The sequence below is a fragment of the Pseudonaja textilis genome, chromosome 2, assembly GCF_049901715.1.
Source record: "Pseudonaja textilis isolate UNSWEBS1 chromosome 2, rPseTex1.2, whole genome shotgun sequence".
NCBI lineage: Eukaryota > Metazoa > Chordata > Lepidosauria > Squamata > Elapidae > Pseudonaja > Pseudonaja textilis.
The window spans coordinates 167,012,256-167,300,613 of NC_141991.1; the positions used below are offsets into that span (position 1 = coordinate 167,012,256).

General features: G+C 38.7%; 1 protein-coding gene across 1 annotated transcript; it reads left to right on the top strand.

The window, feature by feature from the left end:
* The first annotated feature begins 55,478 nt into the window (after positions 1 to 55,478).
* On the top strand, positions 55,479 to 229,227 carry CPLX1 (complexin 1). The gene is made up of 4 exons (XM_087926385.1): positions 55,479 to 55,851; positions 57,808 to 57,922; positions 163,058 to 163,233; positions 221,831 to 229,227. The coding sequence occupies exons 2-4, from the start codon at positions 57,892 to 57,894 to the stop codon at positions 222,026 to 222,028; spliced, it is 405 nt and encodes a 134-aa protein (XP_087782511.1). The 5' UTR covers positions 55,479 to 55,851; positions 57,808 to 57,891; the 3' UTR covers positions 222,029 to 229,227.
* Positions 229,228 to 288,358: the final 59,131 nt, after the last annotated feature.

Consider the following 288,358-nt stretch of genomic DNA (forward strand, 5'->3'; position numbering starts at 1 on the left):
TGAGGCCCAGAAGGCCCCAAAATGGAGCTACAAAGGGGGGCGCTGCAAAAAAATAAATAAAAAAACAAGCCACACCCACTCAGTCATATGGCCATGCCCACCTAGCCACGCCCACAGAACCAGTTGTTAAAAAATTTGAATCCCACCCCTGGGTATAACCTGTGAATATGGATGGACTAGCTCTATACCTGTGCTTCACTACAAAACTGTGTGATCGGGCTTAGTTTTGAGGGAGGAAAATAAGGGAATTTTTTTTTGCCTCTGCGTACCAGCATCCATAGGTATTCATTTGGCTAGCATCCTGTCAATGTGTGATAGAATTGAGGGCTGTTTGGAAACTGAAACAGTATTTCCTGTGTGAGCAGGGAGCTTGGGCGTGGCTTAGCTTAGCTCAAGTGTTCTGTACTAAAGATGGTTGCTACTGTGAAAGTAAAACTGAAACTGAAACTCCTCTCCTCTGCTTGTGTTTTGCATTTGGAACAGTTTTCTTTTCAGGTGGGGTGGGGGAGTAGAACTCCTTAGCATCAGAGTGTGTTAATAATAATATATGAAATACTGATGGTCATTTTTAAAAATCCTTTCTTAGTGAGCACCTAGAAACCAACAGGAACATATATGTGCCAAATTTCAAATTTGTAGGCTTTATGGTTCTGGAGATTTTGTGATGATGCGTGAGAGGTATTTCGCTTTTATAGAGAGAGATTTAAGTAATACTCTTGAGAAAGGCTGTTCTAGCATTTGTTGATAGGATTCTTTTAATGTTGAAGAAAACAGATCATAAAACATAATAATAGGGTTAGAAAGGACCTTTCAGACAAAAGGCTTTAAGTAATACTCTTGAGAAAGGCTGTTCTAGCATGTTGATAGGATTCTTTTAATGTTGAAGAAAACAGATCATAAAACGTAATAATAGGCCTTTCAGACAAAAGGCTGTCCAGTCTCTTCTTGAAAAACCTCCAGTGATGGAGCACCCACAGTCTCTGAAGTTAAAACATCCTGCTGATTAATTGTGTAATTAATTAATTCCACTGTCAGGAACTTCTCCTTAAGTTTGGTTCTTTCTTTAATGATTATCTACTTGTTACTTCTTGTCCTGCCCTTGTGCCTTGGGGAATAGGTCAATGTTACCCTTCTTCTCTGAGACAGTCTCTCAAGTATTGGAAAAGTGCTATCATATCACCCCCAATCCTTTTCTTCAGTAGACTCATGAGAGATGCTTAGTTCCTTCAATCATTCATCATAGGGTTTAGCTACCAGATCTTCTATCATCTTTGTTGCTCTTCTTTGCACTCTTTCTAGTGTCTCAACTTCTTTTCTACATCATGATAACCAGAACTGTATGCAGTTTTCAAGTGTGGATTCATCAGTGCAGTGTAAAGTGGTGCTATCACTTCATGTGATCTTGAAACTATCCTTTTGTTGATGCAACTTGGAATGCATTAGATTTTTTGGGAAACTGCAGCACATTATTTATTGGCTCATGCCTAAGCGGTGCTCTATTAGGACACCTAGATCCTCCTCACAGTTGTTTCTGTTGAGCCAGTTATCAACTATTCTATAGCCGTGCAAGTGGTTTTTCTTGACCTTATTTTTCCTATCACTTAATTGCATTTTGTTGGAGAAGGCCGTATGCCTGCCAAAGTCCTTCTCTAACTTTCTAAAATATTAGTTATTTTCTCCCGGCTTGGTGTCATCTGCAAATTTGATGAATTCTCCTTCTATCCCTTTATCTAGATCATTTATGAAGATGTTGAAGAGTGCTGGGCCTAAGACAGAACCCTGAGGTACCCCAGTGTATGCTTCCCTCTATCTAGATGTTGGAGGTCTTGAAGGAAGACCATTTCTGCTCTGGTATCTCCCGCTCTTTTTATATGCCATCACTGCTTCATTTATATTCTCTGAACAGCCAAATGACTTTGCTGAGTTTTTTCTTTGAACAGAGCACTGCGTCTCTTCCCCAGCTTTTCTTTCTGGAAACGTGTACTATATTTGGCATCACAATGAAAAGTGATTGTGATTTCTCCAAGAGTCAGCTAAGAGATGCAGACTGATTATAAGAAGGGGATGTTTCTGTTTATTCCCAACAAAGCAATCAGTCTTGGTATGTATGGCTGGTGTATGTTTATATCCATCAAAAAACATATAGGGAAGTGTGGTTGCATGTTGATAGTGCTTCGGTTAATAAATTTTCTCCCGATTCCAAGAAAATCATTTCAAACAAATCTGATTCCATGGATTTGCAAAATGATTTTCTTTATTGAAATGTATTTGAATATAAGATTTTCTTTACCCTCATGAGCATGCGCTTATTTTTTTTAATTGAATCTTTTTATTGACATAACTTTGTTCACCTTTAAACAATTTTGGGGTTTCTACTCATGGTGATACAATTTTTCTCCATCTTCAGAAAGAAATTTATTTTGCTGCAATTCTTCGCAAATCAAAAAAGGCCTAAAAGAGGTGATTCTTGCATGATATATCTATCTCTAGTACACACCTGGACCAAAGCCAACATTAATTTTTTCTGTTATTTTTTACATTATTCTTACTAAGTTTGTTGCATCTACTTGCTCCGAGGGTTGGGTTTGTTTGGGTTTTTTTATTTGATTCAAAGAAAAACAAAAACAAAAATTGCCCAATTTCTCAACCTCTCCTGAAACTTGGATACTTAACAGAATTACAGAAGTAGTTTTCTGTATCTTATGGCCTTACACAGTAACCTCTCCAGTACTTTGCAGTTGTGCTTATTTCCATGCTACATTTAAATCCTAAATGGTGTGGTAATTCAGACAAGTCTGATCTTTTTAAGACCAGTAGGTAGTCTGGAGGTGGGAATGGAGTATAATGAAACAGGACACACACACACACACACACACACACACACTGTACACAAAAACAGGATTTTCACCTTCTGGCAATGGTAAGACCAACTAAAAAAGAGAAGAAAATTTTAAGGTAGCTGAGATGAAGGTAGGTAGTACCTGAGATGAAGGTAATAGAAAAAGCATGAAGGTAATCGAGGTCAGTTTTCAGCACAGTATTAACAGTAAGTTTATTATCTTGCACAATTTGGGGGCTATGGAAATGGTATTTATTATTTGACTAACCATCATAGGAAGTCCATCATATATGCAGAGTTTGGGAGGACAATTTAGCTTTTGAATTTATTTGCCATGGTGTCCATCCCATCACAAATTTTATTAGTCTTCCCTGAAGAATTCCCAATTCCACTGGAAAGTTTCATTGAAATAAAACTATTTTTAGTTTGGCATTATTCTAGTTCTAGGCTAACCATCTTTCTCTGTTGGGTTATCTTGCAATATAACTTTACATAATTAACATCATTGGGCTTTTAATTACAAAAAAATATGTGCATGAATGAATGGAGTGTATCTCTATCTATTTTTATTTGTGATTGAGGGATCACAATCCTATTTCCTCCTTTGCACATTTTGTAATTCCTCTTGATACTCATTATTAGGTCTTTACCCTTTTCCTAGATATATTGCTGCAGAATCATCCCTCTTGCCTTCTATAGAGTTTGGATTTATGGCCAATTACTGTACCTTGTAGCCAATACTTTGGGAGAGGTCAAAGAAGGCAAAGATTTAACAGGCCCAGCTAGAAGATTGCAAAATGGTAGACAAAATACATTTGCTTTCTCTTGGTGGTTACCTGATTATAAAGTGGAAATGGGGATAAGCGATGGTCTAAAACAGAGGTCTCCAAACTTGGCAACTTTAAGACTTGTGGACTTCCAACTCCCAGAATTCTCCAGCCCCCCCCAGCTTTATTTTTCACTGGCAGAGGGTTATCAAAACAAACTAAAAACAAACAAAAGGAGAAATGTTTCCCCTTTTGCATTTGAAGGGACAGGAAAGGAGAAAGGGAAAGAGGAAAGACAAAGAAAAAGAAGGAAGCTGGGAAGAGAGCAAGGAAGGAAAAATAAGGAAAAAGGGGAAGGAAGAAGAAAAGAAGGAAGGAAGGAAGGAAGGAAGGAAGGAAGGAAGGAAGGAAGGAAGGAAGGAAGGAAGGAAGGAAGGAGATTATGAGTGTGAGGGTCGGTCTCAGGAAAATCTTGCCTTAGCACTGGGCCACCACAGATGCCCCTGACATGAGTCCCATGTCACACCCACGATGGCCATGCCCACCCCTGGCTACGCCCACTATGTCATGCCCCTGGCCATACCCGCTGGCCCTCTGAGGTCAAACACACCTCTGATGCGGCTCTCAGTGAAATTGAGTTTGACATCCTTGCCTTAGAAGATATTTTTATTTAGAAGATATTTTTAAGATATTTAGAGATATTTAGAAGGTATTTTAGAAGATATTTATATAGAAGATATTTTTAAATCCAAAGAAGGCTACTTTTTCAAATGTTCAGATCTTCATTTATTCTGATCTATTCCAATAAAAATGCTTAAGCCCAGGGAAGCAACTGCACAAGAGTGGACATCTGTGTGAAAATAATATCTACACAGAGGAAAGTATACATACATCTGTCACTAATGAATATAACTGAATACCAAAATGCACACACTAGATTTGGTGATAGGCACATTACCAAATTTTGTCAAATGTCCTTAATAGATGAGAATAGATGGGAGCAGGGCCAGTCAGAGGTGGTATTTGCCGGTTCTCTGAACTACTCAACATTTCCGCTATGGGTTCTCCAGAACTGGTTAGAATCTGCTGAATACCACCTCTGTTTAAAATGATATAGATCAAGGCCAAGCTGAATCTGGGATGGAAAACATGAACCTGCAAAAAAGATAAAATAAAAATAAAAATGGATGGACCTCAACTTCTTATTGAGGGTGACATATGGAGGGACAATTTTTGGAGTTGTCTCTTATGAAAGTGATGTTTGTTCACTTTTTATGGAAACCTCATAAAGAAAGAGATTAGCCTGTCACTGTGAAATATCATGCTGTGCCATCTAGCCTGTGCTTGTAGTAGAATATTGATTTAAGTCATTCAGGTTTTTCTTCCTTTGGAGGGCATTACATTGCATTTTAATGAAATAGGGAAATGGCATGTGTGCCTGACGATAAATCAAGCTTCTTTAAGATCTTCCTTGCCGTAGCATCTGTTCAAAGAGAAATCTGAAAAGGAACACTGAGCGTTAAGTGCTGTACATTGATTGAGGAAGAAACAAACAAATTATTGTGCCATTAAAATAATAACAACCACACACCAGCACACTAGCCCTTCTGAGCACAGCTGCATCTCTAAGTCTTACTGAAGCTCAGAAAAAAAAAATTGGAGTTCACAAATCCTGCAGAATCAGAGTTGTTTTTCACAGCTTCCTACATAAAGCCGAGTACTTTGCAGAGAATGGATTGGAAAGATGAGCCATGAATGACTGCAAATATATATGATATGATAAAGATGCCTTTTGATTCGACTCAGAAATCCAAGTGTGTTTGTTCTTTGTCAGTATGAAAACATCCTTTTTGGTATAACATGTACTTGCTGAATTCAAAAATTAGTTGGCAGCATTACTTGGAGAATTTGCCAGAGTTCTGAGATAACAGGTAATCCTCAACTTACAGCCACATCTGAGCCCAACATCTATGTTACTAAGTGAGACTTTTGTGAAGTGAGCTTTGCCCCATTTTACGACCTTTCTTGCCACCGTGGCTTCCCTATTAGCTCTGCTTGTCAGACGGTCTCAAAAGGGGATCACATGACTCGAGGGGACACTGCAAATGGTGATAAATATAAACCAGTTGCTATGCTTTTGAATGTTGATCACATCACCATACTGCAATGGTCTTAAGTGTGAAAAATGGTCATAAGACACTTTTCTCAGTGCCATTGTGACTTTGAATGGAGACTAAACAAACTGTTGTAAGTTGAGGACTACCTATACTCTCTGTTTTGCATCTTTATTCAAGGTAGACATCTTTCCTATTCTTTCCCCAAATACTTCCTTATGCATGAGTGCCATGCATCCATTTATCATCCGTCCATCCAATCCTTCCCATTTCAGTTTGTACTTTGTGTGTATGTGTATGAGCCATATATAATTTCCTGCTTCCAACCAATGCAGCTGTAGAAAGTAGATAAAGATATTACCTGTCCTGTCATGTCAGACTGGTGCTCATCTCCATTTTCTAGCTGAGGGATCCAGCAATGTCTGAAGAGAAATTCTTGGTCATGTGCCCAGCATGACCATATGACAAGTCTCACAGAATGCCATCACCTGAAACTTATAGTCAAAAGAATATATACTTAATTATTCATGTACTAACTGCAGCCAGAATTGTATTTGCTCAAAACTGGAAAAGTGAAGAGATTCCTATTGATGAAAATGTGATTAGGAAAATATTGGAATGTGCAGAAATGAACAGATTAACACTTGCAATTAAAGACAAGAAGCAATCAGAATATTATAAAATATGGGAACTATTTTATCGATGGTTACAGAAAAAACATGAAAGCTAGAAATATTTGATACAGTAGTGAAATAAGAAAAATAAATTAAACAGGGCAAGAAGAGGATTGTTATAATGATAGATATATTTTATATATACTAATCATAAGTGAAGATCTAAACATGTTATTGTTACAGTGTAAGAGATATTATGTATATTAATAACATAACTAATATCAACATAATGAATATGGTAGTAATTTTGATTATTGTCACATAAGATATCTGAAACCAGACGACACACCGTTAAATGGAAGATGAATTGTTTATACTTATAAAAAATAAAAAACTTTCATTTTAAAAAAAAGAATGCTGTCATCTTCCCACACAAGTGGTACCTATTTATTTACTTGCATTTGCATGCTTTAAAACTGCTAGGTAGACAGGAGCTGGCGCAAGAACAGAAGCTCAGCCCATTGCATGGCGTTTGGGTCTCAAACTGCCAGCCTTCCAGTTGACAAGCCCAGCATATTAACTTCTAGGCTGCTGCATAGACCCTTAAGTAAATTTCACTGAATTCAGTTGGTTATTTCTAGATGAGGGGAATATATCTGTCTTAAACTAAAACTGATAACTCTTTCTCCATGCAATTTCCCATGAGCAGTAACTAATAACAACTCATGAACATATTCATTCAAAGCTATGTTCAATCAGTCCAGGACCTTCAAAGGAATGTTGTGATGCATCTCTAAAGAAACAACCATGTCTTGATAGATAAAATTAAGCAAAGAGTTGGCATCCTTAGCTAATCAGGGCTTCTTGGGTTCTCATAAACTTCTTGCTGTATTTTGTCCCTTTAGCTTCTGATCCTCTAGGGGAAATATGCTTCTGAATTTGGAAGCTCTATTTAGCAATAGTTGAAAGCAAAAATTAGGAATATAAATAAAAACTTTGCCATGTACTTTTATAGGAGCAAAAGTGCATGCTCTGCTAAAATGAATTAATGTAGCAGGAAGTGCAGGCAAAAGGGGAATGGAATATGATCTCTTCCTTCATTTTCTACTGAAAAATTACACAAAAAACAAACACTTGAGCACAGTCTGAATAGTAAAACATAATATGTTATATGTTTGGGAAGCATATGAGGGGTTGCACTAAAATGTATGTTGGGGAACATTTATTTTGAAATATATTTCTCTATATTACATTTAAAAACATATTTTTCTATATTAGAGAAAGTTGTGCATGAAAACACATTCAGATTTTCTAGTTGATTAAAAAAAGGTACAAAATATTTGATAGGATGGAATAAGATGTAATAACCAACACAAGTGATGTGAATTTGATTTAGAGTGTTCTGAACATCTTTAGGGTAACTAAAGAATAGATTGCTGCATTAATGGAACGAAAGGAAGGGGCTGACTAACCACCTTCTTATAAGGAAGACAAGCAGAAGGCTGTAGGGAATGGGAGAGATAAATGTGAGGAGAGAGACATTAATCCTGAATACAGTAAAGAGAGAGAACATAAAGGAAAAGAAGATTATCAATATAGATAAGAGAAGAGAAGACACTGAAAAGCATAAGAAGGTGTTCAAACACTGATCTAACTAATTAATGTCCCCCCCTCACTAAACTACATTTAAGATACTATACTACCAGGAGAAGGATCAATAAAAGAAGAGATAGCTTCAGTATAAGAACTCTAAGCATATGATTTTGTGATGGTGGTAATAGATTTTAACTCCACTTATACCCCAAATAAATATAGGAGAACTTACACTCTTTCTGAACAACCCCACCCCCATGTTTTGCACCATGCAGTCATAATATATTCAGTTAGAAAGGAATTGCCAAAAGGAAGAGAAGCTTGCTAAGGGTGGAAGCTACACAGAGGTAGTGGCTTCCTCTTTTTTTTATTCAAGTAGAGGCTGGACAGCTGGACAGACAGAATGGGACAACTTGCCATTGCCAAATTGCTGCGGTCAACTCACCACTGCCAACTTGACATGGTCAACTCACTGTGGCCAGCTCACCATAGCTAACTCACCCTGGACAACTCATTACCAGACAACTCGTCAGACAAACCAACAATTTTATTTAATTATTTGTGTTTCATTTTGTCCTTCCTTTTTTACCCTTTCTTTAATCATTCTACTCCACAATGTATTTGATATTATGTAACTTTTGTCCCATGGCAAGTTGCCCAGCAGCAAGTTGACTATGGTGAATTTTCTGTGACAAGTTGGCTTTGGCACATTGGTCATGGTGAATTGGCCACAGCAAGTAGGCTGTGCCGAGTTATCCTAGACTCCATCAAAGACTCCTCCAAGGTGTATTGGAGTAATGCATTGGACATGATAAGAGTAAATAGTGCACAATGGCTATTTCTTACAAATTTGTTTTTCTGTTGATACATAATAGATATTTCTTCAAAGAGATTTCATTTCTAGTATTGTCAATTAAATATGCCTTAAGTTTAGGGATCGATGCAAATCACTGATATCATTTCAAATTCATTTATCCATCATTTCAATGAAAAAAGAATAACCAAAATGCATAAGAATAATCTTGTTCATAATATCCCACCTTTGTCCAGCTTTTTCTTTGTCATGATCACTAGCCAAACACCTGCAGTGTGCTCACAAACTGGAGGCAGACAGAGCTGTCTCTTTTTACCATTTTTCCTCCGGTGACAACTAATATTTGGAAGTTTGCTGCCTTCAATATGGAGTCTTCAAGTCTAAAGAGCTCTGGGCTCTCACTCAGCTGCAATAAATGTATCCAATCCTCTTTTATTTATTTATTAGGTTTTTAATCTCATCTTTAGTATTAAATAACTCAGCAAAAATGCATAAAGCGCCTTCCTGCCAGTGATGGTAATCTACTGGTTCGGCCCGGTTCTGCTGAGCCAGTAGCAACGATGGGCAACGGAGACCGAAATGATTCTCTCTGCTGGCTCTGCTGTTGGGCCCACCTGCTTGCCTGAGCTCCCATACTCACCTTTATCCTCTGAATTTGAAGTGCAGCTGCTTTGCGCGGCACAGAAGAGTGCCACACAGCAGCTGCTGAAGCGACCGGGATCGTGCAGGCTTGTTGGAGGTGAGTTAAAATGCCTCTGCGCCTGTGCAAATGCCTCTGCTCACCAAGCCATGCCCACCAAACCAGTGGTAAAAATATTTGAATCCCACCACTGCTTCCCGCTCCTATTTTCCCCATAACAACAGCTTTGGGCTGAGAGAGAGTGACTGGCCCAAAGTCATCCTGTAGTGTATTTAAATAAAGACTTCTAGGGCAATGTTCCTATTGGTTAACAGAAGCAACGATACAATTGGTTAGTAACGTTAGTACCTGATTGGCTGCCAATAGTGGCGGGAAGTTTAACTAAATGTCATTGGTTGCGAGCCCTGGAGCAGCCACTATAAAAAGGGCTGCTGCGGTTCGACCGCAGTTGAAGTTACTGTTATAATTAAAGAGCTAAATTCAACTCCGGTCTGCGAGTCTCTTTACTGGCGACAGACCACATCTACTTGGCTTTTAGGCACTAGAACTCAAAATCTCCTGGTTTCTAGGCCAGCACCTTAACCACTACACTAAACTGTCTCTCACCAGTTTTAAAACCATACATGTTGGTTGCCATCACTATGTCTTACATCAGGGGTGTCCAACCGTGGCAACTTTAAGACTTGTGGACTTCAACTCCCAGAATTCCTCAGCCAGCAAAGCAAAAAAGCAAAGCTGGCTGAGGAATTCTGGGAGTTGAAGTCCACAAGTCTTAAAGTTGCCAAGGTTGGACACCCCTGTTTTACATGAAGGTAAATTGTATGATATATTAATTACTTTCTTTTGTCTGTTCCAAATTTCTTAGCTCTTTGGGAAGAGGCATAATTTTATTGACCTTGGTTGGGAAGTTTTCGGCATAATGTTCAGGTCTCTGCACTGACTTTGTACAGTTTAATAAATGAATGAATAAATAATAAAATAAATGCGATACGAGCGCAGTAGGATAGTTAATTTTCCTGAAATCTAAAGGCCACTCTCTGGGAATGTGAAGCCCTGAAAGGCCAAGCATGGTACACTGACCACTCAGTTAATGGCAATTTAGTTACAGTGTCAAAAGAAGAAGAAATAAACTGAAATGCTTGTTTGGCAAAGAGATTCTCTGTCTGACTTCCTGATCTTATGGGGATTCAGTTACAAGGAAAACAAACATGTAGAAGTGCACCCAATGTACAGATTCCATGGAAACAAGGAGAGTGTCAAGACTGATTCACACTTTCACCTACATTTTTTTGCTTTGCTCACAGATTGACAATAAAAGGGTGGTGGTGGATGGAGTGCAAGGGGGTGGATGGGAGAATGATGTCCAAGGATCTGGCTTCCTGTGAGACATTATCGGCATCCCAAGGACACATTGAGCAGATATTCCAGTTTGGTTGCTGGTTGCTGGCTGCTTCCCATAATAAAATGAACAGAAGTGATTGGTGGATGTATTGGATTGTGGGTGGCCCGTAGGAAAGAGAGGGAATTAACCATGCTTGCTTTTGTTTGGGAAACCCAGAGCTAGTTTTGCTTCTTCTGGGCCAACATGTTTTTTTTTTTTCAGTAAAGGTTTATACTCTTGGTAAAATAATGTCCCAGGAATTTCTTTTTCTGGATTCACCAACTGGACAGTTGACAGGGAGAAGGAACAAGCAAACATTCACATATGAAAAGCTCTGCTATGATAAATGTGAAAACTAGGCCAATTATTCAAATCTTCCAAAGAATTGCTTGATTGACATGTCCTTTTTGGATAAGAACATCAGAAGTTGCAAGGTTCTACCCTCTTGTTAGTCAAGTAGAGGCATCCAGCTTGTGTAGTTGGTGACAAAGAGTGGCAATGATAAGTGAGGCAAAGCTATATGTGCCAAGCCAGGTCTCTCACTTTGGCACACCTTATCTGTGGTGAAAGATATGATTTGCTGCCAAGAATTTAAGCACAGTGGTCGTGAACATATGCTGTGTCACAATAAGTCCAGTCTCTGAGATCTCCAGGTAAGGCTGCTATCAAATCTACAGACGACACGGAGATAGACAGACAGTTTCTAGAATTCTGTACATGGAATTCTGGATACAGATAGAGCTATGGTGGCACAGTGATTAGAATGGAGTACTGCAGGCTAACTCTGCTCACACTGCCAGGAGTTCGATTCCTTCGATCCTGACTGACTCAAGGTTGACTCAAGCCTTCCACCCTTCCAAAGTTAGTAAAATGAGGACCCAGATTGTTGGGGGCAATATGCTGACTCCTGTAAACTGCTTAGAGAATACTGTAAAGCACTATGAAGGGGTATATATATCTAAGTGCTATTGCTATCACTCATATTCCATTCCATTCCTTTTTGTATTATTGTATAAACATTGCTCAAAAATGTTGCACTAGCCATCTTGGTGCCTCTGATCCTGATGGGTCTGGAGGATAAGGCTGCCCTGTAGAGGCAGCCGAAGATAGGGAGGATCTGGGAAGGGGTTAGGAGGTGTCGCAGACCCCCTCCTCACCCAGCATAACCTCCTTTTCTCAAGGTGGTGGAGCGGCGGTCAGTAATGGCCGCCACAAAGAAGCCGGCAGCTGGAAAAGATTGTGCTGGAGGAAGAAGGAGAAAGAAGAATCAGAAGTGAAAGTGTTGGCTGAGCCGGGAAAATAACAACCTTTAAAAAACCCTGGAAACAGAATTGCTTGAATTGCCTGAAAGATACATTGTATCCCTAAGAAGAGAAAAGCAGCGGAGAAAGTTGTCAAGGGAAATCTTTTTTTCCTTCACTCTCCCACCCCATAGAAATAGCAGACGGAGACTTGGAAAATATATCTGGGCACCGAAGGTAATTCAATTTGAAAGTTAAAGACATGGGATAAAGGATTTCTGGACATTGGATTTAACAACTTCAGAAATTGGAAAACCCGTATTTGAGGTATGGATTTCTGAGCGTTTAAAAGGAAATTGTGGTTGTAAGTGGGGGGAGAGGAAAAAAATTTTTTGGAGCAGAACTTGAAAAAGGAGGAGACTGCCTAGAACTTTAAAGAAAGATATATTTTAACTCTTTGATCAATCAGTAACCCCAAAAAGAGAAATAGAAGAAAGAAAAAAAAAGTATTAAAAGAAATAGTTTATTTGGATCTCTTAGTGACTTGGGAACTTTTTGGAATTATTCTTGATTAAAAATACTTGGGTGGTTGTTTTTGAAGAAGCTTTTCTCTTCATGATGGCATTGCTTCTGGATGAACTAAAAATTCAATATCAAAAATATAAAAAAAGAAGAGCAAGATGGAAAAGACACTTTGGGCACTCTTTTTCAATTTCTAGAAATGGTGGTATGCACTTATGAAAAAACTGACTACGCAGCAGGATGACTGGAATAAAGAAGAAGAAGAAGCCATCTTGGATGAACAATGGGTTTTCTTTGGGGAGGAGGAGGAAGAGGAAAAGGAAAAGGGGATTTTAAGGTTTGAGAAAACAATCCAAAAAGAGAAAAATGAGATGAAAGGTGGATACAAGGTTAGAAAACAACAGAAAGGGGGTAAGCAGAAGAAGAAAAGGGAGACAATGGGGTAAAAAGGGCAAGGAGAAAAATAAACAAGAGAGAAAGGAGGGGATGAGAAGCCTTAATGGTGGGAAGCAAGATTTAAAGAAACAAAACCTATTTAGAGACAATGGGTAAATCTAATTGAAAAAGAGATTCTGGAAGGTATATAAGATTGTGTTTTTTTATGTGTATTTAGAGTAAAATGTTTAAGATATAAATGAGTATCAATATATATGATTAGCTTTTTAATGGTATCCATGGTGGTTTATATGCTTTTATTTTGTAATTGTAGTGTTCTTGCTTTTCTTATAAAATTTATTGTGTAATTTTAGAATGTACTAATCAGAATCCCAATATAATGTAAGTGTTATATTAACTATTATTAAGTTAGGGGAAAGAGTCAAAGGCGTCACTCCAATCAGTGTACAGGAGAAGTATATTTAAAGAGAAAAGATGAATGGATAACTGGAAAAGAACAGACAAAGAATGATAAGTATTATGAATGGCATTGAGATAAGATAAATAAAATAAAACTAAGAAAGATAAAAATGGAAAGAAGCTATATAGAAAATTGAAAATGGTAATAAGATATGGAATGATATATAAAGTAAATATGATTTTTGAATTTGCGTCTGTGCGAAGAGTTTTAACCCGGGATCAAGCAGCTTTCAGAAAAGATGTTTTATGTTTTTTATGTTTTATGTCTTGTATGTTTGTGTATTGTTTTTGAAAGGCAAAAATTTTTAATTAGTAAGAAATATAATTTGGATAATAGAATGAAAAGGAGAAATTGGGATAAGATATGAAGTTGAGCAGATAATGTAAATATACATATTACAATTTGGAAATATTTTGTATGTTCTACTGGTTTTTCCAGAAAAGATCTTTTATGTTATTATGCCTTGATTGTCTGTGTATTGTTCTGTAAAGTTAATAAAATTTGTTTTTTTTTTAAAAAAAAGATAAAAATGAAAGATAAAAAATAAAGCTGTGGGAAGTAAGTGAGATATAGTATAATAAAAAAGGCATTCTCTCACCTTCCCTTTTTCTCTTCCCCAACTGCTAAGTACTGCTTAGATATTTATAAGTTGCTTTAAACTTTAATGGTTACTGCTTATATCTGTTTGAGTCATTTCTTCCAATTGTTTTTATATCACTTTCTCCTTTTTCCCCCTTCATGACATATTCTAAATATCTTAGTTTGCCTTGTATTACTTTTCTACTTGAATTTGGTTAGACTTCTGCTGTGAATATACAGAGTCAATTTCTCCATTGATACATATTCTCCAGTTCTAGTCTCTCAATCTTACATTGTTCATAGGCTTTCGATCCAAAGAGGATGTGTATGTTAATACCTGATACCATTAAATGTGTATGTGTGTGTGTATACCAATAGAAATAGCTCTTAGACTTATATACCACTTCACAGTGCTTTACAGCCCTCTCTAAGTGGTTTTACGGAGTCAGCATATCGCCTCCAACAATTGGGGTCCTCATTTTACCAACCTCAGAAGGATGGAAGGTTGAGTCAACCTTGAGCCGGTGGGAATCAATATCCTGGAGTGAGCAGTGAGTTAGCCTGCAGTACTGCATTTTAACCACTGAGCCACCATGGCTTTTTATATGTGTATATACATATACGTATACATATACATATATACACACATGCATACACATACATACACATAAGGGGCGTGCATAAGTGCACAATCATGCCTACCTGTCCTATTGTCCCCATTTATTTGTACCTATTTTCTGTATTCTTACTCATGTTTACACTTATACCTATTATCTTGTAAATGATTGAGAAATCAAATAAATAAGCAAATAAATAAATGTATACCCACACATATATACATATACACATACATGTATGTATGTATGTATGTATGTATGTATGTATGCAGGGGTGGGATACGACAGGGTTAACTACCGGTTCGGTAGTTCGGTAGCTTCCCTGCAGGCGGCGAGCTGCGCACCTGTAAATCAGCAGCAGCAGCTGCATGCCGAGAAGCAGACTTTGAAACAGCCCTCTTTTCTTGCTTTTTTAACTGCAGCTGTGCCTCGTTGCTGAAGTTGAAAAATCAGGAAATAAAGATCAGGTAAGAGCCCAGGTGGGTGGGTGTTGTGATTGGAAGGATCGGTCCTGTTAAGAGTTTTGAATCTGATGACTGTTAGATCGTGGATTGACGTCAGAACCAGGAAATGTTAATCTGAAGGGCAAGCCAGTTAATTAGCACATTGCCTTAATGGGTATAAAAGGACACAGCTGAGCTGGTGCCTTTTGCCAGAAACAAAATGACTATTTTGAATGAGGACGTTACTGCAAAGAGATCTCTGTTTGTTTGAATTTTGAAGGGAGTTCTAACCATTTCTGCCAGTCGTTATCTTGTTATTTTCCTTCAGTTTGATTTGATTGTGAAACGGCTGCTTTGTGTTTGTTCGTTTGAATCTCCAAGAGGAGACATAACATTATTGTTTCTGGCCTAAACAAACCATCTTTCAAGCAAGATGGATTTAAATCAACTGCAGCGTTTGGTAGAGCAGCAGCAACAACAAATTAATCAGCTACTGCAAAGCAATGTGACGCTTCAGAATCAGGTAACACAACTGCTGAATTATGTTTCCAGCTTACCAAGCCCTGCTGCTGTTCCTCCTGCCCCTCCTGTGAGGAAAAGCCCAGTATCCATGCCGGAAAAATTTTCTGGGCAAACGGACATGTTTCCGGCATTTCTGGGGCAGTGTCAATTATTTATGTCCTTGAGGCCTGAAAACTTTCCAAATGATCGGGCCAAGACAGGATTCATTCTTAGCCTTTTATCTGGGCAGGCTGCTAATTGGGCTACTCCTTTGTTAGTTCAAGATAGCCCGTTGTTGAATGATTTCCAGGGTTTTCTTCAGCAACTGAGAGTGATGTTTGAGAACCCAATTAAGATACAAACTGTGGACAGATGTTTGTGGGATATAAATCAGGGGAAACGTTCCCTGCAGGATTATGTTGCAGAATTTCATTTGTTGTGTTTGGACTCCAATTGGAATGAACCGGCTCATATGGCTGCATTCCAGGAAGGTTTGTCTGATGCCATCAAAGATGAGCTGGTCCATGCAGAGAGGGCTTTAACTTTGGATGCATTGATAGTTCAGTGCTTATTAATTGAAGCTCGTTTACAGCAACGTGACGCAAACGGCTCGGTATGGAATCATCTTCGCTTTTCGTGCACATCCTACGCCACCGAGAGTTTTCCAACCCACGGTTAATGTTGAGGAGCCGATGGAGTTAGGCGCACTCCGCCCTCACTTAACGGTACGAGAACGATCGAGAAGGTTCCAGGAAGGCTTGTGCCTTTATTGCGGGGTCTGGGACATTTGTTAATTCCTGCAAACGGAGAGGGACCCGCAGATCCGTACCTGAAACCACTCTTGTCTCGTCAGGAAAACAGGGTAGACCTGATCTCAAGGAAACCCTAGGTCGGACACATTTCACATCCCCACCTCAAATTGCTGAAGTAAATCCTGGCCCTCCTCGGCATTTACTTTTGGACACTCGAATTTTTCTACAGTCACAGAAGGAGGGAATTCCCGCTGTTGCGTTGGTGGACTCAGGGCTACAACCAGCTTTATAGACCGAGCTTTTGCTAAGCACTATGGGATCCCATTGGTTGCTGTACATCCACCCATTAAGGTGGAAACCGTGGATGGGCGTGAGCTCAAGTCTGGGCCCATTCGTTTTGCCAGCCAGTGCGTATGATCATTGGGGATCATGAGGAGGCGATAAGTTTTTACATCACCTCGAACCTTCATCTCCCTTTGGTGCTCGGAATGTCCTGGCTGCGTTTGCACAACCCGTTGGTGGCTTGGTCGCAGAACGGTATTTCTTTTCCAAGTCTCCAATGTGTAGACCACCTGAGACAATTGGAACGAGCGACACCTCCATTGGCTGTGGGAGACAGAGTGGGGTTGTCAACGAAACATTGTCAAGTTAATCATCAGACTCGGGGGAAGGGCCCTGCGGTGGGGGATAGTGTTGTGATTGGAAGGATCGGTCCTGTTAAGAGTTTTGAATCTGATGACTGTTAGATCGTGGATTGACGTCAGAACCAGGAAACGTTAATCTGAAGGGCAAGCCAGTTAATTAGCACATTGCCTTAATGGGTATAAAAGGACACAGCTGAGCTGGTGCCTTTTGCCAGAAACAAAATGACTATTTTGAATGAGGACGTTACTGCAAAGAGATCTCTGTTTGTTTGAATTTTGAAGGGGAGTTCTAACCATTTCTGCCAGTCGTTATCTTGTTATTTTCCTTCAGTTTGATTGGATTGTGAAACGGCTGCTTTGTGTTTGTTCGTTTGAATCTCCAAGAGGAGACATAACAGGTGGGTGGGCAAAAACATCAGCAGACACAGAACTGGTTCTATGTCTGCTGCTCTTCAGAGCTTCTGGTTCTACAGAGGTGGACAGAACTGGTAGAAACCCATCCCTGTATGTATGTATGTATGTATGTATGTATGTATGTATGTATGTATGTATGGTATGTATGTATGTATGTATGTATGTATGTATGTATGTATGTATGTATTTCATGTTAGTGTTGACTCCTGAAGACTGCCTGGGTATATTTTCAGAAGTGGCTTGCCATTGCTTTCTTCCTAGGACTGAGAGAAAGTGACTGGCTGAAAATCTCCCAGCTGGTTTTCTGCCAAAAGCACAACATCATCTCCTGGTATCTAGCCAGGTGCTTTTACCCATTACACCAAAATGGCCCTAGGTTGCTAATTATCTATCCTTTATCTAATTTTTTTTACCAGTTCATCATTATCACAAACTTGATAGGGAATTAGAAGTCCACACTTTAAAGAAAGAAAAGGACTACTTTGTCATTTGTCACTTATTCTCCCCTTCAGAAATCCAATTAACTCAAAAAAAAAGAAAAAAAAAGAATTCATTACCCTGTAATGAGATAAATAGTATTCATTCTCCACTTTTTAACTGCTCACATTTTCCCATGTTTTGTCAATCAAGGCCTTGTCTTCTGGCTAAATGAAATACTATAAAAATGAGTATTTTGTGCTATTATCTGTGAACTTAAATTGACTTCTTAGTCAGAAAGATGCAGTGAAAAAATTAGGTACTCTGCGCAATCAAGTATGGGGTAATAGTTTTCTCCCTACCTCTCTATGAATATATCATTTTAATAAATACTTTGATTATAATAGCTCAATGCAAAGAGGTTTACTTGCTTAAGATACAGAAGGTGGAAATAATTACAATGATGATAATGGGGTTTCATTAATATAATTATCTTGTATGAGCCCATAGCCATTCACATCAGAACAGTTAAAACAAACTTAAAAATAACCATCACAATGACAACCAACAGTCCCTAAAACTGGTAAATAAAGTCCATGGTAATTTCTGTGCTTGGTTGTTTTCATGCAGATGTTTCATTACCTGGTTGGGTAACATCTTCAGTGGGAACTTACCTAGCCAGGTAATGAAACATCTGCATGGACACAACCAAAGTCAAAGAGCACCACGGACTCCACACTTCAACCCTGAGCTACATATAGTCTCTTCCATTAGTAGTAAATATAAAAATTTAAATTTAATTCCATTCAAATGTAGACCATGTTTTTGGGAAGTCTTTCTGCCTGGTTAATAGCAGTTTCACTCCGAATCACATGATCGGGAGAAAGGTAGACTTAAAATGAACTATTTAATCATTGTCCTGGGGATTTCTCACGTTCTCTTCTGGTTCTTGGGGAGTTGTCTAGCTGACCAAGGGATAGGTGGACAATCAGTCAGCTTCGATCCCCTTAACATAATTTCTTCCCAACAATCTCTGAGGTGGAAAGAATAAAGAGTAGGCCCGCAAAGGAAAAAGAAGGCATAAACCAGACTGACATATAATTTTAATTGCAGAAATGCCCCCTAACTAATCTTAAGATACTGGCTCTGAAGGAACTCTTTTAAGTACTTTAAGATGTTCCTTGATTTTATGGTGTTTTTATCCAACTGATACAGGTCCATCTCATTCTCTCTCTCTCCTCTCTCTCTCCCACTTCTCCCACTCCAGTTCTGCTCCCATCCTACACTGTAACTTGTCCTGTCTCATCTGGCAGCAACTTCAGCATGTATTTGCATAATAATAGTGTATGATCTTGGGCAGAAACTTGAGAGAAACTAAACATTTTGAATAATAGGAGAATCTTAGCTACTATGAAATGAAGTAGGCAGCTTGGGGAAGCAATACAGAATACAGATAGTAAAAGTGAGGACCAGATGTCTGTCTGTCTTCTGCACATTAAAAAAAAAAAACCCTCAAGGTATTCTGGCTGATTTGTATAGATGAGAATGTGTTTATGGTTGGATTTAGGACATGGTGAATAATTCTTGGAAGGAGGAGGTGGTACACAAATGGTAAATTACATAACATTGCCATGACATCTGATGCAAGTATGTAAACTATATCATTTGTATCGTGATGTCATGACTCATGTGTTGTCATTTGCCCAGCAGACACCTGCCTTACCTGAACCCAAATAAATAATTTCCATTTACAAGAAATGTTGATATATTTGCCTTATAGAGCACAAAGGCCTGAATTAAAGCTAAAAATAACTCAATGACAAATAAACAAACCTAAAATTCAATTAAAACATCAGCTAAAATCAGTTTTGTGAGATGGACAGCCATGTAAGTAAAATTAGCAGTATCCTTTGAATGAACTTAAATAGTTCTTGGAACCTTTCTTCTATGAGAAAGGTAGGAGGCCAAGTACTGGGGATGTGGTAGTTCCTACATCTAGCTTTCTTCTTCTTCTTCTTCTTCTTCTTCTTCTTCTTCTTCTTCTTCTTCTTCTTCTTCTTCTTCTTCTTCTTCTTCTTCTTCTTCTTCTTCTTCTTCTTCTTCTTCTTCTTCTTCTTCTTCTTCTTCTTCTTCTTCTTCTTCTTCTTCTTCTTCTTCTTCTTCTTCTCCTCCTCCTCCTCCTCCTCCTCCTCCTCCTCCTCCTCCTGTTATCTTGCTAGCTGCCAATTTACTTGTTCCAACAGTCTTTCTTCTTCCTGATGAACCTCTTTCTTGCTCTCTTGAGTCTAGGTAGTTTCCAGTTGGCCTTTCTGGAACCAGATAACAGATAATCAGAGTCAGAAGGGACCTTATAGATCATCTAGTCCAAACCCCTGCCCAAGCAGGAGACCTTACACCATTTCTGACAGATGCGAGTCCAATCTCCCCACAAGTGATGGCGCTCCCACAACTCCCGAGGGCAATCTGTTCCATTGGTTGATTGTTCTCCTTATTTTTCCAGGTTAAATCTCTCCTTGTTCAGTTTCCATCCATTATTCCTTGTCTGGCCTTCAGGTGCTTTAGAAAATAGCTTGACCCCTCCTCTCTGTGGCAGCCCCTCAAATATTGGCACACTGCTATCACGTCTCCCCTGGTCCTTCTCTTCAGGACTGTCCTGAAGAGGTCCTTGGATTTATTGTCAACTTCTAAGAATGGCACAAGCCTGTTTCTTTTCTTTTTTTGTCAAAATTGCACGCCCTTTCAGAATCTTCCCACTTTTATCCAGAAAAGTATACACAATTTTCCCAATTCAAAACACCCCAGATGAGAACCGTGCAGTGCTTCAGATTTAATGCCAGAAAGTGTTTCACACTACAAACAGAGGAACTGTCTGCAGGTCCTTGAATATTAAACATGTCTTTCCTTGGGGTCACCTGGCAGATGTGAAGATCAAACCAGCTGCCATAAAAAGCTTCAAGGCGGGTGCTCCATTCATGTTTCTGAATGCCCTGAAGTGCCTTTTTGGAACTGAATCCAGAGAGCTACTTAAAATGTTTCACAATTTGTGCATTTTGGCCAGGACTCAGTTTTCTTCAAGGCGCAGCTGTGCCCTGAGTGGACAATACATTTTAAATGTTCCCAGAGAAGAGATATTTTGGAGATGTACCAGGGACTTAGAGAAAAGGATGTTATCCTTTTTTACTGGAACAGACTCTCTTCCTTGTAGTTAGTACGTGGGGCTGGAGCCTTCACCGAGCACTTCCCACAGAAAATGAATGATGAATCTTATTTAGAGACTTAGATTTAAATCAAACACAAGGGGAAAGGAGGGAGACAATCTTTTTATCAAAATTGTTGTTAAGGTCATATCTGGGCAATTTAAAGTATTTTTATTTCAAATTAAAAATATATATATAAAGCTTGCCATATTTCTGTCTATGGAACGTGAAAGGAACTAAATTGTCCTGCAAGGCAAGGCAAGGCAAGGCAAGGCAAGGCAAGGCAAGGCAAGGCAAGGCAAGGCAAGGCAAGGCAAGGCAAGGCAAACAAATAATAAGTCAGCTACATATTTCACACTATCTTAGCGGTCTTTTTTCCCCATACATATGGGCTCTCTTCATTGAAATTTCCTCTCTCAGTCTCCCAGGCACAAATTGACAAACAAATCCACATACAACATGATCTTTCCTCCATTGCTGAATTAACCTACTGTCCATCTGCCTCTGACTTGACAGAAAACTCTGCTGACATAAAAGTTGCTGTGCCCATTTCCAATCCCTGTCCTACATTTGTTGCCCATATTTTGCCTTAGCATCCAATTATGGTAATAATTGTACCAATTTTGAGATTAAGCAAAGTAATTGAATAAATCCTTTGTTCTCTGGACATCACTCACTGTGGGAAGACAGCCCCTGGTTAAGACATGGACTAGCGATGGCATGTGCAGTCTTACTCATGGGCTGAGGACATGATGAAGGCAACATTGTGGGTACAAGGTAGAATTAAGATAACTAAGATATGTTCATACCAAAGTTAGGCGCAACTTGGGAAGACTTCTTGTTTTTGTCCCTCAGTTTTTATTCCACAGAATTTTCTCTCATTCTTTCCAAACCACACTGTGTTTCTCTCTCTTTCTCCTTGTCACTCCATCCACCCTGATCCTTGGATGGCTATGGAATATTGAATATTGAAAGGAATAATTAGATCTAAAATGGAGAATATAAGTTGGGAGGATGATGCAATGGACTCATACAGATGGCAAGTGGGCCATGGTGATTTGGCCCACAGGGAATTATCCATGGCAAGTTACAGGGTCAGTTGGTTGGGGCAAGTCAGTTGTGTGAGTTGTCCCATTCCGTATTTATGTGGAGGGCTTTTTTAATGTACCGGCCCTGGAATTCTTTGCCTTGTAATGTTTCTATTCTTTCTTGTAGACCAGTGTGGCTTCTTAGTTATTCAGTACACATATTAGTATATTAACTTCCATGCATTTTCTTCACTGTCCTTCAGATATTCTTCCAATCATGGCCTTTTTCCTTCTTCAACTGTCTATCAAAATTGAATTGCTTTGCTTCTTTCAAACAGTATTCAACTTGACAATAAACTTAGGGGGGAGGGAAGGTGAAATAGAATGCTATGAATGTGTGTGTGAACTGTGAGAGCCTGGAAACCATCCAAGGTCACTACCACAGGTGCTTGAGAATGAGATGGACTGTTCCCACAACAAAAGAACATTTCATAATTGGATAATGTGATCACCCAGGGATGGGAAGAAAGGGAAGCTATAGTTTAACTAAGCAAGCAGGAAAACCAGAGCTAGTTTTGATTCTTCAGTACCAAAATGGTGTATCCAATAATGTGTTACTTTTGGGAATTCAAAGCTCCCAAGAGTGTTTTCTTGTTTGGGGTGCACTAATTGGACAGTTGACACTGTCTGGGATACTTGCAACATCCCATGACCATCTATGTTTCTTGATAGAGTCTCTCAATATTGTGTGGATGAAGGGCATAATTAATTGTCATTATTTTGTGCCTTCAAGTCAGTATTGACTCCTGGCAAATACCTGGGCTAATCCTTGAAGTTTTCTTGGCAAAAATCCCTGAAATGGTTTGCCATTGCCTCCTACCTAGGGCTGAAAGAGAGTGACTGGCCCAAGGTCACCCAACTGGTGTCACACTTAAGGTGGTACTAGAACTCATAAATATTGGCTGATGTCTTAAGCACACCAAACTGGCTTTTATAGAGTTTATAAGTGACTAAACCTGTTTATTCTCTTCTTTCTCATTTTTCTGGGGATCTGCCAATTTCAGTTTCTTTCTGTTTCCTATGTTGTATTTAGTCATACAATTCATCCCATTCTTGCACTATTTAAGGGTTGGGGTTTTTTTGCATTAAAATGAATGTACTTTTGTTTATTCTCCAAATGCAGATATTTTGTTTGCTAGGTTGACAAATGTAGACAGATTTTGAAAGCTGTTATATTCAGTGCCTTAAAATTTTGCTCATGAGAACAAATATTGGGTAGAAATGTTTCACAAATACATATTGAATTTGGTGGAATTGCAAAATTCCAACAAGTGTGATTTCAAAGAACAAATACTGTACATTTTGGTTAGGTGCATTGATTAAAAATTGTGCATTGTGAAATCAGATCCAGTTGCATTGCTATATGCCTTAAATTATTTCACCCCCAAACTCTACTTCCTACTGCAGATGTTTGCATGGTTTCCTAAACAAGGTACTTCTCTGGCATTAGACACGGCCCTTCCCTTCCAGATACATTATTAATCTATCGCAAATGTCAGTGGCATTTAATGGCATTATGGCTTCTTTTCAATAAGAATATCAAAGAACTTCAAGATTTCTTAATGCCAATATCAGGAGAAGACAGTACAAATTACAAATGTGTGTTTTGAAAAATGCTTCATAGCTTTTAAGTAATTCTATTGAAAAATGTGTGATGACCCAGGGCATGGCATAAAGGCAACACAGCTAATTAGTTAATTAATTTATTAGCTCCAAACTTTGCCGCCAAGGTCCTGGTTACCTTCTGGTCTGGAGAAAAACTCTCCCAGGAACAGCCTTTGGCTGCAGAGATTCAAGTCCAAAATGTTGTCAATAGAAACTTTAAGTCCAATCAAGGCAAGATGAGGCAATTAATCCAGCAGGGTAAGATAAGGAGTTCCAGAAGGGACATAAAGCAGCAGTAAATCAACCCAGTTGGATACCAGAAACCAGGTAACCACAGTCAATGTAAGATAAACTCACATTTGTTCCTGGACAATGCAGCTCTCCGCTGCCTCTCCTTTAAACTCTCTTCCCAGGTGTACCTAGTGAAGGGAATCAGAGCCCTTTCCTCCCCATTAAGCCACACAACCCATTTTGCTCTCTTTTCCGTTCTTCCCTGCATGCTCTAGGATAAAGAGGGGGTGGGCCTGGCTCTTCCTCTGAGCCTGCTCCCCCTTGTCTACCTGTCCCCTGCAAAGCCTGACTTTGCCCTTTACCAGTTTCCTTCATAGCCAATGGAGCCACGCTCCCGTTCCCTGTCAGCTGTTCATCTTCCTCCTTGGATTCAGACTCTGAAAGGGGCATGATAAAATGGAAACAAAAAGAGGAACATGTTCAGTATTTAGCAGGACGTGAGATAGCAAGAGAGAACCATAACACAGGAAAAAACAACTTAGCTGTATGTTGAATAGGTATAGGCTAATATAGGACCCTCAAATCAACAATTTTTTTCTCACGTTTGTTGACCCTCAGTCAGCGAATTTTCATTTCCATGTTTATTCAGATAGCTAAACATTGCCAGCAGATTGAAGTTTTGGGCACAGAGAAGATCTCTTTTTCATCCACAGCCTTGGCAGATCAAAACAACTGCTGACATCAAGACTGTCCAATCCACTAATCATTTCTGACTGGCATGAGTTTGCAGGGTGCTTGGGATAACAGGAGAACAGTGAGTATTAAGCAAAGCAGGGCAATTCAGCCAGACCAGGAAGTCAGCCGGTATTGACATATTCATGAGGAGCAGAGAAAGAAAATTAAATTAAGGAATTGTCTCACCAGAGGTGCTGTATTCTGGGGCCAGCATGGCTCCAAGAATGGCCTTGAATCATTAGCGCCTATCTTTAGAAAGTGTGCACGCAAACAAATCAATGAAACAAACCACAGCAAAGATTATAGTCCAACTTGCATTAAACAAGAACTAAGAAAAGAAGTACATAAAAAGACCAAAGTGAGCTGAATTCGCACAGTGTATCTCGTATCCTTCATATGACTGCTTCACAGAAAACTTCATCATACAATGAAATGCAATTCTACAATTAAATCATTCCCTCATTTAAAAAATAAATATCACCAGGTTACTACAAAGGGACTTTACCAGAGCTTAAAAATGCAGTAAATCAGGAAATTAAAGAGTACTTAATCTCTTTCCCATTGGATAAATCATATTGCATGTTGATACAAATGAACAAAGTGTTTCTCCAAATGGAAAGTCATAAATGAGGTTCCACCAGAGTAGATGAAGAAAAAAAATAAGAGAAGATCTGCACTTTCATGTAAATTAATAGTTATTGTTAATACAGGTAGTCCTCAAATTATAGCAATTCATTTAGTGACTATTCAAAGTGATGTCACTGAAAATAGTGACCGTTTTTCACACATATGACCATTCCAGCACCCCCCATGGTCATGTGATCAAAATTCTGCCACTTGGCAATTGGTTCATATTTATGACACTTGCAGTGTCCTGGAGTCATGTGATCCCCTTTTGTGATCTTCTGACAAGCAAAGTCAATGGGGAAGCCAGGTTCACTTAACAACCATGTTATTAATTTAACTGCTGTGGTGATTCACTTAACAACTGTGGCTGTTAGGAATATAAGTCACCTAACAGGTATTTGGGTTAGAAATATATAAACCAGGATAAACATTTTAGTACTATGTCTTTAAGAGATTGCAAAAACTGCAATTGGGTGTGGTTTTTCAAACGGCCATAAGATGGAGCAAGAAACCTGGATTGTTTTAGTCTTAGTCTCAGAAGAGAGTGTGTCTGAGTGAGTATCTCTGTTTCCTTCTGTTGGAAAGTATTGCCGTTGCTCCATTTTTCCTAATTGACTGATATTTCTGGATTTAATGTAAGTCTTATACCGAACTGTTTTTGACACTGGAATTTGTTATTGGATTATCCCTGGATTGAAAACTGACTGATTTACTTGTGAATGACATTGGACTGCTTATTTTGGACTTTGCTTAACATTTCTGGAAGTAAAAACTTACATTTACTGTGCAGTGTATCTGTGTGCTGTATGTGTATTATTCAAACACTTCTCTCAAAATACGTCTCCCTGTATGAGCTCATTCTCCTAACAGGGAATTACCTCAACAGTGGCAAGAAAGGTCATAAAATGGGGCAAAATTCACTCAACAAATGTATTTCTTAGCAGTATAAATTTTGGTCTTCAGTGCCATTGCAGAGAGGTAGATAAATGTTCAACAGATGTAAGATTTTATTGATAATGCCAGAGAGGGGTTGGGAGGTGAAAAACACCAAGATGGCTGTTGCAATTGGGGTCAGCACATTGCTTGTTTTGAACTCACCTATAGATAGCCCTGGAATCAGTAGTACATTAATTATGGCTAGTATTTCAAAGTATGCCCTGTATTTGCCGGATTTTGATTATTCATGTCCTGAAAACATCTCTGCTTACTGTTTACCGCACTTCTCTTCCCCTGGTATAGGATGCCTTTTCCTGCTCTGTTAGTTCTTTACTTTCCCTGCCCTTGCCCTCATTTGCTTCCCTTCTGTCTGGCTCTAGAGAGTTCACAGATTAAAAGACGCAGCAAAAAGAAAATGGCACCTAGGAGAAGCACCAATGGGGAAAAAAGAACAAGGATGCTGAGCAACACTAGAGCTGTAGACGTGTTCATCAAGGTGAGCATTTGGGGATAAAGAGAGTGGTTGTATTGTACCCAGCCAATATTGCTTTGTTACCAAAAGAAGGTCAAAGTTCATCTTAAAAAAAAACCCATTATAGATTGATTTTATTGCTAAATAACGATTGCCAACTTTTACTGCAATGTTGGCTAAAGATTGAAGTTTTACAAACTTTTATTCATGAGGACCAATCTAGATTTTGCTGAAAAGGCAATTAAGGGACAATGTGAGAACTTTATAGGATATTATTAAATGTTTGTAATACCATAATGAGAAACAAGCAATATTAGCATTCTTGGATATGAAGAGAGCTTTTGACAATTTTAATTGGATCTTTATGTTTAAAGTTTTGGAAGATATGTTCTTTGGGAAGAATTTTATTCAAGGTTTTAAATCTATCATCTCTCTCTATCTCTCTATCTATCTATCTATCTATCTATCTATCTATCTATCTATCTATCATCTATCTATCTATCTATATCACTGAAATGTTTTCTTCTTCCCAAGCATGAGGGAGAAACTAACATTTGCCCTAAATAAATTTATAAAAAGTAGTTAATCTTGATACTGAATAAAAATAATAAAGGCAACAAATATGCAGACATCAAAACAAAGAACCCCAGCCAAGGAATAAAAGAGGCATATAATTTTCTTGAGGAAAGGACAACAGAATCTTTGAAGGAAAACCAGTTTCAAAGTCCAACTATGTTTATTTTAGGGTTGGGGCCCATTTTATAACTATTAGTGAAACTTTTAAAAGTGACCTTTAAAAGTCACTTGCTCCTGATTTTCATATTTTATTTCATCTTTTCCCTCTTTTCTTTTCTTTTATACCAAGCCCACTTAACTCCACCCACCTAGAAAGGCTTTAGCTGAACTTTTTTTCTTAGAAATACTGTACTAGCTTTCTCTGCGCAATGAAGGATTTGCTGGTAATATCATTCTTCCGTCAATGCAATTGGTTGCTGTCCAGAGAAGCTGGCCTTCAAGGTATTAGGGAGAACTTTGACTGTCCTATCATTTTAACATCCTCTATTGGATGCTGGAAACTGAACTTAGAAAATCTCTCTCTCTCTCTCTCTCTCTCTCTCTCTCTGTGTGTGTGTGTGTGTGTGTGTGTGTGTGTGACACATACACACAGCAAGTGTCATGCTTACCACAAAGTCATCTATTGTGATAGTAGAAGCTATTTTTTGCACTGTTAACAAAGGAAGGACTTAATTTCATCCCCTTCAACCAGACTGGTGGAAACCCTGCTGTTCAGCTAATAATTATAAGGCAGTAATTTGTCTGGGTTTTTTTTTTCTCTCTCTCTCCTTCCTTTAAAACTCTAACATTATCTTTTTCTCTTGGCCCAGTTGCAGGACTTTCACTTTTTAAAAGGGATTTTCCAGTTAATCTTTAATTGCTGAACACCACCATTTATTCATCCTTTCAATATGTCTAGTATAAAGATTCTTTCAATAGAATTTATTCTCAGTAAGTATAGATCGAACTGCAGCCTTCGATTATATATGGATGGATCTTCAAATGAAACCTATTAAATTCAACATGATCTTGACGAAGTAAGCTTGCCTGTGTTTATTCTATAGCAGGGGTGTCAAACTCAAGGCCTGCTGGCCAGATCTGGCTCGCAGGGTGCTTAGATCTGACCCTTGGGGCCAGCTTGGAAACAGCAAAGGACCAGCCCATGGTGCAAAATGGAAAATGGTGTACGGTGGTCTGTTTTCGGCCGCAACAGCCTCCTGCAACCCTCTGCCAGTGGAAACGGACCTCGGGCGTGTGTGTGTACCCCCAGACCCCTATTTTTGGGCAGACCCCATTTTCAGCCCATAAGCTCTGTGTTCGAGGGCTTCAGGAGGCTGTTATGCAGTGATGGGATTCAATTTTTTTTTACTACCGGTTCTGTGGGCGTGGCTTGGTGGGCGTGGCAGGGGAAGGAGACTGTAAAATCTCCAGCCAGAGGTGGTATTTTCCGGTTCTCCGAACTACTCTTGAGCCAGTCCCTTTCTTTTAGCTCTAGGAAAAAGGCAATGGCAAATCACTTCTGAAAAACCTTGCCAAGGAAACTGCAGGGTCTCGTCCAGGCGTTCTCTGAAAATTGGACATTTATTTAAATAGAAGGGGAAAAAAAGGGGGTTGCATCAAAACAGACTTCTGTGACCTGAAGCTGACCAGGCCTGTTGTAAAATGCTTAATTGGATTTCCGGATGGACGGCTTTCAATGGTACAAAAATAGCACCTTCTGCCGTCATTCTGTCTTCCCCTCTGATTATTTTTAAATTAAAAAAAGTTAAAATGTAAACACTTTTTAAAATATATATCTAGGTGAGCGTGCATTTTGCGAGCAGACAAAATGAAACAATAGGAAAGAAGAAACATTTGGAATTTATGGGACGATTAAGGTCTCATCTGGAATCTGTAAAATTCTGTACACAAGGCAAGATGATTTCCACATTCTATCTGGAAGCACTCATAACTTTTTAAAGGCTGCACTACGCGGTATTTCCCATAATGAGTGTAAAAACCATGGCATATCTGTGGCTGGAATTAGGCTGCATGAATCTCTTGGGTGTTATTCTCTAATGGGTAGAATCCACTGAGATCCAAACCTTCAATGGATGTGGGCCATTCATTTTGTAACTCTGGACTTGGTGGTGGTGGGGGAAAGAAAAGATCTGCATTAACCAGATAAAAATCATAGACTGGGGTTAATCGAGGGATACAGACCCCCTGCCAGTGGTGACTAAGCAAGGAGTGAATACGATGTTCTCAACTATAAAGGGAGGGGATTCTGTAAGCATTTCTGGAACACATTTCTCAGCGGTGAGCTTGCTATACAGGAGCATAATAAGCTCTTCCAGGAAGCACACTTGGTTTGGATATAGCTTCACAAACAATAGCAAAATGTAGGTATAAGGAGGGCAGGAAAGAAAGGATATGTGGCAGGTATAATTAGGGAGGTGCCACTGACGTGTCTGTTCCTACCCCAAAACACTTTTGTCTAAAGGCTGAATATTTGAACAGGAGGAGTGGGTGAAAATTTTGGCTCCCTGAGGATGTGCGGAAATAAAATTAAGGGAGAAACAGGAACTTTAAGTTTAAAACTCACCTCAAGGCTAGATTAGATAGAGGGATAATGATAGATAGATAGATAGATAGATAGATAGATAGATAGATAGATAGATAGATAGAGAAAGGGATAGAGATAGATGATAATGATAGATATAGTAGTTGATAGGTATGATAGATGGATATGATAGATAGAGATTAAGATAGATATTTGTTTTCTTAAGTTTTCGCGGGTACTTACATGTATGGCATTCAGCTTTGTTCAAGTATTTTCCCACGTCATTGTAGTTGTGCTTTTAAAGTTGTAGCAACGTTTCGGCAGAATCTCATCTGCCATCATCAGGCTTCTGTATTGTGTTCATCTGTGAGTCAGACTTTTACAGTGGTTTCAGATTTAAATTTGGGGCAGCCTACTGCTGTGCCAGAATGGTTTTTTCTTCATCCTGATTGGTTGGGAGTCTTGGACTGTGTTTATTGGTCTTGGAGTTTGCTGTGTTCTGCTTGATTGGTGTTTCTAATATCTTCTGTCTGTTTTTTGGCTCTTTTTGTATCTTGATTGGCTGGCAATATTGTGTTACTTTGTTGGAGGCCTTTAGTGCAGCTTGGCTCCAGGTAAATGGACGGCTATCATTAGTTAGGAAGCTAGGTTTCATCTGGGTACCTGCTTGTATCTAAGATAGATATATAGATATTGATATTGGTGGATGATAGAATGGAGATGGAGAGAGAGAGGGAGAGACAGAGAGAGAGAGAAAGAAAGAGAGAGAGAGATTTGCATTTAAAAAATTCAAATAAAATCTGAAGATAACTAATGAGGTCCAAAGATCTTTGGTATATTAGATACATCAATGTAACTTTTCCATAGTAAAAGAAACGAAAGCAAAAAAAAAAAATGCTCAGATTTTGTCTTCAGTCCTGCAATTTCAGGAAAGTATCCCACTCCAGGGACTCTAAGAAAATTAGTCCAAAACAAGCACTACAAAATAAATTTGCAATCTGAAGTATGTGAATGACCAAAAATAAATAGCAGACATTTATTTAAAAAAACCTGAGACATTTTCCTCAAGCTGAGTACAAGAGGCAATATCACATGGTAAAGGTCTAAGATAGGAAGAGTTTAGGTGTATAACTGATGAGTTTAATTTCCAATGGAGGGCTAGTGAATTTGCCCAGTGATGTGGATTCAGACAGTGATGAGGAAGAAGCATTATGATGGTCTTGTATGTTATTTGAGTTTTGTGAATATGTCTGTGGTGGTTTCCAAGGAATAGGTGGAGAACCAACACTAAGAGGTATCTGTACACATGACTGACATTTCAATGGATGAATCTGAATGAAAAGCCATCAGCACTGGAAATCACCATACTGATAAGCAGTATAAGGTTTAAGAATGTTTCTCATTTGCCACATTAAACTTGGGAATTAGCGAGTTGACAGGGATGGTCCCAGGGAAAATTGAAGGAAGAGTTGTGAATCTTTTTTTGAGAACTCCCTAAGCAGTGGTGGAATTCAAATTTTTCTACTACCGGTTCTGTGGGCGTGGCTTGGTGGGCATGACATGGCTTGGTGGGCATGGCAGGGAAGGAGACTGCAAAATCTCCATTCCCATCCCACTCCAGGGGAAGGATACTGTAAAAGCCCCATTCTTTCCCCACCCCACTAACCTGCTTTCCAGCTCTGTTCTGTGCAGGGCAACAAAAGAAGACCCAGCCAATCAGCTGGGACTCAGGAGGCAGAGAATAGATGAGGGCGGAGGCCAGTCAAGGGGTGGTGTTCGCCAGTTCTCCGAACTACTCAAAATTTCCACTACCAAGGAAATTTCCACTTCCTCTCCAGAACTGGTCAGAACCTGCTGAATACCACCACTGCCCCATAACCACTGTTTCTTTTGCATAATATTCCTCAGAAAGGGCCAACTCACCCTGCCCAACTCATACTGGCCAACTCATACTGGGTGTCTCATCACAGATGACTCACCCCTGTCAAATTGCTGTGGTCAACTTGCCACAGAACAGCTCGCCGTAGCCAACTCACTGTGGAACAACTCTCCACAGGACAATTCAATGCAGGATAACTCAAGAGAGGATCAAGAGAATTGCAACGGGCCTTGTCTTGCTTTAAGTTTGAACCCTTCCTCAAGTTAGATGTCCCTGAGGCTAAGGTGAACAAGAGTGTGGAGTCCCATCAGCCCATCAGCTAACCAGCAAGTCAGCCAGGGTGTGTCAACTGTGATGAGATAACCAGGGTGAGTCAGCCATGGCCAGTTGTCCTAGACCCATATTCCTTGCATCTATCTGCCTGAAATTTGTCAAGCCTCATTTCCTCCAAAGACATTCCATGCTTGCCAATTTTCTGGGATACTGATAAAAATGTCAGAACAGAAGTAGCAGAAACAGAAAGAAAAAAGTTGTTATGTGCAGGCATGTATTGGTTTCCCATTATAGCTAAAGGCATGTAAAAAGTGCCCTCTTTTTGAAATCAGCAAACGGAGCTATTTTCTGAATTGCCAAATTAAGCCCTGATCACTCATAACTCATCCAGGCCTATATTTCTTTTTCTTGTTCTCTTGCTTTCCCCAGCCTCTAATTGTTTAAAACATTTGCAACCTCCAGAGCTCCCTGTTGTTTTTCAGTGACCTCAATTTTTCTACATGTGCACGATAACTCAGTCTGCTGCATTTTAATCTATAGCCAACTGCATAGATTTAGAGAGATGGTTTATAAAGAAGGGATTTTACCATAGCCTGTTTCTGAGCTACAGAAATATTCATCTTCCATCAGAGCACTATTTTATTATTTCCATGGTTTACTAAGCCAAAATAGCCCTGGATCAAAATAGCATTATGTGGTAGGTATCCTTGTACAAAAAGTCCTGTCTATCCACTGTCTAAAAAAATGAAACAAACTGAAAGAAATATAATAGGAAGTGACATAATTTAGAACTTTGATAACCTTTATATCCCCCAAACCAGTGGTGGGATTCAAATTTTTTTACTACCAGTTCTGTGGGTGTAGCTTGGTGGGCGTGGCAGGGGAAGGATACTGTAAAATCTTTAGTCAGAGGTGGTATTTGCCAGTTCTCTGAACTATTCAGAATTTCCGCTACCGGTTCTCCAGAACTGCTCAGAACCTGCTGAATACCACCTCTGCCCAAAATGTTATTCTGTCACAACTAACATTAGACCAAATGTGAGTAAGTTTACCTTCAAAACTACAAACTGAACAGCAAAATTATCACAGCAGGTTTCCAAGGAGCCTCTAGCACGATTTTCTGAGGATATGCTCTCAGAAAATCTTCACTTGATTGAACCAAGTAGAAGCAGCCAAGCTAGATAAGTAAACCTATTTATTGACAAGGGCATCATATGAACATGGCAAAACAATTCCTGCATTTTCTCTTCTTCACATCTATTCCTTCTTTGCTTTTAGTTCCTTATTAAAGCCATCTTGCAGGAGGAGACAGAACATGTAAGTGGATCTGTAGTAATAATCTGCCTTTGTAGGAATTTCATTCTGATTCATTTTAAACTTAAACAATGGATGAGTTTTCCCAAATTGTCTGACAATATATATGTATGTATGTATATATATGTATGATAATATATAATGATAGTTTGGTGAACTTCACTTTGATTGCTTTTGCTATTTACGTGCATATGCCTTCCAGCAGTCTTTTAATGTTGTCCTTGTTATTTGGGAAAAATAGCTTGCAAAGAAAGAAACCCGCTAGGTCCATAACCAGGTATATCTATTAACTCACCATGCATGGAGAATAAAAACTACTTTTAGCATACAGACAGGTTTACTACAGCTTATCTTGTGGCTGCAAGGGAATCCCTATGTTTCTGTTGCATGCTTACCAATCATGCAGGGGAATTCACTGGAGAAAGCAAATGTGTTTGGAACAGTAAGTGGTAAAAGGAAGCCAGGCCACCAAAGAACACAGTGGCTGGACAATGGACACCATCAAAGATGACACCAGAACATAGAACAACTCAAAGAAGCAGTGATCAGAAGATGTGGAGCAACCTGGCTCATAGAATTGCCAAGAGTCGGATGTGACTGAATAGATAACATCATCATCAATCATTTACCAATCAAGAGCCACGTGGTGCAATAGTTAGAATGCAGTACTGCAAGTTACTTCTGTTGACTGCCGGCTGCCAGCAGTTCAACAGTTCAAGTCTCACCAGCTCAAGGTTGACTCAGCCTTTTATCCTTCTGATGGTGGTAAGATGAGGGCCCAGATTGTTGGGGGCAATATGCTGACTCTGTAAACTGCCTAGAGAGGGCTGTAAAGTAAGCCGTATGTAAGTCCAAGTTCAATTGCTATTGCTATTTACTATGGCTTAATAAATACAATTGGCAGAGTTGATATACTATACTGTACTGAACCATAAAATGATCATAGTGGAGCTGGATTCACAACACACTAATTGAAAATGTTATTGACATGAACACTATTCTTCTTGCTCTTGTGTCACTCATCTTATCGCTGCAATATCAGGGGGCAAATTTCATATTAAAGACAACATGGCAGACTGGTGTTGCATTTACATCAGTGTTTCTCAACCTTGGGCACTTTAAGGTGTGTGTGTGGGGAGGGGCTTCAACTCCCAGAATTTCATAGTCAGCATTGGGGAATTGAAGAATTCTGGGAGTTGAAGTCCACCCAACCTAAAGAGGCCAAGGTTGAGAAATACTGATCGTAGGTTGAAAGACATTTAACATAATTCATGTTAAGAATTTATTCTGATACATAGGAGCAGGCTGTTTTTGTTTCGGAATGTAAAAGGGAGGAAGATAGCCATCCATTTTTGATTGCCCCCAGAAGGATTCATAGGGGAAAAAAAGAGCTATCCATCTGTGCCCCAACCTTTTTCTCTCTGTGTCAAAACGAAGTGGGAACTTCTTCCATCACTCTCCCTCTTGTTGGATATTAGGAAAAAGACATGTCAATGAACTCATTTTTGTGCATATTCACAGCAGTCTGTGTGCTACTTGCTCATCCATCTTCCAGCAAGTCAGTGTCCTGATACATGATTGATGGTGGAGCAGAATGAGGAGTATGAGCCAGAGGCTATATTCCCAGCTACAGAACCAACTGACCTTTTTCAGAGTGCATTTATTTTTCTCTAATGATTTAGAACTGTGATAAGGTCTCTCTCGCTTCCCCTATACGCTGAGGCAGATGTCAGAGTTAATATACCTACAAAGTTGCAACTCTTTCTCCCTCAAGATAAATGAACCTTTCCAACCCTATGCTCAAACTCCACCAGAGACTTGATCAGCCCATGTTCCTATACCTGCTCACAACTGCAAAAATATCTGCCTGAGTTGGCAAAGTTTTCCACAGCTTTGTCTTTGAATGTTTGATAAATTCAATCAGTGTGATTTTTAAACCTTTGTGTGTATAGAGCAGAGGTCTCAAAACTTGGCAACTTGAAGACTTGTGGACGTCAACTCCCAATTCAAGCCTTAAAATTGTCAAGTTTGAGGACCCCTTTTGTTTGAATCCAGCTGATTCTGGTTAATCAGTACAGTCGAAATCATGTTCTGATCCCGGTTATATAGTTAATGAGTGCTAAAATTTGTGGCTGTGGAGTCCAGTTACTGGTGAGTCACAAGAAATTCAATTCCATTACGGAGATACAAAGAACTGATTTAAGATTAATCACGCAGGGTTTTTTTTTAAAAAAATAATTGGTCTATCTGATCAATATTATTTATTATTCTAATAAAATGAGACAGAGGACACTTGGTCTGGACAGAAATTGAAATGACTTAATCAATTGTCAAAAATTAAAATAATGCTAATAGTTATTTAAGTACTGAGACCAACCTTTGTTGTGCTTGTTGATAAGCTCTGGTGGAGCCATGATAGTGATGATGTATGCATCCTTGTGCCCCTTGATTTCTCAGGCGCTTTTGATACCATTAACTATTGTACCCTTCAAAGTTGGCCCCATGCAGCACCCTGCCAGCCAAAACAGGGCATGCCCTCCCCTGCACCTTGTTTTCGCCCTCCATGGCCTCCTGTAGCACTCTGCTGGCTAAAAACGGGCCATGTTTTTCAGCCATTTTTGCCCATTTATCGGCTTATTTTCAACCTGTTTTCTGCCTTTTTTGGCCCATTTTTCAGCTGTATTTCTGTCCATTTGGAGCCTGGTTTTGGCTCATTTTTGACCACATTTTACGGCTGTTTTTCAGCTTGTTTGGGGGCCATTTTTGGACTGTTTGGGGCCCATTTTTTGGACTGCTTTTTGGGCTGTTTTGGGCCCATTTTTTGGACTGCTTTGGTGCTGCAGGAGGCCATGAAGGGTGAAAACGAGGTGTGAGGGGCCACACATGGCCTGTTTAGCCGCCAGAGGCACCACGGGCTGCCCCTTTGATATTTCCAAGCCGGTCCCCTGGGCCAGATTTAAGCACCCCATGGGCCAGATCTAGCCCATGGGCCTTGACACTCCTGGCATAGGGCCTGTTTAATTGATGACTCACCTGTCTCCCATAATATCTGCCTGGCTAATTGCACCTTGTAGCGTTAGCATCATCTGTGTTCCTTTGATTAAAACATGTCATATATTATGATCCCAGAAGCAGGCCTTCTTTGTAATAATATCTGCCCCCTAAATTAAGGTTGTTCCAGAGGTCCAAATGGCCCCCACTCTTCTGTTGGAGACCTGGCTGTTCACCCAGGCCTTTGGCAAGGGAGAGTGAGAACCCTCGCTTCATTGCACTTTCTATCTTTTATCTTTATTTTTTGTGTTTTATTGATTTTATTGCATTGATTGTTGTGAGATGTCACTGACAGTTAGACAGCAAATAAGTTTAATTAATGAATGAGTGGGGAAAGTTCCCATGCAAGAAAATTAATCAGCCCATGGATGGGTGATTAAGATTGCAATAGTGTTCTAAATACTATACGGAGACATATTGAAAGTCATTCCAGAAGATATGACAAAAAAAGACCCAGGGCAGGTTAAATTATAAGGAAGCAAATTTTAGTTGGGCTTCAGGAGAATTTTCTGAATGACAGCCACTATGGAACCGGCTTCTGAGAGTCCTTTGGAAGGGGTAGCTGGTCCTGGTCAAGGATGATGTAGTAGTAAATTCCTCCATTAGGTAAGAAATTAGCATAGGGAATCAGCTGCGGTGGTGCAGTGGTTAGAGTGCAGTACTACAGGCTACTTCTGCTGACTGCCAGCTGCCTGCAATTTGGCAGTGCAAATCTTACCAGGCTCAAGGTTGACTCAGCCTTCCATCCTTCCCAGGTGGGTAAAATGAGGACCCAGATTGTGGGGGACAATATGCTGGCTCTATGAACCGCTTAGAGAGGACTGTAAAAGCACTGTGAAGCTGTATATAAGTCTAAGTGCTATTGCTAGATGAATTCAGATGTTCCCTCCCAGTGCTTCCGTTCTATTTGATTAATACATTCTATAAAAGGCAGTAGGACATAAAAGCAATACATATTCTAGGATTATATTACAAGATGTTGTTCAAATACCCACTTTATGGGTAGTTCATGTCTCTAATGAGTTTCTTATGTAGCATCTTATCTTACATCTTTTTGAAGCTTGTTTCAAATCTAGTTCTGCACAGCTACCACTATCTACCCAAATAACCAATGGGCTAAGGAAAGAGATAAACATAAGGACAATTGCTAACATGCTTTGTTCAACCTCAAACGACTGATGTGCCATGCATGTAGCCATCAGTACTTTTACTTGCCGTTGATTAATAGGATAAAATGCAACGACATAGTGCTAATTCAATTAGAACAGCAAATTTGTGTCCAATAGTGACATAGCTTGTAATTGAACAATGCAAGCAAACAGCTAACAGCAATAGCCAAGAAATTGTGTCAGCACCAGTTTTACATCTTCTTATCCAGTGTTTGTGTTTCTGTATAAGAACCCATATTTTTGGAATTTTCTTATATTCTCCACTGTATGCTCTGGTTTAGGTTTCCAAAGATCTTATGTTCAGAAGATGTGATTTGCATCTCTAGGCAGGGCATTGTTCAGAAACATGGGAAGATAAGTTCAAAAATGGAGCCACATTCTATCAAGCCATGATTTATTGAATCATCATGTATTGAATTCACCACAATTGGATTTTCATAATACTCTAAAGCCATATTTCACAATCTGAAAACTGTAATATCCGGGTAGATAAATCACTCTGATCCAGAGCTAAACAAGCCACCTTACGGCTTTGTGAATTGCATGAACTCATCCTGAATGAGGTGGCTTTTTATATTAATCGAACATGGGCTCTTCCTGACCAGCTTGCTGCTCTGCATCTTGCCTTCAGCTTCTTGAACTGCAGGGAATGGAGCCTGCTGCTGGCATTTTCATTCAAGGCTCATCCCCAGTAATTCATGAGGAATAGAAGACGGGAATTGGTATGGAATTCTTATGGTTAGTTCATATTGCAGCACACTTTTTCCTAGATACTTTTGGGAGCAAGATAGGGTGAATATTTTTTTCTTGTGCATTTGACTCAGGGTATGACAAAAGTTATATATGCATGCAGTCAGACCTGCATACTATCGTCTTAAATGGGAAGAAGGAAGAGGGGTCCACAGGGTGTAGATAAAAGAATGCGATAGTGTTTTTATGTACATTGTCCCCTTGATTTTATTTTATTTTACTATGCCTTATAGTCATCCTTGAGAAAGAGGTTGCCTCTTCTCTAAAATATATAATACATCTGACATATAATACATCTGACATATCGTTACACATCTGACATATCATTACACACAAAACACATACATACAATGCACATGCACACAAACACATAGACAAGCACACCATTTTCCAGTTTTAATGGAACATTTCCTGAATTTTTCCCAGAAGTTCCTGTTAGCTCGCAAACTACTACTATCTGCAAAGGTAATTAATTGAGTAAAGAATGCTGGCCATCAATTGCTCATCTTTTCTTGCCAAGACCTGAATGGGTGGTGATGAGTTTTGGTGGATGGCACCTTTTGGATGGCACCTTTTCTGTAGCCATTAGACTCTTCTGGTCAACCTAACTCCCTCCAGATAATAGACCTGATTGTTTAGGTTGCTGAGTAACTCTTACTTTCTAAAGAGTGCATACATGCAGCTATTGTAGTGATTCAAAGATTTTGCAGAAGATCAATATTTTACAGAAGACTGGATTTATCCAAATAGGTGCCATTATAATTATTTTAAAACATAGCAGTGCCATGAGTAAAAGCTGAATTAAATTATGAATTGAGTGGAGCACAAACCTTGATTTTATGAGGTGATAATGTAATAAGGGAAGGTGTTGTCTGCTTCAGCAGATTTTCATGTAAGGGCGTAGTTTTACCACTGTACATTGGTTAATTCAGTGGTTTAAAATTAGCTCTATTAATAGTAACAGAAGCTGTGTTAAAATGTACATTTAAAGAAATGAGAGAAAATTCACCTTCTCCTTGTTTTAGTCCAATTTAATGAATACATTCCTATGACACCAAAACAACAAACAACACGATCACACTTCAGCCTAATGTGTATGTTGCACAAATCCAGTCTTCTTAGTCTGTGGTCCAGTACTGTGCAAACCCAGTAAATCATTATTAACAGACATGGGTAAGCCTACCATGAAAACATACTGATTTTCTGTCAGGAAAATGCAGACTGACTGAAATCAAAGTTTGTGGTTCTACTGTATGTGAAGAGGTCCTTAGTAAAATGTTTTGGAAGTATACATTTGTATATTTCCCAATAGAAGAAATGTTCTAGGGAAATGGCAGAATAGGGCTTAAAATTACAAATATAAGAATGCAATGAAACTCTCTCTCTCTCTCTCTCTCCCTCCCTCCCTCTCTCCCTCCCTCCCTCCCTCCTTCCCTCTCTCTCTCTCAAACTTTAGCACATAGAATAATAGATTTGGAAGACACCTTGGAGGTCATCTAGCTCCAGCAGATCGTATACCATTACAGACAAATGGCCATCCAATCTCTTCTGGAAAGCCTCTAGCACCCACAACTTCTGAAGGCGATCAATTCCATTGGTTGATTGCTCTCACCGTTAAGAAATTTCTCCTTAGTTCTAGGTCGCTGATCTCCTTGGTTAGTTTTCATCCATTGTTTCTTGTCTTTGTTTCTGTCACTGTTTCTTTGTTATACTTCAGTCTCAAAACTTGTTTGTGTTAACCTGCTTTGTAGATACAAAGCTTTGTATCTGATAGCTAAGGTTAGAAGCAATTTCAGTGGGTGGAATGAACAACAAAGTGCCTGAATAGAGATCCTGCTCTTTTCAGCAGGTGGCAACAGTTGGCTGACCTTGTCTGAACTTTAAAGCTTAAGTTGGGTTGGGACTGATTAATACTTGAATGGGAAGCCTCCAGCTGTTGCCAGGTGTGTTGGGAACAGTGAGAAGTTAAAAAAAAAAACACCCTCTAACTGCCATACTGTTATTAAGAAAATTTCAGGTTTACACTACTTAAGAGTGTATTTTATCTTTATCTTTTTAGAGGGAAAAATTCAGCTTTGTTCCTCTCCTGAAATTTTGTTAAAATATATATGAAGAGGAAGGTGCTTCTGAATTTCTATGGAAGAAAGATAATTTAAAATAGATCCTTTAGGCTAGGTTTGCATAGCATTCAAGTAGGCTGAAATAAAGTTAGTAGCTTGTGATTTGAAGTGTGGGAATTCAGTCATAGCATATTGGGTGGATTAAGCCGTTGTGTTCATTTTAGTTTATTTCTTCCATTATGGAATGTTATATTGTTGTTTTTAACCATTTAAGTCATGTCCGACTCTTGGTGACTTTATAGGCAAGTGCTCTCCATGCTACTTCGCCAAGCACAGCTCCTTTCAATTGTTGTATGTTCAACTTTGCATCAGATTGTTATCAAGACACCTGTTTTTTCTCACCCCTTCTTTATTCACTAACCATTCCTAGCATCATTGCCTTCACCAATGAACTTGCATGCATCACATTGCCAAAGTAAACCAAATATAGTCTTGTGATTTTAGCTTCCAGTGATGTGTTTGGTTTTATAATAGATTGTTTTATGAACAAAATAATTGTGTTTTGTTAACTTGGGCTTAGCTTATTGGATAAATCTAGAATGCAGAATAACTTGAGTTGGAAGGCGCCGTGGAGGTCTTCTAGATCTAGTCCAATCCTCTGCTGAAGAGGGAGACCTTATAGCATGCCAGATAAATAGTTGTCCAATCTTTTCTTGAAAAGCTCTAGTGATAGAGCACCCACAACTTCCGGAAGTTAATTGTTCTCACCATCAGGACATTTCTCCTTAGTTCTAGGTCATTTCTCTCCTGGGTAAGTTTTCATCCATTGTTTTTCTTGTCTTGCCTTCAGGAATCTAGCCGTAGAACAGAATGGTTGTTGGAATAGGTGCTGCTGAATATAAAAGTGTTTGCAGATAAGAACAAGCATTTTGATTTGATCATAGACCAGGGTAGAGAAGTCAGAACTGGGGTATTTTGCATCTTGTAAGCCAATTCATTGATACTGCTCAAGTTTAAGATATGTAATCACTGGATATCACCTAAGTTTGAACTTCTGAAGTTCACTATGGATAGGCATGACTCTTGTCCATTTTGCCTCCTCTGGATATCATTAACTAGGGGATAACATTCCTTTTCCTATCCTCCCAGATGCCACTCACTTTCACTTATTAAAAAAAATATCCTCCCAATTGTTGAGGACTGGCTGTAGAATAGGAGAGTTCTCCATTCTTTTTTTCACCTTCTGACAAAATGAACTTATCAGCAAGAGAAGACAAGAATGTATTGGATCTCTTAGGCGTGGCAGAGTTATTTTTCCAGTAGACGTTATTTATTCTGTGAGATTTTGGTATTTTTATACCATATGACACTAACATTTATGTTGGTGGGGTTCTGCTATTACTGGGCATTATTTATATTACTTGTGCAAAAGCATTTTACTCCTCCTCAAAAGCTTGATTTGAACTGAATTTGGCCAGCTGTTCTGATCCAATGGAAAGCATTATCTGCACATATGCAGAAACAACTTTTTGCATCCAGACAAGACCAGGAAGTCATTTTGGTCCAACAGTACACTGAAAGATTCAGGCAATCAGAACTTTGTTGAATTGAATAATTCCTTTAAAGCACTAACATACACACTCCCTCCCTCCCTCTCCCTCCCTCCCTCTCCCTCCCTCTCTCTCTTTCACAATACACACACTCATTTACACACATACAAACATATATATTTCCTCCAGTGATTCTTAAACAGCCACCTTTTTAATAGCAGCATACTAAACAGAGATACAGGATACTTAAAATTTCATCTGCCCACGCATTACTCATCAGAATGATTCATCTTTTAGAAAAGTGTAGATTCTCCCCCCTCTCTCCAGTAAGGAGTTAGATACGTACTTTCAAAAATTGTAGCATGAGACTTGTCAGAAAGAAAATAAGTGATATTTGATGAATCGAAGAAGTATAATGGAAGAGTGTTTTCCAGATAGTTTGGACTACAACTCCTAGAATCCTTGTCATTTGCTTTACTGATGGGAAGACTAATGACTGGTGAGGGCTAAACTATCTAGAGCCGGGGTCGCCAACCCCTGGGACATAGCCCATTACCAGGCTATGGTCTGTTCGAAACCGGCCCACAGCCTGTTCAAAACCAGGCCATGGGAGAGATGGACAAGGGTATGTGTGTGGAGCTGTGCTTGCATACAAAGCTGTACTCATGTGAGCGGAGGGTGTTTTCTCTCACACAAATGGAGCTTCATGGATGAGTACAACTGCCTTGCCTGAGTGGAGCTTCGCGAAGCTCCATTCTCGTGAGTGGAGAGTGCATGCACCCACCGATCTCGCAAATGGAAGTGTGCACGTGTGTGCACCTGCCACTCACATGCCCTCCCCACTCTGGGCTGCCAAGCTGGAAAGGCTGGGCACGGCTGATCTAGAGCATCTCAGGTTGTCTATTCCTATCATAAATCATATAACTTTGCATGCAGAAGGGCTTAAATTCAGGGGTGGGCATTTCCAGATGAAAGGATTCCAAAGAGTAGATGAGACACATCTTCTATGATCACAAAGCTTTCTATTTGAGCTCTGTTGTCAGAGTACACAAGAGATTCTTTGACAGAGTTTATGAATACAAGCATCCACACATGCACTTGTTAGCAACTCCTATAAATAGAAAGGAACATTCATGCTCCATGAAGGCCAATTCAAATATCTACAACTTAGGAGCATGATATGAATATGATGGGTCTCCACATCTATGTTCCTCAGAATACCTACCTGAGACTTCTCAGAAAACAACAACTGAATGAAAAACTGCTGGTGACCTTCTACCACCGTCTTAACTTACTGCACATCTACATGGTTTGCCAATTGCACAGTGGCAGATAGGACAGCACTCCAGAAGGTTAATGTCACTGACCAGAAGATCATTGGTTGCCCTCTTCCCTCTTTGGAAGAGCTTTATAGCTCCTGCTGCCTTAAGAAAGTTCAAAACATTCTCAAAGATCCATCTCATCTTGGGCATCCTTTTTTTGAACAATTACCATCTGGCAGATGGTACAGAATAATAAAAACAAGGACAAATAGGCTGAAAAACAGCTTCTATCCCAAGGCAGTAGCTCTGTTGAACTCTACTGTGTAGTGCAGTGTTGGTGTGGTGTTGGGGGTTTTCAATTCAATGTGTGGAGTGTGAAGGATGTGTGTTTGTGTTTAGTTTCATGATCATGATGTGCACTAAAGATGGTGTTTGATTTCATTGTGTGAGGTGCAATGACAATAAAGTAATATAATATAATAAATATAATATAATATAATAATATAATATAATATAATATAATATAATATAATATAATATAATATTATAATATAATATAATATAATATAATATAATATAATATAATATAATATAATATAATATAATATAATATAATATAATATAATATAATACAAGATAAATACATCTGTTGATGGCCTTCTTCATGAATCTATCTAACTTGATTTTCAATCCATCCATCTATTATTTTTTGTTTGTTGCTTTGAAAACCAGGTTTTCCAAAATAGCATCTTTATTTTTGAATGGTATCCCACTCCTTTGGGGAATTCAATATAATTGTTTTTTGGTTTGATAGGTTGACATAAAACATCAAACAACTATAATCTTAAGTGGATTTTTTGCAAGTGTGGTATGAACATGTTATCTACGTGTTATCAGATATCACATTTTTTTCCTAGAGTGGGTGTTGAATCACATGACTATTATCAAAGTACCTTTTGGGGGGTAAAATTATCCCTACTCTTATGTTAGTGATTGAATATTATGTGATATCAAAGCAATATATGAAAATGTCTAACTATTCCAAAAGTCTTTCAGCATGATAAAGCTGGTGGTCATCCATACATGATGTGAAAGCCAATTGTGAAGTTTAGTTGGGCATTGTAAATATAAATTAAAAACCTTTCCTCTGTATCTGCCTCCATTCAGCTTCACAGCATGATCCACAGATGACAAGAGAGCTTTCTCCCTGGGCCCATTTATGATTACTGAGGAACATTAAGGATAATGACAGGCCCGCATGGATAAATGCTTAAGTGCTGAGAGAGTTGGGCCCCATCATATTTCAGCTCACCTCACTGGATTATTTTTGTGAGGGGAAAAAAAAATTGAAGGAAAAGCCAATTATTATGGGAGAAGAGCCATGTTAGTGTACAGTAGCCCAGAATCAGGAGTCTGGTAGCACTTTTGCAGATAAATAAAAGTATGCTTACATCTTTTAATAAAGTTTGTTTGTTTGAAATGAAGTTACCAGGTACCCAATTTGTTTTGGGGGTGTTTTTTTGCATACCTTAGTTTTTAGAGGAAAGGCAGGATATTAATTTAACAAATAATATTCAAAACTAAACTGAAAAGAAAAACTGTTTGACTTCTGAAGGAGTCATACACTATCCTGTCTATGTTTATTAGAACAATGTGGTTTTTTAAAAATAATTTTTATTGCTTACATATTAAAATATTGGACACAATGCAACCATCCTGGCATTATCTCTACCATACACATTAAGGTATAAAATGAATAACATATATAGTCATCATGCGTTGCCAAATTTTATACAATTATTCTATCCAGTATATTCATTTATTCTTCCAGCATAAAACATCATACATTGCAAATTTTATACAATTGTTCTGTCCACTGTGTTCATTTATATCTACATATATAATATCAAATTTCAATTCTGCAAATCCTAATTATTTTCTGTTCCAACTCCCAGCTCTCTGTTCCAACCATTGGTAAAATCTATTCCAAATATCATGATACTCTGTCTCTCCTTTATTTTTTTGTTCTAACATCAGTCTATCCATTTCTGCACAAACCAATATTTTCTGTATTATCTCTCTTTCTAAAGGAATGTTTATTAGAACAATTTGGAAATCACTAAGTTTAAACTGAATGCATTTTTATTATCTGGATCTGTCCATTATGGTAAGACAGTAATGTCAGTCACCTAGTTTCTATCTCAAGCAAATCTTTAAAGCATCTGAAAGCAGAATGCTCTGAAGCCACATCAGGTGGCCCTGCATAAGACAAGCTCATATTACAAGTTGCCATGGTACATTCTGCTGTCAGACTCCTGATTCTGGGCTACTGTACATTAACATGGCTCTTCTCCTGGAAGGTTGATAATTGACTGCTTCTTCAATTTTTTCTCTCTCTATTTTCCAATTCATATCAGCCATTAACATGAAGCATTGGTACAGTAACATACATGCTGGCTTCAAACGTCACATGGCTTTTAAAATTATTTGTTAAACTAGCTATAGTGATCTAGTTAGGCCAAAAATCAAAAGTATTGCATAGCATACTACGTACATAGCTTATCACATAATGCATTGTGGTCTTGACATTATCATCATTTAATGTAATAGTTTAGCTGAATACACATTTATTGTTACCTGAATGGTTGTTCTGCAGTACTATCCTCTGGAACAAATTGCTTTCCTCTTTATCTATTTTCCAGTTTGTAAAATCACAAATGTATTTTTTTTTAAATGTAAATACCTGCCCTGCAATATAACATTTAAACTTATATTTTGTGTGAGGTTGCATTAATACTTATTTCTTTCTGTTTGTATCTGAAACTCCAATATAATGCTAATAAAAGTAATCATACCTCTTCAGCCCTTATGCTTAACACTGGTATACCACAGGGTTGTGGGTCGAGTCCCTTACTCTATACTCTTTATGTGCATGACTGCATTCCCACTCATGCTAGTAATACTATTGCTAAATTTGCAGATAATACAACAGTGGTTGGACTTATCTTCGGGGGGGATGAGTCTGCCCACCGAGATGAGGTGGACCAGTTGCTTTCATGGTGTGCAGACAATAACTTGGTCCTCAACACCAATAAGACCAAGGAGCTTATAGTGGATTATAGAAGGAACAGATCAGACATCCAGCCCTTGCTTATTAATGGACACCAAGTGAAGCAAGTGGCCAGTTTTAAGTTTCTGGGTGTTACCCTAAAAGAGGACCTGACCTGGGTTGCCCACATTGAGCCCTGGTCAAAAGGGCCCAGCAGAGATTATACTAGCTAAGACTTCTCAAAAAACAACAACTGAATGAAAAACTGCTGGTAACCTTCTACCGCTGCACCATAGAGAACATTTTAACTTACTGCACCTGTGTATGGTTTGCCAGTTGCACAGTGGCAGATAGGGAAGCACTCCAGAGGGCTAATGTCACTGACCAGAAGATCAGTGGTTGCTCTCTCCCCTCTTTGGAAGAGCTTTATAGCTCCCACTGCCTTAAGAAAGTTCAAAATATTCTCAAAGGTCCATCTCATCCTGGGAACCCTTTTTTTTGAACTATTAACCTCTGGCAGACAGTACAGAATAATAAAAACAAGGACAAATAGGCTGAAAAACCAGCTTCTATCCCAGGACAGTAGCTCTTTTGAATTCTGCTGTATAGTGCAGTGTTGGTGTGGTGTTGGGTTTTTTTGGTTCAATGTGTGGAGGGTGAAGGATGTGTGTTTGTGTTTATTTTCATGGTCATGGTCATGATGTGCACTGAAGATGGTGTTTGATTTTGTTGTACGAGGTGCAATGACAATAAACTAAACTAAACTAAACTAATAACTTGTGGTAACAGATTAATGTTTGATAACAGCACAGTTGGCACCATGTGCAAATTCAATTTAGAGACCATCAAGATCAACATTTCGTAAAGACTGTCCAGAGATTTTGAGCATTTGAAACTGGGGTTGAAAATTTTCCCCTTAATAGGAATTCAAATTTTGATTTTCAAATGTATCATTCAGAACCAAAGCACACACCTGATGAAAGCAACTATTTGAAATGGAGGGGCCGAAAATTGCCAAATGTCAACTCATGAGCATTAATGGCCTTTTAATGCAATGACCAAATACATGCTAAACATAATTCTGAAACTTTTCCCAGATATGTACTGTATTCAACTTGGCTTAGTTTGGTCCATCTCCATATACTGCTTTTCTTTGTTATTGACTTCAAACTCACCATTGTGGAAGTAGCCTGCAAAGGCAGAAGTACCTTTGCAGATTATTCACGGTGTTTTAGACTGAGTAAAAATTAATTCTGTTCTAACTTGGCAAACAAGATGATTCTAGGGTTTCATGTATATTAATTGTCACACTCAATTATTAAGTTCACTTCAGAGACCTTTGTATGCACAACACATAATATTCTAATGGATTCTTCTCCCAGCTTCCTGCTGGATTCATTTGTTCATCTCAGGAATATAAGCTTCACTAAATGCAATTGCCATACAATTGCATTGCAGCCTGATTAGCTATCTTGCAATCCATCTTATTTAAAAGCTGTTTTCCTATATTTATGGAAGTATAAACTCTCATATTGCTAATAAATAGAAGTTAGGGTGGAGAGATATCTAAATGGAGTAGGTGAGGTTGGAAGGGGTCAACTCAGGAAATGCCACTTGTATTGTTGTTAGTTCTGAAGTTGTGTCTGACCCATTGCAACTCCATGGACAATGTTCCTTCAGGCCTTCCTGTCCTCTACCATCCTCTGGAGTCCATTTAAGCTCACGCCTACTGCTTCAGTGACTCCATTCAGCCACCTCATTCTCTGTCGTCCCCTTCTTCTATTGCCCTCAATCTTTCCCAGCATTAGGCTCTTCTCCAGTGAGTCCTTCCTTCTCATTAGGTGGCCAAAATATTTGAGTTTCATCTTCAGGATCTGGCCTTCTAAAGAGCAGTCAGAGTTGATCTCCTTTAGGACTGACCGGTTTGATCGCCTTGCAGTCCAAGGGCCTCGCAGAAGTCTTCTCCAGCACCATAGTTCAAAGGCCTCAATTCTTTGGCACTAAGACTTCTTTATGGTCCAACGTTCACAGCCCTACATTGCAACTGGGAAACCACTTGTATAGGAGACAGTAATCAAACATAGTTTGGAGAATGCCAATAGAGATCCAGAGTTCTCAGAGAGAAGATGGAGTTGTAGTTCTCATCTCTCAACAAGACTCTATCTTTTCCCAGAGAGGAGATGGATGCATTTCGTTTAGCAACAGGGATGGTCTGTCCTCTAGATATATCTGGTTTCAGCAGGAGGAAGTCCACAGCAAGTAGTCTTTAACTCTTTGAGAGCATTTTTGGAATTCTAGAGCTTGTTCTATCATGGTAAGATATGGCTTAGGTTTCCAGAAAATAATTGAATGGATGCTTGTGGTAAGTTTGCCTTCCTAAAGATGGCATTGTGCATGTATCAACCATTAGACTACTTTCAGGCATGAATGGAGGAGCGTGGCAAAGATAAATAGGTGCCTGGAATATGAATGAGACTGCTTCATGCACAACTGTACGCATTCATTGGTATTCTGCTTGGTTATTTACTAATTGGGCTACTAGTGGCATGCTTTGGGTGGATTGTTATAAAGTCACTCTGACTTTGTAACCATGCTCCCATAAAAAGCATGGTGTTTAAAGTGACATGGGTTATTTGTTTCCCCTAAAATTTTGTGGTGACTTTTATATCAGCATGCACGAATGAGACACTCTACAATTCTGCTTCTCCATCCATCAAAGTAACTCACAATATGTCTTTGTTTATAAGCCATCTAAACTCACTAAAGCCACACAGATAAACTGTCCATGGCAGGCTATTTTATTTAGTTTCCTTTTTAAAAAAATACTGGGAGGAATGTTGCCTTTTCTTTAATGTCTTTTACTGAGAATTTAAGAATTCTTCTTCAAGATGAATTAATTGTGAATGCTATTGTGCATAAAGGCTGAAACCTCATCAATGACACTTTCTTAATGTGTTGGATTACAGGTCCCATCACTTCCACCCAGCACCATCTCTCTATTATTTTCAGCTAGCAGCAGCAATATAGCTTAGTGAAAAGGCATTCCCTGCAGTGGGAAAAAGAGAATACAACCACAGTCCATCAAAGTGATTTTAAGAACTCCCATCTCTTTGGCACTTGGCTCGCTTTAAGTCTGTGAAAAAAAAGAGATTTTCTCGAATCTGATTGAGAAGTTATTAACTTGTCGGTGTCTTCTTAGTCCAGGGGTTCATCACCTTTTTATAGCTAAAGTTGCACTTTCAATGTTATTTGTGTTTCGTTTGATCACTGAAACCTTTGGGAAGCATTATATTGATATGACTACATTCCAGGGGGACAGCAGTAGAATTGTAGCCCCTTCTGCTCTTTAAAAAAATTTGGGGGGTTGGAAAGATTAAGTAAAATAGGATACTAAATATAGACTATAACAGATTATCGTAGCCTAAACACAAGGGGAATCTGCAATCCATGGAACTTGAGCTGTCCACTCCATACTATATATTTAAAAATCAAGGAACTTTCCAAACCTCCTTCTCCCATCTTACCAAGATGATGTAATGATTGTTTTCATCTATTCTTTTTTTTTCCTCTTTTCTTTTTTCCTGTTGCTCTTCTTAAACTTTTAAAAATTGAGCAGGCTTACTGTGAACAGTAACTCCTACACAGCAGGAAGACCATAACTTTATTTCTGCCGTATCTTGAGGGGGTATACCGAAATCAAATGGTCAATATCATTGCTAAAAGCAGTCGAAGAAGTTCAATTATAGTACCAAAGATAAGGCCAGGAGCTAATTGTGGTACAGGTCATGTGCAAATTTACTTTGGAAGCTAAAGAAGGAAGAAGGAGAGGAGGAAGAGGGAGGAAAGGAGGAAGAGGAGGAGGGGAAAGAGGAGGCCAAGTCATTCCCACAATATGATCTTGAGCACACACCCACCATTTTCTAGGAAAATATCAGGAATTGTTTTGAAGTTCTAAACTTGAGAATCTGATGAACTGTGGAATAAACTGATAGAGGTTGTTAATGATGAATATGAAAAAAAAGACTGTCAAAGATGAAGAAACAAAACTGGATGACAGAATGAGCTGTGGAAATTGCCAAGAAGAAAAGAGAAGCCAAAGCCAAGGAAGACAAAAAATTAAGGAAGGAACTGAATAAAGAATTTCAGAGAACTTTTTATAAGAGACAAGAAGCAGCATTACAATAACTTCTGTAAAGATATGGAAAATGGAAGCACACATGGAGAAATAAGGGAAGTCTTCCAGGTCAGAACTCAGAAGGAGGTTCCAATGTCAAGGTGTAATGTTCAACAATGGCATTTGTTCCACCTAGAGGGGTCTTCTCATTGCTCAGCTTCTGGGAAGCCAAATATTTTTATTTTTTATTTTATTTATTTTGTCAAGCGATTATAAGATAACAGATATAAATATAAACATAGTTATGAATACCTGAAATGGATACATATAAGAAAAATAAAAAGAAACAATAGAACAGGGACGGTAGCCGGTAGGCACATTGGTGCACTTATGCACGCCCCCTACAGACCTCTTAGGAAAGGGGTGAGGTCAATAGTAGACAGTCTAAGGTTAAAGTTTTTGGGGTTTGGGGAAGAAACCACAGAGTCAGGTAGTGCATTCCAGGCATTGACCATTCTGTTGCTAAAGTCGTATTTTCTGCAATCAAGTTTGGTGCAGTTTACCTTGAGTTTGTATCTGTTGTGTGATCTTGTATTGTTATGGTTGAAGCTGAAGTATTCATTGACAGGTAGGACATTGCAATATATAATTTTATGTACTATATTTAGATCAGACCGAAGGCAGCATATTTCTAGGTTGTCTAGGTCTAGAATTTCAAGTCTGGTGGCATAAGTTATTCTGCTACAAGTAGAGGAGTGGAGAATTCTTCTTGTGAAATATTTCTGGACATTCTCAACTGTATTAATATCAGATACGTAATGCAGGTTCCAGACTGATGAGCTGTATTCGAGTGTTGGTCTAGCAAATGTTTTGTATGCTCTAGTTAGTAGTGTGATATTACCGGAGAAAAAGCTATGCAGGATTAGGTTAACAACTCTTAGTGCCTTTTTGTTTATGTACTGTAGTTACAGTGGACTCTAGCACTTAGATCATTAGAGATGGGTACTCCAAGGTCCTTGACAGAGTTTGGATCATCAACAAGGTCTGACTATTCAGCTTGTATTTTATAGTTCCTCTTACTTACCAGGAGGAGTATGTGATACACCTAAGACTTTGTGACAAGCAACTGCAATAGAATACCATCTGAAGTGTGTCAATTTGCTGCTGTCATGCTTAGCAAGCAAGGATTTGAACAGTTGTCACTGGCTGAAAAACATGGGTGACATCTCTATCATTAGGCCACTTTTTAAACCATTTCTGTATAGTGTAGAGGCTGCTTGTGAACTATGATTTTTCTAAATTTTAATCTAATATCTTGGAAGGGATATTAGATGTTGGAGGTCTGCTTTGCATCTTTCTAGATAAAAGCTAAAATTATTTTTAGGGCTGATGGAATTGTCAAACTGCATTTCTCACACCTCTATTTAAGTCAATTTATTTTCACATTCATTTGTCATTTTGTTTCTTTTAAAGTCTGTCTGAAAATTTTTAGTGAATCTTTCATCCACGTATTTGAGTTGTATATGCTGTAATGTATTATTTTTCCCCAAGCATATTTATCAAATTTCATCCCCATTTAGATTAGTTTCTCCCATATACAGTTTTATGTACATTTTTCATTTTTGTCTGATATTTGTATTTGTGTGTAATTGTTTTTTGCTTCTTTCCTAAAAGATCTCTCTTCAAAATTCAGAAAAGTATAACTAAGTAAAAGTCAAACAATTATATTTGCAGACAGCAATTTTCACCAACTGGCCTTCTGACCCCTAAGAAAATTCATTTTGCAGATTGAAGCACATACACTTTTGAGCATAAATTATTTGGGGGATTACAAAATATTTGCAAATTTCTTAATGCAAATAGCTCCTCATCAGCATCTGAAGGCAAAAGAGTCTTATCCCAGATAATCCCTGTTTAGAATTATTGCTTTCCTAAGGTCCTGATAGCAGGGAAATTATAGGAACTGAAGTCCTGCATATGTACCAAAGGAGCTTTTTCAAAAGGCAACTGGCCTTTCTTAGTTTTTGCCTGAAGACATTTGGTGAAACCTTGAAGACATTTGGGAAACCCACCAGTTTGCCTAGAGATCTGTCTTCACCCTTAAGAGAAATTTGCTGATAAGTCATTCTTTACATCAGCCAATTAAAGAAACATGAGACACAAGGCCTTTTCAGGAGGTTATCTTTATGGAGCATTCTGTCAAATAAGGCTTTGAGTTTTTCCCTAACTCTGTTTTCTTTTATAGACCAATTTCATTTCACTTCAGAGTTTAAAGGGATAACTGAGAATCCCCATAGACATGTGTAGATGACGCTACAGTAGGTGGAAACATAACTTCACACAAATGCTTCACATCAATTTTAAATATAGTGATTTTCAATGACACCTGTTCATATATGTCGTCTATACTTGATAAATCAAGTATAGATAATCCTCAAGTTATAAAGATTTGTTTAGTGATCATTTAAAACTACAAAAGAACTGAAGAAAGTGAGCTCTGACTTCACAGTTATGACAGCTGCAGCATCCCCACAGTCTTGCTATCAAAAATTGAGCACTTAGCAACTGTATTTGTGACAGTGGGTGTGTTCTGGAATCACGATTGCCAGTTGTAACTTTCCCAGCCAGCTTCCAACAAGCAAAGTCAATCAGGGAAGCCAGATTTAGTTAACAACTACATAATTCATTGAACTAATGCAGCAATTTGCTTAATAGCTTTGGCAAAAAGTCCTTCCCCTGTCCTTACCACTTTCTATAGACTATAGAGGGATAATTGAGAGCATCCCGTCCTATTGCATGACAGTTCGGTCTAGAAGTATTACTGCTTCAGACAGGAAGGTGATGCAGAGAATGGTGAGGATGGCAGAGAAGATTATTGGCAGTTCATTTCTGCCTATCCAGGACATAACATAAAAGCAATGCTTGACAAGGGTCCACAGGATTGTCTGGGACTTTGCGGGTTTCGTGGTATCTGAACATCCAGATTCAGTCATGTTTTGTTCCATACAGTATCAACTTTGTCAACCCTCAAGCTTACTTTTTCTGATCTGTATTCAAGATAGACAGTGATTAACATTTATATGTATTTATAAGTTTGAGTATAGATTTTATATAAAATTGTGTGTGTGTGTGTGTTTTCTGTTTTGGCTTCCATAGCTTTTAATGCAAATACTGATGTGATTTGGTGTTGGGGATGTACGATTTAGTGTTTTTGATCTTGTTTTAACAATGAAAGTTAAGTTTGGATGTTACTGGCAAATAAAGTATCAGGAGCCTCACTATTATTCACATAACTTCTCTCTATTTGAACTCTAGCATATCAGCTTAACAAATTATGCCATCCAGAATTGCTTTCAGGGTGATATGTAAATTTATGTGGATTGAAGTGAAATGAAATGTAACTCAGGTCTTTTAATGCTTGATCTGCCATTCTTTTTACAGTTGCTGTGGTAATCAAAACAACCCAAAATTTAGGGGGTGGGGTGGAAATGCAATCAGCCCCAGGGAAAAGAGGAAAGTGGAAGAATAGGAATATCACAAATCTGAGTCAAGAAAACAGGAAAAGCAAGGATCCTGCGTTGCTTTAAAAGCAACTGAATTTGTTACAGTGGGAAGTTTTGTGGGTCAATAATTTAGGTCATCAGTTAAACGCTGCAATATGTTAAGGAGGAAACTATTAATATTTAAGATGCCACAACGTTCTTCCTTTTTTTAAAAAATTGCCATACCAATCTACGTTTGTCCATTTTTTTCTTTCTGGGAAAAAAAAAATCGGAAATCTCTTCTGAAAGTGACCAGCTGTCAATCCACATGATGCTTACCTGGAACAAGGTACTCTATGGAACAAGGAAGGCTAGGATCAGGTTTTGCAGGCTCCCACACCCAATCTTCTTCCCTTTTCCACACGTGCGAGCCTGGGCTTTCCTTTTTTTGACCTTGAATCCAGCTGGAGGCGCAGCACCCACTCTCTCTCTCTCTCTCTCTCCCTCCCCCCTCTCTCTCCCCCTAGCTCCCTCTCCCTCTCTCCCTCTCTCTACCTTCTAGCAACGACCCTCTCCCGTGCCCTCTCCAACGGGCTCCGAGGACCTTTTGTAATTGGACTGCTTCCTGGTCATTCTGGCTACAGCTCCCTCCTCATCTCCTCCCGCACCTTGCTACAGTCTCTTCGGGTCGCTTCCTTCCCGTCATGCAAGAACAGAGGTACCTCGGGAGCCTTTGGGAGGCTGCATCAGCTGACCGGGTCTGCAGCAGAGTCAGGATGACAATCCGATTGCAGCATTTTGATGGGGGCGGGCGCGGGAGAAGGTCTGCGGCGAGGAGAGTTCCACTGAAGGACGGGAAAACTCCCCCCTCCCACCCTTTCACAACCGCCTTTTTCCCACCCCGGTTGGGAGAGAGAGAGGTGTGTGTGTGGGGGATGTCTTTCTTTCTTTCTTTTCTTCTTTTTGTTTCTCCCTCCCACTTCTTTCCCCGGGCCAGACATTCTCCTGTCCTGGTTTACTTTGTTTTTGACCCGCCTTTCGCCAAGGACTGCGTCTCGACATCTCGACAGACCTCAACTAACAGCCATACTGTACCGTTAACCTTCAGACGCCCCTTTGGGGAAGGAACGTGGGGATGGGAGGGGCGAGGCAAAGCACGCTGCAAAATCGACACACCACCAGCAACAACTCAAGGGGGATCCTTCCGTAATGCAGCAGAAAGCCCCCTCTAACCGGCTTCCACGCTGTCTATGTTCATCTCCAGCTTTTTGTTTTGTTTTGTTTTTCCTTTCGTCTCCTAGCTTCCCTTTCCGTCCCAGATGTTTAGACTCCTGAGAAGTCTAAACATCTGGGAGAGGCTTTGCGCAAAAAACTGCTGACTTGGCTCCCCTTGCCCTTCCACCACACCACCACCCCCATTCCAGTCCCGCAAGCTATTAAAGAAAACAGCAGAGGTGTTCCGCTCTGTGAATGATCTACTCTCGCCTTTCAGTCCTGTCCTGTTAAAACCAGAGTTTAAAAATAAATAAATAAAAAGAGCTCAGGTTATAGGTTACGCTAGGTTTCCCCCCCATCTTCCCAACCGATCCCCCTTATCCCCCAACTGTATGTATGAGACCGGCAGACTCCTGCGGCAAGAGGAGTTGCTATATAAGCTTTTGCACCCCCTTACCGTGGGGTGGTGGAGTGGCGCAAGTGTGTGCGCGTGTGTGTGTGTGTTGGGGGTGGGTGGGTGGGTGGGAGGCGGCGGCGGCGGCGGCGAATGCTAGGCGAGAAATGCCGACCCAGCAGCCTCGGTAGAGCGGGAGGAGGAGGAAGAAGAGGAGGAGGAGGAAGAAGCAGTCGTTGTGTGTAAGGAGGGAATAGTGTCAGTGGGATGGTCCGGAAATCCCGTGATAAAAAGAGGGAGTAGTGAAAGTAAAGGCGCTGTGGGCTCGTTCGTTCTCCGCTACTGGCTCAACGTCGCGCCTAAACCCTATTGGAAGGAGAGAACTTCTTACGTCCGCTCCTATATCTTCAAACAGAGGCGTTCGCTCCTGAAGCACACATGGAATCGGCTACAGAGGGTGCTTGATCTGCTGAGAAAAGAAGAAAAGCAGCTTTTTGCCTTCGCTGCGACTTAAAGGGAACGCAGAACTGCGGGAGCGCATCCACCGAGAAAGGTACCCCCTCCACACACACCCTCCCACCCCGTCTTTGAAAAGGACGGTGCTGTCCAGGGTGCTGATTCTTTCGTATTCCGTAGCGTATCTTTAGTAGTACTGTAGGCTGGCACCGCCCGGACGCGAGAAACTGTCCTTGGTGCTGAACAGTCTCTGCTCTCTTCTCCTTCAAACACCTTGCTGTTCAGAACAACCCCACGAAGTCGGAATTTCCCCTGTCTCGCTGTTTAGTGGTGGCAGTTGTGGTTTGCATGACTTTATGGTTGCATAAATTGGTAGTTGGCTGTGCAGAAGAATTGGAAAGTATTGTGATGGCTCTATGGGACAGTGTTTTGGTGTATGTAGTGCACATGAAAGCCTCTCTAAAGTGGAACTGCAGGCACTGGCACTGGGCTTCCCATGCAGAGTCTCTGATGATACATTATTATTTAAATGCTTCTTGTAAAAAAAGAAGCAAAAAGAAACCTTTTACTCCAATTGTAGTTTGCAGTAGTGATGTATGTAGTGTCACTATAATCTCGTTGGAATTTGAAACATGTACCTCTTTGGTGCAGGAACTGATCCACCCCACCACTAATGTTAACCATTCTTCATCACAGAAGTTTTCAGCTAGAAAATGGTTAACTGGTGCAGCACTGTATTTCCTCTTGATAAATTCTCACAAAGTCCGATTTCCTTTCTTCTTTAGAAAAATGCAGCTAATTAGGTCTTTTCAATGGCATTCTTTTTAAGTTTGATTTAAACGTTTTTGTTTTGCCTTGGACTAATTTGGAGCATGTTTTATTTTCTTTGCAGAATCACGGGAGAAGAGATATTATTGGCTAAATTTCTTATTCTTTTTTTTTTTTTAAATAGGGTTATCTACTTTTGGAGTTTTTGTGCATGAAAATTCATAATCGTGCTGATTTGCAAGATCACTGCCTTAACTTTGTGGCCACAATTGAAAATTCTATGCCACAATGACTGTAATCAAAACCATTGTGCTAATCCAAAGAAAACTTCTGAATGATGTGTGTACATATTATACATAATATGTAGGAAAATCTTTGTGTTTTGGAGATAGGACTAGCCTAGCTTTCAGTTTTCTGTGCATTTGTGATAGTGATGTCAGTTTCAAATAATGACATATTTAAAAATGTATTTGGTGTTTAACTTAATTTGACTAGCATGATGGTTCTAGCGAGTGATGCAGATGAGGCTGGCCATGAGAAGCTACCAGCAGAGAAGGCTGCTGCTGAGCATTCCGAGAGCATAAGTGCTTCAACCTTCAAATGCCCCCCAGCACTGCCTCTGTTTTGAAGAGCTATTACTTCCCCAATTCTGAGCATTTTTTCAAGAAACCCCTAAGGATTACTGAAGTTTAACTTTGTGTCAGATAGGAAAGGATTAAACCCTATGATTTTTGTGCTGAACTTTAGAGCTCCTTATAATGGTGCAATCTAAAAAAGGGGAAAAAAACAACTCTGGAAAATCCTATTAAATAGTCATTTTGGAAAATAGATTAAGACTGAGAAAATGGCTATGTTCATTTGTCATTTTTTTTGGAAATTAAATTCTATTGGGATTTTTTTAATTTTTTTTTTTTTTTTTTTACAAAATTCAGAGCAAATAGTCATCTGATTCAGGCTAAGTTCAGATTTCAACCTAAATTCAGATTTTACTCCCTATAAATTTAGGCTATCCCATGATGACCTAGCAGCAAAACATTATGCCCTTTATCAGCCTTCCTAAAGTGCATTTCACAGATTATGTTATACTTTCTAGCTATCCAAAGCATGAGCAAGAAACTTCAGTGTGAGACGTGTTGTGTGCATTTTTTGTATGCATGTACGCCAAGCATTTTCAACCTAGCAGATTTCTTAAAAGACAAGTAGATGCACTGCAGAAGGAACTAAGCGAAGAAAGCTATAGCCCACCCTAATGCCTTCTTTTCCCTCTCTTGCTTTGTGAATTCAGCTGCAGGCTGAACCTCAGGAATTTGTCTCCACCTGACTTGCATGTGAGAACTGCTCTGGTGGGAAGGAATCTAAAGCCATCATCATGGAATTTGTAATGAAACAAGCTTTAGGAGGTAAGAACTAAATTGTGCTATTGAGTAATTACTTGATGGGTAGAAGGAATTGTAAACCGTCAACATGGAATATATGGCAAAATCCCAGTTGATGTGGTGGGTGCTGTTGCGCATGACCTGAATTCATGACTTGTCCTCTGCAGTGAAGTTTCCATTGCGAACAATGCAGATTTCCTATTGACAGCTGTGGTGAAAAGAACCTTGGTCTGCATCACTAAGCTACTAAATAATTTACATCCCCCCTTTTATATTCCTCTTTCCCAATACGTTGTGTACACCTTAAAAATCCCATAGATCGTTTGTTTTAGATGAAGCATTATTACATTATTGAATTTCCAATCCAGTAGGGGGCAGGAGTGAGAACACTCTCAAGTCTATGGTGGTTTCTGAATGATCTGTCCTGAATGCAGAAATATATTTTTCTTCTACTATGGGTTGACCAGTGATTCCTGCTAATGAATCAAATAACTGTGCGTTTTATTATAGGAGAGGCAAAATTTGCAGGATAAAATGGAACATATTTAAGTAAGTTAAACCGTCATTGCTTTCATTCAAAGGATGGGATATCAGCAAACCTAATTTTACAAGGAATTAAAGGTCTCTGGCTTAGCACACGTTGTTAGCTCACTCAACAATCTCAAAATTTGCCCAGGTTCTTAAAGGAAAATTCACATCAATTAAACTGCTTCCAAGTTATTTGCTAGTTGCAATATAATACATCACCAGGAATTTTGATAACAGGGATATATAGACATGGAACATTACAATAAGAAATCCAGTGAAGCTTGTTCACAAGCATAGTTTTTGTGAACTGTTTTGGCCACTGTCTAATCTTTTAATGGTTGTCCTATTATATCTGTGTCCATGTGGGGAAAAAGGTATGTTTCCATTGACTGAAAGTCTGAAGTGTAGTTGAGAAAACTGCTGGATGACATTGCTATTCTGAATGTCTTTATGATGGACTCATTCTCCTCCACCTCATCCAGTACATTATAGAGCATATCTTAAAATGCTCCTCCATTGATCGGCATTTCCAAATCCTATTAAGCCTTGAGTTTAAAGGTGCAGACCGTTATTCAGACAGTTTGCAAGTCATGTTGGCTTTGATTTTTGTTCCACCTCAAGATTTATCCCGTTAGTGGTATGTTATGTTATGTTGTTTATGTTATTCTGTGTGTGGATGCAATTTGCAATATAAACACATTAAGAAGCTATTTACTTCATCAACCTCATTTCTATTCAATTTAATTCTGCCTTACGTACATGGAAAATAAGCATTTTCCCCCTTATTTGCAAATGAATTAATGAAGAGTGAACTCCTCCAAAGAAAAGAAAACAATACGTATTTTCCTTTTTTTTTTTTTTTTTGACTGCAATTCTATCTCTGGTTGGGTGCAGAAATCTCATTTCATTCAAATTCTTTTTAAAGGACTTCATTCTTGGAAGTACATAACATGATTCAGCTTTTTTATGGGTAGAGCTGCATCCAGACGAAAGGACTAACGAAGGACCCAGGGGGGCATTTTCCCTGCATGGCTCCCCTTCAGCATAAATACTTGATTGAATTTGGTCATTGCAGAGATGAGCAGGAATGTCAGAAATCAGTTTCCTGTTTGGTGGCTTGGCCTGAGAATTAGCAAGGAAGTATGGAAGTAGATCCCATTAAATCCTATTCTTTTTTTCAGGAAAATGCCCATAAAGTGGTTTTTTTTGGGGGGGAGGGGTTTTTCCTTTTTATTCTGTTGATATGCGAATAAAGTAACTGCATCACTGAACACAGCAATACTTCATATTTTATGCTGACGTTATTTTCACTGCTGAAATTTCAAGTACACCTATTGAGAAGATTGCTTAGATTAAAAAAAAAATGGGACGAACCTCCAAATAAAAATTTTTCTGATGTGGATTTTCACACTCCTAATTCTACAATTATCAGTTCAGCAATAAGAGACCACAAATGGGGCCTCCTGCTCCATAGAATCCCAAATGTAGGAATTTTGACAGAGGACTCTCCATTTTGAACACATGCAATAAAAGAGAGTCTATCCATTCTTAGGTAACTCTTGCTTTACATGAGGGTTTTATTTCTTGACATTGAGAGAGAGAGAGAGAGACAGAGACAGAGACGGAGAGAGAGAGAGACAGACAGGCAGACAGGTAGACAGACAGATAGAGGCAGAGACACAGAGAGACAGAGAGAGAGAGAGAGAGAGAGAGACAGACAGACAGACAGACAGGCAGACAGGCAGACAGGCAGACAGGCAGACAGGCAGACAGGCAGACAGAGACAGAGAGACAGAGAGACAGAGACAGAGATCTTTTTTGTGGTCATGCAATCTGAGATACTAAAGATGAGTCCAAGTTCTTCCCTATGTCCATCAAATGAAACCAACAAAATGTTAAAAAGTTATGATATGTGAGTAGTTAAGAAGCATATCTTAATTATATTAAAGTAACCAAAATATCTTTGCAATCCCGAAGGCATGTCACAGCTTTTGAGCACCCATAATGTTTGGAAATTGAAAGTTGAACAATTTGACATGCTCTATCAACAACATTTGAAACTTGAAGAACATAAAGACACATTCAATGGGCAGGAAAGGAAAGCTACATTGGAAATTATACAATGTCTCTAAGTAGGAGTGCCAGCCTAAAAGAGAACAGGATAACACTGGAATAGTAGAAATGGAGAACATGTACTCCTGGTATGTCACTTAACTACATCTCCCAGCATTTCTAATCAATACTGGTTGGGATTTCTGGGAACAATAATTCAATCTCACCTGAAGCAACACAGATCTCTTCACACTTTCTTAAGGAAGCTTGATAAAGTATTCTGCTTCAAAAGAAGTCTGTTCCAGAAACTGAATTTATTTTAAAAAAAGATCAGTATAGTAATTCTTTTCTTTTCTTTTTTCATAACGTTTTCTTCTCTGCACTATTCTGCATAATTACATCCAACAATTCGGGATTGTTTTTTTTTTTAGTCCTTTTTGTCTTCTTGTGAATTTCTTCGGAGGCTAACAACTTTGCTTGGATTTCACTAGGAACATCGGATTGTAGAACAGATGTCATTCTTATATATTGGATTGAGTTAATTAGTTACAATGAGTAACCCCGCTGAGTTCAACAAAACATGAAATACATATGTTGTAATTATGATTGAATCCAACTCATGCCCTTAACCCGAAGCCAGTGACGTAATTTATGGGTCTATATCTGGCAGTCTATGGAATACACTAACATACAATATATATGTATCTATATCTGGTTGATATTGGTGTTAGATTTCCCATATTATACCTGTCAATTATTTTTAAAAAACATGAATCATCATTTATGTTATGAAATGTTCCCAAAGATTAAAAAATTGTATACAGTTTCCCTCAAAAATGTGCATTTTAAGCAATGCATTTATTTATCATAGATGCTTTTCTATCACATTAATTCTATAATTGCATATCTCCTTTTTATTACATCTTTCTAAATACTTTTTTTTGGGGGGGGGGGTTGATAATTTTTTGAGTAGAAAGTAACCACTGCTGCAAACTCTACTGTCAGTTGCCTCTGTGTCAACAATGCTATCTATTTTGGCAGTGCATGCATTATAAATTGATTTTTCAATCCTTAGCATAAAGGAATGGGGGAGGTGGAGGATAGAGAAGGAGAAGCAGTAGGTATCAAGTTTCTATCATCTTAACTCAAATCAAATTGCCACCTAGTTTAAATACAGAAAAGTGAACAACTTTAATCTCAGGCTGCTTGTAGACATGCACAACCGATGGTTAGAAATATACACATGACTATATTTAATTTTGTTAATTTTGTAGTAGAAAAATTCATTGGGAATCAACATGAAAACTGCTCACTGTATCAATTTCAAAACCTCTATTGGGAAACCAATCATGCTTTGACTGAGGTAATACATGCAGTATTTCAAATTATACATCATAATGTGTTTAGATTTCATTTCTCCAAGGTTGTCCCTTTCCAGAAATATCAGCTGAATTATATTATATTAAATTGAGGAACTATAAATGGTTACATCAGTTTCCTGTTTTCTAATTTGGTGCCTTAACCTCTACACCAAACTGGCTCTCAGAAAATGCTTCAAAATATGCTTTCTAGCCTGCAAATATTCTGCAATTGGTGAAATAAGTCAGGAAATCAATATAAAGGACAGAGAGGCAATGTTCACAGCACAGGCTGGAAATGCATTGTGAATAAAAGTGCATTTTCCCTCTTTGGATCAGGCTGAGGTTATAATAACAGGGTTGGCTTCCATTGATTTGTTTGGCAATTTTAAATAAGCTAATTTCAAAGGAGTTGGACTTGGTCACTGCACAAACACATTAATATAAAACAAAGCAAATTACATCGATCGAGTCCTTTGATGCGCGTTTCAGAATGTGATTTTGTCATTACCTAGAAACAATGACAAGCCTGCTTATGAGCTTGACTTTATTCAGAATTGCCAGACAGTTAGCATTACAGAATTTATTTGCAGCAATATTGACATTGGAACAATGTCATCCAAATAGTTGCTATTTAAATTTAGAGCAATGCAAGCTGGAGGTGGTGGTGGAGGATCTTTTAGTCAGGAAAGGTTATAGAGTTGACTGAGAAGGAATGATGAAAACTGGAGAAAACGCCGAGGGCCAGTTCAGTCTCTGAAGTGGGCCATTCAGCTGCTATTTCTCTCTTATAGCACAAAATTATAGTCCTGATATAAATTAAATGATAGGCAATCGGGCACTCTTTGATGGCACTGTAAGGTCAGAGCTGGGAATACACTGTGTTGAATTAAGTGGAGCTTATTTGTGAATAGGTGTTTATATTATACTGCAAATTTGATGCCTGAGGCTACTACAATTACAGAGCACATCCACTACCAAGGGGCAGTAGGAATACATCTGGCTGGAGAGATAGATAAGTGGCAACTAAAAACATGCCCACATCCTCTGATGTAGGGGATTGCAGACTCCATGGCACAAAATCATTCCATAAGGTAGGATCAGCCAATTAAAGAAACATGAGACCTTTTCAGGAGGTTATCTTTATGGAGCATTCTGTCAAAGAAGGCTTTGAGTTTTTCCCTAAGTCTGTTTTCTTTTATAGACCAATTTTATTTCACTTCAGAGTTGAAAAGTCGTAAAGCTGAAGTTTTAATATTTCCCTTAGATTTTAATAGCTGGACTTGATCACTTTGCACATCTGTTTTTCATTGACTACTTTATGATACAGTACTGATTCTAAATGGTTCATGATGTTTATTGTAAGTCAGATGAAAACAGGTTGGTATAAATAGATAACATGACCATGTTGCAATTTGGACCTCTTTTTTTTTTTTAGCATATAGATTTCAGTGTCTTGATTCCCCTCCCCTTCCACAAATGTTCATTGTTTGGAGCTTATTCATTGTGAGCAAGTACAATACTTGAAATCCCTGCTAGATGGCAGGATAAACCACTTTGGAAGCTTGGAGTATCTGAACTTCTAATCAAATCAGGCAGAGAAATAGACACTGCCTTCTTGAAAAGGTCTCTTCTTAAGGCATATTACTAAGATTCTTCACTCAAGGCAGACACACCAAGTATAAATTGAATAGGGAGGTTGAAAGCATTGGGATCTGAGGAGTTTCTTGTTCTATAATGCATTCCTTTGAGTAGATTATCTTTCTAATGGTATGAAGGGGGTTGGGTTACTTCTGAGACCCATAGTTGATATAATTGCATAGTTGTCGCATAGCCCCAATACAAGACTTCTTTAAAATTTACTTTTTCTTTACTTCTTATCCCCCCCTTTATGTAATACTTTATTATACTTAGAAAGGTGACTCAAAAAAATCACACATAATTCTTTTAAAAAACAGCAAAAGCTTGTGTAGACACCATTATCATTAAATAACACAGTCACTGGAATTAAAAATGAAGAACTGAAAACTCAATGTAAGTTGATTGTTCATTGTGAGCCAAGCCAGATGCTTCAAGAAGAAATTTGACACATAATTCTTTCTTACTTTATTTAAATAGGCTTTCTTTCTTCATTGTGCAACTGCATATTTTTTTTTTTAAAAAAAACCACACAATTCTTTATTGTTTTAATTTAAAAGCAGTGTGCTACCTTTGAACACAAACCTGGATGGAGAGTAAGTGGAAATGCAAATAAAGCAGAAATACCTGCTTGTTGAAGTTGATTAGTTCTGAAATTTTTCTAGTTCATTTGCATTTCCTTACTCTCCAGTCAGATTTGTGTTTAAAGGTAATGCTTTGCTTTTAAATTAAAGCAATAAAGGAAAAAAAAAAGTAGGATGGTACAATGAAGAAGGAAAGACTATTAAATAAAGTAAGAAAGAAATAGCCAGAGCTATTTCTAGTTTGGTTATATTCTTAAACAGATGTGCTAAAGCAGGGGTGTCAAACTCGATTAATTGAGGGCTGCCTCAAGGGGTGTGTGTGCATGGCCAGGGTAGGGGTGGCCAGTATGATGCTACTCATGTTCTGGGGCGCCTGTGGTGGGTGGAGCGCTTTGCCAGCAAAACTGGGCTTCCAAGCTCTGTTTTTGGCTGGGATAGCCTTCTGCAACCCCCTGCCAGAGAAAGCTGAGCTTGGGGGTGGCACACACAGCACACGAGCTTCATTTTTGCTGGCAGAGGCACCGTGGGCCAGTCCTTCACTGTTTCTAGGGTAGCCCCATGGGCAAGATCTATGCACCCCTGGGGCGAATTCAGCCTCCGGACCTTGAGTGTTCTAAAGTAATACATGTAATATGTGAATTCAGACTTGAAACAATTATAGTGACATGTGTATCAAGTGAGAATGAACACTGTTCACATGTCTTTGGGGAGCTTCTTCACCTGCTCCAGTTTCTCTTTCAATCCAGACTATTATTTGCTTCCTTGAATAAGCTGCCACCTCACCTTGTTGCTCTGATAGAAACTTTGGCCAGTTTGCGTGGTTAATAAGGGCAGAGCTGCTGTGATGTATATCTCATCAGCCTTGCCAGATAGAATTGCTACTCTAATAATTTTATTTAAGAGCTGTGTTGGCACAGTGGTTAGAATGCAGTATTGCAGGCTAATTCTGCCAATTGCCAGCAGTTCAATTCTGATTGACTCAAGGTTGACTTAGCCTTTCATCCTTCCAAGGTAAAATTTGGACCTTGACTGCTGGGGATGGAAATATACTGATTCTGTAAACTACTTAGAGAGGGCTTTAAAGCATTATGGAATGATATATAAGTGCTTTTGCTATTTCTGAGTGTCAGTCCTTGTGTCACCAATTCCTAGCTCTTCTAACCTGCAAGAGACATTCAGAAACACATGTGTTTGGAAGGAGAATCTAATAACAGGTTCTTAAAAATCCATCCTGAGTCACCTTGTAGCGGGATATGGGAGACATAAAATTTAATAAATAAAACAGCCACGTGAATACAGAAATTTGAATGGCTGGGAGGAGGGAAATAATGGTTTGAACTGTCAAGACAGAAAGATAGAATAGAATAGAATAGAATAGAATAGAATAGAATAGAATAGAATAGAATAGAATAGAATAGAATAGAATAGAATAGAATAGAATTCTTTATTGGTCAAGTGTGGTTGGACACACAAGGAATTTGTCTTGGTACAAATACTCTCGGTATGCATAAAAGAAAAGATACATTCGTCAAGAATCATAAGGTACAACATTTAATGATAGTCATAGGGTACAATAAGCAATCAAATCATACTAGGAAACAGTCAATATAAATCAGGTCCAATTAAACTTATTTTTTTGCTACACATGCCTATGCACAGGAATATTCTCAACTAATAACTTCCTTGTTAACAATTATTTAAAATGTGAACAGAATTCAAGAGTGATTGGACATAGCTTGCTTGTGGCTATGTAGGGATTCTAGGATGATGCCTCTTTTAATTCTGCCCCCAGCTTCTACACTCCTTCCTTCACACTTAGCGAACATGGCTGTCTCCTTGAAGAGAATAATTTGATAGAGACATATATACGCATTCACATTTTGTAGATCCAATTTGTAGAGCAAACAAATGTATTTTCAATCTAGAACTCAACTATGTGCCCACGCGCATGCACACACACACACACACACACACACACACACACACAATTATCACCCATATGATCCTAACTGTAAAATTATACTGCTTCAATGAAACAGATTTACTTTGCAGAAAAGGAAGTCTTGATGAGTAATTACAAGGGATGGACTATGATGTTCTATACCCATTGATATATTGAATGTAAGCAAATGACTGGTCTCAGGTGGTCTCCATTCAATTTCAGCAGGGGATTTCAGTTTTATTTCTTTAAGCAGATATCTGTATCCCCTCCACAGGACTGGACTGGAAAAAAAAATAATTTATTGTCTAAAATAGTCAGTATTATAACTGACTTAAAGAGATAAAGAAAATTAGAGCTCCACGTATGTATGGATGAATTGAAGGAAACATTATTAAAATTAAAAGGATTGAGCGTGTTTGACAAATTTTCCTGAAAAGAAAAGAGTGTGGTCTCCTATCCCACTAAGCTTTAGAATTTTTTTTTTTTTTTTGAGAATGTCAATGAATGCATGGACTAAATTTGCCTTATTTTCTAACTTTCAAAGTGTCTTCTTGGCATGACTCTTCTTAAAATAATCTAGGCAAAATTAGCAATTGTGTCACAAGTAGGGAATTCTGTTTTGGATTGATATCTAGTTAAAAGAAAGAAAACAGAGGTTGGAATAAATTGATACATTGACAAATAAAAACAGCAGGAGCCCTGAAGGATGGGAACAAACACTTTTAATATATTCTGAAATCAGCATTTGAAAAGGGCAGGTAGCTTTTAATATGGAAATGCACCTCTGCTTTTCCACTTTTTTTTTTAAAGCAGTTATCTATGTTTTTTTTCTCCTGTTTGTATTTCCTCTTAAAATGTGACTTTTTGTATATATTCACTAGTGAGTTTAAACAATTAGGCATATGATCCTGCACTGCCCCGTGTGGAAAAATTTGGAGAATCTGCAAAACTCAAATTAAACAGAAAGGAATACAAAAACTGGAAGAATATATATGTTATTATCTATTTTAGGGTGACTTTAGTATGAAAAAATAGCCAGATTTTGAGCTAGTATGGTTACTCTTTAATAGCATAACTTCATGCTGCCTAAAGGGAATAATTATTCTTAAATCAAACATATGAGAGATATTTGCCCTGGTTAATTGTTCTATGGTATCTTCTTTTAAATGCATGTGTGCCAACCTTTCTGCTCTTTGACTGAAACTACAAGTAAACTAGACATTTTATTCAGCAGATTGAAAATTGATTTTCTTTTAAGTGAAGGAGTCTGGCATCGGAATCCAGAAAGCTAAGCAGGAAATCTGAATGAGATCAGATTACTTTCAAATGCTGAAAAAAAGGGGGAAAAAAATAAGCAAACAAACATGTAAACATTTCCAGCAAGGAACTCCAACAGAGTTGAGCTTGGGCAAGAGTTGAGCTGATCATTCCCATCAAGCTGGTTGACAATATAAATTTTGACAAATTCATTTCTGCAGGACAAATATAATTAATATATTAACTTTGGATAATGTAACTCTAGATTCTCAGGATGCTGAGATCATCCTGCAACATACTGATTATCCCAGTTTGCCAAACTCTGCAGCTATACAAAATTGACTGATTGATAGATTCTCCGGTTGATGAGATAGAATTCTTTGAGTTTATGATGATTCCGATCCTGTAACTTCCAATTCTAGTCTGCTCAATCATGGATCAGTCTTTTGAACAGAACTAGGAGCATTTCTGACGGAAATGCTTTAGGTGAGAAGTTTCCTTGATCAATTCCAAAGTAATGTTTTCAACAGTTTACCTTGCACTGAAGAGCTATCACCTCCCATCATTGTCACCTTTCCCTCCTTGAATAGGCATCAGTCTCACACTTATGAGTCTGTCTTTCTTTGTCTGCAATGGCCCACCATATTGCCTTCAGCTGTACTATTTCCATGTTCATTCCCAGCCCCTCTTCTAATTCGTCAGTCTCCGAGTTTTCTTACACATTTGTTAATGGCAAACCACAAGCAACATGAAGTCAGACCCCTCCACTCCCCTTCTCCTGGTCTCTGCACAAACACACAAGAAATAAAAATAGGAGGATGGCTTCCAACTCATGGGAAGTCTTACTTCTTCCTTTATCTTGACTCTGGCAATCATGCTTCAGGAATTTATTTCAGATAAATTGTTTCTAAATGAGAAAGGGTCAAAAAAATTTAAAAGGGATCTTTTTCATGGATCAACTCAAGTCAACTGATGTAAAAGATTCAAGGGATTATATACTGAAAGCAAAGACTTAGTTCTAGTGTCATCGTGAATTCATTCTTGTGATACTTCAAGAAATGTTACCTAGCTTGTCAACTCCTGAATGTTTAGGATACGATATTTCAATGAGTATATTGTTGCTCATTGACTCTAGAGAGGAAGGTCTCAGTTGATCAATGGGATGGTGCTATATTAGTCTACTTTCACACTAAATCTGGTGCACTATGAGTCTCAAGATCCCAATTTTAGTAAAGAGAATGGCATTGGATCTGGCTTCATAGTTTCATTCAAAAAGCTGCTCATGTAATATACAAGAGTAGAGAGTAAGAGCTGATAACAGCAATATCTCAGACATGTTTCTTTAAGTCCCCAGGAGGCAGTTCAGCTTTTAAAGGAACCCAGCAGGACTGAATTCCTGGTGATAATTGGAGGGGATAGTGATGGCTTAGATCAGGTTATTTCTATAAAAATCTTTCAAGTCCTTTGAAATAAATGCCGACTTGTTGTCTGAGTCAGGTCAGACAACCAATGAATTGCAAGTAATTGGTGTAGTGCTGTTGTTGAAGACATTTGTGAGGATGTTAAAACTACTTACTATAGACTGTATATAATTAGGAAGTTCTTTCCCTGAAATGGCCTTTCAACATCAACATGAAGTCTTAGGAATAGGAATCTAAGTGCTCTCATGATGTCATGTATGATGTTTGAGTCAGTTTCTGCCTAACGTGTGTAATTTCTAAGCCAAAATGTTTATGTGCTGTGTTCAATGCACTTAGAATGATTTGATATCTCCCCTCTGAAATAACAGTATGGTCCTTCTTCTGAAGAGACAGCCTTCATGCAGGCATCTATGTCTGTGGGTTTTGAAATGCCTTAAATTCTCCTGGCATGGTAGCCAACCAACCTTTCCACACTAAGTTTAATATAATTAATAATTTGGGATCCTGAGCAGTTAATTTTATAGGTTGATAAGCCTGAAGCAAAGGCTCTCCAGCAATAAGATGTTCAGAATTAATTGTAGTACAACACACTTTGTTTCTTGTAGGTGAATCTGAGCATCGGTACTGGTTATTGTTTGTCTTGGCATGTAGGAAAGTGTATAATCATAAGCTTTAAACATATAATCATCTCTAGTGCTGCATGTGTAATGATAACATTGATATTTGAAAACATTCCCAAAGAGGTTTATGGTCAACAGGAATTTGGAAGCTATGGCCACAGACACAGGCATAAAACTGCTTGACTTCAACAATAATAGCAAGGACACTTGGTGAGTGTAGTTCCATTCAATTGGAGACATGGTTCTAGATTAGTAAGCAATTTATGTGCTTGTGTAATCTGACAATTTGGGACTAAGCATATCCCCAACCGAAAGGACAACAATCAATGGACAGCAACAAGGTGGTTTTTTTTAAGATCATAATGTACAATAAAAGCACAGCATCAAAAATCAGTTTCGTAATGTCTATTATAATCATGGAGAAAACACAATGTCCTCAACCAGTATCCTTGAAATATCAACAGAATACATTATGGTTGTTAATGGACATGTCAGGTACAGAGTCAAATTTCCATCTTGCTATCTTCCATCTTTCTATTAGTTAATATCATTACAAACATTGCATCATGTTAAGGCTCCTTCTTGTACACATTCTGAATGATCCACATTATCCTCTGAACAGTTCAATTCATGTGAAACTAAATGATGTGGCTTCTTGGTACCATCTTTGGTTTTGCACTAATGGACGTGATATACTCATTTGAAATGGCATTTGTTCCTGCAAAACTTGCATTTGAATCTGAACCATAAGTAATGTTAAGTATTTACTCCAAAAGCTGAGTGAGAATCAGTATATCTGCACCTATGTACAGCATTGCAGATAGCACACTTCCTATACTCAGCTGAACTGGCTATATTATTTAGTTTGTTGTACACTTGCTATCTTCTTCCATAACATGTAGTGGTGTGGAGCTTCTTTTGTGTATGCCCTTGCTTGAGTCATGGCAAGTGCCAATGTTGACTTTGACAAAAGCTTCTGTTGGAGTATTTCCCCAAAACCTCCCATTCGAATTCCTCCAAACTGCAATGTTGTGAATAACTCTAAATTTTGAGATAGCTTGTTGAATCCACTTATGCTATTTGAATCTCTGTACAGTGATTAATGGTGCAGGGTAGCTTCGGTAATTTCCCAAGTAATGGCTCTTATTATAGCTACAGTCTGGGCCCTGCTGACATTCAAAATGTGAATTCATATTTGTTCTTTGAGATAAAAGCTTCACTACATACAAGTCCCAGGAAGCAGGGTGACAAATATCCTCCACTATTCAATGTGTCCAAACACAGATATTTTGTTTTTCCTTAGGTTTTCAAACAGAGGTTGCTTACTAAAATATGTGAATAACTTATCTTCCTCCTTGTCTATCAATAATACTACTTGATAGTGGGAAGAAGTGAAAAAACATGTGGGCTAAAAGAAAAGCTACTTCGTTGGAGTAAACTGTCAATCCTTGCTGATAAAACTCTGCTCAATAGAAGTAGTCCTCGACCTATGACCACGATTGAGCCCCAAAATTATGTTGTTCAGTGAGAAGTTTGTTAAGTGAGCTTTGCCCCATTTAATGACTTTTCTCACTAATGTTTGTTAAGTGAATCGCTGCCGTTGTTCAATTAGCAACCCGGTTCTTAAGTGAACCTGGCTTCCTCAATGACTTTGCTTGTCAGAAGTTCGCAAAAAGGGATCCTGTGACCATAGGACACTGCAGCTGTCATAAATGTGAGTCAGTTGTCAAGCATCCAAATGTAAATCACATGACCATGAAGGTGGTAGTGTTGCTGCCACAGTCATAAATGTGAAAACTGGTTCTAAGTTTTTATTGCTGTTGTAACTTCAAAACATTACTAAAAGAACTATTGTAAGTTCAGGACTATATGCATGGCTTTCAAAGTACATGAGCTGCCATGGACAGAAAATATATTGAAAACAACACAACTCCCTTGCATATACAACAGAACGCCCGGCCACTTATTCTGATTTGTCAGGGGTTTCTAATCTAAGATGGAATTCAGCCATTGAGCATTTGGTAAGTTAGAATCATTTTCCATACAGAAACACATTAGAAACACTTTGAAGTGTTTCTGAAATGCAACGATGACTTTGACAAATATTATTTGCATTACATGGTATGAATTTGGGTCTCAACCTTGGAAGCCATTTTTTACTTGGAAGCTTTGAGGCTACCACATTCAGTGTCTGGGAATTTGGGAGCGGGGGAGGGGGGATTTCATAGTAAGGTAGAAGATTAGACACAACAACATTCTTTCTCAGAGAGTCAAGGACATGTTGCCCTGCACTTAGAAGGGAGTGACTGGAGGGATGTCTCCAGTTGGGACAAAAATTTGATTGGGCCATGTGATGCATTGATGGGTGGAAGGGATGGATCTTTTATTTCTCTTTTGGGAAGGGAAAACCCGGAACTCTCAGATTGCCAATATGACAACTTAAATAAAATGGAACTTTGAGGAAATGTTTGTCTTGGAGTTTGTTGGTTTGCAGTTGGTTATTTGGAACACTGACAAGGGGTGGAGACAGAATCACCCAGCAGCTGTCATGAACTAAGGGAAGACTGAAATTCATATTCTCCTGTTTTCTGGTTTAGTGCCCTAACCACTGTATCAAACTGGGTCTCCTATTGGCAAGCAGGTATACATTGGCAATATGTGTTGGCAAGAATATACTCCAGGAAGATTTCTCTATCACAGAAAGAACTGTGTTTGGCTGATGTTTTTTTGTTGAGTATGCACTTAAGGCAAATCTGTATTGTAATGGTGCACAATGGAAGAATCTCCCAAGGCCAAGTTCAAATTCAATATATTTTTGAACGTGGAGACCCATATAATTTTTCAAGCATGCCAAACAATGTATAAGATGTGGGTGTCCCCAGTACTTTGACTGATCTGTGACTCAGTTATAATGTTTTCAAGGGCGAAAGGTGTGAAAAATAGGACAAACATGCTTTAGAAACTCACAACTGTATTTTCATAAAAGTGTTCCTTGATTAAACTACCTAATTTGATGACATGGAGATGATGCAGAACAACTCATGTAAAAATAAATTACATGAACTCTAAGGAGCCACAATACTTTTAATTTCAGTTACAATAGAAATGTGAGCCAAAGGGAAATTTAGCATGTTTCAGGCGTTCATTATTTTCTCCCTTCTGTAACCAGGAAAAAAATGCTGAAAATAAGCTAACAGCATTCAGTTTAATAATTCCAAGATGGTATTTCTTCCTCAATATTCATTGATATTACAGAGAAATGCCGCAGCATTTTGATGAAATTGGTGATTTGTTCTCCCCCCTGAGAATTAAAAATGTGCTCCGGTCATTTATAAAAAAGGCAAAATAAAACACGGAGAGCACCGAGAGCAAGAGTAAGCAAATCCTGTAGCAACCTCCTTCATCCTTCATTCGATGGCAAACACATGAAATATGTTGACATTAGTTGTCTATTTATCATTCGGATGCATCTGTAAATGAAATAGATTAACTCACAAATGCAGCAGGAGGGCAGATGACTAGCTAGCAAAAGTACATTTAATGAGAACACTTTTGGAACAGTCTTTGCCATTAGAAAACAAATAGAGCCTGGGAAGAAAAAGAAAACAAAATGTATCGGGGAAGTGAAACGTTAATAATGATAGAACTTCCCTGGATTTCCCTGTGAGTTTACCTTGATAGGATTTGGGGTGCATGATGGAGCCCCAGATTCTAGTAGTCCAGTGGACCACCCACAGAAGTCTGGTGTATCAAGTCTTTGTGAGTAAAAAAAACGACTAATCCCACTAGAAAAATCTTCTTAACACTGAATTATTTATCAGAGCTTGGAGGGCTTTGCTTTATATTACATGATTCCCAGAACTTAAACATGCACCCAAGAGGAAGCAAATGGGCTTGACCCATAATAACCCAGTCCAAAATCATCATCATAATCATCATAATCATCATCCATCATCATTCTCCTCCTCCTCCTCCTCCTCTCCTCCTCCTCCTCCTCCTCCTCCTCCTCCTCCTCCTCCTCCTCCTCCTCCTCCTCCAGAATATAAGAAGGAACTGCATTCTCAAGTTGATACAAGGAAATCATCAACTATTTCATTAATTTCGTTTGAATGGGTGCTTCCAAGAAGTTGTGGGTTCTCCGTCACAGGAGCTTTTAAAGAAGAAAAAAAGCCATTTGCCTGAAATGCTATAAGGTCTCTCCTGCTTGAGCAGGGGTTGGATTAGAAAAGCTCCAAGATCCCTTCCAACTCTCTTATGATGTCATCTGTTATCCTTTTTGTCTAGCTGTGCATATCAAAGATCTGGATAGATGCAAGCCAGAAAGTCTGAAGCCGCATTGACTCTTTATTGGGCACACTACCTAATATATCCGTATCTGTACACAACTTTAATCAAAATATGCTTTTGTTGCAATATGCGTTTTTGTCTTTTATTTATTTATTTATTTATTTGTTCTTTTATTTCTACTTTTTTACTTTTCTTTTCTTTTTCTTTTTTTAAAATTTTATTGATGTTTAAAAACAAACATAAATAAACAAAACATAAAAACATCAAGCTATCTTCCATATGTGTACATACAGTGTGCCGGCTGGTTTACAAATTGTTTTGTGCTTCCATTTCGTAGTCTTCAATTACAATTACATTACATATAATCTCGTATTTTCAATCAAAGATTAAATACCTTAGTATCATTATTAATCAATCATTTGACTATACTTTTATACATTCATGTTTTACAAGATAATCATAATTTACTTAGTTTGTTTTATAACAGTTCATATTATCATCCCAAATCTATCCTAAAATCATTTTGTAGATATAATAAGAAAGAAGTATATCTTTATATATTTATCATTTTCTAAAAGTCTACATATTTCATTACTGTATTTTATTGTCCAACCATTGATAGAATAGATCCCTAATTTTATAAAATTGTTTATCCTCTTGTTTTCTAATTTCAAATGTCAATCTACTCATTTCAGCACATTCCAATATTTTCTTAATGATTTCCTTCTGTGATGGTGTTTTCTCATTTTTCCAGTTTTTGGCAAATACAATCCTAGCCGCTGTTAATACATTTACAATCAGATATTTCAATTCTTTACTATATATTTCAGGTAAAATTCCCAATAAAAATATTTCTGGTTTCAAATCTATATTTTTTTTGTCATTTTTTCCAACCACGTGTGGATTTTAGTCCAGTATTTTTTAGCATCCGCACAAGTCCACCACATATGGTAATTTGAGCCAGGTGTCTGATGACATTTCCAACATTTTTCAGATTTGTTCTTGAACATTGTTGCTATTCTTGTTGGGGGAAAATGCCACCTGTAAAACATCTTATGCAAATTTTCTTTATATGCTGTTGACATTGTCATTTTATAATTTTGAGACCACAATTTTTGCCATTTCTCTAAATTGATCCCATATCCAAAATTCTTCCCCCAAGCAATCATAGTTTCTTTAACTTGTTCTTTTTCTAGTTTAATTTCTAATAAATATCCATACAATTTTTTAATCACCTTTTCATCAGTACCTGTCAAAATCTTATCTAAATCAGTCAATTTATCATAGAAACCTTCCATTTTAAAATCTTTATCATACCTTGAATGTATTTGCGCATATGAAATCCAATTCATCTTTATACCTTGTTCCTCTAGCTTTTGTATAGATTTGAGTTCACCCTTTTCATTCAATATTTCACCATATCTAACTGTTTGTTCCTTTTTGTATATTATAGAATAAGAAAATGCTTCAATAGTCGATAACCAGACTGGAATTTTCAAATAACATTGTCTTTTAATCTTCTCCCAGTTTAACCACAGAGACTCCCGTATATAATGTCTTCTAAAATATCCCTGTGTTTTAGTTCCTTTATACCATAAAAAAGCATTCCACCCCAACAACAGCTCATGTCCTTCTAATGTCAACAATCTAGTATTTCTTAATGTTATCCATTCCTTAGCCCACATCAGATTTGTAGCTTGATAGTACAACTCCTAATTAGGCAAACCAAATCCTCCTCTAATTCTAGCATCTTGCAAAAGTTTTAACTTTATTCTGGCTTTCTTACCTTGCCATATATATTTCAACACAATTTTATTTAAATCTTCAAGGTAATCTTTTCCAAGCCTAATTGGAATTGTTTGAAAGAAATATAAAATTCTGGATAGTATATTCATCTTGATTATTGAAATTCTCCCTATTAGTGACAGTTGTAAATTTTCCCATTTCACCAGATCTAGCGCTACCTGCTGTTTAAGTTTGATATAATTATTCTCTTTTAATGTACTACATCTTGCTGTCAAATATATCCCCAAGTACTTGGTCTTATTCATAACCTGAATTTTCAATAGGTCTGCCAGTTCTTCCTTTTGTCTTAACAGCATATTCTTTGTCAAGATCTTTGTCTTATCTTTATTTATTTTCAAACCAACCACCTTTCCATATGTCTCTATATTTTCTATCAATTTTGATGCTGTTTCTAAATGGTTTTCTAGGATGAAAACCAGATCATCTACAAATGCTTGCAGCTTAAATTCTTTTTTGATTTTCATTCCTTTTATATTCTTTTCATCTCTAATATTTCTGTTTTGCACTTCCAAAGTTAACACAAAAAACAAAGGCGATAGTGGGCACCCTTGTCTTGTTCCTTTTCTTATATTGATAGAGTCTGTCAGTTCTCCCTCTGTCATTACCTTTGCTGTTTGCTTATAGTATAAAGCTTCTATTGCTTGAATAAATTTTCTAGCAAAACCCATCTATTCCAACAGTAATAACATGAATCGCCAATTCACATTATCAAATGCCTTCTGTGCATCTAGAAACATCAGAGCCATTTGTTTTTCAGGATGTGCCTCATAGTATTCCAAGGTGTCCAAGATTACTCTCATATTGTCTTTAATTTGTCTCTTTGGCAGAAATCCATTTTGATCAGGATGAATAAAATTATTTAGATATTTTTTAAATCTTTCTGCCAATATTGAAGCAAAAATTTTATAATCTGCATTTAGTAGAGAAATGGGCCTATAGTTCTTAATTTGTAATGGATCGGCCTCCTCTTTTGGAATTAGTGTAATATAGGCTTCTGACCATGATTTAGGTATCTTCTTCTTTAACATAACTTCATTCATAACTTCTAGCAATGGAAGATTCAACGATTCTTGTAATGTTTTGTAAAATTCTTCTGGAAGTCCATCTGGGCCTGGTGCCTTTCCATTATTTTGCTTCTTGAGTGCTTCAGTTAACTCCATCATTGTTATATTGCTTTCTAGCATTGTTTCAATCTCTTTAGGTATCTGGGGTAAATTAGCATTCTATAAGTACTGTTTAACTCTTTCCTCATCAATATTCTCTTGCATATATAATTTCCCATAGAAATCTCAAATGATTTCCTTCTTCTCTTTACTACCATAGCAAACTTGGCCTTGGTCATCTATTAATTGCAATATTTTCCTTGATTCTTTCTCATTTTGTATGCTAACCATCTACCTGGTTTGTTTGCATCTTCAAAGTAGTTCTGTTTTGCACCTCTAATTTTCTGTGCTAATTCTTCTTTTTCTATTTGACCCATTTTATTATATCCATTTTTAGCTTGATGTCCTTTTTCTGTGGCATTTTCTGTATCTCTTTTTCAAGTCTTTTATACCCATCCTTTAAGGCCTTAGAGGCTAGTCTTTACATAGTATTTCTTTTCCTTGTATAGTCTATTATCAAGCCTCTAACATATGCCTTCATTGTATCCCATACATTCTGAATGGATGTATCTTCTTTTTTGTTTTCTCTAAAGAAAAAAGCCAATTCTTTCTCCATCCACTGTGTGAAGTCTTTTTCCTTTAAAATAGTATTATTTAACGTCCATCTAGATCTTCTTTTTTGTCCTTTCCATTTAATTGTCATTGGCTTGTGATCTGCCCAAGTACTTGTTTCAATATTTATTTCTTGAATATTAGTTATTAATTCTGTTGACATCCATATCATATCTATTCTGGACCATGATAAGTGTCTATTTGAATAGAAGGTATATTGTTTAGTTTTAGCATGTCTTTCTCTCCATGTATCTTTTAAGTTTATTTCATCTACCACTTTAAAAAAAGATTTAGGGAGAATCTTTCTGTTTTGCTTTATTGTTTTCTGTGCTGTATAGTCCAATTTATTGTCTACAATTCCATTAAAATCTCCCATCATAACTATATTAGCATAGTCCAGTTCAATTATTTTCATATGTCATTTTTTGTAGAATTCTTCTTGTTTGTCATTCAGGGCATAGATTGCAATCAGGAGTGTTTTCGTATTATTGTCCATTATTTCCACCATTAGTATTCTTCTGTCATCATCGGTATAAATCAATTTTGCTGGGATGGTCTCTTTAATATATAAAACCACTCCTCTTTTCTTACATTGTGTCAAGAAAGTAAATACTTTCCCTAGTTTTGGCTGTATCAACAATTGTTCATATTGTTTTTTAATATGTACTTCTTGTAGACAAATTATATCAAATTTTAATTTATCTAATTTATGAAAGGTTTTCCTTCTTTTAACGGCTGAGTTAAGTCCATTTATATTAATTGTAATCAATTTTTTCTCTTCCATGGTTATATTTTGTAGTTGTTTAGCAGCTCTTGTAGATCTTAGTTCATGTTCTTTGGCCTCCACCTTTCCACCTACTGCACCTTCTTCTTTTTCAGTCGCCATTTGGCAGTCCTCTTGGAATTCAATTAGTGAGATTTCTTTTTCTGCCTCTTCCTCTTTCCCTCCAAAAAATTCTGTATAAAATAATTCCGCTTTCTCAATTGAGTCAATTCTATGTCTCTGTTCTTGCCATGTGAACATTAAACCTTCTGGAATCAGCCATCTATAATTCACCTCTTTTTAAAGTAGCATTTTAGTCAGGAATTGGTATTCTCTTCTCATCTCTCTCACTCTTCTGGGTATTTGTGTCAAGACCACAATCTCCTTGTCTTTATATTTCAATGTTTTCTCTTTTGCCACTTGCAATATTTGTGTTTTAATGGCTTTCTTTGTAAATCTAATGTGAACTTCTCTTGGTAAGCTATTTCTCATCGCATATCTTGTGAAAACTCGATAAACCTCATCTATTCCATCCATCATCTTCTCTTGAGTTATTTCCAAAGCTTCAGCCAGTATTTCTATCATTATCTCAGCTAAGTTTTGTCCTTTTTCTTCCTCTACGTGTTGGAATCTAAGATAGAATTCTGATCTATCCATCTCCCAGCTTAACATACCACTTTTATCTTGTTCAACCACCGTTAATCTATTATCAATATCTCCAATCTTCTTGTCTCTTTGTTTATCTTCTTCTTCAATTTTTTGGAATCTCTCATCATACTTCAACATCATTTGTTGGATGTTCTCCACTTTTTCATCGGTTTTCCCTGTTCTTTGTTCAATGTTATCTGTTCTTTGCTCAATGTTCTCTGTTCTTTGTTCAATGTTCTCTATTCTCTTTTCAATATTCTCTGATCTTGCTTGAATATTTTGAATTCCTTGCATAAACATCTGCAGAGTCACTTTTTCTTGTTCTCTTTCTTGCTTTAACACTGTGTGTATTGAACGTTGTCCTCCAGATGGTGGAGAGGAAGAAGTAGAAGTTGAAGAACCAGGAGTTGTAAATTTCCTACTCATTTTAAGCAATTCAAAATCTCCAGGTTCTTCTAAACCTTAATCCAATTGTGAAGTAACCAATTATAGTTCAAAATAAAAATAGTAGAAAAAAGAAGCCCAGTAATAATGATTAAAAAAAAGAAAAAGAAAAGGAGGACAAAATTTCTTCAGGTTCTTGTATACCTTAATCCAATCAATAGTTAGATGAAGAAAAAGGCTTGAAAAAAAGGGAAAAAAAGGAAAAAGAAAAATTCTTTAGGTTCTTCAACACCTTAATCCAATTAAAAGGTCTCAAATAGAAAAGAGTGCATAAGAATAAACCAGAAAGGTAGATGAAAAAACAAAAATACCAGTAAAGGAGAGAAAAAAGGCTATTCCCTTTAAAAAAAAAGGAAACATTAATACTTAAAGGCTTTCCCTTTAAAATAAAAAGCAAACGTAGAGATTGGACTTCCAAAGAAAAAAAGAAAAACAAAGACAAGCTCCAACAAAGCCAAAACCCCAAATAGTTAAAAAGAAAAAAGAAAAAAAAAAGAAGATAAAATGAAATACAATAAAACTGGTGAGGAGGGATAGCACAACTTAGAAAAAGTAAAAAGAGCACACTGCAGTTTGTTTAATTATCCAAGGCTCTTATTATAGCTCTCTTCTCCAAAGACTTATCACCTTTTTCCCCCCTAGGTTTCAACACCAGACTCCAGCTCTTGATAGAAACCCAGAAGAGCACCTGCAATAATACTCTCCCATGCTCTTCCCTCTATCTTATCAAATTGCAAAGTCCTTGAAAAAGAGTCTCAGTTCTTTCTTTCTCAGCTTTGTTGGTCACAGGGAAATAGAATATTTTCAAGCCTCTAGTTGGCAGTGTTACAAAGTTTCTTTGCTCTCACTTCCCTGCTCCTTTTCCAAGCAAGATATAATAAAAATTAATAAAAAAAAGAAAAAAATATTTTAAAAAAAATAACTAAAGGGAGCCTCCAGCCTAAAGTATTACAAAATCAAAAAGGAGAAAAAAATAGATGTAAATGAAAAAACCAGTCCAGTTTCAAAATACAAGATCGTGTATAGAAAATCCAGCAATGAGAAAAAAAACACATTTCTTTGACATTCCTGTTTAAAATCGCCGCTTAATCACTTCTGTCAAAACTTTTACAGATTCTTTCTTTTCCTTAGGGTGTCCTTTCAGATCTTAAAATAAAGAAAAAGTTCTCACCAAACCGGCACACTCTCTCTTTTTGTTCTCTTCCCTTTCGGAGCTGTCCAAACTTCAGCAGCTTTAATGGCTGCTTTTTTGCCGCTGGCAAGAAGAGTTTCTCCTGGATCTACCAGGGACTTTGTGGTATCCTTGGGATCAACACGATGAGCTCTTCACTCTCACTATCTCTTTGGGACAGTTTAGATCCGATAGGACCGTCCAGGAGCAAAGATATCGGCAGCGATCTCAGACCTCCGAGATCGCATGCCGTATCGTCGCAACGCCAGCTCCGCCCTCCTAATATACGTTTTTGTCAAATACGGTTTCTGGTGTGAATTTTTGAGTGGAGAAGCCAAGACTAAACACAATTCTTTGTGATAAAGTCTGTGTAGCAGATTACAGCATTTTGATCTCACTGAAATTGTAGCTGGCCTCTCACTCACTCTCCAAGGATTTTTTTCCTAAACAAATCTGTTCCTCTTACCAGGAGACTCAGGAGGGGCTCAGAGAAATAAAACACCCCCACTGTGGTTAGCATGGTCCCAATGAAAGTTCAATAGGCTGGTTATGAACAGAGAAATATACCATTTCAAAATCAGCTCTCCAGCTTGGGATGCCCATTGTAAAAGGTATATGTTAAATAATTTCAATAGCTATTTGAGTTTGGTGTATTTAATTTCTATTCCCTTCATTAATTGTAATGGAAATAGAATAGAATAGAATAGAATAGAATAGAATAGAATAGAATAGAATAGAATAGAATAGAATAGAATAGAATACTTTATTGGCCAAGTGTGATTGCACATGCAAGGAATTTGTCTTGGTGCAAATACTCTCAGTATACATAAAAGAAAAGATACATTCATCAAGAGTTGAGAATCATAAGGTATGACACTTAATGATAGTTATACGGTACAATAAGCAATCAAATCATGCTAGGAAACAGTCCATATAAATTGTAAGTATACAAGCGACAAAGTACAGTCATACAGTCACAAGTGGGAGGGGATGGATGAGAAGGAGTGATGAGAAGATTAATAGTAACAGTAGTGCAGACTTTGTAATAGTTGGACAGTGTTGAGGGAATTATTTGTTTAGCAGAATGATGGCTTTTGGGAAAAAAATGTCCTTGTGTCTAGTTGTTCTGCTGTGCAGTGCTCTATAGAATTGTTTTGAGGGAAGGAGTTGAAAAGGGAATTAGCAATGCCATCGCCTGGGACAGGTATCTGAGTAACTCAGATCCAGGTTAGGATGCAATGGAACCAGCTTCCATCTATCTTACCTTCAGCCTTGCAAGTGGTGGGCTTAACATGTTTGCCTTTTTTTTTTTCCTGTGAGAAGGTGGATTAAGGGGCAACACAAGCACATTGAGTCTTTTATCCTCACACGACCCAATTCTGACCTTCATTATTTTTGTCATGTAGCGCTTCATAGCCTTCAGCAGCTGCATGCAACATATGTTCAAAATAAATAATGTTTTTTAAAGCAAGGAGTAACGTACTGTTTGAAAGCCTGCTGTTGCCACTTTGTATTCTGATAATATAATGCAATGCTCCTAAAACAAGAGTTGAATCCATTTTGAATTGGGTCAAATTTGATCAAGATTAAACTTAAATGGTTTAATTTGGGAAGGGAAGATTGAGTGATTCTGAACTGGGCCAGTGAGGGCAGGTTAGCAAGAAAAGCTTTATTTCAAAAAATAAAAACACCACAGTAATAAATCTGGTGTTCATTATTGCAGAAATGAAATACATGTGGCAATTTTTAAATGAGAAGGGTAGGGTTTTGTGAGTTTCTTTTATTACTCCACCCCCCACCCCTTTATTTTTATTCATGTTGTTTTTCCAAATTCCGTTTTGTTAATCAGAGGTTTTTGTAGAATCTACCACAGATTTGGAATGGCTCAGGACATTACAAAAACAATGGGAAACTATGAAATATATGTATATAAAGGTGTAGGATAAGAAAGTGAGTCATTGGAATCAGGTTGAAAATGTCTTCTGGTTGGTCATTGATAAAATGGTTAGGTTTACACTCAGTGAAGAATTAATAGCCCAATAGCTCCCGCAATCCCCAACTCTTTTCACTTCACGAATGTTTCACTTAGCAACTCTACTTCATGTACTTTAGCCTTCATCCCTAAAGACTAAAGGACTGGACATGATTGGAGTTCACAGTCTCATCTCTGGGCTTGGTCTTAACAATTTCTTTGCACTGTCCCCTTAGTTTAGTGGTTGCCATCCATTCCATGGTGCAAGGAAGGAACTACATTCATGATTACATGAAAATGAGAATGCTGCTCATCACTTCTCTCTGATCCAGCTACTCCTGATACGAATCCAGAGGCAGAATACAATGTGATTTTAGGACAGATAACAGATAAAAGATAATCAGAGTTGGAAGGGACCTTGTAGGTCATCTAGTCCAACCCCCCCCCCGCCCAAGCAGGAGACCCTACACCATTTCGGACCAATGGCAGTCCAATCTCTTCTTGAAAGTCTCAAGTGATGGAGCTCCCACAACTTCCGAGAGCAAGCTGTTCCATTGGTTGATTGTTTTCACTGGCAGAAAGTTTATCCTTATTTCCAGGTTAAATCTCTCCTTGTTCAGTTTCCATCCATTATTCCTTGTCTGGCCTACAGACACTTTAGAAAATAGCTTGACCCCTTCCTCTCTGTGGTAGCCCCTCAAATATTGGAAGACTGCTATCATGTCTCCCTTGGTCCTTCTCTTTACTAGACTAGCCAAGGACAGTCTAGCCATAAACCGTCTTGTCGTCATGTCTATTACATTAAAGGTTACTTCTTGTAATATAAAAGGGACCTTTGAGGCTAGGCAGAATGTGTGTTTCCCCTGTAAAATAATTAGAAAGAAGCTTCCAAAGTAAAGCTTCTAGGGACCAGAGTCGTACATTCAAAACATCTCTTTTTAAAAAAATGAAGCTTGGCTGGAACTTCATAAAATCTGGCCAGAATTAAGTTTTTAATTAAAGTACCATTCAGAATGATACTTACAGTCATAATTAGCATCAGCAGACTTAATTCCACAATTTCCTGGTTTCCCCCCCACACCCATTGCCTTAATTATTTTCTTTTTGGTGTGAGAGGGACAGAGCAAGCTGATATGAACCTTATGCACCAGGTTTGATGAGATTTGTTTGGCACTTTCATTACTACATTGAATGCGTCACCAGTATAGTGGATGGGGTCAATCAAGTACAAATGTGGTGCCATAACAGAGATGATTGGTAGCTTGCAAACCCAGGAAAGTGGCACTTGGTCACAATTCTATGATAGAAATCCATGGATAGTCTATCCATCCCACTTGGGCTTTAGACATCAGGTCATTTCTTGGACTTCCTGTCAGAATATTCATGAACTGGTAGAGACATGGTAACTAGGTCATCCAATGAATAGGCATGGCAACGAAGTCAGCCAATGACAATTGTTTGGAAACTGAAACTGGAAGGAGCCTGGGGTCTGTATTAAGCTCTGACCTCTGAAGTTGCAAGTCTACTCTGCCTGCTGAACTGAAACTAAGAAGTTACTTACATTCTCTCCCCTCTACCACGTTGGAAGAATCTGCTGTTGGTATTGTAAATTTACTTCATGTGTTATTATGTATATAAAGAAGTTAATGAATCCTACTGAATCAGTTATCTGTGTGTGCTTTCTGGATTTGATTTTCTGCAACAAACTCTGACACTTTCAAGACAGGAAGTCATGTCTTTCTTTGGAGACAAGATAGCTTGACATTTGTTTAATAGAAAGTTAATGGAATATTGCATGGTCCAGCTGCTTTCCTCAGCCTTTCTTAAATGTCAGATTTTACTCTTGATGGCTTATAATTCCAATGAGGCCAGAATGACAACAAGGCAGAAGCTGGACCAGTTAAATTTATTAATGTTACATCTGAGCCTAGGGATCTCATATATTACCCTTAGAATGTTATTTTCTAACCAATACTCTTGGTTTCTACCTGATAAATCTTTTCGGAAGTCATCCATTTGTTTGGGAGGAAAATGTACCTAGTGTTGATATTTCGCCAGTAAGACTCCTTCCCTTCTTCAGAAGAAGATGCATTTCATTGTTAATTGATGTGAATAAGTAATTTACGTAGGCTTTTAATGGGTCCATATGATTCAAGCTTGATGCAACACAATGTTATTATAGGAAGACCTTTGTCTTCCCATAACTAGAATTAGATTTCTATTCCACAAACAAATTGCTGTCCCCTCTGTAGGTTGTGAAACTTTAGTAAGCTTGTGAGTTGCGAGTTATTTCAAATGTTCTATGTAACTATAGTAGCCCAAGCTGTGTTATCCTGTTGACATGGACTTGGAGGGACTCTCCAGGATTTCAGATGGAAGGTTTTCCAGTTTTCCATGGAAATGCTATGGATCTTCTTCTGCACAATCATCTGTTTTTCCATAAGCAAAATGAGAAGGTTATTGCTCCATCATAAAGCAAAGGAATAATTGATCATGGGGATATAATGTATACACCCAAATAGTAATTTGTCTTATAATTTTGTCCTATAATGAGGACATCTTTTACCTCCAAAGGAGCAGAAAGATGCTGGAAAATCACATTTTCATCCAAGGTTGATTGCCTTCATCTATTGTTCCAGTCCTAAGTAGGAGGGGAGCCTCTCATCACAAGCTGGGGCCAAACCTCCTCCAACTCTCATTTCAACTTTCTCATTTCTTTTGATATTATTCAGAGATGTTTTGTGCAGAGGATTGTCCCTATTTATCTTAATCATTTACTTGGAGAAAAAATGATGGCAATATTTTGAGATCTGGTAGCCCCTTCAGCATTCAGAAGATTGCTTGAGACTGCAGATTCCTTGTTTGAAACTGCAGATTTTAGGGTATTATGTCATGGTCTTCTTCAGATGAATAGGTGGGGCACCATGAGTTTCTCCCCTTGCAATACCATGTTTATATCTTAATATTTATTTCCATCCAAATATCCATCATTCAGTCAAGTGACAAGTAGGGCAGCAACCTTTCCTTCAGCTGAAGGACACTTTAGATTTCTATTGCCAGACCTTCATCTGATGGCATCACTGCTTCATTTGTCCATAAATCAATGAAAGGACAAGAAGTTGAACATTCGTCTCACTGTTCTTGGCTATGTCAACCATTTTAATCAATGTAATTAGTCTCAGGGCAGTATACATCACTTTTGATTTTATTTCAGTGAGGAGAAGAAAAAATATAGTGAGATACGCAGGGTTTTTTCAGATTTGCCTAAGTTGCCTAATGGAGTAAGAATGGTGAAGATACTGTTTTTCACTGCATAGAATAGGACAACATAGTGCAGCCAACTCAACATGGCCAACTTGCTACCGCCAACTTGTAGCAGAACAACTCACTGTGGTCAACTCATCATGGGACAACTCACTGCAGGATAATTCAATTCAATTTAAGTATTTTAAATAATTTTTAAAATAATTGTCATTTTTGGCAATTCACATTTCATTTTGTCCCTCTTTTTGCATCCATGGCCATGGCAAGTTGTCCTAGACCCTTCACTGCATTCTCCACCGCAGTCCTTTCTTTCTAGCTTCTCATCTTTCTGTTCAGTGATGCAGGAATTCTTAGGGATAGGTCTCCTCCTACTGATCTTTTTTTTTTCTAGATCAGGAATGATTTCTTCCACTCTCCTGAAGCAATAAAATGATCTGAAGTACTTCTGAACAAATTCTGTAGCATCTTGAGAACTACATTCCAGGAAACAGACAAACAAATACTTTTTTTGTAAGGAAATAAATTGGAGGGAGAAGTACAGAAGGTCAATATTATTGAAAAGCTCTCATTAGTTGGAGTGAAAGTGGAGAAAGAAAGGAGAGCAGTGTGAGCTCAGTTGCCTTTTCCCCTATTATAAATGCTCAAACTTTTCTGATGATTGGCAATCATGCCCATTGATTTCACATGCCTCATTGGCTTAAATTTTTGTACTATATTTGCAAAACTAAATTTGCAAAATTTGCCAATAAGCCACCAAGAGAAACATGGTTAGGAGAGAGTCACAACACACTATATAAAACTGAATAACAAAACTTATTAATCCATATATAAAATACCTCCAACTCCCCCCATCCCAAGAAAAAACCTTGGGAAAGGGCATAAACAAACTGATGGGTGTTACCAAATGGGCAACTCCATTTGATAGTTTTTATTGAAAGGCAAGAAAAAACAACAACAACAGTTGCCTTCGTTGGTTTTGTCTGCCTATTAGGATGGTGGGACTCATCTCCGGGGTGGTGGTGGTGGTGGCTGAGTCTGCCTACAAGATGAGGTGGATCAGTTGCTTTCTTGGTGTGGAGACAATAACTTGGTCGTCAACACCAATAAAACCAAGGAGCTTATAGTGGATTATAGAAGGAACAGATCAGACATCCAGCCCTTGCTTATCAGTGGAGACCGAGTGGAGCAAGTGGCCAGTTTTAAGTTTCTGGGTATTACCATAAAAGAGGACCTGACCTGGAGTGCCCACATTGTAGTTCGGGTCAAAAGAGCTTGGCAGAGATTATACTACCTGAAATTTTTCAGAAAACAACAACTGAATGAAAAACTGCTGGTGACCTTCTACTGCTGCACCATAGAGAGTATCTTAACTTACCGCACATCTATATGGTTTGCCAATTGCATAGTGGCAGATAGGAAAGCACTCCAGAGGGTTAATATCATTGCCCAGAGGCTCATTGGTTGCCCTCTCCCCTCTTTGGAAGAGCTTTATAGCTCCCGCTGCCTTAAGAAAGTTCAAAACATTTTCAAAGATCCATCTCATCCTGGGAACCCTTTTTTTGAACTATTACAATCTAGCAGATGGTACAGGATAATAAAAACAAGCACAAATAGGCCGAAAAACAGCTTTTATCCCAGGGCAGGAGCTCTTTTGAATTCTGCTGTATAGTGCAGTATTAGTGCAGTGTTGTGGGTTTTCAATTCAATGTGTGGAGGGTGAAGGATGTGTGTTTGTGTTTATTTTTATGGTCATGATATGCACTGAAGATGGTGTTTGATTTTGTTGTACGAGGTGCAATGACAATAAAGTAAACTAAAAAACATCTAATGAGATATGGGGAATTAGCTGAGTAGAGAAAGGAAACCTGCAACTGTTCTTCTTTGCCTTTTGTACATTTCCTGATGCTTTCTTGTTGCAGGACTAAGTGGACCTTAAGATCTTAAAGTTGATATGAAACATTCCATGGCTGATATTATTGATCACTAAGTTATGGCAAAAGTGCTTTGTTTTTCTTCCTGGTATCTTCTTCACTGATAGTTTCCATTCTACCCATCAACTGTCCATCCTCCAAACTGTTTTCCATGCTTTTGTGAGAAGCAGAAGAAGGTCATCAGTGTACATTGTCCTACCAGCCTTGAGTAACTCTTCTCTCTTTTTCTACATTCTTAGTGTCAACTATCCAGTTGGCAATTCCAGAAAACAAAACTCCTAGGACATTGTATTTTTACCAAGAGCATAAACTTTCCTGAATAAACAACATTGGCACAAAAGAAGCCAAACCAGCTCTGGGGTTTCCTGTGTAAAAGCAAGCATAGTTATTTCTCCCTTTCCCCCCTTTTTCATATGGGCCACCCATGGTCTGAAGTGTCCACCCATCACATATGTTCATTTCTGTCAGTTTAACATTTTATTGAGTTATAAAATATTGCAAAATACAAAAGTAAATAGAAAAGCAGTGGGGGAGGTGGGGTGGGGTGGAGGGGAAGAGAAGTGAGGAAGGATAAGAAAAGGAAAAGCTAAAGAAACATTGACTTCTGACTTTCTCTGTTGCAGTAAAATAAGGCATTAACATCAAATCACAACTTTTTCATAATAATATGAACAAGCCATTTCTGTAAAGATTTATCAATCTACTCGGTAAAACCCAAAATCAAAAGTTTTATTCTTTTCCACTTCAAGCACGAAGTTCAGAAGATGTCTCCAAGTGGAAACAAAAGTACTTATGTTCTTTTCTTTAATCAAAGTAGTCAATTTTGCCATTTCAGTCAACTCCATAAGCTTCTGCAACCATTCGTCCATGATAAGAACTGAAGTGTCCTTCCATTTTTGTGCATACCATAGTCTTGCTGCTGTCAACATATATAGCAACAAAGTTCCATATTTTTTTTTCTCCAGTTCTTTTCCCATTAGGCCCAAAAGGAAAAGTTCTGGTTTCATTTTTATCTCTATTTTCAAAATTTTCTGTATTAAAATATGAATCAATCACACATGTTCATTTTGTTACACCAGGGCATCCGCTCAGTGTGTCCATGAGATACCAGCAACGTCCTACAGTCCCAATGGATGTTTGAATACCATTTTCCCTCCCTTGCATTCAAACCAATCCCCCTTCCTGTTTTTGTCAAGCTGTGGGTGAAGAAGAAATGTAGGTGAAAGTGCGAATCAGTCTTGATAGTCTGGACCAGATATTAACATTAGAGCCACCATAAGTCCATGTCTTTGCCACATGCTAAATAAAATAAATAGTCTTGACCCCTAGACTCTGCTGCCCTAGGTTGTTTGATGGCTATGTCAGGTGGATCCATGGTCTGAAAAGGAAGTCCCCTGATTATGGAAGACTGCACACACTCCTGATTTTTGAAGAGGTTACATAGGGAAGAGGGTTTCCTTCTCTATGTATTACCTGTTCTAGATAGAAACATTTTCCTGCATGTTTTGCTGCCTTTGATAAAAGGAAGCTTGTCTTAAGAATTATTTCAAAGGAACAAACACGAGAACAAGAGAAATCCTTGTGGCTAAAGCATGAGGTACCTGCATGTATTTACAGTTCAACCAAGGTGTGTATACGCTCATGTTTGCATGCGTGAATATCCTACCTTTCATTGTGTAATCTCTTCTCCAAAAAAATTCAGATTTTCCCTGTTTCCCATTGCATCAATTACATCTGAAGGGAAGGAAAAGGAGAAAGGAATAAAACAAAGAAATAAGAAAAAGGAATAGGAAAATTGATCCCATTGGATGTTTTTCAGTAGTGCTACTACAGCGTTTACCCATTTGCTTTCTGCTAGAGGAATTTGGAGAGATTATCCACCTATTTTCTCTTCCGACAGTTCACTGGAGAATTTGCTTCTAAAGGCTTTTTGTATTTTGCTCCAGTTGAGTCCTAGTGGGTGTTTTTTGGGCAACCCCAAATAATAATAGTACTATTGTGTCTATTCAGAAGGTAAACCTCCATCATACATGATGTCAAGCCAGAGTGGAGTTTGGCAGGATATATAAAAAGTCATTGTTGTTTTTAGTCCATGTTTATGGCTGACCATGCTGTATAAATCCAACTACTTTTTCAACAAACCAAGATCAGGCAAACCAGGTCCTTAAGATGTATTTGGAGGTATGGAAATGATCTACCTTCTGAGATCTGAGCTACAAAGTCACTAAGTTCAGAGTGTACTATTTATATTTCCATGTTTTCAAACAGGACCAGAAGAATGTTTTTCAGCTGAACAGTTCTGAAAGGCTGATTTCAATAACTGGAGGTAAATCTTGATAGATGAAGCTCTTTTTGTTTATTTTTTGAGGTTAGTTTGATCCTAGGTTGTTTATGTAAAAGGGAATGAAGGAGAAAACATTTTTTTCTTCAATCAAAGAATTATGCTGTTTATCCACCTGTATACCTTAATACTAGTTCCAGTAGCTCAAATTGGCACCGGGAGTGGGAGAATCTACAGTAGGAAATGCACATTTTTTCCCCTTTCAGTTGAGACTATTAATCTTTTGTTTTTGCTAAAACATCAGAATCATTGCATTGCCCAAATTTTCAAATTCTTTCTTGTCATCAAATTTAAGGAACAGGCACTTTTGTATCTTGGAATCCTTGAAATAATATTTTATAGACGCATTCTTATGTGCTGCAGCATCCTTTTTAGCTTCAATGCAATGTGTTGGCAAAATAGTTAATTATAAAATGAAATGGTTTCTACTGTAAGAAAAATGCTTGATCAAAAGTGACCTAACACAATAGACTACAGCTTGTCCCCATTTTTGTTATGTTTATCCATCTGAAAGGTTTTTAACAGCCTTTATCTCTGTCTCTATTTTAGCTCTTGTCATTCCACACATTATTTATTCCTGTAAGTCAGGGGTCCCCAATCCCCGGTCCATCAACTGGCACCAGGCCGCGGGCTGCCAGCAACTGGGCCATGCAAACAAGAGAAGCCCCATCCGTGGGATGCAGGCACCATGCAAAACCATGCCCCCTCCAGTCAGTGGAAAAACCTTTTGTCAGCATTCCAAGTAATGCACCCATAGAAAACAGAACTCTGAGGCAGGCAAGTTCCTCAAGGAACAATTTATTGGATACATCATGTTGGCACAACTGGTGAAAGCTGACTCTGAAAGATCCCACGGCTTTCACCTAATTAAAAAGTAAATGTTTCCCCTTTCCCCCAAGTCACTGGTCACGCTGTCCAGTATCATAAATTATCAGAGAGGCAAAACCTCTCTGGGAGTGAAAATTCGCTAAAGATGGTCACACTAGTGGAGTCGCCGCTTATGGCAGTATCATTAATCACATGTCACCCAAGACTTTTCCCGATTCCACGCATGTAAACATTGTAACATTTGAGCAAGCCTGCAATGGTTAGGAGACCAATGTCCATGCAGTCCCTGCGGCTCAAGCCCAAAGTCCATAGCCCAGTGCCAGATGGTTTGTAAAGCAGTCCCTGGTTAGAAATGATGACAGGGAGGTGGTGCACCAAGACAGAAGAGGAAACAGTGGCCCAACGGTGAATATCGGTGATGCGGTCAGGCTGTCTGTATTTGGAGACCTTGATGTCCCAGGTCTCCCGCATTCAGTAACCGGACACTATGAAGACATCCACAACCCAGAGCCAGTTCATTGCCTCCACAAGTAAATCTGGTTTAATGAATGAAGTGCCGGATGTTATGATGGGCTCGACACTTGGACGGAGGCCTTGCCATCGCAGGAATTCAAGGTGCTGACTGGTTGCTTGGTTACTTCATTCCTCCTCTGGCCAGCCACCTGTCATAATGTCCTCGGTTCCCACAGGAAAACTTTCTTGTTTTGGCTACAAAACCCCATCTAGCTATTTTCCTTTTCCCTTCTTCTGCTTTGTGGCAACACGGAAGGCTCCAAGATGGCCTCAGCCAGGTTCACTTCAGGGCTGACACCTTTCTCCATGGAACCAAAGCTGGTACCCAAAAGGTTTGGGGACACTGGTGTTAAGTGATACAAGTTTGGGTAAAATGTCTTCATTAGCACATTTTCAGGCCACAGAAGGAGCAGACATTGAGTCATAAAAAAAACAGTTCTAAAGATTCCCTAAAGCTATAGATGTAACTTGAAATGGGGAAAGCTTTTCAAAATGTGACATAATGAAACAGTTATTCATCCAAAATGACAGAGTCGGCATTATTTATAAGTTTGGAAATACAATGAATTAGCTGGAAATTTGAGCTGACAGGTTGAAAGTTAATTAAGCTCTAGATCTGATAATGACAATGGACTGGTTCACTTCTAGTTTCTTGCTTTGGTGATTGACAAAAGGGCAGTTTGGTTCTCCTTCAGTAAATCTATTTCTGTGTGCAAGGAAGATTAAGGTAGAGAAGGACTAATAGAAAACTCCGAACATAGAAATGGATAACTAGTCAACCCCCAAAGCAAAACAATTTGCTCCCCAACATTATTCATTGAGATAAAAGTCAGAGCAGATTATAGGGAAGCAATCCCTAGTCCAGATTCACAGCTAAGAATGGCTGTGTAGCAAGTTACATAACAGTCACTGAAAGGCTGAGGTGACACAGAAAGAAAAGTTGTCAAGGGTGGGAAACAAAAATTGCAAGGCAGCTCATTTTGAAAGACTTCATCATTCCTGCAAATTCCAATCAGATTTTTGCAAAGTTGACCAACTGAATAAAAGTAGGCATTGATGTATGCTTAAGCAAGCTACATCTAATAAAGCTTTTGTAGATGAATAGACCCTTTCTGTGCTATGTATTCCCTAAAGCAGCTTTGCATTTTCTCTCCATCTTTTGAAAAATTCAAAAGGACAGAGGAATAAGCTCTTTACAACACCCAAAGAATGATCGCCGTATCTCTGGTAATAGAAGAAGCTTGAAATAGCAATTGCTTATTAAATCCATAGATCTTTCTGAAAGAGATTCACTGGTACATTGGAGAGTGTTTGTTCCTATGGGGTAATTTATTAGAAAGAGGGTTTAGTTTGAAAAAAGTTAAGGCAAGGATCTATATTCAAGATTCTTTATTACTTTAAAAAAAAGGTAGCTACAATAGCTAGGTCTATGCAAGCGTATTTAGAGGACATTAAATGTGTGTTCCTGTTGAAATGAATGGGACTTATTGCTCCTTGCACTCACTTTTCAGAAGTCATGCTTTAGAGATGCAGGTACACAACTTAGTTATTATTGCGGATTGATTTAGAAGTTCCACAGTTGTGTCCTGTCCCATCCATACGTTGAAAGAATTGGAAAAGGCAAGAACTTTCTGAAGAATGGATACTAAAATGTCACATATTCAGAAGAACAGCAAAGGTTGATTCAAGTGTTGATTCTGATTTAAATTTCAGAAAGGTTGCTAATAGAGAGCAATTCTTGCTCTTAAGTGCTCTTAAATGCTCTGAAAAATTGAGAATCACCTTTAAGCAGTAAACAAGAGAATGCTTTACTCTTAGCAGCTCTTAGTGGGTTCCTTGCGTAGCTCCAAAATTTTGCTTCTCTGAAAGTGAAAAAGACCAAAGATGAAGAATGATAAATTTCTGGTGCAGATGTGAATATATCTGATATGTGGACACTTAATTTTGGGGGAGAGGGGGTTCAATATTTTTAATTGATTTTAAATTTGGCTTTAGCTTTTATCCTGAGTTCTTTTGGCAGATAGGCAGCTATAATGAATGAATGAATGAATGAATGAATGAATGAACGAACAAATGAATGAAGTACCATAGATTGTGATATCCTTAGTCCAAGTATTTCCTTCTCATTTTTCTCATGTCTAGAAAGAGGAACAAAATGGGCAGATTTTCTTTCAGCACTAAAAAGATTTATCATTTATGCTTGATATTTAGTTTAATATATACAAGCCAGTTCTACAGAGATCAGCCAAATATTTTCCCTTAGGTTTTTGATGCAATGCATGATTGCCAGCTACTTTTTGATGCTTCACACATCTTTTGATGAACAACCAAGCATGAACCAACAATCTCATATTTTAAATGTATTCATGAAAATCATTATGAGCAAGGAATACTCCAGGGCCATTTTATATGGAGAGCATTTCTTTTTTTAAAAAATAATGTTTATTGAAAGTTTTTTTAAAAAAAGAATATTTAAAAAAAGAGAAACGTGTTCTCACATTTTTGCAATGTTTCCATAGCAGTGTACATTTCTATTAGTATCAATTAAAGTCATTTGCTACAAGTAAATCTATAACTTGTTTCCTAAATTCTTACTTATATATGTTATTATTACAATTATAATACAATATTTATTTAATTATTACTTTACATATATATATATAGCTATATATATATTTATCCTTATTTCCATTTTCCCTTGTTGTTTGTTTAATCATTTTCACTAGACATCTTTACTTCCTTTTTATACAACCATTTGTACCATATATTCCAAATTGTAAAAAAATCCCCCTCTTCCTTGTTTTTTAGTAACATGGTTAGTCTAACCATTTCTGTGCATTAGTGGATTTTATTAGTTATTGCCAGGTCCGTGGGTATCATTGTTGATTTCCAGTTTTGGGCAAAGACTATCCTTGCTGTTGTATTGATATGTGATATCAGATGCTGGTGTTTTTTGCTCCATATAAAACAGTCTCTGGGTTGAATTTAATTTTTAGTTTTGTCATGTCTTCTAACCATGCCTGTATCTTAGACCAGTACTTTCAGGCTTTAGGACATGTCCACCACATGTGAAAATACATTTCCTGGCTAAAGTTACAATTTATATCGAGAGCATTTCATGTGATGCAACTATCCGGTCACAAGAAGCTTCCAAATTTCATCTCTTCATATAGTAAGCACTCTCTTTCTATATCAAAATGATGCTGTCTCTTCTACTGTAGTTTATAAAAACTGGTTCCTAAGATTCTTCTAATCCAATTTAATAACTCATATTTCAGGGTGATGATCAACAGATAGAATCAAACAATAAAAATGTACTCTTGGTTTTTTTTTGTAATGTGCAGGGAGCTATCAATGATCTCTGTTCTGTGTAAAACCTTCTAAGAAGGACTTAGAGAAATTCTTGTCAAAAACTTCTAAGAGCTAGTCGATAGAACTATATTGATGTAGGACTTCCCAGTAGTCTAATAATTAAGGCGATGTGCAATGTTCCACGATTAAATTATACAAATAATATTAACCTGGATGTAAAACTGCATCAGTGTTGATGAGCATAAAATCCTACTTGTTTAGATACACAAGCAATACAAAAAACCGAAAACACTCACGTGCAGTTCGCCAGTGTTTGATGCAAATACATTCTGTCAATTGTGAAGGGCCTTCTTTTGAGAAGTGTGTGACATACTGTACAGTTACAAAAATACCTATGTGTTCCTCAGATTGCCTATACAGAAACTGACATTCAACTGGTAGATTTCTATTTTGATTTCTACTTACTGATGGTGATTTGAGTTCACATATTGAACTAGGCTGGAGATTACCACCCCTTTCAACAGCAGACCATATCCCATGATTTTTCATGAGGTTGCAGACAACAAATGCAACAAAAAGTTTGTGAGCCCCCCCAGTAAGAATCCTGTATAAAGTTTATCATGCAATTTGGTTATCTTCCAAGATTTGTGCTAGCTTTGATTTTTTTTCCCAGTAGGCATAATTTGGGAGCATACCACTTACGCTAAGTCATTTTAAAATTGTAGAGCTAGAACGAGCAAGGAAAGAGGAAAAAGGAAATAAATAATAAAAAGAGAAGACTAGAAAGATCAAATTAAAAACAATAGAACTGCATGTTACATTATTCAGTGTAAAACTGACACTGTAATTGTACAATTTAAAAAGGTATTGTTAAACCTTGACAAGAGATAATAATATTGATCACTTGTTTCATTACATTGATAGAAAAGCATGGCTAAGAGGAAAATGGGAGCATATTGGCAATTGAAGGTTGGAAATCTTTCTTTCTAATATAATCTTTTTTTGCTGTCTCCCTTTACTGATCAATCCATAATTCTTCATATAATGATATTTTTCAAGTTTGGTGTATATAATTCAAAGTACATTCATACCTTTAAACCATGTTGATTTTTGTAACACTATATTAACAAACTTATGAAAATTAATCCATATAATGGAATAACAATCCAGTATTACTGTATGTAAGTGTCCACTCATTTAATACTTCCAACACAATAAGGTTGACAGCTCATGTTTAACCCATTCACTGGGGTGTCCAGTAAAGGTGAGAAACAATCTTTTTCTGATTTAACTTTATTATAAAATTGTCAAAAACATCTTTCCATTTTTAACATCCTGATTAATATGGAATATTCCAACTCCTTAATGAAAATAATTAATATTTATTTCATTAATATTTTTAACTGTTTATATTTAAAATTCCATGTTCCACTATTAATAGTAATTTGGGTGTTCTATACACCACGAAAGCATCCAGACCAAACTGAAATTAAGAATGTTTTGTTGAACATATTGTCATTTCAAAATTTTGGGTAATCTGGTTTGCAATTAAACTGAGGGATGAAGAATAGGATATGTACCTTAAGCATAGAAGTAATGTTTAGGATTGCTTTGTAAACTCAACTCAATTTTCTAATAAATTGAATGCTTGTTTGCTCTGACCTCTTTATATTTTTAGTCAAGATGAAGGAATTAGAGTGATTATAACAGAAACCTGGTGGATCAGAGAATACACATGGAAATCAGTGATCCTTAGATACAGACTTTACAGAAAAGACTGGGATGGAAACACTTGGAGAGCTGTTGCTTTTTATATCAAAGAATGAATAAGATCTGACAAACTAGAAAATCAAGGAAAATGGATTCTTTCATAGAATCATTATGAATACCCCTATCTGGCCAGAATTATAATTTAGATCCAAGGGTATACTTTTTGCCATCTGATCAAAATGCTGAGAGTGGTCTTCAGATGGTAAAAGAAATTAGGGAGGCAAGCAAAATGTCGTTCTAATAATGGGGAAATTAAATTACCCACATATAGAACCGGGTCCATTTATATTCATGCCATGGAAAAGAAATCCTGGTTCTAGATTAAAAAAAATAAAATAACCGTGCCTTAGAGCAATGGGTCTTTGAATTAGTTAGAGGGAATATGGACCTACATTTAAGTGTACACGTGTTGACCATGGGCATGACAAAAATGTGGACCATTAAGCATGAGACAAAGTGACAGTGAAATTGATAGGAAATAATTCTATTATGTTTAATTTGACTGCAAAGAGGAAAGTGTCATCAGTAAGTCTTACACATTGCATCTGGCTGCTTAATGGGAAAACTTCTTAAAAGCAAGGGGGCTAGTGAAGAAAAAACTAAAGAGGAGTTAAGAAGGCAACACCTGCCTAAAAAATCCCAAAGATTATTGAAACCCAGAAGATTTGTTATCTGAATAGTATATTCAATAGTATATTTTATTTGGGCTGGCCGAGAGGACCTACTGGGGATCCCATCAGTCAAAGAACTCCGATTGTTGGGATCCAGAAGAAGCATCTTCTCTGCCACAGCACCTGCCCTTGGGAACATCTTGCTCTCCTGGGTAAGATCTGTCATCAACTTTCTGTTTTTTTCCTAAGAGCCTAAATTGCATTAAAGCTCTGTAGATTAGCCTGGGAACCCAGTTGGGGAATTCTACTCTGGAGGTAGATGTTAGATTAACAGCTCGCCCGCTCTCTGCTCCCCACGCACCCATCTGTTTTACTGGTCATATGAATGCATTTTCTTTTTCCTTGTTTTTCCTTGTTCTATTATTTTACCTTTGCTTTGTTTAAACTTTCTTTTTTTTTTCTGGTTGTGAGCCACCTCACCTGGTGAGATAGGCAGCAAATAAAGTTAATCATAATATGTGCCTTCAAGCGGTGTTAACTCCTGGTGGAGTTAACAAATCCCTGCAGTTTTCTTGGCAAGGTTTCAAAAGTGGTTTGTCTTTGCCTCCTTCCTAGGGGCTGAGAGAGAAGGGCTCATTCCAAGGTCAGCTAGCTAGCTTTGAACCCAAATCAGGACTAGAGTGTTCTGACCCAGGCTTCCTAAACTGTAATTATGCACACACTTAAAAACAAGACTTATTTTATTGCAATGCTGGGAATTGTTTACATTTCCAACCAGAATTAATCTCAAACAGTCCCCCGAGATAAGCACACACCTTTCAGTTCTGTGAAGTGCCAAAAACAGTAGTGCTAAATGAACTAGAAAATAAACCATCCAAAGTACAAAAAAACAACAACCAAAGTACAAAGAGCTTCAACAATGACTCTGAACCGATCAATCTACTTTGCTTCCTGCAAAGGTATCATCATCTTGGCCTGACCTTTATACTTTATGGGAGGGGCAATCACCTCCCAGCCTTACTCCCGAGTTACCCTTTTTGTTTCAGCTGCTGCCCCTTCTAGCAGCTCTGCGCACACGTGCACTGGGAACAGGCTCCCCTGTGTCCTCTGCTTTGCTGCTGCCAGACTCCAAAGGCTCTGAAGGCAGCACTCCACTCCCATATGATCCTGGCCCAATCTCTGCATCAGATGCAGGACCCTCATCCGAATCCTCTCCAGAATTCCTGACTGGTCCCTGTTCTTCCCCACTGCCTGATTCCACTGCCGTCTGCACCATCTGCCAGCGAACCACAACGCAGAGCTTGCAATCTCCTGGTTTCTCGCTTTCACAATAACATCACACTGGCTCTTGGTCTGAACAGCAGTTGAACAAAAATGAATGAAAATGAACTGTAAGGGGTGTAACTTGAGTCTAAAAATAAAGTGAGGTAAGAAAAGAAGATATTTCAAGACCTCTTGAGAGATGACCCCAAAACTAATCACAAGCACCATGAGGCATCTACCTGGAATTAATAACCCAAGGGTGAAACTTCTGACAACCTAGCAAACATAAGATGTTCAACCTCTAAATGAGGCTTGGCACGTGTTCGATTTTATAACCTGATGAAATAAACGAAGCATTTGATGGGATCAAGGCATAGCACCCGAACGTCTTAGAAAAGTGCCAAGTTATATTCTATAAAAAGATTATTTTTACCTACTGGGGCCTTATTGATCTCTGACTTCAATAACAAGATGGGTTTCCTAAAAATGTACCAATAAAACTTGCAATCGGACTATTCCAGTAATATAGAAGCTGTCTTTTCCTGCTAGAGATTATTGAACTCGGAGAATGAATAAATGAAAAGGGAGGGAAATGTTTGAAATTCTTTCCTAGAAAATTTGGTACTAAACATTCTACCTTCAAAATGTGCCACTGTTTGAAAAATATTCATTCGATACTTGCAATTTGTAATTTAATTAGATGTGAGGGTTACTTATGAGGGGGGGAGGGGGGAGAGGGAAAAAAAGAGCTATATGATAAATACGTTTTTTTAATGTTTTAATGCTCTCTTTTTTTGAGACAAGAGATTTCTTCAGGAGCTCTTGCTTCTGTTCTCCATTAAACAAAAGAAAATCTCTATACTATTCTTGCCAGACACAATACACAGACTCAGATATTGACTAAAGTTTCACCAAATATTTGATATTTATGTTTGATTTTATTCTTGTATATTTAACACATGATACCTAACCATATTTGACAGCTGACACTATGTAAGAATCTTTAACTGACCAAGAATGCTATTTTAGCATTTAATTTTGATATATGTATGTCCCTATTGATGCTTGTTACCTTCAGATAAACCCAGCTATTATTTCTAACATATGAAAATTTCATTAGGATTTATAGTTCAGAAATATCCCATCCCACAGAGAAAGAGAGAGAGAGAAACAGTATTCTGGAAGCAGTGGTTATGAAAAGGTCCATGGACTTTCCAAAATATATATTCAAAATTGTTTCCTGAGACTAATTCTGATTTCATGTCAGAAATGCCTTTAACCACCTATCCCAAGTATGCTTTTTCAAAAGGCAACTGGACTTTGTTCATTTCTTGCAGACTTCTGACTGAAAATTAAGATTCTGAAAAAGCTTCTTAGACGAGAAGTCTAAGAAGCTTTTTCAGAATCTTAATTTTCAGTCAGAACTGAAGAAGCTTCTTGGATGAGAACGGTAATGTCTTTAGGAAAAACAAAGAAACTTCAGCTGTCTTTTGAAAAAGCACCTTTGGGACAACCATGACCTGGATGCCTGAGAATTTCCAGAGACTTTTAACTATCTACTTCTCCTTGGAGTAGGAGAGAAGGATATCCCACTAGATTTAATTGATGGGATTCTGTTTCATTCAAAATCCAGGTTAGAATAGATCGTTTCCATAGGGAGAGGAAGTTTCTGGAGCAGATCTAACACTCCTTGCATGTTGTTGAATTCAAGAATTAATTCAGAAGCAGCCTGAGGAATATAGGGCTTAGCATGTGGATGTCTTTAAATGCATTAAGTCAGGGGTTCCCAACCTCCAATCCATGGAGTGACATTGGTTTGTGGCATGCCAGAAACCAGGCCACGCAAACAAGTGAAGCCCCATCTGCGGGATGCAGGCAGCACATGAAACCATACCCCTTGCAGTATGCAGAAAAACCTCTCTCCACAGAACTGGTCCCTTGTACTCAAAAGGTTGGGGATCACTGCACTAGGTTACCTTGCATTTGTATGGATGGTGAAGGCTGAACAACTATAACTTAGCCTAGTTCGTGACTGAGTTTAGAGTTGAAAAGAGACCAGCACATAGTTGATATATCCCAGCAGGTACAGTATATTGATATTTGATGATCTGCAAATGCTGTGGTTCCGAGCAATGCTCCCAATCAATTCAACTCAATGTTCCCAATCAATTCAACTCAATGTTCCCAATCAATTCTGAGGCTTTGGCTTCCTCAAAAATCCAGTTTATAGGGTACATCATATCAGCATGGTCAAAGGGGAAACCAACACTGAATAATTCCCATGTTTTTGGTATAATTAAAGAACAGATAGTGTCCACCCGCCTCATGTCACTGGTCACCTTAGTCAATCAAACAGATGATGAACTTCTCAGCACTCCCTCCTGCCATTGCTAGGCCACATTGACCTTGGTTCTCAGGAGCCTTATCATTGTTATGACTGGCACATTGAAGGAAAACATTCTACATTCCATAAGTCCCACTCCATCCCACCCCCCAAGTATGGCAACTAAGAAACAAAGCAAGAAAAATATGACTTCAGCTAAAATCATTTTGAGAATTGACAGCAATATTTTCCTTTATACTACAGGATGAGCCATAGACTTGGACTTTCACCAGGAGATTATTTAAGTCTTCCTTGCTTCCAACCATCAAAATATGTCTGAGGTTTGTCAATGAGGTGGTGACTAAAGTGTGAATAACATATCCAAGTTGTTAGTCCCTGCCAGTTTAATTACAATTTACACGCCTTCTAGTCCAGAATTTCTCTTTATTTATTCAGAACATAAATTAAATAAATAAAGGTAACGGCATAAAACTGTCACCTTGCTTAATGCTTTCCCCAATTTAGAAACATTTATGTGATCCATAGTCCAATGTAACCATTGCTTCTTGGTTATCATATACATTCTTCAGTTAGCAAATGAAGTGGCCAAGGACTCCTGGATTGTTAAGGGCTTTTTCCAAGTTGTGCTGGTCTGTAAATCAATACCTTTAGTGTAATCATTAGAGCAAAAAATAGATACCCTTTAACAGTGTTATTAAATTTGCTTGGGACACAGTTCTATTGCCTTCCACAACAGAATGTGATTTTATTCATTTCTTACTTGAAATCAGTAGCAAACATTGATGCTGTGGTTTTCGAAAATCTAAAAAAAAAAGGCGGGGGGGGGACAGACGAAGGATGTCCCACTCCATTAGTCAGATGAAGGATGATGCTATAGGCTTCAAATACTAAGGAAAGAGTTCCCATATTACAATATGTTTTCTGTTGAGACACATCATTGGCATATCTGTAGTTCATACTGTCAGCATGGATAAGAAAACCTTCTTGGTATCTACACTGGAGCATTTCCAGCCCTTTCTGAGGATGTTTTGGGACCCCTAAACAACCACATGTCAAACAACTACTCCAGCCACTGGCCTACAATCACTGTGAAACAATCAATAACTCAAAGAGTTAAAACCCTCAGAGAAATAGTTAAAATATCTAAAGGAAAAGGAAAGTTATTAACAATGCCCATCTGCTAAACAAATGCAATCTTAAATTTAAAAAAATTAAATATCCCCATACCTCAAATGGTTCCAGAAAATGTTCAGCAGTCCTCTTGTATTATATCTTCCAGTCTCCTTCTCATTCCCTGGAAAGTCAGTTAGATATTATGATTAAGGCAGCAGGCTAGAAACCAAGAGATTATGTGTTCTATTCCCACCTTAGGCACAAAACCAGCTGGGTGATCTTGGTCCAGGCAAGTCTCCCACAGCCCTAGGAAGGAGGCAATAATGCACCACTTCTGAAATTTTGTCAAGAAAACTGAAGCGACTTATCCAAGCAGTTGCCAGGAACCAACACTGACTCAATAGTGCACACATGTGTGTGTGTGTGCGCGCACACACACACGCACACACACCACACAAAGATTTATGTCATCGGACAATGGCACACCACTGCAAATAGAAAAGTCATTTTTTTTAAAAAAAAAAAATCATCTTATGAGAAACTCTGGGTAACTCCCAATCCAAAAATTTGAAGTTGTAACGAAGTTCATATTCTCAAGCTCAAAACTTCAAAAGGTGGTGAAAATAAAATAAAAAGAGCTCTGCGGCTTAAAAAGAAGACCATGATTCATTTAGACAAAATATTAAAATGTAGATACATTACAGAGAGAACAAAAGTACTCAAGGCAAAAGTTTTTCTAATTGTAATATGTGGCTGTGAAAACTAGAGCAATCAGAATGGCTGAATAGAGAAAAATTGATGCCTTTGAATTGCGTTGAGAATATCTTGGACCACCAGAAGAATAAATCATTGAGCATCAATGAAGGAAAATTAGAAGTACTAAGAATGAAACTAAAATTTTAACATTTTTGACACATAACGCACGAGTCTCTGAAAAAGATCCTGATGCTTAACAAAAAGGCAATTAAAAAAGACACTGACAGAAGGAAGAGAGCTAGATAATATTACTGATGGCACAAATAGGAATCAAAAGACTTGCTGACTGACAATCACCCCAAATGCCCATCAAGTCGTAAAGAGTTAGAAGCAGCTCAACAGCAACAACCATAAACAGATGGGGTAAGAACTCTGCATTTGATCTCCCTTGGTGCCACAATTATTGCTTTTCTTCTTGCCACTTTCACTGCTAAAAAAGAAAGCATTCTTCCTTAAAAAAAATGCAAAAATGTTGTTTTCCTTTGCCCTAGAGATAAGAAGGGAGAGTTAAGCTTTTCCTTCTGTCAAAGAGGAGAGAGAGAGCGGAGGTTTAATAGAAGGTGCTAGACTGTCAGCTTTGACATTTTTGCTTAAACTGTAAGTCTTATAACTATAAGCCAAGCTCATCTGGATTCTACAACCCAGCCTCATCTGTTGCAACAGGACACTATAACAAAAAGAATTTATATTGTCCTGCTCATCCATTAGAGTAACGATAGAGGAAATAACTTTCACCTATTACTTTTCTATCAAGTACCTAGCAAGTGCCTAGAAAGTGCCTTTTCTAGCAAATACAAGCAATAACATGTTTTTGTTGAGTGACACGTATTTAAGTCCTTTTGAAGATGGAATGGGACAACTTGCCACTGTGGCCAACTAACCATGGCCAACTCACCTTGGCCAACTTGCTGTGGGACAATTTAACAATTCTACTTAATTATTTAAAAGAAATAAAACATATTTTAATTTTTGCAATTCACATTTCATACTGTCCCTCCATTTACATCCTTTCTTTAATGATTCTGATCCACTATTTCTTTGATATTATAATATATCTCTGATATTATTGTCTTACAGCAAGTTGTCCTATAGCAAGTTGGCCATGGCATGTTGGCCATGGTGAATTGGCTGTGGCAAGTTGTCATAGACCCTTCTGAAGTTATGCCCATTTCCAAAAGCTTACCATTTTGTAGTCAAAATAGTGACTTTTCTCCTGTGTATCTTTCTGGCTATGGAATACATCTTCCAAACAGATTTGCATGGTCCCTATATTTCCAGCAGTTTGGAAAATGACAAAAAAAAATATTCCTGTTACTAAACTTCTAAAGCTTAATTATTTGAACAGTACTTGTCTGAATTTGACTTTTTGTTTTAAAAAAAAATTATATAAATTATTTTTAATTTAATTTTGATTGTAGCGACTTTATGGTTCTGTGTTGTGTTTTGTATTTTTAGAATTGTCATAAGTTTTCACAAAGTAAAATATGGATATCAATTGAGTAATGAATAAATACAGGCTACAAATGTTCTACTGCAGTTGGTTGGCAACCCTAGCTGGAAGTTAGCCTTGAGTCAAATGGACTATTTGTTTAAAAGAGTACATCGTAGCTTTCAGGATGCACAAATACATTTAAATTCAACTCTAAAAATCATACAAGTTTGCAGAAGAAGCCCTGCCATTTGTGTATATCCAGATTGAAAGTGATATTGGTTTAGTCATCTTCCTTTTACCGTTGATTTTAAAAGCAGTGGCCTTCTAGAAAATGTGGTTTTGCACTGTACGACCTGTCAGCCTTTTGTTACTTCTGGTGCTACCAAGAACCTCCAGAAATTCTTACACATTTAACATTTCCCACCAGGGTTCTGGTGGCATGTAATACTTTTATAGCAAGTAATTACTAGAAAATGTCAGTAGAAGCTTTTAGACGAATAACCTGCTGGTTTTTGAATATCTTTATTAAAGAACACTGATTGAAATATTAGCCGCTCAGCAGGGGTTATCTATATTCTGGTGAAGAAGGGCTCTTATCAAAGTTCTTGAAATATTTAGACACACTGATATGTTTTCCCCTTTTGTTAAAGAAGAGTTCATTTTTGGTTAAAGATTCTTCTGCTTTTATTTGAAGTAAATCTTTGCTGAGAGCAAATGAGAAACATTCTAAGCAATAGTTCCACAATCGCAGTAATTTCCAGAATTACAGGCAAAGAAGTTTCTTCAACTGTTTGGCCTATTTTGAAAGGATGATGTGACGACTCACAGAAAAAGGCTATCAACAGAGTCTTCAGTATTCATAAAATGGCTACCATAGTAGGATTTTGACTGCAGCCAACCATTTTTATTTTCAATGGATAATTGGTGGGCCTTGTGTGGAGCCCATTCTTGGAATAATGGTAGAGGACTGGTATTTGCTTTATGATAACCTTATTTTCCATTTATTCACATAGGCCATCTTCAGCCTCTGAAAATGGCATATGGAGATTTATTCTCGGATGATATCTCAGTGATGGGATGTTCTCCCTAGAAGTCTTTGGCAGCATCTATTTTGCACTTATCATCCCCAAGCATTTCTACGCTAATGCTAACCTTAACCTTAACCTTAACCCTAACCTATCTATATCTATCTATCTATCTATCTATCTATCTATCTATCTATCTATCTATCTATCTATCTATCTATCTATCCTCTGTCTGTCTGTCTGTCTGTCTGTCTACCTCTTCTGTTCCAATTCAGGTCCAATTCTCAGAAAATGCCTGGACAAGTGCCTCCAGTTTTTGGGCAAGGTTTTTCAGAAGTGGCTTGTCATGGTTTCTTTCCTAGGGCTGAGAGAAAATGACTGGCCCAAGATCACCTAGTTGATTTTGTTCCTGAGGTGCTACTAGAACTTACAGTCTCTTGGTTTCTAGCCTGATATCTCAAACTGGCTCCCTTATATCATATATTTCAACTGCATCTGCCCTGAATCTTAAACTAAAACACAGAATAGTGTTAGTGTAAAAACAGGAATTGATCAGTGATTACTGTTGTTAATTAACTAATGAACAATGTGCAATGTGGTACAACATTCATGTACATTGTGTTTAGAAATTGACACGGTGATTTCTCTAAGAATTTTGAATTCTGACTAAAGTACTACTCTGTGGAAGCATAAACCGCAAATGTGGAATCTGCTATCAGAATGCATGCTTAGTATTTACTACTAGCTGCTTTGAAGTGCCCATATCACTTCACTCACATTTATCTAGTAATTCTAATGAATTACTATGCATTCATAATTCGTGCATTATGGTTAATTCATTAATAATATATAATTTTCTTCCTAAACCACCATGCATTTAGATTTGGTGTCATAATCACCACCATCAACTCAACACCATGGAACAGAGACTGAGGCTGTCGGATAAGAGGCTTTACTGAGGCCACCTAATGAGTTTGTGCCTGCAGTGAGCTTTGAATAATTCAGATGGAGAATCATAGAAGCATAGAATTGGAAGGAGCTATTTAGGGGCATCAAACAGAACTTTCAGCTTGGTGCAAGAATCCAGAGGAAAAACAGCCTTGATTCCAGGGTTTCAAGCTTCTCCTTGAACTCTTAAGTTTCTACAAAGAGCAGGCTCTGGTTCTGAAAATAGGATATGAGATTAAATCTCCTTCCCCTGCACTTTATTTCATAATCCTGTCTACAGATATACTGAAGTATCCTTCTTTTCCAGAACTGAATAGGGGTCAAGGGCGTGTACTTTAGATTGCTCTCTTGATTGGAACTTCTGAAGTGCTGTGCTCACTCTTCTATGCCAAGGTCATTATTTATTTCTTTCAAACTATTTTTATATTTCCTATTTTCCTCATGACACTAAAGTGATTGTCCTGAACTGCACCTCATGCTGCAAGCTTCTGACTTGTTGTTTAAAAATAAGCAGGCTCTATCTCATAGTAACAGTCAAATGTAATGAAAAAAATCCCATTTAAGGTAGAAATGACATATAAAAGATATTCGGTCCACCTTCCCTTACTCTCTCAGAGCAGATGTTAACATCACTTCATGCTCCCATCTATGAGGGCCCACCCATATCTGATAATTCCCAATAAGGAGGACACGGGTTATATAGTGCTCCCTGGTGATCAATAAAACTGAATAAAAGAGACAGGGAAATCAATAAACCCATACAAAAATGCCTTAAGAAACAAATAATAGTCCAACAATGGACTATTGGACAAATATCAAATAGACAAACAATATGCTACTATTACTGGAGCAAGAAGGATAGTACATCAGAAAAGAATATCTATTGATGATTTTACACATGGGCAAAGTCATAGAGGCACCACCCAAAATATTTAGATCACAAACTGTTTTAAGGATGAGATTTTTTTGGTACATGTTAGACCCTTAAAGATACAAAAGAATTCCACCACTAATTCTGCTTGGAGGTAATTTGAGGTCCTGCTTTCACTAGACTTGGCGAATGTGATGAACACCGGCATCAGAGGCTACAGGGTGCTTCTTTTGCAGATCAAAATTCATCAAAAGTGTACCTGAAAAATCTGGTGCCACAAGTAGCCTGTGAACAGCAATAATTACACATAAATGCAGGGTTTCTATTAGAGGAATTTGCATTCAAAAAGACTTGATCGATGAAAAGAATGTACAGGATAAAATGTATGCAAGCATTTATTCTCTGTGTGTATAAGTGCAAAGTATTGCCAAAATTATGGGGAAATGCATAGAATTTCTCTCTTAATGGGATGATGTAAATGGCTATCAACATTTCTGTGCATTTTTATTTAAAAAAATCTGGGGATAAAGGTGATATATTCTGCTAAGGTGGACAGGAGCATTGGTGGTTCACCCACCTCTTCTAGAGATTGCTGAATTCTGTCTCCCAATATACTTCCTCCTTGGCAATATAGATTGGGTAGATGGAAGCTGAAATTCAATGATGGCTCAAAAATAGAACATAGAATAACAGGGTTGGAAGGGACCTTGGAGATCTTCTAGTCCAACCCAATATCCATGCAGGGGATCCTTATGCAATTCTGGACTTTCTTGAGGCTTGATGGGATCATAGAAGAATTACAGAAGAACAAAACAAGAATAGAATGGGAAGAGACCCCAGAGATCCTCCATTCCAACCCCACAAACAAGCAATAACCCTTATACTATTCCAGATAAATGGCTGCCCAATCCCTTCTTAAAAATCTTCAGTGTTTGGAGCACCCACAACTTTTGAAGGCACGCAGTTCCACTGATTAATTTTTTCTCACCGTCAGAAATTTCTCCAGATCCCAGTCTGGGACTTTAAAGGCAAATAAGACATGCCTTGAATTGAATTGGAAGCATGTCAATATTAGTGTAGCCCTTCTAATATTGATATAAAATAATTTCAGCGGTCTATACCCATTATGATCCTGGCTGTCACATTCTGCTCAAGTTTCCATGTTAGCTTCAAGGGCAGTCACATTTCCAGTGCCTTGCAGTTGTCTGGTTTTTGTCAAGCTGGCCAGCCTTCAACCATTTTCTAAATTAATGAGAAATGCAAAACAAGTTTGGGCACCAATTGTTCTTGTTTCCATGGTGCAAATGGCAGGGGGTTCTTTTGGCCATGCGCCTTCCTGCCTTGTTGATTGATGGTGGTGGAAAATACCAGTTCTTATGGTTGTACAGAGAGATCGGTTGCTCGGCATCTGCCGATTGCCAATGGATTGTAGCCTTTTTGAGTTCTATCTGCCCTGCCTTATGGTGCATCTCACTGTGTGTGGATCAGTAGAAAAAGGAAGAGTTTTGCTATTGCTTTTTTTTTTTTAGGGCAATCCAGCTTTGTTTAAATCACGGTGACATGATTAGTGAAAATAGACAATTCGGAGCCATCCTGGAAGAAAATGGGATTAAGGACGTTAAGGTGGCTATTTTTTTCTTCCTAAGATCTAAAAAAGGAAGAATAGAAAGAATATGAGCCCTGCTAAAAATAATCACTAGAACCTTTTTTATATAAAATTTATTATAGTTCATTTTTTATCTAATTATTTTGTTAAGGTCTTACAGAACAGCATTTCGCTCATCCATGCCAATGTTTAAGAAGCACAGCACACGTTAGGATAGTTTTAATCTGTTATAGAACCTAGTATTTCTTACATATTTATATTTCATAAACATAAACATATTTTATAGTTAACTATAGTTATCTATCTCAACTATTTATAGCTTTTTAAACTATAATACTATTTGTCTATAGTTATCTATCTCAACTATTTATAGCTTTTTAGACTATACAACTATTTGTCTATAGTTATTTATCACAACTATTTATAGCTTTTTAGACTTTTAGTCTAAAAAGCTATAAATAGTTGAGATAGATAACTATAAAATACATTTATGTTTATTAAATATAAATATGTAAGAAATACTAGGTTCTTATAATCTTATATTTTTTCTTCTAGTTTTATGTTTATACCCATGCAATTCAAAAATAGCTGTTTATTCTATTGAATTAATAACACATTTTACTCCTATATTTATATTTTGGATCAATTGTTATGTTATTCATATGTTATCATCCTCCACTTAGAAACAAACAACCTACTCTCTAATAAATAATTTGGTTTCAGTAAAAACCTATCATGTAATCTGCAACTCTTACACTGCAAAAACATATGGACTACACAACTCAATCAGGGCAAAGCAATAGACGCAATCTACATAGACTTCTGTAAAGCCTTTGATTCAGTGGTACATGACAAACAACTCCTAAAACTAATATCTGATGGTATCTCTGGACACCTGCATAACTGGATAGAATCATTCCTGTCAAACAGACAACAAATGGTCAAAATTGGGAGGGTCCTATCAAATTCTGTACCTGTCAACAGTGGTGTCCCCCAAGGCAGTGTTCTAGGATCAACTCTTTTCATATTCTACATAAATGACCTCTGTGATCATATCAAGAGCAACTGTGTTCTCTTTGCTGATGATGTAAAGCTATTCAACACCACAGGCAATACTGCTACCCTTCAAAAAGACCTTGACTATGTATCAGAATGGTCAAACAAATGGCAACTTCAAATCTCAAGAAATAAATTCTCTGTCTTACATACTGGCAAAAAAAATCAGAAAATAAAATACAAGCTGAATAGTCAAGACCTTGTTGATGATCCAAGCTCTGTAAAGGACTTTGGAATACTCATCTCTAATGATCTAAGTGTTAGAACCCACTGTAACTACATAGCTAAAAAGGCATTAAGAGTTAACCTAATCCTAAGTAGCCAAAAAGTTGTAAAGAGTTGTTAACCTAATCTTACATAGCTTTTTCTCTGGTAATATTACACTACTAAGTAGAGCATACAAAACATTTGCTAGACCATTACTCGAATACAACTCATCAGTCTGGAACCCACATTACGTATCTGATATTAACACAGTTGAGAAAGTCCAGAAATATTTCACAAGAAGAGTTCTCCACGCCTCTACTCGTTGCAGAATACTTTATGCCACCAGACATGAAATTCTAGACCTTGAAAACCTAGAACTACGCCACCTTCGGTCCGATCTAAGTATAGTACATAAAATCATACATTGCAATGTCCTACCTGTCAATGAATACTTCAGCTTCAACCATTACAACACAAGAGCAAACAATAGATACAAACTCAAGGTTAATCGCACAAACTTGATTTCAGGAAATACGACTTCAGCAACAGAGTGGTCAATGTCTGGAATACTCTACCTGACTCTGTGGTTTCTTCCCCCAACCCCCAAAACTTTAACCTTAGACTGTCTACTATTCAGCCCTTTCCTAAGAGGTCTGTAGGGGGTGTGCATAAGTGCACCAACATGCCTACTGTCCCTGTCCTATTGTTTCTTTTATTTTTTAATTTTTCTTATATATATCCATGTATTCTTCACTATGTTTTTACTTGTACCTATTATCTTGTAAGCAATTGACAAAAATAAATAAATAAATAAATAAAATATTTGTTCTATGCTGGTTTGTGACTGAAATAAAAGCAAAGTTTTAAAAATGGCTGCTGTATTCCCCTTCTCTCTTTCATGCTGGCTGCTAATGTTATGGTTCTCTGCAAACCAACTGAAGTTTTAGTACCAAGGATCACTAAAATATTTCCTGTATTTTAGTAGGTTTTTTGCAACAAAACCAGCCAAGAGTCTTGCTTCTTGAAATCCAGATCACTAGTCTTCCTTTATTATTTATATGGTGTTGTTTGTGTTGCCTTGACTCGTAATGTCTTTTTAGCCATGTCTGTTCCTATCCAGAACTTCCTTGTATTCATCCAGAAAAATCATCCCCATCAATTTTTTCCCTATCTCTTCTGAACTTGAAGGTACAATGTATTGTTTTGTGTTCAGTGTACTCTTTCCTCGAGCATCTTATCTACTCATTCATCATGAACATGCCTCTATTACCTTTCTCCTCAATGTATTGTTGTCTCTTGCAACACAGTCTTTACATTTCTCCAGCATTTGACTATTCTTTGGATAAAAGTACTGATTCTCTCCCGGAATTTTGTTCTCATAGGTTCATACAATCAGTGTGTATTATCTCTAGGAGGGCTATCTTTCTCTTTCCATACACTATGGAAAAGTGCAAAATGTATTTATTTTTAATGAAGAAGTGGGGGAAATGATTAAATCCAGGCCACTCAAGGTGAGTGGTGACTCTCAGCCTGGAAAAAGCTACACATCCCTACACCTATTTTGTAGTATTTTTATAGTATTCCAGGTATTTTCCAGTACAGCGTCAAGTTAACCTTCTCTTTCATAATTTCTCGTAAAAACAAAGTAAAGTCAAAATAATAAATCATGGAGCTCAATTTAATAAAATATATCCTTAGATTAACAATTGGTGGACATATTTTCTGAACATATACAGAAAGTGATCCCTCCAATCTTATTCCTCCCAAAGCATGGGATATATCATCCTATTAATTGGATCCTAAAGTGTTATTGGGCTCTAGATATGATTATTTCTTAATCCCTCCAATCATGACAAAGAAACCAGGTTGATGTGAGTGCGGACCTTTTGAAATGGGCAGAAGATTTAATAGCTGGGCAACTGCTGTAAGGCTGTTGTAAATGCTGATCCAATGAGGATGAGTCAGCAGGGTTATTGTCACTTTAAGACTGAGGATGGGTCTTATTGCCACTTTAAGAAGCTGTCTATATAAAGGAGGCCATGAGAGGGTGTCTCTCTCTCTCTCTCTCCTCATGTTCTAACTCCATTGTAGTTCTCCATGTAGAGCTGAAGATTGCTTGCTTGCCTGGTATGTGCCTAACACATATATGTATATAGCTATCTTGTATATAAACTACTGTTAAAAGACAAAGCCTCTGTGTGCTGTGCTGTGCTCCTGGGTTGTCTCACAATAGTAATCACACTGCAAACACTTTGACGTTGTCCTTTTGAGCAAACCCGGGCAAGAAGTAGCCCTTCAAAAATATAATCAAAATAGAAATAGATGGTAAAACTGGCATATAGTACTTTAAAGAGTTTTTGAATGTAGCTCAGAAGAGCCTTGAATTAAGGAACATATCAACCAGTGGGCTGCATAGTAATATTGTTTACCATGATATCTTTGTAAGAAGCCTAGAACCATTGGAAATACCCATATATGTGTTCTCTACATGTAGCAGTATGAATTGAGCATGGAGCTAGAATCCAGATTCAAGATTGTGTGGGGAATGTTTCTCCAAAACCATTCAGGAAAAAAAAAGACTATCTCTAGGTGAATTGGAAATCTCTGCAAGAAGCAGCCTCCATGCTACAACCACAGAAAGTAAGGCCTGTTTCCTATATTCATCCTAGCCATGTATCCATGCAGGGAAAGGGGTAAGGGAAGCAAAGCAAAGCAAAGGAATTTATCCAATCAGGGAAATCAAGAGGCAAGCGTTTTCAAAGAACATTGCCCTTCAAGCTAAAGGAGAGAGCATTGCATGTGGACCTAAATGTGTTTGGTATTTTGTAAATGAAGTAAAATTTTCCCAGGACTATATTTGAATGGGACACTCAGACCTGATTAAATAGAAACACAAACAAGTGTCAGAATCAGTAGCAAACGCAGAATAGAGAAAGTCATGGATAGTTGGAATTACAACTCCTTTTAGTAGACTTATGCAAATCATTCTTCCATTTGATGGATTACAATAATAACTACAGAAAGTCCTTAGTTGTGCAACAGGAGATAGCACTTGGTCTGGGTGACAAGGTTAGTGAGTGGGTTGATTCATCTGAATATTGAAATGTGGGTGGGAAGAATAAAGATGACGAATGTTCTATACTATACAATGAGTAATTTAGATTAAACAAAAAGTTTAGTGTACATTTAGTGTATGTGTGTGTGTTTAACATAGCCACTACTTAAAAATCTTGAGTTCCCAGGCCAGTTAATTCTTGGCAGCCAGGTTTTCATTCTTGCAGTTAATGTTTTTCACTTAAGTTCACTTCAATTTGCTAATGCTTATTACATTTGCTGCTGCTGAATATTCCAAGCACTCAATTGTCCTTTGACTAAGCTAGTGATCCTGCTTGATATGGAGATTATATGTGGGTTTGTGTTTTGATCTGAAGCCCTCCCACGCAAACCTCATGTATGATTGTATTGTTAGGAGCACAGGAAATTTAGCTATTATTACTGATATTGGAATGGAAAACCATTTGTAGTGGGAGCTGGAAGCCTTTATGTCACACAAAGGCATTTGGGTTGTCTGTAGGAGGCTTTACTGGAGGAGGGAAAATAAAAATGGTCACTGCTGATTTTTTAATGAAACTCATGACAAGTCTAGTTAATAAGGAAAAACCTGAAAATTCTAGCAGCAGTGTTCCATTCAACCTTGAATGAAAATGCAAAAACAAGGAGTTCCAGTTTTCAGTTTCATATTTATTTGGGTCATTGACTAATAGAGAAAAAATGAAGGAAAGGATCTTAAGCTGAAGAATAATGTCTTAAACAGGAGATCTAAGGAAGTTGACATATCAGGCTCAAGAATGCAGAAGGAGATATCTGGTCTACTGGTATTTCTCCATAAATTCAACCACCACTAACTTCTTGTTCCTTTCAAAGAACAAGGCTTCATTCACTTTCCTTTTCAGTCACATGACAACTTGATACTTCTAGACTGATTCTTTCCTCTTCTATAAACACCAAAAAGTCCACCCTTGCCCCATGCTTACTTCTATCCAACAACCTTTGGGACTTGAATAAGCTACCTCCTAATTACTGGTCTGCTTCTGCACCCACCCATGTCAACACTGAGTGAATTTAAGCTATCAGATCTGGTAATCTTAGTAAAGTCTCCAATATCAAAATAGTTTATTGGTCCATCTACTCAAGTAAAGGTCATTCCCAACAACTATTACTGATAATGTTGTAAATTGAAGAACTAAAAATGGACTATGCATAGAAATCAGGGGTTTCTGGCATTTGAACTCTAAACTTTCAACTCAGAGATGCTGTCAAGATTGAACTGCTTTGTTTCTTTCAAACCTTAATGCTTTTCAATTGCCAATGAACAGGAGGGGGAGGAGGTAATAGAATGCTGAGAATCTGTGCATGGATCGTGATAGCTAGGCAACCATCAAGGTCACCACTGCAGGTGCTTGAGAAAGAGATGGACTATTCCCATAACAAAAGGCTGCCTCATAATTGGACAATGTGATCACTCAGGGATAGGGAGAAGAGAAAGCTATTGTTTAACTAGGCAAGTATTTGTGCAGGAAAACCAGAGCTGGTTTTGTTTCTTCAGTACCAAAATGGTGTATCCAATAAAGATTTACTTTTGGGAATTCATAGCTCCCAAGAGTGTTTCCTTATTTTGGGTCAGACAATTAACAGGTGCCTTCAAGATCCACTGTCTGGCCTGCCATTTTATGATTAAATTAATAAGCTAGTTCAATTTGCAAAATTGATACATTATTATAGGTCACAGCAAATTTATTTCTTTTCTGAAGCAGATGTACAATTAAGGATGAAGTTTCATCCTTGTAGGCTCATGCCTCTAACAACAGAACATTATTCACTTATTTTCTCACTCATTAAATGCAGGGATGCAGACAATATGAGTGATGGATTACTCTCCATATTTAAATACATGACTCCTTCATTTTAAGAATGGAATCAATAGTATTCAAGGCCACGAATAGAATAGAATAGAATAGAACAGAACAGAACAGAACAGAACAGAATAGAATAGAATATTGGTCAAGTGTGATTGGACACACAAGGAATTTGTCTTGGTGTAAATATTCTCAGTATACATAAAGAAAAGGTACATTCGTTAAGAATCAAGAATCAAAACGTGCAACACTTAATGATAGTCATAGGGTACAATCAACAATCCAATCATACTAGGAAACAGTCAATATAAATCGTAAGGATATAAGCAACAAAGTTACAGTCCTACAATTACAAGTGGGAGGGGATGGGTGATAAGGAGTGATGAGAAGATTAACAGTAATAGTAGTGTACACTTTGTAAATAGTTGTTTAGCAGAGTGATGGCTTTTGGGGGAAAAACTGTTCTTGTGTCTAGTTGTTCTGGTGTGCAGTGTTGTTTTGAGGGAAGGAGTTGAAACAGTTTATGTCTGGGATGTGAGGGGTCTGTAAATATTTTCATAGCCCTCTTTTTGACTCGTGCAGTATACAGGTCCTCAGTTGAAGGCAGGTGGGTAGTAATTGTTTTTTCTGCAGTCCTAATTATCTTCTGAAGTCTGTATCTGTCCTGTTGGGTTGCAGAACCAAACCAGACAGTTATAGAGGTGCAGATGATAGACTCAATAATTCCTCTGATAGTTTATAATTACTTATTTGAGTTGGGAACAAAGGTTATGTAGCAGTAATAGTTCCCAAACCATTAGGAGTTTTTATATCTGTTTTCACAGGCTGGATTGTATCAGAGTTTGTTCAGTCTCTTTTTAGCTCTCTGTAAAGAGCTGAAGATTTCTTATTGCTGTATAAATATTTAGGCCACATGCTATTGATCCACACTGCTTTAAGCTGTGGAGATCAGGTCACCTTGGTCTGCGGAGCTACTTAGAAAAGCTGAAGGGATCAGAGGATAATTGGAGAAGAAAAAATAATTGACGCAATTTCATTTCCTTTTTCTGGAGGAAAGTCAAATGAAAATTGAAGGACACAGAACTTTTAAACTGAATAAAATGTGTGTGCGTGCGTGTGTGCGTGTGTGTGTGGTGGGTTCTAGTTACTAAAAAGTATGGCATCTTTCTGAAGGAGGTACATGAAGAAACAAAAAAGGGTATGCCATATTGGACTTAATATATTCTTCAGATCAACTGAAGGACAGAAGAGTTGGCCTAGAAAAGTGTTGGTTAAAAAACAGTGAAATACAGACCTTGAATTATTATCTTAGTACAATCCTAGTATGTATCAAATCCTAGTATGATTTGATTGCTTAATGTACCCTATGACTATTATTAAGTGTGGTACCTTATGATTCTTGACTTGACGAATTTATCTTTTCTTTTATGTACACTGAGAGCATATGCACCAAGACAAATTCCTTGTGTGTCCAATCACACTTGGCCAATAAAGATTTCTCTCTCTCTACTATTATTTTCAAGTTGTCAGACTTGGAAGCAAAGAGGATGGCATCTAGATATAGCTATGTGTATGTTTAACACAGTATCCCCAAGAGGCATGTCTCTGTTGACTTTTGCAAAGGCGCTAGCACTGAGGGCCAGCACAATGCAGCTTCATTAGATTTATAAGCACTTAGACATATACCAATTCACAGTGCTTTACAGTCCTGTCTAAGTGGTTTACAGAGTCAGTCTATTGCCCCCAACAATCTGGGTCCTCATTTTACTGACCTTGAAAGGATGGAAGGCTGAGTCGACCTTGAGCCAGTGAGATTCAAGCTGCTGAAGTGCTGGCAATTGGCAGTCAGCAGAATTAGCCTGCAATACTACATCCTAATCACTGCACCACCACGGCTCTTAGGTCATCTTGCCCTGTTTTATTATTTTCAATAGCCAGAGGTGACTTCCAGAGCAATATGAAATAAGTCATATCAGCAATGTTATGTTTGCTCTTAAGATCAAAGTTGATTTGAAGAGGAAGCATTACTTATTCAGTTATTAAAGGCATATGTTATTCATTCCACTATGAAGCGACTCTAGGTGATTTACAACATGATAAAAGCAACAGTATAAAGCATTAAAACATTAAATATTGAAATTAATAAAAATTAGTTAAGATAGGAAACTGGAAAGAACAGAGTATTGGGACTTGTTTATAATCCACTAACCATCTTCAGCATAAAATGGTCCCATCAGGGCCCCAGGTTAATTGGCTGAGCCAGGTTTTGAAGTTCTTTCTGGAAAGCCAAGATGGGGCATGGTGTTCTAGAGGAAGGCAGGTCAATACTATTGGGGTGAGAAAATTCCTCAAGTATCTTGGACTAAGCCATAAAGCAAGAGTCCCCAAATTTGGCAACTTTAAGACTTGTAGACTTCAACTCCCAGGGAGTTGAAGTCCACAACTCTTAAAGTTGTCAAGTTTGGAGATTTCTGCCATAAAGGGCCTTAAAGGCAGAGGTGGGATTCTACTGGTTTGGACTGGTTCTATGGAACCAATTGTTACAATTCTGTGCAGTTCAGAGAACTGGCAATTCGCGCCACTGGCTGGCCCCACCTCATCCCTCTATGCCTGTCCCTCCCCTCTCAGTCATTCCACTCCCAGTCACTCCCCTCCCAGTCACTCTCGCATACACGCCGACCAACTTGCCTGCATTGTGCTTTCACCTATTTTTTGGTAAGTTGCTATTTTTTCCCCTCAACAATCAGCTGTTCTGACTATCAGCTGTGCCCCACGATTTAGATAAGCTAGAAAGCAGGAAATCGTCAGATTTTTTGCTTTCTAGCTAATCTAAATTGCTGCTGTATTGCTTTGCCTTCACCCAGGAGGATTCCCTGAGGCCCAGTCGGGTGGTATTCAGGGGGTTGTGGGAGGGTGTGGGAGAAGTGGCCTGAGAGCAGAGCTGAACCTTCCTTAGGAGTAGGACTGAAGCTTCTATTTTTCAGTGCAGACTCAGGTAGCAGATTGCAGAAAGGTAGATCTGTGAGTGAATCTGTGATTCTGTGAGCAATTCAATCTGCCTTCCTGCTTTGCCTGATTTTGGGTAAAGGTTGCTCTTTTTTAATAAAAAAAATATCAATATTTACATAAATATTTACAATATTTATACACAAGCCATGCTCAGTCAGTCATGTGACCACCAAACAATGCCCAATCAGCAAGCCACGCCCCCCAGTCACATGACCACCAAGCCACACCCACACATTAGGCCATGCCCACAGAAATGGTTTTTAATAAATTTGAATCCCACCCCTGGAATTGGACGCAAGAGTAAATCAGCACCCCCAGCTTGCACAACAATAGTCTTAAATTGGCTATCTGTGGGTCCCTAGAACTATCTATGCAGCTTCTGTGTCATTTCTAACTTCTGAATACTCTTCAAGGGTAGCCCCATGTAGAGCCCTATTATTGAAGCCAGGCTAACCATGTCTGGACTGCAAAACTCCAGTGGTCACTAGTTGGTAGCCAAGAGGTATCACAAAACAAGCAGACATCTGGATTTTTACAGCCTAGAGATTATAGCACAAATTGAACCAAATCACTCCTTTAGAGTACCATGCAACCCTCCCATTTAGGTTATCCAGTCTGAATGGTACAATGCCTGTTTTCACCAGATGCTCTTCTTTTTAGATCAAGATTTATTATAGGCACTGCTAGAATTTACTAAGGAAATTATGGAATGGGGAAAAAAAAAGAGCTGTGGTAAATTGAGGCCCCTAATAAATGCATACAGACTCCCAATCTCTGTCTCTTTGATTAAGATCTATGGAAACATGAAATCACAGATCTTAATAAAACAGGCGTAGCCTAGCCTCACTCAAAGCAACTGGAGCTAGGAAAAAAAAGTATTAAACTTTCAAACTCCAACTACAGCCAAATGCTTCCGGGAAAACCATCTGTAGCAATATGCTGCCACTCCAGGTTTTTTTCCTACTCTGGTCTGAAAACATAGATCAGTCACTGAAAATACAGATTGCAATCTTAAACTTATTAAGCGGGCTTGAGTATCTGGAGACCACAGCATCCAGATGCAAAAGAAAAAAGAAAAAAAAAGGACAGGGCTCTTGCCAATTTAATAAGCGTGTGCAATGAAGCCAATGTAGCTTGCCTGACAAGATGCACCTGCTCCTACTTCTTTGCTAGTGTTAAAAATCCAGAGACCCTTCCCACTTTGCAACTGGTTAGCAATACATTGGAGACAAGAAATTCTGCATTATAGGAAGTTAAATCCAGGATCAGCAAGCAGTTTGCTTGGTTTTTTATTTGTTCTATTTTTTTTAATTTGTTCTAAACCCGTGATGGCGAACCTATGGCATGCGTGCCAGAAGTGGCATGCAGAGTCATTTCTCCGGGCATGCCAGCTGTCGCCCGTTGCTTTTCTGGGTTCTGGTACGCACATGCGCACCAGCCAGCTGATCTTCACATGCACGGGAGTCAGGGGTGGGATTCTGCCAGTTTGCACCTAATCGCTAAAACCGATTGTTAACATTCTAAGCAGTTCAGAGAACCGGTTGTTAGAAGAAATTACTGGCCTAATCCTGTAAGGAAGGCAGGAAGGAAACATTCTGGTGTTGCCTACAGAAACTGCCTCTCCATTAACTCTTATTACATTCTTGGCAGGACTAGACTTCCTGTCTCAGAAACTTCTCTGGAGTTTTCCCCCCCTCCTCTGCTGGTACTTTGTTTGTGTGGAGTGACCATTCAAGGTAATACAATGGCACTGAAAAAAGTGACTTATGACCATTTTTCACACTTACGACTGTTGCAGCATCCCCACAGTCATGAGAGGCCAGGCGGGGAGATGCGTGCCATTATGTGAGTGATATTGAGTTGGCCACGCCCAGTCAATAACATGATCACCAAGCCACATCCACCCAGTCACATGACCACCTAACCACACCCACTACCTATGCCATGCCCACAGAACTGGTTGTTAAAAATTTGAATCCCACCCCTGACGGGAGTGCTGGAAACTGGAAGAGCAGCTCCTCGGTGCACATGCGTGTGCTGGCCAGCTGATCTTTGTGTGCACATGTGCATTAGAAAATGGAAGACCAGGTGGCTGGCGCGCATGTGTGTGCTGGGAGCTGCTCTTCTGATTTCTGGCGCACACATTTTGGCACATGCTCCTGTTTCAACACTCAATGCCGAAAAGGTTAACCACCACAGTTCTAAACCTTCCACTGATCAATTTTGTGAGTGATCTTGATTTCCACTGCAGGATCCAATCTGAATTAAAAGGTTTACAGAATTCTTCCAAATGTTTTGGCTTTTACTAAAGTGGTTTGGGGTTCATCTATTCACATGCCCTTCCCTGATTATACTTTTGTACCTCATAGTCATTTCTGTTAAAAGCAAACTTTGCTGGTCTATGATCAAATAAAGACTTTATTGATTGATTCACAAGCAAATGTTTAAGAAAAAGAAACAATTAAAGCTCCAAATACTGTTCAGTGGTCTAATCCCTTAAACCAGGGGTCCCCAACCACCAGTCCCTGGACCAGTACTGGTCCGTGGATCATTTTTTACCGGGCTGCAAAGCTTGGGTGCCGCCATCTTGTTTCGACGGCGCTTCCGGGTTTTCGGTTGCTTCCGGCTTTCGGTTGGAAAGTGCTTCTGGGTTTTCAGTTGGAAAGCGGCATATGGGTGCTTGCACCTTAGTTTCGTCGAAGTGGGGCGGCGGCTTCAAACGAAGAGCCGTCCCGATGGCAGTGGAGTCTCTCGTTACTCAGGTACCGGTCCGTGGAAGAATAAATAATCGTGAAACTGGGCCCTGGCTCAAAAAAGGTTGGGGGCCACTGCCTTAAACAATTAAATCCCTTTTAGGTTTAATAACATTTTGGAAAATACAGTTTCCAAAATACTTTAAATATTTATATCCACATATTTTAAAATTTAAAGTAATTTTGGAAACCTACTCTCTAATGATGCAAATTTGCTGCTGATCTTAATCCAAAATAAATATTCCTCAAATAAACCAGGTCTATCCAGTCCAGCACTTTTGGGTACACAGAAGCTAATAGGATGTGTTTTGGGGATGCTCATAAGGCTGGGCTAAAATGAGATCAGCTCATCTCCCTACTGCTTCCTAGCACCAACATTTAGGGCATATTCCATGGTTCAGGAGATATTATACAACTATCAATATTAATAGCCATCATTAGCCTGATCCTCTGTGAACTTTTTCAGTCTTAACCTGATCCGAATTGGTTGGCATTGCCTAACAGCTGGCAGTCAATGCCCCAGTTTAACTATACTTTTCAACTCAGAAGAAAGCCTCATTAAATGCAATGGTATTTATTCTTAGGAAAGTGAGTTCAGAATTGTGGCAGCCATGAGTGTAGCTGGGGAATTATGAATCACATTATCTGCTTTGCTGTCAATTCTACCATTCCATCCTTGACAGACCTTTGAATTTCCACCTACCCGCTGACAATAATGGGGTGGATGAAAGGTTACGTCAGCTTCAGGATTTGCATAACCAATATTGGCATAACTATTAAATTTGTCTCATTAAAGATATTGGACTTGATAGCAAAATTGGGAGACCTTTTATTTTAAATTGGGAAACTGTGCAAAGTATGCAGATATTTAAAAAGGAAAGAAACTGCACAGTACCTACTTTTTGACTTTGCCCTTGCTGCTGATTTATAATGACCTAGCCTGTGTAGCTTTAAATGCATGCAGTATAAAAACCCAATGCATTCAAAGATGCCAATTGTGACCGTTTTAAATCTGTCAGAAGAAATTTAGATTGAAACTGCTTGCTGGATTGCAAAGCTGACTATTAAATGCTCCAGTTTCCTTGCTTCTCTAGACAAGTGCCAGAGACTAAGTTGAATATTAATCTTTTCCTGCAAGTCATATACTGTTAAATTTTTGTCATTAAATAACCTGGCACTGTCTAACTGTAATAAGTAGGATGGAGGGTGAGGAGAAATACGTTGAGTTCATGAGAGCCAAGGGAAGGTTGAAATATTGTGCCCTAGGAAAAAGTCATTTGTGATTAAAAATATAACCAGTTCAGCAAACTTATTCATGCCAATGTCAGATTCTTTTATATAATTTCCAGTTCAGTTGAGTTCTCTTAAAATATTTTGGTTACTTTATCTCCAAAGACACCATCCAATTTTCTCAAAAAAAATATTTCGATGAAGTTGGGGTGGCCATTTTATGTACTATAGGACTGTTGCTTTGGAAAATATTATGAAAGTCATCTAACCTTATTGTTACTCAATGTACAATCTATCTTTAGAATACAACCACTATAACGTTGCTAACACATGACCAGTTGGTCAAAGTTAAAATGTGTTTCAGAGCATGCATGGGCATATATCAGGAACATCTTAAGTTAAAAGAGATATTTTCCTGACTGTTAGAACATTTCCTCACAAAACAACTTGCCTCTAGAAGTTGTGAATGCCCTAACACTGGAAGTTTTTAAGAACAGATTGGACAACCATTTGTCTGAAATAGTATAGGGGTCCTGCCTCAGCAGGGGTTTGGACTAGAAGATCTCCACATTCCCTTCCAATTCTGTTCTTCTATTCTAAGATTGCAGGGGAGTTTCATGAGTTTAAGGGAAAAATGCAGATGTTTGGAGATGTTCCTATTGGGTACTATGCACACATGCATCTGACTAAGCACGTTTACCCTTCCAATCTGAATCTCTACAATGGGGTAAATGTTCTTGAGTGAAGGAATATCCTGTTTATATCTGGGAACAGTTGCACTTGAGAGCCAAAGGGGAAGTCATGTGTTGGCCACACTGAAACAGGTAGAATCAATGGATTGGCTAGAGAAGAGGAAGGAATGCATACAGAAGATCCAAAAACTAGTGAAAGTTATATCTCCAATGTGACACATCCTGTTAACTGGAATGCTATGTCCTTTGTCATCCCTAGTCTACAGCTGAAGCAACTTAACATCAACTTTAGGCACTCCAGTTTTAAAGCAGTGCTTGCTTGCTTTCTTCTCCAAACACAATTTTTGCCATGAATATATTCACCCATGTTTTTATCAATGATATGGTTGTTGATGCTGTCAGTAGTAAGTTCTCTCCAACTCATATTGGTCATTTTGGTATGTTATGGGCACATCTCAGCTCAATCACTGTGACCCTTATAGCTTGGCCTCTAACAGAGACAGACGCCTGGTTTCTTTAGAGGCATTTACCCAAGTAACACCAGACCAGCACCTTCTGAAGCACTTATCAGACCTCATGGAGATCCTTATAAGCATGGCTTTGCATTCTCTAGTCTTGTACTAAAACTTGATTTAAATCAGGTGAGAGAGCCAGGTTCTGGCTATGTATCAGCTATGTACTGCTGATTCTGACACCATTGGCCACATGAGCCATGGTGGCGCAGAGGTTAGAATGAAGTATTGCAGGCTAATTCTGCTGACTGCCAGCAGTTCAATCCTCACCAGCTGAAGGTTGACTCAGCCTTCCATCCTTCTGAGGTTGTTAAAATGAGGACCTGGATTGTTTGGGCCAATATGCTGAGAGGGCTGTAATTTAGCACTATGAAGCAATATATAAATCTAAGTGCTATTGCTGTATCCATCTTTTGCCTACTCCAATCTAGCCACATAGCCACCCATGGATGCTATGGAACAGGAAGTGAAACCAGTCAAGTTCAGCAACACTTCCTAACCTCAGTGGAAGCAAAACAGAGCATGGCAAGTGGATAATAAGAGATTTTACACTGGCATACTTTACTGTTCATTCAAGGACTAGTAGATTGCAATTCAGCAGAGGGATCTGACTGTGCCCATAGACAGCATTATTAAGGAGTTATGCGCAGCTGAGCCAAGAACTTCAATTGATGGCATCCCTGCAAACTGTGAGGCACAAACTTAAATGCTTCAAACATGATGTTTCCCTAGGAGGTCAGATGTTGTTAATTGCCTGAAACTGTGGAGGAATTTTTCATTTTGCAAGACAGTGTGCCTCAAATGCTCCCTCTGTCTGGCCTCTCGTAATAGGAAGACTAGAAGACTCCAACCATTCCTCTTAATTCTGGTTCATTTTTGGCACTGCTGCTTGCTCTATCCGTGATCTTAGTCTTTAGCTGTCTGTTTCATGCTTCATATGGATCTTGCCCTTCCATTGCTCTACCTCCTCCTAATTTGAGAATTCTTGTAACCATGATAAGGGGGATTCATGTAATTCACTGCAAATAGTCTGCTCCACATTCCAAGCTGTGTATCTTTTTTTTTAACCAACTGGTGATTCTTCTATCATTGAACACAAACCAGCTCCCTTGTTGCTTTTTCTAATCCTGCTTGCTTAACCAGTGCAGTTCCATTATCTGCCTGAGAGCCTTTCAGTTATTCAAAGACCACGATTAAATCTGTCCTTCATTTATTGATTGAAATAGGTGCTTATTGATGATCAAATGTCCTTTTAGGCGACTGCTTTATCCATTAAGATTCTGGCTTGATTATTTAGCATGGTTTCCCTTTTACATGTAAATAGTGGGTGGATGAAATTGCAATGCCTGTGATTTGCAGTGTTATTGGGTTATTCTTTGATGATGTGTAATGGGGAAAATTGTAATTACAATAGATCGTGCAGATTTCTCCTTTCTGCTTGGGCTCTCTGGATATGAGTCATTAAAGATAGATTTTGTTTTTGACAATGTAAGCCCAGGCAATCCAGGGTTTGCACCCAAAGAAGTTTCTTCAAACCAGAAATACAGCTGCACTGATAATACAGGCAATGAATCCTTTCTGTCTCTCTCTTTTTCTCTCTCCACATTTTTCACTGGTGAGACGGGATCACATAACCCTTCTTTACCAAGCACCAAGCGGAGGGGTTATTCTATCACAAACAGAGGTCAGGCATTCTTTCTTTGACTATGCCTATTGGTCAGATGATGGAACGATCAGACTGTATTTTGCACAGTGAAATGACAGGCAATTCTTCCTTGTGAAAGCAAGTAGGGGGGAATTCTTTGATAGAGATTGAAGTGTTTGAGGTGTGCCTTTGTGTGTTCCTGGCAAAACAAATCTAATTAATGAAGAGGTGTTATTGCTATGATAAAATGAAGTACTTACAGAAAATGCTGTACACTACAGGGTTAGGCAAAATCTGCTACTAGCTAGCTACATCCAACCAGAAGGAAAGCCAAAGGACTTGTGCTCTGCCCATATATTTGAAAGAAAACTGCAGAAGGAACTGACTTCAGAGTAACAATCTGCTAGACAAGGAGGCATCAGGGTGTTAGGCAAAGATTAGATCCGGAGTAAAAATTTTAGCTGTTTATCTGCATCCTAGTATTGTCCCTTTGTGAGGTCATGAAACATTGAAGAGTAATCCCAATGGTGCTTTTTTCCAAAGTCAACTGGAAGAGAGAGGAAGAGATGGAGGGAGGGAGAGGGGGGGAGGGAGAGGGAAGGAGAGGGACAGAGGGAGAGAGTCCAGTTGCCTTTTGAAAAAGGCAACCATGACCTGGATGATTGAACATCTTTTCGCTGATGATATAAAGCTGTTCAATACCACAGACAATACTGCTACCCTTCAAGAAGATCTTGACTGTGTATCAGAATGGTCAAACAAATGGCAACTTCAAATCTCAACAAATAAATGCTCTGTCTTACATATTGGCAAAAAAAATCCGAAAATAAAATACAAGCTGAATAGTCAAGATCTTGTTGATGATCCAAGCTCTGTAAAGGACCTTGGAATACTCACCTCTAATGATCTAAGTGCTAGTGCCCACTGCAACTACATAGCCAAAAAGGCATTAAGAGTTGTTAACCTAATCTTACGTAGCTTTTTCTCTGGTAATATCACACTACTAACTAGAGCATACAAAACATTTGCTAGACAAATACTCGAATACAGCTCATCAGTCTGGAACCCACATTACGTATCTGATATTAGCACAATTGAGAAAGTCCAGAAATATTTCACAAGAAGAGTTCTCCACTCCTCTACTCGTTGTAGAATACCTTATGCCACCAGACTTGAAATTCTAGAACTAGAAAACCTTGAATTACGCCGTCTTCGGTCTGATTTAAGCATGGTATATAAAATCATACATTGCAATGTCCTACCTGTCAATGAATACTTCAGCTTCAACCATAACAACACAAGAACACACAACAGATACAAACTCAAGGTTAACCGCACCAAGCTTGACTGCAGGAAATACGACTTTAGCAACAGAGTGGTCAATGTCTGGAATACTCTACCCGACTCTATAGTTTCTTCCCCAAACCCCAAAAACTTTAACCTTAGACTGTCTACTATTGACCTCACCCCTTTCCTAAGAGGTCTGTAGGGGGCGTGCATAAGCGCACCAACGTGCCTACCGTCCCTGTCCTATTGTTTCTTTTATTTTTCTTTTATTTTTCTTATATGTACTCATTTCATGTATTCATAATTATGTATACACTTTTACTTATCTCGTAAACAATTGACAAATAAATAAAATAAAAAAATAAATAAATAGACATGCAACTGAAGAGTAAGTGCCATTGCTCAGCTGCTCTACATAGAACTCTAAGTGTGCCTTTGCCAAAGGCCCTCCTACGGACCTTCTCCCTTCGTTATGGCTGCTCATTCTCTCTTCTCCATCTTTAACATGAACTGCTCACTCATGCAAATCCCTCAACCTGTCTTTCTGCTCTAATTTCCTGACAAAGTCAATTAAGAAGAGATGAATTTTGAAATGCAGAGATTTGTTGTGATATATACAAATGCGCCCCCAAACTACAGCTGATAGTATCATGCCCAATATTGTAGAATTAACATGATTGCAGTCCTATGCATAGTTATCCAATAAGGTTTATTAGAGTTAGCTGTACTTATATCAACTCCCAAGGCTAACTGATAAAGTGCACTGAGATTTAATCATAATGCAAACTTCAGTTTTTCATTTAAAAAAGATAACATCTTGGAAAAAGCATAATTTAAACTGCCATAGTAAAAGACCAGGTCTATCATAAACAAGAACTAAAGTTTCAAATCCTTGCTTGGTTAATCTTATTAAGTGGGAAAATATGTCCTACCCAATAACCCCAATGCCTATTTATTCAGAGATGTCCTCTCAGAATTAAATAAGGATAGGTCCATGTAAATTTGGACAATATTGCAAACAAAGAATTAAAATGACTACTATCTAGTCATCATTTTGATCATGTGATTTTTGCATTAAAAGGCAACATTAGACTACTTCTTCAGATATAAGTTATTTTAATGCCATAATTTTGTTTGTTCTGTGGAAACCACAACTGTTGCATTATATTTTCTGCTTCAATAATATTTTATTTCCTTTTGACATGAGAGGTATTTCCAAGCTGATATTAAAAATGCAGAAATGTCTGCAGAACATCTTGATAGCATCTATATTTGCTGGACAATAAAAGAAGAAAATGCTATAAATATTAATTTTCATGCTGAAAACATGAAGGTTAGGAAAACAGTGCTGCAGATATGCAACACATCATGAATAACAGGCTGTTACCTTGAATGTAAATATCAGGTTGTTTTAGTTGTTCCCATGCTGTCACTCTTGCATAAGTTCTTCTCAAGTTTTAGTAAAAACTTGTTGACCTCCAAAGGACCTTAATCCAGTTTTCTCTAATTTGGAGCCATCAGACCTCAATTCCCTTCATCACAATGAATGTGCCCAGGAAATGGTGCTTGGAAATGATGCCCATTGACTGCAAATGATTTGCAATGAAGGAAAAGTTTCCATAACATGTGGCATTTTTCTCTGTGCTTGAAAGTCCAACATTCTGTTAAAAAAATATTCCCCCATCTCTACCTCATGCCGTTTCCAAAAAAACAAAACAAAAACCCAACAACATTAAGATGGCAGAATTGAAAATCCATGTAATTCTTTAAGGTTTATATATCTATATAGACTGTGGGCTGTATTTATGGTCATGGTCCATCCTCCACAGGGACAGAAAATAAGGCATGACTTCTTGCTCACACAAGCAATTGCTACCTCCCAGAACGGACTTGCTCTCTTAAGAAACAGTATCAGCCAACAGCCAAAATGACTTTTTAGAAAGGAATAAACAACTGGAGGCTGCTTGGGAGGGACGGCTGCCTACTGGTATAGCATTACATAAAAATGTAATGGAAACTACATAACACAGCAGTTCTGAAGTACCATAAGGAAGGGATAAACCACGGCTTCTCAACCACTGGTCTGTGGATCCCTGGGGGAGGCAGCGATATCATCACAGGGGATCCATGAAGGCTTGAAGAAATGTTATGATTTAAATCTTGAGTTAAGTCTTGGGGGTCCATGGCCACAAAAGATATTCAAAAGGGGTCCATGTTGAAGAAAAGATTGAGAACCATTGAAATGGGTTGTCTCTACACCAAAGAGGCAATCTGCTTCATTCACATCTTAATTTACTAAAAACAATTACTGTAATTTAATTTAAAATAGAATAGACTTCCCTAATGCAAGGGACTACCGTGAACAAGGATCTTTCTTTCATCTGCAATGAACTGGCTGGAAGGCAGCTGTAACCTCTGCTCAACCTTCACAGAGTTCATTAAGATAGATCTGGAGAGGACTATCATTCAGGCAGACATCTGTCAAAGTGTCCTTTGCAAAGTAAAGCAGACAATATAATTATCCAAATACAGACAGAAGCACATATTTAAGCATATGTCTAGAGTTACATGCACGTCCCCACCCCCAAATTATAAGTATAGAACAGATGAAATATTGTTTCATTCCTGAAGTCAGTCAGGATCTATATTCCATTTCCAGTCCTTCTTTGCCCCAAAGGGCTTGTCCAGTCCTTAATCAACACTTCTAATTTGCAATAATGTACAGTAACGTACCAGGTTTTCATGTACTGTTTAACACCATACATTATATTGCAAATTACTCTTGAAAAATGAAAAGCAACATGCACAACTATGTGCAAAACTATTTTTGTATTCCTTTTTCTCTAACTGAACTTTTTCTCCACTATACACTAAGTTTGAATGTAACTATTCTGGACCTAGGCAATTTTTCCTTTTTTTTTTTTTTTGAATATTTATTAAAGCTTGCAAATATAAAGATAAAAATTAATACAAAAGAAGAAAAAATGAAAAAAGAAATACAAGAGGATTGAGAGAAGAAAAAAAAGAATAAAACATAAAGATGATTCTCTCCTCCCTCCAGAAAAGCACAAGTAATTTCAGTAATTTAACCCTTTTTCTAATATTTTAGTAATTATCATTATCATCATAATAAAAATATTTTCTTTCTATACATCATCCCTTATCGTTAATCAAATCATTAAAAAAATCATCACGCTACTCAGCAAAAGTCTATCAAGAGCTATCAGGAATAGTAACATAATATATTTTAGCCCTAATGAAATATATCTATTTTTAAATCTGATTTATCACTTTCTGAAAAACATAAAACAAAAGAATTATCTTCCAAGTTATAAACTGAGCAGAACAGAACAGATCAACAGAGTTTGAAGGAACCTTGGAAATCTTCTAGTCAACTCTCTGCCCAAACAGGATATCCTATACCATTCCAGACAAAGGGTTGTACAGTCTTTTTTTAAAAAGCCTCCAGTGATGGAGCACCCACAATTTCTGAAGCCTTTCCAGGGATTAATTGTTCTGTCACGAAATTCCTCCTAAGTTTTTGGTTGCTTCTCTCCTTTGAAAAATAAGTTGACCCCGTCTACTTTGTGGCAGCCCCTCAAAGATTGGAACACTATGTTTCAAGAACTATTCTTTAAACACTATATTTAAACAATTATTCTTTAAATATTCAATTCTAGTAAAAAAAAAATCCCATTAATATTTACCAGAAACACCAACACATCAATTTTAAGCCCTATAATTCACTTTATAAACTTGTTTTCTTTTGAAAAAAATTGATCTTTAATCCCATCAAATAATGCTCCAGAAGTTGATTTCTTATCATTTTCATTTTGTCTCTTTTCAGGAACAGCTCAAATAATGTCACTTTCTTTTGTCTCAGGGACAGCTTGGTTAATTTTACACCTTCCTTTTAAAATCCGAGATAAGAGGGCTTTCCAAGACACTCTTCTGATTTATTATTTGTAGGTTCCCCCTTTCATAATTTAAACATCAACTGGTTTCACTTTAGCATCATTTTCCATATGACTTTTATATTCTGCCATTTTAAAATCCATTTTCAGAACAGCAGCATGTTTTTCCGTATCACTTTTGTAATCCAGCACAAAAAATCCACATTCAAATCAGTCTCAGCCTCTATTTGATCCACTAAACTCTGTTCTTCTAAATTCTTTGCTATGGTATCAAACAATTTTTAAGTAACTTCTGAGAATATTGTTCCCAAACAGCTTTAATTTATGTTATTGCTCCATCAATGTTACTCTTTTAAGAGTAACATTTTGTTCCCAGTTCACTCCAGCAAGCCTTCAACTCCTCTCTTATATAATCTGTTTATTTTCAAATCAACAAAACCGTTAATTTCAAAAAGTTCATATATTTCTTTTTTAAATTGTTAAACATCCCACAGGAAATATTCTTTCGAGTCTGTCTAGCCCTTTAACTTTTCAAAATAACTTTGCTTCCCCTTTTGCTGTTTGCCAACAATCAAAGCTTTTCTTGTTAATGCCTAAACTTACTTAGAACTTCTTCAGGGTAGAAGGCAAATCTCCTGATGTAATGCAGCTTGTTTTTTGAAAGGTTCTTAGCATTCAGAAGCTCATTAACAAGCAACTTCTAGAGGGAGAGTAGATGAACTCAGTGTCCCTTGAAGGGATCAAAATATGGTTTAGGCAGGATGTTTTCTCCTCTGACTCAAATCCACTGGGGATCACTATTTTATGATTCTTTGTAGGGAGGCTCGAATAGAGCAAACGTGTAGGTGATTTTAGCCCTTTCCTTTTTGTTGTTGTTTGTTGTGAAGTTGTATCTGACCTAGCATGACCCCATGGAAAATGTACCTCCAGGCCTTCCTGTCCTTTACCATCTTCTGGAGTCCATTTAAGCTCATGCCTACTGCTTCAGTGACTCCATCCAGCCACCTCATTCCCTTCTTCTTTTGCCTTCAGTCATTCCCAGCATGAGGGTCTCCTCCAGTGAGTCCTTCCTCTCATTAGGTGGCCAAAGTATTTGAGTTTCATCTTCAGAATCTGGCCTTCTAAAGAGCAGTCAGAGTTAATCTCCTCTAGGACTCCTTTTTTCTACCATGATCATTGACTCCACTCTTACAGGGCCATCTTCAGTCCAACATTGGTCTCCCAGAAGTCCAATCTATGCAGCTTTTCCAAAGTTACACATTTAATAATTTTATATTCATGCTTTCTAAGTACAGTTTTGAGTTCAGTATTATTCTGAAGTGATTGTTACTTGGTTAAGTGAATTATATATCTGGTCTGTGCCATAGCAATTTTGGTAGGGAGGGGGCAAATGAAACAATTGGTTTAAGAAGGGCATTCTTACACCCCTAACAGAAATAAGCAAGAGATAGGGGGGAAAAAAGAATGTATTTAATTTTTATTTTATATATCGTATTTGTACACTCATCTCACAAGAGACTGACTGGGTAGCTTACAACACTCAAGTACAATCAAAGCAAATGCCAATCCAGAAAACTGAATCATTTTAATTGGACATCCTAAGAACTTTTCTCACCAGATTCCAGGAACTCTACTCATAGCCAAGGAATGTAGCAAAATCACCCCTGTCCACCAAAGTAGACAGAAGAATCCTGATGAATTCCCAGAAATACCACTGCTGGAAACAAGTGGTTAGATATCTATTCCTGTAAGGAAATTATTCCAGCATTGAAAAAAATATTTGACATCTGTGGTTCCTGGAAGATGCATGATGTGAAGAAAAACAGTTTTGATGGCACCAAAAAAAAAAAAAGACAGAAGTTGCAATATCAAATTTCCTCTTAATAATTTTTTTTTGCCAAAACACAAATCTGCATCTTATTGATGAAATAACTTTTCAAGCAGCGACATTCTGGAGATGTAGTCTCCTAAAACCTGGAGGACATCAGGTTGGAGAACTGTCTGCCATTTAGGGTCCTAGGTATCAGTTTGGTTCTGATTTTCTCCACACCACAGGCAAAATAATCAGTGTCAGTGCACCGTGCAAGAATTAATGGCAAACAAGCAAGACGGCCCTCTGGGAAATGTAGCCTCTTTTGCTTCTCAGTTGAACAATTGTTGGTGATTAACATTCTGCAAATTTTGTATAGTTCTTTTTCCTTTCAAAGTGCTTGACAGTTATTTAAGATCACGCGGCCAAGGGAATATGAAATTGAGCATCATGCAGAGTAAGTTCATAGCAGAAGTGGTTGATTATCTCAACTGGGGCATTCTCAAATTTTTGAAATAATTTATTGCATCAGAAACTTTTGAAATTAGAGAACAAGAAGATGAACAATTTTATAAGATATGGGATATATTTTATCAATGGTTAGATAAAAAAACATGGAAATGAAATATGTTAGAAAATCTTAAAAGTAATAGAATGATACAGAATATATATATATATATATATATATATATATATATATATATATATATATATATATATATATATATATATATATACACAAAATGTATAACCATTGGAAGAATGCATACTATAAATTTATAGCAAATATAGAACATCTCATATAAAATGTGTGAACAACAGTTTAGTGAAATAAGTGATTAATAATTGATAATAATGTATATATATATATATATATATATATATATATATATATATATATATATATATATATATATATATATATATATTTGTTTTCTGAGGTTCTCGGGTATTTATGTGTGGATCTTTGGTTGTTCGGGTTTTCTCCCGCGTAAGATTCAAGTATCTAGGCAACGTTTCGATGAAGTCTCATTCATCATCTTCAGGCTTCTGTCTCGGCTCTGTGCTTTTCAGAGTAATGTGAGATTGCAGCTGCTTCCTCCTTTTAACTGCCAGTGGGGTGGGACTTGATTGGGTGGGGGCTTGGCTGTGTTCTGATTGGGTGGGGGTGTGTTCTCATTGGTAGGGGGTTTGGTTGTGTTCTGATTGGTTGGGGGTTAGCCGTGTTCTGATTGGTTGGAGGCGTGTTCTGTTCAGGTGGGGCTTGGCTGTGCTCGGTTAGTCTTAGTTGCTGGGGATTTGAGCTGGTGAGTTGTGATCTTGCTGTTTGGCTTCTAGTTCGTGGTCCTGTTGCATCTTCATAGTGGGTGTCGGTTTGCTTCATGTATGGCTCGGAGGGGTTTGAAGTGGGTAGTGATGCAGCTGTAGTGCAGCTTCTGGTCCATGGTCGTGTCTCATCTTCTGAGTGGGTGAGAGTCTGTTTTCTACATGGAAGTGTGGTGGTGGCATCTTGTGTGGCTCTCATGGGTGTGGGTCTGGTGTCCTTCTTCATGTTAGGTACTCGTCTGTTCATGAGGGCGGGTTTCCAAATGGCTGGAAGGCGGGAAGTGTCATCTCGTTTGTTCATGCTGTGTGGGCGTTTTTCTATCTCTATGGCTTCTCTGATTATTCTGCTGTTGAAGTGTTCGGTTTTGGCGATAGTTCTGGTGTTTTTAAAATCAATTTCATGTCCTGTGGCTTTGAGGTGTTGGACCAGGGAAGAGGTCGTTTCTTCTTTTTTGATTGAGTTCTTATGTTCTTCAATGCGTGCATTTATTCTTCTGTTAGTTTGTCCAATGTATGTGGTAGGGCAGGCAGTGCAGGGATTTCGTATACTCCTTGGTTTTCTAATTCGATTTTGTCTTTGGGGTTTCTTAGGATGGTGGATATTTTTCTGTTTGTGCAGAATGCTGTTTTGATGTTGTGTTTTTGGAGGATCTTGCTGATTTTGTCTGTAGTGCCTTTTATATATGGGAGGAGGGCTTTGCCGTTTTCTTGTTCTCTGTCTTGGATTTTGGTTGGGGTTTCTTTTTGGATTAGGTGGGTAATCTTCTTTCTTTGGAATCCATTGGCTGTAAGTACGTTGGTGAGAGTGTGTAGTTCGGTTTTTGGTGTTGTTCATCGGCTAAGCATTTTGTTCTGGAGATGAGTGTCTTGGCTACGGAATTGATCTGTGCTGGGTGGTGGTGTGAGAGTGCATGTAGATAGCGGTTAGTGTGTGTTTTCTTCTGGTAGATGGTGTGTCCTAGGGAGCCATTGGATCTTTTGTATACCAAGACATCCAGGAAGGGAAGTTGGTTGTTGGCTTCTGTTTCCATGGTGAATTGTATTTTGGGGTGTAGGCTGTTGAGGTGTGTGAGGAAGTTGTTCAGTTTTTCTTTCCCATGTGGCCAGATTATGAAGGTGTCATCTACGTATCTGAGCCAGAGTTTGGGTTTGTGGTCGTATTTTTCTAGAGCTTGTGTTTCAAAGTGTTCCATGTAGAGGTTAGCGATGACAGGTGAGAGGGTGATCCCATGGGTGCTCCTTCTATTTGTTTGTATTTTTGTCCATTGTAGGTGAAGTATGTATTGGATAGGCAGTGGTTGGTTAGATCTAGGATGTGCTTGGGGGGTTGTATTTGTTTTGGATGGCTGTCAAGGCTTCTTTTATTGGCACTTGGGTGAAGAGGGATATGACATCGAAGCTTACTAGTAGATCGCTAGGTTGTAAGTTTTGTTTTTTATGATCTCGATGAACTGGAATGAGTTTCTTACGTGTGAGTTGATGGATTCTGCATAAGGTTGTAGTTGTTTGGCGAGAAATTTGGCTAGGTTTTGTAGAGGTGAGCCTATGGAGCTGACTATTGGTCTGAGTGGGGTTCCTTCTTTGTGTATTTTGGGGAGACCATAAAGCTTGGGGCATCTGGATGATTTTTCTCTGGGTATGATTCGTTGCTGGATTTCTTCACTGATGGGGGAGGCTTTTATTTTGGATTTGGTAGTTTTTTCTAGGTAGGTGGTGGGATCTGTCTTTAGGGGTTTGTATGTGGGGTCTTGGAGTAAGTTGGTTAGCTTGGTTTGGTAGTCAGATGTGTTCATAACCACTGTCGCATTGCCCTTGTCTGCTGGTAGGATTATTATGCTGGTGTCTTCTTTCAGGTTAAGTAGTGCAGTTTGTTCTTCTTTGGATAAGTTGCTTTTGGGTGGTTTGCTAGTGCAGAGGATGTTGGTGATTTCGAGTCTGATTTTGTTAGCATCATCAGGGTTGGTTTTGGTCGAGTTTGGTGGAGTTGAAACCAGCCTGGATGGATCTTTGGTTGTTCGGGTTTTCTCCCGCATAAGATTCGAAGTATCTAGGCAATGTTTCGATGAAGTCTCATTCATCATCTTCAGGCTTCTGTCTCCGGCTCTGTGTTTCTCAGAGTAATGTGTTCTGTTCAGGTGGGGGCTTGGTTGTGCTCAGGTTAGTCTTAGTTGCTGGGGGATTTGAGCTGGTGAGTTGTGATCTTGCTGTTTGGCTTCGAGTTCGTGGTCCTTCTGCATCTTCATAGTGGGTGTCGGTTTGCTTCATGAATGGCTCGGAGGGGTTTGAAGTGGGTAGTGATGCAGCTGCCATATATATATGTTTTCTGAGGTTCTCGCGGGTATTTGTATGTGGATCTTTGGTTGTTCGGGTTTTCTCCCGCGTAAGATTCGAAGTATCTAGGCAACGTTTCGATGAAGTCTCATTCATCATCTTCAGGCTTCTGTCTCCGGCTCTGTGCTTCTCAGAGTAATGGAGATTGCAGCTGCTTCCTCCTTTTAACTGCCAGTGGGGGTGGGACTTGATTGGGTGGGGGCTTGGCTGTGTTCTGATTGGCTGGGGGTATGTTCTCATTGGTAGGGGGTTTGGCTGTGTTCTGATTGGTTGGGGGGTTAGCCGTGTTCTGATTGGTTGGAGGCGTGTTCTGTTCAGGTGGGGGCTTGGTTGTGCTCAGGTTAGTCTTAGTTGCTGGGGGATTTGAGCTGGTGAGATATATACAGCAAGATCACAGCCAAACACCCGAAACAAACACACCAAACAACACCAAACACACCCGAACAACCAAACACACCCGAACAACCAAAGATCCACATATAAATACCCGCGAGAACCTCAGAAAACAAATATATATATATATATATATATATATATATATATATATATATATATATATATATATATATATATATATATATGATTGATAATATGAGAATTTATACAAATGATAAGTGATGACTACGGAGAAAAAGCACAAAAGATTTGTAACCAACTGACATACTATATGTATGTAATTTGATAATGGTTTTATGTTTTATGCTTTGTTTGTATAAGTCTGCCCTAAAAAAATTAAACTTGTTTGGGGGAAAAAAAGACACTAACAAGTACTACACTGCTCAAAAAAATAAAGGGAACACTTAAACAGCACAATGTAACTCCAAGTCAATCACAATTCTGTGAAATCAAACTGTCCACTTAGGAAGCAACACTGATTGACAATCAATTTTGCATGCTGTTGTGCAAATGGAATAGACAACAGGTGGAAAGCATAGGCAGTTAGCAAGACATCCCCAATAAAGGAGTGGTGGTTCTGCAGGTGGTGACCACAGACCACTTCTCAGTTCCTATGCTTTCTGGCTGATGGTTTGGTCACTTTTGAATGCTGGCAGTGCTTTCACTCTAGTGGTAGCATGAGACGGAGGCTACAACCCACACAAGTGGCTCAGGTAGTGCAGCTCATCCAGGATGGCACATCAATGCAAGCTGTGGCAAGAAAGTTTGCTGTGTCTGTCAGCGTAGTGTCCAGAGCATGGAGGCGCTACCAGGAGACAGGCCAGTACATCAGGAGACGTGGAGGAGGCCATAGGAGGGAAACAACCCAGCATCAGGACTGCTACCTCCACCTTTGTGCAAGGAGGGATAGGAGGAGCACTGCCAGAGCCCTGCAAAATAACCTCCAGCGGGCCACAAATGTGCATGTGGCTGCTCAAACTGTCAGAAACAGACTCTATGAAGGTGGTATGAGGGCCCGAGGTCCACAGGTGGGGGCTGTGCAGGATGTTGGACATTTGCCAGAGAACACCAAGATTGGCAAATTCGCCACTGGCGCTGTGTGCTCTTTACAGATGAAAGCAGGTTCACACTGAGCACATGTGACAGACGTGACAGGGTCTGGAGACGCTGTGGAGAACGTTCTGCTGCCTGCAACATCCTCCAGCATGACCGGTTTGGCAGTGGGTCAGTAATGGTGTAGGGTGGCATTTCTTTAGGGGGCCGCACAGCCCTCCATGTGCTCGACAGAGGTAGCCTGACTGTCATTAGGTACCGAGATGAGATCCTCAGACCCCTTGTGAGACCATATGCTGGTGCGGTTGGCCCTGGGTTCCTCCTAATGCAAGACAGTGCTAGACCTCATGTGGCTGGAATGTGTCAGCAGTTTCTGCAAGATGAAGGCATTGATGCTATGGACTGGCCTACCCGGTCCCCAGACCTGAATCCAGTTGAGCACATCTGGAACATCATGTCTCACTCCATCCACCAATGCCACGTTGCACCACAGACTGTCCAGGAGTTGGGGGATGCTTTAGTCCTGGTGTGGGAGGAGATCCCTCAGGAGACCATCCACCACCTCATCAGGAGCATGCCCAGGCATTGTAGAGGGGTCATACAGGCACATGGAGGCCACACACACTATTGAGCCTCATTTTGACTTGTTTTAAGGACATTACATCACAGTTGGATCAGCCTGTAGTGTTTTTTTTCCACTTTAATTTTGAGTGTAACTCCAAATCCAGACCTCCATGGGTTGCTAAATTTGATTTCCATTGATAATTTTTGTGTGATTTTGTTGTCAGCACATTCAACTATGTAATGAACAAAATATTTAATAAGAATATTTCATTCATTCAGATCTAGGATGTCTCATTTTTGTGTTCCCTTTATTTTTTTGAGCAGTGTATATGCATTGTTGAATGTTGATGTTCAGAAGTTCAGTGCCTTCTTTCTATACTCTTCGCCAACAAGAATTCTACTTTTTTCTTCTCACCTTTCTCTGCTTACTAAGCATGCTAATTCCCCACAGGGCTCTTCTTGATGGGTCATTGAGCAAGGTGATAATTAAAAATTCTAGCTTTATGAATTTTTTTTCCAATTTTTTGCAAGAAATGTCAATTTAATAGTGGCTGTTGTCATTTAGAAAAATGAAAGGGATCCCACCTCACCACCATTCATTGTTGATTTTCTTTTACATTCTCTTAACTGTCCATCAAACTAAAGAACACATTGTACTTCCAAGTATTCCCCCCACCTCCGTTTTCTGACATGGCGAAATATTCTTTTGCATTGTCTGATTCATGATACCTGGGAAACTTCAGTGAGAAAAGTGGAACACAGTTTTTTTCTTTTTCATTTTTTTTAACGTTAGCATTGCATTAGTATTTATCTTGAGGAAACAAACTCTGCTCATTTTTATCTCATTAACTACTATGTGCAATATGGGTAGAAATATCAAGCAAGGGATTTTATCCTTGTTCCTTCTTTTGCTTCCTCCTCACTGGAAGCAGTCTTAGTCCATTTCCCCACTAGTTAAAACATTGATTCAGTGGTACATGACAAACTATTCCTAAAACTAAAATCTTATGGTATCTCTGGACACTGGATAGAAGCATTCCTGTCAAACAGACAACAAATGGTTAAAATTGGGAGTTTCCTATCAAGTTCTGTACCTGTCAACAGTGGTGTCCCCCAAGGCAGTGTTCTAGGACCAACTCTCTTCATACTCTACATAAATGACCTCTGTGATCATATTAAGAGCAACTGCATTCTCTTCACTGATGATGTAAAACTATTCAACACCACAGACAATACTGCTAACCTTCAAAAAGACCTTGACTATGTATCAGAATGGTCAAACAAATGGCAACTTCAAATCTCAACAAATAAATGCTCTGTCTTACATATTGGCAAAAAAAATATCAGAAAATAAAATACAGGCTGAATAGTCAAGACCTTGTTGATGATCCAAGCTCTGTCAAGGATCTTGGAGTACTCATCTCTAATGATCTAAGTGCTAGAGCCCACTGTAACTACATTGCCAAAAAGGCATTGAGAGTTGTTAACCTAATCTTATGTAACTTTTTCTCTGGTAATATTACACTAATTACTAGAGCATACAAAACATTTGCTAGACCAATACTCAAATACAACTCATCAGTCTGGAACCCACATTACATATCTGATATTAACACAGTTGAGAAAGTCGAGAAATATTTCACAAGAAGAATTCTCCACTCCACTACTCGTTGCAGAATACCTTATGCCACCAGACTTGAAATTCTAGATCTAGAAAACCTAGAACTATGCTGCCTTTGGTCTGATCTAAGTATAGTATATAAAATCATACGTTGCAATATCCTACCTGTCAATAAATACTTCAGCTTCCACCATAACAACACAAGAGCACACAATAGATACAAACTCAAGGTTAACAACACCAAACTTGATTGCAGGAAATACGACTTCAGCAACAGAGTGGTCAATGTCTGGAATACTCTACCTGACTCTGTGGTTTCTTCCCCAAACCCCAAAAACTTTAACCTTAGACTGTCTACTATTGACTTCACCCCTTTCCTAAGAGGTCTGTAGGGGGCGTACATAAGTGCACCAACATGTCTACCATCCCTGTCCTATTGTTTCTTTTATTTTTCTTATATGTATCCATGTATTCATAACTATGTTTTTACTTATACCTATTATCCTGTAAGCAATTGACAAACCAAATAAAATAAATAAATAAATAAAACATCCTCCAGAAATACAGAGAATCTACATCTATATACAGTATCTGTAAATGTACAGTACATCTACTGTCTGGTTTGGCACAACAGCCAAACCGGGCAAGGACAGAGTTCAACAGACAGGACTGCAGAAAAAACAATTGCAACCAGCCTTCCTTCCACTGAGGATCTGTATACAGCCAGAAAGAGAAAATATCTACAGACACCTCACATCCTGGACATAAACTGTTTCAACTTCTCACCTCAGGACAGAGCATTCCATGCCAAAACAACTAGACACAAAGAAATATTTCCCTCATGCCATCACTCTGTCCCTCAGTTCCACAGCATTGTCTTATGCCTAAGGATATCTAACCAGGTTATAGGGCTATATTGCTATTATCCTTCTTATCTTCTCATTTTTCTTATCATCTCATCTTTCCTACTACTTTCTCCTATTGGTATCTTATGATTTATCACTTGTTTGTATCTTATGATTTATGATTGTATTTTATGATTTATATACCACTTTGTTACTTATGATTGATATACCACTTTGTTACTTATACGTACTGAGAGCTTGTTCACTTGAGATAAATTCTTTGTGTATCCAATCACTTGGCCAATAAAGAATATCCCTGTATTGCTATACCTATTTAGAATAGAATTCTTTAGAATTCTTTATTGGCTAAGTGTGATTGGACACAAGGAATTTGTCTTGGTGCAAATGCTCTCGGTATACATAGAAGAAAATATACTTTTATCAAGAGTTAAGAATCATAAGGTACGACACTTAATAATAGTCATAGGGTAAAATAGTAGGGAAGAAACAATCTTTAGATCAAAACTGTCAGTGCAAGCCAAATTCATTTCCCCATGCAATGCTGATCTTACATAGACTGATACTGAAACAACTATAGGAAAAGCACCAAGTTCAGAGAACACCAGGGATCCAGAATCTTAAAGACTTATCCAAATACTGTTGTGCAGAATAATAGTTATGAGGACAAATTTTGTATCCCTTGAACAGTGATTGAGTGATGCTTTGAAGACACTAATGAGACATTAGTAGGGAAATGCCCTTCGGCAAGGTTGTCACTAATGAGTTATAGATCGAGTTATCCAATCCTCTCAATAAAGCAGAAATAAGGATAGATATTGAGCTCTTCAGTGATAGCTTAGCGATGCAAGAAGACACTAAAATTCAGTAGTTGGGAAACAGCTTTAAGAGTTCCCCCTTTCCCCTCTTGTTTCCTACAGAATAAAAGCTGGCTTCCTTCTTTTTCCTTTCTCCCATAAGAATAGAAAGAACCAACCTCTGGTAACAAACTAATTAATTAACTAAAATAAATAAATAACTTTTATGCAATGTAATTTCTTTTTTTAAAAAAAATCTTATTTGTAGTTAGGACCATAAGCATATTTAAATGACTAACTCGATCCATGTGCTTTGCCACTAAACTATGTGATCGGGCTTAGTTTTGGGGGAGGAAAATAAGGAACAAAAATTGTGGCTATGCCCACCAACATCCATCAGCATTCATCTGGTTAGCATCCTGTCAGTTTGTGAGAGAGTTGAGGGCTGTTTGGAAACTGAAACATGGACACTGAAACAGTATTTCCGGTGTGAGCAAGAAGGAGACAGCAAGGAGTCTGGGCATGGCTAAGCTCAACTGGTCTGTATTAAAGCTGGTTGCTGCTGTGAAACTAAAACTGAAACTCCTCTCCTCTGCTTGTGTTTTACATTTGGAACAGATTTGTATTCAGGTGGGGAGGGGGAAATAATATATGAAATACTAATGCTCTGATGGTCATTTCAAAAAATCCTTTCTTAGTGAACACCTAAAAGCCAAGAGGAACATATATGCCAGATTTCAAATTTGTAGGCTTCACAGTTCTGGAGATTTTGTGATGATGCGTGACTGGTATTTTATATATATAGAAGATTGGTCCTGCCAGAGAAGGAACTCTAGTAAATGAACTTGTTTGAAATAAACTTGGATGTTGTTGTATTTATGGAAAACATGTAAGGAATTGTTGTAATGATGTCAGAAGCATGTCAGTCGGTCATAAGAGTAACATTTTATTTTTTAACTGAATATATAGATGATATTATAGGATAAAACCAAAATTTTGCAGTGAATATTAGATAAGATTGTATAAATATGGATCTGAACATGAATGCATGGAACCTCAAGAGAAAGTGGAAGAAGCCATTGCAACTTAAATATAAATAACAAAAAAAAACCCACCTCTACAGCAAGTAGATGAAATTGGTAGAATGATGTAGGAAAATGGACAGAGAAAATTTAAAATATGCCAATAGAAAGGTAGTCAACTAATCAACTAATCCCATACTCTATAAGTCAGTTAACCATGTAGTGTCAGCATGGTATACTGTACATACCTTGAAAGTACTGATATTTGCTGGTAGTTTAAGATGGACTCCATATGTGAGACAGAAGCTCTGCTGAAACAGAAACAAGACTCAAAATATTTCTGAAAAGCACAATCCCCCAAATTTACACAACACTTGAAATCTTTTGAGGATTTTCTTTCTGTGCTGTCTGTGAAGTCACAGCTGAAGTGGCTTATAGCTTTGTGCCTCCTATTCATCTTTGGAGGGGGTGGGGGGGGAAGCAGGCCCAGTAGATTGGCAAGACTTTATAATAGATACATGGCATTTATAAAATCTTATTCTGGAAATATTCCCTCAACACTGTTCAATTATTACAAAGTCTGCCCTACTATTACTGTTAACCTTTTCATCATTCCTTATCACCCATCCCCTCCCACTTGTGACTGTATGACTGTAACTTTGTCACTTGTATCCTTACTGTTTATATTGACTGTTTCCTAGTATGATTTGATTACTTATTGTATCCGATGGCTATCATTAAGTGTTGTACCATATGATTCTTGATGAATGTATCTTTTCTTTTATGTACACTGAGAGCATTTGCGCCAAGACAAATTCCTTGTGTATCCAATCACACTTGGCCAATAAAGAATTCTATTCTATTCTAATGCCAAAGCCTTCAAGGTTTCTGTCCACCATCACTCATGGGTGAGTCATGTAGTAGTGACTCTCTAAGCCCAGCCTACCTTATAGGGTTCTTATGGGGAAGAACTGATATAGGAAAATGCTATGAGCAGAAAACTGCTAGGTAACATCATCAGTGCTTGTCACTGGTCATTGACAAGCACTGATGATGTTACCTAGTTTGGGTAAGGAAACACCTGCAAGAAAACAACCAGGTTCAGAAAGCATCAAGGACCTCTCATTTCTGTTAAGTATGGTCTGTGGGTCCCATGAATAGACGAGGCTTGAGTAGTGAACAACAGCTCTTTATTTAATGGATAGATTCTGAGACAGGGAAACCCTAACGTGCGGCAGCTCTTCTTATAGAGCTGGCCGCGGCTAGGCAGCCAATGACAACTCTTTGAGTTTGCCGCGCTTGGTTTCAGCCAATCGCGGCAACCCTGTATGAGCCAATCAGGAATGTTCAAGCCATCCAATCACAATCCGGCTTTTCTAGACCAATAGGAATGCAGGGTTTCAAGCCTGCTAATATGGAACAATTTCAACACTGAGTGACACGTATTCTTCTTCATTGAAACTGCTACAAACTCTAGGAAGAAAGGTGGGATATAGTTATAACAAACAAGCAAATTCAAAAGCAAGGCATAAAGTGAGGAAGTTTCCATAAAATTTCTTCCAACCTCAGTCTAAATCGTTGTTTAAGAATTTAAACATATATTGTCAGATATCCCTCTTCTCCCAGAATAAAAAGAAATTATCCTAACCACCAAGTTTTCTAAACATATGTTCAGTAGTGGGATTCAGCCAGTTGTTAAATTACCCACCCCTGCTATCAAAGTGTATCCTAGGTGCTGCACTGTGTTGCAATAGAGAAAAGGGCAATGGAGCAGCCCACACAAGGGAAGGAGAAGGCTGCTTTCCCTCTTTCTTCTCTCTGGTCCTCTCCTTCCCTCGTGCCAGTTGATCCATTTCCTGTTTCTCCATTGTAAGGCAGCACGGTGCCCAGGATCCACTTTGATAGTCAGGGGGGCATAATTTAACAACCAGTTCACCCAGGGTCAGGTTCAGACCAGTTCTGACCAGTTTTGGAGAACTGGTAGCAGAAATTTTCAGTAGTTCGGAGAACCGACAAATACCACTTCTGTCTGGAGATGTTACAGTATCCTTCCCCTGCCAAACCCACCAAGCCACGCCCACAGAACCGGTAGTAAAATTTGAATCCCACCACTGGTCAGGTTGGCTGTCATGGGACAGTTGTCCCACATGTGAGGCAGAGCTGGAGATGGGTACGGGCTACGCCTCCCATGACAGCCAACCTGACCCTGGGCTAACCTGTTGTTAATTTTTTTTGGAATCCCACTACTGCATGCGTCCCTTGGACTTGAATTTGAAACTTATGCTGGGTGAACAGAAGAATTTTAATTTGTGAAGGGGTTTCTTCTTCTGCCTGTGAGACAACAACAACAACAAAAGATTCTTGGTTCTTGGGCAGAGTGTGTAGTTCTCAGTCAGTTTGGCAAGAGAAGATTTGCTTTGGATTTTTCTCTCAAAGGACAGGTAAACATTAGAAAAAATCTCATCAGTGGTGGAGATATTGCCAGGATCTGCAGCCTCCCTGCCTTCTCCTGCATAGTTGAATCACAAGGGAAGACGTTGTCAGCCCTGGTTTGAACAGCTGAATTTAATTTTCCATTGTTTTATGATTCCTGGATATATTCCATTTTGTAGCTAGCAGGTTTGCTTGCCTTTGGATTGAATACGACAGCAGAAACAATAATGAAAGTATTAAATGTAATATTTATTCAAAATATTTTTCAAGAGACTTATTCCCAGGAGTGTTCTGAGCGGCAACCTAACTGGAAAAAAGAACTGGGATTTATTTCATATCTTAGGAATAATGTACATGGAGAGTAATATTATTGATACGTAGCTAATGTTTCGACAGTGTATGAATGGGTGTGTGTAAATCTGGCAGTACACACGGTTAGAAAAGGCTGTGATTCTGACTATATTTTACTTGTGGGTTTCCAATGACCTTTGGCCAGCTATTGTAGGAGAAGAATGTGGGGGCAGAAGGACTTTTGATCTGATCCAGTATGTTTCCTCTTTATGTTCTTAAGAAAAATATTCTTAAATCAAAGCTTAGCTGCAGTACTTTAGTGATGCCTTATGATGTCTTAATGCCTTGCTGCTACCCTTAAAAAAGCCTTCTGAAGCTCTTAATTCAAAAGCACAGTATAGTACCTCGGTACTCACTGTTAATTGGTTCTAGGAGACATGATGAGTACCAAGCAAAATTTTCCCATAAGGAATGATGCAGTGAGCCATAAGGCAGCTGACCCTGATAAGTTCTAGCTTGTGCTTGATTACCAAACAAATAATGAGTATTGGGACAAAATTTTTGTGTCAAAATCATTAAGCACCAAATTTGACAAGTTTCAAAGCAGTTGAGTTCCTGGGTACCAGTATACTTGATTTTTATGCTTTCTGTGACTACTCATTTTCATAATGTTTGGTTTTTTGTGGTATCAGAAGCAACTGGTGGGAATTTGAAATGGGCAAGCTGCAAAACACATGCAAGTCTCTCTGAATTGGAAAGCTAAGCATTTCTTTGCCATGTCACAGAGGCTACAGTTTAGAAATAATCTCAAATTGTGTTTTCTTTATCCATCACAGTGCTGTATAACCTTGAAGGGGCTTTGGACTGATTGGAATGTTCCTGCTTCATGATTTTTCCTAGGTGAATAGAAATGGATTGGAAACTCATAAGAAGTGCATGTTTTATATTACTAACAGATAATCTGTTAAGGCTGCAGGGGTTCCATACAGAAAATCTCTTTCCATTAGTTCTTCTTTTTCTCCTTTTTTTCTTTTTTTATTGAATACCACCCCGTGAGGATTGGTTTGAATGAAAAACAAATCAACAGATATAAAAGTGCAACTGCGGATATGTTAACTAATTCTAGTGCCCAAGTAGCAGCAATTGTGAGCAGCAATGAAAGACGCATAAGCCACTCTCCCTGCCACTGTAGACCGCATTAAATGTTTTCAAGAAAGCAGTTCTTGTTTTTAAAGCCATTGCAGGCATCAGAAATTAGATTAGATTTGTGGCTCTGAAGAAGAGATTATTTACATTTTGCCTTGATGTGTATTTCATCAGCTATTGTGAGGCACCTTCTCCGACATTGCTATTAGCTTTAATTGGGGGAGGGGGAGGCAGAATAGACGGAAGGGAGAAGACCAGCCTTAAGGGGAAAGAATTAATAGAAAAAAATGTTTAGCATACCTGTCTGCAGGTAAAGAAAGAAGGGGGTGCGGTGCTCCATACACAGCACTATCACATGTGGCACAGCAATTAGCATTAGTAGTATGCAGATTAGTCAAGATCCCAATAGACAAGAATATTTGTAGCTCAGAGTTGAACTGTGGAGTTCTTGGTGCTCTTTGAGCTTGGTTATTTTCTTGCAGAAGTTTTATTAGCAAACTAGGTAACATCATCAGTGCTAGTAGGGGTTTGCTTTCATTTTATATATCAATGGCTTGTCCTGTTAGTGTTGGTGGGCGTGGTCTTGACAGCTCTTTGATTAAGCTGTTGTTTACTGCTTTGGTAGTTCTTTGATTGTGGTATTGTTGACAAACTGTTTAGGCTTGTTTGTCTGCTTTGGGGTTCTTTGTGATATTGTTTATTTCTTGATTGTTGGTCTAGTGTTAATCTTTAGTGAAACATCTGCAAGAAAACAGTCAAGTTCAGAAAGCTTTAAGGACCCCACAGTCAAGGTCGAATTCAGATGTGCGATTCCAAGACGTTGTGGTTTGATTCAAACCTGTGGTCTGAGATTGAGCTATCAAGATTCAGTTCAGACCAATTCTAACCTTAATTGGGCAAAAGAATCAACCATCAGCCATAATGAGAAAACATTAAAACATTGTAACTTCTTTGTTATTTGGCAGAACAGGATGCAAAAAACAGTCAACTTCCCTCTCCATGCAAGCTTTCCTTCAGAAATTATAGTAGAGGAAGGAAAAGGATTCTTATTCTAATACATCAAACAGAAACTTTCACCATAGTAATATGTGTGATCTTAAGGAGAAATGCAAACATTTTAAGCTCCATATTCAATATATTTACCAAGAGCAAATGTTGGATAGATGGAAATTATCTGTTAGAGAAAATGTTAACAGGACTGAAAAACTGTGACCTAATTTGAGAACATATCACCATTGTTGTTGTTCCAATGTCACTAACAAAACAACTATCTTTGTTTCCCAGTATTTCATGAATTAACATCCTGAAATTAATTTTAAATATATTTTCAATAATTGAGATATATGCATTTTCAGACACTGACATTAAAAAGTTATGATTTTTTTCCATATACATTGTCTGCATTTTCCTTGAATATTTCCCTCTGGATAAATTCTCATAATTATTTCTTACAGATTAATAATCTATTAATATTCTAATTAAGCAACCTTCACAATCGTCTTTTATGATCAAGTGTGGTGCAATCTTTTCTGTAGATGCTTCTTCAGTTCATGGAACTCAAGCTATTCAGAAAGAAAGCATGCATACAAAGAAATACAATTTTCCTCTTGATTAGGTGAGGTCCCTCATCTTCTACACTGCAGAAAGAACATAGAGAATTAAAGAATTTGTTTCAGTAGAGGCTTCAAATCCATCATGTCGAATTGCCATGGCTATATATTTTGTAATGATAAATTTCTGGGCTATGTATTTTGTAATGATAAATTTAATCAAAGTTTTATACAAATGCCTTTATATCAATAGTGAAATTACAGTTGTTAAAAATATATGCATTTTTCAAGCCTCAAACATGTGTATTCCTCTGGATTATTTAATCTTCTTGATCATTTTATACTTTGCGAATCTAGTAGTCAAATAAAGGAAGTTTCAGTACTCACCCTTCCTTATTTCATTCTTATGAAATGTCACCAAAATCCATTATGAAATTAGCTGCCTTTCCCTGATCTTCAGCAGATTAAACCTTGAAATATTTCATTCCTTTTCCACCTGGACCCCAAACAGTAAGGCTGCCTGTGTAAAGCTTTAAACTGAATTCTAAAAATAACTTTCAGAACACTTGGAGTCCAAAGTCAGCACCTGTTCAGAATTCTTTAAAGCAGCTGTATCTTTTCCAAGGATCACACAGTTGCCTTCTTCAATGTCATACGATCTGAGGAAACCATGTGGCTGCTTCTTGAATGTTCCCATATATTCTGAAACCATCTTCCCAGAATGAAATACAGAGCAGTATTTCATAGCCCTATTGAAAGAACTTCTCTCTTCTCAAGCAAACTCACCTTTACAAGTGCTCTGAATAGCTATCATTAGATCAGGCCAATGCAGAGTCTTTGGCTGAAATTCTGAGAATCAGGTACAAAACTCCAGAGAGCAAATATGAAATTGATAATCCTGAGCATTTAAACTGTGAAGGTAGAAATGGATGAGTCTCTTTTTGACTGAATCTATGATGTTGAGCAAAATGTTCTAAACCAAAAATCTACTCAACTGTCATTCAAGCCAAGGTAAGTCTTTAGAATTGCAGCAGATCATATTTTTACATCATCTATATTATCACAAAGGTCATTCTACTGATGTCTGCTTATCCTGAACAAAAGGTCTGGTTGAGCTCTTGCTACTTATTGTGCCACTGTCATCTACCACAGGGGTGTCAAACTCATGTTGTCATGACATCATCACATGATATATCCCAAATTTTTCCCCCTTCGCTAAACCAGGCATGGGAGTGGCCAGTGCATGACACATCCAGCCTGTGGGCTGCAAGTTTGACAACCCTGTCCTACCAAATTCTAGTTAAGAAATCTCCAGTTCAAACCCGTCCTTCCTTCCTTCCTTCCTTCCTTCCTTCCTTCCTTCCTTCCTTCCTTCCTTCCTTCCTTCCTTCCTTCCCTCCCTCCCTCCCTCCCTCCCTCCCTCCCTCCTATATTTAAAAGTATAGCATTGAATACAAAGGTGGTATTCAGCCAGTTCAGATCAGTTTCGGCATACCAGTAGCAGAAATGTTAACTAGTTTGGAGAACTGGCAAATACTACCTCTGGTTAGACCCCACCCACCTGCCCCCGCCATTACCTCTCCTATATGCTCTTGTATTTTTTAGCTCAGCTTATTTGCACAGCAAAGCAGATTGTCACGCCTCAGCTGAGCTAAAAAACAGCTCAGCTTACCAGCATTGACAGAGGTCTGTCTTTGAGACTTGAGTGCATGCACAACACTTGCATGCATAAAACCACACATAGAAACAAACCAGTAGGAAAAAATTTGGAAACCCACCATTGATTGAATATACAAGAATACTAATTCTATCTTTATTGTAAGGTTACATACAGTAAGAGAATTCTGCAAGCCTCTAAGTGCTTTCCCCCCTCCCTGCCTTTATATTCTAGAGAATTAGGGAGGATGAATTCTGAGAAGTTTCTCCATCTCCATTTCTGCTTTGAATTTGGATTTCTGTTATCAGACTATTGTCTAAGCTGCAGCTCTTCCACCAGTCTCACAAGGTTATTCTCATTGCCCATTACATCAGAAGAGTAATTGCATATAAATTAGGGTATAAGGACTCAAAATCCTATTTTTATTAAAAGAAAGCTCTTCTGAATACAATGAACTTACATCTTTGGCTAATAATTCTTAAGTGCCTTTATGTGTGTGCCCTAATTTAATTGTAGCTAGCTTGTCATACCAATTTTGATATGATTTACCATAATAAACAGTATAAAAAAAATTCAGGGCAAAAATTCAGATTTCAAAGGATTTGTCAGAGTTGTGATCAAAGAAGGTATAAAAATCGCATAAAGTGCAGCTTTTGAATACTTTCTCACATTTATATTAATTCTAAATTGATTTTTTCTTTAAAACTATTTGTATTCATCTTCCAATATTAAGCATCCAAAAGTTTAATCAATTCAAATCTACTTGATGAATCAGTTAATACACAGCCCTGTACAAATTGACTCAGAAATAATTCTCATTGATTTAGCCTTAGATCAGTATATATGGCTTCAATCAGCTAAAAATCTTAGCAGTACCCAAATTTATGAGACAAAAATTAAACTTATTTTTGTAAGGAGGACCCACAGTAAAATAAAGTAGAAGCAACCACATAAATCTTTAAACCTTCTCCTATCTGCTATAGTAGTAGAAAAGTTTTAGAAAGATGAAATACAATCATATTAATAACTTCCACGTAGCCTACAAACACACTTGAAATGTAATTATAATTCACCATTACTTTCTTTCTCAATGCAATTTGACAATGTTTCAAACAATCATGTACAAGCTTTAGAATAAGATCAAGCAATATGTAATAAAATTTAAAATTGTCAGTATGTTCAAACGTCTATCCAAAACTGTCCCCAACAATTCCCCAGAGCTGCTTATCAAAGTCATGGTGAATCAATCAATCAGAATAGAGCTGGAAGGGACCTTGGAGGTCTTCTATTCCAACCCCCTGCTCAAGCAGGAGACCCTATACCATTTTAGACAAGTGGCTGCCCAGTCTCTTCTTAAAAACCTCCAGTGATGAAGCACCTACAACTTCTGAAGGCAAGTTGTTCCCCTGGTTAATTGTTCTCACTATTAGGAAGTTTCTCCTTAGTTCTAGGTTGCTTCTCTCTTTGATTATTTCCCATACATTGCTTCTTGTCTTGCTTTCTGGTGCTTTGGAAAATAAGTTGACCCCTTCTTCTTTGTGGCAGCCCCTCAAATATTCTGGGAGGTGAAGGGAAACATTATACAGAGCCATAGGTACAGAACATTCAAGGATTAACAGAGTTGGAAGGGACCTTGTAGGTCATCTAGTCCAAATCCCCCCACTCAAGCAGGAGACCCTATACAGACATCCTCGCTTCTGACAGATGGCAGTCCATCCTCTTCTTGAAAGCTTCCAGTGATGAAGCTCCCTTCTGAAGGCAAGCTGTTCCATTGGTTGATTGCTCTCACTGTCGGAAAATTTCTCCTTATTTCCAGGTTAAATCTCTCCTTGTTCAGTTTCCACCCATTATTCCTTGTCTGGCCTACAGATGCTTTGCAAAACAGCTTGATCCTCTCCTCTCTGTGGCAGCCCCTCAAATATTGGAACACTGCTATCATGTCTCCCCTGGTCCTTCTCTTTTAGTCCTAGACTAGACATACCCAGTTCCTGCAACCATTCATCTGATGTTTTAGCTTCCAGTCCCCTGATCATCTTAGTTGATCTTCTCTGCACTCTTTCTACAGTCTCAACACCCTTTTTATAGTGTGTTGACCAAAACTGGATGCAGTATTCTAGGTGTGGTCTTACTAAGGCTTTATAGAGTGATATTAGTACATTGCTTATTTGGAAAGCTGAATCAAATGATTTTTCATTTATCAATTCATTCCTGAGGTTTTGCATTAGAAGCAATTGAACAAACTGCTGATCAAGCAAGGTGCCCCTTCAACTAAGCACACTAAGTGATGTTGACTTTTTCAATAGTTTGTTTATTTGCCCTCATTTGCCCTCTTCCCTTAACCTAGCTTCATCATCATGACTGATGTAATTTTCTAACACTAGCCACAAAAATCATGAGAGAGAATACAGCTACAAAATGTAAAGGGGAAAGTGAAATGGGATCTAGAGATTTACAATAATCAAAAGAAGGAAAAATCATGAGGCTTTATTGCAATAAGTGATGGAAGCTGCTGAAAGAAAACCGTGAATTTTAATGTAATGTAGATGAAAAAAATGCTTTTTATCATCTTCAATATCATCATTCATTCAATAATTGTGATTGTGGTAATAATCATAACTGTAGAATTGAATAGAAAGATAGTAGCTAGTTAAAACACTTTCTCAAGAACTGGCTGATATCTTACTATTATTAGGGATATACAAAATTAAAAGGGATATACAAACAATAAACCAAGCATCTATATTGGATTTAAAAAAGATGCTTGTTCAAATTTTGAAGAATCACATGAGAAGGAAGGAACAAAGAAAAAAATGAAAAGAAATCAAGTTTTATGAAATTATTTGAATGGATGCCATTACAAATTTCTTAGAAGTAACAGGAAGAAATATAAAATTGGTTTATTTGATCAACATTAAAATAGTTATGTTATACTACTTTTAACCCTTAGTGGAATTTTGCTGAAATGATTATGCTTTATTAATTGTTAACAGATGAGAGATGGAATATGGAAAGAAGGGATAATTTGTTGCATTTCAACAAGAGGTGATAAGTAACTAAAAATTTATGCTTGTAATGAATGTGGAAAGTCACAACTTTAAAAGAGAGAGAGGGAGGGAGGGAGGGAGGGGAGAGAGAGAGAGAGAGAATTGGGGCTCATGAAGTTATTAATTCAATCTGACAATCAATCACTTACCTTTGTAACCACAGACTGTACCCAAGGTAGCAAATCCAAAAAAATCAGAACATGTAATCAGTTAGAACATGTAAACAGTTAAAATACAACTCAGAACAACAATAAAATCAGTCAATATTCTACATATCAGCCTTATTTATTGGGAGGGAGGTTACTGCCAGAAAAATCAGTAAAAAGAAGCTGACCAGAACTTCCCTAATTCTTGGCAAAGTGCAGAAAGATTATAGGCTGGTTTTTCTGAATTTCACAAGCCTTGGTGGCACAGTGGTTAGAGTGCAGTACTGCAAGCTACTCCTATTGCAATTTGGCAGATCGAATCCCACCAGGCTCAAGGTTGACTCAGCCTTCCATCCTTCCAAGGTGGGTAAAATGAGGACCAAAATTGTTGGGGGCAATATAGTGACTCTGTAAACCGCTTTGAAAAGGGCTGCAAAGCACTATAAAGTGGTATATAAATTGCTATTACTATTGCTAATATTGCTAATAACATCCTAGAGAGGAATAGGACAGGCAGCAGAGGATGCAGAAGGATGTGTCAGACCTTGTAGGAAGTTGCAGAAAAGAAAGAATGCCCAGGGAAGGCTGGGTCTGTGGAGAAATCTACTGTAAGACAGTGATTTTTATTTTTTTAAAAAAGAATTTGAATTAAGATGTGGTGGCTCAATTAATAGCATAGTTTGTTATGAAATCACACAATCACCCCATGACAGATATCTATGCTGAAAATCTAACCTGGTTGGATATCTCTTGTACCATGGTCCTTTTTCATTTTCTTTGTGGTCCTTTGTCATTTTCTTTGTTGAAATATAAGGACTCTAATGTTTCAGCCAGAGGTTGTAGCTGCCCCATATTTCTTGGCTCTCATACTTTTCTTTCTGTGTCATTGTCTCAGTTGGCAATAGATTTTGGAGACAGTTCAGGTAGTGCAGCTTCTTTATTGCAGACAAGAAGAGAACAGCTATATGTCTGGGAGTTGTAGACGCTATAACAGCTTCTGCACCTCCCAGAAATAAGAACCTCTCTATAAGTCAGGGTTTAAACTTAGGTGTTTTCTTCCCACCTTTGCAGGTTTGCATCACAGGTGTGTTAGAAGCACGAAGGCACTTTTGGGCTTGAAAGGATTAGCTGGTGACATTACCATTGCCTGTGGGACACCCACTTGGGGCTCCTCGCATGTCCTCGGCAGGAATTGGAGCGAAGGACAGGAGCTCAACCCAGCCCCATGGCAGCATTCAGGTCTCAAACGGGGGCTTGCTAGCCTCCATCCCAGCATCCTAACCGCATGAGCCATTCCAGGTTAATGAAAGCAGATGGGATTTTGGTGGCTCTTGCTAGTCTGAGTACTTCCTGCTATATCAGCCTAATTCCTAACAACATCGCGCATTTTCATTTTAAATTACATTTGTGTAAATGAAAATTAGGTCTAAACAGTAGCGATGCTATTAATGGATATGTGAAGTAAAAATCATTTGCCCCTCTGGTTGCAGCAATCTTTGTTTATGTAAATAATATTGAGGGAGGCGAACCTTCCGTTAGACCTCTTTCTAGAATGCATTAGTCCATCTGAAACCAATACAGAATGTCAGCATGCATTTACCAAAATGTCTGCTATAAGTGGCTTCAGCGAGCAATTCAACGTTCCTATCCATGTCTGGACAAAAGGAACAGGTGTTGGAAACAATCCTGAGAGCAAAGGATTTGGCAGGGAGAAACACTTGTTATCTGGTACCCACAGGTACATAACCCAAGCATGAATGCTAGCTTAATGTATCCATATTTTTAAGATGTCCTCATTTTGTTTACTTCTTCAAACACTGTTTGACTCCTCTTTGGCCTCTATCTCCATGTCAACTTAGTTATGGAGCCCTGCAGGCAAGTTCACATTTTAGAATTATTTTTATGGGAGTCCATTTTCTTTTAAATTTTCCAGCCAGTTGCCATTGTGTAATTTCATTTGGGACACAGCAGAGTTTGATATTGAAATGCAGACTCTTCTTGTGCCTCAGACATAGTTTAAATGGAATATCCATTAAATTCACATTCAATCAGTTCTACCCCTCAAGCTGAGTTATGGGGTGTGTGTGTGGCTATGAAGTGTTCTTGCTTTCCCAGAGATATGCTGGAGAGTTATGCTGCCTGAGAAGTACCATTAAAAACCAGTTCTGAAATAAATGTGTGAAGAAATAGGGGTGGATTTAATTGATCATATATATGGCAAGCTAAGTTTATTGTGTTCAGAGGTGGTATTCAGCACGTTCTGACCAGTTCTGGAGAACCGGTAGGGGAAATTTTGAGTAGTTTGGAGAACCAGCAAATAACACCTCTGATTGGCCCTGCCCGCTCTATTCTCTGATTGGCTGGGTCTTCTTTTGTTGCCCTGCACAGGAGAACAGAACTGGAAAGCAGGTTACTGGGGTGTGGAGAAAATAGGGATTTTGCAGTATCCTTCCCCCAGGAATGGGGAGGGAATGGAGATTTTACAGTATCCTTCTCTTGCCATGCCCACTTAGCCACGGCACGCCAACCAAGCCATGCCCATAGAACTGGTAGTAAAAAAATTTTTTGAATCCCACCATTGATTATGTTCCCTTTTATTCTTCTACACTAAAGTTTCTTTGTATGGTCTGGATCCCTTCTGTATCCAGATTCCTTGTGGTTGGTTACATTAAGACTTTGTATAAAAGTCTTAGGACTTTGTTTTCAAAAAGAAATGTGCAATCTGCTGAAAGGCTGCATACCAGTGGGATAAATCAATTCTGTAAAGGAGATGAAGTGTGTGCAATGGGGGAACATATAAGAGACCGAGTTTGGTGTAGTGGTTAAAGTGTTGGCTTAGAAGGTAGGAGATTCTGAGCTCTAGTCTTCCCTTTTGATACGGAAGCTGCCTAGTTAACTTTGAGCCAGTCACTCTCTTTCAGTCCAATTTCTCCCCCCACTCCCCCCCACCCGCTACAGGTTTCTTGTTATGGACAAAAAAGGAGGGGGGAGTTTTAGGTATACCGGCCAGCTTGAGTTGATTCTATAATATATAAATACAAGTGAGATAAAAGTCATCTGATTTTTCAGAGTATTGGCAGTTGGGATAAACTTCCAAATCAGAACAACAAGATCAGGACAGAAATTTGACACTCAAATTGTCCAGGAGACACCTTATGTTAAGTGCATGTTGGATACATTAAAGAAATTGAGACTTAAGAATGTAAATGAATCCTAAACCAATATTCGTTCTGCACCCCAAAATTGCTTTGAAGGGCAGACAGAGTTTGTGGAGGCAGTGAAACTGATTTCTCACAGTATGTCCAGAGGCCATATATCTCATAACGGAAAAAGCGATTGTAACTTTGTAGTTTGTCTGTGAGAACCACAGAAGCAGCAAAAAAAGTCACCTAAGTCAATACTGCAAACGGCGCATTGATTGATTGATTATGTGCAATCAAGTCAGTACCAGACGTGGTATTCAGCAGGTTCTGAGCACTTCTGGAGAACCAGCAAATACCGCCTTTGACTGGCCCTGCCCCCATCTATTCTCTGCCTCCCGAGTCCCAGCTGATTGGCTGGGTCTTCTTTTGTTGCCCTGCACAGGAGAACAGAGATGGAAAGCAGGTTAGGGGGGTAGGGAGAGAGTGGGGATTTGGCAGTAACTTTCCCCCAGGAGTGGTGAGGAAATGGGGATTTTGCAGTATCCTTCCCCTGCCATGCCCACCAAGCCACACCATGCCACAGAACCGGTAGTAAAAAAAATTGAATCCCACCACTGGTCAGTGCCAACTCTTAGTGACCGACCATGTAGATTTCCTCCAAAGCAATATATCCTTAATCAGTTTCTTCAGCTTGTCTACAAATTGCTTTGAAGCCACCTGATAAAATTCTTGGCTACAACAGGGTAATTCCATTGAATCTTCACTTCACTGAACTATCCCTTTGGAGATTCCTGACTTTGTGCAAACTTTGGTGCTTATACTTTCGGACTCCCTTTGCTTTCTTCCTTTCACACTGCCTGCTTCCCCACCTGAAATTTGGAGGTGGGGAATGACTCTATCTTCGCTGGCAGATGGGAAGCGCTGAACAAGCACTGCTCTTTGATGAGTTTTGATTCAGTCAGCTGAAAACTTCCATTGCAAGTTATTAAATATTAACTAGCCTGAGTTTGCTTCTATCACTATAAATGAAAGGATTATAAGAGGGAAAGGCAGGAGAAAGAGTTGTTTACCCTGGCTTGAGTGGAGCACTATTCTTTTTGAAAGCAGTTTGGAAGACTTAGAGGCAATACACAATGAAGAGGCCATGCTGCTTTACTTATACATTAAAGTATTCTTACTTTTCTTCTGTCCTCATGATGTAGTAGGCTTGTAGAACTTTGCTCAAAATAAGAAATCCAGTGATTGTACAGAAAGAGAAGATACACTTCCCAAAACTATTGTGCTAATAGTAACTGTCAAAAGCCTATGATTCCCATCACTCTGTTCCTTGTCAAACTCATAGTAGTTAACACCAGAAACCCGAGGAAAATTACTTTGATCTCCTGGAATGACTAAACCCTGTTAGCCTATTCATTCTCCAGTTAGGTTCTATGGCAAATAGAATAATCAGGGGTTGTTGTTTTTTTTCCCCTTCCTCTCTCTGTTTTGCTGTCATTGAGATTAAGCACTAACGTCTCATTAGCAACAGGTTAACATTTCATGTTGAGTGATTCCAGCTCAGGCTATGCAAACAGCACAATGGTGCCAGAGTTTTGAAGGCAGAAGGGGTTTTATTTTGGAATGCTCCCTTGCTTTAGCTGAAGGAAAATTAGAATCACAGAGGGAGCATCATTAAAATTGCTCTTCCCTATGTGCTTATTATGGTTTTCTTTGCCAGGAGTTGTGGTGGGCTTATACTTGTCAACCAAGGAAGACACTCTGGGAAGGAATCTTCAATCTTCTGCATCCTGGATGCTTGTTTTGCAATACAACAACTATTTCATGATTTCAGAATCCATTCTTCATGCTTTCAGTGGGTCCAGGCCTTTTGCAGGGTATGAGTTGATAACAGAGATTGCTGTAATAGAATAGAATAACAAAGTTGAGAGGAACCTCAGAGGTCTTCTAGTCCAACCCTCTGCTTAGACAGGAAACCCTATACCACTTCAGACAAATGATTGTCCAATCTTTTCTTTAAAACTTCCAGTGTTGGAGCATCTACAACTTCTGGAGGCAAGTTGTTCCATTGATGAATTGTTCTATCAGGAAATTTCTGCTTAGTTCTAAGTTGCTTCTCTCCTTGATTAGTTTCCACCCATTGCTTCTTGTTCTACCCTCAGATGCTTTGGAGAATAGCTTGTCTCCCTCTTCTTTGGAGATATCGGAACACTGCTAACATGTCTCCCCTAGTCCTTCTCTTCATTAGACTTGACATATCCAGTTCAAGCAAACGTTCTTTATATGTTTTAGCCTCCAGTTTCCTAATCATCTTTCTTCTCGTATTCTTTCTAAAGTCTCGAAATCTGTTTTGCATCGTGGCGACCAAAATTGAATGCAGTATTCCAAGTGTGGCCTTAACCAAGGCATTATAAAGTGATATTAGCACTTCACATGATCTTGATTCTATCCCTCTGTTTATGGAGCCTATGACTGTGTTGGCTTTTTTGGCAGCTGCTGCACACTACTGGCTCATATTTAAGTGATTGTCTACAAGATCCCTCTCACAGTCACCACTATTGAGCAAGGTACCACATATACTGTACCTGTGCATTTTGTTTTTCTTGCCTAAATGTAGAACCTTACTTTTTTCACCATTGAATTTCATTTTGTTAGATAATGCCCAATGTTCAAGTCTGTCAAGATCTTTCTCTATCTTAAACCTATCTTCTGGAGTGTTGACTGTTCCTGCTAGCTTGGTGCCATCTGCAAATTTGATGAGTTCTCCATCTATCCTTTCATCATTGATGAATATGTTGAAGAGTACTGGGCCTAAAACAGAGCCCTGGGGTACTCCACTGCATACTTCCCTCCATGTAGATACAGTTCCATTGAGGACTACATGTCTAGTGAGATTGGGTTCATACTTGGCTGTAAGCCACAAAATGGCTTTTTCTGTTGTCATTCTGGCTTAAAGTGGTGTTCAAACGCAGCCACTGAGATCTGCCAATTATATTCCATGCAGGAGATGGCTAGCCTGTGATCACCTGTACCTACACATCATCTCAAGAACTTACCACCAAAATTTAGTGGCAAAATAACCACATGATGACAGTGAACTTGGTGCATGTGTGTGTGTGGGTGTGTCTGTGTTTAAAATTAAAGATGGGGATTGAAACAACAGGGCTGTGGGAAGAAAACCACATTCATTTCCAAACATTAATATAGTCAAAAAAGGAAGAGGTTTCCTCCAAAAAGAAAGCCCATTTCCCCACATTTTTCAAAGGTCATTAGAAGGGGAATAAAAAGATCACCAGAAAGGCTTGGTCTGATATTGTATATATATTTTTCACTTTAGGGATAGGGAGTGGAAGAGTTAAATTTTCATTTTTTATAGAGGTTTGGATAGAATTCTACAGAAACCACTTCCAGGATAGGTTTAAGCGTCAGTAGAAATTGTAGAAGGTCTGTAGAAAAGAGTGAAGCCAAGCAATTGAGTCTCTTCTTCTTCTTCTTCTTCTTCTTCTTCTTCTTCTTCTTCTTCTTCTTCTTCTTCTTCTTCTTCTTCTTCTTCTTCTTATTTATTATTATTATTATTATTATTATTATTATTATTATTATTATTATTATTATTATTATTATTATTATTATTTTGGAAACAGGAGGACCTTATGTTTTGAATCAGTTTTGAAGGGGTGCTTCATTCAAACTTTTATCAAAATAAAGGCCTCTCCTGTGATTGGCACATCAGGAAATTTATCGAGGGGGTTTATAAAACTTTCTAAGAGAATGTAGGGAAGGGAGGGCAATTAAAAGAGGAAGGACACATAAAACCATGGTGAGCTTCATAATGAGCTTGCATGCTCATTCCATTGGGGCTAAAATAAAGTAGGAAATATTGGGCCAAATTTACACATTTGTTGAACATTCATCAAACACTGATAGAAGAGAATATTTGTAGCTCAAGGGTTGAACTGTGGGGTCCTTGATACTCTATGAGCACCAACACTGACAGGGTGAGCCACTAGTATATAAAAATAAGAGCAAGTACCATTCTCTTCTAGCACTGATGATGTTACCTAGTTTGGTAATTAATTGTATTACCAACTTAGAGAGCACCAAAGACCCCACAATCCATCAAACATTTTTGTTTGCTAAATGTATATTTATTTCCCACCAAGAACTCAGTAGTGTGGGTCAGTATCTCTCCATCCTTCCCTTCCCTAATATAAGGTAGTCTGAGCTAAAGGAGAGCTAACCCCACAGTGGGATTTTAGACCTGAATCCATTCTGTTCTCAGACCAATATTTTAATCAGTCTGCATGGTGCCTCGTGATAATATAATGTTAGTTGTTCAAACACATAATGGCATTTGAAAGCATTTTTATATTACTTGAATAAGTATTTGGCATTCCATAGTTTAAATTTTCTTACAGAATATTAATACAGATTTTTGCCAAAACAGACCAAGATACCTATAAATAATTTGTGTGGGTTTATGGGGAGGAGGGATTTCTGATCATTTATTCTACTTTCCAAAAAGAATATTTTTTCTCCTAATTAAAAAAATGACACAATAGGTTTCTGGTTGGCACAGATTTCATGATACTTTACAGTGGATATTTTTTAAAATTTGAAAGGTTAATTTATTCTTTAAGATGTAATATTGCAGGTGCAATTGTTAAGATAGTTTATATTTTCCTTTTTTCTATTTTGCTTGTTATTAACTATGTTTTGTTTATAGCTTGTTTGTTGATAGCAGATAGATAGATAGATAGATAGATAGATAGATAGATAGATAGATAGATAGATAGATAGATAGAGTCTTTAGGGGATTTTTTGCATTTTATTTTTTTCAAATTTGTAATAAAATAAACAAAATATGTTTTAAAGAAAGTGAGAACTCTCTCTGAAACATATTATGGAGGAAAAGAATTATCTGAAATCAGAGAGAAAATGCATTTCTGAAAGTAGAATAAAACAATTTGAAAAACAGATTGCATGTTCTACAGTGAAAGTTGTTTCTATCAATTAAATCACACACCTGTTGTGATATGTTTTGATCAATGTGAAATCATAGCAAACTCCTTGTTTATTTATGGTAAAACAAGTAAAAAAATAATGCCAACATGAATAAAGGGAAAGAATGGGGAGTCAGGAACAAATGTTTGTTTCACAGACGGACTCAAAGCCAGATATCCGGAACACAATTTCTGATTTTTGTTTCTTTAGTTTTCTTAGCTTCCTTCACTTTTTGTACTTTCATTTTGTATTCTCTCCCTTCTCCTTCCCTCCCCTTTTTCTTTAGATTTGTCTTTTACCCATGGAAAAATTCTCAATAAAAATTACACATATATTTTAAAAAATATGTATGTACTTGGAAGGTTTTTCCAACTTAGCATCTTTGATGTACTAACATGTGTAATGTCCAGATGTCACAGCTAAAGATGGCTGTGTATTCTGTAAGCAATCCCCATATATCTTGATAATACTTGGCTGTCAGAGGTCTTAAACAGAATACCATAGCTCTCAAGTAATTAAATGATTGTGGGAATATTCTTCCATTTCATAAAGCAAAATGGCCTCCCAATCTTCTAGGCAAACTGTATATCTAACTATGGATGCTTTCTTAAAAGATTCTGCTCAATTTATATTGCTTGAGTTGAATGGCAAAATCACCTGACCCCCAATGAAATAAATATGGTCACAAATGAACAGACATAACTCTGGGTTTTTGCAATTTGTTATCTGAACATTATCCTGGGGTTCTACAAGGCTGAACTGTTGCGTTGGAGGAGAAAAAAGGAAAGGATGGTGACACCGTTCATTAAAGCATATGTTTCAAGTCTTTATCTTCTTCTCCATTTGTCAGCATTTACTCAACACAATACACCCTGGACTCCAAAATAAACTTTTTCAGTGGTCATGTTTGCCAGCATTTCCAGCACTGTTTCTCCCTCAGTACTGCATTTGGGAGAAATGGACTTCTGCTGGAAGAAAACATTCAGTAGCACCAGAGTTTTCCACAGTTAGATAGCAAGCTGGGTAGCAGACACAAATATTGCTAAACTGAATACTGAATGTGTGACAGTAGTGAGGGTGGGGGGCAAGGCATCCCTAAAGGCAGTGAAACAGGAAACAGGATTCACCGCCTCTCTCTATCTATGCTTCCACCATTTATCATGATCCTTGGAAGAACTGGTCTTGTCATAAATGTAAACAAGTCGTTCTCTAATGCTTATCTGTCCAGATACCCTTCTACACAATTGAATAGGAGAGTGGGGAAGAAATCTGATTTTTAAAGGAGGGAATAATTATTCATCCTTGAACACACTGCAGTAAACTTCCCCATCCCATTCTGAATTGACTCACTCTTTTAATAAGTCCTATTGACCTTCAATTAAGGTTCAGATAAAATAAGCTGTTCAACTATCATTATCTCCCTTTTAGAAAAAAAACAAAACCTGTCATGTAATGATTATTGAAATGTCAAGGATATTTTCTTTAATAAAAATAATTCTGTCTGCTTTAGAGAAATAATTAACTTCTAGATATCTATAAAAAAGATACAGTGGTGCACATTAGCTTAAGGAGTGAGAGAGGGAAACAAAGAGAGAGAGAGATAAGAAAGACAGAAAAGGACAGAAAAACGGACACAGAAGGAGGAAGGGAAGGGAAGGGAAAGGAAAGGGAAGGGAAGGGAAGGGAAGGGAAGGAAAGGAAAGGAAAGGAAAGGAAAGGAAAGGAAAGGAAAGGAAAGGAAAGGAAAGGAAAGGAAAGGAAAGGAAAGGAAAGGAATTGTGTGTCAACAATGTATAACCATGCCTCTTTGTTTGTAGTTTATTACAAATGTTAGATGCTGTAAACAGACAATGAAAGATAATTGCCATCATATCTGTTTGTGTGGTTCCACAGGGCAAGTGGAACTGATGCTAGATTACATGGATCCTTCAACTGACTCAAACAATCCCACTTCTTTTAATTGCACTGGATGACATCTTCAATTTTAAAAATGAAACGAAATTTCAGCCTTGCCTAAACCTTCATATGCATTCCAACTAAGCTTATGTTGGGTCCTAATAATAGCCTATAAATCAGCTTTAAGAAGCAAGAATGGTATATTTCCTTCTGATACTGTATGCCTGAATTCAGTTCCCCCAAGTTCCTTATTACAACCAGGGGAGCTCTAACTATGGATAAACTAACCAGAATTCAAGATGCTTGTGGCTTCATTTATCTAACAAAGACATCCAGGGGAAATCAAAATGTTTGATTTAAGATGTCTTTCCATACTACCAGCAAATTGCATTGTAATGTACTCTATATGGTGGTCCTTAAAGACTACCTGGAAGCTGAAGCTGGTCCAGAAAGTAGCAGTTCTGAATGCTTCACCGTTCACCTGAGTTACACTAGTTCAGATAAGGTGGGCCTGCTTTTGTCCTTTATGGTGTCATTTAACAGGGCCTCAGAAGTGCTTATTCTTGGTAGCATCCCAGGCCTTTGGAATAGTGTCCTGTGTTTAGTAATATTTGTACACCACCAGGCTCAAATGATTAGGGTAGTTGCCAAAATTGTGAAAACAAAACCAGCAAATGCAATGCACAGTCTCCAGTAGTTGTGATTTTTATTTGGGAACATTTCTCTGGATTACGGTGATGCTGCATCTCTCAGCAAGCCAAAAAAGACTTGTTAATAAGTAGTTGTTCCGTGGCTGGCCTAGAAACCAGGAGATTGAGTGAGTTCTAGCACTTCCTTTTAGCATGGAAGCCAACTGGGTGACTTTGGGCCAGTTCCTCTCTCTCATCCCTGCTCAGTTCCCAAGGTGGGTTTTTTTTTTTTTTTTGGTACTGACAATAGGAGGCAGGTTTGTCTATCTATCTATCTATCTATCTATCTATCTATCTATCTATCTATCTATCTATCTGTTTATTTATTTGTTTGTTTTGTGATAATTATATTGCCGCCTATTCGCATATGGTGACTCAAGGCGGCTTACAAGAATAAAAAAAATCATATAAAAACAACAAAACTAATAAAAGAGAGAATCATATATAATAAAATAATAAACTAAAATAACGCCCATCCCCCAACCCAGCAACAACACATCACATGAGCCATTTAATGGGCTCCATCTCACTCTGGGTTTCCCAGGCCTGCTGGCAGAACCAGGTCTTCAGAGTCTTCCAGAAGAGTGGGGGACAATCTAATCTCTGGGGGAATAATGTTCCAGAGAGAGGGAGCCACCACAGAAAAGGCCCTTCTTTTGAGTCCCACCAGGTGTATCTCCCTAGGGAATGGGCCCTGCAACATTCCTTGCCTCCCCACTCTGGTAAGTTGGGTCGATGTGACCAGCAAGAGACAGTCCGTCAGGTAACTTGGTCCCAAGCCATGAAGTGCTTTAAAGGTGACAACCAGCACCTTGAATTGCACCTGGAAGCAAATCAGCAACCAATGCAGCTCCCGCAGGAGACTGATACATGTACACACCAAGGTCTGCACAAATTGTTGCACAACCTATTATGTAGGTTCTTGGAGCTTATATGCTACTCCAAACCAATAGTTTACCTTTTTTCCATGAAAGAATCCAAGAACAATATAACAAACCAACAAGTTTGGCCTTCTGCTTTTTTACTAGGGGCTACCAAAGACATGGGGAAGATGTTGGGAGGAGAGGAGGAGAAGGATCCTGATGCTGCCAAGAAAGAAGAAGAACGACAAGAAGCGCTCCGACAGCAGGAAGAAGAAAGGAAAGCGAAATATGCCAAGATGGAAGCTGAACGGGAGGTTGTGAGGCAAGGGATTCGGGACAAGGTAAGAGTCACTTCTCCAAGTCATTAAAAACTTGCTAATAAAATGCATTCATTAGAAAAAGCTCTATCAGAGTCCTGCATTTCCCCCCAAATGTTGGAGAGTGCACTTGAACCTAGGGGAGCAGAGATGAAGGTACACAAAGCATGTGCAGATGGCCTCTCAAAGTTCTCGCCTATTTAGAGATATCATGACCTGATCTTGATCCAGAAAGGTGTCCAGAAAAAAAAAAGTGCAGTCTTATTCTAGGACAGGGGTCTCCAACCTTTAAGACTTGTGTATTTCAACCCCAGAACTACTCAGTGAGCCATATTGGCTGCAGAATTCTGGGAGTTGAAGTCTGCAAGGCCATCTTAAAGTTGGAGACCACTGCTTTAGGGGAAGACAAAAAGAAAAATCTTGGAAACATTCTCAGGAACATGTAGCCAAAGCAATGTCATCACCCCTTGGTATAAAATAACTTCACAGCACATTTTGCACCAGATAAACTTTTGCAGAAAAGCTTTACTTAGAACTCCTTGGGGATTGTAACAATTGATAATAATCAGAGGTCATGAATTCTAGTCCTGCTTAAGGCATGAAACAAGTCTTTCTCTCAGCCCTGGCAATGTTGAGTTTCACAAATTACTATATATTTTGAAGCATTAGACAGGAAAAAGGGAAAGTATTTCAACCTACATAAAATTCTCACCAATCTGGGTTTTGCATTCTCAGTAAGAACTATCTGGGAAGAAAAGAGTGTTTGAGACTTACATAAGAATGCCCCAAATGTTATCTGAATACTTTCTATCCTTCTGGATTCAAAGCCCTATGCTTAGAAATGTTTGATAGATGGATTATTTATTTATAGGTGTCTGGCTTCTGAGTTGACTTCTTTTCAGGGTCATGCCAATTTTGTGAGGTGCACTTGTCATGATGTGAAATTGTTTTAGACTCTCCATTGTGTACAATTTCAATAAAAATATTTTCCTGGGAGTTCCAGAATTCCCTAATCAACTTCTTGGCTCTGAACCTCTAACTCCCTCTGAATCTCATTAGTATTAATTAAATTGAGACAAATTAAATTGACGTTTGTACTTGAAGATAGGTAGGTAGGTAGATGGAGAGAGAGAGAGAGAGAGAGAGAGAGAGAGAGATGATAGAAAGAGAGAGACTATATTTATCTGTCTATTATCTATCTATCTATCTATCTATCTATCTATCTATCTATCTATCTATCTATCATCTATCTGTCTATCTATCTATTGAGAGAGGGGCTTTTCTTAATTTTGGTCTGAAAAATAAACACCGTAAAAGAGAGGTTAAGTTATAAAAGGCTGGAGTGATGGGACTTTTGGTCCAAGAAAACTAGAGAGTAATAAGTTGGAAAGAGGTTAAATAAACAATAGTGAATTGGAAACAATCAAGTTGTGACTTGAGGTATAAAATCATTCCAAAGATTGAATAAAATTATAGATGCTATTTATTTATTTTGGCTTCTAATCTGCTTCAATTGCAGAAAGCTGTAAACAACACATACATACTCCAGTGCAATAAAAACATGAAATAAAATTAAAACATGATACGTGCTATCATAGTACAAAAACATAATAATTCTTACCTCCATCATATCAAGGAATCTCACTTCCTATAATAAAGTGTGTATATTTTAAGGGTGATGAGCCCACCATGTTATCAGTCCTTTATATGACTTCATTTGTGGGTTTAAACCTTCTTTCCTGTTTCGTTTGCTTGTTTTTTTTTCTTATTATATTCTTTTGTGTATTATGAGACAAGGAAGGAAGGAAGGAAGGAAGGAAGGAAGGAAGGAAGGAAGGAAGGAAGGAAGGAAGGAAGGAAGCTGATGAACCCAGCAAACCCCAAACCATCCCAACAACATCTAAAATCCAGCAATGGGATCACTAACAACTGTAGCCTAAAGCCTGGAAGAATAGCAGATATTTGTGGCCCTTCAAAATGCCAACAGGGTGGGAGCCATCCAGACAGAGTGACCAAAGAGGCACATTTCTTAGGTTTTGATAGAAGACATTGTTGGCTGGGAAGGTATCATGGCAGTTTTTAATCTTACTAAGCTGCCCAGAGTGATTGGTATGTGGTCAGTCCCAAAAATGTAAATTTAAAGTAAAATAAATATCCCTGAACTGTTCTGAAATAGCCAACTCTTTGGGACTTTCCTAAATTACAGCAAGGGTGTTGCCAATGCAATCTCTGATGGAGCACTGATCCTAAAGAAAGGAATCGTGTTTTACAAGGAAATGTGTGTACCTGAGAGAGAGTAGTGGTAGGCAGAAAAGGAAAGAAGGAAAGGAGGGAGGGTGGGTTTTCTAGAGATCCCCAAGAAAGCCAATTCATAAAAAATATTGTCTGAAAATTCTGTTTTTTTCCCTCCTGCTCCTGAGAGTATTCCTGCAGCTGCCTGTAGGCAAAATTTTATTCTGGTCATATCTGAAGGCCAAAAGCTCCCAACAAGAGGAAAGTTTGCCTCTCTTTAACTATGTTAGTCTACAATACTGTCAAAAATTTTGTTTGCATCCCAAGTGACTGCGCTGAACTCCCTAGCAGAATTTCCTTTTAATTATTAATATGTTGCCAATGAGATGCTTTTCAGCACGGTTCATTGCTAAGGGCTGGCATAAATAAGGACCCTCAAGTTTTGCCACCAGCAAACCATTTTCAGTGAGGAAAAAGATTAGGAGCTTTATAAGTAGCAATAAAGTTTCCCAAATATTTGTATTCCAGAGTAGTTGAATGGCATGTATATTTAATAAATTATTATTATTATTCACAACACTTTGAAGTCATACCTGCCAGCTCTTTAGCACGTATGTCCTTAAGTTCTTCCCCAAAACCTAAGATGTCAATCATGTATATGTGTGCAAATCCAAGCAGTGTGGCCTTTTGCGTTTGACAAATGGAAATTTTGTTAAATTTTTATTGTGGTTTCTTCACACAGTCAGCCAGATGTTAGATTGGGTTTTGGCATTTTTATCCGTATATGGAGATGTAGAAATAAAGAACTGTAATCTTTAAGAAACATTTTTATTTACAATATTGGGTATTGCATCCATTTTCAATATAGTTACTATAAATTCATTCAAAACAACACAGTATAATTGGGGACATATCATATTTCTCAAGCAAAGCAATAATCAGAGGCTTAATATATCTTTTTCTACAATGTCCTATCAAATACAAGTTTAAATACTATGCCCTATTTCTAGGGAAAGGAAAGAGGGGTTCACAGGGTGCCACATCCTTTAATTCTACTGTAGCTTGGTATATGTGCCACTAGGAGCCACACTGGAGGGTTCTGATAGAGAAGATACCATAGCCGTAGCAGGATATTAATGTTTAAGCAGCACACAAACTGGCACCCACATATAGGTCTCTTTGCAAAAGTGGAAATGATCTGAAAAAGGATGGCTAGCAGATTCGATCAATTCATGAAATGAATCCCATGCCTCAGGTAATGAAATTGGAAGAATGGGACCAAGCCCTACTTCCTGTACTCTCCAGGATCATTGCTTTCCTTCCCAATACTTCTTTCTGATATCTCAGATCTGTGGAATGTTTTGCAGAGCACTTCTCTAAATTTCTCAAAGTAAGGTAAGAGCTAGGGTCTGCTTGACCTAGATGGCTTGCTCAGAGGAGATGCTAAAACTGGAATGTTTCTTTGTGGTAGTAAGAAACCAGTTCAATGTGCTTACTGAACAGGAGATAGTAGGTCATATTTGGAGGTATTTAGTATTTAGATTGCTACTTGCAGAGAGTACAATAGCTCATAAAGGCTGCAACCTAACAAAATGAGAAACACATAGGTTTGGGGACATTCATTGCAGGAAGCTACAAATTAAGTAAATGCTAAAAGCCAATGATCCAGCATCTGGCTTTTGTAGACCACCATAGGGCCTTAACAAAACTTATTCATTGGTTCCACCCCTGTTGGACATAGACATATCCTGGTCAGTGGTGGGATTGGGCATGGGCTTGGTGGGCATGGCAGGGGGAAGATACTGTAAAATCTCCAGTCAGAGGTAGTATTTACCAGTTCTCTGAACTACTCAAAATTTCCACTACCGGTTCTCCAGAACTGGTCAGAACCTGCTCTATACCACCTCTGATCCTGGTCCTTTCTTGAAAAGTCGTGTGCCTATGCATGCCCCATTTTCGGCTTCCGCACATCTCATTTTTGGACTTCACGTGTTACATCTTTGGCCCATTCCAGGCAGTGGGGATTGCCGCAACCGCTGCATGTCATCACCAAACAGCGGTGGTGGTGGAGATTGGCAGCAATAGGCAGCAGCAGTGATTTCCACTGCCTGGAATGGGCCAAAAATGGGATGCGCAGAGGCCAAAAATGGGATGCGCGGAGGCCAAAATGGGGTGCGTGGAGGTAGCAATAGGTGGCAATCCCCACACACTGGAACAACTGATCGGTGGTATTTCAGGAGGCTGATCCAACCACCAATCAGCTGCTCGTGCTAAATCAGGCAGTGCTGAAGCTGATCAGGATGTTTGCTGTTTGCTGCAAGAGGCAGACTGCTGGGAGGCACAAGCAGATTTTTTTTTTCTTGTTTTCCTCCCCAAAAGCTAGGTGAGTCTTATGGTCTGGAGTCGTATAGTGCAAAAAATATGTTAAATGTAAAAAAATGGAATTCTGGCTAACTGTTAGACTGGTCACAATTTAAACGTCTAAATAGAAAAATACTTGGCTCCATTTGTTCTGAAAGGTGTAGTTTTATTAGAGATCAAGTGTATTGCAGCATTGAATAGCCAGAACTGAGAAATTGCATGCTAAAACCCCTAAGTTCTATTCCTCCACCCCAACTATTCCCCACTCTCCATCCCATTGAAACCAATCAAGGGCATGCAAGATGTTTTCATAGCAATCAGCCCAAGTGTAGCTTGATATGCAATTCCCTCCTTCTTCCAGCTGGATGACCTTGAGGCTACGTCTCAAGGGGGTACAGTCTTCTACTTTTGATTTCCCAAACATCGCCCTCCTCATTCTGTCTCCCACAGTTCATGGCAGTCTGGCACCATATAACACTGAAGCACAGGAAGCATAAGATGGCCGCTGACAGTCATGCCACAAGTGTCTGCGTGATGCAGTTTAAATCTGACTTTTCCTTTCTCTTTTCTTCCCTCCCTTTATACTGGGTGCTATAAGTGGAAATTAGTGGAAATACCCATAAGTGGAAATTCTATACAAACACTGATCTATGCCATCAAGCCTGTATGAGTGTTTTAGCTTCTCAATTAGTGCTTCTTAATCTGTTATCTTTGAATCTGAATAATCTGTTATTTTTACAGTCCATGGTATTCTCAAAATAATTCTCAGCACTATCAGTCAAAGGCATCATTCAACTTTTCCTCACTCAGCTTTTATAGCAATATTTGACAACTGGGGAAACCAGACAATATGCCCCTTTGTTGTCAGTGTGTGATGTCTTTGCACATTAATATTTTGCCTAGATATATCATCGTTTTTTCTCCAATGAAGCATATGTTTCATGGCCATTTTTGCATCCTTGTGAATTTTTGAGCCTTAATATCAACATAATCTTAGAGGGCTTTTTCTTAAAATATGAATAATTTTTAAAAATATGGTGCAAGATCTCAGCTTCTGCATACTTCTTTCCACAGTTTCTCTGCAGTAATTATTTAGATATAACTACTTGCATCGTTTTGATTTTCTCTGGAATTCTATTTTAATTTGGCAATTTTTCCTCTGTCTCTTGCCTTTTGCTTTTCACCTTTATTCGTCTATTTTCAACATACCAACAGATAATCATATTGCTCATTTTTGTTTTTTGTATTATAGAATTCTCTATTTGTGTTATGATGGCATAAATTTCAGTCCAGAGTTTTTCAGGCACTAGATTTATCAACTCTAACCTATTCTTTACTTTCATCAAGTATTGCTGAGAAATCTTGTTGACTGATATTATTGTTTTCTATAATTTTAAGATATAATTTTGCAATAAATTTGTGACCTGAGGTACATGATCTAGCATCAGGTTTAATTTTGGGTGATTAATGTAGCTTTTCTATGTTTACTTCATATGTATATATACAATATATCTTCATTATTATCTTAGAGCAGAACAAAAATGTTACATATGGGAAAAGTATAATAACATAATAAAATTAGTGAATGTCAACTCCTATATTCTAGTAGATATAATTGCCAGTCCACTGCAATGGAGAATATAACAGAACATCAGGTGGTAATTGCAAAAGGTAAAATATTGCAATAAATAATTGATTATTTGGGTCCTGTCAGCTAATAAATAATCTATATAAAATCCCAAAAGCTAAATTAGCCTGAATTGAGAATCAGAAAATAATATAAATAATAGAAAGACAACTGTGGCATAAATGTTATTTTAGTTCAATATTACTGAGAAGAAATTCCAGAAATGCTTAATATGGTATTAGGAGCAAAATAAGAAAGAATATGACTTAAACCTGACAGGATCCCAGCATCACGTAGGAAATACAAGCTATGCTAATGAAAGTCACAGAGCAAATTATTTGCAATCTATAGATGTGCATGAAGGCATGGCTCTAATTGCTTCTTGGTGGGATGCAATAGGCTGAGATTATTTTTTCAAAATTCCTTATTATATAATTACCATAAAAATAGCTCAGTTGGTGAAAAGAACACACAATACTTTTTGGGTATCAGCAAATGAGATACACAACAGATCAAACCCAATTTACATGCAGTTGTATTTAATCAACTACCCGTGATTATTAGATCTGGCAGGAGAATGCTCCAAGTCCTATCTGCTAGGAAGCTGACAATATCCTTCTTCCAGATGTTAGATTGGCCCCAGTGGTGGGATTCAATTTTTTTACTACTGGTTCTGTGGGCGTGGCATGGCTTGGTGGGCGTGGCAGGGGAAGGATACTGCAAAATCCCATTCCCTCCCCACCCCACTAACCTGCTTCCAAGCTCCGTTCTCCTGTGCAGGGCAACAAAAGAAGACCCAGCCAATCAGCTGGGACTCAGGAGGCAGAGAAGAGATGGGGGTGAAGCCAGTCAGAGGTTGTATTTGCCGGTTCTCTGAACTACTCAAAATTTCCACTACCTGTTCTCCAGAACTGGTCAGAACCTGCTGAATAGCACCTCTGATTGGCCCTGACCCTATTGGTGGTCCACAAAGCCTTCTCTTGGATACGTTGAAAGTTGGACTGACAATTCTTTAAAATTCTTTTCCGAGCTGCTCTATGTTTCCTATTATATATAAACTTTTTAAATATTGTTAGCCATCCTGAATCATATACTTGAGTTGGGGATCATATACTATAAATGTACTAAATAATAATAATAAAAGCAGTGGCTTTTAAAAAATGTATATCAATTATTATATTTTTAAATTTTAACATTGAAGGGTTTTTTTAAAAAAAATTGTTAGAATGGCTCTGCTTAAGTGCTACCAGGGCACAGAGTCACAATGGTAGAGGTAATTTAACAATTAAGTAAAAATCATAAAAATATATTATCTCGGATTCTAATGGATTTAAAATTAAACTTAGCTTAAAACAAATGTCAACTTAAAAATGTGGAAAAATAGGGAAAAAAATAACTTAGAGTTAATTTCAGTATCCATGGTCTTTTCATCAGATTTTTGGGATTTTCCTAAAGGGTTGATCAATATATCCCACAGAATATGGCACAGTTAGGAACAGAATAAAAAGACACCTAAAGATCATCTGAAGAAGGCACTGAATTATTTAAAGCAACAAAAGGGGATTTTTTTAAAATTCAGGAAATTGTGAATGTCCAATTTCCTTCTAGATTAAAACTCAACAACATATAAGATTACTATATAGTGAACTAATTCCAGCTTCTAATAACCATTTATCTCCAAGTTTCTTTACACTTTACATATTTTTAAACTCTACTTCTGTTTGATTCCTACCTGTTTTTTTAAATTTGGTTCTGATGTCTTGTATACTGCATAGACTGATTTCCTTCCTTCCTTCCTTCCTTCCTTCCTTCCTTTCCTCCCTTCCTTCCTTCCACAATTTAAAAATAATTGAAAGAAGTCACATAAATATCAGAGACATTATCTGAAGCTCAGAAAACTTCCTATTGTCATTTTCAAGAGCTGAATCTCGGGAAAATATGAGTCATGCCAATTGTCCTGAAACAAAGGAAAACCTGCTCATTTAGTACTTGGAGTCTTCCTTTGTTCGTTGGAGGACCTAAATTGGGGGAGATTCTGAATGTTAACACCTGCAAAACAAAGCAACTCTATTAATAATCCCAACAATAGACATTTTACAATTCATATTTCAGATGTGAACTTGAAAATTAAATTCTTAAGTATCAAATATTATCTGTAGTGTAACAGACCGACTGACACATCTGACTTTGGAAGGTGTCAAGCATTCAATGTCAAATACTATGTCAGCTGTAAAATATCATCACATATTTCGTACAATTCTTGTCAAATAATATGCACTGTTGCATGGTATCTTTTACATATTGCCAAATAATAAAGGATATGGCATGTTGGCTATCATACACTATTGGATAATAAAAGCAGACACGTCAATATGCTGCACTGGTTACCAATTACAATTAAAAATTGAAAGGTGGTTAATTAAATATTTAAATATTTCAGCAATCCTTAGAAACGTAAGCATTAATGTTTTCAGAAAAGAACACCGAGAGGATTATTTCATCTTTTCTTCCTAATAAGAGTCGCTTCTTCAGTGTTGTGGGGCTACCATCTTATAGACCAGTGTTTCTCAGTGGCCTCTTGAAGGTGTATGGACTTCAACTCCCCAAATTTCCCAGCCAGCCACTCCCAGAATTCTGGGAGTTGAAGTCCACATATCTTCAAGAAGCCAAGGTTGACAAACACTGTTGTAGACCATACGATTCTCAATATCCTTGTATATTTCAGGTAAGACCGAGTGATTACATCAATATTAAATGCTGCAGCTGTGAAGCAACTTGATTTCCCCCCTCAGAGAAAGTAATTTCATTGTAATTTATTCCAAGGACCTCAGCTGGCTTGGTTTATCTTTTTTGCACATTGACATTATAATGTCTACTCAATAAAGCATTTATAAATTGGCTCCTCTTGTGATTCATTTCGACTAGAGTAGACTTACAGTATTTGGAACATTTCCTCTACTCCTAATAAGTGTCAATTCAATTGGTTCTCAGAGTGTGTAATGGAAAGGAATGTTTAATAACCCATTATATTCAGCTGAAATGAACTGCAGAGCAGTGGTGTTGACTGCTAAAGCCCTTCATCTCTGAAGCTGTTGAATTGGTTCACACATGCATGTCCGTAGCATGGCAACTGCAACATCAGAAGACTTCCAGGTGTGAATGAGTTACAACTACAGTCACACAATAGACAGATAACTACCAAGATATGCAAGATTCAGTTTTCCTCCTCATAAAAAAAGAAGAGAAAGAGAGAGAGAAAAGAAAAAGTTGGCATAAAACTTCTAATGAACAATACACCTGGAAAAATAGCAGTCATTTCTATAATCGAAGCAGAAATAAAATGTAGACTATTCTTTCCTAATCTACTGTCCTAATACAAACTGGAGTTAGGCAAATTGAAAGCCTCTGTTATCTCTTTTTATTGAGATACTTTCCATAAACTGGGAAATATGACCCTAAGCAGGAAGAAATGGGATCACAAAGACAAAATGCCTACAGTTTTCTAAAAGGAGGACTACAGATAGCCCTCAACTTATAACAGTTCACTTAGTGACCATTCAAACTTACAATGACACTGAAAAAAAGACTTAGGACCATTTTTCACAATTACAACATTTGCAGCATCCCTATGATAGTGTGATCAAAATTCAGGTGCTTGGCAATTGGTTCATACTTATGACCATCGGAGCATCCTGGAGTCATGTGATCCCCTTTTGTGACCTTCTGACAAAGTCAATGGGGAAGCCAGATTCACTTAACAGCCAGGTTCCTTGCTTATCCACTGCAGTGGACGTTAGTCAATTGAAAGAGGCATACAGATTAGCCATGCTAACTGAATATCATAATGGTTCTGGCCCATTGTACCGACCATTCTTTTATCAGGAGGCATATTCATGGAAAACGTAAATATTTTTCGGATTGTTTTAGATATATATATAGGGCCTTTTGTAGATAGCCCTATTTAACCCACCATTTTGCACTTAGTGTTCACTGCTTATTTACAGCATATAACAATCATTTCATAGGTGTACATGAATATTTAGATGCATTCTTTAACAAGAATATGGGCCCATCAAAGGCATTTGGTTAAGAATGTCAGCCTTTCTCTATATGGATCAATAGCTTCTACCTACCTACAAAGCTAAATTATGCAAAACTTAATATGGGAGAGATTTCCTTCTCATCATTACTGAGATGAATGCTCTAAACCCCATAGAGGAATATAGAGTTGTATTTCTCCGAGTAATTTTTGCTTAAATTAGAATCTTAATCAATAGAACAGTGTAATAAAGTTAGTAGATTAATCACAAAGTCTCTTTGGGGGGAATTCATAGGTACCGTTAAGAACTGGTATTTTGATTCCTGTCACTACTCTCTCTTTGTTCTTTTTACATAACATCTATTATGAACTAAGAGAGGTTTAAATAATAAATGCTATATATCCATAAAAGAAGAACGAATAGCATATACTTGAAACTATAATAGGAAAAACAAGTACTTTGTGTTATATAAGTTGCTCAGTGATTTTTTTTTTCCTCTGCAGTCAGGCAATGTGTTCTATTCCAGTGAATATTTAATCCCATCATAGCTCTCTCTGCTCCACGCCCAGAAGTTTTTCTTTGATGATACATGCAGCCATCTCTTCAAGGAGAAAAGCGGTGTCCCAGCACATTTAGCGGCAAACTGGAGGGAAATTCCAAAGACACAATGGATAATCAGAGTCACTCTTGCTAGTGAGATGGGCGGGATATAAATTAAATAAGTATTGATTTCCCCTCTATTTGCAATTGATCTCTTGTGTATACGTGTGCATACTCACGTACATAGTTCTTTAGCTATAACCAGAAACATTGGCATCTCTGATTATGGGGAAGGGTGGAAGAGCTTGGTATGAAGCTCCCTCCTTCTTCCAGCTGGGTGACCTTGAGGCTGCATCTCAAGGGGGTACAAGTCTCTACTTTTGATTTCCCAAGCATCGCCCTCTTCATCCTGTCTTCCACAGTTCATGGCAGTCTGGCAGTCTGGCACAACATAACAGTGAAGCACAGGAAGCTTAAGGTGGCAACTGACAGTCATGCCACAAGTGTCCGTGTGCTGCACCCAGTATAAAATCTGACTTTTCCTTTCTCTTTTCTTCCCTCCCTTTATAATGGGTGCTAAAACTACCCATAAATGGAAATTCTATATAATACTACTGACCAGTTCTTGATTCACTGATCTATGACATCAGGCCTGTATGAGTGCTACATGGATTTCTATGTTAGAGATTTTACTTAAGTGTCAAAGACCTTCTTCACTCAAAGTTGCATAAATGCTGAACTGTTTTAGTGTTGAGTCATAGTATACCACCGGGATAGCATAATCGGACTTCTATGTAATACAAGTGGTAGAAATATGTCTCTTCGGATTTAAAAGAGTTTTTGCCACATAGTTTCATGCCCCTGTCAGAATCTGATTCAGAGGGGGAGGCTGAGCAGCTGACAGGGAGTGGGAGTGTGGCTCCATTGGCTGTGGAAGAAACTGGGGAAGGGCACAGTCCAGCTGGGCAGAGCAGGGGAGAGGTAGAGCAAGGGAGAGGGAATTTGGAGGAAGCCCCAGGCCCACCCCTCTTCATCCTAGGGCATGCAGGAAGGAATGGAGAAGGGAGCAATGTGAGTTGCGTGGCTTATGGGGGAGGAAAGGGCCCTGACTCCCTTCATTAGCTGCAGCTGGGAACACAATGTTTTAAAAGGGAAACTGTGCACTGCAAGTTGTTGGGAGCAAATCGTAAATTATCTGGTATCATAGAGGCTTATCTGTGTTCCTGACATCTTCCCAACTGTGTGGGTTTTGCTGGGCTTTCAAGCCTGCAAATCCTTCTCCTGCCCTGTCAAGTTAATTTCTGCAGCTTGGTTTGTTTGGATTTTTAGTTACAGTTTGTATGTACTTTGTTTTCGGACTGAATTTCCTCCACTTAAAGACTGTTCCTGGGAGAGTTTTTCTCCAGCCAAAGGTAACCTGGACATTGTTGGAGATAATAAAGGGACTCTTCTTGCTTATTTGAGTGTGTTGCCTTTGTGCCATGCCCCGGGTCATCACACACAGTATCTATCCGTATTGCTTTCTTAGCAACATTATACAGTATGTTTGCCAATAATTGACATTTCCTTCTTCCAGCATTTTTTAAAAAATCCTCAAAGTATAAGCAAAAGTATCAGAATGACTAAGAAACAGTTCAGTATCTCTGGGAAAAACCTGTCTTGTTCTGTTTGAATGCTCATGGTAAAAGTCTGTGCAATATGAATCTGAATTAGTTAAGAACTGTGATGCAGGTCATAGATAAGGACTAGCAATGCATTTTTCTTAGTGAAAACATTGGGAAAATAAATACTTACAGGAACTTTTTTTTCCTAAAGAAAACCATATTAGGAATTAAGACATTTTCAGGTCATGACTTTATTAAGAGAGATTTGCAGCTTTTTGATCTTAATGCTTCATCATCCCTGTTGCTGTACATTGTTTTTCAACTTGTTTATTTTTGCTTTAACCCAATAGAGATGCTTTCATTAGACAAAAGGGGGTGTCTAGTCACACTTAATACGTTATATAAGCTGAACAATGCAATTTAAAATGGTCATATTTCTTGTCTTCGAGAAGAAGGAAACAGCTCTTTTGTATGGTTTGAATGACATAATGAGATACTGCTCCAGGAAACACACAGAGCTAGTAAAGGACAAGGGAAGGTTATTTATTTTTAAAGCAAAGGATGAGCTAACAGCTAGAGATGCACCATTGCAAAGTAATTGGATCACATTCATTTCTCGTGTGATGTATAATTGATAATTGTCTCTCCTTATGGCAATATGGGTTTGATTGGAACTGAAGCAAGCCTTTATGTGGTGAGAATTTATATTGGGAGTCTCTGCATAAGTCTCAAAATTCCAAGAAAGATCAAATGCATGGACCAGGTTAGGATCTATCTATCTCCGATTAGCTCGTCCTGTCCACAAGATCTGACATGGTGAGCATGCTTTGAGTCCCTTCCATGAAACAATGCAATCTGACGGGATCCAGGAAGTCTGCTCCTCTCTCACTATGCCTGCCTGTAAGACCATCTGGCCATTCCCAATGTCATGTTCTGTAACCACTGAGCATGCCCAATCTTCAGTAGGTTATTTTGGGTTTTATTGATAGTTAGGTGGTTGTTTATATATATCCCTATCTCTAATCTGTCTTCCAGAATTCTTGAGTTCCCCTTGAGTTCCCTCTCATACTTCCTTCTTCTTTCTCAACGGCTTTGTTTAGTTTATTAAGCATCATCATTTAATAGCTGGGTTCATTATAGTTAGGCAGATCTGGTTCTGATTGTCCATCCTTTAATGGAGTTCAAGTGCAGAATAAATGAAAACCATTTCTAGAAAAATAAATAAATATCAATGTACATTTGCCATGAAAAATTAATTTTGGTAGTATTTCTCTCAGTTATGTGGTTTTTTTAAAATATATATTCTATATTGCTTTATTTCACATGAAAAAGTATCTCAAAGTAGTTTATGGCTTAAAAGTACAAATAGTCATCAACTTATGATTAAAATTGAGCCCAAAATTTCTGTTGCTAAGTGAAACATTTCTTAAGTGAGTTTGCACCATTTTGCAACCTATCTTGCCACAGTTGCTAAGTGAATCACTGTACTTGTTAAGTCAGTGATGCAGTTGTTAAATGAATCTAACTTCCCCATTGACCTTTTTTTGTCAGAAGGTTGCAAAAGGGATTACACAACCATCACAAATATGAGTCAATTGCCAAGAGTCTGAATTTTGATCACAGGACCATGGGGATGCTACTATGGTCGTAAGTATGAAAACTAGTTCTATGTCACTTTTTTCAGTGCCGTTGTAACTTTGAATGGTCATTAAATGAAGTGTTCTAAGTCAAGGACTATCTGTAATGCTGTGACAAACCACCTCCTGAATATTTCTTCAATATTTCTTTTCTAGTTCGATGGGAAAAATGATTCCCCAGCATCGTTTCATGGAAAAAAGAAATGGTGAAATTCTCATGGATGAGGGGTAGAGTTCTGACATTATTTAAGTTACATGCCTGTTGTGGTTAGGTATGAGTCTGTCTTTTTATAAACCATCATTGCTTACAAAGTTTGTTTCATTTTGATATCAAAAAGCCATGTATCAGGAAGGAATTCTTATAACTGGGGCCTTTTCCATTCAGCACATGAAGGCAACTAGGAAGGCTTAAGATAAAATGGTTGCAAAATAGACAGACAAACAGACAGATCTATCTATCTACCTACCTACCTACCTACCAAACAACCTAGCTACCTAGCTACCTAACTATCTATCTATCTATCTATCGATCGATCGATCTATCGATCGATCGATCGATCTACCTATCTACCTACCTACCTACCTACCTACCTACCTACCTACCTATCCTGAGCAAGAAGTAGCAAAACAGTATCCAAATTTGCATGGGGAAGAGAACTGAAATGGATTTCAGCACTATATTACTTTTAATGAACAATTCCCTCACTGGAGACCACAGTGAAGCTGCCAGCTGCTCTGCTAGGATTTCTGAGGAAGAAGGCAATGTGTCTGGTCTTGGTTATCTAAGACGATTGGATTTATTTGTTTATTTATTTGTGGGGTTCAATTTCAATGTTAAAATCATTGTCTGATAAATGATCTGGACCACTTTTTGCCAGTAAATCTGACTCGGCGGGTAAATATAATGATATTTCCTAGAAGCCAAAAGTATGGTTACCTGAGCTGTTCCTCATCAAGCATTCCTTGCATGACCTATAACATCTGGAGTCTAACAGGCTTCTTATTCTGAGCAGATTCATTTTACAAATGAATGGGTTCCAAACAGGGGTGGGTTTCTATCAGTTCTGTCCACCTCTGTAGAACCGATAGCTCTGGAGAGCAGCAGACATAGAACCGGTTCTATGTCTGCTGATGTTTTTGCCCACCGGCCCACCCGGGCTCTTACCTGATCTTTATTTCCTGATTTTTCAACTTCAGCTGCCGAATGAGGCACAGCTGCAGTTAAAAAAACAAGAAAAGAGGGCTGTTCCAAAGGCTGCTTCCTGGCACGCAGCATGCTAATGATGATTTACAGGCACGTGGCTCACAGCGGGCAGGGAAGCTCGTAAATCCCAAACCGGTAGTTAACCCTGTCGTGTCCCACCCCTGGCTCCAAATACATTGCTGTAAACACAACCTTGCTGCATTTCCTCTGTGGCAGCAGGAGGAAGGAGGGTTCCTCACTATCAGGAACACCTACTGTGTTCCATCTCCTGGAACTATCCCTTATGTCCTTAAATAGAAGCATCAATTCCTCTGTCAACTGCACTCTGACCTTTCTGAGTGGCAGACCCCTCCCCCCTTTTCCCAATTCAGAACATCTTCCTCTTTGAATTCTGGCAGCCCCTTCCCCTTTTAAACTTCTGGCGAGCACTGAAGGGTTGGATCTTCCCCTAAACCAGAGGTGTCAAACCCAATTTCATTGAGGACCGCATCAAGATTGTGTTTGACCTTGGGGGGTTGGGGAAGACATGGCCAGAGGGCGTGGCCAGCATGACATCACTCATGTCGGGGGCGCCTGTGGTGACCTGAATGCTCTGCCAGTAAAAATGGGCTCCTGGGCCCCTCTTTTGGCCATGACAGCCTCCTGAAGCCCTCTGCCAGTGAAAATGGAGCTTGGGCAAGCACATGCAAATCCTGGAACGGCTGTGCACAGCCCTCCCAGCTCCATTTTTGCTGGCAGAGGCACCAGGGGCCAATCCTTTGCTGTTTTCAGGGCAGCCCCTTAGGCCAGTTCTAAGCCTCGAGTTTGATACTTCTGCCCTAAACACTGGGATCAGGTGAGGTCAGATCAGGGAAGTGTGGCTGTGGAGCCATGTTTTTTCTTTCTTTCTGATTTTGGTTTTATTGTCTTTTTTCCTCATTTTCATGATAGTTTTTTATACGTTGAAAGCTGACCAGAGTGTGGCTCCACATGACAACTATGAAAATGGTTTCAGAAAAATAAAAATTGTTCCCAGTGGTTTTGTATTTAATTATCCCCCCCCACCCCCCATGCAAGGAAATGGGTGAGTTGCCAGCAACTTGCAGTTTATTTATTTTATTTGATTTGTTAATCACTTACAAGATAATAGGTATAAGTATATACATAGTTATGAATACATGAAATGGGTACATATAAGAAAAATAAAAGAAACAATAGGACAGGGACGGTAGGCACGTTGGTGCAATTATGCACGCCCCCTACAGACCTCTTAGGAAAGGTAGACAGTCTAAGGTTAAAGTTTCTGGGATTTGGAGAAAAAACCACAGAGTCGGGTAGAGTATTCCAGACATTGATCACTCTGTTGCTGAAGTCGTATTTCCTGCAATCAAGCTTGGTGCAGTTAACCTTGAGTTTGTATTTATTGTGTGCTCTTGTGTTGTTATGGTGGAAGCTGAAGTATTCATTGACAGGTAGGACATTGCAATATATGATTTTATATACCATACTTAGATCAGACTGAAGGCAGCATAATTCAAGGTTTTCTAGGTCTAGAATTTTAAGTCTGGTGGCATAAGGTATTCTACAACGAGTAGAGGAGTGGAGAACTCTTCTTGTGAAATATTTCTGGACTTTCTCAACTGTGCTAATATCAGAAACGTAATGTGGGTTCCAGACTGATGAGCTGTATTCGAATATTGGTCTAGCAAATGTTTTATATGCTCTAGCTAGTAGTGTGATATTACCAGATAAAAAGCTACTTAGGATTAGGTTAACTCTTAATGCCTTTTTAGCTATGTAGTTACAGTGGGTTCTAACACTTAGATCATTAGAGATGAGTATTCCAAAGTCCTTTACAGAGCTTGGATCATCAACAAGGTCTTGACTATTCAGCTTGTATTTTATTTTCTGATTTTTTTTGCCAGTATGTAAGACAGAGCATTTATTTCTTGAGATTTGAAGTTGCCATTTGTTTGACCATTCTGATACATAGACAAGATCGTTTTGAAGGGTAGCAGTATTGTCTATGGTATTGAACAACTTTACATAATCTGTGAAGAGAACGCAGTTGCTCTTAATGTGATCACAGAGGTCATTTATGTAGAGTATGAAGAGAGTTGGTCCTAGAACACTGCCCTGGGGGACACCACTATTGATAGGTACAGAATTTGATAGGACGCTCCCAATTTTGACCATTTGTTGTCTGTTTGACAGGAATGCTTCTATCCAGTTATGCAGGTGTCCAGAGATACCATAAGATTTTAGTTTTAGGAGTAGTTTGTCGTGTACCACTGAATCAAAGGCTTTACAGAAATCTGTGTAGATTGCGTCTACTGTTTTGCCCTGATCGAGTTGCGTAGTCCATATGTTTCTGTAGTGTAAGAGTTGCAGATTACAGGATAGGTTTTTTTCTGAAACCAAATTGTTTATTAGAGAGTAGGTTGTTTGTCTTTAAGTGGTGGATAATGGATTAGATAATAATTGATTCCATGACTCTACAGGTGATGCAGCATAAGGAGATTGGTCTGTAATTTTCAACTAGGCTGGGGTCTCCCTTTTTGAAGATGGGGATGACCGTGGCTTGTGACCATAGGTTAGGCAAGGAGCTGGTTCTGAAAGATTTTTCAAAGATTATGTGTAGAGGTTCTGCTATGGCAGTGGATAGCTTTTTTAAGAAGTAGGCATATATTCCGTCCGGTCCAATAGATAGAGATGGTTTTAGATTGCATAGTGCTTTTTCAACATTGTCTTCTGTAAAATCAATATGTATTAGATCATTGTAGTTTTCTGTGGTTTGGCTAGGAAATACTGGGCACGATCCTTTGCTGTTTACAAATACTGAGCCAAATAATGTGTTAAAGATGTTGGCTTTAATGGTGTTGTCGTTGCAATCTTTACCATTAGGTCCTATCAGTAGTGGGATGGACCTTGAATCTTTTAGTTTGTTGTTTACAAAATTGTAAAAAGCGTGGGTGGAATTCGTGTGTAGAAGGTTTTCCTCTTGTTTAATGTGATAATTGGTGCATTCAGTCTTTATCTGGTGGCATAAATTTTTGTATCTGCTTTTGAAGTTGGCAACATGACCAGACTTGTTTTTCCGCCAGAGTAATCTATTTTTGGATTGAAGTTTCCTTATTGATATGGGTAATCTGTTTTTTGGGGGGGTGGGGGGGTGGGAGTTATTATTGGTACATATAGTTTGATGACTCTTTTGACTTCAAGTAAAAATATGTTGTAATGGTCTTCAACAGCATTGCATCCAGTGAATAGAGATTGCCAATCAAGGGATGAGAGATCATTGTCTATAAGATCATAGTTGCCTTTTTTGAAGTTATAATTGGGGATTACGTCATTGTGGTGATTTTTGTGTGGGCGTATGTTGAGACCAAAGTCAATCATGTTGTGGTCACTGTTGGAAAAGGGTTCTTTAATTTGTATTCTGTAAATTGAATTGAAACTATTGCAGAATATGAGATCGAGGCAGTTAAGTGCAGTATTGTTGGTTACTAGTTGTTTCAGTCTCAGATTTGTAACAGCATTGTAGAAGGTTGCATGTATGGGTTCAGTTGTACATTCGTTTATGGTCCAGTTAATATGAGGTAGATTGAAGTCACCAAGAAAGATAAAAGCGTGTGGGTAGGATGTTACCCATGTTAGTAGTGAATTTAGCTTGTTTACATGTTCGATGTCATAATCAGGGGCTCTATAACATAGTAAGAATAGAAATGTGATATTTAAGGATAGTTCACAGATGATAGTCTCATGAAGAGCAAGCTCCTGAGTAACTTGGATGTTTTTTAGATGTAAAGACTTTTTATAGAAGATAGCAACATCACCTCCTCTATGAATTTCACAATCTGATCGGTAAACATGATAGTCTCTTATTGTGGTAATGGAATCAGGGAGAGATGCGTTGAGCCATGTTTCACAGACAAATATGATGTTGAATTTAGCCATATTTAGTAAGAGGAGAAATTCAGGTATTTTATTCACAAGGCTTCTTGCATTGAGTAGCTTGCATTTAAGGCCAGCTGTAGTTGGAATTGAGGTAGTTAGGTGTTTTGATTACTCCCCATTAGACAGCTGAAGGGGTTGCTGATGTTCAAGGAAGCATGGAAAGGGTCCTTGCTGAGCTTTGCAGCGCAACATAAAAATGCTGCACTACGGTTGGAATCAGAGGTAGTATTCAGCAGGTTCTGACCAGTTCTAGAGAACCGGTAGCGGAAATTTTGAGTAGTTCGGAGAAGTGGCAAATACCATCTCTGACTGGAAATTTTACAGTATCCTTCCCTGCCGTGCCCACCAAGCCACACCCACAGAACCGGTAGTAAAAAAAATTGAATCCCACCACTGGTTGGAATGACAACCCTGGCAGCCATTCGGAAAATGTCTCCATTCAACCTTTGAAGGGAATATAAGAAGAAATCATCTATATCAGTTTTTCTTAACTTTGTCAACTTTAAGATGCATGGACTTCAACTCCCAGAATTCCCCACCCATCTTAAAGTTGACAAGGTTGAGAAACATTGATCTAGATCAGGGGTGTCAAACTGGGATCCCATGGGCTGGATGTGTCACATGCTGGCCACACCCACCCCAGATCTGTGAAGGGGGGAAAATGTTGTGATGCGTCACATGACAGCAACATGAGACCACAAGTTTGACACTGTGATCTATATTAACTGTGGGTATTTGCTTCATATAGAGAATTGATTGCTTCTGTCTCTTTATAATCCATTGGTATCCTTTTTGCCATCACTGTCCCTCAGCAACTGCTTCTTCAAGTTCTTTTCAGCTCCTGTTTATGTCATCATTTAGCCATTTTGGCTTTTGTTGGCCATTTTTAAAAACTTTTTGGTTTTTCCAAGCAGAGTCATCACCAGTGAGTCTTGCCTTTGCATTATGTGTCCAGAAAGATGTAAACTTTAGTTTCATGATTAGTGCTTCCAATAAGAGTCAAGTTTTATTTTACCAAGCATTACATGGTTTATTCTTTTTGGTGTCCAAAACATTTGCAACTATTTTTCCAGCACTATAGCATACAAGGAACACTTTTTTTTCCCCTAATGGTCCAGTTTTCACAACTGATTTACAACTGGAAAAAACATAGAATTGACAATACATTGTGGGTTTTTTGTCTGTGCAATCTCTCTAAACATTATTTTATAATACCTCTGTCATAGGTCCTCTTCCAAGTAGCAGACATGTCTTTTTTCATGATAAAAGTTAGCATCTTTGTGAATTTGTGAACAAAAGAAGATGAAGTTTGTTATTATTTAAATGGAATAGATACTTTTTTTAAAAAGCACATCAGCTTGATTTAATGATAGATCTTTGAAACAAAAATCTCAAATCCAGTCTGTTTGTTTGTTTGTTTGCTTGTTTTAATATCCCTGGTAGTCTGATGAAGTCATTTGCTGCGTTGCTTCTCAGCTGGACAATTCAAATGGACATAACAGAAAATATTAATTATATTGAAAATATCAAGCAGTTTCCAGATTGTCAATTGTCCTGCATGTAGTAGAGCAGTAAAATAATATAAAAGCAATTTTACCCTCTTATAAATCCTTGGATAAGCTATCTTTTCTGCTTCAACACCCTACAATGGCAATAAAATTTGACAGTGTATTTCACAGAGAGATGAAACTGAGAGATGAAACTTAAGGCTCCAATATTGAACATACTGACTAGACAAATATTGAAGTGGGGAATTTATTTCCAAGCAAACACATTTAAATATTATTTGAGATCAATCTTTTTGTTACATCAAATGTTACACGTATCTGACATTTGTAGAAGCATCCATCCATCCATCTTTGTAACTCTTTTGAATTTAGAATTATATTTGTGAGTATGTATGGGAGCACCTACTTACTTCCCCCAGGAGCCTAGAAATTATACTTTTTAACAACCTTCCCAGAGATTATAGAGCTACCTAGTATTAGTCCCACTAGAATAGTCCCACTGTATTGAGACAACAAGCCCTATAATTTTCTACCAGGTGAAAATTGTACATTCAGTGGGCACCAGGCTGTGGAAAGACGGAGAAACTAGCTTCTGATTCACGTCAAGCGGTACTGTGGATTTAACTTCTGATCTTCTAGGCCGGGAAGATCAAGTCTGGGCCCTTCCTGATCGTTTGCCTCCTCCTTTTGCAGCTTATGTCATCAAGCTGTTCTAGCTGAACTTATCCTGGGTGAATTTATCCTGAACGTATCAGGGTACTTTCTACTTGATGGGATACAAGCAATATTATGTTGTCCTAAAGATAGATTTTAGAAATCTTAGCTTGCATCAGGGATGGGATGCTACCGGTTCGGTCCAGTTCTATAGAACCGGCAGCTCCGAAGAGCAGCTGACACTGAACCAGTTCGCTGCAACAAAATTCTGGCCATCTGTTTCCCCCCCGCCCGCCCCCGCCCCCCCCGCCCCTTTATTCCCTGCTTTTTTCCTCCTCAGCTGCTTTTCATGGCACAGCTCATCAGCTGGAGAAAGTGAATGCTTGCCGGACTCGGTAATTTGTAAGTAATGTGCATGCATGCATAGTGCACATGAACATGCAGCACACATGTGCGCGAAGCGAACTGGTTGTTATGCTGGTAGGATCCCACCCCTGGCTTGCATGGAATGGAAGCATACTTGAAACAAAACTCAGTTTGCTTCTATTTATGACCTACGGTGCTGGTCAAAATATATCCAAACTGGTCAGTAATGGTCCTTACTGTTCCGGACTAGCAGGCTCGAAAGCCTGCAACTCTGATTGGCCCGCGAATAGCAGATCGTGATTGGTCACCGCTGACTGATGCGATAGGCTAGTAAACGGGCTGCCGCGATTGGCCCTGCCAAGAGCGGCAAACTCAAATCGCTTTCATTGGCTGCCTAGCCGCAGCCAGCCCTACATAAGGGGCTGCTGCGGCCAGGATAGTTCGCTCAGATCTGAAGTCACTAATAAAGAGCTGTTGTTGTTATCTGAGTCTTGCCTCCGTTTCTGAACCATCCTCCCAGATCTAACACTTAGTATTAGCAAGAAATGGCGTACATTGCAAGATTTCAACTAACAACCTAGTCTACTCTTTCTTTTTCTTAGTACCATGCATTGTTTGAAGGCTCCATTTGACAAAGCCATCATACTTCTTTCTCCATTTCATCAATTATGGCTTTCTTTCAAAATAGTTACTATTCCAAATGCCTGTGAAAAGGAACAGCTGCTGTCAGGGATGCTAATCCAGATCTTTTAAAAACTGCAGGACAATGCCTTTCATTGAATCAACCTACTGGCCCATTTAATCTGAATTGTCCTCCCTAAGGAGCAGCAGCTCTCCAAACCATATGTGATGTTTTTCCTATGAAAAGTAGCCATTATAAGCCCACCTGTCCCTGTTGACAATTTTGAAGGCTGGTCAAAAGAAGCTGGAGGGGATTTCAAAGATGCTCATCAATCTTTGTGCATCTGTTAGTGATCTATACGTACTTTATCTTTCCATTGCATGCTAATTTCATTTGGTGCTTTGGAGGGGAAGTCGGAAAGACAACTGCTTTCTGAGATATTTGAACAACATACAGGGCAGAGATGGGCAGCTGGTAATTCTGTGCTCAGAGATTCCCTCCAATCTTTTTTGTGTGTGATTCAAAAGAAGATTCAGTATTATCAAGATAAAAGCTTGGCTCAACAGTGACTACTTTGCCTCACCCAACTGCTGGGATCTTCTGCATGTAAAATGTAACTGTCAGACCTGCCCCAACTTGGTCCATTACAAAGAAAGACCCTTGACTCCACTGCATAGTGAAATGTATACTTTTACTAAAAGCCAAGTGGACTACAGTAAAACAAAGCCAGAACTAAGTATTCACATGTCAATTTTCCCCAGTTAACTTTGGCCCTGTTAGACCCTTCCCTGACTCTCTCCTTTGCAGGTCCAATTAACTTTTAATAAATTGTTTTGGGAACCGTCTCTTCCATGGTGTGCTAATTGGTGGGCCGTTAGCTGTTACATTCCAATCTCTATTATGTGACCTTGAATGGTTGTCTCTGGTTGTCTACGATTAGCAGTATGGTTTCTCCTCTCCCCCAGCTCCCTCCCCCACTCCACCTCTATGACAGACTGGTAGATACTGTTTGCAAAGCTCAGTGTAAAATGGGAGCTCTGACAGTACTCCATCCCAGTCACTCTCCCTACGCCCTGAATATAAACATCTGTGTGTTGTTTTTGTGTCACAGAATATTCTGATTCCCTCTCAGAAATACGACAGAGGCTCCATGTGCTGTAGGAATGAATACACATAGTAGCAGAATACCTTATGCCACCAGACTCGAAATTCTAGACCTAGAAAACTTAGAACTACGCCGCCTTCGGTCCGATCTAAGTATAGTATATAAAATCATACATTGCAATGTCCTACCTGTCAATGAATACTTCAGCTTCAACCATTACAACACAAGAGCAAACAATAGATACAAAGTCAAGGTTAAACTCAAGGTTAATAGGAATGCTATGAAATCAGGCTTTGCTCGTTGCCTTTCATGGGTGGTGGAACAAATCTGCCATATGTATCTCCCCAGATTGGAGGAGGATGGCTTTTGCTGACTTCCGGGTGCCAAGGGAGAACAAGAAATCTCTGCCATCTGTGTTTGTAGAATGGTTTGGAATACATCTAGGGCAGAATCCACACATGTTCCTTCCACCCGGTGTGCTCACAGTAATTTCCCCAAGAATATGCCTCCTTCTTTGCCTCCCGTCTTTTTCTGCTCCCGACTTTTCTTCCCTAGTCAAAAGGCAGTGCGCACTCTTCAGATTAAAGTAAACGTTTTCATTTTGTCTCATTTTCCATCTAGACTGAAACCACCCTGTGGTATTTTCTTTACATAAATTCAAATGTTAAGGTTGGAGTGGGAACAAAGGCTTGCTTATATGGAGAGCTCTGCTAATCACAGCTGTCACTCCAGTTCTTCCTGCTTCATTGTGAGAGTCGCTTCCCTCCCCTCCTGCCACTTGTCTCCTTTGTTTCATCTGCATGATTACTTTCCCACCTCCATTTCATCACAGATAAGTCTCTTCAGGACTCTTTGAATCTTTGAAGTTTTCTTTCCTGGGATTTAGGAGGCCCTGATCCCTTTTTTTAAAAACTTAACAAACATGAAACAGCAGTGTTTTTTTTTAAATGCATAATGCTTATTTTTGTGATTTAACCTTTGAGAGAAGCCTGGTTTAACCCAGTAAATAAGTAGAGACAGCTCTCTATGGATAATTTCAGGGGTTTCAGCTAATCCACAAATTCTTTGAAAATGAATCCAATTCTCACTGACTTTTGCAATAGGCCAATATATTTTAGTCATAAAGGGTTGGATGAGAACTGGGGAGACTCATGTCAAGTCCACCTTTAGCCTTGGCAGCTCAAGTTGAGGTCATACTTTCTTAGTCTAACCTACCTGGCATGGGGGGAAATTGGAAAAAAGAATGTTGTATATGCTGTTTTGACGTTATTGAGCAGGGCTGTCAAACTCCCGGCCCAGGGCCGGATGTATCATGTGCTGGCCACACCCACACCCATTTTAGTAAAAGGGAAAAAAGTCCCGATACGTCATGTGATGCTGCAGTGATTTGACACCCCTGTTCTAGACCAAAGACAGGACACCAATCTAACAAACAAACAAACAAACAAACATATGCCTTCTTACCGTTTTCCCTGTGGCAAGATTCAAATGCAATTACTAATTTTTGCTTCATCAAGGAAGCACTTCTATCTCATCCTTGCATTCTGCTGCACTCAAAGTGACCAAGAAGTACCCCTGGAATTGTCGAGATCTATAAAGCCAAGGGATACACTTGTATTTAATATTATTTTGAGAAGCCAAAGATCACTAGATTGGGTGGCAGAGTGATGACAATGTTAGGTGCCTCCGGTGAATAAAGCCTCATTCCAATGGATTCTGAATGAGATTTGCTGCTTTCAATGTTCTATCTCTACCCAAATTCTTAATGCATCTAATTTCTTTATTAATTACTAGGAATCAGCAGGAAATTGCACTAACATATTAGTGGAAATGTGGTGTTGAATTTTGGGGGTGAGATTCCAGGGGATTCGGGGCAGCGGGGAGAATGTCAGGAACAATGAGAAACTACGGGATATGTATCGCCTCCTAAGGTAAGAACATCCATCCAAGTCAAGGTAGCACAGCACAGAATTTGAAGTAGAGATCAGTGACAGCTGCTACATTTACTTAAGTGTGTGGATTTTGAATATGCTATTCCATTGTAGAAAGCTTCCAGGCATTATATTAAATCATTGACCATTATATTAAATCATTGACCATCAATTAATTTCCCTAGAGAGCAAAATCATGTTAGGACTGAAAGATGATGGGCTAACATCTTAATCATCATTCCCATCCCTGGTTTCCATAGAATCCATTTTGAATCCCTGAAGCATCCCTCTGGCACATTCAATAGCTGATACTAATTGGAAGTGTATCTGTGCTTATGCACATGCATACATATGGGCACACCAGCCTGGATCATGTAGAACTATTTTAATTCATGATGTTTCCAGGATCAGAATACAGTTTGAGCTGATCAACATTTCATTCAGTCATCAGTTCACAAAATCTGCCCTTGAGCATTAGGAAACCCTCTCTACTATATGGGTCATGATAAGCCTATGGAAGAAAATTATTTTCTCTGTATTGTTCTCTGGAATTCAACAGAAGACAGTCTTCTGCAGATGGAAGGATATAGCCAGCTAATATAAATGTGTTTTCCTCTAGAAGGCATATTCAGAATGCATTTGGTATGAAAATGCATTGAACTGAGCCAAATCCAGTTGATTTTTATTTATAGATTGATGCATCACTTCAAGAAGAATTGATTGAGTGAGCTCACTTTTGAGTGCACAGATATTCATATGATAATAATCTCTTTCATCTGGCTGCTATAGCTGGTTGTTTAGGAAAGTCCATTAGAATGGAAGTTTTCAGGAAAAATGCAGATTCCATATTTTACAAGTGCTTATTCAAGGGCCTTAATGGAGAAAAATGCTTTTGCTATGATACTGCTGCTTATTTTTCAGAGAAAGTGGACATTTCTCAGTTAGAGAACCAACACAATGCATTTCCACAGCTCAGAAGAAAGGTTATGTAAAACTTGAAATGTGTTATATAAATCAGGATGTTTAGAGAGTACTGAGGCATGTTTTCAGAGTCTCCAAGGTTTAGACAAAGTTAGAATAACCTTCACAAAAGTCCTCTGTGCTATGTTGTTTGGGCACAGAAGGATGGTGACTTTTTCTGTTTTTGTGCTGTTACTAGAACTGTAAGTGTAATCATCAGTGGCAATATGTTCAACGCAAGATGAACCAATCATTTGGCTTTATACATGTAAACCTTATTGCATTCATTCTGATACAGTTGCTTTAGCTCTATTCCAGTCACTGGAAAGTGGGGCAATGAGAAGGAGAAAAGCCAGAAAATCAGTTATTTAATTGCAATCTAGGATAATATTTCGAATATTGCCTTCTCTGCTGGCTCCAAGTAATCTTGGAAGCAATTAACCTAGCTTAGATTATTTATTTATGATGATATATTTATTTATGATGATATATTATTTTATACTTTTAAATCTTTCAGATTTTCTTTCTGCTGCATTTTAATGTCACGACTCCATTTATATTTAATAGTCCCAGTTTAACACTAACACCAAATCGCTTGGAAGTGAAAGAACAAGAATAATCTATGCAGCAGAATTAACTGCTGAAGTACTCTTGTGTGAGTTCACTCAGATTAGTACACTTTGCTGTTTTATTGTAGGAACCAGCTCATTTGTACAAAAGTCACTCCTGCACATTCTGTAGAAAGAATTCCTGTCGTTTCACATTTCTAGCAGCCCGTAGCAGGTCCTCAACATTCTTCATTAACCTCTGTCATTTTGAGCTAACTTAGACTGGTTTACATGTAGAAAATCTAGTGTATGTGGAAATTCATTTCTTACTTTTATATCCTATCTTGTTATTTTGCTTGCCAACACTTTTTGCTATTGCTGTTGATGTGTCTTGATTATACTTCACTTCAATAGCAATAGCACTTAGACTTATATACTCCTCCATTGTGCTTTGCAGCACTTTCTGAGAGGCTTACAATGTCAGCATATTGCCACCCCCAACTATCTGGGTCCTCATTTTACCGACTTCGGAAGGATGGAAGGCTGAGTCAAGACCCTGAGCCAGTCAGGATTGAACCCCTGGCTGTGGGCAATTTTGCATTCTAACCACTGCATCATCACAGTTCACCAAGTTGTAGATGTGGTGCAACTTATTTCATTTTTGCAAACAATCCTGTGTTCTACTAGTTCTGCTTGTCAGAACATGTTGAAATACCATCCGAAAATTGTATGTCAGTGCTTACCTGACACTGCTGGAAGTGTTTTGGCACCAGTGGTATGCTTCTCCCCCACCCCCCGGCAATTCTAGACAGTTTTAATTTTCTTTTCATCCCAGTCAACATACCCCATCTAGATACCATAGCTTTTCTTTTCCTTTTTTTAAAGTTGTTGAATGTGCTTGCTCATCATAGTTATGCTCTTTGAAATATTATTAGAAGGGGGGACTGTTCTCGGTTTTCCAGGAGTGCCATCTAGCAAATATTCCTTGCTTACATTTTATAAGAAAAAATATAATTAAATATTTGCTGGTGGAAATTTTCATTTGCTATCAGAAATGATACTTTAAAGATGAAATTATTTCAAAGTCAGAATTCACAAACCAAGCACTTACAGATGTTTCTTTTTTATATTTAATTGTATCCCATCTTTATTATTTCTATAAATAACTCAAAGTGGCAAACACACAAAATATTCCTTCCTCCCATCTTCCCCAAAACTACCAGCTGTCAGGTGAGTTTGGCTGAGAGAGAGTGTTTGGTCCAAAATCATGCTTTGCCTGGATAATACATATATCTTTGGAGTTTACTGGTTGACTTCAGGTTGAAGATTAAGGTGCTGGTTGCCACATGGCTCAGGACTGGCATAGCTTTGGAGCTGCCTGCTGCCCCAGTAAGATCTGAAGGATTGGTTTCCTTTGGGTTCCCATTCAGAAAGAATGTTATTCCCAGATACTATGAAGGTGGGCAGTTCAGTGGTAGGATTCTGCCAGTGTAACAAGCTCGGTGATTGCACGCTTCACTCTGCATGTGAACAGCTTTCCAAAATATCTTACCTGCTCTATTACTACCAAAGAGTAACCAGTGGTGAGATTCAAAAAAATTTACTAGCGATTCTGTGGGGCTTGGCTTGGTGGGTGTGGCAGGGGAAGGATACTGTAAAATCGCCAGTCAGAGATAGTATTTGCTGGTTCTCCGAACTACTTAAAATTTCCGCTACCGGTTCTCCAGAACTGGTGAGAACCTGCTGAATACCACCTCTGAGAGTAACACAGCTGAGGAGCAGCAATTCGCTCTGCCACATGAAACAGCTGAGGGGATATAGGTAAGTACAGCACAGGGGCAGGGCGGGGGGGTAGGTCCACATGATTGTTGGAGTGAACTGGTTCGCTGCCAGCTGATCGTTGGAGTTAGGGGTTCACCTGAGCTGGTCTGAAGCAGGAGAATCCCACCCCTGGGGCAGTTCCATTGCTGCCTCCTTCAACGAAACATGTCAGTACCAATCTTGTTGGATTTAGAAAAGTCATTAAACTTATATTTTTGTGGAAGTCTTTGTGGTATGACTGAAATGTGGACTTCCCTGGGTTGTATATGGATTATGTATTGTCAAGGCAGTGTTAGCTCTTAGTGACCCTGGACATTTATTCAATAGCATGTCTCCAACCCAATGTTTCAGATCTTCTAATGGTGCACCAGTCACTGCCTCTGCAATAGGTGGTGATTGTTGACCCATTGCATGATATATGAACAATTGGTATATTCTGTCACTTTTGTACATTATTATATTTTGGTTTTGGACATTGCTACATGGCTTGGAGTTCACCTCCATCCCTTGGGATAAATGTCACCACCTCAATGAATGATGTTCTGCAATCAGTGGAAAGTCAAAAGCTGTATTAAAAGAAAGGAAACCCTCTCCAGAAATACATGTAACGTAGTCCAATCTCTTTGAAGGATATACATTATATACAGGCAATAAATTAGGGTCTTCCAATTCCAATTTCTTCTTTCCAAAAAAAAAACACCTTCCTCATTGAGGGAAATTTACAGCTGATCTATACAACTTATCTTCCACTTACAATCATCCCATAATATATCTGTTCTCCTTCCTTCTTTTGGCTTTTTTCTTTTCTTTTTTTCATAAAAAGAAAGTCTGTTCAGGAAGAAAACTCAGAACTGCACAGTATTGTTTTTTCCTGCTTCCTAAGACTAGGAGTTTGTTATGTCTTTATTTGAATGCCAATGATTTGTGTGAACTTTATTAAGGTATGTCAATAAAATGGTTGGTAGGCAACCCACACATGCAGGAGAATCTAATGGATTAATTTCCCTTCATTTGCATCATTTCAACCATAGGTATGGTGTAACTTATAGGTTAACAATATTCCCTCTGCCTTCAAAGTAAAATCTTTAGCTTCTGGTAACCATTAGAGTCACTTTGTGCATTGCTTCAGGGAAAAAAATCTGTAGGTTGAGAATAAAAGAGGGCAAAACATCAAAAGAATAAAGCTCCATGTTTTTCACCTCCATACTATTTTTGCTTTTCCTATTAGATTTTTCCCCCCCTCCTGTTGTCTTTTTGATGGGAGTTTCAACATAACTGAAACACCCAGTTCTATCCTCTTCTTGTGGAGTCTGCAAATGAAATAAAATTTCCAGCAGAAAAATAAACAACTGATATATGGCTTTGGGTGAATGGCCAAGCCACGCTAAAAGCCCCCAATACACGAAACACAATGTTGCCAGCTAATCAAGACAAAAAAAATGCTACAAAACAGACAGAAGATATTAGAAATACCAATCAAGCAGAACACAGCAAACTCCAAGACCAATAAACACAGACCAAGACTCCCAACCAATCAGGATGAAGAAAAAACCATTCTGGCACAGCAGCAGGCTAGCACCAAATTTAAAACAGAAATGGCTGTGAAAGTCTGACTTACAGATGAACACAATACAGAAGCCTGATGATGGCAGATGAGATTCTGCCGACGTTTCGATGAGGTCCCACTCTCCATCTTCAGGCTGGTGCTTTCGGCTTCATGCCTTGTGCGAGTAAAGCATGATCGGGGCTGCCGCCTCTCTATAAATACTGATGGGGAGGTGTGGTGTGCTGGCTCTGTTGTAAGCGGGCTGGTTGGTTGTGTTGTTATTTCTTGATTGGTTGATGGAGTTGATGTTTGCAGATTGGTTGGCTTTTTTGTGAGAACCTGTGTGGGTGAAGATGGTGAGTGGGACCTCTTATGAAAAAGCCAATCACTCTGCAAACATCAACTCCAACTCTACAAGAGAAAAGACCCGAATGTGCCAAAACCTGCATACCTGTACCCATGAAAATCTACAAAAACAAATATATATATATATATATATATATATATATATATATATATATATATATGTGTGTGTGTGTGTGTGTGTGTGTGTGTGTGAGAGAGAGAGAGAGAGAGAGAGAGAGAGAGAGAGAGAGAGCACATGCATGTTGTGTGTGTGTGTGTGCGCGCGCGCATTATATATATATTAGATTTCCAAATATCTATTTACCAGATTGAATAGGAGATGTTTTGGATACACTGAAAAGTAACTCAGCTAGACTTTCAACTGGGACTGAAGAAATTTCTTCAGTTAAAGAGGATTCTCTTCAGAATAAAAGAGTTGGAAGGGATGTTGGAGGTCTTCTTGTTCAGTCCCCTGTGCAGACAGGAATATGTATTATGTATGCATATACGAGGGAGACCATTCTCTGTAGCGGTAGAATGGCTACAGAGAAGACATGCCTTTTAGGTCCACCAGATGACAATGTAAGAGAAGAGACCTGGAGTACAGCCATCTCAGCTGATCTCAGGAGATGGACAATGCCCTCAGGGGGAGGTGGTCCTGTAAAAGACCTGGCCCCAGCCATGAAGGGATTTAAATCTGGGTCTGTGCCATGGAGGACTTTATTGGTGATAAATAGCATCTTAGTGGGTGAACTGAGGAATGTCGATAAACTAGCCCTGCTACTGCATTATGAGCTAGCTGCAAAATTAACAGTGGTCAACATGGTATGGTGGAAACAAAGTGTGAGTGGAAGTCTATCCTCTCTCACAATCCCCTGTTTTCCTTCTCTCCCCACCCCCAAGCTTTTTCTGACAACTTATTTTCTTTCTAGTAATTGACAGGCTGAAGGAAAACAACAGATGTATCTTACCAGAGGCCTGAACCAAAATTAGTCTCAGAGGGCTGCATGTCACTATGACTCCAAGTTGTCCAACTTGGGATAGGGAAGGCAGAGAGTTAGCAGTTTCTTTCCTACAACTTCCCTGCATGCATGCCCACACACGAACCAATCCTAAGCAGCATCTCATGTTTTGTGAGCCAGTTTGGCCTCATGGATTTGGCTTTAATTCTCATGTGTTTTTTAATCAGTCTTTTCAAATAACTAAGGCTATGTAGCAGCCCCCCCACAGCTCCCAATTTGTTGTCTCCCTCCTGACTGATTTGTGAAAATATCTACATGTGTGCTTCTGCCTCTATTGTGTTCCTTCCTAGATAAGTCTTGTGTGCTGTTCACAGTACTGCGTATCTACTTTTTTCACACTGGTGGTAAGATCAGCCGGTTCCTCTTCTTCCCCCCTGCCTTCTCTAGGCAGTCACTGTTGCCCTATAGTTCAGTGGAGAAATGATTGCATTGTAATTGCTTTTGTAGTTCCCAATGTGGCATAAATCAAACCAGCCTTGGCTTCACGTGGTCTTGTAAATAACATTTTAAGTCTGCTTCCCACCCTAAACTGTTTCTCCCCCACCACCACCGCTCCATTTCGGTCAATTCCATCCCTGTCTCCTTGTATATTTTTACAATCCCATTTTGCTTTCTGCAGCTTCATTTCCAAGCATTAATAATGGTAAGGCTGTCTTTTTCACCACTAATGGGCCACAGGGGACAATTACTTACTATAAGGGAAGTGGAAAGAGGTCCTTCTAGTTGTCCCAAGTTCTGAGAACAGTTTTTCTTACTTAGCCTTGTGCACTTACTTCAGCCCGAGGCACATCTGTTTCCCAGCAAAGGGTGGTTTGTCCTTTAAAAACCATGTTCTAGAACAGGAGTCCCCCAATCCCCAGTCTGTGGACCAGACTGGGCCATACAAACAAGTGAAGCCTCATCTGTGAAGGATGGGCAGAATAAAAAATCACACCCCCTCTAGTCTGTGGAAAAATATCTCTCCATGATGTAGAGTTGTAATTGCAGGAATGTTCCAATCTCGGATGGCAAACCTCAGATAAAGAATGTTTCCAATCAAATACAACTCAGCTAAACAAAGTCACTAATCTAAAGGAGGGTTAGAGAGAGGAAGTAAACATATGTTAGACTTTAACTAGAGATAATTAATTGTATGGATTATTGTGCTAAACAGTAACAAAAGTTAAGCAGTAACCAAAGTTAACCAGTGATGGAGGATAACTAAAAATGTGTATAAACGCAAGACTAGACTCCAGTAAAGATCATCATGGTTCAGTTGTTCATGATCAAATAACTCGACTGCCTCATCATTACAACACCATGAAACCGGTCCCTGGTGTCCAAAAGGTTGGGGGCTGCTGCTGTTCTAGAATGTCTAGATCTATTTATTGACACTAAAGTAAGCTGAGCATTCTTCTCAGTCTTTCTCCACTTGTTGCTTTCATCTTGACCCCTTAAGAGAGCAAGCTTAAGATGTCCTTAGTTGTGCCCATTTGAAGAGTCTTCTTCTCCTTATTCCAATAGCAACCAAGAGTAGAATCAAGATGTATGGGTACTATTAAGGTTTTATCACCCATTATTTTGGAAGAGGTCTGGTGATTACAATGAACGGAAAGATCTATGGAGACTGTCAATCATCCAGGACATGGTTATCCCAAAGGTGGCTTTTCAAAAGACAACTGGACTTTCTTCGTGGTTGTTGTTTTCTTTGAAAACATTTCACTTCTCAGAACTGTGAAGAAGCTTCTTGGATGAAAGTGAAACATTTTCAGGAAAAAAAAAAACCCGAGAAAGTCCAGTTGCCTTTGGAAAACCAGCTTAGGACAATGTACTGAAAGACAATAGAGAGACATTATTTACATTATTTATATATATATCCCATTAAATTCGAGCCAATATTTTTGCTGAATTCTTCTGAGTGAATTAGAGCCTAATGGGACAAAGAACAGCTCTATTCTAGAGCTGTTTTCACTTCTTAAGTAATAGTTTGAGGGTGGCCTGCAGTCACCTTCCTTGACATCAATTCAAAGGTTGAAAATCATCGCCTGAGCCAAGCAACACTCTCCCCAACTGGAAAAAAAATAGGTAAAAATGGGGGCGGGGAGGAATCCCCTCGCTGTTTCCTTTCTTCCTTATTATTAGTTGATGCTCTATTCCAGGGCTGTCAAACTCATGGCCTGCAGGCTGGATGCATCACATGCTGGCCACGCCCACTCCCAGTTTAGCAAAGGGGTAAAAAGTTGTTGGGTATATGGATACACCAACTAGGTTTGGGTGACTAAATATATAAACCTAGGTTTAAGTGTTTGTAGCTTTAAGCACCAAACTGCAATGTAATTAGATAATTAAGGGTGCGGTTGCAAGCAACAATATAAGGCAGTAAGAGAAATGTAACACTTTCTGGTTACTGGTTACTGGTTCCTGCTGGTTACTGATCTCTGGTCTGGTCTCTCTGCTGTCTGCTGCCTGCTGTTTACTCCTGTTTGAGACGTCTGCTTGTTATTGCTTGTTGGCTACTGTGCTGAACAAAAGGACTGTTTACTTGGTGAGCTGATATCCTGTGCATACTCAGCGTTGTCTTCGAGAGAAAGGTATCGGAAGAAGATTTACAAGCAGATAAAGACATTGTACTGACTAGTTAATGGACTAGGTTACTGGATGGATATATTGGAAATATGACATATGGACTGAATGACACTGCTTAAACTCTGAATGAATTAAATAACTATTTAAAACTACAAACAGTGTTTTTGTCTCCAGTGTGTGTATACTCTTGGGCCCAGCCTCTCTCTCATTTGGCTGCCTGGCTTGACTGCTGCTGTGCACTCTGCTTGGGGGTTTGTCCCCAAACACTAACAAAAGTCACGAAATGTCATGTGACAGTGCAAATTTGACATCCCTGCTCTATTCAAGTTTGCTGATGTGTAAAAAGACTGATTGCAGATGGGATGGTTTACTTAAGGAATGCCAAGTCACCATCCCTTTGTTCAAGTTTAAAAGGCTGGTGAAATCCTCAGGTGAAGAAACTACAGCAGCTGTGGTTTCTCTGTGGGGAGGGAAAACCAGAGACCCACCAAGTAGGTAAATGGAAGCTCCATCTCTTTCCGACAAATGCTAGATTCATTATTGTTTTTTTGAAGCACTGCAGCTGAGCTGGAAATAAACCACACAGCTGAGGGATTAGACAAAACGGGAGGCTGATTTAGGAGTTGTATATAAAGACCATATGCAAAAGAGTCTAAAGAAAAAGACACTCTGGAAGGAAATAACAAAAGATAAAAATTATCAATCAGCCAACAAAGCTGGTTCTAGGGAACAGAAGTAATTAATGAGTAAATGAGGCCTCCTATAATTTTTAAGCATTTTAATGTTGTTTTTTTAAACTGATAATCACCTGCCTGACAAAGCATCTGCTTCCAGTCTCAAATTTTATTTCCTGAAAAGTCCTGGGAATAAAGAAAACCCATGAAACTGATGCTTGGCATCATAATACAGCTTACTCACTAGTAAGTAGAAAGATCTTTGTTCTGTCTGTCTCTTAAGCATGATCCAAGAGATGGGTGAAAAAAATGGTGTGCAAAGGGAAATGTCAAGAAAAGTACTACCAGTAGCTGTGAAAGAATAGGGCATATATCTTGTATATGTATCTATTTTTCTACCTGGAGTCTGGATTTGGTGTGTTTGTTCTGCTATAATTCTATAGTGGAGGGATGTAACACAGGGACATCTTTCCAAAGCATTTTAGACTCATCTCTGCCTTTACAATAAGGTCCACCCATTTCCCTTGATTCCATCTAACCTTTAATCACGGCTTTGACCGTGATTTTTACACATTGGTTTTGCAGTATTTCACAAATATATCTGTAACATATTGTCCTCAACTTGGACCACAATGGAGCCTGGAATTTTGGTCCTATTTGTGGTACAGTAAGTCAAAGCACCACATGACCAGACTTGATTTTATGACCATGTTGATGTCAACCATAAATTGAGTGATTGCAGTTGTTAAGCAAATGGTGTGGTCTTTAAGTGAAACCAACATCCACCAGAAAGCTGCAAAAAATATCACAATTGTGGTCATGTGACTGCAGAATGCTGCAACCAGTTGTGCACTTCAAATGTGAGTCCATTGCCAAGCACCTGAAATGCAATGGTGTGATTGTAGGGAGGTGACAGCCATAAACTTGAATGTGATTGTAAGTAGGTTTTTTTTAAGTCTCTCATAGTGTCAAACAACTAGTCATACATTGAGGAGTATATCCAACTAAGATAAGAAAACAGGGACCCAATGAAGTCTATCTGTTCCAAGCACCATTTTACCCATTCAGATTTAAAGCCCATTCTATCATAGATTATAGGGTTTGAAATTCAGCTAAAAGTACTAATGATAGGATGGACAGATCTTTAAAAGGACTCTCCCATATCTTTAGAACATTTTTCTCCAACCTAATCCAGCTATTTTAACATTCATTTCCAAAAACTCTAATCAGAAGTTTAAATTAGCTAGAGGTGATACATAACGATGAATAAGCCTGGAAAACAAACTGCTTTGCATTTTTAAAAACAGCAGCAGAGTGAGAAAGATTATCCCACTTATATTATTTTTACAAATAATTCAAGATGGAAAACATATCCAGCACATCTTCCTCCTCCTAATTGTAGTTTATATGGTGTTATTTTAGAGGATTGTGGTAATATTCTTCTTCCTGGTTAAAAATCCTGCAAAAGACCACGGTGGAGGAAGATGAATAAATAATCTGTAAGAGATTCTCAGTCATCCAGGTCATAATTCTCCCAACGGTGGTTTTTCAGGACGCAACTGGACTTTCTTGTTTTTTCTTTGATGATGTTTTGCTTTTCATCCAAGAAGCTTCTTTAGCTCTGATAAAATAGTGGGGAATGGAAGCATGTATTCCTGTAAGGAATATAAATCTTTCCATTCCCCACTATCCTGTCAGAGCTGAAGAAGTTTTTTGGATGAGAATCTAAACGTTTTCAAAGAAAAAACAAAGTCCAGTTCCTCCTGAAAAAGCACCTTTGGGACATGAATAAATAATTTTCACTTAACCATTTCCTCAGGAAAGTCAAAACAAGCAGAAATTTTAGGAACAATAATTAATCTAATAGGCAAATAGTAAGGACTATGTAGTCTTTGGTACCCTCTGAGCTTGGTTGTTTGCCTGCAGATGTTTCATTAACAACCAGACAGTGGTGGGATTCAAAAAAAAATTACTACAGGTTCTGTGGGCAGGGCTTGGTGGGTGGGGCTTGGTGGGCGGGGCTTGGTGGGCGGGGCAGGGCAAGGTTACTACAAAATACAAAATCCCATTCCCTCCCCACCCCACTAACCTGCTTTCCAGCTCCGTTCTCCTGTGCAGGGCAACAAAAGAAGACTCAACCAATCATCTGGGAGGCAGAGAATAGATGGGGGCGGGACCAGTCAGAGGTGGTATTTGCTGGTTCTCCAAACTACTCAAAATTTCCTCTACCGGTTCTCCAGAACTGGTCAGAACCTGCTGAATACCACCTCTGCAACCAGGTAACCTCAATGCTAGTGAGTGTGGGATTTGATCCCTGTTTGTATATAATAGCTTACTCTGCCAGTGTTCATGGGCTGTAGTTTTTTTCTATAGTTCCTGGTGTGGGGTATTGATTCTGTTTGTTTGGTGTTGATCCTTGCTTATCCAGGCTTTGGCAGCTGGTGAGGATGTGTTTTGTTCTTAGGTTTTTGTTGTCTTTTTTTTGTGAATGATGTGAAATATATCTTTTGATGGCTGATTTGTCTCAATGCCATGCTGCCAAGAATTCCCTAGTAGCAATAGCAATAGCACTTAGACTTATATACCACTTTATAGCCCTCTCTAAGCGATTTACAGCAGAGGGCACCAAACTTGGCAACTTTAAGACTTGTGAACTTCAACTCCCAGAATTCTCCAGTCAGCAGCTGTATTGTGAGATTAAGTAGTTTTCATTGTGTTCTTCTGACTGCTAGTTGATATTCCTGGATGCAGTCTGCCTGTTCTGCCTCTTTATTCTACATAGTGACTGTTACAGTCCTTATACTGCATGTTTTAGCTCATTCCTGTTTTTCCTTCTTTTCTTTTGGTTTATTTAAGATGTTTTGTAGGACTTTGCTTCAGTGATGCTTTTTGGTTAACATAGTCTGTTGGTTGTTTCTGAGATTTTTTTTTATATATGATATTATCTTTTTAGAGCTTGCGTTTTTTGTGCAATCATGAATTGAGTGGACAGGAACTTTTGATAAAGTTGTGTGGGTTTCCATTTTGTTATAAGATGTTACCTAGGCAGTCTGTTTCATTTTTCTGGTGTTCTGTTTGATCCGGTGTGTTTGTGCCCATCTGAAGTAAGGAATGTTTCTATTTCTGCAATATTATTTTCTCTTATTTCAAACTTATCCTATTCTCCTATCTGCATCCCAAATAATTCAATTCATCAATTTAGAAAAAAAAAATCAATTTAGAAACCATTCATTGAGATATATGTAGGACTTGTTCTTGATGTCCCTTAGAAACTCACAGATGTTATGATTATCGCAAATTATCCTTAATTTAAACGATCTACTTTTTAATTGGGAAGTGATGGTTTAGCGGTTAAAGATGTCAGCGGGAAAGCTGACAGTCTGGGTTCAAGACCCCAGCACCCTGCACTAGGGTGAGCCCCCGTTCCTTGCCCCAGCTTCTGCCCACCTGGCTGTAGCAAAATGCAAATAAATGAGTAGAAATCACTTTGGTCGGAAAGTAACAGCATTCCATGCACCTTCGGCATATAGCCGTGCTGGCAACATGACAATAGAAAATGTCTTCAGCTAATGGTGTCCACCCACTCACTATGTAATGGAGATGTACAGAGCCTCCAAAGTTGGATAGGACTCAACAGGGAAATCTTTACCTTTTTACTGTTTAGTTACATCCACAGCATCGTCCGTTCCTGGATTCAGGAGATGGCAACAGCTTATAACTGGGTCAGGATAGGCCCACTGCTCTGTTAGATAAGAACTTGACATCCTCCGGGGAAAATAGGCAAGTCCAAAATATCATAATTGATTGCTGCTGATGAAGAACTCCTGCTGCCCAGACTGCAGTTTTAAAAGCATAGCTGTCTGGTAGATAATATATTGTATTACTCATTTTGGGAAGAAGACTTGAGCAGCTTCTTCTTAACTCGCAGATCTGCTTCAGTGCTAATTGCATGTATTAACCACTCTCACAGGGTCATTCAGATTTAAATAGCAAAGCAGAAGAAGGAGGCTCTTGAGGAAAGTGCTGCTGAAATGTCTGTACCTTTAACATCCTTGCTTTCAAGTTCAAATGAAGTTCTTTGTTGAGGAAGGCTAGTCTACCTCACAGTAACTTTGGAGACTTTTCAGTAATTGGGGGAACCAAAAAAAAAAAAGAAGATGGCCAACATTTTCCTACCATTTTCCCAGATCAGTTGGTGGAGATGACCCCTTGATATTAGCGGTTGAGGTCCAATTCTGAAGTCAAAAATAGGAACTTTTCAAGGAAGAATTATATATAAGAATAAGACTTGTGGGGGAAATGGTATTGTCAGTTTTGGAAGGCATAATGAGATCAGATGCTTCCACGCTGCCACATTTTGAGCCTGGAAAATGGGAGGGGGGATTTCTTGGAGTATATGTAGTTAGACATAACATTCTTTTTCTACTTCAAGGTCATGTTAGTTTGGGCATAAGTGAGGGGAAGTCTCAAGCTGGGATGGATGATGATAGGAGCATGTGATGTGATGATGGGTTCAGGGAATGGATTTGTAGTTTTTACTTATTTGCAAGGAAGCCCAGAACTTTCAGATTCGAGATTCCCCAGTTGTGCCAGTTTACTTTCCAATAAAAAAAGAACTTTTGAGAAGATGTCTATCTCGGAGTTATCAGTTGGAGTGGAGGTTTTCTGGAACGCCAAAGTATTGGTGTTTGCTAGATGGGTCTATTCTGTATAACAATAAGTCTTCAAAGAAGAAACATTCTTCTCTTTTAATCAGTGGTATGGTTTGTTGAGAGGTTTCAGCCAAAATAGTTTATTCCATGGACATGGCTAGTCTAGTGAAGAGAGGGACCAAGGGTGATAGCAGTGTTCCAATATTTGAGGGGTTGCCACAGAGGGGAGGGGAGGTCAACCTATTTTCTAAAGCACCCAAAGGCCAGACAAGGAACAATGGATGGAAACTGATCAAAGAGAAATTCAACCTAGAAATAAGGAGAAATTTTCTGACAGTGAGAACAATCAACCAGTGGAACAGCTTGCCTTTAGAAGTTGCGGGTGCTTCATCACTGGAAGCTTCCAAGAAGAGATTGGGCAGTAATCTGTCAGAAATGGCATAGGGTCTCCTATTTGAGCAGGGGGCTGGCTAAATGACCTCCCCTACAAGGTCCCTTCCAACTCTGTTATTCCATTCTATTCAATATACTGAAATGAAGGAAAGCATTTCTGACTTCTGAACTTGCATTCAGCCATAACTTTTCTTTTCCTTGTCTCTTCACAAATCCACACCAATAAACAAACCTTGTGCTCGCTAGCTGATAAGAAAAACTGAGATTAGACTTGCTTCACTTCCTCACAGGAAAATACTTCTTCTCTAAAAATTGCACTGCTTTTTTATCTTGTTAAAATAAAATCATTTAATGAGAATTATTGGACTGTCAGGCTGCATGAAAGGTAGAATTTGAAATTATGGGAGGAAATTTTGGAAAGAGAAGTGGGAGAGAGAACTTGATGGAGCTGCGAGAGACTAGAATGGATTCAAAGAGAGATTAATATTGGAAACTTAGTGGTTTCAGGAAGGAACTGGTTAATCTAAACTGAATTGGACAGAGTTAGATTGATAGAATCTTGTCAGTCTGATAGAAATTAGTTGGAAGATGATTGTATAGAAGTGTGGGGGTTAAGACTCAACATTCAAAGAACAAGATGTGCCATGGGACCTTGTCTATCCTTTACAGATAGTCCCTTTGAGTCTGAAGATGATGAAAGATAGCAATAGTGCTTAAACTTATACACCTTTTCATAGTGCTTTACAGCCATCTCTAAGCAGTTTACAAAGTCAGCATGTTGTCCCCAACAATCTGGGTCCTCATTTTAGTGACCTCAGAAGGATGGAAGGCTGAGTCAACCTTGAGCCAGTCAAGATCGAACTCCTGACAGTGGGCAGAGTTAGTCTGCAATACTGCATTCTAACCACTGCACCACCGTAACTCAAAATCAAACATTCTATCAGAGGAGAGAGAGATGGAGGGGGCAGGGAGGGAGAGAGAGAGAGATAGCGAGGGGGAGAGGGAGAGGGAGGGAGGGAGAGAGAGAGAATGTGTGTCCAAATCTGCCAAGGTTATTTTTAGTTCTAAAATAAGTCATAAATGTAGAATAGAATCCCAACATTATTATTGCATTTTAGTTGTACAACAATTAGAGTCACTTTTTCACAAAATGGGTGATCATATAAAGCTGATGAATAAAATAAACTCTAGATAAGCCATAGGCATGTCCATGTGTTGTAGCTTGCAAATATATACATAATTAAAGAAACCTTAGGCTAAGATAATCAGCAGTAGAGAAATAATTCAAAAGTAGACAGATAATTCTGTCTGCAAGACAATTAAAAGCCAAGGCACTTCTTTTCAGGAGGATAAGGATAGGTTTTGGCTACAGAAAGCAATGCAATTAACTAGTAAATTCTGGGTGAAATGAAACTGATTTCAATTAGCTTGCTATTCCAATTAGCTTATTCTTAATACAGGAAAAAAAAATCTGAAGTGCTATTTCTATCAAATGCTGACAATCTGCAAATTTTCTAGTTGCAAACTGCAAATATGCATCTGGCATCCGACACAGATCACGTTGGCGATGCAAAACCAGCCTTGTGATAAGGCTGAGTAAAGCAGTTGCTTCAAGTAAGAGATATTCAGTGGTAGAAGAAGAGGTTGGAAGTGAAAGTTGCTTAACAACTTCCTGCCAGTGTCCTCTACTTGAGTTTTCTGCTTTTGGTTCCCTGGACTTTTTATCACCATTATCTTTTGTAAATAGAAAGGAAGCAGTTATTTTCTTCTTAGATCTGAAGTGGCTAACAGGTGGGAGGGAGGTGGGAGGGAGGGAGAGAGAGAATACTTGAAAGGATCTCATAGACTTGAATGCTTGGCCCAAATAAAATAAAATCCTATTTCTGGGGAGAACAGGAAAAAAAGGCATAATTATAAAAGGTCTAGCTTGTGCCTAAGGTGAGATTAAAGCTTATGGTCTCCCGGTTTTTAGCCTGATGCCTTAATCACTACTAGTAATAGTACATATGAAAGAATCCAGCTACTTTGGGATGAATGGACCAGGAGCATAGAGTTCAAATCACAGGAAGCAATAGCCCCGTTTTATTCTGCCTTAGTTTGGAATGATATGTCTAGTTCTGGCTTCACAGTGTAGAATGGAGACTGAAAATCTGGAATGAATAGGTTACTAAATTGTGATTAGGGCAAACAAATCAGTCCTATGAGTTAACTGGGTCTGTTTAGTCAACAAAAGAAAGGTTTGACAGGAGATATAGTATGACTCCAAGTAGCTGAAGGGTATCATATGCAGGAGGGATGAAGGTGTTCTCTACTGAACCACAACTAAGGAATTGAAACTACAGAGAAGCTAATGTAGGTGTGATATTAGGAGGAATTTCCTGATGGTTAGTGCTGTCCACCAGGTGATTAAGTTGCTTCCTGAAGTGATGAGTTTCATTTGATACCTTCAAGCAGAGGGCGGTTAGCCATCAGTCAATATGTTTAAGCAGATGCTGCATCTAACAAAAGTTTGGACTAGGTGATCTTTGAGGTCTTTTCCAGTGGTGGGATTCAAATTTTTTACTACCGGTTCTGTGGGCATGGCTTGGTGGGCATAGCTTGGTGAGTGTGGCAGGGGAAGGATACTGCAAAATCTCCATTCTCACCCTACTCCTGGGGAAGGTTGCTGCAAAATCTCCATTCCCTCCCCACCCCACTAACCTGCTTTCCAGCTCCATTCTCCTGTGCAGGGCAACAAAAGCAGACCCAGCCGATCAGCTGGGACTGGGGAGGCAGAGAATAGATGGGGGCAGGGCCAGTCAGAGGTGGGATTTGCCGGTTCTCCAAACTACTCAAAATTTCCGCTACCAGTTCTCCAGAACTATTCAGAACCTGCTGAATACCACCTCTGGTCTTTTCCCATGTTGTAATTGATGTCTTTATTAAGTTACAGTAGGGTTTCCCACTGAGCAATTTAAAAATGTGTGGACTTCAACTCCCAGAAGGCATCTAAACCAAGGCAAGGATCCACAAGTCTAATATGAAGCATCGATCAGGTAACTACCAGTAGCAGCATCTGAAACAAATCAGATCCCCCTGGACTGTGTCTCCAGAACATGGGTGTCAAACTTGCAGCCCATGGGCCAGATGCATCACGCAATGTTGTAATGACGAGGCAGTCGAGGTATTTGATCATGATCAAATGAATCATGATGAACTTTATTGGAGTCTAGTCTTACATTTATACACATTTTTAGTAATCCTCTAACATTGGTTAACTTTAGTTTCTGCTCAGCTTTCGTTACTGTTTAGCATAGTAATTAAAACAATTAATGATCTCTAGTCAAAGTCCAACATATGTTTACTTCTTCTCTCTAATCCTCCTTTAGATGAGTAACTTTGTTTGCCTGAGTTGTATTTGCTTGGAAACATTCTTTTCTCTGAGGTTTGCTATCCAAGATAAAGACATTCCTGCAATTACAACTCTACACACTCCTAGTTTAGTGAAGGGGGAGGGAAATGTTGCATTATGTCATGTGATGACAATGTGTCATCGTGAGTTTGACACCCATGCTTTAGAAGTACAATCCAAGTTGCCAGGCCTCCCACAGTTGGGCACAATCAAGGAACAAAAATCATACAATTACATTCCCAATGATATCAATATACAACATCTTAGATGGGCAACAGCACAGCGAGGCCAACAGATTAAACATGAACCTCCTGAGCTCAGGGTCTGTCTTTTCTACCATTTTTGTCACCTAGAATGTCCCACTTTAGTATCAGTTCTGAGACACTTTATATACTGTAAAAAATACTATAAAGCTCTTGCAGGTGTACCAGCGATGCTGCATGAATGTTAATTTCCAGATGTGACTTGCATTCATTTGGAAAGAAGAGCTGGAAGAGATATCCTTGCTTTTCTAAAAGAGAAAAAAACCCAAAACAAAATGAAAAACCAGCAGCCATTTAATGAAAGCAGACAAAGTAAGGAGAAGAAACACAATAAGTATTTACTAATATCCTAGATAATAATGGTTACAAACAGAGCATGTGTGATCTTCCTCTCTCATGTCCTCTTTACCAAAACTGAATATTCATGAACATCTGGATTAGTTAGATTTGGAGGAAGAGAAGGGTACCCAAGAACTAGCTTGTCGGAAATAAAAACCACAGTGCCCATCTTTAATTAAACTTTTCTTTACCCATGCTAGTAAATAAAAGAAGCAGGATGGTTCTGTGGTTATTACAATGCAGAGTTATAGGGCAGAGAATGCCAATTTGTCTTCTATTAATTTATTAATGCAGGATTTTGCACATTACACATTATATGTGAAATAGCATGGTAGGCACTTGATACAATTTGGATTCTATATGCTATAAAGTAATTGATGGAGATGAGTGAGGTCCATGTCTGATCTTCTATCAGGTACTAAATACTAGTGGTCAACTTTTAAGCCCAATGACTGCTTTACTGCTTGTGTTATTTGACCTCCAATCCCAAGAAAATAATACATTTAAAAGCATAATGGAATTCTGGAAAAACAAAACTCCGAATAATATGGGAAACCAAAGCCTTGGTTAGAGCAATTTCATCTTACTGATAGAATATTTGTAGCTCGGGGCTGAGCTGTGAAGTCCTTGGTTACTCTCTGAGCTTAGTTGTTTTCTTGCAGACATTTCATTACCAGTCATTTGGCAATTCGTTGTTTAGGTAATTGCCTAGTTTGGTAATGAAACATCTGCAAGAAAACAACCAAGCGCCAGGACACCACAGCAATTTCACTTTTCTTGGAGGGAGGGGAGGGAGACCCCTTCAAGGGCATTACTAGAAACCACCTGGATATAATTGAATAATGGGGTTTTTCGTGCCCTCTGAACTTGCTTGTTTCCTTGCAGATGTTTCATTACCCTAACTAGGTAACATCATCAGCGCTAAATCCAATACAATCAGTGCTCAATCAGTCCAAAAAATCCAATACATTTCTTCTCAGCGGTCAAAAGTCTGACAACAGGACTCTCAATCGAGCAATATTAAAGAATATCAACATTTGAATCATTCCACTGCAGATCTCAAAATAGCCATTTTAGGAATATGTGTGTGTATGTGTGTGTGTGTGTGTGTGTGTGTGTGTGTGTATGGTATTCAGCTTTGTTCGGGTATTTTCCCACATCATTGTAGTTGTGCTTTTAAAGTTGTAGCAACATTTTGGCACAATCTCATCTGCCATCATCAGGCTTCTGTATTGTGTGTTGATGTATTGCCTGATGATGGCAGATGAGATTCTACCAAAACGTTGCTACAACTTTAAAAGCACAACTATAATGACGTGGGAAAATACCCGAACAAAGCTGAATATCATACATGTAAGTACTCGCAAAAACTTAAGAATATATCAATCTATCTATCTATCTATCTATCTATCTATCTATCTATCTATCTATCTATCTATCTATCTTTGGTTATTCGGGTTTTCTCCCATGTAAAATTGGAAGTATCTAGGCAACGTTTCGATGAAGTCTCATTCATCATCTTCAGGCTTGTGTCTTCAGCTTTGTGCTTCTCGGAGTAATGTGAGCTTGCAGCTGCTTCTTCCTTTTAACTGCTACTGGGGTGTGACTTGATTGGGTGGGGGCTTGGCTGTGTTCTGATTGGCTGGGGGGGTGTTCTCATTGGTTGGGGGTTTGGCTGTGTTCTGATTGGCTGGGGGTGTGTTCTGTTCAGGTGGGGGCTTGGTTGTGCTCAGGTTAGTCTTAGTTGCTGGGAGATTTGAGCTGGTGAGCTGTGATCCTGCTGTTTGGCTTCGCGTTCGTGGTCATACCGCATCTTCATGGTGGGCGTCAGTTTGCTACATGTATGGGTCGGAGGGGTTTGAAGTGGGTAGTGATGCAGCTGCGGTATGGCTTCTGGTCCGTGGTCGTGTCTCATCTTCTGTGTGGGTGTGAGTCTGCTTTCTACATGGAAGTGTGGTGGTAGAATCTTGTGTGGCCCTCGTGCGTGTGGGTCTGGTGTCATTCTTCATGTTAGGTACTCATTTGTTCATGAGGGAGGATTTCCAAATGGCTGGTAGGCGGGAGGTATCATCCCGTTTATTCATGCTGTGTGGGCGTTTTTCTATCTCTATGGCTCCTCTGATTATTCTGTTGTTGAAGTGTTCAGTTTTGGCAATAGTTCTGGCATTTTTAAAGTCAATCTCATGTCCTGTGGCTTTGAGGTGTTGGACCAGGGAAGAGGTTGGTTCCTCTTTTTTGATTGAGTTCTTGTGTTCTTCAATGCATGCATTTATTCTTCTGTTAGTTTGTCCGATGTATGTGGTGGGGCAGGCGGTGCAAAGGATTTTGTATACTCCTTGGTTTTCTAACTCGATAATGGGATAATGGGATAATGAACTACTTTTTCTCCTGTCCCTCAAGGTTACTCCCTTTGTCCTCTAGTCTAGAGCACCAGATTTTGACAGAGTGCTATCGGAAGAAAAAACTTCTATCTTTTCTTTTAACCATGGCTAGACATCCTTATTCCAAAGAGATAAACAGCCATCCAGTTCCTTCTCTTATTCCCTTATCCCTTTTGAGTTGCTTACTTTTCATCTATTTCCCTTTTTTCCAGATGATTGCCTGGCTAGACCTGTCCACTCTTTCCTCCTCCCACTTCTCCCCTATGTGTTCTGCACTTGCAGCATCAAACCTTTATATATTTTTTTCCTAACTTTGGATTTCATTTCTTGCTTGGCACAAAGCTCTTTTTTCCATATGCCCTTATTCCATTGCTCCAACACTTCTAACAGCAAATACTTTATCACTTCCTTTAGTTTCTATCTTATACTTATCTTAGCTTCCCTGAGGTTCCTATGTTTTCTGATAGGAATCACAGATCTTTTCAGCTAAATTTTAACTCCCCAACTTCTCTTAGCAAGCTTCTGCCAGTTAGCATCAAGATTTAAGTGCCTTAATTATTTATCATTTCTAACACAACCTGCTGGCTTGTATATAAGTGCCACTGAATTCAAAGCGACATGAAGAAAGCTTTTAAAATTGCATCAAAAGCCTGCAATCTTGGGAAGAATGGAGAAGCTGCTCAAATCTGAAAAGAAACTTGACCCATTTCTATGCTGCTGCCAACACAAGACCTCTCAGTGAGTAACAAGATATGAAACACACATGAAATATATCAATGTAAAAAGCTTAAGACAGATCCAGCCCAAACAAAATACAGTATATGGCAACAAGTCCCAATAGCTTTCTGGAAAAGCTCCATATTCAGCTTCTTTTTCTGGAAAGTACACACTGTCAGAGACTGATGAATCATCAACTGGAGATCATTTCACAGGGTCGGCTCCATCACCAGAAAATAATGTTTCTAGGCTTCAACCTATCTAACCTCCTGTCTGGAACAAGCAACCAGATCCACATGTGTAAAATTCAAACTAACAAATTCATTGCAATTCCACCAATAATACAGGGATCTCTCCAGATTGCTTACCTTCTCATGGAAATAGATAGATAAGGTTCCATGGAGTTTGGGGAGCGGGAGGGGTCAGTTCTTGATCTCTTGCAGCTGCACAGCAACTCAAGGCTAATTCCCTGCTTGATTCCCTCCTCCTTGCCTTGCTGGCAGTTTTCCAACATTTCCTGAACGTGGGGGACAACCGGTTGATTTTCCTGGCATGAACAGAGAGGTTGCGGTGACTCTGGGGAGACACCAAACCATATATGAAGTGAAATCCAATAACTGATCTTAATGTTTTACACTGCTAAATTAAGTTTCTATAATGGATTTGGGGCCCCGAGCCAAAAACTGGAGGAAAATGTAAACAAACAATTGTATGGACATCTGCTATCTCTCATGTACCTAACTTGTTTCCAAATCTTTCCAAAGAGAATCCTGATTTATATGCCGAGAACTCCATCTGCCTTATTTTAAAGCTATGCTTTTGACATCTCACCCCCTGTGCACAAATGCTTAGATGAGTGAAAGTTGTGTCTTTTACTCTTCAGTAGTAGATCTTATGCTGAACCTTAGTACCAAGCTAGAAATGGGTGTTTCTTCCTCTCTTCCCTTTCTTTTAGGGAGGAAGATGTCATGGAAGCTGCTATTAACCAGACAGTCCTACCCATTGTGTACCTCCTTGGAGAATGCTATATTATTTGACCATTAAATTTACTTTCTTTTTATCTTCCAAACTGTATTAATTATACTCCTGTTCTCACAATAATCCTGTGAAGTAGCTTAAGAGTCAGAAATTTGCTCAAGGTAATTCCTTGGAACAAATGGGGGTTTCATCTTGGGTTGGCTCAATCCTTAGAGTATCTGTTGTCTGCTGGTTTTCCCATTAATCTGTGCTGAGCGTTTCAACTTTACCATGCCTTGGTAAGGCCACACTTTGAATACTGCATTCGTTTTGGTTGCCACAATGTAAAAAAGATGTTGAGACTCTAGAAAAGAATGCAGAGAAGAGCAACAAAAGATGATTAGGGGACTGGAGGCTAAAACATATGAAGAATGGTTGCAGGAACTGGGTATGTCTAGTTTAATGAAAAGAAGGACTAGGGGAGACATGATAGCAGTGTTCCAATATCTCAGGGGCTGCCACAAAGAAGAGGGAGTCAAGCTATTTTCCAAAGCACCTGAGGGCAGGACAAGAAGCAATGGGTGGAAACTAATCAAGGAGAGAAGCAACTTAGAACTAAGGAGAAATTTCCTGACAGTTAGAACAATTAATCAGTGGAACAACTTGCCTCCAGAAATTGTGGATGCTCCAACACTGGAAGTTTTTAAGAAGAGATTGGATAATCATTTGTCTGAAGTGGTGTAGAGTTTCCTGCCCAAGCAGGGAGTTGGACTAGAAGACCTCCAAGGTCCCTTCCAACTATTCTATTCTATTCTATTCTATTCTATTCTATTCTATTCTATTCTATTCTATTCTATTCTATTCTACTCTACTCTACTCTACTCTATTCTATTCTATTCTACTCCACTCCACTCCACTCCACTCCACTCCACTCCACTCCATTCCATTCCATTCCATTCCATTCCATTCCATTACATTCTAACTCTTCCACTCAAGCAACCTCACCAATGGAGGCAATAGCTATTTCTCAAATTCTTCTACTTTGGGGGAAAAGGAAGTGGGGAGTATCATAGCAATGCATCATTGGAGCTGCGCATCATTAAAACTCTGTAATTAAGATCATCATCTCTATTGCTAGGAAGAAAGCATATGTATATGATTATATGTATAATAGGTAGTTCATAGAAAAGTACTTATATTTTAGGTGACTTCTTTTTTCCAGGCATTTTCTGGGGGGAAAAATAACACATGCATGATGGATCAATATTCTTTTTGATATTTCTCTTGTTTACTGTCTTTTACCCTATAGGCAAATGCCCAAGATTCTATTAGCTGTGCCAGATTGAATGATATTGTATATTGTGATATACTGAATGATATTGTGATATATATCTGTGATACATGTCACAGATTTTTAAAAATAAAGGAAAAAGTGGATTGCAAGGAGAGGAGTGCAGCAATGAGAACAGGGCCATTGTTGGCGAGGGAACTTCTAGCCAGAATGCCAAAGAGGTGCCAGCAGAGCATCAAAACAACACAAATGTTCCAGGGATTTCAATCTCCGCTTCAGCTGTCCTTTCCTCCCTTCTGCTCTTTCAGAGGGCAGGAGGGTAGATTTCATTTGCAGCTTCAGTACCCCAACTTCATGGCAGAGGCAAGATGGCCAATTTGTTGACTCATCTCCATGTTGTTGCCAAGGCAATCCATATGGGCCTTATGCCCATGTTCCTGTTGCAAATCCTGTTCATAAGCTAATGAAGGAGATAATGAATGAGCTTATGAGAAGGGAAATTGAGCTCTTCACACCTGGTAAACAGCCCGCCCCAGAACAGATGCCTAATGTAAATTAATGGAGCGTCTTTGGTTTTTAATTGTACTAAAGTAATATTCACCCCAAATAACCTTTAAAAAGTCTAACATTTCCAGGAAAGAAAACAAGGCCTGGTACACTTCACTTCTTGTGTTTCTTTCTCTTTTTGGTATGTCCTTTTCTGTTTAAAACCTTTATCAAGATGATAAATTGTTTTAAAATCTCTCAGTTCCTGGAAGCGTTGCAAGAAATGTGTTGTGCCTAGTTAACCCTGACCTAACCATGGCTCCATATACTCAAACAGCTTCATATACAGCCATGACATTAAAATTCTGAAAAAATGGCTCTTGTTTGAGCCTGGTACTGCCTGTTCAGGAATCCCTAGAACATTATCAGCTACCTTTTAGAGAAGAAAGTAATGAGATACAGAAAAGAGTACAGAATAACGGAGTCGGAAGGCATCTTGGCAGTCTTTAGTCCAGCCCCCTAAGCAGGAGATCTTATACCATTTCAGACAAATGGCTGTCTAATCTCTTCTTAAAAACTTTGAATGATGGAGCATCCACAGTTTCTGAAGCCATCCTTTCCACTGATTAATTGTTCTCACTGTAAGGAAATTTCTCCTTAGTTCTAGACTGATTCTCTCTTTGATTAGTTTCCACCCATTACTTCTTGTCCTACCCTCTGGTGCTTTGGAGAATAGCTTGACTCCCTCTTCTTTGTGACAGCCCTTAGATATTGGCAGATTGCTATCATGTCAACTCTAGCTTTTCTGATGGGGTCACCATTTGCCTTTGTTAGCACCAGGAGAGCCAGATATGGGGGCACGAAGGGACAGTTGGAGAAAGAATGTGGAGGTAATCTTGAGAATAGGGAAGGGATGAACAATTAAATCTCCCTCTCCCTTTCCCCCCCTCTCTCTCTGTTTGAGAAAACCTTCAGAAAGAGGAGAATGTGAGAAAGAAACTCAAAATTACTCTGCCTTGATTTTGTTTAGTATAAAACAGGGCAGAGAGAAACTTGGACAGACTTTTAAAATTCTGTTATTTTTTTCATTCTGTCTGGAATCCATACCATGCCTGTTTCTTGACTTGTCCTTCCCTTAAAGGCTGACACAGATATTTCTCTTCATTGTTATTTTGGCCAGGGCCCAAGCAAGTGAGGAAGTACCAGCATGAGGGGATCTGTCAGGAGTTGACAGATGCTGTATCACCACCTTCTATAGAAATCGTGGGCTTTTTGGTAGAAAGTGGGGCGGGGTTGCCCTCCATTGGCCATTGAGTTCTAAAGCCATTTGGAATAAAATGGATTATTGAAAAACAAAGAGAAATGAAATTTGACAGAGATCTCTTATTTTTAAGCCAATAAAGACACCAGTCCCAAGCTCATTGAAGGGATCACAAACATGAACAAAATGAAGGCAAGACCCATAGACTATGTGAAAGAGAGGGGGGGGAGGAGAGAGAGAGAGGGAGAGAGAGAGAGAGAAAAAAACACCCAAACTTTTACATCTGGTCTAAAAATACCTCCACCCAACTTTCCATTATGTTTCAAAAGCTGGAAAGCATGCATATAGGCATTTCAAGCAAAAATAAGTAGAGGCTTCTGAAATTTTCTCTCCCTGATTTGTCCTCAAAATAACCACAGGCAAATATTCAGGATAAAATTCATTATGTAGAGTCATTAATTATTCCTTTTGCTTCATCTCCTTTTTCTTCTGCATAATTATGGTTCATCCTTTTCTTGGGTGGATTAATTATGGAAACAAACGGCAGCTGGGGATTCAGTGACCCTCAGTGTATGATATCTTTTCTGCCTGGGATGTTTTTATAAAGATGTCCGTTGGATTTATGATAGCCTAAAAATAACATTACAGGGAGACTGGTGTGAGGTAAAGCAAGACGGGCATTGAGGATCTGCTAAGGCAGTGGCACCTCCTAGCTTTCTTTCTTTCTTTCTTTTCTGTCTTGTTATTGTCACCTGTTTATTCCTCTGATCTGTCCCTAAAGTCCAGAAATGAATATTAATGCTGATATAAAAGAGAATGGAGTCAGGGAGGAGCCCTGAGAGAACTTCCTCAATGGCGTTTTAAAATCTGTCTCCAGCCCTCATTGAACAAAAGCTATTTTACTGCAATACATCCCCACCAACATTTCCAGGAACCTAACCTGCACAACCAAAAGTATACATGACATTTAGGTCCCATATAAGGGAACAACCTTTGCTGCCACACAGAAAAGGGGGTCAACTTATTCTCCAAAGCAGTTGGAGGCAAGACAAGAAACAATTGATGGAAACTAATTGAGGGAAGCAACTTGGAACTAAGGAGGAATTTCTTCAAAGTGAGAACAATGAACCCGTGGAACAGTTTGCCTTCAGAAGTTGGGGGTGCTCCATCACTGGAAACTTTTAAAAAGAGACTAGACAGTCATTTATCTGGAATGGTATAGGTCTCCTGCTTGAGCAGGGGGTTGGACTGGAAGACCTCTGAGATCCCTTCCAACTATTCCATTCTATTCCAATCTATTCTATTCCATCCCATCCCATCCCATCCCATTCCATTCCATTCCATTCCATTCCATTCCATTCCATTCCATTCTATTCTATTCTATCCCATCCCATCCCATCCCATCCCATCCCATCCTATTCCATTCCATTCCACTCTATTCTATTCCATTCCATTCCACTCTATTCCATTCCATTCCATTCCATTCCATTCCATTCCATTCCATTCTATTCTATTCTATTCTATTCTATTCTATTCTATTCTATTCTATTCCATTCCATTCCATTCCATTCCATTCCATCCCATCCCATCCCATTCCATTCCATTCCATTCTATTCCACTCTATTCCACTCTATTCCATTCCATTCCATTCCATTCCATTCCATTCTATTCTATTCTATTCTATTCTATTCTATTCTATCCTATCCTATCCCATCCCATCCCATCCCATTCTATTCTATTCTATTCTAACTTTTCCACTCAAGCAACCTCACCAATGGAGGCAATAGCTATTTCTCAAATTCTTCGACTTTGAGGGAAAAGGAACTGGGGAGTATCATAACAATGCATCATTGGAGCTGCGCATCATTAAAACTGTGTAATTAAGATTATATATAAATACCAACATTCCTATTTTGCCTCCTTATATTTGGATGCTTGTCCTCCTGAACGCAGTTGAATTTACTTCCACTTAACCAGGCATAACACTGGGCTGTCAGTTGCAGAGTGGTAGGGAATGGCTTTGAATAATGAGAGCTACTGTTGTGTTTAATTTCAAGCTCGACATAAGCCATGATGAGTTAGATCAAACGTACTACTATTTCTGGATGGAGGACAGGGGCTGATCTCTATTGAGTCCTCTTATTACAGATAAAAAAGACTTTTTAAAAATAATTTGTCTAACATTACTTGTGGTCTTCCCACATCTCTAGTCTCAGATCCTGATAAATGCCCAGCCTCCTTTCTTGCTGGAGTCACTCAAGATAGTGGAAAATGAATAAGAAATCAACAAGAGCATTGAGGAGGAAAACCCATAATATGGTTTGCAAAGAGGAAAAAAATGCAGAAATGGATGCACCTGTCAAACTATCAGATAGAGGGAAGAATTATGGAATCAAAATATGCCTGATCCTGTTTGAGGAGCTGCCAATATTGTATACTGAGTCTGTTGAAAGTTATTGTCTTACAATGAATGGGCTCATTTTCTTCTGACAAAATGGGGAGTATTTCCCTCCATAAATTTGCCCTGGGGAAGGAGCAGTGAACTATTTCTAAGTTGAATAAAGGTTTCAGGGTTCAAAACCTACACAGAACATCTCTATTCTGTCCATGGAATTATGTTCCTCTCTATTAACTCTATTGTTGGTAGGGTGGGGGCCATTCAATGCTAAAAACCTGCTGGAAATGCAATGTAAGCCTTCAGCATTGGTGTAGTTACAGTATTTTTTATGACATTCGTTTTTGTTTTTTAATTACAATTAACTTTTGTAAAGCAGTTTCAACTCTGAAGTGTTTCTTGGGGCCATGCTAAATGCAATATATCTATCTATCATCTATCTAGCTACAGTATCTATCTATCTATCTATCTATCTATCTATCTATCTATCTATCTATCTATCTATCTATCTATCATCTATCTATCTATCTATCATCTATTTATCTGCTATCTTCTTTCTATCTATCATATACTGTATCTATCTATCATATCTATCTACTATTATCTATCTTTTATCTATCTTCTATGTATCTATCTATCTATCTATCTATCTATCTATCTATCTATCTATCTATCTATCTATCTATCTGCTATCATCTCTATCAACTCTATCTATATCTATCTATCTATCTATCTATCTATCTATCTATCTATCTATCTATCTATCTATCTATCTTCTATATATCTATCTAACATTTAGGGTAAGAAAGGTATGAATTAGGTCACATTAAGACCATGGTGGAAATATTTGGGCTTCAGGTTGATTTTTGACTCTTTGCCCATTGTGACTGCATTCCAAAACTGGATCCTCTTGCCTCACATACCTACTATTTCAATGGAAGGAAAGTTTCCACATTCAAATGATGAAATGCAAGATGTCCTGTAGTTTAGGCTGGTCAATGTAATAACTCTATCATTTGACGGATGAAGAAGGTTGGTTGAGTTTTAGAGAAAGTAACCCAGCATATATTGGAACATGGTTAAGGTACTTGTATATTGTTCTTTTGATTGAGTAATATTATATGTGAAGTTGGCCACATGATGTCCTCCATGGGGTTTGGACTTCAGCTTCAATCAAGCCCAACTAGCATTATTAATGAGGAGAATTTGAGGAAACTGTAACCTAAACCATCTAGAGAACTTTGGGTTGTTTTTATAAAGCAGGGGAAATTAAAATTCTCATAGGAAGCAACGGAAGCATCTATTAAGATTCCTTCTTTTCATCCAAGATCTGCACAGAGAGGTATTCAGCAGGTTCTGGAGAACTGGTAGCAGAAATTTTGAGTTTGGAGAACTGGCAAATACCATCTCTGACTGGCCCTACCCCCATCTATTCTCTGCCTCCTGAGTCCCAGCTGATTGGCTGGGTCTTCTTTTGATGCCCTGCACAGGAGAATGGAGCTGGAAGGCAGGTTAGTGGGGTGGGAAGGGAATGGGATTTTGCAATAACTTTCCCCCACTAGTAGGGAGGAAATGGAGATTTAACAATATCCTTTCCCTGCCATGCCCACCAAGCCATGCCACACCCACCAAGCCATGCCACACCCTCCAAGCCATGCCCACAGAATCTGTAGTAAAAAAAATGTTGAATCCCACCAATGAACAGATCATGATCCCATGATAGTATTAGAATAAAATCTGACTAATTTCAGGGGAAGAAGTTAGTTATTGCAATCATTATGCTGATTGCTGAACTTTGAAACGACTGGCCTTTAATCAAGTGGCTGCATGAATTAATTGCTATGAAAAGTATCAAGGAGTTTCTTGGGGCCTTGCTGGGTATATATTCTTCCCTTGAAAGGTATAGTTTGTTTATCTGCTAACTTATATCGATGTATTATCGGTAGCACTGATAATCACTTCGACTTAATTTAATAGCTTTCTTTTCTTTAAAAAAAAGAAACCATCAAAGGAACATCTGCAGTTTACATATTCAAACCAGGAGGACTGCTGAAAAATATTATCCTGAAATAATCCTTTAAATCTGTTTGAAATCCCATGTAATTTCTTTTTAGGTTTTTCACTTATTCTCAATCACATGCTTTGCTAGCCTAAAGAATGTGCCCCTAACCAATTATTCTTTTGCATGTGTATATTGGGTTTCATCATGATTTCTGTACAGTGGTTTAATTAGAATGCAAAGCCAACAAGAAAAGGTGTAGGGACCATTCAGGCAAAGCAATTACTTTTGGATCCAACAGACGAGCAATTTCATAGAAGATGATCTGACCTCTCTAAGTCATTTTGCTTGTGAAGTGCATCCTTAATGCTGCATAATTGAAATGACATCTCATCGCCGCAGGATATTTTCAAGACTGAGAGTCTGTACGTAAGAATCAAAGCTGAAGGCAGGGGATTTGATAGATTTTTGTTTTGTATTGGTTTTTTTTAAGCCAAAACTCTTTATTCTGGGATTTCTAAAATGAGGTGCAAGCATTTTTTTATTTAGCAACTATCGCCATGCCATTTTCATAATAGAGTTCCATAGATTGGAATGCAACCCTGTCTGGAACAAGATGATCATTGAGTTGCATTTGCAGCTCAAGTTCACAACATGGTTTTGGTTGTCATGGAGGTGAAGGAATCATATTGTCATGCCCCCATCGGAATCTGATTCGGAGGAGGAAGCGTAACAACTGACAGGGAGTGGGAGTGTGGCTCCATTGGTTGTGGAAGAAACTGGGGACGGGCAAAGTCCGGCTGGGCAGAGCAGGGAAGAGGTAGAACAAGGGAGAGGGAATTCAGAGGAAGACCCAGGCCCACCCGCTCTTCATTCTAGGGCACGCAGGGAGGAACAGAGAAGAGAGCAACGTGGGTCGCATGGCTTACAGGGGAGGAAAGAGCCCTGATTCCCTTCATAAGCTGCAGGTGGGAACACAGTGTATATAAAAAAAGGCAAGTTGCATGCAGCAGGCTGTTGAGAGCAAACATGACTTTATCTTGTATCATTGTGGTTTATCTGTGTTCCTGGCATCTTCCCAACTGAGTGAGTTCTGCCGTGCTTTCAAGTCTGAAATTCCTGCTCCTGCCCTGCCAAACTAATTACTTCAGTTTGATTTGTTTGGATTTTAAGTTACAGTTTGTGTGTATCTTGTTTTGGACTGAATTTTCTACAGTCAAAGGCTGTTCCTGGGAGAGTTTTTCTTCAGCTGAAGGTAACTTGGACATTGGGGGCAAAGTTGGAGATAATAAAGGGACTCTAAGTGCTTATCTGACTGTGTTGCCTTTATGCCATGCCTCAGATCATCACACATATCTTGTAAGTGCTCCTGGCACCCACATTCCCACATCTTGGTGGGAAAAGATCTCATGCATAGGTGCCATTTAGAGCCTTTCCCAAATTGGGAAAAGTCTGGACTGGTTTCTGGAACAATTCATCCATCCCATACTCACTGCCCCAGTGGCGCAGAGGTTAGAAAGCAGTACAGCAGACTAACTCTGCCCACTGCCAGGAGTTCAATCCTGATGAGGCTCAAGGTTGACTCAGTCTTCCATCCTTCCAAGGTCAGCAAAAATGAGGACCCAGATTGTGCTAACATTATAAAACACTCAAAGAGCTCTATAAAGGGATATGGAATGGTACAGGTAGTCCTCATTTTACAACAGTTCGTTTAGTGACTGTTCAAAATTACAACAGCCCTGAAAAAAGTAATTTATGACCATTTTTCACAGTTATGACCTTTGCAGCATCCCCATGACCATGTGATCAAAATTCAGATGCTTGGCAACTTGGCTCATATTTATAACCATTGCTGTGTCTCAAGATCATACAATTCCATTTTGCGACCTTTGGACAAGCAAAATCAATGGGGAAGGCAGATTCACTTAATAACCGTGTCCCTAACAGAATAACTGTAGTGATATATTTAACAACCGTGGTGAGAGAAGTTGTAAATTGGGGCAAAACTCACTTAAGAACCGTCTTGCTTAACAACAACAAAAGTCGGGCTCAGTTGTGGGTTGTCAGTGAAGGACTACCTGTGCCATGAATGTAAAGATGAATTCTTGGTTTCTAATTTTTTTACGTGGCAGAGCAGGAGAGTCTAAATCGGGGCTGTCAAACTCGCAGCCCACGGCCCGGATGTGTCACATGCTGACCCCACCCCAGGGGTGAAATTCTATTTTTTTTTCCTTACCGGCTCTATGGGCGTGGCTTGGAAAAAATGGTAATAGCAACCGGGGGTGATTATTTTTACCGATTCAAATCATCCCTACCGCCTCTCCCAAGGTGGGCCGAGGCAGTTGAATTTCACCCCTACCCCACCTGGTTTAGCAAAGGGGGGAAAAGTCCTGATACGTCACGTGACGCTGCAGTGACACCATGAGTTTGACACCCCTGATCTAAAGGATTAGTTGATTTGCAAGTTTCTTTGCTTGAGGAGAAATGAGCCCTTTGTTCCTGAGCTCTGTCATTCACCACCTGGCCTGACATTTAAAAGTATTGTTTGATTTAAAGGCTGAGTGAACCAGAGGTGGTATTCAGCAGGTTCTGACCACTTCTGGAGAACCGGTAGTGGAAATTTTGAGTAGTTCAGAGAATCGGCAAATACCCCCTATGACTGGCCCCACCCCCATCTATTCTCTGCCTCCCGAGTCCCAGCTGATTGGTTGGGTCTTCTTTTGTTGCCCTGCACAGGAGAACGGAGCTGGAAAGCAGGTCAGTGGGGTGGGAGGGAAGGGGATTTTGCAGTAACCTTCCCCCAGGAGTGAGGAGGGAATGGAGATTTTACAGTATCCTTCCCTTGCCATGCCCACCAAGCCACGCCCACAGAACCAGTAGTAAAACTTTTTGAATCCCACCACTGGAGTGCACCATTGGCCAGAATGGGTTCTGGCATGATGTCATCTGCCCTGAAGCAAATCTTGACATTGGGCTGGTATCCTTTCTGATTATAACAGAATAACAAAGTTGGGAAGGATCTTGGAGGTCTTCTAGTCCAACCCCCCGTACCCTTTCAGACCAACGACTGTCGAATCTCTCCTTAGAAATCTCCAGCGACGGAGCGCCTGTGGCTTCTGAAAAGCAAGCTGTCCCCCTGATGAATTGTCCTGTCAGGAAATGTCTCCTTATTTCTAGGTTAGCTCTCTCCTGGATTGGTTTCCCATCCATTGCTTAAAGCCTCTGTTCTTTCTCTCCCCTTTCTGCAGTACGGCATTAAGAAGAAGGAGGAAAGAGAAGCAGAGGCCCAAGCTGCCCTGGAAGCAAATGCAGAAGGCAGCCTGACGCGTCCCAAGAAAGCCATCCCGCCGGGCTGTGGGGACGAGGACGAGGAGGAAGAGGAAAGCATCCTAGATACCGTTATTAAATACCTGCCAGGTCCACTCCAGGATATGTTTAAGAAGTAAACTGCGACAGACTGCCAGCCTGTCCATGGACAGTAAAGCAATGGATTTCTCATTGACCAATGGGGAATTTAGACTTAACCACCACCTCTCACGCCCCTCCCCTTCCCATGCTCTGCTCCAATCCCAGCCATTCCCTTGAGCCCCTCCCTCCCTTTCATTCCTGATTTTGTACACCCTCACTTCTAGACGATGCCTCCAAAGGGATGGAAAAGATTAATGAGCTGCAGTCTACACAACTGTTTATTCCTCTTATTATTATTCTAAAGCCATAGTTTTACATGTGTTTTTAAACAAAAGGACAGGTGTTTCCTTATACAGAGAAAGGGAGAGGGCCATCTTTGGTTTGCCTCTTCCGGAAAGAAGAACGCTTCAGCCAAAGCGAGCTACAAGTAGCTTCTCCCTGCCCAGGAAAAGTCTAACAAGGAATTAGGCTGTCCCCCATCACAGCGTAGGAGAGAGAAAGAGAGAGAGAGAGAGGGAGAGGAGAGAGGAAAGAGGAGAGAGAGAAGAGAGAGAGAGTGCAGAGTGAAGGTAGCCGTTTTTTAGTCTTGACAGTCTCTGAAAAAAAAAATATCCCTGTTTCAGTGCAAGTAGTCCTCGTTTAGTGACCGTTGACAATTATAAAGACGGCAAAAAAGTAGCTTTGCAATCAATCCTTGCATTTATGATCTTTGCAAGTTTGTAAAGCAAAAGAAAGCTGAAGGGAGATTGTAAGCACAGTTGCGAGTTCACTTAATGATTGCTTTGCTTAACCACAGAATTGCCCGTCCCAATTGCAATTGCTAATGAGGACTAGCTGTCATTGGTATGATGCCTATCAAAAAGTTTGTCTGTGTATGTTCCTTTCCTTTCCCTTCCTTTTCTTTTCTTATTCTCCTGCCACCTCGTGATTTTGTTTAGCCCTCATCACATACCTTAAGACATAAGAAACATATCCTTTTTATTTTGGTTTGTTTTACTCTGTCACTTCCTCTTACACACAATCCACATATTATGTTTTGATTCCTGACTGTCTGGGATCATTCATGTGATTTCTCAGTGATGCATATTTCCCAGTCTCCATTTAATCCCCGCACCCTCCTCCTCTTGTCACTGGGGTCCAAAACTATTGATCATTGTCCCAGTTGATTTATCTTTTCTAATCACTTTATGAGGTTAAGCTCAAAAAGCTTGAAGTAGAAGGAGAAGCTGGAACCAGATGGGAAGGGGAGAGAGAAGGCAAAACAACAGAGCATCTGGCAAGGGGGTGGTTGTAACTTCAACAAGAAAAAATGAATATTCTCCAAAATACAACTCCAAGAGAAATATTCATCTCCATCAAATCATCTTTTTAAACACAACATGGCTGACTATTCAGCTCTCTCTTTATCTTCTATATGAGAGAAATTAGTAGCTTATACACTAGTAGTAAAGTATACACATTTTGTGGAAGAGAGTAGTCAGAAATACATTTTACTCCAAGTGCACATGGGTTAGAGAGGCCCACCTGTGCTTTTTCAATAAGGATCAAAGCGCTCAAAGTCATTTTGGCCGCCCACTATTAGTGTGAGAATAGTGTGACAAAGACTTAATAGAAATCAATGCATTTCAAATCTAAATGCTGTTTTCACATCCTACAGCTTGTTTACCCCTTCTAGCATAACCCTAGGAGATGGGGGCATGAAGAGCCAGGTCCAACTCTGAAAGTGAGGAACGTCCCCAGTAAGGGATCCAACCAGTCAGTGTGAGGGAAGTAGCATTGGGCTGACCCCACTTCAAGCCCTGTACCTGGTCCTGGGTTGTGACATCAGACACACATCTAGTGGGAGGCCCCTTTTGTCATTTTGATGAAAACAGGAGTTGTGGCCACCTAAAAGGACAGTTACATATTCCCAGGGGAAATGAATTCGTCTGGTTTAAGATGTCACAGACAGGTGGTGTGTCTGAGTTTCTGCAGGTTCCAATATATATATATTGATATCAAATACAAAAACACCACAAAGCTAGGGTTAACAGATATCTGAACAGATGGAAGGTGAATGCTAACAAGTCAAAAGGAGGACAAATGGGAGGAAAGGAGGACAGATTAAAATTTATTTTCTTGACATCAACAAAAATCACTGCAAAATAAAAAGGACTTTCCCTTATGTGTATATAAAATCATCTTTCCCAGCATCAGAAATACTCTTTCTTCCAATCCAACCAGAAATGGGCTACAGCCCATTAGGAGACAAAAAATATTCAGCAATAACTGATTAAAGTCTTGTCAATTCCAGGCAGCAGCAGTAGCCCAGGAGGCATTTAATTAACCAAGGTCATAAAACTGTGCTTGTTGACTTGTTAGCATTTATTAGAGAAACTGTTCTTGGAAGAACAGGTAGTGATGCTCAAATACTTTGGCCATCTAATGAGAAGGGAGGACTCATTGGAAAGGACCCAGATGTTGAGAAAGATAAGGTAACAGCAGAGAATGAGATGGTTAGATAGGGTCATTGACGCAGTGAATATGAATTTGGGCAAATTCGGGAGACACTGGAGGACAGAGGGCCTGGCATGCTATGGTCCATGAGATCAAGAAAAGTCAAATAAAGCAACAATAAAGCTGCAGAGAAAGCCTGTTAGATATTCAAAAAGTCTGACAATATTTGATTTTAAGACTATCCCTGTTGGATGGAGGACATTGAACATAGACAAAAAGGAATTCATATTGTTCTTTTGTTGGACATCTGGTACCTCTGTGCAAGTTAACAGGCAGATAGAGTTATCCTGTTAAATTTCTCTCTCTCTTTTTTTTTTACAACAGTCAATCAGGGTGTTAGCTATTAAAGTGAGTTATGAGAGGCATAGGTCCTTAGAGGTTTTAAAAGCTTCTTCACTAAAGTTTGAACTAATCCTTTAAAAAATTCACAATTTAAAGCCTGGGATCAATTTGTAGGCCAATATTCCATGTCACTAATCACAGAGAAGCAAACATACAAGATAAATACATACTATTATTGTACAGGGACAACACATAAACTTCCATCCAAAGAGAAGCAAAGGGACTAAATGACAACAATGGTTCATACTGATTCAGAGAGTCCAATTTGCATTGGCTTTTGTCAGTTATCTGCTACGTACTTAGTTTGCCCATAATAATAAAAAACCTTGTTTTATGTCTGATAGCCACTTACTGAAACTAAGCAGACTAAAGCCCGGTTCGAAATCAGGGAATGGCTATAGTTTAGTAGCTCAGCAATATTATATGTATTTTTTATTTTTTATTTTTTTACAATCCCAAATTCAGTTCCTGACCTTTCAATTAAGAACATCTGTCTATACTGTTTGGTGCTATCTCATGATCATCTAGATGTTTGTAGCCCAGATTTGGCAAAACTGCAGAAGATTGCTGTACATTGCTTCTGTTCTCTAGTGTCCTGGCATCAAGTCAAACTGTCAGCAATCCTTCCCACAATCAGAACTGGAACTACCAATATCAGCCCTTTGAAGTTGACCTGATCAAACGAAGCTGGAGTTTGAGTAGGACATTATCAACTGAAATAGACTCTTGGAATGTTTCTCAAGGTCCACAGCTTTAAGATGTGTGGACTTCAAATCCTAATATTCACCAGCAGCATGATGGCTGGAGAATTCTGGGAATTGAAGTCCATACGTCTTAAAGAGGCTGAGCCCAAGAACCACTTAGTTATCATAACGGTGTTTTACAATCCTGACTATGGTTTTTCCTTTCCTCCCTCTTATATTCCAGGAATCGGGGAGGACTCAGCCTAATCCTTTCCCTGTTTTTGCAGTGGTGGTTGTAATCATCTCTGAATAGTTTCCTCAAGGTTTTCTTGCTGTGTCCCTATACCTAGCCTACACCCAGTGGAAAAAGACAGTTAAGTTCACTTTAGAATGGGAATCAGAGCAGGGCCCATGATCTGCAGCATCATGTGATGGTGTCACTTTTTGTACGACATTATAGCCTATTTAGGGAAGGCAGATGTGGGAAATGATTATAATGTAGAAGAAAGGAATTTTACATTTTTTTTAAAAAAAAACTCTTTTCATATATGTTTCTTTTTAACCAAAAAGAAAACAAAAGTCAACATGTCTGGGAATTTCTTGGTGTCCCAAAGTGAAATATTTTGTCTGGGAGAGCATTCAAATAATTTCCTGCCCCCTGTTAGCCAAAGTAACATTATGAGGACCCAGATTGTTGGGGGCAATATGCTGTCCCTATAAACCACTTAGAGAGGGCTGTAAAACACTGTGAAGCACTATATAAGTCTAAGTGCTATTGCTACATTGCATAATGGGCTACGTATGGCAATAAACTTAGTGAACAATACAGCTTATTAATGGGTTTTAAAGAAAGCACGAATGCTCAAAACATCTTTTTAGTCTTCCTGATCTCTGTAATAAAGCTTAAACTGGGGAATAGTCCCAACAAGTTTTGTCAGGAAATAATATGCTTAAGTGGTGAGCTGTGAAGCCATATTGAAACTGTTTTGTTTTAAATTATAAAAATGTTCATTATTGAGATTACAAGGGCGAACACAGCATTCCCACGTGGGGAAGGGAAAGAGATCATTGTGCTGTTTTCTTTTAATGTGCAATCTTGGCAACCCCTATTGTGAAAAGCAAAGTCAGTTTCCAAGACAGGAATCATTTGAGCAGAATTCCCTTGACCCCAGTTTTTCCAAATCCTTCATATGTGTTGACATTACAGCTCATGGAATTCTGAACTAAGAATTAGTTGTTGTAGTCCCACTTAGTTGTAGTTCTATCACTACATTGGGATTGTACCAAGTTAGGCAAAGAAAAATGGGAGTTTTAAAACTTGTTTGTGTTCTGTTCAAAGTCTGACTTTGTGCACATGGTTCATTTTTGATTTCTTGTTAATTATTTGATTTCCATTTCTAACAAAAACAGTATTTTCCTCATGTGCCAGTGACTCGGTTGGGGAAATACATTTTCCATTTAGATATTTCCTCAGTCACTCACTAAAGAGGTTTTCTAACTTTTTTGAGCTGTGTTGCTTAAACAAAAAACTGTTAGTTATTTAGAAAAAAAAAAACTAGAAATCCTGATCAGGAAACAAAGCTCTGGTGATGGAAAATTGGTTGCATTCAGTGTTTTTATTTTATTTTGCCTTTAGTCTTAGAAACTGTTACATTCTCATAGAACTCCAGAACACAGTTTGAAAAAACCCGACGTATAACATTTTCCATTACAAGTTTTAAAAGGTAGTTTATAGAAACCATTACAAAAAAAACCACATTTTTTTTTAAAAAAGTGCAGTGTTATCGACAGGAATGCAAGTACACACAATGCAGCTACCATGATAGAGAATAACATTCTAGGACTATGAATCCTAAGGTCAAGAACGATACATCCCTTACCAGCTTTTCAAAGCAATTGGGACCCATATAATTTTTATTCCTACAGAGTACTTCTTCAAAAGGTCCTTTGAAACAATCCAACTCTTTGGGCCCAGCAACCTCATTCCATCAGATGGAAAGGCCCAATAGATGCCTTCATGACGATATGGTGATCTTCCCAAAATCATGCAGGCATCTCTTAATATCAATAGATTCTCAATATACTCAGATGGCGGGTGGGGGGGCTTTAAAGCGACAGATGCGTTGCTTCATGCTTCTCAGTTCAGCCAGCAAGTTCAGCAAAATCCAGCATCTTTTTCCTATTTTTCCAGGCTGGCATAAAGCAATTACCTAACTTTATTTCCTTCTTCTTTCTTCTCAGATTTAGTTGAAGGCTCAGGCTGCTGAAATTCTACCTTTAGTATGAATGCAAGAAAGCATCTTTTTTAATTGATTTGAGCTCCCCACGTGAATCTTAAAAAATGAAATTTTGCAAAGATGGAAAAAAGAGTTTCTGATTAGCTTCCTGGTGTCCTGTTCTTACCCAGAACTATAGTTCTCAAGGAATTATCTTTAATTCCATTTAAATTTATGAGTAGCATGTGCCCTTATTATTATTATTATTATTTAGTTATCAGGCATTCAGAAAGCCTGGGCAGACATTGATGTCTAATCTAACCCTATCCCTTTCCCGTTCACACACACACATCCAACTTTGCCATGTTGATGAGGATGATCTAAAGGGAAACTCAAGCCATATACCTATGACCACAATCAAATGCACTCTGAGATCCACAGATATGCCCAATCAGGGTTCTTGGCTGTGCAGATCACATTCAGCAAGATTTAATTCAGAGCTTATTAAGATGAGATTGGAAGCAGAGGAAGTAGGGCTGATTTGGAACAGGTATTCCTGCTTCTCCTCCATGCTTAGAATTTTAAATGCTTGACAAGCCTAAAGTTCATAGCAAATGAACCTCTGATTGCTATTCTTCAGTGCCTGGCCATTCAGCACTATCCATACAACTCTTGCGTTTTCTAAATTAAATACAAAATATTTAAAAGAACAATTTAAACATAGCAGCAATCAGTGCGATGGGCAAATCTGCCTTCAAAGATGATGAGTTCCAATGAGCCATCACCAAAATCTCACATGATTATCCAAACAGTATGAGATTTTACTAGTTCATGTGATTTTAGGTAGCTGGGAACAGGGCTTTGGGCCAGAAAAAGTCACCATCCTTTGTTATATTGGTGCACTGATCATGAGCCCAGGTCTTCTCCAGCTATGCTCATCTCTGTATTTGAAATTAGCCAGTCCTTGCCAGATGGTTTACATGGTGTGAAATGCAACCGTTTTTTCCTGTTTCATCCTTCATTAAAAATAAATATATTATTTCATTATAGGTTAAAAATCAAACCTGTGATAGCCAGCTAAAATTCATATTCTGTATACTAGTTTTTGAATCTGTTTGAGTTCAGTTTGGAGCTTCTCCCTGCTAAAAATAAAAGGAATATTAATTATGATTCCATCTTGAGTCTAATAGGATTTAAAGCCATACATTTTTCCAATTCTTTTTTTACAAATAAAAGCATGCATGGTGGGGGGACTAAGATTGGAGGGAAAGCTCATATATTTCCCTTAAATCAGCTCTATTAAAGCAAGCTTAGGGGCAAACTATAATGAAATTATAGGGTGGGATCCTTTCAGGATTGTTCTACTTCAAGCATTAAATAGATCTAGTCTCAATGTTTTTCTGTACTAGCCTATTCATCATTGGCATGTCAAAAATAAGGAAATCAGAGACGAAAAATCTTTCTTCTGATGTGCTATTTTTTTTAGCATGCAAGGCTTTTTTTAAAAAAATGTTTTTCATTTTTCATCCCATTCAATCTGAACTGACAAATTATGCCCTGGACTTTGGCATATCATGTTGCTGAATGTGTAGTTTATACCTGAAAGCAATGCCAGTTTTGAGGGGTTGTCTCCCTCAACAACGTGCCAGTAGTTGTGTGAATTATACAACGTGCCAGTAGTTGTGTGTAATATATACAATTATAATGGACACTTTCCACCTTGAAAAGAAAGATTTCAGCATAGTCCCTGGGTTCTCAGCTTTTAATTTGTATAAATTTTGGGACCACTTCCAGAAACGTTGACATCTAGCACATAGCCAGTGAATACACATTAAGAAGACCAAAGAGAAGTGTGATTCTTTCCTTAGATTCTGCATATCTTTTTCTATCCCCAGAATACATAACATTTTTCAACATTTATTTTGGTTTTGAAATTCCATCATGATAAGTTCTATCTCAGGTACAAATGCTTTTCATTGATTACACCAGTTTGGACAGTTCCTTCATTTCTGTGTTGTCTTCCCTACATCCCTGTTTAATGAAATATAAATAAAGCAGTGTATTAATCCCTTTGGGGGTTGGGAGAAGCCAAGGGATCAGCTAAGTTTGGCAGTGGAGCTTCATGAATTTGCATCTATCCTTAGAGAAAGCCATATAAAATCAGACTGCAATATGAAATCACAATGCTATTCTGTGTTTGAAACAAAGAAACAAACAGGAAGCAAAACCTTAGATTGTGTGCTACATCACTTTGGGAATTTCCATCTCTGTTTCCAGGACAATATGTTAGCTTTGTTTTCATCTGCCCTAACTTTCTACCAAGAAACAGCACTCCAATGACGTTCAATGCATTCTTCCAAACAGGCTCTTAGAACATTAGAATCAACCATTAGGAATCTGTTGTTGTGATCTGAATGTAATGTCCTACTTATATCTGATCCCGTTACCTCTGTATACATTTGACTCCGTGTTAACCGCGATTCTATGTGCTCAGTCGGCAACATCTTTCAGTCAATGTCTTTTTAAACCATGCTTGTTTTCACACTCCACTCGCATAATAAACAGAGCAGAACATGTAATTAGGTGGGCATTTTCTAATAAGAGGGGGGGAAAGCTCTCCTTTTCTTCTCTCCCCCCCCCCTCGAATGCATGCAGCACCTTCCAAATCAACCAGAAGGTGACTTCAAGTAGAGACTTTGTGAATGTAAATTTTGTTTGTAACTTGCCTGCTACCTTTTCCTGCATGAAGTGGGTTCAAATGGTACCATGTTCTTTTCAAATGGAGTCACAGCCAATAAACAACAACAAACAAGCAAACAGTAATAATAAAAGTGATTACATACTCTTCCCCTCCCCATGTGAAATTCCTATCATAAAATGGGACTGTGGACCTTTCCGTGCATTGCTGGGCAGCAAAATCGGGTTTACTAACAAAATGTCACTTGACACAAAGTTGTAGCCAACTCTAGTTGGCCAATGCATAAGCCTATTTGAGATATGAAGTCTGAAGATGTTTTTTTCTTATCCATGCATTGTATTTTCATATTTATCTGAAAACTGAATAATTGGTCTTGTCCAGAACCAAAGTCACTGAAAGTTATGTCCATATTTAATGCCTACCTAAGAATCGGTGTCAAATGGGTGTCTGACTGAAAGCAATACAATATTCGTAATAAGCAGTTAACTAAACTATCTAGAACTAAGGACAAATTTCCTAACAGTGAGAGCAATTGACCAATGGAATGGTCTTGTCTTCGGAAGTTGTGGGTGCTCCATCAGTGAAGGCTTTCAAAAAAGAGACTGGACAATCATTGGTCTGAAATGATATTGGGTTTCCTGCTCTCTTCTAACTTTGTTATTCTATGTTCTAAGGAAGGGGTCACCAACCTTTTGGACCTCAGGGACCACCAAACTCATAATTTTTGATCCCAGGGATCACTAACCAGTTCTGTGGGTGTGGCCTAATTTGTGGGTGTGGCTTGGTGGTCATGTGACTGACTGGGCATGGCTTGTATGTAAATATTATAAATATTGATAATTTTTTTTATAAAAGAAAGAGCAACTTTTACCCAAAATCAGGCAAAGCAGGCAGGCAGATTGAGTTGCTCACAGAATCACAGATTCAATCAGAGCTCTATCTATCTGCCATTGGCTAGCTCAGTCTGTCACATAAAATTTGCTTGCAAGCAAACTCATAAAATTAACTCACAACACACCATGTATGTAAATATTGAATTTTTTATAAAAAAAGAGCAACTTTTACCCAAAATCAGGCAAAGCAGGCAGATTGAGTTGCTCACAAAATCATTCAGTGATTTATCTATCTGCCATCGGCTAGCTCGGTCTCTCAAATTTGCTTGCTGTGAGTCTGCACTGAATTTGCTTGCAAGCAAACTTTCAGTCCTAAGGGAGGTTTGGCTGTGCTTAAAAGCAGAGCCAAAGATCTAAAGACTAGCTAGAAAGCAAGAAATCCAACCATTTTCTGCTTCCTAGCTAATCTAAATCTCCCGGCACAGCAGAACAGAGGATGGTCAGAAAATGAAAAAAATAGCAATTTAGCAGGAAAGTTTGCCAAGTAAGGAGTGAGTGGGCGGGAAGTGTTCCTAAGGGCCATGTGGGCAGCACAGCCTTGTGTATCTGCGCAGCCTGGATTAATTGCTTTAGAGAGGTGCTCTGGGGTGAGATTTCTCTGCGGCCCTCCAAAATTTTCTCATGGCCCACCAGTGGGCTGCTAAAGGAATCCATGCCAATATGCAATTGAATATCATCTCAAACTGTGCACACCATTTCTGGTCCCAGTTCTGGTTCCAGTTCTAGTCTGATTTTGTGTTCCAGGCTTCCTAGCTCAAGACGATTATCACCTGAACATCTGCTTAGGCAGTAGATTCAAAGCAGATCTCATATTTTAGTGCATGACTCTAGAAGATTTAGCAACATCACCACTTCAAACGAAGTTGTTGTTCCAGCTTTCTTTCCTCCATATTATTGAAGGGAAGAAGTAGATAATCTGTAGTCTTCAATCCAGTTGTGGTGCCCATCCTCTTTCTGTGTGCTTTTAGGATTGTGCCTTAAGAATGAGGTCTCTTACTGAAGTATGATAGGAAAAGAAATGAATTATTCTAAGCCTTTTATTACACTTAATTTCCCTTACACTACAATTCAAATTTCATTTGAAACCAGCCAAAAATTAACTAGGAAAATTGTCATTAGCATTTGTCTGGATTTTTCAAAGCAGTTCTCAGGTTAAAAAAAATGTGTGCAAATATTGATATGTTTTGCAACAGTGCACATCAAACTGTATGCAGTCTTGGAAAAGATGATTAAAAAATACATTACATTAAGAGAAATTGCTTGCAAAAAACGTGACTGTTGCCAAGTAGGTGTATCAGGGGAAATGCATCTGAAAATGTGTACTTCTTTTTTTTTCCTTGCTGGAGAAAAAAAATCAAAAATTGGTGCAAAATCATGACAAAATGAATGCAAGACTACATAAATGAGAAATTGAGAGAAAACACAGGCATGCCCACAATAAATATATACTATGAAGCAGTGGTGGGATTCAAATAATTTAACAACCGGTTCTCTGCCCCACTGATTTCTTCCAACAACCAGTTCACCAAATTGCTCAGAAAGCTAACAACTGGTTCTCCCAAACTGGTGTGAACTGGTTAAATCACACCACTGCTATAAAGGCAATCTAACACTAAAACTAAACTGCAGCATAAACATTAGCTGACACAACTTGCCAACTGAAAAAGGTAAAAAAAAAAATCCCGATTCTTGTGCCTTTAGTAATTATACACTGCACATAAAATATTCAGAGCCCTTTCTTACATGTCTAGATAGAAATGGGAGGTAGAAGTGAAAAATTGGTTTGAGCATGTCAAGGTGAAGAGGTTAGCTTTTAGAAGGCTTTTAAATTCATCAACTTGACAGATACCAGGAAGTTTTCAAAAATATATTTAAAAAAGCAAAGTGAGAGGGCACATGAAAGGAACAGGAGGTTATATAACAATCCTGTGTTTGTGTATAAATGAACGAGAGAAAGGCAACATGCAATTCTTAACCACCAGTTGACAAAATCTCCTACAACATCTCTGGTCCACAATGTTAATGGAATGTTTGCTTCAACATTCAATTTCTTTGAGCTGATAAAGATGGGACTTTATTTGACTGGTATGGAAAATTCGGGTGGAAAAAACTAAGCTCTCCAGCAGAATTCAGATTAAAAAAGCAAGATGTCAACTCATAAAGCATTCCTGGCTTGCTCTCGAGTTGCCATAAGAAGTGGGGGGGGGAATCTGATGGAGCAATTTGGTTGTTATGACCAGAAGCATATTCCATGCCTACCCTTCTCCAGATTGTGTCCCAGATTACCAGAGCCAGCCGGAGAAGCATGTCCACGAAGTGCTTCATTGGAGAATGTGATTTATGACACACCTTGGGAGGAGGGGGGAAACAGGGTCATAGGTGGGCAGTAAATTACATAGGGCAGAGCTGACCGCACTTAGGAAAAGTGCTGACATGTTGATCCTAATAAATAATTGAATTCCTTTTGAAACTTAGCTCTAGGCTCATAAATTAATTAGGGCATCTGTCAGAACCCTGACACAAGCATTGAGATGCTTCCCTTATGTGACTCAGTGTCATAGGACTTACCTTAAGTCCCAGATCTTGAGCATCATTAAAGACATTTTTTTTTACATTTCTGGGTACAGATGTTATTTCCATTTCAAGTATCAAAAAAGCTTAGGAACAGTCTTAGTCACCTGTATCCCCTCCCTCAGACACACACAAAACCTGCACAGCCAATTCAGTTATCTCCAGAACTGACTCTAAGGACAGATGTTGTTTCTTCCAGGCAATGGGCTGGAAATTATATGAGATCATCAAATAACTTGATACTCAGGTGTTTTAGCAATATTATGTCATTCCTCAGATGAAGCTGTATCTTTGCAAAGAAACAGATGGAAAGACCAAGCTCATTTCGTCACACTTACCTGGGCTTCTGAGTAAATGACAAAATTCTACACTCAAAATTAACTATTGGCTTTTTCCCACGAACAGTGGCTTCATTCAAACAGAAGAAGCCAGAGAGCAAATCTCTGGTTTGTTTTTTAAGGTGTTGCGTGAACATGGACATGCAAAGGTTAATCTATACATTCTATCTTTTAGTTTAAATGAAAGCTAGCTCACTAGAACTGCCTGCTTAGGCAAGTGAGATGTGTGAATAAGACTAAAGAAGAACAAGATTTAAAGTGTTAATCTTACAGCATGCCCATTTGAGGTGTTCCCTCTCCTATAATGAACCTGTCAAGGCTTTCAAGATCAAGAGAAAAAAACCCCTTTGGTGATTCTTGGCTTTCAGAATATCCTTTATGGGCTTATAGAGAAGGGTTACACATAAATTATGAAATGTCACATTTTCAGAAACTGAGCTTGATCCCCACTTTCTGCACTTAGAAGAACAGCCAAGTTGCATCTTCCCTATAAATCTAAGTCAAAGAAATAATTGAAACATAGTATTAATTAGCATTGGATAATGCACATACCTCCTAGAGACGGTTGATACAGTCAAAGTGGTACTGCCACCCCCCCTATTAAACCTGTCCCAGGAGGTCCCTGCTGTTTCCCTAATGGGAAAGAACAAACAGAGAGGTGGCTCTAGGACAATTCACCATGGCCAACTTGCTGTGGCCAGCTTGCTATGACAACTCACCGTGGGATAAGATTTACATCACTATCGAAGAAATGGTGGAATGGAATCATTAAAGAAAGGATGCAAAAGGAGGGAAAAATGAAATGTGTATGACAAAAATCAAAATATTTTTAAATTATTTTAAATAATTAATTACATTGAATTATTTAATTCAGTTTAATTATTTAACTCCCAGGCTGAGTTGTCCTGTGGCAATTTGTTCCATACCATGGAGAGTCTCCAGCTTGTTCCTTAAGGAGGAACACAGCTTTGTCACCTGCCTTTTCTACTTTGGCACCATCACCTGGAGGACATAAGGAAGATCTTCTCAGTGGGCTGAACCTATTGACCTTTCCTATAGACCCAAATAAAAGGAGATGGGTGGCAAAAAATTTTTACAAATGAAATAAATAAAATGAGCTCATTTGCACCTGATGACCAGAAACAACAGGGAATGAAGAGATTTCAGTGTTTATGAGGTGTCAAAAGATAATAAAACTTGACGATTTAATAGCAGACAAGATTCTTTTTTTCCCCAAACCCATTTAAATCCTCCCATTCTTGCTTTTCAAAGCGATTTGGTGTTTTCAACATCTTACCGTTTTAGCAATGCCCAATTGAAAATCCAAGCAAAAGCATCACAGAAATCCTTTAAATTCCTCATATTATTCAGAGAGGGAGCAGATCCATATAACCCTTTGGAAAAAAACACCCATCTGCCTTTTGTGAAATACGTGCCTGGGGTGTCTCAATAATCTATTATGGGATTCATAGTGTATTGTCATATAGGTATTGTCAGGTAAATCTCTCTCTCCCTCTCTCTCTCTCTCTCACACACACACACACACACACACGTGAGAAATCACAAGAATTGGAATTTTCCCCATCTCTAACTGAAACACTGCTGAGTTTTTAGTACAACTCAGGAACAGACAAAGCTGTGAATGTAGAACAATGCTTTCTTTTCCTCTCCTTTGTGGCACAATTTGCTATTTGCTGTGAATGACAACTGCAGTGTATAGGCTCTTTCCCGGCAGTGAAATAGATTTAAAAATGGGCACACAAGTCAATCACTAGTTTTAAGTAAGTTGAATAATGTTCCCATAGTAGTAAACTTTCCTTCAGTTCCAACTAACTTTCGTGCATTTTTTAAAAAAGATTTTTGTAGCCTACCTTTTTTAGTTTTATAAATAACTCGGAGCAGAAAACACTATTCCTTCATTTTCCTATTTTCACCACAGCAACAAACAGTACTGTGAAGTGAATTTTGAGCTAAGACAGAGTGATTGATCCACAATCATCCAGCCAGCTTTCATGCCTAAGGCAAGACTACAAGTCACACTCTCACTCTCCCTCACACTCTCTACCCTCACACTCTCTAGGGGTATCACAAACTCACAACTACACATTGTTGTCAAGTGATGCAATGCAACTTTTTTCCCCTTCGCTAAACTGGGGGTGTCCGTGGCCAGCGCATGATTCATCTGGCCCCATGGGCCATGATTTAACAGTCACTACACCAAAGGGAAGCCTTCACTAATAGTGGCAAAGATTACAGGTAGTTCTTGACTTATGACCATAATTATGATAGTAAGTCATTGCGATCTTAAGTTGAGGCACTCACTGATTAGAAGTAATTTTCTAGCCCTTTTTGCAGACATTATTAAGCAACTGCCCTGGTTGTTAAGCAAACACCATGTTGTTAACTGAAACTATTCATTTGAATGGACATTTTTTTTCCAGAAAGCAGCAAAAGAAATGGTGGGAACCATAACAAAACATCAAAAATCCTGTGACTTCAGAATATCAAAAACTTAAGCCATGTGATATGGAGTCAGATGATGCCTGTTTGGTTCTGTGCAACCATTTACAATGGTTGGGGGTCCTTTATGTGCCGTGAAGCACTCATTCCATGGCTATTATAACTTCAAAAGGTCATAAAACAACAGATTGTTAAGCAAGGACCAGCAGTGCTATTTAATCCCATGTTGCTCCTGTCTGGTTTTGTGAGATTGATATTTTCAGATTGGTGACATAACATATATACTAATTAGGCACAATAAGCATGTCTCTTTTCTGATCCTGGTGTATTGGCAGGATATGAATATTTCTATCATACTGATTTTCTTCTGGAGAAAATTTCTTTAAACTGTGTGCCTTCATATTAAAAGTCCCACTTCACTAAAAGAACTCATTATACATTGAAGTGTGGGCTGGAAATGGACGGAGATCTCAGCTTATATCTATAAGTGAAACTCTCCACTTGAGCCTGAAAGAAGTGAATGGCATTGCACATGAATAAGGCAAATTCAGGATTTTAAAATCATTCTTTGCTGAGCAAGACATTACAGGCTAATTGCTAGACTTCAACCTCATCTGAGCCAATAAACCACCATTTTTAATTGCTTCCCAGTCTCATGTCTCATATGCCTCATTTAAGACTAACATGGGATTCTCTTTTCCAGTTTATACATTGGAATCCAACAGTAATATTGGTCCCACATCCATTTTGAATCAAATGTTGGGACCGGGCCTAAAATGAAATAGTTGGCAACTCTGCTTTCCCGTTTTCTTTCCCTTAATCCCATTTCCTTTAATTTAGGATTGTCAAATATTATAAAGAGCCAAAGTTGGTTGAAGAATTGGATGAAGCACCACAGTAAATGAAAACTCATGTTTCCAGGTATCATCTGTTGCTATGACCTTTTTAGAACATTGGACCACATCCCCTCCTTTATCCCACTCATTTATGCTAGGGGCAGCACAAAACTTAGGAAAGGGAATCCTGAAGAGCTGGAGGGTTGATGAAGAAATTTACCAAAGAGTTGCAGCTGAGGTCCAGCTAAGGCCCTGGAGAAGCCTGGAACAGGGCACAGCATTAGAGGTATGTCAATCACCATCAAATAAGGGTTTAAAGGCTGGATGTCATAAATAAGGCTCATTTCAGAATAGATGTCTTTTCTGGCATATTGAAGCAAGGTAGCAACTATTTTGGAATAACTCTTTAAGGAGTTTCTTGAAATCTTGAAGAGTATGCAGATTCCTCCTGTGTTGCTTCAGGATTTGAATAGACTGCTGCTTCTGCATTTTTCAGACAGAAAGACTTTATTGAATTAAAATTTGTTATACAGGTAGCTCTTCAACTTTCATGGATTTTTCAGTTTCATGCTAGGTTTCAGCCAAAACATAGCCAGTAAAGACTTGGTTCTTTCTTCTCTGATTAAGTCCATAAGAGCACATCAAGGGTGTGTCTCACTCTCACAAGACAAGAGGTCCCAGCTCCCAATTCCCCATCCCCACCCTTTCCCCACACATCTTCTTGATCTTATCCCAAAGTGGATCAGAGAGGAGGCCATACAACCACAACTACACTCAGTTAGTTTAATTTACTTCATTGTCATTGAACCTTGTACAATGAAATTACATACCATCTTCAGTGTACATTATAACTATGAAAATAAACACAAACACACATCCTTCACATTCTGTACATTGAATTGAAATCCCCTGATATTGCATTAATATTGCACTATACAGTAGAATTCAATAGAGTTACTGCCCTGGGATAGAAACTGTTTTCCACCTTATTTGTCCTTGTTTTTATTATCCTGTACCGTCTGCCAGATGGTAATAGTTCAAAAAAAAGGTGCCCAGGATGAGATGGATCTTTGAGAATGTTTTGAACTTTCTTAAGGCAGAGGGAGCTATAAAGCTGTTTCAAAGAGGGGAGGGGACAACCAATGATCTTCTGGACAATGATGTTAACCCTCTGGAGTGCTGTCCTATCTGCCACTGTGCAATTGGAAAACCATACACAGGTGCATCATACTCTCTAGGATGTAGTGGTCCACCCTTGAATGGGCAAAAAAGAATCCATGAATGGCTCATATCAGAGGAGACCTACAAAATTTTGCCAGTTCTGGATAGGGGAATAGATTTGCTTATCAAACAAGCTGGTAGAGAGTTGGCCTTACCATTTCAGGTGTCACCAATAAATTTGTGAGCAATTCGTTGCAGCTTCTTTATATCCTGTTCTTCTAGTTTGCCCCCTATATTATCTCCATAACTTTAAATGGCTTGAAATCCAAAGCATTTCAATCATGTTTCATCTGGGTACATTTCAGATTGAGATGTCAGAAGACTGAACTGGAGGGAGTTGAAGACAGTGTGCAAGATTCACGGAACAGGTCTAGTGGTATTTGGGGATATATTTTTTTTAAGCTTCCCCCAAACAGTACAATTTAATCTTCTATAATAAGCAGTTCAGGGTGTGACTGAATAATGGTGAGGAAAGAGCTATATTTTTAACCTGCCAATTATGATAGCTGGATCTATGGTTGTCTTATCAGTGGGGTCAAATCAATATAGCAGTGTGGTCAAGATTAATCATGGCTATCTATTAGCTTTATTCATTGAAATTAGAAAATGCTTCCTTGGATGACTGGTCACAAAAACTTAATCATCAGAATAGCCTGTTGTTATCTTGCACAGCAATTCCAGTTTGAATGAAGCTGCCAAACAAACGGGTCTTTTTTTTTTTTAAGAGCTTATTCATTTTCCTTTGGAAAATAATGTCTTAGCCTCTGTTCTTCGCTGCCTGCCAAAGCGTTTCTTCATTTTCTCAAAAATGCCCTTCTCCCCCCACCTCTCTTTCTCTCTCTCTTAAATCAAAATCAGTTCCAAATGATGGTGACATAAACTATGTTTTAGTTTCTCCTTTTCTTCCTTGAGTTTTATTAATTCTCCAGCTTTAGTGAATTATAGCTCTACAGCAGTGGTGGAATTCAAAAAAATTTACTACCAGTTTTGTTGGCATGGCTTGGTGGGCGTGGCAGGGGAAGGATACTGTAAAATCTCCGTTCAGAGGTGATATTTACCAGTTTTCTGAACTATTCAAAATTTCCTCTACTTGTTCTCCAGAACTGGTCAGAACCTGCTGAATACCACCTCTGCTCTACAGTAAGTCAAGCCCTTCCTCACTTCTGATTTCTGCCTCTTACAGATTAGAGAGATGAATAGAATAGAATAGAATAGAATAGAATAGAATAGAATAGAATAGAATAGAATAGAATAGAATAGAATAGAATAGAATAGAATACTTTATTGGCCAAGTGTAATTGGACACACAAGGAATTTGTCTTGGTATAAATACTCTCAGTATACATAAAGAAAAGATACATTCGTTAAGAATCAAGAATCATAACGATAGTCATAGGGTACAATCAACAATCAAATCATACTAGGAAACAGTCAATATAAATTGTAAGGGTACAAGCAACAAAGTTACAGTCCTACAATCACAAGTGGGAGGGGATGGGTGATAATGAGAAGATTAACAGTAATAGTAGTGCAGATTTTGTAATAGTTGAACAGTGTTGAGGGAATTATTTGTTTAGCAGAGTGATGGCTTTCGGAAAAAAACTGTTCTTGTGTCTAGTTGTTCTGGTGTGCAGTGCTCTATAGCATTGTTTTGAGGGAAAGAGTTGAAACGTTTTATGTTCAGGATGTGAGGGGTCTGTAAATATTTTCACAGCCCTCTTTTTGACTCATGCAGTATACAGATCCTCAATTGAAGGCAGGTGGGTAGTAATTGTTTTTTCTGCAGTCCTAATTATCCTCTGAAGTCTGTGTCTGTCCTGTTGGGTTGCAGAACCAAACCAGACAATTATAGAGGTGCAGATGATAGACTCAATAACAAGCAGAATGTTATTTGCCCCATCAATACTGTGATATTTCTTTTCCTGTGTTGTGGCCCACCAGTGGCTAGCGGAGCTGGCAGCAGAGTCGGACATTGAAGAGGTTGGGGAGGAACCTAGGCCAGTCCTGGAGTCTGAGGAAGGCTCAGACGAGGGCTCTACATCACAGGCAGAGATGGGGCCAGGGCTGTCTGGCAGTTATCAGCTGCCTTCAGAGCTGGTCGGCAGTGAGGCAGGGGAGCAGCTGGAGCTGGTTCCTGGCTTGCGCATGTGCAGTACTGCCAAAAGAAAAGAACAATTATGAACTAAGGATCGATGTGGGAGTAAAGCCACAGGTGGATGGTGAAAGGCCCCTCCCATAGGGATTAAAAGAGGAGCAAAAGGGAAGGGGGCTTTTGAAGGAAACAATTCATTCATTGCAGCAGTGTGAAGATCTGTCTGTGCATCTCAGAGCCTTTGTGCCGAGTCCTTCCTTGTCAGCACTGAGTTTGAAAATATGTACTTAGCAGTTCTCCAAGCTAGATAAGGTCTGTGCTCCTAAGTACACCATTAAAAGACTGTTTGCCAAGCCTTTGGCTGAATATAAATGCAAGAAATTCGCCTTCCTTTAATAACCTTTAATGACCTTTCTTGCCACAGTTGTTAAGTGAATCACTGCAAAGTAAGTATTATGATGGTTAAGTGAATCTGGCTTCCTCATTGACTTTGCTTGTCAAAGGTCACAAAAGGGGATTACATGATCCCAGGACACTGCAATCATTATAAATACATGCCATTTGCCAAGTGTCCAAATTTTGATCAAGTGACCATGGAGATGCTATGTGAAAAATGGTCATAAGTAACTTTTTTCAGTGCCAGTTATCATTAAATGAGCAGATGTAAGTCGAGGATATACATCTTTGAGGTCAAAGTCAAGGTTATATATCTGTATATATCTTCTTCTTTGGGAATCCATTTTTGAAAGGGCTCCTCAATGTTATCTATTTCATACTTCAGTCTGTCTGCATAATCTCCCTATGACCCAGTTCCTTCCTATCCTCTTGCTATTTTCTTTCTCCAAGGAACAAATATTACCTTACAGCCACAAAACAGTCTCACCATTATCCAGGCAGAGAAGCTTGCTCTTGTCACAACAAGCAAGAAAACCAACTATCAGTAATCCCAAAGGTGTTTTTTCAAGGGGCAAGTGGGCTTTCTTGTTTTTCTTTGAAGATGTTTCGCTTCTCATCCAAGAAACTTCTTCAGCTCTGACTGGATGGTGGGGAATGGAAGGATTTATACTCCTTGCAGACAGCTAGTCATTTGCATTCTTTTAATTAGAGAGTCGTTGAGGCCACCTGGAGGTTTATCTGTGTCCTCAGGTGACCCTGAGTAGTGTAAATGGCTGTGGAGCCTTCTGATGAAAAGACTGTGTTGTAGACTGGAGATAAATGATGTCATATCCATACCACACTGTTGAGACAGGGCTGTTCAACAGTCCTTTCATCAGTTCCAGGAAGGTTTCACACCCATTTGCACTACTCAGGGTCACCTGAGGGCACCTCCAAGCAGCCTCAATGACTCTGTAAAAGAAAGCAAATGACCAGCTGTCTTCAAGGAGCATAAACCCTTCCATTCCTCACTATCCAGTCAGAGCTGAAGAAGCTTCTTGGATGACAAGCAAGACATCTTTAAAGAAAAAACAACAACAAAGTCCAGTTGCCTCTTGAAAAAGCATCTTTGGGACAGCCTTGACCTGGATGATTGAGAATCTCCATAGACATCTGTAAGTAACATCACCAGAGAAAGTAGCAGGTGAAATGCAAAACTGTGGCCACATGATGAATAGAATAGAATAGAATAGAATAGAATAGAATAGAATAGAATAGAATAGAATAGAATAGAATAGAATAGAATAGAATAGAATAGAATTCTTTATTGGCCAAGTGTGATGGACACAGAAGGAATTTGTGTTTGGAGCATAAGCTCTCGGTGTATATAAAAATATATGTGATAACTCATGATCATAGTCATCATAAATACATACATCATGAATCATAATATACAACACTTAGTGATAGTCATAGGCTACTAAATAAGCATATCATACTAGGAATCAGACTAGGAAATGCAAAGAGCAAGAAGATTGCTATGGCTGGCAATAGTTTCAATGGCTGGCTAGATTTGCCATTTAGCCTTCTGTGAGTCCCTTTTTCGCTTGCCATTTGTTCCAGCCTAAGAATCACTTGCCAGGACTGCAAGTCAGGAGGAAGAGAAGTCAGGAGGAAGAGAAGCCTGCTAAGCCTTCATACTAATTCCTTATGTGGGGACCTAGATCAGCCTGAATAGCAACAGCACTTACTCTCTTTTTTTTTTTTGCAATACATTGTTTATTTATTTTTTCTTTCTTCTACAAACATATCGTTGTGTGAACAGTGTGGTTACAGGGTATTTTACATTTTAGAACAAACATGACAATGATTTCATATTAAAACTGTTAACTTAATAATTAATATTAATACAAATCATCTATCCTGATTATTCCAAATTCCCATATCTCAATATCACTTCTTTTATTATAAATATATATTACTGGTCATATTTGCAGTGTTTTACAAATTGTATAATTCATAAATTCATATTAATTTATATTTTCTCTTATTTATCCCCTTTTTTATTCTTAGCTGAGCAATAGCACTTACTTATATACTGCTTCTTGGTGCTTTACCACCCTCTCTAAGCAGTTTACAGAGTCAGCATATTGTCCCCAACAATTTGCGTCCTCATTTTACTCATCTCGGAAGGATGGAAGGTTGAACATTATGTAGGATGGGCTATGTTTAAAATGGAAGTCTACTCAATGGATGGATGCCACTTCATTGAGAACCCCTTTTGCCATCTAATAATTGTAATGTAAGCTACTTTTAAGCATAGATTTACTTGTTTATTCTGAATCACTGAGTAATTTCACTCTGTTATTGTTTGATATAAGAATTTGCTGAAGTTCATACATATCTTCATAAATGTAGGAGAAAGCAGATTGGTAAAGCCCTGAGCCAGAGATGAATTCTTGAATTGGTCTGTAATCTTGGTCCTGTTCATCATGAATTGTTCAATAAGTGGATAAAATGCGTATACTTATAAGAACTACCCACAGCTTGCTATGTTACACAAAACAGCATTGCATCATCAATGAAGCAAAAAGAGAGATACATTTGGAACTTTCTTGCTATTTCTATTATCTGTCAGAGGTTAGCAATGTGGTCTTGGATATCATTGCCTCTTCGAAATCCAATTTATTCATCTGCTAGTCCACCTTCCATATATGGCTGAAATCTGAACTGACAGATTTGGAGCATTATCTTCCTAGCATATGAGATAAATATATGGTTGGGGAAGTTTGAAGGTTATTTAACACTGCCTTTTTAGTACCGTATAACATAAATTGGTTTTTTCTATTCCTTTGGGCATTGCTATGTTTTCCAGTATCCCCAAGTAGTATTTTAACTATTCCATCTTGTGAGACAGTAAACAGTTCTCCTGATATTCCAGCAATTACTGCAGCTTTCTTATTACCTTCTACTGGTCATTAAGATTCAACATTGACCTGATGATACATAATCATTTGAATTTCTCAAAGACCCACCCAGCCACAATAAATTGCTTTCAACCTGATGGTTTGGAAATCAGCTCTTAAATAATATGTTTTGAGAGTAAATAAGTGAGAAAATAGCAAAGTATAGCCAAATGTAGGCATCTGCATTTGGGGACAAATAAATAACATGAACTTTTTTTAAAAAAAGATGGGTGTTTGTATCTACTGAAGATTAACTTACTAGGGGTTTAGTAATCATCATCTGTTTGATTAGAGGAAGAAACAGGAAGCCTCCTTAGCAGTTTGCTTTCTAGTAAATTGGTGTTTGTCTGCTAAATTGATGTTCATCTGTACATTATGACAACTGTTTGTGGAAGGTAAATTAGTCATGGCAGCCATTTTCTTAAGCACTCATGCCGTGCTTTTAACAAGTGTGCCTATTGACCAAAAATATTTGGAAACACTTTTAGTAATATTCAGAGGAAGTACACAGAACCTCTAAACTCAAATCATGTATTCCACAGGAGGCTATCTTCAGCCTCTCCACATGATGTTTTGCTCTGGTCTAATTTCTCCCACTGCTGATAAATCACTCTGTCACAAATATGAAATGGGGTGATTTGATTACTACAACTTCTGTAGAAAAAGCCCACCCAAACAGTAGTTCAAAAACACAGGAGATGGGTATTCTGAAGGTACCTTGGGCTGTCCTTAATCTTACACATTTCCACTCAGCTGTCCTAGGCCATTTGGAAGCACAATTTAAATTTTGGGGTGTCCCAACCTGTATCAGCCCATGGTGATATAGCTATAACTTTTCTAAGATCTTGCCCAAAGTAGAGATAGCCTTGCCTATTTGGCCATTCTAAATTATATTGTCTTTTGAGCGATGTTCTCTAAGTGGCATAAATTTATTTACGACAAATTGTGTAACAGTTCTGGTTGGCAGCAAATTCTCCTCCGTAAAGTTGGTCATAGTTCTTTTTATCAATGGGAATCTTTACATATGTCACTCTTTCATAACCATGTCACATCTTGGAGGAAAGGTCAGCTTTCTTCCCAAGAGCTCATAAATCTTCTGAAATACAGATCTTCACAATAAAATTGTCAAGGCTTTGTTGGTCTGATTGTTGTTTTGGAGTTACTGGGGCTACCCCCCTCGAAAAATTTTAAATTCCATCAAATTGCTGAGACTTCAGCGACTACCATCAGTTTGATCGCCTGTCAAAATGTTGATCCTCATTCTGTTATGAAAGGATTTTTACACAGACTCTCTATTGATTCACAACACTGGCTTAAAACTGAGCTTAAACTCCATCAGACATAGTCAGAGTTCATGTCTCTTGAGAACGGGATTCTAATGATGTCTTTCAGCTGACATTTAACCCCAATTGCTTTGAAATACTTTCAGGGGATTCAAAAGCTTCATGAGACATTTGAGTTCAGTGTAAGGTCAGCAATATCTGGAAAGAATTGTCTATATCCTGACCTCTTTAATTTCCTCAAAGGGACATAATAGTGTTCGTCTTCTCTCAAAGAGAGTAAAAAAGAGTTTTGCTTTGTTTTACTTTAAAAATGTATAGATATGATTACATATTAAGACCATGGGAACTTTTTTTCATAAGGAAGGGACGTAATTAGGAAAGAGTTAATATCTGTAAATCAAAGAAAGATAAAATTTAAACTTCCCACAAAGCTGTGCTGCCCCACTTATATACGCACACACAGCAGTAGATTACTAAGTCTTTATTGACTGCTGGAGTCGAAGTATACAGTCCTCAGCAGTTCTTCAATAACAAAAGCTCACACATGCCCTCTAAGTAGACTTTCTACTATTGACCTCACCCCTTTCCTAAGAGGCCTGTAGGGGGCATGCATAAGTGCACCAACGTGCCTACCGTCCCTGTCCTATTGTTTCTTTTATTTTTCTTATATGTATCCATGTATTCATAACTATGTTTTTACTTATACCTATTATCTTGTAAGCAATTGACAAACCAAATAAAATAAAATAGAAAAAGTTCCACCAGGAGTTACTAAGGAGCCAGCAAGAGGTGTGGTCTCAGTTCCCAAAGCCAGGAAGAAGCCCAAACATGGCATTCAACAAAGCAAAAGTTTCAAAGCCTTGAATTTGTCCACAAGGCAAGGCACTAGGTTAAGGCACAAACCAGAGGTCCAAAGTTCAACATAAGTTTGAAGGCAAAACCTAAGAAGCAGGAATCATAGAGCAAAGAATCCAATACATTGTTCCAGCAATGCCCGTTACTTTAGGTAAAGGTAAAGGTTCCCCTCACACATATGTGCTAGTTGTTTCCAGCTCTAGGGGGCGGTGCTCATTTCCATTACAAAGCTAAACAGCCAGCGCTGTCCGAAGATGTCTCCGTGGTCATGTGGCTGGCATGATTAAATGCTGAAGGTGCACAGACCACTGTTATTTTTCCACCAACGTGGTCTCTATTTTTCTACTTGCATTTTACATGCTTTCGAACTGCTAGGTTGGCAGAAGCTGGGACAAGTAAAAGGAGCGCACTCCTACACAGTCCTAGTGATTCAAATTGCCGAACTGCCGACCTTTCTGATCGACAAGCTCAGCATCTTAGCCACTGAGCCACCACGTCCCTTACTTTGGGCAAGATTAAATAGGCAACACTGGTATGGCCCCTCATGATGGGCAAGGCTGCCTCCTCATAAGTAACTGACTGACCAATAGCATTGTGCCTGTGGCCTCTCCACCTTGTGCCTCCTTGATCAGTGGGGGAAAGGTATGCATTACACTTCCTCAGCCTTGCTGGCTGCAGGCAGCTGTTCCTGTTCTTCGCCTGAAGCCTACAGCTGTGACTCCCTCTTCTTGGGCTCAGCCTGCTGCCCAACTGGTCATTCTAGCTCTGGATGCTCCATAAGATGGAAACCTCTGCTCCCTGGTCCATGTCTCCATTCGCCCCACACACCCCCTTCCCCAGAGATGCCAGGATCTGACTACTCCTCCTCACCCTCTTCCTCCTCCAAACTCATGTCCAGAGATGAGGCCAGAGGGATGTCCATGACAAAAGCTGCTGATGTAGCAACTCTCTGTTGCATGTTTGATAATTGGCCACTAGACTCAGTTTCTAGTATTGTAAAGAACACCAGTTCTGATGCCCTTAAAAACCACTAGGAAGATTCAAGTGATCCAGAATGCAACAGCAACAGCCAAAATGGACATGTAACACCTCTGTTTTGTGAGCTGCATTGGTTGCTAGTTTACTTCCAGGTGCAATTCAAGGTGCTGGTTATCACTTATAAAGCCCTGCATGGCATAGATATTGGTTACTTATGGGACTGCCTATCTCTCTTAACATCACCCATGCCAATTTATTCTACATGGGTTGGTATATGCCAGGCTCCTCCCATTAAACAAGGTCATCTATTGGACCCTGGAAGCATGCCCCTCTGGGACCAGGTTGCCCTCAGGATCTGGATGATCCCCATTCTGCTGTTGTTCAGACGAGCCTCTGTCAGGAGAGAATGATACCTCTTGCTTCATTGCACTTGCCATCTTTATTTTTTCTTGGTTTTCTTGCATTTTATTTTATTGCTGTGAACTGTCCAGAGTTGATGTGGGGGGTAGATGGCATACAAGTTTAAAGGAGGAAAAAGCTGGAGAAGTTGGAGACACCAAGCAAAAGCCTTGGAGGCCAAGAGCTCAGCTGGTCTATAAATACAATAAAAATTTAAATCAAGGGTCTTCAGACTTGGCAAGTTTGGTGGGGTGGAGCTGGTGTCTCAGCGGTACAGCATGCAATCTTGAAGCTCCAAGATCGTCGCTGATATCTCCGTTGCAGGATGGTCCCACCAGACCTAAACTGTCCCATAGAGATGGTGATTGAGGAGGGCACATCCTGTCGATCCCAGGGACATCGCAAAGTCCCTGGTTGATCCAGGAAAAGTTCTTTTGCCAGCGGCAGAGAGGCAGCCATTCAAGCTGCTGAAGCTGGAACAGCTCCGGAATGGAAAGTGTGTCAGTTTGGTGAGATGAATTTTTACCTATTATTAAGAGAACACCCTGAAATATTTAAAGTGAAATTAAAAATGAATGAGTGAAATTAAAAATGAAGAGGAAAGAGTTTAAGCGGTGAAATTAAGCTAGTTAAAGTGAAAGTTTTCTCCTTTTCCCTTTTTATTGGAACTTTGAATTTGTTTTTATTTTCATTTTTTTAAACAATTTTTTGAAAGTCTGTTTTGATTAAGACTCTTCTTTTGGATTTGAGTTTTATTTTTTATTTTTTTTAAAAGGAAGGATTCCATTTTCTCTTTTTGTTTGAGGGGGAAGTGAAAGTGAAGAAGAAAAAAAGTAGCACTGCCATCTAGAGGCTTGGACATATTGTTTCTTTCTTTCCTCAGTTTAATGTAGTGCTATACTCAAGGACTCTGAGCTTTGCACTGGGAAAGATAGTGGGATGAGCATGGCAGATTGTTTATACAGGTGCCCATCTGTGAAACTAAATAATTAGAGCTTTGAGCTGAAGTTGAAAGAAAGAAGGTTGAAGTGACCTTGAAAATACTGGAACCAGAAACATTGAGTTGATTTATTAAAGAGCCTTGGATACTCAGTGGCAGTGGCTGGCTTAACTTTAGGTTATTTTCCATCTCCTTTTTTACTCCCCCACCCCAATTGGATTTTTATATTTGGATTTTAACCTTCTATTTCAGAAACTAGAACATAAATTTTTACTTCTTTTTTTTAATCCTCTTCCTTTTCTCTCCTTTATTAAGAGAAATAATTGGATTAAGGTACATAAGTGCCTGAAGATTTTTCTTTTTCCCTTTTTCTTTTTTGGAGTGGCAATTGCCTGCCTGTACTCCTTTTTCTTTCCTTCTTTTTCCTTTTTTCTTTTCTCTTTTTTCTTTCTCCCTCTCTACAGGTAAGCACTACAAGATGAGCAGAAAGACAACAGCACCAGCTTCCTCAATACCAATAGCCTCTTCACCATCTGGAGGACAACGGTCAATACAGACAATCTTACAACAGGAGAAAGAGAAGGAAGTGACATTACAGATGATTAGGCAAGGAATTCAGAAGATTGAAAAGAGAATGGAGAATATTGAGCAATGAATTGAAAAGACAGATGAGAAATTAGAAAATATTCAGCAGATGATGATGCAATATGAAGATAGATTTTAAAAAATTAAAGAAGATATACAAAGGGACAAGAAAATTGGAGATATTGATACTTGATTGAGCAATGTTGAAAAGGGCAGATGCAAACCATTAAGATGGGAAATTGACAGATCAGAATTCTACTTAAGATTTCAAAATGTAGAAGAAGGGAAAGATGAAAATCTTGCTGAAATAATGACAGAAATACTGGCAGAAACATTAGAGATAACTAAAGAGAAGATGATGAATGAGATGGATGAAGTGTTCTGTGTCTATACAAGATACACAATAAGAAACAGACAACCAAGAGAAGTTCATATCAAATTCACTAAAAAGATTATTAAGACATAGATACTGCAGGTGGCAAGAGAGAAAACTTTAAAGTACAAAGATAAAGAAATTGTAGTGCTGAAACAGATACCGAGAAGAGTAAGAGAGATGAGAAGAGAATATTTATTTTTGACCAAAGAGTTACTTAAAAGAGGAGTAAATTATAGATGGCTGATGCCAGAAGGCCTCTTGTTCACCTGGCAGGAACAAAGACACAGAATTGACACAGTTGAAAAAGCTGTTATACTTAGAATATTTCAGATGAAAGGAGGAAGAAGCTAGAAAGGAAGAGTCACTAATTGAATTCCAAGATGAGTGTATAGCAGTAATTGAAAAAGAGAAAGAAGGTGCAGTGGGTAGTGTACTCAGAGAGCAGCAAGAATTAAGACCTACTAGAGCAATAAAAACCCCTCACAAACCTTAACATGGATGAAAAAAAAATTGATTATGATTAACATAAATGGACTTAACTTGGCTACTAAAAGAAGGAAAGTATTTCATAAACTAGAGAAATTAAAATTTGATATAATTTGCTGACAAGTACATATTAAAAAACAGGATGAATATATACCAAAACAAAAAAAAATTAGGGAAATTATTTGTATTGCTGGCACAATCTAAAAAAAGAGGTGTGGTTTTATATATTAAAGGTACAATTTTGGTGGTATTAATTTACACAGATGACGATGGAAAGATTTTGATGGTGGAAATAATGGACAACAATGTTAAAACACTTTTAATTGCAATTTATGCTCCAAATGATAACCAAGAAGAATTTTACAGGAAATTACATATGAAAATAATTGAACTGGACTATGCTAATATTTGTATGATGGGAGATCTTAATGGAATAGTTAATGATCGGTTGGACTACAAAATGCAGAAATCAACAAAGAAAGCCAGAAAGATATTACCAAAATCTTTCTTTCGAATAACAGAAGAATTCAACTTAAAAGATGCATGGAGAGAGAGAAATGTGGAGATTAAACAATACACTTTTTACTCAAACAGACATGCTTCATGGTCTAGAATAGACATGATATGATGTCAGCAGAATTACTGGCTAACATACAAGAGATTGAAATAGAAACAAGGATTTGGGCAGACCATAATCCAGTGACAGTTACTTGGAAAGGATATAAGAGGAGATCCAGATGGACCTTAAATAATACAATATTAAAAGAAAAAGACTTTAAACAGAAAATAGAAAAAGAACTTGTTTTCTTTTTTAAAGAAAATAGAAAAGAGGATACATCTCTACAGAACCTCTGGGACACAATGAAGGCCTACACAAGAGGCTTGATAATAGACTATGCAAGGAAAAGAAATATAAAACGAAAAAACTTTCAAAATATTGGAGGATGATTATAAAAAATTGGAAAAAGATTTACAGAAGTCCCCACAAAAAAAGACACTAAAAATGAAATGGATATAATTAAACATAAAAGATAAAAGAGGAACTAGCACAAAAAATTAAAAATGCTAAACAGAATTACTTTGAAGATGAAAATAAACCAGGTAGATGGCTAGCCTATAAACTGAGAAAGGAGAAAGAGTCAAGAAGGATAAGCCAACTAATAAATGAAGGACATGCTTGCTATGGAAATGAGCAGAAGAAAAAAAATATACAAGATTACTATGGGAAAATGTATTTTCAAGAGAATGTTCAAGAAGAAAAAGTTAAGCAATATTTGCAGAAAGCGAATTTACCCCAGATACCTAAAGATACTGAAACAATGCTAGAAGGGAATATAACAATGATGGAATTAACAGAAGCCTTTAAAAAACAGAATGTTGGAAAAGCACCAGGTCCAGATGGCTTACCAGCGGAATTTTACAAGACTTTCCAGGAAATATTGACTCTTCACCTATTAGAAGTTATGAACGAAGTTATGTTAAAGAAAAGAATACCCAAAACATGGACAGAAGCATATACTACATTTATTCTGAAGGAGGATACAGACCTGCAGCAAGTTAAAAATTACAGACCTATATCCCTATTAAATTCAGACTATAAAATTTTGCTTCAATTTTGGCAGAAAGACTAAAAAGATATTTAAATAACTTTATCTATATTGATCAAAATGGATTCCTGCCAAAGAGACAAATCAAAGACAATGTGAGAATTATTTTGGATACTCTGGAATACTATGAAGCACATCCTGAGAAGCAAATGGCTTTGATGTTTTTAGATGCACAAAAAGCCTCTGAAATGTGAGTTGGCGATTTATGTTATTGCAATTGGAACAAATGGGCTTTGCTAAAAAATTCATTCAAGCCATTGAAACGATATACTATGAACAAACTGCAAAGGTTGTGGTAAATGGAGAACTAACAGAATCTATAGATATAAGAAAAGAGGCAAGGCAAGGTTGTCCACTGTCACCCCTGATGTTTGTGTTAACATTGGAAGGGTTGAATAGGAATATTAGAGAAGACAAAGAAATAAAAGGAATGACAATCCAAAAGGAAGAGTATAAATTGCAAGCCTTTGCAGATGACCTGGTATTTATATTAGAAGATCCATTGAAAACAGCACCTAAATTAATAGAAAAAATAGAAGAATATGGAAAAGTAGCAGGTTTGAAAATAAACAAAGATAAAACAAAGATATTAACAAAGAATATGTTAATAAGATGAAAGAAAGAGTTGGAAGAAGTTTTAGAAATACAGGTCACAAATAAGGTTCAGTATTTAGGGATATACATCACACCAAGCACACTGAATATCTAGCACACTGAAGGAGGATAATTATCTTAAACTCAACAGCAGATTGCAACAGATTTGACAAAATGGGGAAACTTACAATTATCATTGATTGGGAGAATATCTACAATTAAGATGAATGTATTGCCTAGAATTTTATATTTATTCCAGATAATTCCAATCTGACCAGGAAAAGAGTTTTTTTGAAGACTTATATAGTATTGTGCTAAAATATATTTGGCAGGGCAAAAAAGCAAAAATAAAATTAAAATTGTTACAAGATGCAAGAATAAGGGGAGGGTTTGCCTTGCCTAACTGGGAGTTGTATTACCAGGCAACAAATTTAATGTGGGTAAAGGAATGGGTAATATTAAGGAACAATAGACTATTGACCTTAGAAGGGCATGACTTGCTGTTGGGATGTTGGGATGGCATGCCTTCCTTTGGTATAAGGGAACTAAAACACAGGGGTATTTTAGAAGACATTATATTTGAGAGGCATTGTTTTTGAATTGGGAGAAGATAAAAAGACAATATTATTTAAAAATTCCATTATGGATATCTACCATTGAAGCTTTTTCTTATCCAATAATTTATAAAAAGGAACAAACAGTTAGATATGGTGAGATATTGAATGAAACGAGTGAACTTAAATCTATGGAAGTGTTGGAAGAACAAGGTGTAAAAATGAACTGGTTTTCATATTTGCAAATACAATCTAGATTTGATAAAGATGTTAAAACAGAAGGTATTTATGATAAGTTGACTGATTTAGATACAATTTTGATGGGTACTGATGAAAAGGTAGTTAAAAAAACTTAATGGACGGTTATTAGAATTTAAATTGGAGGAGGAACGAGTTAAAGAAATGATGATTGCTTGGGGGAAATATTTTGGATATGGGATTGACTTAGAAAAATGGCAAAAATTGTGGTCTTAAAATTATAAAATGACAATGTCAACTGCATATAAAGAAAATTTGTATAAGATGTTTTACAGGTGGCATTTATCCCTGACGAGACATGCGAGAATGTTTAAGAATATATCAGATAAATGTTGGAAATGTCATCAGATATGTGGTTCATATTACCATACGTGGTGGACATGCTCGGATGCAAAGAAATATTGGACTAAAATCCATACATGGTTGGAAAAAATGATAAAACAACATATAGACTTTAAACCAGAGGTCTTTTTATTGGGAATTATACCAAAAATATACAACAAAGAGTTGAAATTTTTGATTGTAAATGTATTAACAGTGGCTGGGGTTGTATTTGCTAAGAATTGGAAAAACAATAAAATACCTACGCAGGAGGAAGTTAATAAGAAAATTATGGATTGTGCTGAAATGAGTAAATTGATATTTGAAATTAGAAAACAAGAAGATAAACAATTTTATATGATATGGGATTTGTTTTATCAATGGTTGGATAAAAAGACATGGTAATGTAATAGACTACATAATTCTGTGATAGAAATTAATAGATTGATATAAAACATAATATAGACATATATAACCATTGGTTGAAAGTATAACATAAATTTTAAGATAAAATTTGGAATATCTCATATAAAATGATGGAATAAATAGTTTAGTCATGGAAGATTAATAACTGATAAATATATAAGCATATGTTAGTTTGATAATGTGAAAAGTGATATAAAGTGAGTAAGTGAAGTAAAGTGAAAAGTGAGTAAATGACTATAAAAGGATAGCACAAAAGATTTGTAACCAACTGACACACTGTATGTATATACAATGGAAGATGGTTTTATGTTTTTATGTTTTGTATGTGTATGTTTGTTTTTTAAGAAAAATAAAAACTCTTTTTAAAAAAGACTTGGCAAGTTTAGGATTTGTGGACTTCAACTCCCATGATTCCTAAGCTAACATGATTGGAGGAGGAATTCTGGGAGTTGAAGGCCACAAGTCTTAAAGCTGTCAAGTTTGAAGATCCCTGGTTTAGATTGTTGAACCATAGAGAACTACCAATTCCTTGGGGATAGTTTCAGAAGCCATTTTGTGATAATATCCCCAGTTATAGAAGAGCTCAGCTAGTTACCTTGGAATGGATTTTGAAAAACATAACTATTAGATAATAGAATAATAGAGTTGAAAGGGACCTTGGAGATCTTCTAGGCCAACCCTTTGCTCAAGCAGGAAATCCTATACCATTATGGTTGTCCAATCTCTTCTTAAAAGCCCTTGTTTCTTGTCCTGCCTTCAGGTGCTTTGACGAAAGGCTGACCCCCTCTCTTCTTTGTGGCAGCCCCTCAAATATTGGAAGACTGCTATCATGTCACCCCTAAGTCCTTCTTTTCATTAGACATATCCAATTCCTGCAACTGTTCTTTGCATGATTTAGCCTCCAGTCCCCTAATCATCTTTGTTGTCTCACTTTAATAGCTGCACTGCTTAACTGCTTATTCTGGAACAAGCTGTTTCCATTAGCCAGAAAACACTTTGCATTCCTAGCTGGTATTAAGATTGTATTTATAGATAGCCAAATTGGCAAATGCATGATTCACAGAGGTAGCTAATGTTCTTTTAATGAAATCTGCTGACATCTTGAAAGACAACCACACCTTAAAGAGTCTTCTAAATGTGAGGAGAATATTTTGTCCAAAAGAACTGGAGAATATTAGGTTGCAGATATATGCCTCTACATTTGAGCAAGGGAAAGCATGCTGTGAGCACACATTGCAAGTAAAAATAGGTTAGATGGACTTGTTTTCCTAATACATCACATCCTTTGTCCTTCTAATCTTAACAGCATCTCTAATTAAGAGAGATATGCATTCTTACAAAAGCAACAATTGAAAAACATACATTTCTTTCTCAGTGCTAAACAAAATGTTTTATTTTATAGTTGAGAAAGGAGTAAAGAAACCTAGGAGAAAATGAAAGAGAGTCCTGCCAAAGCACAGGCATCAGCTGCTGGATACACACAAACACAAAATAACTTCATTATTCCTGGTTTGGTGAGTTCGGTCCAATCAGACAATTGGTTCAATTGAGTTTATCCTGGATCTATGTGCTTCTTCAAAGCCAAAGGCTTGTTAATTGCTTTGGCCCCACAGCCTTGAGCTGGAGTTCAGTGCCGCAGTGATCATTGTCTCCAGAGAATGGCTGCTAGTCAGTGGAGAAAGTCAGATAAAGTCAGCAGGCACAGTTGGGAGAGATTATCGTATACTAATTTGAAAAAAAAAAGGCTACAAAGGCGCTAATAGGTTTGCAAAGGGGAATTAAAATAAGCTTGTGAATTAATTGCATCCATCTGGAATTCAACTAGTGTTGCTCATGGCTTATTTCCTAAAAAGGAGAACCAAGCAATGTGAATCTTCCTAGCAGGTCCAGCATCCTGCAGAGGTACCACCTAGATTTCAGCAGGCCCTGCCAGCTTTTGCAATTGGCAGTAACTCAGCCTTGGTGTTGTCCTTGGAAGAAACAGATCAGAACAATTCTGGCATAAAATAATCCTACGGGAACATTTGATTGATTCTACGATAACAACCAACTCCCTCAGGATAAGTGAGTTACTGGAAATACCCTAGCCCCATAAACCTTTTAAAATGAGAAAGTGGGGAGGTGATATGGGGACCATTTGAGAAAACGTTGAATAATGGGAGGGAAGTTCGCAACGCCATAGTATCATTTTTAAGTAAGCAGTGAATTCTGCATTCTGTTTGAAGCGAACTCCCCAGAGTTTTTCAGGCATACTTTTCAGCAAAAAATAAAATAAATGATGATGAGCTTTTTTCCCTTGAAAGTACTATCTATGAATAGTTTTTAACATTCACTGAAGACTTGTCTTTCTAATGCATATCCCTCCTATCAGCAGAAAAGTATCCTTGATTGATGGGTGCTGCCCCAATGGCTGAAATCTCTTCTGCCTCAATAACAAGGAAATGGATACACACAGGGATGGGCTGCTGGGGGTTCACAGGGGTTTGGGAGATCCTCTAGCTGTGCAGTTCGGAGAACCCCCAAATCCCACTCCTGGCTGGCCCCACCACCCCCCACCCTGCTCTTCCCAGGAGTCCCCACATGGCCTGTTTTAGATGCAGGTAAGTGCAGGGTGTGCACAGAGGTTCGGGGAGGGTGAAAAGTGGGCCTCCCGGAAGTTCGGGAAGGCTGGAAATGGGCCTGATTCCAGCTTCCAGAGAGCCTCTAGAGCCCAGGGAGGCCATTTTCGCCCTCCCAGAGACTCGAGGAAAGCCTCCGGAGTCCAGGGAGGGCAAAAATCCCCCCCCCCCCGCCGCCTCCATGGTTCAGAATGCTGATTAGGCCACACTCACCCAGCAACTGGGCAGAAAATCCTTAGGTAAATTTTTTGAAGTCTACCCCTGGATATAGAACTGTATGACCTTACAGTTTTAGTGGGAGACAGATTGAGGACAGCAATTGATGGATTCCCCAAATAAACTGTCAGTAGCCAGAAGGAAGTACAACTGCTGATTAATGTTCTTTAAGTGAGTAAGGGAAATCTTGGGCAATTGTGGGAGAGTGCCTGGGAAGGTAGTTGCACCCCTATTTCAAAAAGTGCTTTGTACTTGGTGACACTAACCCAGTCTTCTTCTTATTACTGGGAATACAATACAGAAGAAGAGAAGAAGAAGTGATTGAAAGCATTTAAATAAATTGAAGGTGTAAATAATGAAAGCAGATGGCTGATACACAGAAACAGATGTCCTTATTGTATCAAGTAAGCTAAACGTGCCTTCCTCACATTGTCTATTGCAGAGGTCTCCAAACTTGGCAACTTTTAGACTTGTGGACTTCAACTCCCAGAATTCCTCAGGCAGCTATGCTGCTGAAATCCACAAGTCTTAAAGTTGCCAAGTTTGGGGACTCCTGGTCTATTGTGTGTGAGGGTGAAGCTTTGTGTTAGAGAGTCTCCTCTAACTATGAAGGGTGCTTCAAGTGCAAAAGGACTTGGGAAAAATTAGGTTAAGACACTGAGCAATTAGCTCGCTTATAGGTGTCTGATAAAACATATGTTATAATGCGCACTCAATCCTATTTGTATTGGAACTGCAACATTGCCAGCAAATATTTAAGGAGAAAAGCCTGCATTGTGACCACATGTTTTGGTCTTTTGATAAAATCTCTGTTTGTTGTGGACCTCTGGGCATAAGATCTGCAATATAGAAAGTTTAGACTTCCTTAGAATTGTACACACCCAAAGCCTTTACTGACCTAGTTCCTTTTGGCAACCAACACAATCTACTAAGTACTCCAAGGATCTCTTACAATGTTCATCCACTTTTCACAGAGAAAACTGGACAAAGAAATCCATACTCAAAGAATTAGTAGCTTCCTATGCATTCTTACCAGGAAGTAAACATCATTGAACCCAAGTGAGTCAATTTTTTTGAATGTTGAATCCAGATTTCCATGAGCTATGGAAGCATGAATATAGACATAGGGTAATCAAACAATTTTACAAAGTATCTTACTCTACAGGCAATTAATTTTAAAGTTAATTTTAAATAGCAATGACTGCATTAGTTTAATTTTCTTTTTCTTTCAGTCCTGCCTTTTTACTGGAACATAGTTTCTGGCCTATTTATTTACAGGCCCATTGGCATATAAAAGTTTGACATGTGCTTATCACATCTGCTTTCGGAAGAGGAGTCTTCCAGGATTGCTTTCAGTGGCACTGCTGGACAGCATAGAGGGATTTTCTGTGGATTTCTAATCCTACCCCTGCAGAGGTGCCACCTTTCTTTCAGCTTTTACTATACCCATGGCCATGAGATGAAGCAGAGGCATTTCAACACATTTTAATTGTTTTGGTCCCTGACTTCATCATAGACTCCATTTAGCTAACTTCTAACAGGTGTAAACAAATCAGTAACTGTAGTGAGTTATTAGAGCATCATTTTAGGGCAGCTTGACAGCATAGTTACTGTGTACAAATAAGGATGCAAACTTGGACCTGCTGCCTTTTCTTCCTGATTTACAAATCTGACCTATTTAATTAATACCTGTGAAGAAGTCTGAATGCTAGTCTGAAGAGGTGGGGAAAGACTTTAATAATTATTTGACATTGCGGGATAAACTGGGAACTGGATCTAAAGCCATTAGCAATAGACAACACTTCTGTTTAAAGAATATTGGCAGTAGCAACGCAACACAGCTCCATACTATAAGCTTTTTTTAAAAAAGTTAGAAGCAAGGAGAGATTCTACTGGTAATGTCACTTAAAGAAGAGTGCATGCCTTATGTTTTTATGGTTTAAATAATCATATAAACATTTTTAATGTTTTGTTTTGTCTTTCGCTATTTTTGTATTGTTTCTATGCTTTTTTGAATCATGTATATGAGATGGGAAGCTATATAATTTGAATAAATAAACAAACTATCAGCAGAAGCAAAATGTACATCCTTTCTCTGTGTGCTGTTCATTTTTATCGATGGGTGGGCAAAACATGGAAATTATGCAACCTAAGGGATCCATAAACAGCCAGGAATTTGAAGCCAAATTTTCAGAACTTGCTATCTACCATCTTCTTCTTAGAATTCAAAATGGAATAATAAATGTAGATAATAAATTTAATAGCAAGCAGCATCTGGGGGCCAAGACGGTAGCTGTGACCATGTGATTAAAACCTCACTATTTCTTATCTGTGATGTAAAGAAGGAATGAGACTTCATTTAATTGACCATTTTTGACCACAACTCCTGAACTTCCCTCAGGATATGGTCTAGCTAGGCTAGAAAATCAACTTCTTTGAGCTGCATTGCTGGAGAAGGCCTCTGCATATTCCTTGGACAGTAAAGGTAACTAACAAGCAAGTATTGAATGCATAACACCAGATGTGTCACTAGAAGGCAAAACTGCATCTCACTTACTTTGGCCATGTCATGTCAAGAGATTCATTAAAGAAAGCAGTTATGCTTGGAAAAGTTAGAGCTAAAAGGAAGCCAAGCTGTCAAAGGACACAATGATTGGACACCATCAAAACTGACACCAGCCAGAACATAGAACAACTTGAAGAATAGTGTAAGATTGGAAGACTTGAAGATACTTGGCCCATAGAATTTCCAAGAATTAGACATGACTGAATGGATATCATCATCAGCATCCTATTGGGTTGCCAACCATATAGCTTAATGTTGCTTAATGAAGATTTTAGGATATAGTAGAGCTACCTTTTCACTGGGAAAGGAGGTTCCATCATAGTGGAGGACCTGTCCACTTATGGACAGTTTGCAGAAGGGCAAGATATAAAAGAAGGGTTCTGAGCACATAGGTAAGTGGAGAAAATTTTGGATTTGAAGCCACTCACTTCCTGAAGAGACTCAATTGGTTCTTCTACCTCACACTTGCTGGGAGCCGAGAAAAGGAAATCCAAGGTAAGACAAATTCTCACCTTTCAAATAGCCATTTCCATCAAATTTCAGAAAGTATAATTGTTAAAGAAATACTCCCAGATCCACATTTGCAGTTATATGGAGTTTCACAGAATGGATTTTATCTACCAACTAACTATCAATTTCCCAATACCTGGCTTAAACACAACCAAAATCTAAAATCTCTTTTTAAGTTCCCCCAACGTTCTTTGATTTTTAATCCACTTTTCTCAACCCTCTGTTAGTTTTTCAACAGTTTTCTGGCTGGTGGCTAGCCATAGGCTCTAATGCACTCCCATCATCCATAGCAGAGTATATATTTAGCATCACAGTTTTAAAAAGGGATTTCTCATTAAATCTTTCCTTAAGTCCAAAGCTGCATGATTCACATCTACTGTATCTCTTGAGTTTTCAGGGCTTTAAAGGCCTTGTTAAATTCTCTACTTTGGAGCTTTGGCAAAGAAAATCCAAGGCATTGCTTTCTTCTGAATAAGCACTTCTAAATGTTATGGTCAAAAGCAGTAATAGCTCACCGGTCCTATATTTTCTCCACAAAAATAGATACCCAAGATGAGGATGAAATCGATAACAACACATCGGCAGACTGCAGATTTCAAAATCCATTTCATGTAGTTCTCTAGGTTTTGTTTTTACCCAATAATACACATTTCTATGTCTCATTCATTTTTACAAGAGTTTTGTAATAGAAATAGAATATTCTTTATTGACCAAGTGTGATTGGACATACAAGGAATTCGTCTCCAGTACATAATCTTTCAGCATACATACAAGCAACAAAGTAATAAATCATAAATCACTAATAAATCATAAGATACAACTAACAAAGTGATAGTCATAAGATACCAATAGGAGTAGGTAATAGGAAAGATGAGAAGGATAATAGTAATGCAGTCCTACTGATATCCTTAGGTGTAAGACTGTGGTGTAAGAATTACAGTATTTATTTAGTAGAGTAATGGTATAGGGGGAAAATCTGTCCTTGTGTCTAATTGTTTTGACATGCAATGCCCTATAGTAACATCCTGAGGGGAGAAGTTGAAACAATTTATGTCCAGGATGTGAGGGGTCTGTAGATATTTTCTCTTCCTGTCTCATGTGGTATAGAGGTCCTCAATGGAAGGCAGGCTGGTTGCAATTGTTTTTTCTGCAGTCCTAGCTATCCATTAAAGACTTGCACAGATTTGCATACCTGCATGTATGCAAGTTCCTTTGTTTTTACAGACCGGAACTTGAGACTAACATTAAGAGAATGGAGAGATATTACATCTCAGATCACCATCATCAAATACTTCAGAACACAAATGCCTGATGCACAGAAACCAGAAATAAATGATACTACGGTGGCGCAATGGTTAGAGTACAGTACTGAAGGCCAGTGGTGGGATGCTGCCGGTTTAACAACCAGTTCGGTGAGTGTACGCATGCCTAAAGCGCTTGCACACAGCACTGAAAATGGGGCATTTAGAAGCTCAGCTGCTTACCTTCCAAGTCAGCAATGGTAATTAGAATAGCGAGGGGCAGGGGAATCTACTGTGCCATACGATTAAGATGAGCTACAAAGCAGGAAATAAAGGACAGGATAGAGCGGCGGTGGGTGGGCGGGGCCAGCTGATTGTCAGAGATACCAGTTCACTTGAACCAGTCCCAACCAGCAGCATCCTACCACTGCTGCAGACTACTTCTGTTGACTGACTGCTGCCAGCAGTTCATCACTTCAATTCTCAACAGCCTCAAAGTTGACTCAGCCTCTCATCCTTCTGAGGAGGGTAAAATGAGGACCCAGATTGTTGTTGGAGGCAATATGCCGACTCTGTAAAGCACTGTAAAGTGATATATAAATCTAAGTTCTATTACTATGCAAAGCAAAACATAACTAAAAAAAATTACTACTTTTACAACTGTCAAAACTTTGCCTACCTCACACAACTCAACCCCCTCCTGACAACATCTCTCCCCAGAGAGAGAAAGTAATCCCTAAAATGCAAGAACTTGAGAACAGGTTTATTTTATTCAAGGCTGTATTGGCAGATATTCTATTAACGAAACGTGCCTTTATTTTTGCTGTTTGGTGGGATCCATGCGCCCTCCCCCAATTTGGCATCGCAAGTAGCTTATTTTAGCAATCAGCTATGCTTTCAAGGTTAATTATGGAAGGAAAATGCCAGGGTAATTAGATTTAACTTGAGTTAATGGGGTGGTGGGCAGATTAAATAAGGAATTAAAGCTTTGCCATGAGGGTGGGGGGGTGATCTGAAAATGGATGCAGCCCTGAGAAAATCATAGTGACAAGGCACACTTTTTTTTATAGATTTAAAAATATATACTATAGTTCTAGTTAGCTGAAAGATCACATTTTGTATTAGGACAACACATTGTTCTTTCTCAATTCAGTGATAATTTATTAATCCTCATCTTTGGAGTTTTCATGAAATTCACTGATCTGGGAATAAAGTACTTCCTATAAAGGGAAATCTAGGGCAATTTAGAGATTTCAAACCCCCCTCCTTTTCCAAAATATGTTGCTCCCAGAGGTGGTATTCAGCAGGTTCTGACCAGTTCTAGAGAACTGGTAGTGGAAATTTTGGGTAGTTTGGAATATCATGTCTGACTGGTCCCGGCCCCATCTATTCTCTGCCTCCCGAGTCCCAGTTGATTGGCTGGGTCTTCTCTTGTTGCCCTGCACAGGAGAACGGAGCTGGAAAGCAGGTTAGTGGGGTGGGAATGAGATTTTACAGTATCCTTCCCCTGCCAAGCCCACCAAGCCATGCCCACCAAGCCACACCATGCCCACCAAGCTACACCCACAGAACCAGAAGTAAAAATTTTTGAATCCCACCACTGGTTGCTCCATCAGATGAGAAGGAATGGGAGGTGCAGCAATATAAGTGTATTGCTAGTAATACACATATTGCGACCATAAATAGCTCTCCAAAGGTAGAGCTCGGTTTACAATTGTTTGTTTAGTGACCTTTTGAAGGTATAATGGCACTGAAAAAATGAGAATTTTTTCACACAATCGTTGCAGCATCCCCATGGTCACATGATCAGAGACTTGGCAACTGGTTCATATTTATGATGGTTGCAGTGTTCTGGGGTCATGTGATCACCTTTTGTGATCTTCTGACAAGCAAAGTCATCAGGGAAGCCAGATTCACCCAACAACTGCGTTATTGACTTAACAACCACAGTGATAGCCTTAGCAACTGTAGCAAGAAAGCTCGTGAAATGGGGCAAAGCTCACTTTAACAACTGTCTTGCTTAGCAACAGAAATTTTGGGCTGAATTGTGGTCGTAAGTCGAGGACTTGGAGTGAGCCTTTTTTAGGATAGCCGAGCCTTTGCTGAGGAGGGACAAACCACAGAAACATCTACAATGGTGTTGTGAAGACTACTAAAGATATCTGATCAATAATATTCAGATTCTCCCATAGGTAAATTTCTTGGAACTGATGCTGAGGTTTCTTCTAGAAGCTGTGAAGATCTGGAACAAGCTTCAACTCAATCCAAGGAAGAACTACTATTGGTTATGGGTTTTGAGGTCTCCCCGTTCTTAAGTTCTGAGGGTTTGGGGAGAAGGGATGAAATGGAAAGAATTCTTCCAGAATCCCTTCCTAGCCTGGGTGAAAAGAAGGCTGGTAAACTATTCGAAATTAGCCCAGGCAACTGGGCGGTGAGTCAAACATCAATTGTAGGATGACCAAACTAGTTCTCCAGCTGTTTTAAGACAAACTTGCCTTGAGGTTCGTGTTGTTTTAATTGTCGATTGGGAGCTGGCCAGAGTTCAACATAAGATGGGTGACTATGTAAATGTTTTAAATATATAAACAAACATCCATTGGCATGGAATAGCGAATAAGAAGGAAAAATACTCTCTTTCAATAACTGGAATATCTGTTTTGAACCATAAGTTTATTTTTTTCAGTTAGGTTGAGTCAGTAATGATCTATAGCTGTGAAAATGTTTTTACACATTCAATTTTCTACAAGGACACATTAGTATCAGTGTCTTTTTACCAAAAAGTCTGTTTTCAGTTCTAGTGAAATAATGTCATTTTTCTAAAAAAAAAAAAAAAAACCACAACCCACAATGTACAGTTTGATGCTTTTCTTTCATTTAACTAGAATCTTCAGGAGGGAATTAAATGTATAATATTTTAGGGTAGCTTCTCTTATTTCAAGCCAAGAAGTTATACTTGGAACGTACAGCTTTGGCCTGATTTATAAATGAAGTAATCAACTGGATAAGCATGTGCCAGATTATACATGTATTGAACTTTCAATTCACCTACAATGAATGTTGCCCTTGCTCAAGTTAACGTTGGATGCCAATAATTGCTTAGTTGGCAAATTAGATAGATAGATAGATAGATAGAGAGAGAGAGAGAGAGAGAGAGAGAGAGAGAGAGAGAGAGAGATAGTTTTATTAGATTATAATATAACATATACTAAATATTTGGGAAGTAAGGAAAGTAAAAAGGAAGTGAATAGTGGGGGAAGGGAAGGGAAAAAGAAGAAAAAAAGCATTGACTTCTGACTCCTTTGGTTCAGTTAAATAAGGCATTAAGATCTACTCTCAACTTTTTACTTTTTCATAATAATAGAAACTAGCCATTTCTGTAACAACAAATCTATCTAATCGGTAAAACCCAAGGTTAACATGTCATCTTTTTGCACCTCAAGCGCAAAGTCCAGAAGTGGTTTCCAAGTCGTAGTAAAGGTGTTGTGGTTTTTTTCTTTAATCAGAGCAGTCAATTTAGCCATCTCTGCTAACTCCATCCATTTTTGAAGCCATTGTGGGGGTCGAGGTGACTTCTTGAAAATTTCTTATTGCTGTGATTGTGAAACTATGATTGGAAGTGTGTGATGTCATCTGCATCAGAAATAGACTTCAGCTCTTCTGTTCGTGGCATCCCCAGTGGCCTCCATTCAACAGTTCCATTTTCTAATGAGATCTGGTGTGACTAAGTGTTTTCTTAAAAATCACAAAGGCTTGTGAAGAAACTATTAGCTTTGATGTGACGTTTCATATGTTCTGAACACCAGTAAATCTCAGAGCTGCATTCATTAATGTCCTGTCTTCTTATTTGAGCATGGCACCCCCTATCCCAATGAGACTTTTGAATTAAGATCTCTGTGACTCTGTTTTAATCTAAAATGTCAGTCATTCCATGTTCCTGTTTATAAGGGGCTGTTGAATTATAGTGAGGCTAGTTTAGAGGATCTTTAAAGGAATGGGAAAGTTGCATATAATATATTGTATTGCATTGTATTGTATTGTGTTATGTTATGTTGTGTTATGGTATGGTGTGTTGTGTTGTGTTATGCTATATTATTATATTATATTATATTATATCATATCATATCATATCATATCATATCATATCATATCATATCATATCATATCATATTATATTATATTATATTATATTATTCTTAGACTGGATCTACTTAGAAATTTTGGAATGGAAAAAAATTGTCATTTTAAAATAACAGAATGGAAAATCTTAACAGGGTTCAGAAAATAGCCGATTCAGTCTGTTTTGATTACCTAGTGTTCCATTTGTTTTAATTTTCTGAAAGTAAGCAAAGAGCACAGTAGGAGTTGGACTGAAATCTTTCTTGCCAAAATGTTAGAATTGTAATTATACTATGTGCTTGAAGATGGGTGGGGGAGATGCCTAGCTGTCCTCTCCTAAAATCTAAAGTGATAAGTCTACACTTCTACACGCTCCTGTTAGAGCAGGCTTAGGTTCCTGCGGCTGAGGTTCCCACAACACAATCGCAGAGTTGGAAGGAACCTTAGAAATCTTCTAGTCAACTCCCCTGCTCCGGCAAGAAACCCTATACCTTTTTCAGTCAATCCCTTCTTAAAAACCTCCAGTGTTGGCGCATTCACAGCTTCTGAAGGCAAGTGGACCCACTTTCCTCAAGAAGTTGTGGGTGTTCAAGTAGCAACAAACTTGACAAGAGGCTTCTGCTGGCCAATCTCCCATCTCCATTCCAGATATTGGTGTGGGGATAAGGGGAGGGACTATTAAGAGTAGGTGAAAATCAATTAGCACTAAATTAGAAGTGGGCAACTTACCACCTACCTAGATCTCCTGCCATGTTTTTGTCCCGTCCCATCCCTTTCCCCCCCCCCCCGACACACACACACTGTTCAGATGTATGTTGCTAATTTTGGTAGCATTATTTTATTGTATATTTGAATAAGAATACATTTTGGACTTATTTTGACCTCTTCACCCCTCTCCCATCATCCCCTCTTACCCCCCTAGAGCTATAATTACGACAATAATCCTGCCCTCTGCATCCTTCAGTATACAATAGTCCTCAAGTTACAACCGTAAGGGAGCCTGCCCATTTTTGAGGTGTTCATTAAGCAAACCTGGAGGTCATAAAGTGAATGCAGCATTCATTAAGCAAACTCATTGTTCACTTTGGTGCAGTTTTGCCACTTTTTCGCAAAAATATAAAACATTCTCGTGTGACCCGTGGGACAATACAAATGGCTATAAATGCAGCCATGTTCCCAAGTGTCCAAAATGTGGATTTATGCCCGGGGGGTGGGGAGCTGATTCAGGTTTCAAGTCCACTTTTCTTGGATCTGTCAGAGCTTTGAATGGTGCTAAGTGACCAGTCAAAGTTGAGGACTGCCTGTATCCCCTCAGTCCCCAGTTTCATACACATTCAAAATCTTGTCAACCTGATTCCAACAAACTGGTGAATACTTGCATTATAACTCCACCCTCCCTTTTGTTCCTCTTGTTCCTTTCCTCTCTCTTTCCCTTTTTTCATTGCTCACCAACTCTTTTGCTCTCCCCTATGCATGCTCAGTTGTCAGCCCTTCTGCAATCACATTTGCTACTCAATCCTGAGGAGACAACCTTTTTCCTTTCATTATAAATGTATGTCTTGTTGTCAAAATGGGCAGACCAAATCCCTTAAGCTTCATTCTTTCTCTCCATGCTCCATTATTCAGCACCTGCAAAGGGCTATTTTTTTTTTCCTTTCACATTTCCACTGCCAGGAACCTCACAGGGACAGAATTTGTGCACGTACGCCATTTTGAACTTCTAGCCTTTTGTAATATCTTTCTAATAATTTATCCTGAGCACTTGTATAGCGTGGGGAGGGGGCATAATTGAGTTGTGACATCCCTAAACAAGCTCTTGCAAGAAAACTTTTTAAAAAGTCCAATATTTTCCTTGCTTAATGGAGCTCGGGTCTTGGCTGCCAAATCCATATTAGCAAACATAATAAAAGTGGTCGCAAGAGAAGCCTGGCAGATTAAATGACCGTTGCCAGGCTGGTGAAACGGAATGCACCAATGACGGATGAAAGCCAGTTCTGCATGAGATAACATTATAATTTCTCTGGGAGAGGATCTGAATGAGAGCATTGTGTTGCCAACATCACATTCATTACAGGGTGCGAACAGTTTTCCAAATGGCCGGATTATCAACTATTGCAGCTTCCTTAGACCAAGGAAGTCCTGCCAAAGGACTTCTCTGGTAATGGAATATTCCAAGTTTTAGTGAGTTCTGCTGTCCATGACAAACTGGTCTCACAGATGTGCACAGGGGTGGGATTCTACCAGTTTGTACCTATTCACTAGAACCGGTTGTTAACATTTTAAGCAGTTTGGAGAACTGGTTGTTAGAAGAAATCACTGGCCTAATCCTGTAAGGAAGGCAAGAAGGAAACATTCTGGTGTTGCTTACAGAAACTGCCTCTCTGTTAACCCTTATTACATTCTTGGCAGGACTAGACTTCCTGTCTCTGGAACGTCTCTGGAGTTTTTTCCCCCTCCTCTGCTGGTACTTTGCCTGTGTGAACTGACAATTCAAAGTTACAATGGTGCTGAAAAAAGTGACTTATGATCATTTTTCACACTTATGACTGTTGCAGCATCCCCACAGTCATGAGAGGCCAGGTGAGGAGATGCATGCCTCGATGTGAGTGATGTTGATTTGGCCACGCCCAGCCAATAACATGACCACCAAGCCATGTCCACCCAGTCACATGACCACCAAGCATGCCCACCACCTAAGCCATGCCCACAGAACCGGTTGTTAAAAATTTGAATCTCACCCCTGGATGTGCACCTGTGTCTAATAGAAGATGTCACATACTTCCTGACCTCACTGCATAAGTGGCATACATAATGTAATTTGCATCCGTTGCCTCATGGTGCAAATGATATAAAATATTCCCATCATTTATGTATTGGGGTAATGCCCCAGTGGACTCCCAAGATGATGTGGTTTGTTCATTTGGGCTATAATCCAGTGTTTATGGCATTTGTGAGAACCTGTGCAGTTCTAGTTTACTCCATAAATGACAGTGGAAGAAATGATGGCTTAGGGAAATATGTAAGCCTAGGTAGTGGTTAACTGGAACAGAAAGAGATATCATTTGTTGTTGTTTAAGTGTTGTTTAATTCTGGGTGTGTTTTTGTGTGAAAAATAATCTTCCATTGTAAATTCATCTTTTATTTACAAATGTGGCCAAGAACAACAGGGACTTTTCTTTTGTCCCTTTAGCCAGTTATTGACCTCTGGTGATTGCAGTTTTCTTGCCAAGGTTTCTGAAGTGGACATTTCCTTTCCAAGAGTTGAGAGACAGGAACTGACACAAGCTCACCCAGCTGGATTCATGCCTAAGGCAGGACTGGAACTCATAATCTCCGTTTTTTAATGTGGTGTCTTTAACTACTACACCATACTGACTTTCCAAAGGACTTTTAAGGTACCAATAGAAGAGAGTATCAGTAGCTTAAGGCTGAACTATGTAGGCCTTGGTGGAACTTAGTTGTTTGCTTGCTTACTAGGTAACATCTTCAGTGTTAGACAGGAGTAGGGTTTGCCCTCTGTTTATTATATAGTAGTGTCCTTTTAAAGGTCCTGCTTAAAGGTATATATATATATATATATAAAGTTATACCCACCTTTTAAGATCCTGCTAAATCCTTAGATCCACTTAATCCTCATCCCATTGCTTTCTTTTGTGATTTTGAAAGGGGTTTTGATATTATCAGTTGGTATCCGGTTATCTGCAGTTAGAAATCTCCCTCTAAATAGAGAATAATCCTTGGAACTGGAACTGGGTGGGAAAAATCCAAATGACCACTAGATGGAAGCAAAGTGGTTCACAAAAAGCTGTTCTGTGCCATCGAGTGGTTGTTGAAATTTTTTTTGCGGCCCAAATCCAACAGATTCTGCAGCTCCTAGAGTGCTGTTTCAGGGATTATAAAATTTTGCCCACATTGTTATAAATGCACACTTCAAATACAAAGCTTGACCACAGCATGCTTATTGTAAAACAGTTTGCTCTTTCTGGATCAGCTGCCTACTTAACTTTCAGAGTTAGTTGAGTTAAATCTGATGGCTTGTAGCAAGAGAGAGAGAGAGAAAGAGAGAAAGAGAGAGAGAGAGAGATCTTTTTATACAAAGGCATATCACAGATTTTAGCTGGAGTATGTTAATTATCTCGATCCCAATTGGCAAAGACAGTTTGACTCAATTATCCTTCACTTGAGGTCTAATGAAAATTAATCCTATAAAGCTGCTCTTTGCATTGAAAGAAAATAAATGATCAAAACTCTGGATCATGTGAGACCTTGCCTCATTTGATGGATAATCCCAATATTTTACTTCAGTAGCAGGGAATTTATGGACAGGAACATTTTTAGATAGATAGAATACTTTATTGGTCAAGTGTGATAGACACACAAGAGCTTTGTCTCTGGTACATAAGCTCTCAGTGCACATGCAAAACAACAGAATAATAATAATAATCAGGGGTGGGATTCTACCAGTTCACACCTATTTGCTAGAACCAATTGTTAACATTCTAAGCAGTTCAGAGAACCAGTTGTTAGAAGAAATCATTGGACTAATCCTGTAAGGAAGCAGGAAGGAAACATTCTGGTGTTGCTTACAGAAACTGCCTCTCTGTTAACCCTTATTACATTCTTGGCAGGACTAGACTTCCTGTCTCAGGAACATCTCTGGAGTTCTTTTCCCCTCCTTTGCTGGTACTTTGTTTTTGTGGAGTGACCATTCAAAGTTATAATAGCACTGAAAAAAGTGACTTATGATCATTTTTCACACTTACGACTGTTGCAGCATCCCCACAGTCATGAGAGGCCAGGTGAGGAGATGCGTGCCTCAATGTGAGTGGTATTGAGTTGGCCACACCCACCAACTCAAGCCACGCCCACCAATTAAGCCACGTCCACAGAACCGGTTGTTAAAAAATTTGAATCCCATCCCTGATAATAATCATAATATCAAAGTAATAATAAACATAATAATGATACCAATAAGAGAAGGTAGTGGAACAGGTGACAAGGATAAAAGTAATGCAGCCATACTACCTGAGTAAATATAGTAGACATAAAACAGTACAGTGGGAATTAGGTGTGCAGCAGAATGACACAAGGGAAAATACTGATTCTGTATTTAGTTGTTTTGGCATGCAATGCTCTGTAGTGGCAGCATACTGAGGGGAGGAGTTGAAACAGTTTAGGTCCAGGATGTGAGGGATCTGTAGATATTTTCCCAGCCCACTTTCTGAACTGGTTTGTAGAGGACAATTGCTTGGTGGGAGTGAGGATTTTTGACTTTTTCCATTTTTTCCCCTGTGCAGCTTACCCACCATCCTCTTCCGCCATCCACAACTGTTTCCACTTCTACTCCATTTTGATTTTCAAGCTGACTGAGAGGAAGAACATTTTCATAAAATCCTAGTTAAATACACTGGGGTGGCATTTATTCAGGAGCTGAATGGGTGTGAGAAAATTTACCTAATGATTCTCCTCTGCTAAAGCTATTACAACCACCCACTCCAAGAAAGACACGATTTTGAAGACACCATGTTTCATTTCTAACATTTCAATTGGCCTTTTCAACCTGCAGCAGAAGCCCACACGGTTACTGGAACATTTGTTTCTCTTTAAAAGGAACAGGCAAACATAATGAGTATGATCTTCCGCCACTACATAGAGGAACATCTTTTTCTAGCTAGAAAAGTTGTTATCTTGTCTATTATTTTTTAAACATTAGATTCCAATTCAGGCAATTCAATTTCCTATAGATTAGGAACTAAAATTAACCCTGTATCCTCCTGCAATTCAAAAAGCATAGAATTTGAATAAAAGAAAAAAAGAAGGAAATCGACATTAAGTTAAAGAATTCAAAGCAGGAAACATTTTCTCTTTGTCTCTGCCAGAAAATTACCACATTGTCTAATTAGAACTACATGGCCCCACCCATATTTACTCTGGAAAAGTGTTAATTTGAACTGCATTGTATTTCTTATGATATTCTCTTGGTTTAGTAAATTATACCAATATGCAATTACACATTACATTCAATTTAATTTCTGAAAACTAAATGAGAGCTCCCCCTATTTTACGATGTTTTTTTTTTCCTAATAGCAAAGGCGTTGGATTGTTTTTTTCAAAGATGTGGACAATTTATGTCGCCTGAGACTTTAATTCGTCAAATGATTTTAGGAAAACATCTAATCTTTAGGATGGATGGATTGATTCCACATCACCTTTTTCAACCAGAAGGGCTGCTCCCATGTGCAAAAGGTTTCTAAGGGATGCGAGGGTGGGGGGCTACACTTCCCTCTGAAGAAGGCGGAGGGGCCATCTGGATTAAGGGAAAAAGCAATGTTGCCCTCTACCTTCTCCTCCTCCTCCTCACTCTTCACTCCTTACTGTGGACAACTTCCTAGATATGTCTCTCCATTTTTCTTGGCAAGATTTCAGATGTAGTCTACCATGACCTCCTTTTTAGGGCTGAGAAGGAGTGATTTGTCCAAGGTCAACCAGCTGGCACAAAAAAGTGGTGGTCTCCTGATTTCTAGTTTGATACCTTAACCCCTGTACCAGGAGTCCCCAAACTTTGCAACTGTAAGACTTGTGGAGTTCAACTCCCAGAATTCTCCAGCCAGCATAGGAGTTGAAGTCCACAAGTCTTAAAGTTGCCAAATTTGGAGACCTCTTCCCTATACCAACTGGATCTTGCTAGAAGCTCACAAGATGTGAATTGCTTTCCTACTTTTCCACTGGTGGAAGTACAGAATAACTTAGTGGACTGTTCCAGGAGAAAAGACCGTCTGTTAAAGCCAAAAATGTCAAGTTTGTTAGATCCAAATTTGTATCACTTACATCAAGTCACATCATTTGCATTAATTTATGCCATTGGGTGAAAATTGCAAATTGACCCGAGTAATATAATTATGCAAACAACATTAACCAATAGCATTTTTATTTATATACCACCCCACAGTGTTTTACAGGGCTCTCTGGGTGGTTTACAATGTAAGAATTTTTTGCATATTGCCCCCAACAATCTGGGTCCTTGTTTTACCAACCTCGGAAGGATGGAAGGCTGAGTCAACTTCAAGCCCCATCAGGATTGAACTTCAGACTGTGGGCAGAGTTTGCCTGCAATACTGCATTGTAACCACCATGGCAATATAATTTACGTAAATATTCATGAACCATCAGAATAACTTTCCATATTGTGGACCTTATTTTCTTGAATGGCATTTGGACACATGCTTTGTCCAATTTCTCCAAAGTCCACTAAGTCAAGGGTTTGTTATACTGAATAGAATTGTTTCTCCTGGTGTAATCAAAAATAAACATGTGCAATGCTGGAGCAGAGAAGCATGTTTCTGCCCACCACTGCAAACAGGGCAATCCCAACCCCCATTAATAAACCCCTGGAGCAAGAACCGTAGCAGCAATAGAAGACTAAAAATAGTCCTTTCCTAAATCTTGATATTACTATTGCTGGGATTTATACATTGGAGAAGTGCAGGAAAGAGATCTGCTGAGAGCAGCGCCAAAGGACTGTCACACTGCTCCAAGGAGTTAGCTTGTGTCAACAAAGAGAGAGGAAATAGAATGGGAATTGCTCTGTACAAAATCAGCTATACACATGTAAAGACAGCTGTTTAGTCATATTTAGTTTGTTGTGCCTTTAATCTGCTCAAATCTCCTACTCTGGTTCTTGTGTTGGAGCTTGGTTCCATAGAATAACAGAGTTGGAAGGAACCTTGGTGGTCTTCTAGTCCAACCTCTGCTTAGGCAGGAAAGACTATTCCATTTCTGACAAATGGTTATCCGGTCTCTTCTTTAAAATTTCCAGTATTGGAACATTTACAACTTCTGCAGGCAAGTTGTTCCACTGAGCAATTGTTCTAATTGTCAGGAAATTTCTCCTTAGTTCTAGGTTGCTTCTCTCCTTGATCAATTTCCATCCATTGCTTCTTGTCCTATCTTTAGGTACTTTGGAGAATAGCTTGACTCCCTCTTCTTTGTGCTATCTTGTCACCCCAAGTCCTTCTTTTCATTAAAGCAGACATACTCAATTCCAGCAACCGTTCATTATATGTTTTAGCCTCCAGTCCCCTAATCATCTTTGTTGCTCTTCTCTGCACTCTTTCATGTTTCTTTCAGTCAGCTGTTTAAACGGCACTCAGAGTTCAACTGGCCTCCTGTCTTCATTTGTGTAGAGTAAACAATAGCCCAATCTAGGAACTGCCAAACAAGCTAACAGGAAACACCCATTCAAATAACCTCCAAAACAATTCTCATCAACACTGATAGGGCAAGCCACTAGAATATAAATTGAGATCAAACCTCACTCCTTATTAGCCCTGATGATGTTACCTAGTTGGGTAATGAAACATCTGCAAGAAAGCAGCCAAATTCAAAGAGCCCAAGGACCCCTCACTTCAACCCTGAGCTACAAATATTCTCCTTCATTTGGGTAGTTTTGTGTTTTTAATGGAGAAGCCATTTCAGGAGCCAAAAGGTAAGTTAGTCCTTTCTAGTGGAACAAATCAGTATCTTAGATTCAAGTTGTCAGAGTAGAAAGACAAGTACCGTATGCACGGGGAGGTTCTGCCAAGTCCTCATTTACTGTGAAGTATTTCAACCTCTGCTAATGTCCAGACACAATATCAACTAGTATCAAATCAGGTGGTCAAAGAAGGCCAATGGCATTCTTCAAAGTCTTGCATGCTCTTTTGAGATTCTCCTCCCTGACTCTGAGATGCTTGTTCCCCCAACCCAACACTGGCTATTTTATAGAACATCTCCCCACAAAGAAATACATGCTTACTTATTGAGGGATGTCAATGTTTACCAGGTTTATAGTTTAAGCTAACATTTCTTAACTCAATCCCTGAAAGGTGCTTTACTAGGGAACAACAAACCATGAGCCAATCCGGTATGACTTGTTAGCCAAATATCGGTGACTCAGGTAGCAGAACTGTTGGAGATGCAACCGTAATGCAACCCACTGCTCCTTTCATTTGTTTTAAATCATACTACAAGTACTGGGTTCTGAACTAGAAATCTCGAAATCAAATCATACTTCTGCTCTGAATATGATAGGTAGTCTGAGCCAAGTCATTGTTCATTTAAATCTCTATTACACCCAAAATATTGGAATGAGAATCTAGAGGACTAAACATAATCTCTACCATAAATTTGGTTACAGGTGGATTAGGGCCTTTCATTCCCACTGAATCCATGGAGGAACAAGTGAATACAGAAAGTCTTGGTAGTGTTGGCCTAGGGGAAAAACCATTTCTTTGGTCACATGGTCATTCCAAGAACTGGTATGGCACTTCTGGAGCATCAGCCTTGTGAGAAGTACACTAAGAAGTACCAGCTCTGGACTTCCGGTTTGAGTTCCTTCACCGACAGACCAAAACTGCGATCGTATGCAGTTTCAATCCATGCTCGCCACCGGAGCGCCCCGAGTCGGCTGGTTTTGGGGCTAAGCCACCCCGTAGAGGTGGTGAAGAGGGGGGAGATTGCCAGCAGGGTTGAGGAGAGCCACACTCTCCTCCTCAGCTGGCCATTACTCCCTTTCCCGTAGGCAGTTCCAGCGGTGGTCAGAAATGGCCACCTCAAAGAAGAATTCAACTGGAGAAGAATGTGCAGGAGGAAGATAAGAAGAAAAAGTTTTGGTTGACCGGGTTAAACTACAAAAGCAACAACGTAAGGTACCCTGGAATTTAAACTACAAAAAAAATAAGATTGTTCCCAAAGAAGATTTTGAAGCAGCAAAGGAGAGAGGGAAGGGAAAGGATTTGCACATTTCTATGGCCGGATTATTATATGGGTGTTGGATTGCTAATTTTCCCTGTAAATAGTATATATTATTCCTTTTAAGTATGATAAAATGTTTTCATAAAGTTACATGGTGATATGTGCTATAGATAGGCAACATGGCTGTTTCATCCTGGAATGATATATTTCCTGATAATAAAGTTTAATATGTGAAATCTTTGATGTAGTGAATTAATAAGGGGGGAAAGCAACGGTGCTTAGTAAAACACAAAGCCCATTAAATATGAGTGGGATTTTATGCACATCTGTAATATTTTATACACTTCATGCATCTATAAAATGGAAATGGGATCTTATATATGTAAATTTGCATGCATGTGTTAATGAACAGTATGATTACAAGAAAGCGTAAGGTCATAACTCAAGAATGCAAGGAAGTATTCTTTCAAATGAAAATTTTATTCATAGGTGATCTAAGACAACAAAACCCTTGCCTGTTTTTCTCGTGCTTTGTTGATGCAACAAGGAGTTATATGAAGGAAGAGCAGTCTGCATCTAAGCATTGTTTTGGTAACTGCTGTTCTTTTAATCAATATAAAAATAGCTCTCACACTATCTGACTTCGATTTTAATTCTTTTGTTGCTTTTATTTCTTTGTTAAAATACATTTACTGTTAAAATAGTGGAATGCAAAAGAGAACAAGACAGAAAATAAAATAAGGCTACTAAATATAGATGTATATCTTTCTTTTTCTATCTCTATTACATATTTAATTTTGATACAATGGTGGTGAATTTATTAAGTTAAAAAAACATTGCAGGGTTGCGCAAGACTCTGCTCAGTGGCCTTTATGCAGCCCATGGGCCTTATGTTGTACAAAACTGCTTTAATTAAATATTAAATACTGTTGCTAGGTTTTTTTGTTGTTGTTGTTTAAGTCCTAGAAACCAGGGGTGGGATTGAAATTTTTTTAACAACCTGTTCTGTGGGTTTGGCTAGGTGGGCATGACTAGGTGGGTGTGGCCATGTGACTGGGTGAGCATGGCTTCTTTTTTGCATCACCCCCACACTCTGTTTTTGGGCCTCTTGGGCCTCAGGGAAGCCTCCTGTCGGGCGTGTTTGCTCCCAGAAGGTTTCCCTGAAGCCCAGGAAGGCAAAAATGGATCATAGGGGGAGACATGCAGCCCCCCACCCCCCACATGCACCCCTTTTTGCCTTTTGGGTCTCAGGGAAGCCTCCTGGGCAAAGCAGTAAGTGGGATGCCGGCATAGCTGATCATCGGAACAGCTGATCATCAGAAGGAAAAAAAGGAGTGGCTGGGCGGTGGAGAATGCAGTCAACAATGTAAGGCATGCATGCAATGTTGCGCATGCACGATAAAGACTGACTGGGAAGGGAGGGGAGGGTTGAGTGGAGAGGGGTGGGGCCATCCAGGGGCATGATTTGCTGGTTCTCCAAACTGTGCAGAATCGTAACAACCAGCTCTATAGAACTATTCCGAACCAGTAGAATCCCACCCCTGCTTGAAACCACATTCCAAATGTATAAATTTGCCTTCCTCTGTAATATATATATATATATATATATATATATATATATATATATATATATATATATATATGGATCTTTGGTTGTTCGGGTTTTTCTCCGCGTAAGATTGAGTATCTATTGAATCTTCTGGAGGCTCAATAACCAAAGATCCATCTAAATACCATGAGAACCTCAGAAACAAAATAATATATATATATATATATATATATATATATATATATATATATATATATATATATATATATATATATTTGTTTTCTGAGGTTCTCAGGGTATTTATATGTAGATCTTTGGTTGTTCGGGTTTTCTCCCGCGTAAGATTTGAAGTATCTAGGCAACGTTTCGATGAAGTCTCATTCATCATCTTCAGGCTTCTGTCTCCAGCTCTGTGCTTCTCAGAGTAATGGAGATTGCAGCTGCTTCCTCCTTTTAACTGCCAGTGGGGTGGAACTTGATTGGGTGGGGGCTTGGCTGTGTTCTGATTGGGTGGGGTGTGTTCTCATTGGTAGGGGTTTGGCTGTGTTCTGATTGGTTGGGGGTTAGCCGTGTTCTGATTGGTTGGAGGCGTGTTCTGTTCAGGAGGGGCTTGGTTGTGCTCAGGTTAGTTTTAGTTGCTGGGGATTTGAGCTGGAGAGTTGTGATCTTGCTGTTTGGCTTCTAGTTCGTGGTCCTGCTGCATCTTCATAGTGGGTGTTGGTTTGCTTCATGTATGGCTCAGAGGGGTTTGAAGTGGGTAGTGATGCAGCTGCAGTGCAGCTTCTGGTCCATGGTCGTTTCTCATTTTCTGAATGGGTGGGAGTCTGTTTTCTACATGGAAGTGTGGTGGTGGCATCTTGTGTGGCTCTCATGGGTGTGGGTCCAGTGTCCTTCTTCATGTTAGGTACTGTCTGTTCATGAGGGCGGGTTTCCAAATGGCTGGAAGGCGGGAGGTGTCATCTCGTTTGTTCATGCTGTGTGGGCGTTTTCTATCTCTATGGCTTCTCTGATTATTCTGCTGTTGAAGTGTTCGGTTTTGGCTGATAGTTCTGGTATTTTTAAAATCAATTTCATGTCCTGTGGCTTTGAGGTGTTGGACCAGGGAAGAGGTCGTTTCTTCTTTTTGATTGAGTTCTTATGTTCTTCAATGCGCATGCTTTATTCTTCTGTTAGTTTGTCCAATGTATGTGTTAGGGCAGGCTGTGCAGGGGATTTCGTATACTCCTTGGTTTTCTAATTCGATTTTGTCTTTGGGGTTTCTTAGGATGGTGGATATTTTTTTGTTTGTGCAGAATGCTGTTTTGATGTTGTGTTTTTGGAGGATCGTGCTAATTTTGTCTGTAGTGCCTTTTATATATGGGAGGAGGGCTTTTCCGTTTTCTTGTTCTCTGTCTTGGATTTTGGTTGGGGCTTCTTTTTGGATTAGGTGGGTAATCTTCTTTCTTTGGAATCCATTGGCTGTGAGTACGTTGGTGAGAGTGTGTAGTTCGGTTTTTTGGTGTTGTTCATCGCTAAGCATTTTGTTCTGGAGATGAGTGTCTTGGCTACGGAATTGATCTGTGCTGGGTGGTGGTGTGAGAGTGCATGTAGATAGCGGTTAGTATGTGTTTTCTTCTGGTAGATGGTGTGTCCTAGGGAGCCATCGGATCTTTGTATACCAAGACATCTAGGAAGGGAAGTTGATTGTTGGCTTCTGTTTCCATGGTGAATTGTATTTTGGGGTGTAGACTGTTGAGGTATGTGAGGAAGTTGTTCAGTTTTTCTTTCCGTGTGGCCAGATTATGAAGGTGTCATCTACGTATCTGAGCCAGAGTTTGGGTTTGTGGTCGTATTTTTCTAGAGCTTGTGTTTCAAAGTGTTCCATGTAGAGGTTTACATGACAGGTGAGAGGGGTGATCCCATAGGTGCTCCTTCTATTTGTTTGTATTTTTGTCCATTGTAGGTGAAGTAAGTATTGGATAGGCAGTGGTTGGTTAGATCTAGGATGTGCTTGGGGGTTGTATTTGTTTTGGATGGCTGTCAAGGCTTCTTTTATTGGCACTTGGGTGAAGAGGATGTGACATCGAAGTCTTACTAGTAGGTCGCCAGGTTGTAAGTTTTGTTTTATGATCTCGATGAACTGGAATGAGTTTCTTACGTGTGAGTTGATGGATTCTGCATAGGGTTGTAGTTGTTTGGCAAGAAATTTGGCCAGGTTTTGTAGAGGTGAGCCTATGGAGCTGACTATTGGTCTGAGTGGGGTTCCTTCTTTGTGTATTTTGGGGAGACCATAAAGCTTGGGGCATCTGGATGATTTTTCTCTGGGTATGATTCCTTGCTGGATTTCTTCACTGATGGGGAGGCTTTTATTTTGGATTTGGTAGTTTTTTCTAGGTAGGTGGTGGGGTCTGTCTTTAGGGTTTGTATGTGGGGTCTTGGAGTAGGTTGGTTAGCTTGGTTTGGTAGTCAGATGTGTTCATTACCACTGTCGCATTGCCCTTGTCTGCTGGTAGGATTATTATGCTGGTGTCTTCTTTCAGGTTAAGTAGTGCAGTTTGTTCTTCTTTGGATAAGTTGCTTTTGGGTGGTTTGCTAGTGCAGAGGATGTTGGTGATTTGAGTCTGATTTTGTTAGCATCATCAGGGTTGGTTTTGGTCAGGCTGGTTTCAACTCCACATATGATGGTTTCTGTGGGGATGTGTTTGGGAGCGACAGCAAAGTTGAATCCTTTGAGAGGATCTTGGTTTCAGCTTCAGTGAGGATCTTGTCTGAGATGTTGTGCACTGTTTGTTTCATGTGTGGCTGTGGGGGGGAAGAGTTGGTTTCTGGCATTGTTGTAGTTTCCTGAGTTTGTTGGTCTGTGTGTCTGTCTTGAGGATGGTCTGTGTTTCGCCTCCAGACAGCGAGTTGTTTGGATTTGTCCCAAAGTAGAGGGTGAATCTTGTTGCTGAGTTTGAGGTGGAGTGTGAGGAGATCTTTGTTGATTTGGTCTAGGAGAAACCTTTTTGTGTGAAGTTCATTTCTAATTAGGGCCAGTTCTGTTCTTTTAAGGATGCGTTTGGTGGCTGCTCTGTTGGTGTGGAATTTCAATTGGAAGCTTGTGGGAATTAAATTTTGATCTCGGCAGTTGCATAGGAATGCAAGGTCACATAAAATGGAGGCTCTTTGGACTTCAAGTTTTTCATAAGTCCTGGTCAGATGGTGGGTTTCCTCCCGTAGAGGTGCAATATTTGTTTTCTGAGGTTCTCATGGGTATTTATATGTAGATCTTTGGTTGTTCGGGTTTCTCCCGCGTAAGATTTGAAGTATCTAGGCAACGTTTCGATGAAGTCTCATTCATCATCTTCAGGCTTCTGTCTCCAGCTCTGTGCTTCTCAGAGTAATGGAGATTGCAGCTGCTTCCTCCTTTTAACTGCCAGTGGGGTGGAACTTGATTGGGTGGGGCTTGGCTGTGTTCTGATTGGGTGGGGGTGTGTTCTCATTGGTAGGGGGTTTGGCTGTGTTCTGATTGGTTGGGGGTTAGCCGTGTTCTGATTGGTTGGAGGCGTGTTCTGTTCAGGAGGGGCTTGGTTGTGCTCAGGTTAGTTTTAGTTGCTGGGGATTTGAGCTGGAGAGTTGTGATCTTGCTGTTTGGCTTCTAGTTCGTGGTCCTGCTGCATCTTCATAGTGGGTGTTGGTTTGCTTCATGTATGGCTCAGAGGGGTTTGAAGTGGGTAGTGATGCAGCTGCAGTGCAGCTTCTGGTCCATGGTCGTTTCTCATTTTCTGAATGGGTGGGAGTCTGTTTTCTACATGGAAGTGTGGTGGTGGCATCTTGTGTGGCTCTCATGGGTGTGGGTCCAGTGTCCTTCTTCATGTTAGGTACTCGTCTGTTCATGAGGGCGGGTTTCCAAATGGCTGGAAGGCGGGAGGTGTCATCTCGCTTTGTTCATGCTGTGTGGGCGTTTTCTATCTCTATGGCTTCTCTGATTATTCTGCTGTTGAAGTGTTCGGTTTTGGCGATAGTTCTGGTATTTTTAAAATCAATTTCATGTCCTGTGGCTTTGAGGTGTTGGACCAGGAAGAGGTCGTTTCTTTTTTTGATTGAGTTCTTATGTTCTTCAATGCGTGCGCTTTATTCTTCTGTTAGTTTGTCCAATGTATGTGTTAGGGCAGGCTGTGCAGGGATTTCGTGATACTCCTTGGTTTTCTAATTCGATTTTGTCTTTGGGGTTTCTTAGGATGGTGGATATTTTTTTTGTTTGTGCAGAATGCTGTTTTGATGTTGTGTTTTTGGAGGATCGTGCTAATTTTGTCTGTAGTGCCTTTTATATATGGGAGGAGGGCTTTTCCGTTTTCTTGTTCTCTGTCTTGGATTTTGGTTGGGGCTTCTTTTTGGATTAGGTGGGTAATCTTCTTTCTTTGGAATCCATTGGCTGTGAAGTACGTTGGTGAGAGTGTGTAGTTCGGTTTTTTGGTGTTGTTCATCGGCTAAGCATTTTGTTCTGGAGATGAGTGTCTTGGCTACGGAATTGATCTGTGCTGGGGTGGTGGTGTGAGAGTGCATGTAGATAGCGGTTAGTATGTGTTTTCTTCTGGTAGATGGTGTGTCCTAGGGAGCCATCGGATCTTTTGTATACCAAGACATCTAGGAAGGGAAGTTGATTGTTGGCTTCTGTTTCCATGGTGAATTGTATTTTGGGTGTAGACTGTTGAGGTATGTGAGGAAGTTGTTCAGTTTTTCTTTCCGTGTGGCCAGATTATGAAGGTGTCATCTACGTATCTGAGCCAGAGTTTGGGTTTGTGGTCGTATTTTTCTAGAGCTTGTGTTTCAAAGTGTTCCATGTAGAGGTTTGCGATGACAGGTGAGAGGGTGATCCCATAGGTGCTCCTTCTATTTGTTTGTATTTTTGTCCATTGTAGGTGAAGTAAGTATTGGATAGGCAGTGGTTGGTTAGATCTAGGATGTGCTTGGGGGTTGTATTTGTTTTGGATGGCTGTCAAGGCTTCTTTTATTGGCACTTGGGTGAAGAGGGATGTGACATCGAAGCTTACTAGTAGGTCGCTAGGTTGTAAGTTTTGTTTCTTTATGATCTCGATGAACTGGAATGAGTTTCTTACGTGTGAGTTGATGGATTCTGCATAGGGTTGTAGTTGTTTGGCAAGAAATTTGGCCAGGTTTTGTAGAGGTGAGCCTATGGAGCTGACTATTGGTCTGAGTGGGGTTCCTTCTTTGTGTATTTTGGGGAGACCATAAAGCTTGGGGCATCTGGATGATTTTTCTCTGGGTATGATTCCTTGCTGGATTTCTTCACTGATGGGGAGGCTTTTATTTTGGATTTGGTAGTTTTTTCTAGGTAGGTGGTGGGGTCTGTCTTTAGGGGTTTGTATGTGGGGTCTTGGAGTAGGTTGGTTAGCTTGGTTTGGTAGTCAGATGTGTTCATTACCACTGTCGCATTGCCCTTGTCTGCTGGTAGGATTATTATGCTGGTGTCTTCTTTCAGGTTAAGTAGTGCAGTTTGTTCTTCTTTGGATAAGTTGCTTTTGGGTGGTTTGCTAGTGCAGAGGATGTTGGTGATTCTGAGTCTGATTTTGTTAGCATCATCAGGGTTGGTTTTGGTCAGGCTGGTTTCAACTCCACATATGATGGTTTCTGTGGGGATGTGTTTGGGAGCGACAGCCAAAGATCTACATATATATATATATATATATATATATATATATATATATATATATATATATATATATATATATATATATATATATATATATAAAAGGGAGCTTGATTTTAGTTAAACATTTTATAAATAGTGTTGGAATATTTTTCTTGTATCTTTTCAATAAGTTTAAATTTAAGGAGTTTAAATTTAAGGAAAGATTGTATAAGTATTAATAAATAGGAAGTAGTAATGCTATTGTATAAAAGATGGTTTCTTCATTTTCCAAACAACAATGATATCAGATAGTAAAAAATAGTAAGGATGCAAAGGAAGACATATATCTTATGCATATAAAAACATCTGTTTAGCTAGATAAAGCAACATTTGTTTAACATTTGTTTAATAAGCGGGCATCTGCTTTCATCCTAAGAGAAGGAAAATTTTCCTTGGAATAAGTTAACATATTCCATTCAATTTATAATGATTGGCTAAATTTCTGAACTACAAAATCTCATAAAAAGAAAGATAAGGAGTAGTTCCTTACAGTCACCCATCCAAACCTATTTGAAAGCTTTGGATAAATAATAAATATATTTTCTTTGACCTCCACTGATCATCTGGTGAGATTTATTGAATTCTCAGCTTGGGAAATGAACCAAGGAAAAAGGTGTCTGGTTCTTCTGACAAATATATATACTGTAAATTTGGCAATGTTTTGCTTTTTCAGTGTAGTGTAGCCAGGTTTGTACTTACCAGTATCAAAATATCTCTTGGTAAATTATTTTATTTTTGTTTATATTTTCTGGAATTTTAGCTGATAAAAATGCCTGTAGTTTTAGTTCACATCTTATTTTTAGTAGGTTTTTAAAAGTATTTTAATGTATTTTTTCATGCTTTTGAGTTTAGTTTTGTTTTACATAACTACAGTACTACATCTGGTAAAATGGTCCTTTCTTGTAGTATTTCCAACTTTTGGGGAAATATTTCTAATTCAGCAATGAACAGAATCAAATGTCTCCATTCCATGTTATCCAACTCAAATAATAATATTCATAACAATATTTCTGTTTTCTCTAGAGCTGTGATGGTGAACCTATGGCAGAGGTGGCACGTGGAGCCATTTGTGCCGGCACGTGAGCTGCAGGCAAACTTATCTCACTGGGCATGTGCACGCCTCGCAGCTGATTTTTGGCTGGTTTGAGGCCTTTCTCGGCCTCCCAGAGGTTTGAGGAAAGCTTCTGTAGGATTTGCAGGCTGAAAACTAGGCCCATTTCATCACTTCCTGTTTTTCCAGAAATACCAGAAGTGATGAAACGGGCCTAGTTTTTGACCTGCAGAAGCCTGCAGAACCCTTCCTCAAGTCTCTGGAAGGCCGAAAAAGACTTCAAACCAGCCGAAAATCTGCTGTGAGGTGCAGTGCAGATAAGGGGGAGGCAAGGTGGGTAGGATTGTGCACGTATGCCTACGGGGCATGGGGGGGCATGCATTGTCTTCTGGGTGCTGGCACGCGAGCGCGAACATGCAAGCGCACACACAATTTTTTGCACAGGAGCCAAAAAGGTTAGCCACCACTGCTCTAGAGGCCTAGGGCTATGCAGTTGACTGAAAGTCATTTGGAGAACTCCCATTTGGTTGACTACCTCCTCACAGAGATTTCTTCAAAGTAATACTGTACATTCATTGTCACGTGCAAATGAATGCTTATGCTATTTTATATGGAACTTCTTATCCATCCATGTTCATGCATCAAGGCATTATGTGCATAGCACTTGTACAATACTATGTGTTTCCTTTTTCATGCATGTGCTTTGAATATTCCACATCATGTCTAAAGTGACTCAGATGGACTACTTAAGAAGAAAGCCATTGTATATTTTTATGATTATGACTAATCCATATGAGCTATTAATTCATTCATATCTTCTTTGGCTTCTTCACTTCACCCCACCCCCAAATGCTTCTCCTGACATAGTTTACTATCCACTTATTCAGACATGATCAGTGCACTCAAGATTGTTAAGAGTAATGTTTGAAGGCTACCAATCCATTCAATGCTGAAGTTATAGTCAGGGACTTCACAAGCATTTGTTTGACCAAGCAAATGAGAGTTATTGTTCTGGCATTTTATGGTTTTGTCAGTAGCAGTGCATTCAAATCCACCCTTTCCAGCAATCAGTTTATTAGATATCAATTAACCTGCCAGATTGAAGATATGGTGTATTTTCTTGGCCATCTCAATATCAATATTAATATTTCCCAATATTTTGATGAACCTGGGCCTTCCATGCTCCAAGCCCTTTCTAGATTTAATCAAGATTGTATTATTGTTAACTCATATGTATCATATCTGATTAGTTGTTCCTGTTTACCTTCTCCCCCAGCTTTTCAAAACATTCAGCACAATTTTCTTTAATGGTCATTCTACTTCTAAAAAGGCTAGAAAACTGGGGGAAATAATTCCACAATATCTGTGCTATGAGATGTTTTCTTCCTGTGCTAAGGAAATGTGCTATTTATATTGGGGGATTCTCAACTTTTGTTAACAAAGAAGTTCATGCATTCATTCTCAAACCTTGGTAACTCCCACAATTCCCAGCCTATATTAGAACAGAAAGCAGATAAAATAACTTTGAATTGATAGTGACAACTTAGCAATCAAATGTTGCAGAGTAATCTGGAGTCTAGCATTGCCTCCCCATCCCTCCATAGAGGCTTTTGTTTGTGACAATTCATTCTAGGTCACTAAAAGCATATCTATGTATTTATTCCTTTGAGTCAAATAAATAAACATGTTTGTTTATGTGTTTGTATCTAGCCTCTCCAGTTTTATACTTTTTGTGTGTTTTTATAGCTGTGGTTACAGGGCAACTCATCCATAGCTGTGTGAATCATCACACCATCAAACAAGCAGAGCTGAACTGCAGAACTGCAGAACTACAGTTAAGATCCCAAAATAGCAAATTAAACCATGGAAGAAAGTTAATACAAGATTTATATTCAAAAATAGATCAGTCAAATCTTTGCCTAACTGATAGTTTTCAATCACTGCGAGAATGAAAATGGAAGCCAAAAATAATCTACCATGGGATAGAGTTGAAGCCTAAGATATATTTTTTTAACAGATAAAACTATTCAGGTTCAGCCTTTAACTTCCCCAATAATATCCGTTCTCTTTTGTCTTCCTGGATGGGGAAAAAAAATTGTGGCACCATCAAGACTATCCAAAGGTATTCGGTAAACCTCTGTGGATCAAATAAACCAGATGTAGGGAATAAACATTCTTTGAGAGGGATTTGGTAAACCCATTGAAATGGTGACAAAGGGGACTATGAAGTTGGACTTAACCAAAACAGGTGAGATGCAGAAGATAATTTGGAAATGTCCAGGGTTAAAGCAACTAAAATATGTTCCCATAGGGAAAGTATATCAAACTTCCCAAGGAACTGTGTCCAATTCTTTCATAATCTAATCTATCATTGTAAATCCCCTTTTCAAGTATTGCCACCTTGTGGTCGAAGACAAAAAGCTACAATATTTCCTCGCTGGGCTTGGGATATTGCCATATTATTTCCATTTATTTTGTTGTATTGAGATTGCCTACTTGGTCCAATGTAAAATGGAATTAGAGATCGCTGAGAAATCAGGCCTACAGCACACTAGAGGATAAGCAAATGGGGTACTTTCTTGATATTGTGGATAATGATCTTAGCTCTTGAAATTAGAAAATCACCCACCCATTCAGTGGGTGAATGACTGCCCATCTTGTTCACAGAGAGGTTCTTCTGGGCAGTGTACAATTAAAAACAGGATAATGATATGTAAACAGTGCAAGTAACACAATATGTCAAAGGATTCAATTCCTGTTTATGTCATTGTGATCTGATCTGTACAGTATATGGCAAAAAAACACAGCCCCTTGAAAAACTTTGACTGAATGATCCAGAATAAAGTGGGTCAAGTATTACTAACGCAGTTCACTTCTCAGAGATTTTAATTGCTGCTGCTGCCTCAAGATAATTGATGAGGAAGCTATTTCTTCTCCTTGCCAGTAAACACTGGGAAATGCAAATAAAAATAGTCATCCAAGTGAGAATAGCAATAGCAATAACACTTAGGCTTACACACTGCTCCATAGTGTTTTACAGCCCTCTCTTAGCGGTTTACAGAGTCAGCATATTGCCCCCAACAACCTGGGTTCTCATTTTACCCATCTCAGAAGAATGGAAAGGTGAGTCAGCCATGAGCTGGTCAGGATCAATCAGCAGAATTAGCCTAAACAACTCTACACTAAACTACCCTGAACTTTTGGGTAAGCACAGATATATGTTCTTGACTTTATTTAACAGCAGATGTCCAATCAGGAATCACATTATCACTAGTTACCTAATCCAGCCCTAATCCCATTGTCATAGGAAATAAATAGCTTTCACACATTATGCTGGAGTTTGGCTTGTTATAATGTTAACAATCCTAAAAACCTTTTCATCCAGAAAAGTAAACTTAGGTCAATGCTATGATTAAGCTTGAACTTAACTTTCTGATCTAATTCTTGTTAATTATCTTCTTGTCTGTTTCGTCTTTCTTTTCATTGGCATACCTGTGAAATCATTACTGTATTATGTTACATAAGAGCTTTCCAATGGTATATTCAATGTGTATATAAAATATGCAATTGAGAGGATGAAGATTATACTCACACACATGTATGTATGTATATGTATGTATATACACTTTTTAGAACATGAACTGGTTCCATGTTTCTCTTGTGTTTAGCAGTTAGCCAATCACATAGGACCAATCCCTGCTTCCTATCATTTAACCCAGGGGTCTTCAAACTTGACAGCTTTAAAACTTGTGGACTTTAATTCCCAGAATTCCTCCTTCAGTCATGTTGGCTCAGAAATTCTGGGAGTTGAAGTCCACACGTCTCAAACTTGCCAAGTTTGAAGACCCTTAATTTAACCTAAGCAAAAGGAAATCAAACTTTAATGAAAGGGAAGTCAGTTGTTGCTACCTAGAGCTGAGGGGGATGACTGTGTGTCAATTGATCACAAATGATTTAAAATCCTGCGCCTCCACTGCAAATAGAAATTTCAATCCAATCCATAAGAGAGTGTACAATACAGATAGATGGAAGAGGTGAAAAAATAGTTCAGAAAACTTTACTACAATATAATTTATCCCTTATATACTTTTCTTAGAATTACTGTCTGAATTTGTGGAACTTGCAGGTTTCACTCTTTAGTAGCATTTATCCTTATGATTTACATTGACTGTTTCCTAGTATGATTTGATTGCTTATTGTACTCTATGACTATCATTAAGTGTTGTACCTTATGATTCTTGACTCTTGATGAATGTATCTTTTCTTTTATGTACAATGAGAACATTTGCACCAAGACAAATTCCTTGTGTGTCCAATCACACTTGGCCAGTAAAGAATTCTATTCTATTCTATTCTATTCTATTCTATTCTATTCTATTCTATTCTATTTAAATGTGCAGACACAAAGATTTATAGCAGGGGGATGGTGTGTTAGGGAATTATCCTAAAACCACAGAGGACAGGATCTAATTCTATCAACCTGGATTACTTTTATGTTCCAAGAGCTGTTTTCTACTTTCTGTTCCCAGGTAGAAAATAGTGGCCCATGGGCCTCATAAAATCTGGTAGCCTGTACCAGTTAAATGGATAATGTTGAACCAATGCATTAGAAGTCTTGGAAAACGGGAAGATGCTTTATCAGGGTCTTTTGTTCCATTTAGCTTGTTCTTGCCTTTAAAAAGCTTTCTGCAATCCCCAATGTGGCATTCTACAGATGTTTTGGGACTGTAATTTCCCAAATAGCTCAGTACATCCAGACAATGTGACATTGGGGGAAAGTGGCCTACTCTGATTGCCTGGGTTTCAGTCTGTCTCACCCCCCCCCCCCACCCCCCATTTCCCAACTCTCTCTGGAGACTGAATCTAGAAAAAGCCAGGAAGAACCCTCCTGGAACTTTATTTTCCTTGACTTCTGCTGATCTCATAACATCTTCTGGCCATTCGCTAAGTTGGTCCTAGAAATCAGGGGAAAGTAACTGCTTTCTTGCAGCTTCTGCCTTGTTTGGCAAATAATTGAAGTGGTACAGATATTAAAATACTTGGCTTTCCATTAGAAGTGCCATGTAATTTATGCCAGGCTGCATAGTCCCTAATTCAATCTAACAAGTCTTGTACAGCTTAGATATATTGGTCTTTGAACACATTAAATCATTAATTCATTATTTAATGATAAATACATCCCACTGTCTTTCAATCATACTCCCAGAGCAGTTCCTTCCTTTCCAAATCCTTAATGATTAAAAATTTAA

Bases quoted from the DNA above. Each gene is read 5' to 3' on its own strand.
- CPLX1 (XM_087926385.1), top strand. From the start codon at position 57,892: ATGGAATTTGTAATGAAACAAGCTTTAGGAG. The intron at 57,923-163,057 runs GTAAGAACTAAA...CTTTTTTACTAG, and splicing joins AATGAAACAAGCTTTAGGAG to GGGCTACCAAAGACATGGGG. The intron at 163,234-221,830 runs GTAAGAGTCACT...CCCTTTCTGCAG, and splicing joins GGCAAGGGATTCGGGACAAG to TACGGCATTAAGAAGAAGGA.